The 288,358-nt window shown below is 42.2% G+C and overlaps 1 protein-coding gene and 2 pseudogenes across 2 annotated transcripts; all 3 read left to right on the top strand.

Annotated features, from left to right (window-relative positions):
- The first annotated feature begins 69,613 nt into the window (after positions 1 to 69,613).
- LOC142458507 (alpha/beta hydrolase domain-containing protein 17A pseudogene) lies at positions 69,614 to 70,560 on the top strand (annotated as a pseudogene).
- Positions 70,561 to 80,014: 9,454 nt separating this feature from the next.
- SVEP1 (sushi, von Willebrand factor type A, EGF and pentraxin domain containing 1) lies at positions 80,015 to 283,665 on the top strand. Of its 2 annotated transcripts, XM_075560297.1 has the most exons (48): positions 80,015 to 80,845; positions 118,464 to 118,719; positions 121,237 to 121,413; positions 153,583 to 153,741; positions 154,511 to 154,690; positions 167,121 to 167,300; positions 173,337 to 173,531; positions 174,924 to 175,042; positions 177,523 to 177,652; positions 178,309 to 178,416; positions 180,242 to 180,373; positions 181,994 to 182,188; positions 184,767 to 184,888; positions 187,213 to 187,321; positions 190,324 to 190,488; positions 191,337 to 191,570; positions 193,512 to 193,673; positions 195,053 to 195,214; positions 201,436 to 201,597; positions 201,988 to 202,079; positions 203,121 to 203,217; positions 206,115 to 206,228; positions 208,940 to 209,053; positions 210,753 to 210,954; positions 215,666 to 215,823; positions 221,111 to 221,312; positions 222,494 to 222,669; positions 223,775 to 223,899; positions 225,077 to 225,200; positions 226,315 to 226,485; positions 227,485 to 227,658; positions 228,083 to 228,202; positions 231,377 to 231,553; positions 231,732 to 231,816; positions 232,391 to 232,582; positions 234,104 to 234,271; positions 242,551 to 243,223; positions 245,333 to 248,127; positions 248,974 to 249,199; positions 252,403 to 252,558; positions 268,558 to 268,621; positions 269,913 to 270,086; positions 271,189 to 271,365; positions 273,114 to 273,284; positions 275,137 to 275,232; positions 276,553 to 276,648; positions 279,903 to 279,996; positions 283,337 to 283,665. In XM_075560297.1, the coding sequence occupies exons 1-48, from the start codon at positions 80,315 to 80,317 to the stop codon at positions 283,356 to 283,358; spliced, it is 10,713 nt and encodes a 3,570-aa protein (XP_075416412.1). In that variant the 5' UTR covers positions 80,015 to 80,314; the 3' UTR covers positions 283,359 to 283,665. The 2 variants fall into 2 exon arrangements, with proteins under 2 accessions (XP_075416412.1, XP_075416413.1); XM_075560298.1 differs by lacking the exon at positions 226,315 to 226,485 and having other exon boundaries at positions 80,016 to 80,845; positions 283,337 to 283,664.
- LOC142460182 (melanoma inhibitory activity protein 2 pseudogene) lies at positions 259,888 to 262,243 on the top strand (annotated as a pseudogene).
- Positions 283,666 to 288,358: the final 4,693 nt, after the last annotated feature.

The following is a 288,358-nucleotide window of genomic DNA, read 5'->3' as shown; positions in this document are numbered from 1 at the left end:
CTGCAGTACTTTCTGTAGACTAGCTCCTTTGAGCAGAAACATCACCCTGAAGGATTGCCGCCCTGGAATGAGGACCTCTCTCTTTCCTGTGGAGACATAAACAATACTCTCCCCTTGGATGGATTAGGGCCCTATTCCCCCATTGCCATCTTTTTCTTCCCCCACCCCTCTGTGGGCTGTAAAAGCATAGGTGTTGGTGGTGGTAGGGGTGTCTTTATGTACCATTGCTATCTGCCTCTTTAAAATTTTTTTCCCTTTTATTTTTTGAAGATTTATGCATCACTGGGTTTGGTCTGGCTCTTGCCAGAGTATCTGGTCCTCAGCCTGGGAACTGTGCTATACATACATTTTCCACTATGCCTGTTCTATTGTTTGAACTTACCTCAGTGGACCATTGTACTTGTCTCTTTGTGCTTGGTTAATTTCACGCATCATAATATCCTCCAACTCTTTCCACTAGACAAGGAGCTTCATCTTTTCATCACTGTTTTTTAGGGATATGTACTACTCCATTGTGTGTATACATCCATTCATCTATTGATGAAAATGTAGGCTGTTTTCAATTCTGGGCGAATGTAAATGGCAGCAATGAGCATTTGAACACAGATGTCTGCTCATGGCCTGTTTCTTATTTATTCCGGGTATATGCCCCGTAATGGAATTGCTGGGTTGTAGGGTAACTCGATTTTAATGTCTTTTATGTATTGCCAAATTGCTTTCCACAGTGGCTGTATGTATCTACAAGACCAGCAGCAGTGAATGAGAGCTCCTATCTCATCACACCCCTTCTAACATTGGTTGACTTCTGTTTTCTTGAATTGGGCTATCCCTGTGGGTGTTGGGTAGTATCTCATGGCTGTTTTGATTTGCATTTCCTGGAACATTTTCTCATATGTTTATTGGACATTCAGGTTTCTTCCTCTGTGAGTCTTCTGTTCAGGTAATTTGCCAACCTCTTCAGTTGGCTATTTTTTTTTCTTAGTGTGAAGTTGAAGGGTTTGGTAGATTTTAGAAATAAGACCTTTGTCTGATATGTCATTACTAAATATCTCTTCCCAGTCTGTGGGCTCTCTCATTACTCTCTTGATGAAGGCTTTTAATGCACACAAGTGTTTTATCTTTTGTATTTCCCACACATCTATGTTCTCTTCCTCTGTCTGAGCATCCTTCATTATTGCTGATAGCCCATATGTTCCCTGCATTGAGATTTGTAGTTTTGTCCCTATTATTTAACTGATGAGCCTGATAGTTTTGGGTTTGAGGTGAGGTAAAGGTCTTGGTTGATTCTTCTTCAGGTTGACATCAAATTTTTCCAGCACCATTTGTTAAAAAGGACATTTGCTTCCCATTTGATTGGGGAGGGGGGGACATGCTTATCAGAGATCCGTTGTCTGTATTCGGCTGTTTTTGTTTCTGGATTTTCTGTTCTTATCCATTGGTCCAAGTAGCTATCATTGTGCAAGTGCCATGCTGTTTTGACAACTGTGGCTGTTACAATTCGTAACCGGGGCTGTATAATAAGTCTTACAATTAGTAACCGGGGCTGTATAATAAGTCTTACAATTAGTAACCGGGGCCTGTATAATAAGTCTTACAATTAGTAACCGGGGCCTGTATAATAAGTCTTACAATTAGTAACCGGGGCTGTATAATAAGTCTTACAATTAGTAACCAGGGCTGTATAATAAGTCTTACAATTAGTAACCGGGGCTGTATAATAAGTCTTACAATTAGTAACCGGGGCTGTATAATAAGTCTTACAATTAGTAACCGGGGCTGTATAAGTTTTAAAGTCAGGTATTTTGCTTCTGGAGTTCTTTGTCAATTCTTCATTTTTTCCCTTTCCATATGAAGTTGGTTGTCAGTTTTCCCATTTCTTTGACAATGATGTGGGTATTTGTAATGGGACTGCATTGAACCTGAGTGAATCTTACCTTAGGTAAGATTGACATTTTTACAATATTGAGTTTACAGATCCACGAGCATGGGATATTTTTCCATTTGCCAATGGTCCTTTTGGTTTATTGTACTAATATTTATAGTTTTCCTGGTACAGATCTTTTGGATTTTTGGTTAGGTATATCCCTAGATATTTCAATTTATGCTTGTGGTAATTGTGAAAGATACTACCTTCTTAATCTTTTTTTCTGCAATCCCATCAGTTGTATATAGCAATTCAATTGATTTATTCTTGTTGATCTTGTATCCTGCCACTCTACCATATTCCACTATCACTTCCAACAATCCTATTGTGGAGCCTTTGGGGTTCTAAATATATACAATTATATCATTTGCAAATAATGATAATTTCACTTCCTCTTTCCCTAAATTTGATATCTTTCCATTGTCTTATAGCTAGGACCCCCAGGACTATATTGAGTAAAAGTGGGGCAAGGAGCATCCATGTAGGGTTCCTATTTCAGTGGAAATGTTTTCAAGCTTTCTCCATTGATTATTATGCTGGCTGTTGGGTTTTCATATATAGTTTTAATTATATGTAAGTATTTTCCTTTCAGTCCTTCCTTCTTTAGTGCCTTAATTAGGAATGGATGTTGAATGTTGTCAAATGACTTTCCTGCATCCGGTGATATTATCATGTGGTCCTTGTCCTTTTTCTTCTCAACATGGGGGATGATGTTGATGGTATTTTCAAATGTTAAACCAACTCTGCATCCCTGCTATGACTCCCACTTGGTCATGAAGAGTTATTCTTTTTATATACTTCTGTATTTTATTGGCCAAGATTTTGCTAAGGACTTTTGCATCTCTGTTTATTAGAGATATTGGCCTGTAGTTCTCTATTCGTGTCAGATCCTTGCCCAGTTTTGGTATCAGTGTTATGCTAGCTTTATAGAAAGTATTTGAGAGTTTACTGTGCTTTTGTATGTTTTGGAAGAGTTTGCTTAGGATTGGTGTCAGCTCTTCCCTGAATGTTTGGTAGAATTCTCCTTTGAAGTTATCTGGGCCAAGACTCTCTTTAGTTGGTAGTTCCTTGATAACTTTGTGTATATCTTCTTTTGCGATGGGTCTGTTCATGTCCTTTCGTCTATGGGGGATAATCTGGGAGGATTTGTTTTTCCAGGTATTTGTCCATGTCTTTCAAGCTGTTGTATTCCTTGAAGTGCAGCCCTGTACCAGGTAATTAGTCTTTTATTTTCATTGGGGTCTGCTGTAATTTCCCCTGTTTCATCCCTTAATCTGGATATTTATGTCTACTCCTCCCTATCTTTTGTTAGATTTGTCAATGGCTTGTCAATTCTGTTAATCCTTTTAAAGAACCAACTTTTTCCTGTGTTAATTTTATCCGGCATTCCTTTGTTTTCCCGCTCATTTATCACTGCCCTAATCTTTATAATTTATTTAATTTTGCTATTAGAAGGCTTATTCTCTTGAGTTTCTTCCAACTGCTGAAGGTTCTGTGAGAGGGCATCCACCATACGTCTCTCTTCCTTCTTCATATGCACATTTGTCACTATCAAACATCCTCTGATAACTGCCTTAGCTGTATCCCATAGATTTTAGTATGTTGTAATCTAATTTGCATAGGTTTCTTGAAACGTCCTGATTTTGTCTCTTATTTGGTCCAATAACCACTCTTTTTGGAGAAGTAAGTTATTCATCCTCCAAGTACTTGCCCTTGTGTTTTTGAACTTTCTTTTGTTGACTTCCAGCATTGTGGCATAGTGGTCAAAGAAGTCTGAGTGACCGCTATATATGTTTGAATCTGCTCAACCTTGACTCGTGTCCCAGCATGTGGTTATTTTATTTTATATATTAACATTTATTGGCACTTCATCCAGATATCAAACAGTTTAATATCAAGAAGACGTATATAATCATTACCACAATCAATTTGAGAACATTTTCTTCTAATACTCATTGTAATTCTTTTTTAATTGTGGCGAAAATATACACAACAAAACAGTCTCCAACTCAACAACTTCTACACGTGTGTCCTCCTTTTATGCATAAGAGAACTCATTTTTTCCAGGTTCACATAAGACTGAAGAGACAGAACCACTGCCTGGGTCACCATTACAGTCAGACTCTTCTCTCCACTCCACGAATGGAGACTGAGCGCTTGTGACGTGCCGGGCACACGTTGCTGAGTATCTGCCAGAACTCACAACAAGCATGATGCCTGCTCTCCTGGAGTTTTCACTTAGAGAAACAAATAACTCTAGAAGGGAAAGTAGAGGTTAGTGCTACGGAGGAAACACAGAGTGCTTTAGCATGTCCAACAGGGCTCCCTCTCCTGTGCAGAGAAAGCAGAAGTGACAACTAAGCTAAAGTTATAAGGATTAGTAAACATCAATGAAGAGTAGGGAAACAAATGTGTTAGACTTTGGAAAGAGCATGACAATGCGTTTCTGTTTCCTGTGAGGGAGCCGTGTCAGGCTATTTTTAGGCCAGCGCCATCAGTAATGAATATCACTCTGTCCCTCTCAGTCTGACTTCAGGTTTTCAAAACTATGTTCTTATAGTGAATTGGATGCGTATATAATTGAACATTAAAAAAGAATGCTATGATTATGCAAACTTTCAATAATTTAGATTTTTGTGTATTCTTTTAATAATTTCATAAATTCATATTTATATCTATCTCAAACACACATTTTTCTTGTTACTGAATTTGTTATCCTCAGAACGTGAGCCATCATAGTGGAAGATTAGGTCCTTAAATTGGATGACCTCAATTCCCAGTTATCCAGCTCCAAACTGACTTTCCTTTGGCAATTCAATTTCTCATATCTGAGCTCTCTCATTTTTGAAGTTTTCGAGCGATTTGGTAAAGTGAAAAAAAAAAAGAATGCTTAAGAAAAGAAGAAAGAATTTAGGGAGGACTCAACCGTGCTTATTTTAATTAGTTTTACTGAAGAGACCATCTGGCTGGAGAAAGGCAGAGGGCTTATGTTTTGAATGTGTAAGGCATAAAGCCGACACCATCTTGTCTTAGCAGTTCTGGGCCGAGTGAATAATGCTGGTATTCTTTTACACGATTGTTTTCATATAAAACTGTAGTAAACCGTGCGGGTAAGTGTTTCCCTTCTACAAGCCTAGAAACGAGGCTTACTCATAATATTTATTTCTTCTCCAGAGTGGCTTTGCAGACCTGAAACATCTGAACTCACAAAAGACCTCCAACTTCTAATATAACACAGCTGCTCTGTGGATTGCGTGCATACATGCATATGTGCGTGTGTGCAACAGGAGGGGATTTCCGTGTGTTTATTCATTTACGTGCCCTCTGAAAGGGGGGTCAGTCCTGTCCAACTGGAATTTCTAAGTGTCCTTGACTGGGCATTTGTTAGATATGAAAAGTTGGCTCATGTCTAAAGTATCTTCCAGGCAGTGTGCAGCTGAGAGCTATAAAAGACAATACTGGATATTGTTTAGGAGTAGTGATGCTGATAGTAGCATCTCACAGCGAACAATTAGCTTTTCTACCAATGCAGAATAGAGCATTTATTTCAAATAGGGGTTACATTGAAACTACTATCAACAGATATGTTTATATGATTATTTTCCACCAGCACCATGTTGGCACAGTGGTTAAAACCTCTGCTGGTAACTGAAAGTCAAGTGGTTCAAACCCCAATTGCTCCTTTGGAATAAGGTGCTGTAGTCTACTTCTGGAAAGATCATGGCCTTGGAAACCATTTGGGGAAGTTTTACCCTATCCTACAGGATCACTGAGTCAGAACTAACTGTCTTCACGATCCGTGGGATTTGTTGTTGTTGTTGTTTTCATCAATTTATTGACAACAGTCACAATCAGAAAGTAACCTCTCACACATGCACTATGCTTCCACCCCAGCAGGAACAACACTGGTTACCAGCTCAATTATCCAGTTCTTTCTTATTCTTCACATTTGCCCTCCCAGATTTGTCATCCAAAGCATGAAAAAATTAAGTGTTTAGAACAAACCTCTTAGCGTTCTAAAGAAAATGTGCCTCCTTTTCTTTCCTATCTCTTCCCTGAACTTATTTGTTCCTTCGGCTAACTGAGCTTGACCCTGGGAATACAGTGATGGGTAAGCCAATCAGGGAACCCCCAGTTTGGATAGAGAGAATTAAAAAACAATCATGATAGAGGATGAGAGAGACATGTTTAGAACAATCTCAGGGAGCTTTCCTCTGACGAGGTGTCACAGGTTGAATTGTGTTCCCAAAAATATGTGTCAGCTTGGCTAGGGCAGGCTTCTCGTTATTAGTTATGTAATGATGTAATCATCCCCATGGTGTGACCTGATCTAAGGGCTTTGTATTATGGAATGGGACATTCTTCCTTAGGTCACAGCTCTGATCCAACACAATAGAATTTCCAGAAAACCCCACTATCTCTAGTCTATTCAAATCCACTGCCCTATAGTCAGTTCTGACTCATTACAACTCCGTAAGACAGACTAGAACTGCTCCACTGAGTTCCAAGTAAATCCTCATGGAACAGCCTCATCTTTCTCCTTAAAAGTGGTTGGTGCGCTGACTGCCCATCACTTATCAGTCTGAGGTTTAAACCATTGTGCCATTAGGGCTCCTTTTAGGATGGGTTGCAACAACCCTTAATCAGGTCCCAGACCAGATTCAATGCAAGAGGAGTTTCCTGAGGGTGTGACCTGCATCAACTTTTTAAACCTTACAAGAGATAAAAAGAGAGAGAGAGTAAAGCCAAGAAAGAAGACTCAGGAGCAGAGCATGTCTTTTTGGACCAGGATCCCTGTACTGTGAGCCTCATGGACTCAAGGAGAAGTTGAGGTCAAGATACATGGACATCCAAAGGGCATTCATGGAGGTCTAGACAAAGACATGTACATGCAAATATATATAGGAGGATGGGGAAATAGATCTATGTGTCTATATTTATAGGTCAAGTATTAAGGTGGTGGAAGGACCTTGGGCCTCTACTCAAACACTCCCTCAATGCATGAATACCTTCTTTTATTAAATTGGAACTCTATGATGCTCACTCTCCCAACACAACGGCTGGAGCCAAAGTGGGTGAACAAGTAAATGTGGTGAAGAAAGCTGATGGTGCCCGGCTATCAAAAGAGATAGTGACTGGGGTCTTAAAGGCTTGAAGATAAACAAGCGGCCATCTAGCTCAGAAGCAACAAAGTCCACATGGAAGAACACACCAGCCTGTGTGATCGAGTGGTCCCAAAGGGATCAGTTACCAGGCATCAAAGAACAAAAAATCATATAATTGACTGCACACCTCCATGATAGGATCGCTGAAGACAAATGGGTGCATAAGCAAATGTGGTGAAGAAAGCTGATGGTGCCCAGCTATCAAAAGAGATCGTGTCTGGGGTCTTAAAGGCTTGAAGGTGAACAAGTGGCCATCTAGCTCAGAAGCAAATAAGCCCACATGGAAGAAGCACACCGGCCAGTGCGATCACGAGGTGCCCAAGGGACCAGGTATAAGGCATCATGCAAAAAAAAAAAGATATAAGTGTATGTATGTATGTGTATATATGTGTATATGTATATATGTATGTGTATATATGTATATATATATCATATTAAATGAAGGGGGAAGTGCAGAGTGGAGACCCAAGGCCCAAGTGTCGGCCAATGGAGATCCCCTCATAGAGGGGTTTAGGAGAGGAGATGGGTTAATTAGGGTGTGAGGTAGTATCGATGAAGAACACAGCTTTCCCCCAGATCCTGGATGCTTCCTCCCCCCAACTACCATGATCCGAATTCTACCTTGCAGGGCTGGATAGGACAGAGGCTGTACACTGGTACATATGAGGGTTGGAGGTACAGGGAATCCAGGGTGGATGATACCTTCAGGACCAAGGGTGTGAGGGACGATGCTGGGAGAGTGGAGAGTGAGTGGGTTGGAAAGGAGGAACTGATTACAAGGATCCACATGTGACCTCTTCCCTGGGAGAGGGACAGCAGAGAAGGGGGGAAGGGAGACTCCAAATAGGGCAACATATGACAAAATAACGATGTATAAATTACCAAGGGCATATGAGGGAGGGGGGAATGGGGAGGGAGGGGGGGAAAAAAAGAGGACCTGATGCAAGGGGCTTAAGTGGAGAGCAAATGCCTTGAGAATGATTGGGGCAGGGAATGTATGGATGTGCTTTATACAATTGATGTATGTATATGTATGGATTGTGGTAAGAGTTGTTTGAGTCCCTAATAAAATGTAAAAGAAGAAAAGAGAAAAAAAATGATTATGGCAAAGACTGTACAGATGTGCTTTATACAAATGATGTATGTATATGTATATGTATGAACTGTGAAAAGAATTGTATCAGCCCCAATAAATTGTTAAAATAAAAAAAAAAAGATTTTCAAACAGGCACGCCATGGGTTCTGGGATGAAACCTTCTCCTCCATGTTATTTCCTAGCTATAAAATCAGACAACAAAACAAAAATAAAGAGTTGTAATTAAAAAAAAAAGATACATGGACATCTCTGAGGAATGGTGAACTTGTAGATGCTGAAAAGGGGAAAGGACCTTGACACAGAGCTGACACAGAGAGAAAGCACTCCCCTCTAGCTGGCACACTAGTCAGATTTCTAGTTGCCTAAACTGTGAGAGAATACATTTCTTTTTAAAAAAAAATAAGCCATCCACTTGTGGCATTTCTGCCACAGCAGCTCTATAAATAACTAAGACTCCAGGGTAATGTAAAGTTGAGGGCAGCCTAACAAGACTCCTCAAGACGAGTTCTAACCTTCGAGCTTAACATTATAGCAATGAGATGCATGGTGTGTTCTAAAAACTGTGTCTTTGAGGCATTGGGATGTGGACAAATGTGCTAATTCCCTAATTCACTTTAGTCTCAAACTGCTCTAAGAACGTCAAGTAAAGGAATGATACAACTAAAAATATGAATGCTTCTACTCATACTCTATGAAGACACAGTGCTGTGATCTCCCAGGAACTTCCTACCGGTTGATATCCCGCTTCATTAATCATCGTCCTTAGTGATATCTCCGTACTGATAATCAAATAGTCTAGACTACAACTCTTGTCCTCACCCACCTTCTAGATTTCTATTTGATGCGCTACGTTTCTTCCCTGAGAAGAAAGTCGTGTTTCAACCATTTTCAACATGTTGTCTGCTGAAAAATCTCACAGCTGAACCAGGTTAGAAATGCAACCTAATTAAGTGTGTGCTACCAGCAGATATAAATTGTCTTTTTGGATACCAGCCAGTTTTATCGTTTAGAAAAAGGTGTAATAAAAGCTTTAGCTAGGCCATCTTATGGCTCAAAGGGAGAAAGGCCTGATTTATGATTTAACATTATATTTGGATTTAGAGATAAGTTTAGATGCAACCTTCAAACAAGCTGTTTTCCAACCTTTCTTTTCAGCTGTTCCTGGTGCCAGATTGTCTAACAAACAGAGGCATAAACAGATGTAATTTGTGCCTGGTGGAGACCATTCCCTGGCATGCCACAGGCCAGCTGGTGGCACAATTCACAATTCAGTTCATGGCCCAACTCACAGGCAGTGGGCTTCTTACTTCTCAGATGCATTTGCAATGTTTAAATATCATGGTAAAAGTGTATTGTGGAGAGTTAATCTAAAATGTTGGCTTGCAAACTTGTGAATAGGAAAACAGTATTTGTTGTACTTACGTAGTCAGATAACACAAGTAGAATGTTTCTGACTGGATTAAAAATAATGTCACTTTAGTAATTAAAATAGTAGCTATTATCAAGAGAATTGGTAGAGTATGCAATTAATTTCCCTAAAATAGGAGAATTGCCAAAGGAATACTTATCCACACACACACATTTGATATATGATAAACTTATCATTGCGATTTCATAAACACAAAGGATGGTTTGAAGAAAGTTGTGCTGGGAAAAGAAAGAGTCACTTATAAAAAAATCATGTACATGAGCTAATTATCCATAGATTTGAAGAACGTTTTAGCTATATATAAACTATGAAAATGTAAAATCGGAATGATCTTGAAATGGAGAACGCTTTTCATGGATAAAATAATTATATAGGTTAAAGAGAAACAACTTTTTAAAGACTAAATACTTTTTATTATAAAAAACACATTAGTAAGAAGCAAAAACCAAATTATTGCAGTCCCATAAGTAGCACCTCTCTATTCTACCCAACTTGTGACTAATTGATTTAAAAAAAGATATCTATAGATAACACCCTGAGGCCTATAAAACTAAGTAGTTGGTGAATGTTGGTTGATAGGTGGGGACAGATGAGTTTCCTAATGGCCCAGAATTAGGCAAATGTACCTATCTACTCATGCATCTTGCTTAGATTCACAAGCAATGTTCATGGAAGCAACAATCAAAGATAAAAGATTCATTGCATTGGGTAAATCTTCTGTGCAAGACCTCTTTAGAGTATTGAAAAGCAAGAATAACTCAGGCCATGGTATTTTCCATTGCCTCATATGCATGTGAGAGGTGGATATAGAGTAAGGAAGACAAAAAAAATCAATGCATTTGAACTGTGGTGCTGGAAGAGTATTGAAAGTGCCATGGACTGCTAATAGGACAAACAAATCTGTCGTCGTAGTATGGACAGACTGCTCCTTACAGGCAAGTCTGACGAGATTTCGCCTCATGTACTTTGGCCATGTTGTCAGGAGAGACTAATCCCTGGAGAAGGGTGCTATGCTTGGCCAAGTGGACGGACATCGAAAACAAGGAAAGCCCTCAGTGAGATGGATTGACATCGTGGCTGTGCCAGTGGATTCAAGCATAGGAGCAATCGTGAGGACGGCGCAGGACGGAGGAGTGTTTCACTCTGTTGTGTATAGGGTCGGTACGAATCAGAACCGACTCAATGGCCCCTAACAAAAATGGTAACTACAGCAACAACACGAATTCGTGGGCAGCACGAAATCAGGCCTTCACATGCAGACCTGCTCCTGTCACACTGACAGCATGAGGGCAGGACAGAGCGTGTCCCTCCTGCTTCCCCAAGAAGAAGTGTGATCTCAGAAATACGAAGGGAGGCGGGGGTGGGACACGAAAAAGGGTGCTGGGTCCAGATTCTTCTTTTCAGGGAGGAAGTGATGCAGGGTCAAATCCTTGACAAGAGCATCTGTGTCGAACATCGGGAAGGAGGGGGCAGCCATTCTCTACCTCACAGAAACCAAGGGAAGGGATTTGTTGTTAATTGAAGGTCAGTGTGACATTTGTGGTCACCCTTTCTTGGCTCCACCAACACTTTCAAATGTCCCCATGCTCTTGGGTCGCGTATAGTTCAGGGAAGTTGCAAGAGCTTGATAATAAACCTTGATTGATTTACTAATCACTTATTTAAAAACACAACGTGGAACGATGAGTTATTCTTTCTAAATCCTGTATTAGTTTTATTCTAACCAGTGGTTGTCAACATTCCTAATGCTGCGACCCTTTCATACAGTTCCTCATGTGGTGGTGACCCCCTAGCCATAAAATTATTTTCGTTGCTACATCATCACTGCCATTTTGCTACGGTTATGAATTGGGCCACCCCTGTGAGAGGGTCGTTCCACCCCCAAAGGCTGTTTCTCAGCCTTGTTAAGTTTCCACCATTTGTAAGCGCAGCTTTAGTAAAAGGACTACCAGACCCAGAATCAGGACAGGTGGATTCAGCCATCAGAGCACATACAACAGGCCAAGGATGAACTGTAACTGCACACACCCTCCCTTGATTTTCAGATTGTCATTTACCAAGTGGCTTGCCTTGTCTCTGCCTCTCACTACAGCATCGCCTCCCTCATAGAGGATTAGTGTTTTCTCTAGGCCCCACTCCCAGGGAGGGGAAAGTAGAAGTATTTTTCAAGAAATAAGCAAACTGTTCTGCTTTCAACTCCACCTTCTCATGTGACATTGGGTCCTTTTCAAGACAGATCATGGTCATAGGAAGAACGCAGCAAGAAGTTGGCACTAATATTTACAGTGGAGTCTTGTCTACTGTGCCCGTATAAGATGCTTATTTGCTTGTTGTTTGTCTCTCTCTCTCTCTGGCACCAGCCCCTCAGACAAGGCATCTTGTCAGAGTTCAGCTGTGAGCGTCCCTCATTACTGTCACTGCTCCTCTTGCTCACTGAAATGATGTCACCAGTCCTAGCAAGAGCCTGTCTCCTCATAAGACTGCCTCAGTTGCAAGACTGTCTCCACAGGGCACCTCGATGACAGGGCACCAAGCAATGCGGTGTCACTCCCCACCATCTTACGGTTTTAAATAAAACCAGCACTTTGGTTTGTTTTTTTTTTTCAAGACCTCTCTCTCTCTCTCTCTCTGTCAAAACAATGGCAATGAAACCAAAATACCATGATGGTGAAGATGATTTGTGCTCAACTTTCCACCTGAAGGTGGATAGTTCAAACCCATCCAGTGACACTAAGGAAAGAAGACCTCGCAATCTGTATCCAGAAGAATTCCAGCAACGAAACCCTCCAGAGCTCAGTTTCCCTCTGCAGGAGAGTCGCTGTGAATCAGGGACTGGCTGGAAGCAGGCGTTGTTGTTGTGTGATACACTTGTGAACAAACAACAACACAAACTCAGAGAGGTTTGCTTGGATCCTATCTGACCAGGAACAAGTGACTTGATTTTCTCTTTCCTTATTTTGAAAATGTGGATAATAATAGTACCTAACACTTACGGGTGTTTTGAGAAGTAAATATACAAATGCCTTACTTAATGACAGTATTTCTAAAACCTTGGCCATTAAGTCCACAGTCATTAAAGGTTTAAAATCCCATTAATCTCCATGAAAATTTTGATTCCAACTAGATAGCCCCCTAAACATTACATAAAAGACATGTGCAGCCTTTTGTAGACCCCTGTTGATTCGCACAGGGTGATGACGTGACCTAGAGTTGGGTTACAGTTTCAAGGAAGTAATTGAGAAAACGTGAGGGCATTTCAGGTAAATGTTTAAACAGACAGAAGAGATCAGATCCTGGAGCACTGTAGAAGCATGTGCTAATTGATTGACTAGACACACTAATTGATATGTTTATATTAGAAACTATTTTGGTTACTTAAGTAGGTGGTCCCCTGGTTTAATTATAATTCAATCATGAGATGCAATTCAAATGTAGTGTGTGTGAGTCTGGGTAGACTAGAGAAACAAATCAATAGACACGCATATGTGTATAGGAGAGAGAGTTTTATGTAAAGGGTAATTGTGCATTTAAAAAGCATCCCAACCCAGTGAAGTCCAAGCCCACAAGTCCGATATTAGCCCATATGTATACGAATCTATAAAGTCTTCTCTGGACTCACGAAACACATGCAATGATGCCGAATGCAGGACGATCCCAGGTCAGTGGGTGGGAAGTCTTTGGATGCAGTGGCACTTTAAGCATCTCAGCACTGGCAGGCATCTCCACGTGACTTCTCCAGTTTCCAGGGCAGCATCAGAGTAGGTCCATGTGGTTTCTCCTCAGGGATGTCTTGCAGGAAGTCAGCCTTGTCAGTAGAGAGTCTCCAAGGGAGTGGTAGAGAGTCTCTCCCACCTCCAAGGAGGGAAAACCAGATTTCCTAGAGTTCTCAGGAGAGAGCCATGCCCACACAGAGGCCTCATTGGCTATGATCTGATTCACCCCTTCACTCATAATCCTCTCAAATTGACACCAGATTATGTATCTACCACATGTTGTATATTCTATTCTCAGAGTAGGAACTATTATATCCTGTAAATTAGTGTTTTGTCCAAATTAATAATATTTACCATTTCCTGTCATGTTTTATTTAGTGTGCTATCAGGTGAAAGGCACCTAGTTGCTATGTGTAATTAAGATAGTAAAGGTCCGGCAAGTAATTGTTGTTAGGGGTCATCAAGCTGTTTTTCGACTCATAATAACAATTCTAGACAATAGGATCCAACACCTTATCAGGAATATACATCATGGAGAGACAATAACACTAGGGCGATATGCACATAATCACCTGAGAAAAAAAGGATAATATTTACCAAAGAACAAAATTTAGAAGTATTGGGGAAAACAGAGAAATTGAAACAGAAAACACAAAGAAGATGTAGGATAAGTGATATTACATCACTTGAAGAACAAATCAATGAGCTTGCAATCAGTGAACACATGAAACAAGATGTGTACAGACTATTGAATGGAAAACTGATTTTCACTGTAAACCTTCCCAAATTCATATTTTAAAATGTATTTTAACTTAAAAAATTATCATGACCAAATAGCGTGCTTACCAGGTATTGATTGTTTTAACATTAGAGAATCAGCTTAATAAACCACATAAGTAAACACAAGAGAAGTGTTTTATGACAATTGACATGGTCATATCAATTGTCACAGAAAAGGCATTTTACAAAACCCAACACCCATTCATGATTAACAAACAAACAAAAAAAACCCAAAAAAAAACCCAACCAACCAACCTCTTAGTAAAATAGGGAGAGAAAGGAACTTCCTGAATATAATTAATGGATAAAGGCTTAGATGAGAACTAGATAAGGATGCTCATTGCCATCAGTTTTAAATACTACATTGGAAGTCCCAGCCAGAGCAACAAGAAAGACAAGGAAACGAAGGACACCCAAAGTGGCAAAGAGGAAGCAAAGGCTGCCGCTCTTTGCCGATGCTATGATCCTTCCTGTCCATAGAAAATCCCAGAGACTCAACAAGAACACCAGTAGGAAAACCCAGTAAAATAGCTGGGTATAAAACCAACGTACAAAAATCAGTCGGAGTCCTCTACACAATAGGAAAGAAGGTATGAAGACAGGACACATAAGGAAGAGGGTGAAGCGTCCTGTTACATTTTGAAGTTTGCAATCAATGTCCTGACAAAATGTGTATAAAGTATTGAATGAAAAACCAATTTGCCATGTAAACTTTTACTCAAATCACCATGAACTTAAGAAAAAAGTTTTCTTTTAAACAAAAATAAAATAAATGGGGAAGTTTGAGTTTCGGAGGAGACAAAGGCATAAATATGAAATTCACAGAGAATCAAGTAGAGCATAACTTACAAACAGATTTGAAAATATTAAAAGCAGATGATTTTAATCATTATATTTTGTACCTATCTTGAGTCAAAGACTTTTGTAATAAAATATATAATGTATATATTAAAAGAGTGTATAAAAAGTACACCTTTTCTCGCATGCAATTTAAAATAAATTCTTTAAAATGATGAATATCTTGTACAGAAGTTATTTTAATACAACTCAATATGTAATCAAACAAACTTAAGAATTAAGCACTAGATGTTCATCACAGTACTATATATATATAAATAAGAAATTTTAACTAATCAAAATTTCCTACATCAAGTCATCAGTTAGCAAAATTTCAATATATTTACACAGTCAAAAAAAACCATGTGGCTCAAAATGATTTAATGTTATGGCAATTTGCTTACAATATAGTGTTAATTTTAAAAGTCTAATTACTAAGTTCTTGTTGGATATATTCTATTATTTGTTCTATATTTATATATAGAATTGGGCTATGCACCAAAATATTAATAGTGCTTTTCTCCATAATGATTTATGATTTTAAATTTCTTCCCTCTGCTTAAGTTTATTTTCTCATTGTGCTACAATATGTGTATTTAATAAAAATAGAGCATGTTCATAGTGTTTTAAAATTTTATCTCCAAGTATGAATGCAACTAAGAATTTATTCTTCAAGTTAACAGTGCCATCTGCTGATCATCTTGGAAATGTTTCTTTAAAACAAGAACAAAAAGTTCAGCACTTAAGGAAGCTAGAAAATATAAAAATTAAACACAAAATGATTGTAAAGTTAAAGAGGCTTACCAGAGGCAGGGTCTGGTGACGTTTATGTAATTGTACTTTTACGGTTGGTGCCATTAAAATGGATCTTCAATGTCATATGGAGCCTAGCAGTTTTTATTCTTTCATTTTGAAATTACAGGATTTTTAAAATATTCAATTTTCATATTTCTTTTCATAAAAGCAGTCACAGATCAAATGTGAATTCTTTTAAAAATGAAGCTGTGGGTTTCATGGAATGTTAGGCAGGAAGTTTAATGACTTCCAAGGCTGAAGGTAAGATCATAAGAGGGAAAATTAACTAGGTCCTAAATTAAAGTAAAAAAAAAACATGAAGCAAATTGTTTAGGATTCTACTAATGAAAAAGAGGTGTTCATATATTATTTTTCATGGTAAGCTTACCATCTGAGGCAAAGATAAGTTTAATAACTTAGCGCAGTGGTTCTCACCTGTGCATCGTGATCCCTTTAGGGGTCGAAGGACCCTTTCCCAGGGATCACCCGATTCATCACAGTAGCAACGAAAAAAATCTTATGGTTAGGGGTCACCACATGAGGAGCTGCATGAAAGGATCGCGGTGTGAGGAAGGTTGAGAACCACTGGCTTAGAGGAAACCATAGGAAGCAGGTACTATAAAAAACGCAGCCTGTCCTTTCTGAAAAGCACGTGAGATAATGTGGCATCACCACTCACACTGATTTTAATCAAAGACTTTGGAAGAAACAAATATGTAGGATACTCTGAAGCTCATAAGCACAAAGGTTGAATATTACCATTCATAAATAGAACTCAAAATTTCTCATAATTGTATTCTTTTCCTGCAATAAAAATTCTTCCATTTCAATGTAGACCTTTTCTCAAAGTGGAGCTAACTAAGACACATTTGACTCAATCCTTCATTATTATTCATCAAATTAGTGAGTATTATATTCTCATTAAAATGTAATCATTATAGAAATGAAAGCCTCATTGTCAGGGCTGTTCCAGAGGAAAAGGAGACCCCAAATTCAAATACATTTCATAGAGACGCCTTTGTTAAGTTCTAAACAGAACAGACACAAAATGAATCATCCAGTTGAGGGAGACCATTGGCGGGAGACCAAAATGCTGTCCAAAGGCTTAGCTTAAATAGGACACGAAATAAAAGGAAATGTTCACCAAATCATGCTTGTTATCAGATTAATTCATGGCAATTGCAGAAGGGACGATGGAAGTTGGAAAGGGACCATGAGTGGGATATATATCCTATTGCAGATGAAAACATTCACAGCATTGTTATAGTTTTCAGACCACCTAATAACCTCAATTTCCACCAAGGACAAGACTGCTGCTCGCAGGGGGGGGGGGTGAGGGAAGTCCAGTAAACACCCCGCCCCCCCAAGAGCAAAGCTTTTTATGTTGCCAGTCAATGGTCAATAGTCATTAAAAGCTCAATGGAGGCTGAATCTTTGTGGAGACTCAAAATAGATTTAGGACTCCCACCGTAAATCTTTGTTGGTGTCCTTAGTGCTGCCGAGTCTGTCCTGATTCATCATTGTTCTTATGTTGGAGCCCATTGCTGCAGCCACTGTGTCAGTCCCTCTCATAAGGGCCTTCCTCTGCTTGGCTGCCCCTCCACTTGACCTAGCATGATGCCCTTCTCCAGCGATTAGTCTCTCCTGATAACATGTCCAAAGTACTTGAGAAAAAAACTCCCCGCCCTGGCCTCTAAGGAGCATTCTGGCTGTACTTCTTCCAGGACAGATGTGTTTGTTCTTCGGGCCATCCAAGGACTTTCAGTAGTCTTCACCAGCACCACAGTTAAAATGCATGGATTTTTCTTCTGTATCTCTTACTCTATGTCTAATTGCCATGTACAGTTGAGGCAATGGACACTCTTATGACTTGGGTCAGGTACATTTTAGTCCTCAAGGTAACATCCTTGTTCTTCAGCTCTTTAAAGAGGTCTTGGGCAGCAGATTTACCCAATGCGATACGGCATCTCATCTCGTGGCTGCTGCTTTCACGAGCATTGACTGTGGATCCAAGCAAGACAAAATCCTTGACAACTTCAATCTCTTCCCCGTTTATCCTGTTGTTAGCTATTGGTTCATCTGCGAGGCTTTTGGTTTTCTTTACATTGAGTTGTAATCCATCGTGAAAGCTGCAGTCTTGTTCGCCAGCTGCAAGGCTTCAAGTCCTCCTCACTTTCAGCAAGCAAGGTTGTGTCATCTGCACGTCACAGGCTGTTAATAGGCTTTCCTCCCATCCTGGTGCCACACTCTTCGTCCGATGATGTGCTCAGCATTCAGGCTGAATAGCCCTGGGGAGAGGATACAACCCTGATGCGCACTTCTCCCGCTTTTAAACCGTGCAACAGTCCCTTGCCCTGGCTGAGCAACTGCCTCTTGGCGCATGCACGGGCTCCACTGGCAGAGAGTGAAACCCTGGCATTGGCATTCTTCGCAGGACTCTCCATAACTCGTTATGATTTACGCAGCGGATGCCTTTGCAACTGCAAGCCACAGGCTTCAGCAACCTCTTGGGAAGAATTTAAGTTCTAATACAGGACATTAAACATATAAAGGAAAGGCCCATTGCTTGCTAATGAACCCATTCGGACTTATAATGGCCTATAGGACAGGTTAGGACTTCGTACAGTTTCTAAGACTGTACAGTTTATAGCAGAGCACCTTGTGGGTTTGAACCGCCAATCTTGTGGTTAGTAGCTCAATGCATAGCCAACTGAATTAGCAACGTTCATGACATTGCCACCACTATCATTGAGTCAATTCTGACTCAACCCTATTGGACCTGCTGACCCTTGGGGGTTTCCCTGGCAGTAAATCTTTACAGGGACAATCGGACTCATCTTTCTCCTGAGAAGTGACTGGTAAAGTTGAACTGCTGACCTGCTGGTAGTCAGCCCAGGGCACTAGGCACTAGGGCTCCTTCTCAGGAGATTAGAAGAAGGGTTACCTGCTTACTGAGCTTCTGGTAAAACTTGAACCCTATTAGGACACGTTTTCACTCTGCTCTTGGTTCAATTTTATTGAATAATAGAAAACACTTTGTAGTTTACTGTCTACTTAATTGATCTATTACTTTATATATACTAACCAAACTTGATATCTTTTGCTTCTCAAATACTATGCATTTCTACTTCTGAATTTCCCTGATTGAATAATTCCCACTGGTAAATGAAATACCATAGTGTTATAGTTTCACTTCTTTTTTGTGTGCTAATAATTGGTGGGAGATTATAGAATAATGATATTTAATGTAGTAGACTTTACTGCATTGTAATAAAACTATGGAAGTGTTTGGAAGACTGTTTTATCGATGAAATTTAAGGGAGAACTAGGTGAGGTTAAAGGACTCGTGAAGAAGAATGAGAATTGGGGTATTTTCAGTTTTACAAGTTGTCATCAAGTTGATTTTGACTCATGAAGAATCCATGTATGTCAGAGTAAAACTTTGCCCTAGGGTTTCAATGGCCACTTTCTTCAGAAGCAGATTTCCAGGGCTTTCTTCTGAGGCCTTCCAGGAGGACTCTAACCTCCCAAGGTTTGGCCAGCAGCTGAAGACAGGAACCATTTGCCCCATTGAAGCAATCTATTTTTTATTTTATGTTCAGCTATGAAATAACTTTACTACCGATAAGATCGCTGTTAGTAAGTTAGAAGGCATTCTTCAAGACATGCGCATATGCATACACATTTCTAAAACAATTAGTAAGCTGTACATACTTCTTTTGATTTTTAAACTCATGACATGATTAGAAACCTTAAGGCATCTTTGATATGTACCAGCATCTTCCCAGAGAAAAGCGAAATAAATATCATCTTGCCCAGCAGATAAATATTTAAATGGATATCATTCTAATCGTTGAATACTATTTGATGGTGGGGCTGAATTTCTATGATGCACTTGGCAGCACAGTCGTTAGGTGCTTGACTGCTAACCGAAAGGTGAGCAGTTCACGCCCATCCACTCTTCTCGGAGAAAAAGATGTGGCACTCAGCTCCCATACAGAATTCCAGATTGGAAATCCTGTGGACTAGTTCTCCTCTGGTCCATAAGGTTCCATGACTCTGACTTGATTTGATGACAATGAGTGAATGGGTTTGTTTGGATTTTTTTGGGGTCTATAATTTGGTTGTGTGACTTTTTCCTAATATTTACCGGCATAAAACCTGCTTTGGTGAGAAAATAATTCCCTTAGAATAAGTTCTAAACATTCTGTTGATATTGTACGATATTCTCAGGCTACTATTAACTGAAAACAAGTTGCAAGATCACTGTTCAATAAAACGTAGGAAAAGATTGCTGTTCATAAGTACTCTGGAGTCAGCTCCCGCCCATGGTGGCACAATGGAAACAAAATGAATTGTTACGTTTGAGTTTATCATTGTAGACCCAAGCCACCGTTTGGGTCACCATGTCAATCCACTCCATGTAGGGTGTTTCCTTTGTCTCTAGCAAGCACGACGACCTTCTTCTGGAGCTGGTCCCGTGAACATGTCCAAAGTATGAGAGAAAGTACCCAAATCCTCACTTTGGAGGAGTACCCTGCTTGTACCTCTTCCAAGACAGATCTATTGGTTCTTCGGGAACTTCGTGGTACTTACCATATTCTTCCTTAACCCCACAATTCAAACACACAAATTCTTCTCTGTGGGCTTGTCTCTAAACAGGCAGCCATCTACGTCAACTAAGGCCGCGTGGAAGAAGCACATCATCATCAGTCACCGAAAGGCTGGAATCCGTACAATCCACAGTCAAAGGAGGGATCAGTATCGGAGCCTAAGCAGCAAGAATCCGGTGTGCAGAAGGCAACGGCTGACAGTGGGAACCCACGATTCCTTTATGGAACTTCATAGGAAATCAGCCTCCGGAGAACTCCCCCGTCTGAAATTGAGGGATGGGAGGAAAGTGGCCACTTAACAAGGAGTGCTTGGGAGAGAGGGGTAGACAAGAGCAAAGGCAGGAATCTGGCCTGGACAGTTAAAACCTTGTCAATAGATCCCCCTATGATGGAGGCTGAACCTGATCTGCTTTCCATAATGCTCTGTATTTTTGGTTTGTATTGTCTTGTTCTGTTTTTGTTTATTCCTATTAGAGTGTATCTCAGAGATTTTATGTCAATAGAGGTCACCCTCTTTAAGCTGTGTTACATGCATTTCCATTTTTCAGTACATGACACCCAGGACTGATGAACCTATAGGAACAACAAATAGCATATGGGGTTTGGGGGGAGGGAGGTTCAGTGGAGGTGGTGGGGTAGAAGGGAGACAATGTCAAGGAGTCCATGCACAAAAAGAATGTTTGGAAACTGATTGTGGTAGCAACTGTACAATTTTACTTGACATGATTGAAATATACAATGATACATATTTATTAAATCCCAGCATATAAAAAGTACATAAATCAAACTATCAAAAAATCGAAATTCATTGCATTGGGTAAATCTGCTGCACAAGACCCCCTTAAAGTGTTGAAGAGCACGGATGTCTCTTTGAGGACTATGGTGGACCTGACCCAAAGCATGGTATTTTCCATTGGCTCACATGCAATTGCCTCCTATCCATGTGAAAATTGGAATGATGGTGGTGGCAGAGAATACGGAAAGTGTTTGGGACCACCAAAAGAACAAACAAATCTGTCTCGGAAGAAAGACAGCCAAAATGCTCATCTCACATACTTTAGATATGTCACTAGGAGAGACTAAGTCCCTGGAAAGGGTCTCATTCTTGGCAATGAGGTCAGCGCAAAAGAGGGAGACCTGGAATGACATAGACTGATCTTGGCTGCAACAACCGGCTCCCAACTAACAATGGAGAGGATGGCCTTGTTTCATTGTGTTCCTCGTGTTGTTGCGGGTCAGAACGGATTAGATGGCACCTCGCAACACAACAAATCGAGAATAAGAAAACAAACAAAAAACATCCATTAGAATAAAAGACAAATGAGCTATCACAGAAGAGGAGGGAATCATTTAAATAATAGCGTGCACGTGAGAAAAGCTTGAAATGATTGTCTTCCATAGTAACCCAGAGGTGTGGCACAGACTAGGAAAGAAGTGAGAGATTTCTCCTGCCAAAACCAAAAGGCTGCCCCAGAAGAACTGCCGTCACAGCTAGTCATTTTGTGAGATCATCTAGTTCTGGGCTCAAAGAAAGTATCTAAGACTTCACCCTGCAGTCTGAGGCACACAGGCCTGGAGGAAGTCATAGCCAAGGTCAGAAACTGCACTCAGCGCTATTGCTACAGTCTGACCCTCTGCGGTGGGAATTGAGGGCTAATACATTGTTTTTGGATATTTGGACTTGCAATATATGAGAAGGCAAATACAAAATTTAGTCAAAGAGAATTTTCAAGTTCTATCCCAAACCTGAGTGTTCATCTACCTCTCAAAAATGGGAGAATGGAAGGCACTCGATTTTCTCATTTGAAATTCTGCAGATTTGAGCTGATGAGCCACTGGAGGGCAGCAGAGACAGAATTTTAAAATACAAACTTTATTGCTCATTGGCCAATGGTTTCACGGATTTGGTCAACTCTTAGTGAGTACCCACTCTGTGCCAAACAATTTCCTTTCATTATACTGAGGCCTTATTTTAATCCTCCTCATTCATTCTTTTTAATCTAGATAAAACATTTGACAGATATTTTTCTTCGAATCCCTACGGTTTCTAATCTTAATTGAAATCAGCATATTATTTGCATAATACAGCTGAAACAGATGATAAAATTATCATTTTCAAGCTAGTAGGAAAGCTAGAAAGCATCCTTACTACTAATAACTTCTTTAAATAATTTCACTGCTTATTTCTGCTCTTTTCTATGTGTGAAAATTCTGTTAGTTTTCTTTTTGACCTAAACATTGTCAAGGTATAGGATATATATGAAAAAGAATTAGATAAATAAACGGAGATTCAACCATAGAAAATGGGTTTATTTTGATGCAACTCATCCCAGGAAATAGATATATATTTATGCTTATTTAATTTATAGAATCAGAGCTTGGACTCAACTTCAATATAACACAATTCAAAGCTCACTGCCACTGAGTGGCTTCTGATGAATAGCAATCCTATAGGAGAGAGTGGGTCTGCCTGTGTGGGTTTCCAAGACTGAAACCCTTTATCTGATTAGAAAGCCTCATTTTTGCCTCTTGTCGACTCTGGTAGTTTTAAACGGACTGTCTCCTAGTGACCCTCTGAGGACAAGGTAGAACTGCTCCTTGGGATTTCTAAAACTTTAAATCTTTAAGAGAGTAGAGAGCCTCATCTTTCCACTGCAGAGGGCTAGTGGGTTAGAACTTCTGACCTCGTAGTTCAATGTGTGGCACACAATGTACCCAGAGCTCCCGTGGCACATACTTAGTTGATTTCAATGAATGAGTGTATTTGTAAACAGTTTAACATCCATATTTGGTCCTTCCTAGGAGAGCACTAACTTACTGCTATAACCTCTACTATAATTTCAATATCAATATCTTGGTGTTTTTAAGGCCCACTGAGTTGGTTCTGACTCACATGGACCCTATATGACCCTGCACAACAGAATGCAACACTGCTGGTCCCGTGCCATCCTTACAATTGTTCTTATGGTTGAGCCCATTGATGCAGCTACTGTGTCAATCTCTCTTGTCAAAGGTCTTCTTTTCCACTGCTCCGCTGCTTTACAAAGAACAATGGCCTTCTTTTTTTTTCATTTTGCTTTACTTTAATAAATAAGTAAATATATACCAGGAATTATTTTTTAATCAGAAAGAGAGTGGTAATGTCCTTCTGAATGCTATTCATTTGTATTTCCAAATAAATTATATTTCCATGCCATCAACTTTCAGTGAACTCACTGACAAAGTGAGCTGCTTACCCTTCTATTACTGCTGTCACAATGGGAAAAGTTGGCTTTTATCTCACGCTTTACTTCAATTTTTGATAAGAATAGTCAATTTACTTTTTTGGATTCCTTTTATTATTATCATTGCTTTAACCTACCAAATTTCAGTGCATTATTTACTGCTAGAGTGTGGACACAATTTTTAGTAATTAGGTAAACGAAGAGGGACTTTTATTTAAAAATATATCATTTGTGTTCTACATAGACTTCACTTCATGCAGCAAAGCTCCTGTGGTCATGCAAATGTTACTCTAAATCTCAACTTCTTCACAAGTAACAGCCACAGTAATATCTACTTGTAAGGATCTGTTTGAGCTAAGTTACGCAAAGCACATAATCTACTTATCAGTGTTTAGTGCAAAGTAAATTACAAATAGTTCCAAAATCTACTGCTATTAGATGTATTCCAATTCACTGGGGACCTACATAGAGTCTCCAAGGGTATAAATATGTACGGGAGCAGAAAGTTTAAATGGATTCTCCCCTGAGTTGCTAATAAAACACTTATTTTTTAAAAAGAATGATTGCTCAAAAGGATAATGAATGTGGACAGACTGTCTGTCTCCAGAATGTAGGCGAAGTGAAGTGTATTACAAATTGTTAACCTGAATGATAATGGATTCAGTTTCACTAGTCTGTGCCAAGAAATTTGGATGAGAACTAAATAGCTGAGTTACTGGAAGAGATCCATATATGTTTTGTTGTTTGTTGTTGTTGTTGTTGCTCCCATTGCATAGAAAAGTCACCTATCAGCATTCAGAACTTATTGAACAATATTATTGATATCATATGTAAGTCAAGTTGTGTTGAAAATAATTTTAAAATGGAGATAGGCTACATTGATAGGGAGACAACGGACAGTGTAAGACATGAAATAACAATAATAATATATAATTGATCAAGGGTTCAGAAGGTGCGAGTGTGGGGGAGGGAGGGGAAAAAAGAAGGGCTCAAGTAGAAAGAAATTGTTTGTGAAATGTTGGTGCGAACATATGTACCAGTGTATTTAATACTGTTGAATGATGGATTGTTAACAAAATTTGTAAGAGCCCCGGTAAAATGATCAATTAAAAAAAGAGAAAGAAAGATATCATTGCTGATATCAGATAGATCTTGACTAAAAGCAGAGAAGACTAGAAAAGATATTTACTTGTGTTTTACTGACTGTGGAAAGGCCTTGGACTGTGTGGGTCATAGTGAAGGACAGATAACATTATGAAGAATGAGAATTCCAGAAGAAATCGCGTGCTCACAGGAACCTCTAAACAGACAGAGAGGCAGATGTTGAAAGAGAATATGGGGATCCTTTGTGGGTTAAAATCGCGAAAGGTGAGTGTGAGGGGCATACTTTCACCACACTTCAATCTACATGCTGAGTGCAAACTTCTAGCGGCTGGATTGTGAAGATGGCTTATTAGCAACCCATGGTGTACAGATGAGAGCCTTGCTGGCTTGAAGTCCTTGCTATTGAAAGTCGAAATTTTCATCTGACCTTCAGTATGGATTGCAATTCAATGCAGAGAAAACAAACAATTCCTGCAACTAAACCAACAAACAACATCGTCATAAACAGGATAAAGATCAAAGCTTTCAAATATTGCTCTTTACTTCGATCCACCACAACAGGCATGGAAGCAGCAATCAAGAAATCAAATGATGCATTACGTTGTTAATTATGAGCAACAGTGTTACTTTGAGAACTCAGCTACCCAAGCCATGATAGGTTCAATTGCCTCACACGCAAGTTAAAGTTGAGCAACACATAAAGCAAACCCGAGAATTAATGCAGTCGAATTTTAGTATTGGGGAATAATATTGAATGTACCACGGACTGCCAGGATAAGCACATCTGTCTCAGAAGGAGTGTGAACAGCATGCTCTTTAGAAGTGAGGATCCGAGAGTTCATCTCACATTCTTTGAATGTCCACCATTCCTTGCAGTTTGTTGCTATGTGCTGGCTTGTGTGTTGCTGTGATGCTCGAAGCTATGTCAAATGCCAACAGGGTCACAGGTTTCAACGTGAACAGGTGTCCGCAGAGCTTCCAGCCAAAGAACAGACAAGGAAGGAGGATGTGGCTCCTCGCTGCAGAGGAAGGAACTGTGGAAAATATTATGCATATCTTTGAAACACTGTCAGATGCCGAAGGCCTAATGAATGGAAGCAGAGCATTGTCAGGGCTAGTGCCAAAGAATGGGCTCTGAGGGTCAGAGGGCACTCGAAATGTGACTGAGAAGGAGCTCACTTCTGGAATGGAGAGTTGACCATGGTGACATGGGTCAGGGGAGTTGACCATGGTGATGTGGATCAGGTGAAGCCTGTGAGAGTGAAACCTTCAGGATCTTCATTTGCTGATGGGGCACAATTCAAGGTAAGGAGAAATAGCTGCCAACATCTGCTAATGATTGGAACTCAGAATGTGCATGTCTGAATCTAGCAGAATTGGAAGTGGTCAAAAATGAAGTGGAATACTTCAGATCAATATCCTAGGCATTCATGTGCTGAAAAGGACTGGTATTGGCCATTTTTAATCAGAAATAATAATATTTACTATGCTGGGAATAACCCAATCAAGAGAATGGCATCGACACTGGCAAAGGGACATTGCAAAATCAATCACAAGCACAATGCTGTCTGTGACAGAATTACCTATATCTGCTGTCAAGAAAATCCAATCAATACCACTATTATTCAAATATATGAACTAACCACAAAGGCTAATGAAGAAGAAATCGAAGAATTCTACCAACAACTTCAGTCAGAAATCGATCAAACATGCAATCAAGATGCATTGATAATTATTGGCAATTGGAATGCAAAAGTTTGAAACAAAGAAGAAGGAATAGTAGTTGGGAAATACGGACTTGGTGATAGAGACAAAGCTGGGGATTGCATGATAGGATTTTGAAAGACCAATAGTTAATTCTTAGCAGAACCCTGTTTTCAACAAAAAGAAGGCAACTATGCATGTGGATTTCTCCAGATGGAATATACAGAAACCAAATTGACTACCTCTGTGGGAAGAGATGGTGAAACGCTCAATATCAGTACCTAAAACCGGGCCAGGTGCTGACTGTGGAGCAGGTCATCCATTACACATATGTAAGTTAAGGATGAAGCTGAAGACATTTTTTAAAAAATCCACGAGAACCAAAATATGACTTTGAGTTTATCCCACCTGGATTTTGAGAACGTCTCAAGTACAGATTTGGTGCATTGAACATGTGAAAAGACTTAGAATTAGAAACCCAAATGGAAGAACACGCTTAGCATATCTTAAACTGAAAGAACCCAAGATCAAATTGAAGCCTCAAATTGAAATATTGAAAGATTCTATGGGGAAATTATTAAATGATATGCTGGTTGGGGATCAAAGAACCAAAAGGAGATGGAAAGAATACACAGAGTCACTGTAGCAGAAAGAACTAGCTTATAGTTCACCATTTCAGGAGGTAGCAGATGATCAAGGACCAATGATGCTGAAGGAAGGAAGAAGTTCAAGCTGCACTGGAAGTATTACCCAAAAATAAGGCTCCAGAATTGATGAAATACAAATTGAAATGGTTCAGCAAGTCGATGAAGCACTGGAAGCACTCACTTCTCTATGCCAGGAAATTTGGATGACAGCTACTTGGCCAACTGACTGGAAGAGATCCATATTTGTACCCATTTCAAAGAATGGTGACCCAACAGAATGCTTAAGTTATAGAACAACATCACATGCATGTAAAAATTTACTGAAGATCATTCAACATCAATTACTTATTGAGAAGTTAATCAGAGAAGTTGGATTATATGGAGCATAAGGTGGCATCAGGATTGGTGGAAGGCTTATCAACAACCTGAGATATGCAGATGACTCAATCTTGCTTGCTGAACATGAGGCGAACTTGAAACACTTGCTGATGAAATTCAAGGACTGCAGCCTTCAGTAAAGACTGTGACTCGATGTGAAGAAGACAAAAATCCTCACAACTGGACCAAAGGGTAACAGCGTGATCAACTGAGAAAAGGTTGGGGTTGCCAAGGATCTTGTCTTGCTTTGATCTGCATCGAATGCTCAAGGGAGCAGCAGTCAGAAGATCAAAGACAAGTTGCATTAGGTAAATCCGCTGCACAAGCCTTTTAGAGTATTGAAAAGTAAGGATGTTATCTTGAGGACAAAGGTGCACCTGATCCAATCCATGGTATTTTCAGTGGCCTCATACGTATGTGAAAGTTGGATATTGAATAAAGAAAACCAAAGGGTAGATGTGTTTGAATTGCGGCACTGAAGAATATTGAAAGAATCATAGACTGCTTCAAAGGACAAACAGAAGTACAGTAGAGTACTCCTGAGAGGCAAAATGGTGAGACTTCATCCTACATACCTTAGACATCTTGCCAGGAGAGACAAGTCACCCGAGAAGAATATTGCGTTTGATAAAGAAGCAGGGCAGCAAAAAGAGGAAATCCTTCCAGGAGATGGACGGACAACAAGGCTGCAGCAATGGGCGCAAGCCTGGTGAACATCGTGAGGACGGTGCAGGATTGTGCCGTGGGGCTTTCTCTGTTGTGTAGAAGGTCACGATGGGTCAGAATTGACTTGATGACACCTGGCAGCAGCAATTTTGGACATGTTCTACAGAGAGCTCAGTCCATGGGAAAGAACCTTATGCTTGGTAAAGCAGAGGGTTAGGGGAAAATAAGAAGATCCTCAATTAGATAGATTGTCACTGGCTGCAACAATAGAAGCAAATCTGACAACCGCGAGTATGGTGCAGGAGTGGGCAGTGTTTCCTTCTGTTGTGTGTAGAATATCTGTGAGTTGGAATCAACGAGACAGCACCTAATGACAACACCAAATATATGCTAAATGCCTTCCATCTCATTAATTTTTATCCTAGCAATGTAAACTACCAAATGAAAGAAAATATAAATATGTACTATTAACTCTTTCTAGTGCTTGTCTTGCCATTTTTGTACTTGTCCCTGTAAAATCTTGACTTCTGAATCACACGTTTAGCTACTACACTAAACCCGAAAACCAAACTCACTGCCGTTGAGTCTATTTCAACTCACAGCAGCGCTACAGGACACTGCAGACGGCCTCTGTGGGTTTCTGAGACTGGATCTTCACGGAGTAGAAAGCCCAGCTTTCTCTCGCAGAGAGACTGGTGGCTTCCAACTGTGGCTAGCAGCCCCATGCTAAAGTGCCATTTTATTCGGTTATTTGTATGTTGCTATTAGGAAATTTCACAGTTAGATCTATTCAGAATCTCCGGAAACTGAAGTCATTGTGCTTAGGAAGCAGGGAGTGGGCACCAAATATTCTCTTGCCATTCTACTTTAAGAAACTCACTAGCTAAGCTATAGAAAGTAAGAAACAGAATTTCATATTCAGTTATTAGTTTCTCATATGTTTAAAATTGACAAACATTTGCAGAGTGGGAAGACTATAAAATCATAAGGCTGCTGAATTTGCTAAGGAGCCTTGTGGTGTAGTGGGTTACCATCAAGCTGCTAACTTCAGTGCCAGCAGATTGAAACCACCAGCTGCTTCTTGGCAGGAAGATGAGGATTTGTACTCCCATGAAGATCGGCAGTCTCAGAAACCCACACAGGCCATTCTGTCCTGTCCTATAAGGTCACACAAGTCAGAGGGCCACGGGTTTGGTTTGATTTCGGCTGTTTATGGTTGTTAGATGCGATGGGGTAAGTTCGGACTCATAGCAACCATAGGAACAAAAGAAAGAAAAAGTGCCTGGTTTTCACTGTCGTTCCTATTTTGGGGCTCACTGTGGGAGCCACTTGTGTGGCTACAAAGCCTAGAAAATCAAGACTAAGAAATGACCAGCAGAGACAAAATCGGAACATTAGGGCTTTTTCAAGGAGTTCTGGGACGATGGAGCCAATGTAGAATCGCCCGTGTGAACTGTGGGATTGCCAGATTTGCAGATAACGGAGCCGTGTTGGGGGACAGGGACACAAGACCGGGTCTCACAGCATTCCAGGCTTCTCTTTGGTTGGTTCTCAACAGAGAGAGCAGCTATGTTTGTCACGCACGTGGTCCCTGTTCACAGCGCCATCACCACCCCACCACCCCTACCTCCCCATGTTTTGCTGCCCTTGCTGGTGCAGCTGGAAACTCCTTGCTTTTCTTCTTCTTCTTTTTGCCTACGTCTCCCACCCCTGTTTGAGGGCTAGCCAGGGTGGGAAAGTGGCCAGGGCTGTTCATACCTCAGCGGGATCCCACAGACATACCCATGTGACCATGAAGAAGTCCACGGAGGGAAGGGGCTTCCCATTAGTGATACTCCCTAGTGCAAGGCCCAGCTCCCTCTTTTAGATAAAGAGACCCAGCCAGTTGGAGAGAGTTGGGAAACAGGAGTATTAGGAATCTGCCACAAGTGTGTGCGATGTTGGTAGAAGTGTTTGATGTTTCCCAGTGGATTTACTGCCACACCAAGTAGCCTTCAGAACTGGTGCCTAGACTCTAGCTTGATCGCCCTCTGAACGGAAGCCCTTCCCCTCTGGGGAATCCACTATAATAGCACATTTATACCCTAGGACCACGCACAAGGAATATAGTTCTGTGTTGTACAAGAATACACTGTTATAAGCACAATGACAGAAAGAGGGTACCCTTCCTACGTAACACACAAGGTCAATAAGACACTCTGCTAGATTCACTACACTTCTCCTTACCCCAACCATGATAGCCTCTGGACACTGTTCCCTCCTCCTCAGCGACACACAATCTGCTTTAACTTACCAAGTGAAGTCACATCTCCCATCACCCTCTTCTCCAACTCATTAAAAATTACTATACCTAAAAAACTTACTATACCTAAGGGAAAGCTTCCTATGATTAATAAACCCTAATTATTCTTCTCACCCCATGAACAATCTCTTCTCATCTATGCACAATACATTTTTCCAGCACCTATCTGATAATCCCAAAACCTTCAGAGCCAACCCTGCCGCTACACATCCCAGAAGATTATGCTCTATCATCAGCTCACCCAAGATGTCACACAAGCAACAGGCAACATCTGCAACTTCCATAAAAATCTAGAGAAACAAAAGTCAATCACTGAAGATGACCCCAAATCCCACAGTTTACATAGAAGAAGCAGCCTTTGAACTGCCAGTGAAAGAATGCTTGAGAATATTGCCTAGTTCTGTTCAGGAAATTAGGGGATCAATCTTGAAAGCAAATGAAAAAATACAGATAGCAGAACCATCACACCAAGTAGAAGTCCAGGAGTTAAGAAATAACAAAGCAAAAATAGATACAAAAGATGAGTGATATATGGTAGTTATATAAGTTCATGTCAACTTGATAAATAGGTGTAGGGGTGGAGTCTAACCTGTCAATCAGGTCACAGCCTACTGATGCCTCCTGTGGGTGTGGCCTTCTTATGAGGATTCTGGGAACTTCCTCTCTCTCTGCTTTTGTCTTCCTGTTGACAAGCCAGGCAGAGACTTGCTGAGGCCTGTGAGGAGCCCCTCTCTCTGCTTCACCTTCCTGTTGAAGATCCACACTCAGAAAGCTGTAGGAACCACATGGAGACCTGCGCCAGTGCTGAGATGTTTCCACCACCGTTCGACCACAAGACTTTGCATGCACCCGTCTGTGGTCTTTTTGAATTTTGCATCATTTCATGTGATGGTATGAGTCTGAAGAAAGATTTATGGACTAGTATTGGACTTATAGGCTAATATTAGATTTATGGACTTGATCTGGACTAGGCTGGGATGTTTTCTCAATATACAATTGCCCTTTGATATAAAGCTCTCTCTTACTCATATACGAGTATCTTTGGATTTATTTCTCTAGTCAACCCAGTCTAACACAGATATTGATAATAGAATGTAAAAAATGGAGAACAGAATCAGCAATCTCGAAGATAACCAGGCAGAATTCAGAAAATGTGAGAAACAGTCAAACAAAAAGCCAAAGAATCTAAAGGAAGACTGAGGAGGATGTGGGATTCCATGAAGTGAAACAATATTCAAATTATTGGAATCCAAGAGTAGGAAGCTAGAAATAAGCCTACAGCTAAAATAGCAAAGGGATTCTTGGAAGAAAACTTGCCCAGTATCACAAAGGAGACAATAACCCTTCAGGAAGCAGAGAGAATACCAATTAGATTAAACCTCTCAAAAAACACATGAAGACATATAGTAGTCAAAGTATCCAATTTCAAGGAAAAGGAGAGAACCATGAGAGCAGAAGAGAGAAAAAATAGAGTCACATATAAAGGCAAACAGATAAGAATAAACTCAGATCTCTCCACGGAGAGGATGCAGCAAAGAAGAAACTGGAGCAGCCTGTTCTGAAAGTTGAAGGACAACAACGACATTCCAAGAATCCTTTATCCAGTAAATCTCTCCATCCAATTTGAAGGAGGCAATAACATTTCCTCTGGTAAATAAACACTTGGGGTATTTGTAAAAATAAAAACAGCATTAAAAATATGTTATAGTTCTTTATAGGCAGAAAAACAATAAGCACAGAATACAAACATGGGACCAACATAGAGTGTAACAACACCCAGAAACCAGCTCACTGAAAACATCATACAAAACATTACATATCCAATGGAGATACAAAGACAAGAATGAATTCATCACACAGGCACCATCCTATAAAGGAGAAGAAAGGAAAACACTAAATACAAATAGTATGAGATGGCAGCAACCAATCTACATTTAAATTTAAGTAAACTGAATTTTAATGCCTTAAAGGCATATATTAAAAGACAAAGGGCAGCAGACTGGATTAGACAACAAAATCCAGCAATCTGCTGCCTTCAAGAGACACATCTCAAATTTGCAGGAAAAAAATGACTGAGAGTCAAAGGCTGGAAAAACATTACCAAGTAAATGGCAATTTTTAAAAAAGCAGGAGTGGAAATATCAAGGTACATGACATAGGAGAGATAAGAATGGGCCTTAGAGATCATTAGATGAAGTTCCCATGAACATAATGAACATATATGCATGCAGTGAAAGACCCTTGAAGTGCTCAAAGAGATTAAAAAGAGAAAGCACTGGATCAACAATTATAACAGTTGATTTAAATACACAGCTCTCAAAGAAGGATAGATCAATGGGTAAGACATCAATAACGAAACTGAAGACCTGAACAACACAAATAACTCGACCTAATAGACATTTGCAGAGCTCTTCAGCCAATATTAAAAAAATACACATTCATCTCTAATGCACACAGCTTGTACTTGAAAATAGACCACATGCTGGGATACCAGGCAAGCCTGAGAAAATTCAAGCGCATAGAGGTCATTCCGACTACCTTCTCTGACCACAGTGTCATAAAGCTGGGAATTTATAATAGAAAGAATGGAAAACCAAAGACAAGCACCTGGAGACTTAATAACACACTTCTTGAAAAGCAATGGGTATTAACCCAAATTAGAGAGGAAATTAAGAAGTTCCTAGAACCCAATGAGAATGACAATACAACACACCAAAACCTATGGGACACAGCTAAGGCAGTTATCAGAGGTCACTTTATTCCAATAAATGCACACATGAAAAAATAGAAGTATGGTCAGCACCTGAACTCAGCACCTCCAGCATGTAGAACAGAGCCAACCACCTACTCCTTCTAACAGCAAAAGAAAAGAGCAGAGATAAATGAACTGAAAAGCAGAAGAACAACAGAAAGAATCAACAGAGCAAAAAGTTGGTTCTTTGAAAGGATCAACACAATCGACAAACCGCTAGCAAACTTAACAAAGGAAAAGAAGGACCACTTGTAAATACCTAGGATTAGGAATGAGACACGATGTTGAAACAGACCCCAGTGAAATTGTTCTTTAAGCTACACAGTATTATGAAAGACTGTTCTATCAAATTCAATAATTTGGGGAACAAACCACTGTCTCCCCAAATTAATGCTTAAGTACATTAAGAACTTGAACAGACCCGTAGCAAAAGAAAAAATAGACAAGGTCATCAAGAAACTCCCAATCAAAGAAAGTCCCAATCCAGGTGGCTTCACAGGAGAATTCTACCGAGGATTCAGAGCAGAGCTGAAACCAATCATACACAAACTCCTTTTCTAGAACATAGAACAAGACAACAAACTCCCAAACTCATTCTATGAAACCAGAACAACCCTGATACCAAAACTGGGCATAGACCACACAAGAATAGAGAACTACAGACTGATCTCTCATGAAAAGATGCAAAAATCCTCAACAAAATCCTGGCCAAAAAATTCAAAAGCATATCCAAAAAATAATACATCATGACCAAGTGGGCTTCATACCAGGGATGTAGGGATAGTTTAACATTCAGAAAATAATGAATGTATTCCACCTCATCAACAAGAAAATAGACAAGAAACATATGTTCATATCAACTGATGTCGAAAAAGCATTTGATAACATCCAACACCCATTCATAATAATAAAGATTCTCAAGAAGATAGGATTAGAAGAGAAAATCTCCAATATAACAAAAGCCATATACATAAACCAATAGCTAATATTACACTCAATGGAGAAAAGCTGAAAACATTTCCACTGAAAGAGGGAACCCAACAAGAAAGGCCCTTATCCCAACTTCTAGTCAACATTGTGCTGGAAGTCCCAGCCAATGCCATAACACAACAGCAACATGTACAATTGGGTAAAGAATAAGTGAAACTTTTACTTTCTACAGATGATATGATCTTATAGACTGAGAATCCTAAGGAGTCCACAACAATAGAAGAGTTTAGTGGAGTAGCAGAATTCAAGATTAACAAGCAGAAATCTTGTATTCCCAGTGATGGGAACAAAGAAAAAGATCATCAAGGAAATTGTACTATTCACAATAGCCACACAAAAGCTGAAATATCTAGGAATAACCTACCTCAAAAAACAAAAGACCTCTATGAAAAAACTACATAACATTATTACTACAAGCTGCCAAAAGGGACAGGCACAATGGAAGAATATTCCATGTTCATGAATCAGAAGATTCAATATAATGAAAATGTCAATACTACCTAAAGCAAGCTACAAATTCAAAGCAATCCCAATGGAAATTTGAGGATCATTCTTCAAAGAAATGGAAAAACTGGTGGCCAACTTCGTATGGAAATGGAAGAAGTCCAGGATAGGCAAAGAACTCCTCAAGTAGAAAAACAAAGTAGGTTGTCTTGCACTATCTGACCTCAAAACCTACTATGCAGCCACAGTTGTCAAAACAACCTGAGACTGGTATAATAATAGATTCTTGGACCAATGGATCAGGACAGAAAACCCAGAAATAAAGACATCCACATACAAACAATTGATTTGTGACAAAGGCCCAAAACACATTAAATGGGAAGCAGAAGTCCTCTCATTAAATGATGTTGGAAAAGCTTGCTGTCCACATGCAGAAGAATGGAATAAGACCCATATCTCACTCCATGCACAGAAACAAACTCAAGGTGGATTAAAGACCTAGATGTAAAACCCAAAGTTATCAGTTTCATCAATGAAAAAAATGGGACAAAGCTAGGATCCCTAGTGCAGGGAGTACATGAGCTAGCATAATTAACTAAGGAAACACACTCCATGGAAGATAAAATAGATGAATGGGACCTATTAAAAATAAAATACTTACATATATAGACTTTATTTAAAAAAGTATAAAGAGAGCCCACAGATTGGGAAAAGATATTTAGTAATGATTTAACAGACAAAGGACTAATTACTAGGATCTACAGGATTTTACAAGTTTACAAGAAAAAAAACTAACAGCCTTCTGAGAAGGAGGGCAAAGGATGACACCCGAATGGCTAATAAACACGTGAGGAAATGTTCCAGGTCATTAGCCATCCGGGAAATGCAAGTCAAAACAATGAGATACCACCTAATGTCCATTATTGTAGCCTAATTTTTAAAAGCCCAAAGTAGCAAATGTTGGAGACGGTGCTGTGAGATAAGAACTCTTCTTCACTGCTGGTGGACTTATAAATATGTACAGCCACTGTGGAAGGGGATATGGCAATACCTGCAACAGATGGAAGTTGAACTACCATATGACCCAGCACTACCATACTGTCAAGGTCAAATCTGATACTACTCATTGTACACTTAAAAACACACAACTAGTGAGCTATTGATTTACTTTCCTATTCTTAGTTATGAATCATCATTTTTACCTTAAAAAAAGGCCAGGCTGGCCCACCAGGCCATGAGGATGATGTTCCCGATTAGAGCAGCCAGTCCTCAGAGAGTACCTCATGGCTGGCTCCACTATGAGATACGACGTCCCTCACTGACCCATGGTCCTACAGGGGACAACACCAGAGACACAGTGTGGGAATTGTGCCCGATCTGATCCCGCCACCACACCAGGGCAAAACACTAAGGGGGAGGGCAACAGAACAGCAAGGGAATGCAGCAGCGAGGTCCCCAGGGAATGCTGAAGGTGGACTTTTGGGCCAGGGTGTGGTGCCCCAACAGACTGGACTGGATAACTCTCCTAAAGGTCAACAAACAGTCCTTGAACTAACTACAAGCTTCTCTTTCTTGCTGTGTTTTGTTTTGTGGTTTGTCATTGGTTTGCTGTTGTTGTTTTGCTGTGTATTGTTGCTTGGTTTTGCTCTGTCTTGTTTTTGTGCATGTTGTTATCTCTGCAGGTCTGTATAAATAAGATAGGCTGGATGAACAATCTGGAGAAGAAAATAATGGGACCGACAGTTCCGGGGGAACATGGGATAGGGAGAGGTTGGGGGAAAGGTAGTGATGGTAAGAAACCCAGGGACAAGGGAACAACAAGTGATCCAAATGGGTGGTGAGGAGGGCGTAGGGGGCCTGAGCATGATAGTGGGACAAGAGGAAAGTCAAAGGAAGTAGAGGAAAAAGCCAGGAGGCAAAGGGCATTTCTAGAGGTCTAAATAAAGTCATGTACATATGCAAATATATTTATATATGAGGATGGGAAAATATATCTATGTGCATATCTTCATAGGTTTAGTATTAAGGTAGCAGAAGGAAACTGGGCCTCTACTCAAGTACTCCCTCAATGCAAGAATACTTTCTTCTATTAAATTGGCATTTTATGATGTTCACCTTCCTGACACAACCACTGAAGACAAAGCGGGTGAATAAGCAAATGTGGTGAAGAAAGCTGATGGTGCCCGCCTATCAACAGATATAGCATCTGGGGTCTTAAAGGCTTGAAGGTAAACAAGGGGCCATCTAGCTCAGAAACAACCAAACCCACATGGAAGAAGCACACCAGCCTATGTGACCACAAGGTGTTGAAAAGATCAGGTAAAAGGCATCATCAGAACAAAAAAATCTTATCATAGTGAATGAGGGGGAAGTGCACGGTGGAGACCCAAAGCCCATTTGTAGGCCACTGGACATCCCCTTACAGAAGGGTTTCAGGGAGGAGATGAGCCAGTCAAGGTGCGATGTAGCAACGATGAAACATACAACTTCCCTCTAGTTCCTAAATGTTTCCCCCTCCCCCACCATCATGGTTCCAAGTCTACCTTACAAAACTGGCTAGACCAGAGGATGTACACTGGTACATATAGGAACTGTAAGTTCAGGGAATCCAGGGTGGATGATCCTTTCAGGACCAGTGGTGTGAGTGGCGATACTGGGAGGGTAGAGGAATGGTGGGTTGGCAAGGGTGAACCTATTACAAGGATCTGCATGTGACATCCTTCCTGGGGGACAGACAACAGAAAAGTGGGTGAAGGAAGATGTAGGACAGGGAAAGATATGACAAAATAAGAATTTATAAATTATGAATGGCTCATGAGGGAGGAGGGAGTGGGGAGGGAGGGGGAAAATGAGGACCTGATGCCAGGGGCTTAAGTGGAGAGCAAATGTTTTGAGAATGATGAGGGCAATAAATGTACAAATGTGCTTTACACAATTGATGTATGTATGGATTGTGGTAAGAGTTGTATGAGCCCCTAATAAAATTAATAAAAAATAAAAACCAATCTAAAAAAGGCCAGTAGATATTAAAGGTTTAATATTAGGTTTAAAACATCAACAGAAAAAAATCTATCTGTAGTGCAGACAGAATTATATAATAGTTGAGCAACCTAACTATGCTGAAAGAAATTTTTCCAGTCACAAAATAGCACATGTTGTAAGATCCCACTAATATTGAAATGTCTAGAATCTATCATTTATAGAGACAGGAAGTAAATTAGTGGTTGTCTAGGTCTCAGAGTGGCGAGGTGAGTAGTGACTGCCAATGGGTATTGGGTTTCTTTTGGGGATCATGGAAACTTTCTAAAGTTAAATTTTGGTGATGGTTGAGCAATTTTATTAATATACCTTAAAATATTTTACATAGTAAAAAAATATTTTTATGGTAAATAACTAATATCTCAATAAACTTGTTTTTTAAAATGTAATCATTGAAGGGTGTTGTAAGTGGGGATTGGCTCGATTGTTTCCATGTTGGGGACATTTGCATAGCATTAGAAAGGCGAGCTGAGCTGTCCATAATTAGGTTATCAACCCTGGGGACAGACTGTGTGTGTCAAGTTCTTTGTCATCCTCACTTCTAAGAATCATTGTGGCTGAACTTTATCCAAGATATATGTATTTGCTCTTCTGGAAAGATATTCAATGTTCTTCACCAACACCTAATTCAAAGGCATCAGTTCTTAAGTCTTACTCGGCGTCCAGCTCTCCCAAGCCAATGAAGCAATTGAAAATACCATGGCTTGGATCAGGCACACCTTAGTTCTCAAAGTGAGGTCTTTGCTTTTTAATAATTTAGAGAGGTATTGTGCAGTGTATTTGTCCAAGGCAATATATTGTCTTCTGTCTTGACTGATTCTCCTATGAGCATCAAATGTGATTCCAGTAACAACTTTGATATTTTGGCCGTTTTCCATGATTTCGCTGTTGGTCCAGTTGTGAGGGCTTCTGTTTTCTCTGTGCTGAGGTGTCATCCATACTGAAGCCTGTAGTCTTCAGGCTTCATCAGTAAGTACTTCACGTCCTCTTCACTTGCAGCAATTAAGACTGTGTTGCCTTCAAGTGTAGGTTGTTAATTAGTCTTCCTCCAACCCTGATACTGCATTCTTCTTCATGTAGCCCAGTCTCTTAGATTATTTGCTCAGTACTTAGATGAAGTGTGAAAAAGGTAGCATGTGATCAAGAATCTATAGCATTGAAGGAAGAAGTCCAAGGTATTTGAAGACATTGATGAAAACCAAAGCGCCATCAATAGCCAACAAAATGAAGATATTATCAAACAGTGGCATTACTATTATACAACAATAAAAATGTACTGAAGATAATTTTTAAATGGCCTCAGCAGTATGTTAACAGCAAACGGCTGCAATTTAGAAAAGGAGGTAGATTGAGGGATATCGTTGCTGACACACAGAGTTCTTGGCCCAAAGCAGAGAAAACCAGAAAGATGTTTACTTGTCCCCGACTGTGTGGATCGTAATAAATTATGTAGAACAATACAGAGTATGGTAATTCCAGAACACTTAACTATGCTCACACAGAACCAAGAGGCCGCCATCCAAACAAAACAAAGGTCTAGTGTGCAGTTCACACTCAGGAAAGACGTATGTCAGAGTTGTGTCCTTTCCCTGTCTGTATTCTGTCTGATTGCTAAGATGAAGGGAAGCAGGAGCCCAAAGTTCTTGGAGAAGTTGGCCTAGCATATGTCATAGATTCTGATTATAATAACAAATCATGGGTGGGGGCAACTTAGCTGAGGGAGGACTTGGTGTCAGCACCTTCAAAACGTTGGGTGTCCATAACTTGAGAAAGGAATAGTCACCGTGTACGTAAGAGTTCCATTTGTGAGACACCACAAATACCAGAGCCTTTGAGTCTTAAATCAGAAAGAAGGTCTTGGATGGGAGTCAGAAATCCCAGGCAGTGTGGGAGAAGAATGAGGCCCAGCTCTGGTGGTTTGAAGCAAACCATATTAAATATGGGCATGACTCCTGGGAGCTTCAAACATTAGAACTTCTGGCTTAGCCAGAGAAGCTATTGTGCACTCCACTGCTTTTGTATGCCCTCCAAATATTGCCATGAATGCACCGTTGTCATGCTTACCAAACTACTACCAAATGCTGCCTGGGAGTATATACTCATGTTTGTTCTTCACAGAGAGCGCTGGTTCAGGAATAGCATGCCAAAGAAAGAAATTAGTCAGAATTGCTTCTGCATTTCCAGGCAGAGCTGACAAGTCTGCTTCATATATGTAGGCTTTCCCCATATCTAATAACACAAACTCAGTGTAAAGCCATTGAAAGAGGAAGAACTCTAGCTGTTAATGCCTGCCTCAACTAGACTCTCTATACATAGATACAGAAACACACTAAGTCCTTCATTGAGTTTGAATGAAGAACTATAGTGATGTGCTTTCTATCTTAATTTTGCTACTGTTCTTTGGGCAGGAAATTCAATCCCGTGAGGTTCTGTTGGTCTTTAAAAGCAGGAAATTAACCTCATGAAAGAAACCACATGGTACTGAAAGCCAGTTGATTGGGGGAGTCGTGTTGAAAGACCCATAGGAAAGGAATGTTGGGCTCTGACTGGAGTCATACCACAGATGGACTTGTCAGAGTAACTGAGATGCGAGCCAGACAAGGGGAAAAACAAGCTATGGATGATCGGGGGAGGGATATCCATTGGAGACGACCTCGTGGTGCCTGATGGAGAGATGTCCTTGACTGATGTGTTAGCCATATAGAGATTTCTTTGGACCTTTTTGGACGTGAAAAAAAATAATATGCACACATTGCTGCTGAGAGAGCTTTGGGGGAGGGCAATGAGGGGTGGGCTCCTGGAGAGAAGAAAGGCTAATTACCATAGGTACTCTTTAGTAAACTTGTGCATAGATCCAAGATGCCCCAGGGTCTTGCAGGGAATATCAGCTCTCTCTCTCTTAATAAAAATAGTTCACTGGGAGGTTTATAAGCGTAAAATACTAAATAACTCCCATTCAGTGGGAAGATAGAGGATAAAGGATTGGACCTTTCCCTAGGGGCTAGACTTTCAAAGTAACTAGAATTGTGGAGATCCGGCCTCAACATGGAGAAGTGAACTATGGGAGCCAGGGGTATTCCTGAATCAAGTCTGAAGGGTCCCCTGAAACAAACGACTTCCAGCCACCGAAATTTTTGTTTGGGAGAGGCTTTGCTTGTTTATAGCTTTCAAGAATTATTTAAAATCATTTATCTTAGTGATTCATGTATGTAGAGTTGTTTGTACCATGCTATTCCTTATTGTACTTCAATGTCTATGGAATCTATAATGATATCCCTTCATTTGGATATCGATCATGTGTGTTTTTCATGTGAATATGTATGTAGGTGTGTCTGTTTTGTGCCATGATTTATCTTATCAAAGAACCACCTTTTGGCTTCATTTTTAATGTACAATACACAATTAATATTTTAATATTCAATGTGTATACAAAATATAATTTTATAACAGTTTATTTATATGAGAAGAGGAAGTATATTATAGTTAAATTCTCAATTAAACTACTCATATGATACAACTCCAGTTTACACCTAAGTTATCCATCCACTATTCAAGTTATCCACAATTACCTAAGATATTCATATTTTCACTAGTAGAAACTACATTAGGTTCACATTCAAAGCTGTGACTCTTCATTAGCATGAACAGGCTAACCATTGGCAGATATATATATATATTTTTCAAATTTACAGGATTTTTTATTGGTTAGAGGGTCGTGGGTAAGGGCCATTGTGCCAGGGACTGTGGCATTTCAGTGTGGACCCAGGAAGGAGCAGGCTGGACAGGAGAGCAATTAGTCCTCTGGACATTCAAGGAGAGGACTCTTCGTCTTTCTTCATTTTTCTTTCTGGTCTCCAGACTCTTCCTCCTCTGCAGCAATGTTCATCTCACTTTTTTTCAGTGAATGGTCTCTTTGACCTGATCTTTCTGGATGCTTTCGAACTCCTTCAGGTTGTCAAGGATTTGCTTCAGGAGGCTGGAGAGGTGCTGAGCCTCACTGCTGCTTCGAGTGAAGAACCTCAATAATTTACATGTGTTTTCATAGTCCATCTTTACTCTTTAGAAGCATGCTCCCTGCTAAACACACTCTTAAACAGGAGCCAGTTCAATCTGCTATTGACTTGACTCTGACTCACAAAACCTTCTCCAGACAAGATCTTGCAGGCATGGTAGCCTATTTTTTTTTATGGCCTAAAAAAGATGCTATTTATCTTAACACTATTTTGTTTTCTTCGGAATCATACCTAAGATCTATCTTGAGAAATCTGTTTTCTATTTCTTTTTTTAATCAATTTATTGGGGGCTTGTACTATTATTATCACAATCCATACATACATCCATTGTGTCAAGAACATATGTACATTTGTTGCCATCATCATTTTCAAAACATTTGCCCACTACTTTAGCCCTTAATATCTGCTTCTCATTTTCCACCTCCCTCCCCACTTCCCCCTACCTCATGAACCCTTCATCTTCATAAATTATTATGTTACACTGTCTGATGTCTCCCCTCACCCTCTTCTCTGCTGTCCATCCCCCAGGGAGGAGGCTATACGTAGATTCTTATAATCAGTTCCCCCTTTCTACCCCACATTCTCTCTACCCTCTATGCATCGCCACTCTCACCACTGGTCCTGAAGGAATCATCTGTCCTGGATTCCCTGTGTTTCCAGTTGCTATCTGTACCTATGTACATCCTCTGGTCTAGCCAGATGTGTAAGGTAGAATTGGGATCATGATAGTGGTTGGGGGGGGGGGAGGAAGCATTTAAGCACTAGTAGAAAGTTATATGTTTCATCGTTGCTACCCTGCACCCTGACTGGCTCATCTCCTCCCCACAACCCTTCAGTAAAAGCGTGTCCGGTTGGCTACCAATGGGCTTTGAGTCTCCACTCTGCACTCACCCACATTTATAATGATATGATTTTTTTGTTCCTTGATGCTTGATTCCTGATCCCTTCGACAGCTTGTGGTCACACAGGCTGATATGTTTCTTCCATGTGGGCTTTGTTGCTTCTGAACTAGATGGCCACTTGTTTATCTTCGAGCTTTTGGCTTCATTTATTTTCTATACGGTTTTTCTTTTTCAAATGTCATTTACCTCTGCTCTTATCTACTGTGTTAGCCTGTGTAGACTAGAGAAACAAATCCACAGAAACTCATATATATATGAGAGTTTTATATGAAGGATAAGTGTACATTGAGAAAGCATCCCAACCCAGTGCTGGCCAAGCCCATACATCCAACATTAGCCCATATGTCCAACACTGATCTACAAAGTCCTCCATCTCACAAAGCACACACTATGGCACCAACTTCAGGAAGAAAGCGAAATCAGTGAGTGTGTAAGCATCTTAGCTCTGGCAGGGGTCTCCACACGGCTGTTCCAGCACCCAGGGCTGCATCGGGGTAGGTCCATTTGGCTTCTCCTCAGGGATGTCTCACAGGAAGTGAGACTTGCCAGCTGAAGCAGGGAACTGACTAAGGCAGCTGTACCCTAGTCTAACCACCAGAGAGCAAGAGACCCAAGAACCAGAAAGGCGAGACTTACCAAGCCATTTATCTCTCTGCCCTTCAATTAATCCCACATGAGTTTATCAGCCAGGTTGGCACAATAAACCTTAACTATCCCATCTATATTATTTCCTTCTACTTGGTTTGTATTAACTTAATCTTCTTATATTAGTTCCTTATGTAAAAACTTAGGTAATCAATTTGAGACATCTCTTCTTTACTAATACAGGTATTTAATGCTATAAATTGCTCTCTAATGATGAATCACTCTATTTTAGCTGCATTGTATAAATTTTGATGGGTTGTGTTATGTTCTTGTCCAGTTCAAAAATATCTCCTAGTTTCTCTTGATATTTTCTTTTTGGCCTATAAATGGTTTACCATTATTTGGGGATTTTTCAGGTCTGTTTTTATTATTATCTTTAATTAAATTCTTCTATGGTGTTTACATGATTTTAAATCTTGTCTATCAATAAGGGTTTATTTTATGACCCAGGATCGGATCTATCTTGATGAATGCTCCATGGGAACTTGAAAACATGTGTATTCTCTTACTGCTGGACGGACTGCTCTATAACTGTTCATAAGTGTTGCCTAACTCTTATTTTCTCACTAACTTTCTGTCTAGTTCTATTTACGGAGAAGCATGGACATTCCTGACTGTATTTGTTCATTTATTTATTCTTTCAGTTCTGTTTTGTTTCATATCGTTTGATAAATGTAGTTAGGTGTGTTATTAGGCCTGTTATTTCTTCTTGGAGAACTTGCTATTATTGATATTTCATGTTCTGAAGTCTATTTTGTCTATTTAACTTTTTGACTAGTGATTTCAGGAACATATTTTACCTCTCTTTGTATTTTAACTATGTTTGTATTTAGAAATAAGGTGATTTTCTGTGGTCAAGAATAGATTTGACACATTAGACACTGAGGACAGAAGACATGATGAGCTGTGGAAAACATCAGGAACGTCATTCATGAAGACAAGAAAAAATGAAAGCTCAAAGGGGATGTCAGGAGAGACTGGGAAACTCGCTCTGAATCGCAGCTAAAGCAAATGGAAGAAAGGATAAAAGTAAAAAAGCTGAATGGAAACTTCCAAAGGGCAGCTTGAGATGACAAAGTCGCATATTATAATGAAATGTAAAGACCTAGAATTAGATGACCAAAAGGTGAGAGGACTCTCAGCATATTTCAAACTGAAAGAGCTCAAGAAAATATTCAAGCCATGAGCTGAAATAGGACAAGGTTATATGGAAAATATATTGGATGATGCAGGAAGCATCAAACGAAGATGGGAAGGATGCATAGAGTCCCTGTACCGAAAAGAACTAGCTGACATTCCACAAGTTCAGCAGGTAGTATACGAGCAGGTACCCCACCGCCCCCCCAACACTATTCTTTGTTTCAAAGCTATGTATTTATTTATTTTCATAAAACAATGTTACCACATTCAAAGTACTCTCCATTACACTTAATACATTTGTCAAATCTGTGATTCCATTCTTGGACATATTGTTCAAACTCATCTGTTTGGAAGGCTGACAGCGCCTCCCTCGTTTTTTTTCTCTCCACCTTTTCTACATTGTCAAATCACTGTCCTTTAATGTCCTTCTTCATTCACGGAAACAAAAAGAAGTCACACAGTGTGAGGTCAGATAAGTAAAGTGCGTGGGGCAAAAGAGGAGGGGTTTTGCCCCAAACTGATGCACTGAGATGGCTGTGTAAGCATGTGCATTGTCATGGTGGCAAGACTAGTCCCCCACCTGCCACAAATCAGATCTTTTTGGTTGCACACTGTTAGGCAATCTTTTTCAGAATCTGTAAATAGAAAGCTTGGTTAGCAGTCTGACCTGGTGGAATAAACTACAAATGCACTCTGAGTTGACATTTTCATCCATCCAGGAAATTGATGGATGTCCAGAACAAGGCTTGTCCTCAATCAACATTTTACCTTTTTTGAAATGAGAAAACCACTTGTACACTTGCATTTTCCCATAGCCCTGTCCTTGTAAGTCGTGTTCAACATCACACAAGTTTCTGTGGCATTTTTCCAGAGCAGAAAACAAAATTTCACAGCTGCACACTTTTCTGTTATATCAGTCATCACAAAAAAATGAGGTTTGAGCAAAACTGTTTTAGCAGAAAAATTCACTGTGGTCAGAGAGAACCTTCCCAGGTGACGCCACAGGGTGCACTAACTCAGCGTCAGCTGCTTGATGCTCACCTCCTGGGAAAATGTGTGCTATCAAAGCTCCACTCCACCCAGGAAAATTCCGGGTTTTTTTTGTGGAGTGCCTCTCATGTAAGCAAAAACCAATGTTGCTGATGGAAGCAGGTCAAGTCGCACTGAAGGCATGAGCGAAAACCAAGGCTCAGGCATGGATAGAACACCAACTGAAATGTCTTCACAAGCTGATGAAACACTGGAAGAATGTATGTGTCTCTGCGTTTGTTTCAGAGCAGGTCTTCTGGCTACTAATTCTGTAGTTTGTTTTAGGTGAGATTTTTAGAGGTTTTTTTTACTTTACTTTTTGGCCTTCATTCCTATAAAATATTTCCATTGGATATAAAATTCTGAATTGACAATTAATTTCTTATTATTTTATCATATTCTTGCTGCCATAGTTTTTGACAAAAACACCAGTCATTGAAAGTCTTGGTTCCTTATATGTAATGCACCATTTGTCTCTGGTTGTTTTCAATATTATTTTCCATCCCTGGTTTTTACTAGTTTGAATCTTACCTTTTTAAGTAGTTTGATTATGATCATTTTCTTTGGGTTTATCCTTTATAAAATTCTTCAGAACCTCTTGAATTTTTAAATTTAGGTCTTTCACCAATAGAATGCATTTTTTCCTGCACCAATATATTTCTCCTTTCTGGAACCCCAATGATGCGAATATCAAAATGTTCATATGTATCATAAGTGCCTGAGGATTTGTTTATATTGGAGGAGGGTGTGTTTATAATTGTTGTGTCTTTCTATTGCCCTGTGTTTTACAGATTGGGAAATTTAAATTAATCTGTCTCTAAGGTTCCCTTTTCCATGTTATATCCCTTCTTCCCTGGAAACTACCCAATTAATTTTTATTTCATGCATTGTATTTGTCTTTTTTTATTCTCAAATAATTATTTTTAATTATTTCCAAATAATTCCATATTATAAAATATCCAGTATTTTAATATCAAAGATCTCATTACTACCCTATTCATATAGTGAAGCACACACACTTAAAAAATTTGTGGGAAATGTAAATAAAAGATAATGGAATTTCTTTTTTTTAAAGATCATTTTATTGGGGGCTTTTACAACTCTTGTTACAATCCACACCTCTATTGTATCTGACATGTTAGTACATATATCCCATCGCTCTTTTCTAAACATTTATTTTCCATTGAGCCCTTGAGATCAGCTCCTCCTTTTTCCGTGGCCTCTTGATAGATTATAGATTGTTAATTATTTTCAAAACTCACACTGATTGCTGTCTCCCTTCCCCTCTGGTTTCTGTTGTTCTGCCCCCTGGATGGGGGTGTGTGGTTAAGTGCCATTCATTGCCATCGGAATCCCCCTCCCTCCCCACCTCTCCCCCCTTCCCCCTACCCTTTTGGTATCGCTATTCCCATTCCTGTTCCTGGGTTCCATGTGCCTTGAGTTTTATCTCTTGCCTATAACTATGTACATACTCCTGTCTAGTCCAGAGTGGGAAGTGGAACTGGGGTTACGATAGTGGGGGGTGAGGAGGCCTCAAGGGATTAGGGGTATATTGTGTAATCCATTAGTGCTCTACTGCACCCTGATTGACTTATCCCCTCCCTGTGACCCTTCTGTGGGGGGATGTTCCATTGTTCACAGATGGGCTTTGGGTCTCCACTTCAACCTACCCTCCATTCTCAGCAATGTATTTTTGTTTGTTTGTTTGTTTACTATTTGTTGTGAATCTTCTGATGCCCATTGCCCAATCTCAATGAGACCTCACCATCACATTGTCTGGTGTGCTTCCTCCATGTGGGCTTGTTGGTTCACTGTTGGATGGCTGCTTGTTTATCTTCAAGCCTTGAAGACCTCAGACAGTATATCTTTCAATAGCCAGGCACCATCCTCTGTCTTCACCACAGCTGCTTATGCACCCATTTTGTCTTCAGCGATCATGTAGGGGGGCAGGGTGGGGGTGGTGTAAGAATCTCAGAATGTCAATTTGTTAGAACAAAGTGTTCTTGTTTTGGGGGAAGGTATGAGTTGAGGCCCAAGGCCCATCTGCAACCTCAGTGTATTGCCTTATAAATATACATATACATAGGTCAATGCTTCTATTTTATGGATTAATGTATTTACATAAATACACACCTCTGTTAATATCCCTATCTATACCTTTGCTTCCTAGAGCTTACCTCTGTTTCCTTTGCCTCCTCCTGCCCTGCCATCACTTTCCCCCCTTCTTCCACCTCTTAGTGCTTCCTCTCTGCTAGCTTGGTGTTACTCTAATATCCAGAGGATCTCTACCCTCTCCTAGATGTTGGTTTCGATTCCCTAGTTGTTCCCCTGTCCATGATGCTATCTGCTCACCACCCCCTTCTCCCCTCCTCCTTCTTCCCCTTAGACCTTCCTGGACCATTGGCCCCATTGCCTTGTGTTTGTATATCTTTAAATTCCTGTTTGTTTCTTTTACTTTCTATTTCTCAGATCAAAACGTTCACTTTCCATTCATTTCTGCAGTAGTCGCTCATCATAGGTAGCATGGTCATCACAGCTGCTTTACCATCTTCTGATAATCCAATATCTAGGCCACATGAGGATCTGAACCTGCTGATTCTTAATTATTTCAAGAAATACCTGGCTGTTAATGTTTCCTTGATGTAGCCTGGGATTTTAGCTTAGACATTTTGAATATTATATTGGTAGACTCTGGAACTTGCTAAAATTCTCTTGAAATGTTGTTTTTGTTCTGTTTTAGTAGGCACTCGATCCATTCAGGCTTTGATTCTGTCTTGCATTCTGTGGGTGGTGGTTTTAATGAAAGTTCAGTTTCCAAGACTCAAAGGCCTGTAGTCAACTCAAGACTTCAGGGGATATGTGTTTCCAAGTTTACTCATATGGATGTTGATAGGCTACAGAAGTTCTATTTCCAAGCTTATTACATGGCTGTTAACAGGCTGTAGGTCTACGTTGGCTATTGACCAAAGACAATAATTCCTTTCTCTGTTGGCTTCCCAATAGGGAATCTCACACTATGGCAACTGCCTTTTCTGATATTAAGATAAACAGAGAGTAAAAAGAGATGAAAGCCAGTCTTTAAGTGACTGATTTAATCTGGAAAGTGACATCCCAACACCTTTTCCAGTATTTAATTTGTTAGAAGCTGGTCACTGAGGCAAGAGGAAGGAATTACACAGCGATTGAATATGAGGAAGTGGAAATTAATAAGGTGAAGATCCTTAATGCTAATTTTATAGTCTACCTATCACAATTTTAAACCAAACGCCAATGTGCCTGATTTTTAAAAAGCACGCTATAACTTCTGATCTACTCCATCTAGCGTGGAAGAATAAAATACTGTCACATATTTTGTTTTCTTCCTTTCCTAGCAATTTTTAAATTCCATCTGGGTTCAATTGAAATTAAATATGTTGAAAACTACAAGACAAATCTAGACAGAGCCAAGGATATGGAAAATAAATGCGAGTACGCTTGGTACATCATTTAATGTTAAAATGGTTTCCTAGTCTGAATATTGTTAAGCAAATTAAGTATAAGAAACATCTGGCTGGAGGAAAACAAGACAGAAATTAACAGAAGTTAGTCGGGTATGTTACTTCATTAAACCATTTTAAGTTTAAACAGTTTTTTTATAAACATTTCAAGTTTGAGATCAAATCACATCCTGTAAGAAATAAATTAAGCTACTGCAAATTGATTCTTTATCAGTAACTGAAATAAGAAAGCAGTTCCCAGTTTTAGACTTCACATCAGCTTACTACACATTAAGTACATTAAAGTTTTTTTGAATAAGTAAAGGTGTATGAGGGAGGCAAGTTGAAAAGTTTGGAAAAGATTCTTTAAAGTTACAAATTAGCTTCTATTATCAGGTGACAGAGTATCTTTTCTGGAAAGGTACACAATAATACTTTTTATTCTACATGCTCTTCTGAAATGTGGCCTTGTCAATTCTCTACCCAGAGAAAGGGCTTCAAAAAGCTAGTGGGAAAATTTATGATCTTTTCCCTCCACTTTCCATAAACTTTTTGATGCTCCCTTCATGAATCCACCCAGGCGTGTCTAGAAAGGCCTTATCTCTCTTTGACTGTTAGAATGCAGCAAACTATGCCCTGCTAGTCCCCTCCTCCCTCTTAACAAACCAGGAAGTTTCTGCTTCCTGTCTATGCGAGAGCGGGGAGCCACCCATCCTTGGGTTAATCCCAACAAATGCTTGTAAAATACGATAAATAAAATAATAAAAATATGGCATTCCATCATAATATAAGCATTATGGCACATTGATATCTCCTTTCACCATTTTTTCTATATGCAGTTTAAAAATCGTATGGCGTGTGTTTATAGCTTGCTTCTTTCCTTCCCACTTAACAGGAGGCATTGAGAATTTTTTGGCATTAAGTATTTTTTCAAAAAATTTACGCATTCAGACTATGTAAATTTTCTGTGTTTAATACAGTTATTTAATGCATGAGCCATTTAATATACTAATATTTCCCTTATAACACATTAAGGCTGTTTCCAATAAATCTAACATTTTACTTTGTAATTAGTATTGTGAATTCTTTCCTCTCATGTCATTATTTCCCTAGGAAATATTGCTAAAGGATTTGACCATTACCATACCTTAAAAAAAATCATACCATTTAATCATGCTGCTGAGAGTTAGCCATGTAGAACAGGTCCACGTTCATCAAACCGTAGCCTGGGGTAGCACATAGCTTCCATCTGAAGTGCCAGCCTCAGGTAATTAGCAGTGGTGACCTGGCACTCCTTGATGAGAAAGACCGAAATCTGGGTCAAACGGCAAAGCATGCTAAGATAAAGGAGAGATACTTAACCTCAATGAGGGCTGGAAGAGGGAGCACATGGACTTTGTGTCTGCCAATCCAGTCTGAGTCCACACTGGGGCGGAGTTAATTTTTGCTAACTTGAAATGCAAAAATGAAGTTTCTTGGTTTGGTTATACTGCATATTTCCATAATTGTAAATGAGGTTGTATGGTTTTCCAAATGCTCACTGTCCATTTAAACCTATTCTGTGAATTGATTTTCCATTATCCTGTGTTCATATTTTCAATTATCTTGCCTTAAAATTATGCTTTATATAATAACAATAATTTTTTCCTGCCATTTTCCAACTTGTCATTTGCCTTTTAATTTTGTTTATGGTATTTTATGATGAATAAAATGTGTTAATTGCTCTGTGGTTAAATATATTAATGTTTCCCTTTGTGGTTTCTTCCTTTGTTTGCAAGCTTGAAAATTCAGCTCCACCCTATAACTTTATAAATATTCACATGTGCTATTGTGGTTTATTTATAACTTAATTGATTTCTATTTATCTCTTCCTTCCATGAGAAATTTAACTTTATATATTTTCTTCAAAGTTAACGATTCAACCTAGCATGCCTACTAAACTGACTTGAAGTGTCATCTTTATCACACACTAAATGTTTAGCTGTTTTGGAATCTGCTCCAGAAACTTCTATTTTTTTCAATGATCTGTCTCCTTGTATTTTCACCAGATTCATACTGTTCTTTTTCTATATATATTAATTTATCTGGTTCCTTCTTTTTAATGCCATAACTTTTATTTAAAAGTTTTGTTCTTCTGTACAATGGAGGAAATTAAGAAGCCAAGTGAGCTGACCATCTCTCAAATTCCACCAGAGGAAATGGGGTGGAGCCAGCAAATATCAACAAATGTGCTACTGAATACCAGAATATGGTAGAGACTGTATATGCACCCAGACACGTCTATCTATCTTAATAAATAAAAAAAAACAAAACATAACAGAACCAGTTGCTGTCAGATGGACTCTGATTCAATCAATATGCTTGGCTGCTATCTGGAAGATTGACGGCTTGAGTCCACTCAGATCACTTAGGAGGAAAGTCCTGCTGATCTACTTCCAAAACAAACAAGTAACAGCCAGTTAAAACACTATAAAGACTATGGATTTCAGTGGGACTCCATATAAATTCCACCTCCCTTGAATTATTTCCGATGATTGACCAACAATGTAAAAAGCTTTGCTCAAACCAGAGTATATTTAAACGTGTCTTGTTGCCCGCCTCTCACAGCATGCCACCCTGACCCTCCCCCTAATGGATTTTCAGGGCATGCCACTAATGGAAAGTGGGGTGCTAGGATTACATGATCATCAGTCATACCCAAACAAAATGGCAGGAGGGCCTCAAAAGCAATCCTGGAAAATTCTCTGATCTTCCTTAGTGTATGTCTCCCAAGCATAGTCCCTTTTTCATTTCCATACTCCTGCCTGAGACTGTGATGAATTGATCTGCCACCAGTCATAAATTTGTGATGCATTTCCTTTTTTTCCCCATCTGTTCAGCCAGGTTGATTATCATTATGGCCACACACCAATTATGTCCATCATCCTGATGATTTCTTTGGTCTTCATCCTGTTAAAGATTTAAGAAAAAATGTCTCTATATCTGGAGGAAAAACAATGGGACCGACACTTCCAGGGGTACTTGGGATAGGGGGAGGCGGGAGGGGGTAAGGAAGTGGTGTTAACAAACCCAGGGACAAGGGAACAACATGGGACCCAAAATGGTAGTGAAGGGGGAGTGACAGGCCTGGTAGGGAATGATCAAGGGTAAGGTTACATAAAGAAGAGGTATAGCTGTAACCCAGGTCGGGACAGAGCATGGTAGTAGGGCAGGAGGAAAGGCAAGGGAGATGGAGGAAATATATATATGGATGGGGAAATAGATATATGTGTCTATATTTATAGGTTTAGTATTAAGGTGGCTGAAGGACCTTGGGCCTCTACTCAAGCACTCCCTCAATGCATGAATACTTTCTTTTATTAAATTGGCACTCTACGATGCTCACCCTCCTGACACAACTGCTGAAGCCAAAGCGGGTGAACAAGTAAATGTGGTGAAGAAAGCTGATGGTGCCCAGCTATAGTGTCTGGGGTCTTAAAGGCTTGAAGATAAACAAGCGGCCATCTAGCTCAGAAGCAACAAAGCCCACATGGAAGAACACACCAGCCTGTGTGATCACATGGTCCCGAAGGGATCAGTTATCAGGCATCAAAGAACAAAAAGTCATATCATTGACTGCACACCTCCATGATACGATCGCCGAAGACAAACGGGTGCATAAGCAAATGTGGCGAAGAAAGCTGATGGTGCCCGGCTATCAAAAGAGATAGTGTCTGGAGTCTTAAAGGCTTGAAGGTGAACAAGCGGCCATCTAGCTCAGAAGCAACAAAGCCCACATGGAAGAAGCACACCAGCCTGTGTGATCACAAGGTGTCAAAGGTACCAGGTATAAGGCATCATGCAAAAAAAAAAAAAATATATATATATAGTATATATACCATAGTGAATGAAGGGGGACGTGCAGAGTGGAGACCCAAGGCCCAAGTGTCAACCACTGGAAATCCCCTCATAGAGGGGTTTAGGAGAGGAGATGGGTCAGTTAGGGTGCGATATAGTACCGATGAAGAACACAGCTTTCCCCCAGATCCTAAATGCTTCCTCCCCACAACTCCCATGATCCGAATTCTACCTTGCAGGACTGGATAGGGCAGAGGTTGTATACTGGTGCATATGGGAGCTGGAGGCACAGGGAATCCAGGGTGGATGATACCTTCAGGACCAAGGGTGTGAGGGGCGATGCTGGGAGAGTGGAGGGTGAGTGGGTTGAAAAGGGGGGATTGATTACAAGGATCCACATGTGACCTCCTCCCTGGGAGAGGGACAGCAGAGAAGGGGGTGAAGGGAGACTCTGGGTAGGGCAAGATATGACAAAATAACAATCTATAGACTATCAAGGGTTCATGAGGGAGGGGGGAGCGGGGAGGGAGGGGGAAAAAAAAGAGGACCTGATGCCAAGGGCTTAAGTGGAGAGCAAATGCTTTGAAAATGATTGGGGCAAAGAATGTACGGATGTGCTTTATACAACTGATGTACGTATATGTATGGATTGGGATAAGAGTTGTATGAGCCCCTAATAAAATGTAAAAAAATAAATAAATAAAATATGTTAACAACAAAAAACTTAAAAAGGAAGCACTATGGATCACTCTTCCACGTTCACACACATGGGGTCAGCCTGTGGTTAGGGGACAGCTCTGCTGTGTCACAGTAGTGTCACCATCTTCAGATCTGAGTGCGCGCTAGAAGAACCCGGAGAACTGAAACGAAACAAATGATAACCTTCCTGATGTGCTTGCTTAATTGGTATAAGATGGTGTCTGGATATTGGATTTTTTTTTAAGGAGCACCCAGGTGACTCTAATGTGCAGCCAAGGCAGAGAACCTTTGTTCGAAGGGCTGAAGGACAAAGTTGCCGTCCATATGAGTAGATGACTTATCGCAGGTCCTATCTAGGTTTTAGCAAGGGCTGTCTTTTTCCTTGGCAATCATTTGTTGGCTCATCTTCAGTGAATCTCTTGAAACACACAGGCACATGGAAGAAATCAGCCTTCTTTTTGCTTGGCTACTAGAGAGAAATATGCAGAAAAGAAAAAATTAGGAGATGAAGAGATTGTGAGAATGCAAGTGCTTAAAGTTTACTTATTAGCCTTTTAGGTGAAGAAAAAGCCCACACACAGTCAGAAAAACAGAATGTAGAAGGAAAATTTCAAAGGGAACTGAAGATTGGTTTAGAGAGGCGGGGGAAGAGATCTCAAGTCTCAAAAATATTTCAAGAAGAACATGAATTAATTCTTAAACAGACAAGACACAAAAAGACGCATGATCTGGATGGAGGAGAGTACAATCACAAGATCATAATGACATCCAAGGATTTACAGATTACTGGTAGCTTGAATGGGACATGGAAAAGCTAAAAAAACCGTCAAAACAGCACGATCAGTGGCAGATCAATACATCACAGTTGAAGGCAGGATGATAGGAGCAGGACTGGGACCATGATTGGAACATGTATTCTGCTAGACAGAGAGGTGGCAAACTGTGGTTCTCTAGCCAAATGTGCTCTCTTGATACGTACATGTGGCTCTGAAGTAAGACAGTATTTTTAAAAGGATTTTATTCAGGCAATGGTGATTTCATTTGTTTGTACAGATAGATGGGTGGCTTTCAAATAATTTTAAAATTATTGTGAGGAACACGATTGCCTCTTCTGTCTCAAAAGTTGGCCAACCCACGTGCTAAGACCATAGGTTCCCAAACCTCATTGGCCTACCACCCTTTTTCAGGAAAACAAAAAACAATAGCAACAACAAAAAACAAATGCAGTCCTCTCCTGGCAATGAAAGTTTGTGCTATAACCCATGATCCCGGGTAAAGTGCAGGTATCTGCTTTTGCAGCACTTTGTGTCATTCTAGCACTTAGCATGACATCTAGCAGGGGTGATGTCGGCCACTTTGGAAACACTGTCAACCAAAGAACTTGTAAGATTTGTCTAGGGCTCTACAATCAAGGCAATCAGGTTGTTACTCGTGACTCTGTGATGCTAATACTCCAAAGTCCCAAAAAGGACACAGGCAATTTCTTAAGGACTAGACCACCCATCCCTGACTTGGCTAGTGGCAGTAAACCGTATTCTAATGGACTGTGTACGAGGACAAGGCTGAGTGCTTTGCCAAGCAATGGTCAGAAGGAATTCAGTGGGGGCTTAGTCCATGTGGACACTCGGAATAGTTGGAGCTCTTACTGTAACATTCGCCTCCCACCCATCTAGTACTCAGAATTTAAGCTCAAATATAATCCCATCCTCTGATCATGGATTTTTACTAATACCCCATGGGCTAGCCAACACCTTCCTTAGACGGCTGCTTGTTTGTAAGAAAAGCCTTCAAGAGCCAGCTGTATTCTTTCCATCCGATCTCTTCATTGTGCTGGGCTATAGCATTCATCTCTTCTGTGATTGCGTTGTGAAGGTAAATATAAAGCAGGGCCACATTATAAGAACACATTTTTCTCAGATTAGGACTTACAATTGACATTCACAGTTCTGTAGTTTATATCTCTATGGTGCCCCTCAGAGGCAGCACATCAGCTTCTGGAGAAATAAGATTAGAAGAGACCCTCATGGAACACCTGATCATTCTAATAATATAGCAGCAACAAACAAAGGTGAAATCACCTTCTCAGCGACACGTACAAAGAGGGGGTGCCCCATATTTTGTCCTTTCTCTGAGCATAAATTTCCATGGAAGTTTATTGATCAATATCATAGGAATGTCTTTTAAATTAAGCTAACAGTAAGGTAAAGCTGTATTGGGAGCGCTATTTGGTCCTTCCACCACTACCTCAAAAGGAAAATTAGCACAAACTGAGATGAAGCTTCCCTGCATAAATCCTTTTTAAGATGTGCAACAAGGAAGTGACCACTCGAATTATCAGTGTTAGACACACATTCATAACATTACTTTGGAGGCCAGATTAAATAATGACCAAAAACCCAATTGACTAGCCTGAAATCTTCAATGCAGCACAAAGCTCAGAGCAAAATGAACTACTAGTTGTTCAGGACGGTTGTTCAAATTAAAAATAGATTATAGGCATCAGCTTTTTTTGTTTGTCTATTTTTCCAAGCCATAGAGTTTAAAAAGAATATCAAGAGGCCAATAGTTTTTTCTGGGCTACCCTTCCCTGAGAGTCAGAGGTTGAATAGAAGTATTAACCACAATATTAGGCCAAATGCCTGAAGATAACATGTAAGATGAAACCCAGAAGGTCTGCATTCTAAACTTAATATGTACCATGAAGTGGCTGACTACCTCTGAGCAGTACTGGCAGTGACTGCAGGCTGTAGAACCCTCACGGTTGATCGGAGCATGGAAATGGAAACATCCATCTAAAAAGACACAAACAGTACCTTTGGACACCCAGCAGGAAATTACACTGTCACTCTACTTTGTAAACCATCGCTGAATCTTTATTAACTTCTGTAGTCATAATTTTTATAAATTTTTGCTACATTTACAAATAAAAACACTGGTTTTCCAAGTTATAATATCTAAACTCATTATTTAGATAATTTAGGAGAAAAATAGTTATATACATAGATAATTAACCCTTAAAACATCTGTAATATTCAAAACAATATTTCCATATAAAAACTTATAGAACTATTTAATCTATTTGGCGACTAATTTCTATTCTTGAAACTATTGGGGGGATCAGCTGTAATTTGTGCCCCCTTCGCCTCCCAGAGTTCGGGAAAGCTTGCTGTAGTTTGGTGGCCCCAGGCTCAAGGCATTCATCCTTTTTATATTGCCCAATATCGTCATGTTGTTGTTGTTGGAAATTTTTTGTCAAATGCTTTATCAAGTAACCTAAGCAAAAGCTTATCTAGAGATAACAAAATTTGATATGGCCATGATTAAATAATGATAATTAAAATAATATATTATCAAATATAACATGAAAGATGTAATGAGAATTTCAGAACCAATGCAAAGCCTAATAGAGTTAATTAGAAGTCAGAAAGAATATTGAACAAAAATTATCCTAAAACAAATTATGAGTCTTTTTTTAAGTTTTAAATATGACGACCAACCATCAAGTTACTATATGTCTGAATTAAACTCATAAGCAAACCACTAAATTCAATTAGAATGATAACCTATTAACTAAAACCGATCATGGAGGTATAAATGTCCACTGTTCAAAAAGCCAATGCATTGACATCGAGATGATGCCAACTCACAGTGATGCAATAGGACAGGGTAGAACTGCCTCTGTGGGTTTCCCAACCGTGACTCTTTATGGAAGTAGAAAGTCCTGTCTTCTCCCACAGAGTGGCTGGTGGTTTCATACTGCTGATCTTTAGGCTAGCAGCCAAATGCTTAACCACTACACCACCAGAGCAATCAGATAAATCAATGAGATAAAATTTATGATGCATTAATAATCTCATTGATGTCTTAATGCCTCTATAGGGAGTTGTCTGGACATCACTCCAGGTCATTGCATGCATAGGCGCAATCACACATTCTACCTATCTTAGAGTGTTACAGAAAGTTACAGTAACACAGAGAATGTTAGAAGAACAAAAGGTAAATCCCTTGGCTACAAGTCCTCCCACGCATTTTGGAATGGTCAGAACTTGGTATATTACTTTGAGTAATGGCATTGGCACATCAGCTCTTTGAAAAGCCATGTGACAGATTACCCTTGTCCTGGGAGCCAGACCCTTCAAAGAATAAATTGAATCTTCAAACTAGTAATCAAAAGTGTTTCTCATGATTTTACGAAACCCAGTTCTTTATTAATGCTATTTAAGCTGATAAGCTCCAGTTAGGTCAAGTGATAATGAAGTTTGGTATCAATTTGGCAGTCTCCTTGGGGGTGACCCATTTGAGGTCCATAAAAAGACCTTGCCAAGAAACTCCTTCCTCAGCTTCTTGCTGACTTCTATTCGCATCTGGCTTCCTGGCCTCGGGCTGCTCTTCGCCATGTGGCCTGCTAGGTGCCTTGCTTTGAACCCACTCTCCCTCCTTGCACCTCTCGCTTCTTTTCCCCAGGGCATGAGTCAGCTAGCGTCTGACCGACGGACAAGAGTTGGACTGGAGTACCTGCTGTGTGGCTGCGTGGGCTGCTTTCATGATACACGTTTCTTTCCTGATATAAATGTCTTTCTCATACATAGATTAGTCTAATTGATTTTATTTCTCTAGAAAACCCAGCTTAACAAAGACGGGTAAAACTTTGACTATATCAAATGAATGAAAGGTATCATCAATGAATTCTGACTCAAGATGGCCCCTTGTGTACTGAATGGGACCACTAGGATTTTCCAAGGCACTTTTGAGTGGGTTTGAACCACTAACCTTTCAGTTAGTAGTTGAGTGCTTAGCCAATGGAGCCACTGAGGTGTTTATAAAAATATATCCTCAATTCATTGCCATAGAGTCTATTCTGACTTACAATCACCCTACAGGGTGGTGTAAAGCTTTCCCTGTGGGTTTCTAAAACTGTAAATCTCTGCAGGAGTATAAAACCTTAAAGTTTTCCCTGGAAGTAACTGGTGGTTCTGAACTGCTGACCTTATGGTTAGCAGCCCAATTCATGACCCACTACACCACCAAGGTGCTATCCCCTTAAAGTATCTCAGAAAGAAATAGACTAGAAAGAGAGTGGAAAAGCATGTATAAATAAATACCTAGCAAATTAAAAATACACTTAGTGCTACTGATGATAATAATAAAATTGCAGCCACTTAAGCACAGTAGAAAATCGAGATAAATCTATTAAATAAAGCAAAAAGGTTAATTTATGTTGTAAAAGTCATTAAGTTACATTGGTAATGAGTGGAACTTTATTCACAATGATGATAGAACTACTGCAAACATCTATGAATTGTGCCATAAAAAAACACAAGACAAATCTATTAGACATGCAAGTGTAAATTATCAAAAAATAAGAGTATGAGATTAAGTTATGAACACATGGGTTAGATTAGAGTACACAAGGTTTTAGAGCATTTGGGTAATGCATTTAATAAAATTGATTTATAAGCTAGGAAAATTTGTATTTTACAAGCAATAACACTTTTCCCCTAGAGTTTTGGTACATGTTACAGTATATCTCATTTGGCCATGAGAAAATGTCAGTAAGATCAGAAGATATATATGCTTTTATCCTGGCTTAAATAAAATAAATTCATGGGTTGATAAAATATAGGGCAGCAAAATATGCTAAATAATGGCATGACATTAAAGTTAATGAAGTTAAGATAACATCAAAATAAAAATTCATTTTAACTAATTCTTGGGTCAAAGTGGAAAATAAAACTTAAATTATAGGTTGTTTATAAGCAGTAAAAACACTACACATGGAATTTAGTTAATGCTATATACTCAGTGGAAAATTATATCTGGAAAAGCTCTATTTAAAAACAGAATAAAGGAAAATAAAGTATTCAAGTCAGTAACTAGGAAAAGCATTGATCCATAAATGAATATATCAGAACACAAAGAGTCTGTAATCATTGATTCTCTAAAAAATATTTGAATATACAAGATAGTCACAAAAAATATCAGGGGAAAGAAAATAAAATTACTAGCATATACTGAAGTGAACAAAATAACGCAATAGTCACGGAGCAGCAAATGATACCAAAGAGAGCCTGCACAGCTGCATTCAGTGGGCGAGCCAGCGGGAAATGAACTTGGTCCTTTATATCTATGGAATTTTTTTCGTAAACATACTGCCTTTCTGATCAGAGCCACATAATCCGAATGCTAATACGCTTTGAAACCTAACTTGAAAGGCAATTTCTTAGGAGAATGTCAACCCCCAAAAGTTCTTCTTGTAAAACATTAAATATTAAACGAATAACTTTATATGTGTAATGAAATCCCACTGAAAAGCATTTTAAAATGAGAAAAACAAAATTGTTATTCAGAAGAAAAATAATGGTTTCAGTAAGATAAAGTAAGTACCCTCCACCCTGTCTCTCCCACGGAACACAACTCTGAAACCGGCAGAAAATGCTTGGAGTCACTATTTGAGGACTTGGAAAGCAAACAGTACTGGACTAGATCTCTTGGAGGGGGAAAAAAAATCAAAATTTGAAGTATCACTGAACCAGCAGTGAGGGCCCACATGTTTTAGGCTTAGGGGCTAAGTGAAAGAGTTGGCAGTTAGAATCCACCAGTGAAGTCTTGCAGAAAGGCTTTGCAACTACTTCTGGGACAATTGCAGCCAAGAAAACCTCACGGCGCAGTTCCATTGTTTAATAGCACAGGGTCACTGTGACTCAGCAGCAACAATGGGCTTGGGTTTTGTGGTTTGCATATGATTTCTTTTCCACATGTATACAAATGAAAGAAGTGTCCTTATTTTTTTTTCTAGAGGATATTTGGTAGGATTAAAACAGAAAAATCCCATTACTGCTATGCATTGAATAATTATTAGCTGATTTGAATTTTTGATCTGCAAGTAATGTTACAACCAGATGTATACCCTCTGTTTATATTTATTACTTTTTCATTGTTTTCCAATGTCCACTGCTAGGGATTTCCCATGATGAACCTCCATCTTCAGATAATTTTAGTAAAAGAAACATACAGGGTGGTGTATTTCCCCTGCTTTGTCTGTGGGAGAGAGATTCGCCCCAGAAAGATGCTCCTTTAAATGATCGCAACAGGAGGGCATATTTCTCCTGTTCCCACTACCTGTGACAGTGATTCACTATCACAGCAACAAAACACTATCTCGGTAAGACAACGCCCCAAATTGCTTGGGGCTTACAGGTTGTACTCCATATCTAGATAGCCAAGTGTCCCCTCCCCCTTCCCCCAAAAAAGTGTATCGCTAGCTAATATTGCTCCATGGACATCACATCTTTCTGCTCATAGCCTGAGTACACACTAGCACAGGGAAAGGAGTCTTGGAAGAGTCAGAGAGCATAGCACCAGGAAGAGTTGCACAATGAACCAAACCGCTGCCATTAATTTGCTTCTGATTCATAAACCACCCTGTATAGGCTTTGCAAGGCTGTAAATCTTTGCAGGAGCAGACAGCCTCATCTTTTCCCCACACAGCAGTCGGTGGATTTGAACCACCAATCTGTGGTTAGTGGCCCAATACTAAATAGACAATGCCATCAACCCACTACTGTCAAGTCAATTCCAACTCCCAACGACACTATCGGACCGCGCTATGGGAGAGCTGCCCCTGTGAGTTTCCATAACAAGGGAGCCATCACTCACTAAATGCACAACAAACAAACAAAACCCTAAAATCTAACTCATGCTATCAAGTTGGCGCCAAAACATAGTGACCCTGCAGGACAAGGTAGAACCGGCCCTGTGAGTTTCTGAGACTGTAACTTTTTGTGAGAGGAGAACGCCATGTCTTTCTCCCGAGGAGCAGCGGGTGGCTGCAAACTGCTGACCTTGCATTAGCAGTCCAACACATCACTGCTACACCGTCAGGGTTACACTTACATGGACTTTGCTTGAGAAGAATCTATGCATGTGTGAATTGGAACCCTCGTGGGCAATACTTTTGATTTGCCCTCAGATATGAGAAGGTTTCATCAAGTTCATGGGAAAATAGAATTAGAGGACAACATAACTTTGGAACCCCCCTTGCATGTGTGCAATGGGTGTATATATGTAAATTGTATATACTCATAGATGTGTGTGGTGTGTGTATATATATGCATATATACCCTTTTTATATATCATGTGTGTACATGCATATATATCGTGTGTGTTTGGTATAAATAATGTTGTTGTTGTTGTTGTTGTTGTTAGGGGCTATCGAGTCAGTTCTGACTCATAGTGACCGTGTGTATGTACAATAGAAGAAAACGCCGCCGGGTCCTGTACCGTCCTCACAATTGTTCTTATGTTTGAGCCCATTGCTGTAACCTCTGTGTCAGTCTATCTTCATCTTCTTCTCCAGGGACTGGTCTCTCCTGATATGATATCCTAAGTACACATATAATGTATATCATATAGTCTAAAAAAAAACTATCGTTGAATCCATTCCAATTCATAATGCCCTTATCGGATGGAGTAGAACTATCCTTTTGGGTTTCAAAGACTTTACAGGAGTAGACAGCCTTATCTTTCCCCTGAGAAGTAGTTGGTGAACTTGAACCAACAACTTTGTGGTTAACAGCAGTCCAGCGCTTACTCAGTAATGTCCCTAGTGTCTTACATCATTTATATACATACATATATCCTGTAGAACTGTCCCTTTAAGTTTCTGAGAGTGGGATCAGATAGTCTCATTTTTCTCACGTGTGTGTGTAAAATGTGTTTTTTGTTGTTGTTGACATGTGTAATTCAATGACATTGATTGGGGTTCAAGTATTAACATCAGTTCAAAATGATCTTTGCCTACACTATGATCTGTTCTCCTCCTAGGTCCTCCTTCTCTCCCCCCCTCCTCCACTTTCTATTGCACAATATCTGATTTAACTCAGAGAGGTGATTGCAGTGAAGGGGGAGGTGAAGGTAGGCGTCCTCTTAGCATGAACCCCAGGGATTGAGGCCCAGTGTCTGGCTGGGAAAACTATGGGAATTTAAATTAGTGCTCAGGTACTGAGAAAAATACTGTTCAGTCTCTCTACCTACATCAACACACATTCCCTACCAAAGCATTATTTCAAGAGATGAATCTAGAGTGGGTGTTTCTCAAGTCTCTTCTATATTGCCAGTTCTGGGGTGGTACAGTAGTTCAAGAGCTTGGCTGCTAACCAGAAGGCTGGAGGTTTGAATAGACCCAGAGACGTGGAAGAAAGGCCTCGCTGTGTTCTTGTGAAAATCCAGTCACTGAAACCTTCTGGAGCCTGTTCTACTTTGACACACACAAGGTTCTATGGCTGGGGCCTAAGTCAACAGCCTTCGTTAGTTCAGTGAGTGCTTATCATGTCTCATGTTTATTATTCTAGCACCGATTTCTCAATCTTGCATCATTGAGATTTTGAGTTAAATCATTCTGGTGGGGGAAGTGTTTTATAGGTTGTTTAGCAAGATTTTTAGCTTCATCTGCTACATGCCATAGACCTCCCTTCTCCAGTTATGATAAAGAGAAATACTTCAGATTCTGCCAGATTTCCCCTGGGAAGAGCCAAAGTTGCCTCTTTAAGAGCCACTGCATCACATCGGAAAGTTATCGAGAACACTGACTGGTAGTGATAAGACTTAGAGCAGCAGTTCTAGCAACGTCCAAGGAACATATCTCTGAGTTGTTCCTGTTGTCTTTCCACAAGGACCTCGGCAGTAGATAGATCTGACCGAGCCCTCAGAAAGTATACAATGTCAGCGTAGTGTGGCCTCATTCTCTCCAGCCTAAGACATGTGTGAGAAATATCAGGGAGCTTTAAATGCACCGCGGACTGTGGCTGCTTTCTCAAAATACTATTCCTCTCATCCTGACTTTGAAAATGAGAACAGTGGATAGATTGTGTTATTTAATATATCATGAAGAACATCATGGTAAAAAAAGAAGTAAAAATTTTTAATGCTAGATAACAATTTTTTTATTTTAGAAGTGTTTTGATTACTGTATTTTAATATAAATAGACTGTGTGTGTGCACGCGTGCATGCCTGCCAAGAAGCCAAAGAACAATTCTCAGAATGTCTGAAGTGAACATGTACAAAAGAATAATTTAATCTAAATCACTAGTGACTTAATTACAAACTCTAGTTAAAGCTAAGAATTGCTATAAAATTTACCAAGATTAGTCATAAATGTAGCAGGAGTTAGGTAAATTTGACTATCCCAGATTCCAAACAACAGAACAAAAAGTCCTTGCAGAAACTACTTTATAACTTTGTAATACTGTAGTGAAAGGAACCTTTTCAATGTTAGGGCAGGATAAACTTCCTGGAGTTGTCACCTAGCTTGCTTTTTGAACTCAATTGTCTTTTCATTATCACGTGACTTAATGTGATAATGATTTTGTAGTGTTCAGCAAATGTGTCTACTCTCCAACTTTTTGCTTTCTGGTCATATGGTAGGATTGTATTTCCATGTGGTGGTTCAGTCGTCAAACTTCTTGACTGATAATAGAAACGTCAGTGGTTCAGAACCCACCAGTGACTCCTCAGGAGAACGATGTGGTAGTCTGCTTTCCTAACAATTGTGTTAGTCAGGCTTCTCTAGAGAAACAAAACCAGGACACTTATGGATCAATAAGATAGATGATAGCTAGATAGATAGATAGATAGATAGTCACACAGATAGACAGATAGGTTTAAATAGTAAGAAGGAATATGATGACTAATTAGTTCACACAGCAGTGTAGAAGGCTCAGTTAAACTCATTTTGTGCAAGTTAATAAACTGAAGGTCCTTCAACTCATGACAGCTACAGCTCCAAGTTCAAGGAAGCAGAGAGTGGAATCTGCCCTCAGGCAAGACAAACAGACAGCCCGCAGGCAGCAGATAGCAGGGTGGGGCAGCAACAGCCAGTAGTTCAGGATTGTAGTGAAGGGTTCCTGATGGAGTCTCAAGCTCTAGCAATGCATGCGCACTAACACAATCCGTCAGGAGCATGGGGAACAAAGTCTGGAAGCAATATCAAGCTCTAGCAATACACAGCAAGGCAAGACAATCCATGAGTTGACTTGGCCCAAAGGTAGTGCAGCACATGGTTGAGGCAAAGGACTAGCTCAAGCAGCAGCACACGGGTCCAATCAAAAGAGAGAAAGAACAAAGAAGGCCAGCTTCCAAAAGCATTTATCTTGATCACCCTCCAGTCAAGCTATGACCCTCCAATTAAACTTCACCCCCATGTTCCTATGGAAGCCTAGATGGCACAATATACCTAACTATCACAATGATTTATAGCCTTGGAACCCTGTGGGATAACTGTGAGTCAGGGTCAGCTCAAATGCAGTGTATTTGTGGGGTGGTTGTTTTTAGAGGGGGGGGTGGAGTGGGGAAGAGAGTTATTTGTTTTTCATTTTTATTCTCCTTGGAGTTAGACATGACCATGAGTGGCATAAAGATTCCTGGGTCTGCAGATCGAGGAGCCGGCTGGAGGGGGGTTGGGGGTTGGGGCAGAGTAATGGGATGTAATTTAATTTTTAGAGACTAGACCGGGACCGAGGTGGATAGAAAGAAAAATTGCTTGGCTTCTTTTCCCAGGCCACAATACCCCCAGTGGATACCCCAATGGCAGGGACAACACAACCTACCAAGCCGTGTAGGGGTGAGTCAGCAGGGCAGCTGAGAGCAGGCGTACGTGGAGAACATGAGCCCAGGGAGCTCCAGACCCACTTGACAAATCTAATCTCTTCTCCCTGAGGTATAGCTCAGCATAGCCCCCACCCAATCTCAAGACACCCAAAGACCCGGGACCTTAAAACACGGGGCTACTATGGGTATTTCTTTTCTTGTTAAACGTGTTAAGCCTTTCTGGATTGCTCATGCCTAGTTTATTAACAAAGAATTGGCATAAAAACACAGGAAAATGGCAGCAGGTTTTCTAAGTCTAAACAGAGAGTTCAGGTTTGAGACAGAACTTTAGGGGCCCAGAGCCCACTCATGGTCCACATCAGTACCCCACGCCTCTGACATAAACCGACTGCCCTCTGTGTAAGCCATTGCTTTAGTCCACCCTCCTAGGCCAACTATGTAGGTGGTAGATAATCCCCTGCTTCACTTGGTCACCCCCACCATCTGAAAAGAGCGAACCCCACCCTGTCTGACCACATCCACCGTTATCTATTCTCTCAAGATAATTAATTTAAATCGCAAGAAAACAGGATTCCCAGCCATACCAGACACCAAATTCATTCCCCTAGCCTTAATCTCAGCCTTACTCTGACAGCCTACAAGATCATACGGTAGTAAAAATGTCACACTATCAGACACTGTCCCCAACTGTGTAAAATAACTCTGCTGCCCGCCCCCACCCCCTGTCCCAGCCCAGCCAGGGCAAGGTTTGGAACCATTGGCTCTATCTGTTGGTATTCTTGTTGCTCTGTGTCTATCACTCCTACACCTTCCCACACTTTACAAAGTTGTACATTATTGGTAAAATTCATCTTCAATCATGACTTCTCCATTTATAGATATGTGTGAGGATGGGGGACAGGTAGGGGAGAATATATATATGTGTGTGTGTATATATATATATATATATATATATATATATATATATATATATATTCCCATTTAATTTGTTTATTTTCTAGTCTCCTAACACACCATCTACCCAGAAGATAACACTCACAACAGGATAAGCTTCTGGGGAAAGCTTAGAGCCTGAGCGAATGTACATTAACTGGGCTCCTGAGCCTTACTTTAGTATTTTTCCTAATACTATTAAAACCTTTGTCTCTTGCCTTTTCCTTTAATTTCCCTTTCTTTAATCTAAATATCTAATGTGTTACTCCATAACACTATTAGCCTATTTTTTAGTTTCACTTTTCTTCTCATCAAAAATCTTTTCTTACCTCCTTCATTGCCTCATAAAACCAAATTATGATATTATGATTATCTTTTTAAAATAGTTTTTTTCCTGTCAAATACTAGTACCCATTCCTCAATCATTGCAAAGCAGGCATGTAGGGGCCTCCCTTTCTTTAACCTACTAAATAACACTACCTGATCCCTCCCATTTTTCACAGGACTGCCTCTTTCACTTTCCCTCCCCTAACACTTTCTCCCCCACTTCCAGATCAGTTCCCTAACCTCTAATCTAACACTCTCCCAAGATATATAATACCAACTGTCCACCACCCCTCCACTAAACCAACTCACAGAGTTAACCACTCCCACATAACACTCCCTAACACCCCTTATGAGACTCTAAGATATCAAGGAAACATCAGAAGATATTGGTGCGTGCGCACGCGAACACACACACACACACACACACACAGAAGCAAATAATTGAAAACCAACCCGACCTTAACATAATGCCTGACATTGACCAGGCTATGAACCTACCAGAAAAGGAATCTAAAAGAAGGATGACTGCACTCAGGCAACAGTTGAAGGAAGAATGTGAGAGAAAAAGAGAAACAATAGGAAAGCTAGTATCCTCACAGGAGAAATTCCCAACAAAGAAACAAAAATCAAACATGACCATGGCAGAATTAAACAACACTGTAAAGGAACTGAATGAGCCTATAAAAGAACAGAGAAATAGAATTGGAGAGGTGGCACCCCAAATTAGTGAGCTGGAAGCCAAATCTATAGATTCCAACCCAAAAGAAGAACAAATAATGAAAAAAAGCAAAGAAGACTGAGAAACTCTTGAAAACTATGTGGGACACAATTAGAGGAACACCTTTGTTTTATGAGGATTCCAGAAGAGGAAGAAGAAAAAAATAAGTCCGCACAGAGGACAGTCCAAGTCCTACAAGAGAACTTGTCCCATTACTCATTATCTAAAAGAGGAAAATATAATTATTCAGAAAGCTGATAGAAATACAGCCAGGAGAGATTCCCAAAGGAACCCGCACCCCCACCCCAGCTTATTGTAGTCAAAAACCATGTAGGAAAGGAGACAATGTAGTGATATACACAGGGTACTGGAGGAAACAAATTGCCAACCTAGAATCATGTATCCAGGAAAATTATCCATCAAATATGATGGTGAAATAAAGTGTTCCAAGATAAGAAGAAGCTAAAAGAATTCCCAAGACCACCACTACAAGAAGTACTAATTGAAGAACCGTGGCCAAAAATCCAATAGCAACAATACACATGATTGAAAACAACACACAATTCTCCACAACACCTGACACCCACAGAACAACACCCAATGCACGAAGATGACACAGGAAGAACAAAGAAACTAAAACACAATGCATATGCAAACATATCACACACACATATAAACAAGCTACATACATATCAACAATTTCACTGAATGTTAATGGACTGAATGCACCAGGAAAGATACAGAGAGTAGCAGGATAGATAACAAAACAAAACCCATTAACATGCTGCCCGCAAGAAACACAACTCACAAACAAAAATGAACAGATTAAAAATCAGTGGCTGTACAACAGCATACCAAGCAAACAGCAACCAAAAAAGATCAGGGGTGGCAGTATTAATCTCTGAGACAGCAGACTTCAAGGCAAACAATATCAAAAGAGATAGGAACGGACACAACATAATGATAAAGGGAACAATAGCCCAGGAGCCTATAACTAAAATAAACATATATTTGGTCAATGAAATAACCTCAAAAATACAGCAACCAAATCCTCACAGAATTCAAAAAGGATATAGGCACACTGACAATAATTACAGAAGACTTAATACAACACTCTCAAGGAAAGACAGAATGTCAAGAAAAAAGTAAAAATTAAAAAAAAACTCACTAACAAAATCAATTAAAACAACCTCATAGACCTATACAGAATGCTCCATTCAAAAAAAAACCAAAAACAATAGTATACATTCTTCTCCAACACAATTGGAACATTCTCAAGAAAAGACCACATCCCAAACTACAAATCATGCCTCAACAAGTTAAGAAAAACTGAGGTACTACAATCAATCAGATCACAAAACTATACAATTAGAAGTCAGCAATAAAATGAGAAGAAACGTAAAGACAAACACAAGAGATTGAACAACATAATGCTAAAAAAATGACTGGATAGTAAAGCAAATAAAAGAGGCAATTAAAAACATTCCTTTAGACAAGTGATAATGATAACACAATATATCAAAACCTTTGGGACACAGTGAAAGCAGTAACCAGAGGTCAATTTATAACTATCAACAGACATGGGGGAAAAAAAAGAGGAGAAATCTAAAATCAATACCGTAACACACCTCCAAGAACTGGAACAAGGACAACAACATAACATCTCCAATAAAAGAAGGAAAGAAACCTTAAGATCAAAACAGAAATAAATGATATGGAAAACAAAAACAATGGAAAAACTCAGTAAGACAAGAAGCTGGTTGTTTGAAAAGATTAATAAAATAGACCACTGGCAAACTTAAAGGGCAAAAAAGAAAAGGTGCAAATACCCAGAATCAGAGATGAAAAGGGTGACATTACAAAAGATCCAAATTAAATTTAAAAAATAATAAAATGCACTGTTATGAAAAACTGCACTCAAACAAATTAGACAACCTAGAAGAAATGGACAGAAACCTGGAACACACCACCCACTCAAATTAATCCAAATATATATTGGAAAAATTTAACGGATCCATAACAAAAGAAGAAATAGAGCAGGTCCTTAAGAAACTACCAACCAAGAAAAGCCCAGGACCAGACAGTTTCACAGGAGAATTCTACGAAACATTCAAAGATCTGACACCAGTACTACACAATCCTTGTAGAGCACAGACAACGACAATAAACTCCCAAACGCATTCTATGAAGCCAGCGTAACACTGAAACCAAACCAGGCAAGGACCCCACAGAGACGGAATGTCATGGACCTATATCACTCATGAACATAGATGCTACAGTCCTAAACAAAATCCTGGCCAATAGAATACAGCAGCATATTAAAAATAATAATTAATCATGACCAAACAGGATTCATATCTGGCATGCATGGATGGTTCAATGTTCGAAAAATAATCGATGTAATCCATCATATAAAAAAGGCAAGAAATGACTTCCGCCCGCGGGGGAGCGGCGGCGCAGGAGGCCGGGCTGGCAGCGGAGGGACTGACCGACGCAGGGGCGGGCGGCCAGGCACCATGGAGCGCGGCCCTGGGGCCGGGGCGCGGGTCAGGGCGCATTTCCCACTCTGTGGCACCGCGGCATGCGGCTGCCAGCCTCCAGAGGGCGCAGCTTGGACCGCGATGGGGCTGGGCCGCAGCCTCCTAACGGGGCTCCTGTCTGGGGCGGAGGCCAGAGCACCCCTGCCGCCCCCTGGGCGCCGCCCACCCGCCATGAATGGCCTGTGGGTGAGCGAGCTCTGCTGCCTCTTCTGCTGCCCGCCCTGCCCCGGCCGAATCGCTGCCAAGCTTGCCTTCCTGCTGCCGCCGGAGCCCACCTACTCGCTGGTGCCTGAGCCTGAGTCCAGGCCCGGTGCCACCCCCTCGGGCCCCCTTCGGGCTTCAGCTGGCCCTCCCGGACGCTGGAAGCTGCACCTGACGGAGCGGGCTGACTTCCAGTACAGCCAGCGTGAGCTCGACACCATCGAGGTCTTTTTGACCAAGAGCAGCCGCGGGAGTCGTGTCACCTGCATGTGCGTGCGCTGTGTGCCCGGCGCCAGGTACACGGTTCTCTTCTTCCACGGCAATGCGGTGGACCTGGGCCAGATGAGCAGCTTCTATGTTGGCCTGGGCACGTGCCTCAACTGTAACATCGTCTCCTACGACTACTCCGGCTATGGTGCCAGCTCGGGCAGGCCCTCGGAGAAGAACCTCTACGCCGACATCGACGCTGCCTGGCAGGCCCTGCGCACCAGGTATGGCATTAGCCCGGTCAGCATCATCCTGTATGGACAGAGCCTTGGCACAGTGCCCACCGTGGACCTGTCCTCGCGCTCCGAGTGCGCTGCTGTGGTGCTGCACTCCCCGCTGACCTCGGGCATGCGCGTTGCCTTCCCCATACCAAGAAGACCTACTGCTTCGATGCATTCCCCAACATCGAGAAGGTGTCCAAGATCACGTCGCCTGTGCTCATCAAACCCCGGCCACACTCCCGCCCACCCGGCAGCCTACTGCCCACTGTAGGGCGGCGCCAGCCCCGCCTGGCCACACTCCCCTGGGCCACGGACAATTTACAGGCGACAGAGCTACACACTCCTTTCCTTTTGGACGCTAAAAGAAAAAGATCCTCAAAAATTAAAGATTTAAAAATTTTTTAAAGGCAAGAAATAAAAACCACATGATCATATCAAAAGATGCAGAAAAGGTATTTGACAGTATTCAACACCCGTTTTATTCAAAACACTAAATAAAATAGGAATAGAAGGAAGGTTTCTCAACATATTAAATGCCATATATGAGAACCCAATAGCCAAAATTATGCTCAATGGAGAAAAGCTAGAAACATTCCTAGTGAAAACAGGGACCAGGCAAGGAATCCCCCTCTCACCACTCTTATTCAACATCATGCTGGAAGTTTTAGCTAGAGCCATCAGACAACAAAAAGAAATCAAGGGAACACAAATAGGTAAAGAAGAAGTGAAACTCTCACCACTTGCAGATGAAATGATCCCATATATAGAAAACCCAAAAGTCTCCACAGAAAGCCTTCTGGTGCAATTGAGGAATTTGACAAAATAGGATACAGAGTTAATAACCAGAAATCAATTGGATTCCTGTATACCAGTGAACAGAGCTAAGAAGAGGTCATTCATTGAAAACCAATATCAATTACAATAACCATACAAAAGATTACTTACTTGGGAATAAACTTAACTAAAGACACAAAGGAACCACACAGAGAAAACTACAGAACGTTACTACAAAAACTAAAAAAGACCTACATAAATTGAAGAATATCCCATGCTCATGGATAGGCAGACTTAATATTGCGAAAATGACACTACCCAAAACCATCTACAGATACAAGGCAATACCAATTCAAATCCCAAATAAATTCTTTAAAGAAATGGAAAACTAGTTGCCAGTTTCATATGAGCAGGCAAAAGATCCAGGATAACAAAGAGCTTCTTAAGAAGAAGAACCCAGTAGGAAACCCAGCACTGCCTGACCGAAACACCTACTACATTGCCACAGTAGTCGAAACAGTCTGGTACTGGTACACTGAGAGATACATAGACCAATGGACCAAAACAGAAAACCCAGACAAATGCATCTTCCTACAGCCATCTAATCTTTGACAAAGACCTAGAAATATCCAATGGAAGAAAGACCGCCTCTTCAACAAATGGTGATGGGCAAACTGTATTTCCATATGCAAAAGAATCAAACAAGACTCATACCTTGCCGCCTTCACAAGCAAACACAAGATGGATTAAAGACATAAATGTAAACCCTAAAGCTCTCAGGATCATCAATGAGAAGGCGAGAACAAACTTAAGAGACCTATTGCAGGGCATACACAGACTACTCAGAATAATGGAAGAGGCACAGCAGAAGACAAGATAGATGCTTGTGGAATGTTGAAATTAAATTACTTGTGGACATCAAAGGACTCTATCAGGAGGGTGAAACGAGAGTGCACAGATTGTGAAATTTTTTTTACCAATGACACATCGGACAAAGGGCTAATTACCAAAATATAAAGAACTCTACAACAACTTAGTAAGAAAATAAGATGAGACCCAATTAAGAAATGGAGAAAAGATGGTTTACAAAAAATGAAGTACAAACGGCTAACCATCAATTGAAAAAATGCTCACGATAACTAGCCATCACAGAGATGCAAATTGAAAATCACAATGAGATCCCACTTTAGACCCACAATGCTAGCCCAAATTTAAAAAGAAAAGAAAAGAAAAAACACACCTGAAAACAGAGGAGAGGATGTGGAGAGATTGGAACTCGTATACACTGCTGGCGGATTTGTAAATACATACAGCCACTGTGGAAAATGAGATGGCAACACAAAGCAACTGGGAATTGAAATCTCATATGATCCAGTCATACCACAATGGGGCATATATCCCTGAGGAAATAAGAGACACGACACAAGTGGGAATATGCTCTCCCATATTCATAGCAGCACAGTTCACAACAGCAAGAAACTGGAAGCAGCGCACATGCCCAACAGTGGAAGAACGGATGAAGAAACTGTGGTGCATACACACAACGGAATACTCGGCATCCCTAGAGAACAATGATGAAGGCATGCAACACTGCATGATGCGGAAGGACCTGGTGCCAAACCAACATGCTGAGCGAAGTAAGTCCATCACAAAAGGACAGATATTGTATGAATCCACTAACGTAAAATGAAACCAATTAAACAAATCTTAGGGACCTATTCCTGAAAATCAAAAGAGGCGGGGGGTGGGAATGGGGAGAAGGCTACCTACTGGCCATGAACCACACATCACCTTCCTCTTACACACCTCACTAGAACGACCTTAAAGGAAGAGGCCGCATATTGTCTGGGGTCACCCCTTCAAGGGGAGGAAACGGGAGAAGCTCATCCACTTGAGACAGGCTAGGAGAAATCACTCCCCCAAAGGCGTGGAAGCAAATTGTTTTAAGAAGGACTCCCAGAAACGAATACAAGCTCAAGTCTCTGGACTTGGAGATGTTGGTGCCAAATTCTCGTAGCAGAGAGAACCTGGAGCCGAAAACTGAGCTGGGCTTCTGAGTAACGGAGTGTATTATTGGGACGGACTGAACCCCAGTTCCTTCTCCGAGGAAAGCAGGATCATTGCCGCTTGTGATGGCTCGGTCAGGTCCTGTAGGAAAGGGCTGACAGGTCTTTCTCAGGGAGCTGACGTGCAGGATGAGCTGATCTTGTAAACTGAAGTGTATACTTTCCTTCTTGTTCCTTCGGAGGCTGCTGTAACACAGCATTCTGATACGCCCTGTTCCTGATTTTATCTTCCCCTTCCGTCTGTGGAAAAACAGGTTAAAATATTCATGTTTTTGGTGGACCTCAGATAGCTGTCAAGAAACCCTTTGTGTAGAAACTTGTCACAAGATTCAGGGTACATGACAAGAAGTGCATATTAACCTGCCTTGAAAAAAACGCCATGCCTTTGTGTGCCTTTGCTCCTTGAGACCCCTGCTGGTAACTTTGTCACCCTGTAGCTCTCTTTATCAATTGCAGATCATACCCCTCTTGTGAGAGAGCTGGCCTCACTGATCTCACAGAATGGAAAGAGAACCTTGCTGGGAAGGAAAATCAAGTCAAGACCAGGGGAAAGGAGCGTCAACATTTTGGAGGAGATACTGGTAGTTCTGTTGGTGAGTATTGTGTTTGGGGAAAATTAACCTCTCAGCAGGAAGGGATGCCAAACAATGATTATAGAGAACCTGGGGGGGGGGGGGCAATGGACCAGATTTTTATGTTCCTAGGTAGACACTGCAATATGTTTCCACCCAACCCTCAGGAAACACGCTATGGAGTAAACACCCTCATGACCTTGGGCACTCATCTTTGGGGCAGCATGGCCTAACCCCGAGACCTGGCAGAATGAACTGAGCCCTGCCTCCAAGGTGCCTGTACCTTGGACAGAGGACTGGGGAACTCAGATGGGAGAGGAAGCAGAGTGGCTGCCCAGGGCCTTAGGAAGTGGTGGGCTTTGGACCTTGGGAAGAACCTGTGGTTTGCTTTGTCTTCAATGGAAAAGCATCCAGAATCATCATCTATTTAGTACCTGATGCCCCCCTCACAGTGACATGATGGGTTTTGATCTGTTGGACAGGGATTTTAACTGATTGAATTGATCCAGGAAGCCCCCTTCTTCCCCGTCCCCTGGCCCCAGTACCTATGCTTAGGGTAGACAGGGCTCAAGCAAATGGGAGATCAAACTTGGCGGAGTAACAACGCATGGGTTGCAGCTCACCGTGGAGTTGTACTTGCATAGACCCCTCATGCCTGCAGTGTCCAGAGTGATAGGTCATTAGAAAAAGTGATGATGCTACACGTTCAATTGCCTTATACCCCAGGTGAATGATTAACAGTGTTTTACTTTTCCATTTCTATGAGGTTTTGTTTCCCTGCCTTTAGTTTGCTTATTTTTATTTCTTTGTCTTCCGTTGTCTGCTAGTTGGTTTGTTGCCATTGTTGGGGTAGTTGGTCTTACGGGTTTTAAATTTGTCATAATACAATCACCAAAGTAAACCTGAGTTGTGCATATCCCAGGGACAAGCAGATGGATTCTGGGCCCCAATGAACTCCAGCCCCTATCCAAGAATAGTTAGTTCTGATAACATGGCCCTGATCAATACTTATCTTCATTAAATGATCTCTGAAGATTTGGGTGCTACATAAAAGTGTGGTGGGGACCGCAGATGGTACCCTGCTATCAGTCAGAATAGCGTCTGGGGTCTTAAAGTCTTGTATTCGAACAAGCAGCCATCTAAGCGATGAGTCAACGAAGTCCACGTGGAAGAAGCACACCAACTTGTGTGATCCAAAGATGACAATAAAAAAATTCAAATATAACAAAGGGAAAAGTATCAGAGCCTAAATTTCAAACTCAATTTGTAGAAAGCTATGTGGGACAGTGGGAGCCCAAAACCCATCTGTAGGTGTCTAGTCAGATTAAGCCGCTGGCAGAACCTCTCAAACCACAGGCAAGAGTCTCGAACAGATTTCCTATCAGATGGGGATCATTGTAATCCTGACCACACTGGATCCAACTTGATGTGGGTCAGTTGACCTCCCTCTTGACCCAATCTGAAATTGTCCTAGGTGCAAGTATTACTTGCTTATTCCATGACAAAAATTTCTTCCCTGGCCCTTTAAATATTGATAGTGGTTTTTCTTGCTTACTTATTATTTATATTTTTATCTTTCTGTTATTGTTTTATCCTTACCACTTTATTTTGTTTTTATTGTTTCTGTTGGGTTTTCCAGTCGGTGAAGCACAGAAGAAGTAGATGCGTAGAGATAAGAACTGATGCGAGGGTTCATAGGGGAGGCAGAAGTGGGGGGTGGGAGAGAGGGAGGGTAAGGGGACAGGTATGTGGGAGGGGGAAGGGGCACTAGATGGTGATTTCCCAACTCATTTTGAAAACAATTTAACCATGGAAAAGGAAAGAAAATGTTCTAAACCTGATTGGGAGAAATAATTGTACAAGTCTTCTTGATATGATCGAACCATTGAATTATGTGATAATTGGATGGAGTGGCAATAAAACTGTTTAAAAAATAAGGAAACTGAGGAATTGTCACAGTCAGGTGGAATTTTATGGAGACATGATGACTAAATGTAATGTGGCATCTTGGATGGGGCTTGAAAGAAAAAAGGGATATTATGGAAATATGAGACAGTATGAATAAGTATGCACTGACTTAGTAATCATATATCAATAATGGTTCATGAGACAAAAACAATATTCCATCCTAAGGTAAGATTTTTAGAAATCAAAGGTGTGGAATATATGTGAACTCTGTGTGCTATGGTTGCAATTTCTCTGTAAATGAACACTGGTGTCAAATAAACACTTTTCTAAAAAAAAAAGAATACAAAGGAGCTTTAAATATTTGAGGGAAAATGGAATAAAAATATATTGGTACTTTTCCATGAACTTTTGGAAACCCTGAGACTGAAATGGAAAGAGGCAACAGGTTAAAGACAGCAGCTGTCTTTTAACTAAGTTTTCTAGAAGCTGCCAAACAAAAATGTATTATATAAACTATATATATGTATATATAATTTCCTAGAGCCAAAGTATATGTCCCACCACTCATCTCTCAGTATGTTGTACTCTGGTGGCTTGTACATGGGGTGATGCTGGAAGCTGAGCCATTGCTACATCAAATGTCAGCAGAATTCACTCATGGTGGGCAGGTGTCCATGGAGCTTCTAGGATAAAACAAAGGAAGGAGGAGAGCCAGCATGCTCCTTAACCAAAAAGTTGGTGCGATCTCATTGACTTTGGACGCTATCAGGAGGGATCCATCCCTGGAGCAGTACATCATCTTAGTCAGAATGTCAGTGAGAAAGAGAGAGCCCCGCAGTAAGACACAGTGGCTGCAGCAATGGGTCACCCTGGGCGGACGTTGCAGATCGGGGCATGATTTTGTTCAGCTGTACACAGGGTGGTATGCGTCAAAACCGACTCCATGGTTGACTCCGACAACAAGACATACATGGTCACACCTAGTTACAAGGGCTGCTGGAAAATGGCTTTAATTCCAGGCATGTTTCTGCCCAGTCACAACTTAGGGCTCTACTTCACAGCAGTACTCAACCTGTGAGTCGCAACCCCTTTGGGGGGCAAACGACCCTTTCACAGGGGTCACCCAATTCATAACAGTAGCAAAAGTACAGTGATGAAGTGGCCACAAAATGATTTTTTGGTTGGGGGGGCCACCCCCATTCGAGGAACTGTATGAACGGGTGGGCTCTGAGGAAGGGTGAGAACCCCTGCTCCAGTTCTACTTCAGAAAATGAGAACAGATTAAGCACTGGGAGCTGGCACTTTTGAGTACACAATGGCCCATTCCTCCAACCAGGAGCCCTGTTGCTATCGTGGCCATGTCTGGGCTACCAACCACAAGGTCCTGAATTTCAAACACCACTGCTGCTCCTCAGTCTCAGAGACCACAGGGCCAGTATTTCCCTGTCCTACAGGGTTGCCATGAGTCAGAATAGGCTGGATGGCAGTGAGATTTTGTTTTGTTTTTTTAATTCTCCCAACCACAGTGGTGAAGTATGGGAGATTATATGACCCCTACCTACTCCAGTGCAGTGCTTCCTTTTGGTGGGGTTTAATGGTGCTTGTGAAGATGACAATGATTTTTTTTTTTTAATTTGAGCTTGTGAGAAGAGTGTTTCCTTCTCAGGTTATAAATCTGAAAGTGGAGACTAAATCCAACATATGAGAAATACACACGTGATAAATACACGAATTCCCTACGTAGGACACGGTTTCGTTGGTCAGGATTTTCTGACACCTGCTTCAAGTCTGCATTTTTCCCAATTCCGCGAGCTAACCAAGCCTGCTTTGGTAAATTAGAAGAAGCTGGGTGCTTACCAATTACTACTTAGAACCAAGGATTCCCAAACCAAGGATTCCCTAGGAGGTCAGGCATGGTATCGTCATTGAGATAGTGAAGGCTTATTGGGCCAACCTGGCCGATAAACACATGTGGGGTTAATTGAAGGGCAGAGCCTCCCCTTTCTAGTTCTCGAGTCCCTTGCTTTGTGATGGCCAGACCAGGGTGCAGCTGCCTTAACTGGTTCCCTGCTTCAGGTGGCAGGCTTACTTCCTGCAAGACACCCCTGAGAAGTCACATGGACCTACCCCGATCCAGCCCTGGGTGCTGGAGCAGCCGTGTGGAGCCCCTGCCAGCGCTGAGATGCTTACACGCTCACTGACTCAGCTTTCCTCCTGCAGTCGGCATCATAGTGTGTGTTTTGTGAGATGGAGGAGGACTTTGTAGATCAGTGTTGGACATATGGGCTAATGTTGGACTTGGGCTTGGACAGCACTGGGTTGGGAAACTTTCTTAATGTACACTGACCCTTTATCTAAAACTATCTCTTATACATATGAGTTTCTGTGGATTTGTTTCCCTAGATTACCCAGACTAACACAGTCACCATGGTGTCAGAAATGCCCCTCTTAATATGTTTTCAATAAAATGGAGTCAATGAAATTTGAAAAACATAGTCGTGCTCATTCCCCAGGATGATTTTCTTCTTTGCCTCTCTTTCTCCGTCTTGCAGTCAACTGCTTTGTCGCTGTTTACAAACCTGTCTTCTCTTTGGATAGCGTTTGAGCTTCTGCAGGACTGGCACTGAGTCTTACAAATTTTTAAAGCCTCCGTGCCTAATGAACTTCCTGGCACATAGCGGGAACTCAGTCGATACACAGAAACACAAGAGCTTGGAGAACATTCATGACTAACGGCATCAGTGAGAGCAACAAACATTTATTGAATACCTACTATGTTCTAAGCACTGTCTTAATGTCTTACTTTTTATGACTTAATGTTTATGGTAACCCTTACTATGTTTTTTATTGCAGATTACCAAGTAGATGCCAAGTTTAAGCAGGTAGTTAATGGTGGAGCCAAGATTTCATCCCAGGCAAACTGATTCCCAATTCCAACACTGTGCTGCCTCTCATTGAAGGCATTCCATTAAAACAGAGACAGCATTTAGGTCGTCAGATTTAGACAGTGAGGGAACTTTGAGATCTTCAAATTCCATCATGGAATAGAAACTGAAGCCAAGGATTGGAAGTGATTTGGTTCAGGTGGTTTAAATAACTGCAGAAGCATATTTTAGGACTCCTGACTTGCAGCTGGGAATGTTTAACCACAAGTCTCTGCGTGTCCTGTGAGATGTGGTCCTTCTGTGCACGTCCCTGTCCCCTTTGGGGTTCTGCATTGACAAAACCATTCCAAGAGAGAAACTGGGGTGTCAAAGTAGCTAGATGCCAGCTTCCATTCAAAGCCAAGGGAAGAGGCAGAGGTGGACTTCCCTGATGAAATAGAACCTGAGCATATGAAAGAAGTCTGCTCTTTGGATCGCATCACTTAGGTCTTCAGGAAAGCATTCCAGACCTTCCCAAGGTCAAATGTCTCTACCCTGAACCCCAAATTCACTACCATGAAACCTTTACCATAGGTCTTCTTAAAGCACTCAGCATGGGAAGCTACAACTACTTCTTTGTATGAATATTTAGGTAGTTGCCACCTCACATGTAACTCTAGAGGGCCCTCCTGGTGTGGTGGTTAAGCTCTCTGCAGGGAAATGGAGGTCACTCCTCCGCCAGAGAAACATGGCCTTCGGTTTTTGTAAAGACTACAACCTTGACATCCTATGGGCAGTTCTGCTCTCCACTCTGGGGTCACTTGGACTTGGCGTCTACTCTATGGTACACAACCACAAGCTCCTTGAGAACAAGCGCCTTTTTTCCTCATCTTCCTGGTGCCTAGCATACATCATATCACATAGTGGATGTTAAAACATATCAGCTGGTATGTTGTTGAATGAAGACAAGAATGAACAAATGGATGAATAGAATATGAATGATTCCCCAATGACCCGTTGGCTCATTGACTCATTCCTCAGTTTAGGAAGATGTAACCCCTATATGATGTGAAGAATCCACGCTCACACCCACTGAACAGAAATCTCCAAGAGTCAAATAAACATCTGTTAGGTGAAGACGTTGGGGGCACTGGTAGTGTAGTGGTGATGATATGAGTTGAGCTGTGGTCCGTATAGTCGGCAGTTCGGAAACCAGCGCCAAGGGAGAAAGCCTGGCTTTCTGCTCCAGTAAGCAGTTAGTCCTGGAGCCCACCGGGGTCGCCAGGAGTCGGCAGGGACTGGATGGCAGTGAGGTGGGTTTTTTGGAGGAGGTAAAAAGGAGGCGCACAAGGTGAGCAAGCCCTTTTGAAAGGATGCCTTCAAGTCCCGGGCCGGTCCCCGTGTGTGTTTTCCTCGACAAAGTGTTTCCAATTACTGTGGCACTCTCGGTATCTGGATCCATCTCCAGTGAATTCCTCTGCAGCTCCTGCCAGACATATGGGATCAATCAGGGCTTCGGCGCTGGTGCGCTTGCTGCGGGAATGTTGACAGCCTGACAGACGCGGGGCTCTGGTGTCATGGAATCTCCGAGTCTTGGGCTGGATCCCAAGGGGAGAAGGAGAGGGGGAGGAGAGAGATAGAGGCAGAGATAGAGGCGAGCGAGGGGAGAGGGAGAGACGGAGAGAGGAGGGCGCCCGGGCGAAGGAGGGAAGCGGGGATTTTTCCTGACTGCCCCCTTTCCTTGCAACATTTTATAGGCTTCAGGGAGGGAGAGGAGCAGGAGGAGGAGGAGGACGAGGGGGGGAAAGCCCAGGGCAAGAGGGGCCGAGGGAGCTGCCGGCGGCGTCCTGCCTGGGTCCCCGGTGTCAGATGCAAGGGCTCTGAGGCTCGTGGCCGCCGCTCCCGTGCACACCCCTCTGCCAGCCGGGCCCCCGAACGGCTCTCCACGGCGGCCGGCCGCTCCGTAGCCAGCGCAATGTGGCCGCGCCTGGCCTTTTGTTACTGGGGTCTGGCGCTCGTGTCTGGCTGGGCCACCTTTCAGCAGATGCCCCCATCGCGCGACTTCAGCTTCCGCCTCTTCCCCGAGGCCGCGCCCGGGGACCCGGGGCAGCCGCCCGCGCCGCCCGCGCGCGCCCAGGACGCGGCCGGGAGCCGAGTGGAGCGGCTGGGCCAGGCGTTCCGGCGGCGCGTGCGGCGGCTGCGGGAGCGCAGCGGGCGCCTGGAGCTGGTCTTCCTGGTGGACGAGTCGTCCAGCGTGGGCCAAGCCAACTTCCTCAGCGAGCTCAAGTTCGTCCGCAAGCTGCTCTCCGACTTCCCCGTGGTGCCCACGGCCACGCGCGTGGCCATCGTGACCTTCTCGTCCAAGAACAACGTGGTGTCGCGCGTCGATTACATCTCCTCCAGCCGCGCGCAGCAGCACAAGTGCGCGCTGCTCAGCCGCGGGATCCCGGCCATCGCCTACCGGGGCGGCGGCACCTACACCAAAGGCGCCTTCCAGCAAGCCGCGGTAAGCCCCCGCCGACCTGGCCCAGGCGCCCAGGGCCCGTCCTTCTCCGGGTTCCAAGCCGAGGGTCCCCATTCACAAAGTGGGATCACACGACGCGTCTATTGTTGTGGGACTTCACGGAGATAACCGGTTTCAAAAGCTTAAATGCCAGGCACCCGTGAGAAGGGGATCCTTGCACCGTTACCCACAATCATTGGGCCAGGGGAGATTGCCCAATGAGTACCATAAGCGCAGACTTGCTTGTGCCAGCTTACTAATTTCTGCAGCGAACAATTTCACCCATGTGTGAATTGTTCACTACCAATCAGTAAGTAAGCACAAGTAAATTCCTGCGTGCCTTGCTTACGGGGTATTCTGCCCCTGTCAGGGATTGTACATTTGAAAGGGGTTTTGCTTCTGCAGGAAGGTGGAGAAAGAGAAACCAGACATACCTAGGAAGTAAACCTTTGATAGAGAGTGTGTGTAGCAGGGGGAGCGGGTTGGGGGAAGGGGGGGGGGAGTGAAATTATTCACTACAGATGGCACAAAAAAGGTATGCACCAGGCTCACCTGGCTTATTGGAGACACCGACACCGGAACACATGGTTTCCAAGCTGGGACAGGTGAGTTTTATATGAAGTCTTTCTAAAGGTAGGACACAAAGTGACGGAATAGTTCCCTGATTCATTTTTACATGATTTACGTTCTCCATAGAAGGAGCCACGCACTTCATATTATTACTGAGTTCTTTATAAGCGTTGTTTTTCGTTTGTTTGTTTGTTTGTTTGCTTCTGGGAGCCAGTAAATGTTTGTGGAATGAATGAGGCAAGAATCAGAAGGAAAAGGAAAGAAGTAGCTCTCTCTCTAAACTGTATCACCCTCAAAAAGCTCTGCCTACATGTTACTGAGTGTCCATCCTGTGCACATCTCAAAGTACTCTCAGCCAAAGGAGTATCTGGCGGTGTTACAATACATTCCTGTGTATTATGTCACGTGACTCATTACTGGCTACATAGAACATTGCACACATTCCATTGCATGCAGGTACCATAATTAAAGATCACCTTTTGTTGGGCTCTTGGGCTCTTTACTAACTGACTAATATTTGTGAAATTATGTGAGAAGAGTGGCGTACAATTACACTAGAAAGGGATGGATGGGGGCTAACTGGTTACTTCCATAGGAAGAATTTCTGTTAAATTTTCTGCATTAAAGGATATGAACATGTATAGATTTCTGGATGCATTAATTTCCAACTCTTTTAGAGGCTTGGATGAACTTACGTCCCCATTAGCAGAGTATCAGAGCAGTACATGTGCCACATCCTCACCAAGATGATATACTATCCGTTTGCATTCTTTGCTAATTCAGTAGATGAAAACCAGTCGCTGTTGAATTAGTTCCAACTGATGGTGACCTCGCGTGCGTCACAATAGGACTGTGCTCTGCAGGGTTCCCAGGGGCCAGTTTCTCAGGAGTAAATTGTCGGGCCTTTTTTTCTGAATAGACTCAAACGCTCCACCTTTCAGGTAGTAGTTTAGCACACTAACCATTTGTACTGCCCAGAGTAGTGGATCACATGTTGAGCTGTAAACCACAAGGTCATTAGTTCAAACCCACCAGCAGCTTCGAGGAAGAAGGATAAGACTTTGTGCTCCTAAAAAGGTTTCTAGCCTTGGAAAGCCATGGGAGCCGTTTACTCTGTCCTACAATGTCACCGCGAGTCAGCATGGATTTGATGGCAGTGAGTTTAGAATGTTTGTATGACCTAAGGACAGATGAAGAGAAGGAACTGTTAAACCATTTCCATTTTTGAACATTTCAAAGAGGGTATATTTTCCCTTCAGAGCTACTGGGCATTTATGTTGTCATGGGATGAGTTCTTGTTATTTTGCCTAGTGTGGTGCATTTTTTTCCTTAATGATTTGCAGGAGCTCTTTACGTAGCAAGGAGAGTCGCTCCTCTTTGCATATGCTGCCAGTGGGTTTTGGTTCACTGCTTTTAACCTGAATGAAACCAACTAAAGAATTTCATCTATGTAAAAATTCTATATCTATCCTTCCTAAAGTTGTGTTGTTTTAGAAATTTAAGTCCTGCTTGTATTCTTCAAATTTAGACCTAAATTCAGTATCATTACTGTCCTTGACATCTTGTAGAAAATCTTTACTCCTTTTATTGTGAATTGAGTGAAGGTTTACAGAGCAGATCAATTTTCCATTCAATAATGCATACACATTTTGTTTTGTGTCCTAGATTGAGATCCCCACAATATACCACCACTCATCCCAGTTCATCCCCGTGTTTCCTGTTTCCAGTTCTCCTTTTACACCCCACCCCCAACAATGTTGTGGAACTTTCCCTCGGTTAAATGCAGTCACTTCTTTTCATTTCAAGTGGTTGATGATTCTACAGTGTGCATAAGCTCCCTAGTGTTATTAATCCCCTTGTAGAAGTGTTTATGGTTTGGCTGGAAATTGAGCAATAAGCACAAGTTCATTTCCAGACCTAAAAAGTGACTAAGAGTCATAGTCCTGGGTGTTCTACAACCTCTGTCTGACCAGTTAGCCTGGTCTTATTTGCATTTTTTAAGAGTTAGATTCTAAACAATGATTTTGATGTATAGAAGTGTTACTGATGTTTTGAAGATGCCTTTGGGACTGGATTCTAATGGAAGAATTTTGGAATCTCTTTTGTTCAATGTTCTCCCTTTAAAAAATATATGTACTGGTAGCAAGTGTTTATTATTTAAAATAAAATGAAAAAGTCCCCTCTAACTACACTATAACATTCGGGTGCATATCCTTCTTGGCTTTTGTAGTTGTCTAGGTAACTGATATGTTTTCATACATGTATATAGAATGCATAAATCATGTTTGCCAAAAGACAGGATTATATTATGGATTATCTTATATTGCTTCACTTTCTATTCCACCTTAGACATACAATTTTGAAATATGGAATACCCCTTACCAACATGAAATTTGCTTGGATCGTTCAACATGTGATTAGCCGATCAAAAAGAATAATCATCTTACATCACTGTTTCTCTATTTGGTGCTGACCGTGTCTGACTTGTGGGGGGCAAATGGTCCCTAATAGTCACTAACCCATATGCCACGTGACATAGTGGTGACGCATAGGGCTGGTTATTGCAAGGTCAGCAGTTCAGAACGACCACCGACTCCACAGAAGAAAGAGGAGACTTTCTGCTCCTGTAAGGAGAGGTTCTAGTCTATTCTATAGGTTGATCTGAGTCAGTGACATTGAGTCAATCAAGTCTCCATCAAGTCAAAGCTGACTTAGAGAAACCCTGGAGGACAGGATAGCTACCCCTGTGAGTTTCCGAGACTGTAAATCTTTACAGGAATAGAAAACCCTGTCTTTCTCCAGTGGAGCAGCTGGTGGTTTCAAACTGCTGATCTTGAAGTCAGCAGCCCCATGAGTAACCACTACGTCACCAGGGCTCCTTTTTTGACTTAACCTGTCCTGAAGAACAAGGTGCAGCTAACCCTGTGTCCGCATCGCTTAGAATCTCCAGGGGTGGGAAATCCCGCAAGTGGCATTTTGGATCAAAGAGTATGCCTAGCTTTAAGGTTGTTGAACTATGTGCCAAGCTGCTCTGCAGAAAACTGGCACCAAATTGTACGTCCATATGCAGAGCCTGGGTCCCTGCAGCTTGGGCAACAAGGGTGCCATTTAAACGTTTCCTCCCAATTTGACATGTAGAAAACACAGTCCCATTTTAAATCGCATTTTGTTTCTAATACAGCTGAATATTTCCCCCTTCTTTTATTGGCATTACAAAGTGCTTCTTTTTTCGAGTATTCCATAAAGTATTGCAGAATTAATATTCATCTTGCATTTGAAGTGGTTCTCTTTCTTATTGATTTGCAAATGTTCTTTAAACCTTCATGATTTCATCCGTCAGCTTCCAAGCATGCAGCAATTTACTTTTTTCCCTCATGCGTTACTTGCCACTCAATTCTCTTATGGTGAGAGGGTCTGTGGCATTTTTTTCAATGGATGGAATCTGTTTTTCTTACCACTTTTGGTTTCCCCCACTTGCTTAGGAAGTTATGAAGCCTTTTGTGTTTAAGAGATTAAATAACTAAGAGAGAGAGATTAAATAACTCATTAAGACTGCTATCAGTTTGGGGACTAGCTGCACCTGGCTTCCGTTTTGCCAATCCAGTTCTCTACTGGGTCTGGCCTTCCCTCCCAAATACTCCGGAGATCCCCAGGGCTGCCCTTTTTCCTGATGCCACAACCCATGGCATCCACCCTGCCAGGGAAGAACCCTGCTGCCTTGGGGAAGCCTTGCACTATGCCAGCTCCCCTGTTTGGTTTGGCCTGGCTTGCCCAGGGCCTCTGGGTCCTGTTGATCGGAAACAGTGGATTAGGTAATGAGCCCAGTATGCACTGTTCTCCTCGAGACCCGTTCCCGTCTCCAGCTTTCTCCTTCCAAACACTACATCCTGTCTTGGAAAGTGCAATTGCCAACAAGGTTCCCAATGTCGGTTTCTTCAGCCTGGATCCCTTTGTAGTCCAACAAGCAGAGGTTCTCAAAAGGCTGCGTTCCCTGAAATTCCCATTGAATTTATTTTTCTTTCCTCAGTTTGGCTGGTTCCAGGGAAGTGCAGGAAAAGGTAGCTGGATCCGCCCCTGTCTAACCTGGAAACTGTCTTCTTGCAACTCTTCCGGTCTCTGAGGAGATTATTAGGCATAATTAAAATATGATCTTTAGGGGTAGCCAGGAGGTGACCAAGATAGAAATGGCATTAGCGGGGGCTAGAATGTGAATGTTTGCCTAGAGATCAGACAAGGATGTTTCATCACAGAATTTATTTGAAAATGGCAAGCTGTGTAGTTTAGATTTTGATAGGAAACATACATATTTATCAGGGAAATGAGATGGTTGATCACGTTTCCCCTTCGTACACACACAGAATGATCTTGTTTCAAGGATTCTGAGCTGTCACTTATGTGAAACTGAAAATCAAAGGGGGATTTTGAGGTGTTTCAAAACTCTCTGGATACATTAGCGTTTCAAACCCATTACAGTGAGAATCGAGTGTCTATATGACTATAAATCCCAAAGCAGAACACATTGCCAGGAAGTCAATTCCATTTCCTGGTGGCCCCAAAAGTTTCAGAGAACTGCCTACCGTAGGGTTTCCAATGACTGCAATCTTACAGACGTAGGTTGACAGATCTTTCTCTTCTGGCACTGTTGGGTGGATTTGAGTCCACAGCCTCTTGAGCCACCCAAGAACCTTGGCCTACACAATTGTCAAAAACAAAAAAAATTCACTGCCATTGAGTCGATGCTGACTCATAGAGAACCCCTGTGGTTTTCTGGGAGGGCAACTCTTTGTGAGAGTAGAAAGACCAGTCTTTCTCCCACAGAGCTGCTGGTGGTTTTGAACTGACGACAATGCAGATTGCAGCCCAACACTTTACCCACGGCACCACCAGGGCTCCTTACACAACTGTACAGGAACACAAACCCTGGCAGGCAGATACGTAAACACATGATTAAACACACACACACACACACACACACACACATACCCCTTACATGCAAGCATCCCTACCTCATATTTCAGGTTGCTTACTCCTCTTACATAAATCTTGAAATATAGACTACCCCTTACCAACATGAAATGTGCTGTTGTTACCTTTCAGCGTGTGTGCTTGGCTAAACAAAAAGGGTAATCATATTACATCATTGGTTTACTCTTTCGGGAATTGTGCCACTTGGGAGGAGTATCTGTGCAGTGGCCCCTGTTCTACATGTCATTTGAATGGACAGCTTTGCCGTGTAGACACTTTGTCTGCAGACACCACTCTCCAGGTCCTGCTTTGCAGGGCACGACCGCTCACAGTGACCGTACCCCTGGAGGTTTCCTCCCTCTCCTCTCACGCACTGCCCTCTGGGTGATGCCCACTTCTTGTGACCCCAAAGGACAGAGTAGAAGGGCCCCTCTGAGTTCTGATGCTGTAACTCTTTATGGAAGTAGAAACCCTGGTCTTTCTCCTGAGGAGGAGCAGGTGGTTTCAAACCACTGACCTTGCAGTTAGCAGCTCCACAGGTGTGAATAATTGCCCTTCCTAAATGACACACTATGGATTGACCTCCACAATGAAGCTAAAATGCTCTAGCTCTTAAGCACTTTCTTTCAAAATAAAAACCCGAGTTCCTCATTTCTACCTCGCTTTGGTTAAGTATTTGTTAAACAAACATACTACGAAGCTGCTTTGGGGAAAAAGAGAAAATCTGCTTTCCTCATTTGTTGTAGAGTTCCAGAAATAGGATCCTCTGTTGGAAAATGGGTTGTCTCACCAAAATCCAAGGTTTAGCTGGTTAGAAGACTGGGAATAGATAGGTGGATGAGTTCCCTAGCTAATTTAAGAAAGAGGCCTCTGATAGGAAATACGGGAAAGAAGTAGAAGAAAGACATTTATAGAAGTATAAATATAGGCATGTATATATGTAAATATATTAATATATAATGATAAGGATATAGGTCTATGTACATATCTTTATATGTTAAGTATCAAGGTAGCAGATGGACATTGGGCCTCTAACTCAAGTCCTCATCAATGCAAGAGCACTTTGTAACAACTTGGCATTCTGTGTTGCTCACCTTCTGGACCACAATCGCTGAAGACAAACGTGTGCTAAAGCAAATGTGGTCAAGAAAGCTGATGGTGCCCGGCTATTAGAAGATATAGCGTCTGGGGCCCTAGAAGCTTGAAGTTAAACAAATGGCCATCTACCAGGGAACCAACAAAGCCTACATGGAAGAAGCACACCAGCCTGTGTGATCACGAAGTGTTGATGGGACCAGGTATCAGGCACCAGAAGACCCAAAACAAACACTCATATTGATGCAAAGAGGGGTGGTCAGAGTGGAGACCCAAAGCCCATCTGTAGACAATTGGACATCCCTTCACAGAGAGGTCACAAGGAGGGGATGCACCATCCAGGGTATAGCACTGATGAAACACACAACATTCCTCTAGTTCTTTAATGCTTCCTCTCGCCCACTATCATGACCCCAGTAAATCGGTTCTCAACCTGTGGGTCACAACCTCTTTGGGGGTTGAATTACCCTTTCACAGGGGTGGCCTGATTTAAAACAGTAGCAAAATTACAGTTATGAAGTAGCAATGAAAACAATGTTATGGTTGGGGGGTCACCACAACATGAGGAACTGTATTAAAGGGTTGCAGCATTAGGAAGGTTGAGGACCACTAGTTCTACCTTACAAATCTGGCTAGACCGGAACATGTACACTGGACAGATAAGAGCTCTGCACACAGAGAATCCAGGATAAGTAACCCCGCCCCAGGAACAACAATGGGAGTAGTGATATCATGAAGGTAGGGGAAAGGTGGGGGGAGAAAAAGGGTACTAATCACAATGATTGACATTGTCCAAGGGGAACAAACAATGGAAATGTGGGTAAAGAGAGACAGAAGATGGTGTAAGATATGGAAATAATAATAACTTATAATTTTTCAAGGGTTCATGAGGGTGGGAGCAGGAAGGAGGGAAGAGAAAAGAGAAGAGCAAGGACTGAAGTAGAAAGAAAATGTTTTTGAAATAATGATGGCAAAATATGTACAAATGTGCTTGATACAATTGATGTATGGATTGTTATAAGAGCTGTAAGAGCCCCTAATAAAATGATATATAAAAAAATAAAAGAGAAATAGGAAAAAAGAAGAAGAAGAAAGAAAGAAGCCTCATCGGTGATGTGTCTACATGGTGTATCTACATTTGTTTCCTTCCAGTCATTTTCTCTCTCAAACTCTTCTTGAGATATCAGAGTTTACTTTTCCTAATAAGGCCCAAAGATGTAGGAGCTGTCAATCAGTTCAAGCCGGGTGGCTAAAACTAGGACTATTTTCTTTTCCTTTTATGCAGTAGTCTGATAGAACCTTTGCAGGTTTTACTTCGGTCTTTCTGATCCTTCGCGTGCTGAAGGACCATGGGAAGTTTGAGTTCTCCTTTGGCATAAGGTCAGGGGTCAGGGTTGACAGCCTGCAGTGCATGTGTTTGCGCTAGTGCCTCCCTAAGCTCTCTTTTGATACTGAAAGGGTGATCTTCTAGAATCTGAAAGAGGTTCTCTGCTCTGTGATCTTTGACTAGCTGTTTAATTTCACTTCCTAAACCTGTGAAGTGTTCTCATGTGGCCTTTTAGTCTCCTATCAGAATCCCTTTTGTAACCCATCAGAACCTCAGCAGTCTAAATGGGATGGATGGATGAATAGTTTGCGAATCAATCTTCCATGCATAAAATAGATCTCGTGTATTTCTCAGATTAAAAATGGTAATAAAATTCTTAATTTGAAAAAGAGAACAGATTTGAAAGAGTCTTGGAAATTCTAGTGAGCAATTCTACTCAGTTGTTTTTTTCAAATTTCTTTTAAACATAGGACTTGTATCTGCCTTGGTTAATTCATTTGGCCTCAGCCTGCAAACTCTGTGGTTCACAATAAGAATGTACCCTCCTGCTGCTGTCAATGACATTCCTCACGAATGGCTGCCAATATTATGTTGGGTTGAAACGCATCTTGATGGTGCTGGGCCCAAGACAGAATGTTCTAGTTCAAGGAGTGCTGGTGGCCTTGTGGTTACAAGTTGGACTGCTAACCATAAGGTCAGCAGTCAAAAATCACCAGTTGCTCTGAGGGAGAAAGATGAGGTTTTCTGCTCCTGAAAAGACTTACAGTCTTGGAAATCCACAAGGGCAGGTCTACTCTGCCCTGTTCAGTCGCTCTGAGTTGGAACTAGCTGGATGGCAGTGAGTTTTCCGAGTCTTACTTCATTGTGATTGTCAAACAGTAGGAAAGTTTCCTCTCAAGGTCCTACTCATATAAATGCGCTCAAAGGGAAATTTCTCTTAACAGTGGTGACATAATAGTTTATTGTGCCAACCTGGCCGATAAACACACATGGGGTTCATTGACAGGCAGAGGGATAAATGGCTCAGTGAGTCTTGCCTTTCGAGTTCTCAGAGGTTGCTTGCTTTCTGATGGTCAGATCAGGGTGCAGCTGCCTTGGCCAGTTCCCTGCTTCAGCTGGCAAGGCTCATTTCCTGCAGGACATCCCTGAGGAGAAGCCGCATGGACCTACCCCGATGCAGCCCTGGATGCTGGAACAGTCATGTGGAGACCCTGCCAGTGCTGAGATGCTTACACATTCACTGATTCAGCTTTCCTCCTGCAGTCTACATCATTGTGTCTGTTTTGTCAGATGGAGGAGGACTTTGTGGATTGGTGTCGGACATATGGATTAATGTTGGACTTGTGGGCTTGGGCATCACTGGGTTGGGATGTTTTCTTGATGTGCATTTAACCTTTATATAAAACTCTCTCTGTTATACATGAGTTTCCTTGGATTTGTTTCTCTAAGATACCCAGACTAACACATGTGGTCATGAAGAAGAATTAGTAAATGTATTTATTCTTGAGTAGATATTCCTTTAACTTGTAAAGTGCTTTGTAATTCACATGATACTTTCATAGTATTTATTTTTGCCAGCTTTACAGAAAAGATTAATATAGTAGCTAATGTACTTAGCTCCTAACCAAAGGTTGTAGATTTGAATCCATTCAGAGGTACCTGGCAGAAAGATCTGACACTCCACAAACTCAACAACTGAGAACCCTGGGAGGCAGTTCTACGCTGACACATACTAAGAGTCTGAACTAAAGCCGCTTATTTTTAATAGAAGGTAGGTTGCTAAGCAACCAATCATAAAGCTAACCAAGTACCAAAACAAGAGCCAAATCTATCTGAATCACTTATTTGATGCTGAAAGGATATTTTCCTGGGATCTGAAAGACGTTCTGTTTGTGATCCTTGACTTTTAACTGTTTAATTGGACTTTCTAAACTTTTCAACCATTCTCATATTGCCAGAAAGTCAAATAAATTTGTGATTTGTATCTGTTCTCCCTCCAACACACACACCACTACCCACTCACCCTGCCTGCTTTTAACCTCTGCGCAGAGTTGGGTTGAAATCCAGAGAGAAGTGAGACATTCCCTTCTCAGGGCTGCAAAAGCATTGCATATCTTGGGCTATATTCAGCCCCTGAGTTCATTTTCATTGGCCCTCAATCTATTTTTAAAATTTGAGCAGGCATTTCAAAATCTGGAGGAAGATTTTTCTTTGCTCTCTTTCTTTCTTTTGAATCTTTGGTTCTTTTCTGCTTACTCTTCAAAAATTAAAATCTGTAGCAGTCCCATGTGTGAACTCCTCTGTTCACTCATCTGAATCCTCACCTGCAACTTGCTGCAATTTCACTTTGTGATCCTGGATTAAGGAACTTTGGGAACACAGCAGGTTAGTTACTGCACTTCTAACTGCCACACTGTCAGTTCAAACCCACTAGCTGCTCCATGGGAGAAAAAGGAGGCTGTCTGCCCCTGGAAAGGTTTAATCTAAATCCTTATGGAGCCGTTTTCCTCTGTCCTAGAGGATCACTGTGAGGTAGAATCAGTCCAATAGCAGTTAATTTGACTTGGCTTTTTGGTCCTGGGTTGCTGTCGCCTGGCCTAACATTGATTGGTCACTGACAGAGCCTACAATGGTGTAGCCCCTTTGGGATTGACTTCTGAGCTTCTTTTTGTTATTCAGTGAACTTGTTAAGAAGATGTTTGACTGCATGCAACAGAAAAGTCTAAAGCATGATAAGCACTTATTTCTCTCTCAAATGTATTAATTCTTGAGTAGACATCCAATATGGCCGGGTTGAGTTGTCTGGAATCCAGTCCTTTCTTTTGCTCTCTGCACATCCTGTCAGGCCGCCTCACGGTCTAGGATGGCTGGACGAACTGCTACCATCAGGGGTTCATTCTGGACTTCAGGAAGCAGGCGGAGGCAATGACAGTCATGCTCTCTTTTAAGAGAATTTGTTGGGAGCCACATGGTGCTTCCACACAGATTTCCTTGTCTTGGGGGGATAGCTGGAGCTCCTTCCCACTCTGAGTTCATGGCCATCACTGAGGAGATCGAGATTTATGGGGCTTCAAGCAGTCTTGGACGTACCCCTATGTGAGAAAGAGCGTATGTCTAACCAGGGAAAGGACAAGAAAGCCCGCTGCGACTTTTCTTCCTCTCGCAGCCCAGCTCAAGTGAGCAGAATCACATCGTACCGCACTGCAAAACCAAACCAAACAAATACTTTATTTCTTGTGCGAGAGTCTGCTACTTTCAGTAAAACCTCCCCAAGCCCCTGACTAAGCCATTGGCAGTTGGGCTGCTGGCACGTTTTTATCCGTTTCCCAGAAGGCAGAAACTGCTAACTAAGATGGCATTCCCTCATCAAATCACAGATGGGGACCGAGAGTGACAGGGGAAAGGATGCCCCGGCTACGCCTCATAACCTGAAAGTCACACGGTGCTATGAACGGAGTGTGCATGAACTCACGTTTCAGAGGAAACCATGCATCTCCTTCAGCTTTGCTAGAGAAAGCTTTCAGGTTAAAAGACATTTACATTAAAAAGGAATTTCCTGTTACGTGTTGACTCTGCTTTTCCCATAGATTTTTTTTTTTTTAAGACTGTTCTCCAGATCTCCCTAAGCTCTATGAGGAATGGATTTTTGGCATAGCATCTGCTTACACACAGTAACCTGCCTTGCTTTGGAGGCCAGGTCTAGACAGGGAAAAATGCTCTGTTCATGATTGATGTTCAAGTGCTCCACGTGGGGGTCAGAAAAGGAAATATCTGAAAAACACAAGTTGACGCATTGTCTTATGAATGATCATAAATGTTTAAAGTACTGTTCTTTTGGCTCTCTAATTTTGTCATGGACTTGTCCAAAAAGTTGCTGTTTTAATTTAGAAAGAGTTAAGGAATAAAGATTTTTCAAAATTGGAACATGTATTTGTTTTTTGCCACAAACACAAACCCAAACCCACTGCCTTTGAGTCAATGCTGACTCATAGTGACCCTCCCCCGCCCCCCCCCACCCCTCCCACCCCCCCCACCCCCCCCACCCCCGGCCCGTGCATTTCTGATACTGTAACTGTTTATGGGGCTGGAAAGCCCCGTCTTCCTCTCCTGGAGCAGCTGGTGGTTTTGAACTGCTGACAGTGAGGATGGCAGCCCAACATGCAACTCCTACTCTACCAGGGCTCCTTTTTGGGCCATAGTTGCAGGAAATATGAAGGCTATAAACTTATGGATAGAGTCTCATGATTACATTTGTTGAAATAATGGCAGCTGGCTTTTGTTTCATCTGAGTAGATGTAATTTGAAATTAAGGAAAAAGTTCCCGCATGATGACATAGAGAAGTATTTTAAGAGAAGTTCTCAGGAAAACTGTGTTACACAAATAAGTCATTCATTAGTGAAGTTAGTCATCACAAGCTGAGAAACGCTGCTGACTGTGAGTTACTGATAGATCATAATACATCATTTGAAATACCTACTTGAGTTTGATGCACTATTTTCTTCATTCTCGCTGAAACACTAATAATAATCTCAAAGGTTTAATGCCATCTTGAAGTACCTGGTTACAGGGTATCTTGTTAGTGCCTGCAAAATCTATTTGTTTAATTTCAAGATAATATTTGAGATGTATAGTGTACATGACTAAAGGGGGTACCTTTTAATTTTTTCAGTTATGAAAAAATCTGTTTCCACCAATAAACTCATGTGTACCTGCATTTATTCTTACTTACCTTAGCAAGTAAGAACCCCTTCCCTTGGCCAGACTATGCTTCCACCAAGTCTTACCCCCTTTTCTCACATCCTAAGATCCATTCGCTCTCTTCTCATGCCACCAATCGTCCGCATACTTTAGAAATTGGCAGCATATATCCACAGCAGTGTAGGAAATTGCCATTTTACCACAGCAAGCAAACATACGTGAATCTTGAACTGCATAATTACAAATGAAGGAGTATCATATTAGAAAAGAATCCGAGATGCACACAAAACTCTCTAAAGGAATTTTCACCCGAGCATTTCTCAAACTGAAAAAAAGTGAGCAAAACAATAGGGCTGTAATTTGGGAAAGCTCAGTAAATTACACCCTTCTTCACCTCCTCTGGGTCCTAAATGCACCAAGATATCATGTAGTGGAGAAGGCACTCCTGACCCTCCTGGTCATGGAGACCATGACTTCATGTGCAGCTCCCTAATCCTGAGTCTCTAGCTGAGACAGACTGACCTCCCCATGGACCGGCAGTGCCGGTCAGCTGAAAGCCATCCAGTTGGAGCTGACCTCTGTGAAACTTAGACCAGCTCCGCTGGGGCAGAGAGAAAGGGGGAGAGGAGATGCAGAGGAAAAGTGAGAAATGGTCGAGTGGGCAGGACAACAGGATAATTCTGGTGGCTGACACTGCAAGCTAGAGGAAGCAACCGCAGAGGGACAGCTCAAGGGGAGTTTAATAAAACGATGACCTATCCACATGGAAGCGTGTTATCCATAAAATAACTTGTTTCATATTTTTATGATAGAGAAATGTATGTAACAGGACATTGATTATTTCAACCATGTTTATTTGTATAATTTAGTGTCAGGAGCTATGTTTACCAGTCTGTTTAGTAACTTAGTAATTGTCCAAATATCAAGTGAGAAATACATCAGTATACAGAGCTGTGTGTGCCATGGATATACGAAATTATGTATAAGTCTAACTTCTTCAAGGGCATCTATTTTTTTTAAACTGGGGTGAAAACAGTAAAAATGTAATTGTAGCTATCTGCAGGTAATATGCTTAAAGATTATGCACTTCTTCTGCATTTCAGGATGAGTTAAAACGTACATGTAATTACTCTCTAGGAAGTGCCATGTCACTGTCCTTCAGGGCAGGGGCACACATACCATTGGGGTATCTGAGGGCTTCGCCTGAGATAGTCAATCTCAAGTGTCAGAACATCCTTTAAAATCTCAGTTTCTTGTCTAAATATTCCTGAGAACTTTGCATTCTACCCCAGAGTATATAGCCTGCTTAATAAACACAAACAAACCCAACCCTGTTTTAGCTCATTAACATATGGTGGAAGTGAAGCAATTCCGGTGTTTTCTTTTTTGTCAACTGGCAAGTGCTAGCCAATTCCTGTTTGCGGGGCGTTGGGCAGCACAGGACTCCCCTGGGTACCTCATCCTTCACTCCAGCTGGTCCTCTCCTAGCTCCTACCAGCACACTGGGTTTTGAGGATCCAGACTGACATAGAACTTTGCATACAGGCGACTGCAGTCTCCACTGCCTGTCAGCAGCATGTAAAGTCGTCCCTGTGAAGAAGGGCCCGGACAGGACAAGGACACTGGCTGGAGGGAGTGCAGGCTACAGGTGGTGGAAGCAATTTCCTCCTCCTTCCCCTGGCTGGGAGGTCACACAGCTCGCCTGTGGCTTGTCACCCATGGTAGGGGGCGTGGTTGTACTGCTTTGTCGGTCTCTTTTGCTCTCCGTGGTCATTTGCATTCAGGGAAGGCAGAGATTTTCTAATAATACTCTTGCTTCTATCATATGTAAATGAAATAGTTGCTTCAGAGAACCCATTTTCCAAGAATGAACTCACCTCTAGCTCGCCAGCGCCGTGTCTGTTGGCACTTTGTGCTGGCTGGCTGGCTGCAGTTGATGATGGAGAGAGTGCATGCACGTGTGAGTGTGTTCTTCTGCACTGCGTGCTGGTATATAGACATCGCGTTTTGACTTACACCAATTCAGTCACAACTACAGGGTACGTTGCCTTCAGTCCTATCTTATGGCGCTTACCTTTCCCGATGATGCTAAAATTGATTTAGAAAGACATGAGGCCATTTTTATTTGCTTATTTGTGTTGTGCAGAGTGTTATTTGTAGGCAAGATTTTCTTTTTAGTCACATTTTCCTTCAAAATGGGCATACTCAGTTTGAACGTTATTCTAAAGGGAATGATTTCAGGCAGTTAATGTTTGGGGATTTTCTAGCAATGTCGAGTCTGTTCGTTTGGTTGGTTTTCATCTGCTGCTGCATCGATCGCAGCCTCGGCCTCATGTGGTGTAGAGAGCACGACTGCTCCTGATATGGCCTCTGGGCTGTCATGTTGCCTCCTTTTAATTTTGGAAATGTATGTTTCCTAGTGATTATCCAGTTTTCCTGGTCTTGGAGCATCACTATTTATATTCATGAAAACCCAGGCCGTCGCTGTCAGGATGCTCAACCCAAGCCCGATGTTACAACTCTCAGGGTTCGATCCCCTCATACACCACTTGTCCTTTGCCGGCTCCTGTCAAGGCAGGGGACAGAGGGGGCGGCTCTGACTAGAACGGTGTGGAGAGAATTTGGTTCTCAGGAAGCCAAACAGGCGACTCCTGATGGGTTAGAAAGAAGCGCTATATAATGGCATGGCGGCTTCAGGCTGGGAAAAGCCGATGGAGAATAATCTTAGCAATGTTTTTAGAGAGTGCTGGTGAGGACATTTCCAGGAAAAATGGGCTCGACCCCAAACAGGTCGAACCTGGCATTTCGGGAGGCAGTGTTTCACAGTAGTGACAAATGTGGATTCAGGAGTTAATTTGCCAGAATGCAAAGTCCTTACAATCCAGCCCAAATGTTATCAACCTAGATTGTGGTGCTGTTTTTCAAAAGTCAGTGCCTGCTTGTCACCACCAGACCTTGATTAGATGAAACTGAAAAGTCAGTAGGTTTGTCTTGGGTGCTTCCCTTTGCCCCCTCTCCACCCCCACGCCATCTCGGGATTTCTTGCTGTTGTGTGGAGAACTCGCTACCCCATCAGGGCCATCGCAGGCTGTCCTACCAGGCAATTCCTTCTAACCCAATATAAACTATTCTCTCACACCCACTACCCACCACCCATAGCCAGCAAGTGAAGTCCTATTCAAAGTGTCCCAATGCATAGGAAAAATGGAGCTTTTCCATTGGGTTTCTGAGACTGAAAACCTTTTTTTTTTTTTTTTTTTGGTACTCACATAAAGATAATATTGAGTCGTGTTGAATAGGTTATAATGGTACTTGAAGGTTTTCTGGAAGTCAAAGACTTAGGAGGTCAAATAAGGCTGTTTCATAAACATGGCTGGTCACAGATCAATATAACATCAATAGTGGTGGGACTCTGAAAGCAGCAGGATGTGGGCCTTGATTGGACATGTGCATTATGTAAGACAGACAAGCTGACAATATTGATTCAGAGTCTTCCTTGAGGGAGGCAGATCCCAGTACAGTGATCGCTGTCAAGTGCACACCCAGGTAAGTGCCTAAGGGAGATAATCTTGGCTATAACCTTGATAGAAGCGGTTTTCCAGGCCTTTCTGCTGTGGAAAGAGCCCCAATGGTATATAAGTTGGGCTGTGATCTGCATGGTCAGCAGTTCAAATCACCAACAGCTCCAGGGGAGAAAGATTGGGCTTTCTGCTGCCATAAACAATTACAGTCTCAGAAACTCACAGGGCAGATCTATAGTGTCCTATGGGATCACCATGAGTCAGCATCAACTTGATGGCAGTATGTTAGTTTTTTTAATTTGGTTTTAGTTAGTGGTATGTATTACATAAATGATTTGACACTTAATTTCCTAATGTAATCATCCTCAGATATAATGTTTCCAACCCTGTGGTAGTTATATAACCTGGTGTTAATCTGAGAGGATTATGAGTGAAGGGGTAGAGTCTAGTCTGTCAATCATGTCATAGCCAATGAGGCCTCTGCGTGGGCATGGCCTTCTCCTGAGAATTCTGGGAGCTCTGGGATTTCCTCCTGGGAGGCGGGAGACATCTTTCTCTCTCAGTTCACCCCCTTGGAGACTCTCTACTGACAAGGTTGACTCCCTGCGAGATATCCCTGAGGAGAAGCCACATGGACCTACCTTGATGCAGCACGGCATGCTGGAGAAGCCACGTGGAGACCCCTGCCAGCCCTGAGACTTCTACCCACTGACCTGTGATCACCCTGCACTCAGCATCACTGCATGTGGTCCATGAGTATGAAGAGGACTCTATAGATTGGTATTGGACGTAGGCTAATATTGGGCTTATAGGCTTGGACGGGACTGGGTTGGGATGCTTTCTTCATGTACCACTACACTTTATTTAAAACTCTCTCTTATATACATATGAGTGTCGATGAATTTGTTTCTCTAACCTATCCAGACTAACACAACCCCCTAAAGACAAATAAAGATCTAATTGATTAAGATTCAGATAGTAAAAGGCAATAAAAATGAAAATTTAAGGGGGGAAAATGGTATGTAACTTAAGTCAGAAGTAACTTGCAATGGAGTGATCACTGGAACAGAAACCTGTAGTAAACCAGCACTGCAAGTATTTAAATTCAGCATGACCAGGATATATGGTGTTTCTCTGACTCCAGTTACTAACAAACAGAATAAGGATAAGTAAAACATCTTCCCAAAGGCAAGTATTTACTAAAAGGATCCCTGGTGGCTCAGTAGTTAAGGCACCTTACTGCTAGCCCAAAAGTTGGCAGTTCAAACACACCAGCTCCTTACTCCATTGGAGAGAGATGTGGCAATTTGCTGTCATAAAGATCCACAGCCTTGGGGACCTGATGGGCCAAATCTACTCACTTCTGTCGTGTCTCTATGAGTTGGAATCATCTCAGTGGTGTTGAGGTTGGCTGTTTAAAAAATAGTTTATAATAAAAACCAAAGCCAAACTCATGGCCAAGTTGTTCCCAACTCCTTGCAGCCCTATATAGAACTTCCCAAGATTAGAAATTTTTACCGGAGCAATCTCTCATCTTTTTCCATAGGAACCCCCAAGCTAATGGGTTTGAACTACCAACCAGGGGGACGTAAGTCTAAAGCTAGATTGTAATCGTTTCAGTAAATGCACTCTCCAGACCACGTTCCTGTGGGAGCAATAAAAAGTGTTGAGTCGTTTCTCAGAAAGATGTGAATCTCTACCCCACCCTCAAATCTCATCAAGGAAGCATGCCTCACACCTCTGGAGAGAACCCGGATCTAGGCTGTTTAAACAGGATCCTCAGACATCTCAACTTCCTATCTCCCACTTCTTATCATGAGGTTTTGAGTTCTGGCCTTATCTCCATACCACTGTCAGCAGTGGCCCTTGAGCTACTCCTGGAACGTTATCCTCGTTCACCAGGACACGTTCTAGTCATTGTTTTCCAGCTTCGCTGCCCCACACGTTAGCACCTCCTGCTTGCCTTGATGATCGGCAGTTACAGACACATTTCCCCCTAATCCCCTCTTCTCTCTTGTCAGCTGCAACAAGTATGATTGCTGCTTTCCATTCTCAGCTCTCACTGCAATGTGGGTCGCGGTGTACTATGATTAGTTTATCTGCTTGGCAGGCATGCTCTGGCAACAAGCCAAGAGTGCCATTGATGACAATGATGGCTGGCAATGCAGGCTTACTACCTGTCAGGGAACACGCCGAGCAATTTCTGTGTATGAACTCATTTAATCCTCACAACAGCAAACATCTCCTCAGTTAGGTGACTCTGATGATTTCCAAAATGGAGATGGGGAAACTGAGGCACCGACCATATAGACAACTGGGCAAGGTGATACCGGTGTATGTAAAGGAACTAGAACTCAAGTCTGGGCAGTCTGAAGTATTTTTCACCACACAATACTGCCTTCTCGGCTGTGTGTTCACGAGCTCTAGATGAGAGAGAGGTGCTGAGAAATGCTTCCCAAGGGCACTTTTAGCTAAGAGTGAGGCAGAGAGGGCAAAGGCTCAGGTGTCTGGACAACCAAGCAGAAGGCAGTCGGGGGCAGATGCAGGGCAATGAAAGGGGAGCATTTGGGGATGGCCATTTAAGTGGAAACTCTTCTAAAGAGCATGGTAACCCAAGGTGATCACCCTAAAACAGAAACCCAAGCCTGTGACCTTTAACTAGAGTTAGACTCAGCATGTCCTATGGTTCAGCATTCAGCTGCACACTAAGACATCATTGGTTTGAACTCAAGATGGGGCAGCTTGCTTTGCTAAAGATTGACAGCTTGGGAAATCCTGTGGAGCAGATCCACTCTGTCCTACAGGGTCACTGAAAAGAAGAATCAACTTGATGGCAATAGGCTTCCTCCCACCCCCACCCCCCACACAACCCAGAAAGTTATCTTTCAGATCATATTTTCCAGTTAGTTGTATGGTATATACTCATATTGCATATACATTATTGCATTGTATATTTGCATATATAATTATATTTAATTTAATTGTATACCTTTGTACATATTTTAATTAAATTCTATTATTGTGGTGTATATATATACTTATATTGTATCTTGTAAATTATTGTGTGTATACATATCAATAGATATAGAGAGCTATATGCTCTGTATATGCTATACAACTGAATTGGCAAGCATCTTCCACCCTATGGATCTGAACTGATATTCCAGCTAATAATTGCAGAGATCAAACTACCCACCCAGGAAATGGAAGACCATAGCTTCCAGGTGCCACATGTAGGTCACCTTCATTTCTCTTATTCCTTGAATTGTTGGTGTTTGTTGTTGTTGTTGTTGTTAGGTGCCATGAGTCGGTTCTGCCCCATAGCGACCCTATGCACAACAGAACAAAACACTGCCAGGCCTTGTGCCATCCTCACAATTGTTCCTGTGCTTGAGCCCATTGTTGCAGCCACTGTCAATCCATCTCCTTTAGGCCTTCCTATTATCTGTTGTCCCTCCACTTTACCAAGCACAGTGTCCTTTGCCAGGGACTGGTCTCTCCTGAAAACATATCCAAAGTATATAAGACGAAGCCTCCTCGTCCTTGCCTCTAAGGAGCGCTCTGGCTGTACTTCTTCCAAGATCTGTTTGTCATTTTACCAATCCACGGTGCTTTCAGTATTCGTCACCAGCACAATTCAAATGCATTGATTCTTCCCTCGGTCTTCCTTATTCAATTCCCAACGTTCACATGCATGGGAGGCCGCCGAAAATACCACAGCTTGGATCAGGCACACCTCAGTCCTCAAAGTAACATCTTTACTTTCAATATTCTACAGAGGTCTTATGCAGCAGATCTACCAAGTTCAATGAACTAAATACACTCATGGTCTTTTTCTGGATAAATTTAGAAGATCTTAAAAAAAAAAAAGATGCAGCAAATGCATGAGCTTGAAATTGTTTCTCAACTTCAATCCCTCTGAATTTCCCCAAGTCTCAGTGGATTTCATTGGAGACCTAGCTTCACAGCTGGGTTCTGGGTGAAGGCCAAATTCTTAGGTTCCTTAAATCAAAGTCAGCTTATAACGTCATGCCCTTTGTTACAATAACAGTGGGTCTGGGGGGAAATAAGCCTTCTAGTCTGAGATGCACCTAGACCCGCTATCAAACTAACTGCAGTTTTTAAATGGATATGTCAAATCCCAATCTAAGAACTTGACTCCCAACTGAATTCATTTCATCCTAATCCAAGACACTTGTATCATGTTCCTTGTGTCATGATATTTTTGTTTCTTTTCCATGTTCCATCCCATTTCGCAAAAGAAAAACCAAATCTTTTTCTTTACCCTTTGACCACTTGAACAGTTTCTTAAATGAGCCCACTTTAGTGACCAGCTATGGGATCATCGGTGCTTTAAACAGTCTTAGAGGGCCTTCCAAGTCCAAACTCACTGCTGACCAGCCAATGTAGACTCATAGAGACTCTGCATAGTGCAGAGCAGAACTCTTTCTTAGGGGTTCTGAGACGGCAAATCTTTATGGGAACAGAGCCTCATTTTTCTCCCACACAGTGCCTGATAGGCTCAACCTATGGACCTTGTACTTACCAGGGCTCCAGGGTCACCAGAGCTCCTTCTGGAATACTGGAGGGAATTAATATATGTATTTCATTCTTATAAGCCATGCATAATTATAGTTGGAGCACCGACACTGTTCTACATTAAATGCAAACATAATTAAATTATGCACATTGTCTAATCCAGCAGAGTCCATATTTTATTCAAAGTCGCTTTAAAGGCCTCTCTTTCGAATGATCATGCATGTAATTCTTGCACGTAACAGTCACGGAGGGATCATTTCCATGTCACATACATATGATAATTCCTCTGAGATAGAAAAGTCAATCTTTAAAAAAATTTTCAGTTCAGTGTTTGTAAGACACGAAACACAAGATTCTTTTGCTCCATAATAGTTCATTAATGTGGTTTCTCACACAAGCTCAATTTACATACAAAAATAAAAAAGAAGAGCAAGTTTCTATATTTTATTTATTTTGCATGCTAATAACTTTAATTTAACTTCACACATTAACTACCCTTTCCTGCATAACAAATTTGTGAACTTGAAATCTCCCTTTAACCTCAGTCCCCTTGGATGTCTCTGTAGATTGCATTGGAAACTTAACTTCACAGCTGGGTTGTTGGTGAAGAATAAATATTTGTAGACTAATGGTTTATATTTGTGGTGTCTTTTATGTAATCTAAATGCCTGCTGACCTTTTCCTTTGTAATTACTATTACAATACCTGGTAAGAAAACATCATCTCTTTCCTGATGCCTTTGAATGATTGTGAATATTTTGCTCAGTAATATTTTTTACTTGCATTCTCCCAATCTCTACCCCATGTTTCCTGGCACATGATGCTCTTTTGAAGGACAATTTGAACCGATAAATGATCAAAATCATTTTTCTACTAGAGAAATTGAACCATAGTATTGAATGATTTTTCTCCTTGTGTCTGATATCTTTCATTATCCACATCCATCAATAACCACCTTCACTAAGAACCACATGCAGCCAGCCTTTGCCTCATTTCCCCCCACAGTGTCTGGTGGGCTTAACTTGCAGCCGACGCTTAGCCCATAGTGCCACCTGTAGAATGCCACGGGTAATAGATAGATGTGTCTTAGTTCTTATGACATGCATCTGTGTGGAGGGGACACTGGCACTATTCTAAAGTAAATACAAACACATCAATAGATTAGGAGCAATGGGTAATCGCACAACCTAGGAAGGCAGCGCCTGCCCTTTTCTGAGACCAGGGTCTGGATTGAGGGTGGCAATGGTTGCATTTGAGATGAGTTCATTGCTGTCTTAGAGGAACTTGGATTCGAACGGAGTCCCAAGAGAGTGGTCCCCTCTCCTCCCACCCAACCCTCAACTCCACAAGCCCATCTCATAGTGGAGAAGGAGCAACCCTGGTCACACAGGTGTTGGCTGCTAACCACAAGGTCAGGGAGAACGATGAGGCTATTGGTACCCATAAAGATTTGCAGTCTCAGAAACTGGAAGAAGTAGTGCTACGCGGGGTTGCTAGGAGCTAGAATTGACTCGGCAGTGGTACGGCAGTGCACAGAGAAGCAGAGAAACCCCATCCATGTAAGCAGTGAATGAAGAAGATGTGCAGGACACGCTGAGATTAGAGACTCTGCAGAGCCCGCAGGCAAACTCTGGAAGGTTCACTGGAATAGTCTCTGCAGTTCTCACTGGTTTGCTAATTCCTGCTTCCAGTCCCTTGTAAAACCCAGGCTTTCTCCTTTCTCTTTGACTCAGAGAAATACTCCTATATACTTCCATTCTGTTCCTCACTTTGCTAAACGAATTAATTGGATATTCAAGTTAATTGGAAGCATAGTTAAGACAGTCTTCACAATTTTTATCTTCAAATGGGAAAATTACCTTAATTGAAGGCTAAGGTTCATAAGTTTCTCACTTGCATTTGCAAGTGTTTCTCTAAAAATAATTTTTGCTGCTTTTTATCAAAATAATATATCCACCGAGAGCTTTGGACAGCAATCCTGGTGGCGCAATGGCTAAGCAGTCCACGGGTATCCAAGTTCAAACTCATCAGCTGATCTACAAGAGAAAGATGCAATAGCATTTCCCCGTATTATTAATGATTCCCTCACAATTTTAGCCTTGGAAAGTCTATGGGCAGTTCTACTCTGTCCTATAAGGTTGCTATGACTTAAAATAGACTCAACCAAAATGGGTTGAATAGCTGTATCTTGCTCTCTTAATGTGTGTGCAAGTGCATATCTCATTTACAAGTACAAAATCAAAGTCGATGATTTTTATTTAAAATTTTCATATTGAAAATATTTCTTATCTTGTTCTTTAAGGAGGAGAGTGCTCTAAAGTGTGGCAGCTCTCGTTGTCCTCTGAGGTAAGACGTCGCTGCTCTTTGCCCCACTCAGTTTCAAAATAATAAGCTCATCACCAAATATAAATCACATTTGTACCATTTGAGAGTCTTTTATGTACTTGGGAGAGCTGAGGCACCTAAGACTAGATTCGCTAGAAGCTTTGGTTTCCTGGGTTAAAGACCACTTGCTTTGTGTGGGCTTTTAGCACGTCAAATGAAATGATCTTATAACGTTTTCCATAACAACAGGAATAATGGAGATTTTGTTGTCTGTAGTAAAGTGCTGAAGAGAGCGCTGCCACTGAACTTTCTTTCTTTTCTTTCCATTTGGATTCTTGGGAGTTTACTTTCCTTGCCCAGCTTTGCTTTTCTCTCCTGTGTGTTTGTAGAATGGACAGTGGGACTTTGTCTTATGGGAACTTTGTTTGGTCTTTTGCGTGTTTGTTCTGCTGTTTTACAGTCTGGTTTAAGTCTGCTATTCATCAACTCCTGTGCGTACTATTTCCTAATTGGATGTGCTGTCCCTATGGGTCCATTTCAAAATGATGTGTGTCCATGCTTAATAACTAAAGCATGTGCGTGGGTGGAAAAACTCTGTGACCATAAATTGGAGATTCAGTTCTGCTTTGACCTGTTGGTTCTTCTTTGATTTGGCTAGACTGAAATAAATAGCCTAAAGGTTACTTGAGCCAACATTTTCCTCTTTCTAGAATTTCAGTCTATGAAACCCAAGTAAATACTTAAAATAAATGAGACATGCGAAGAATGATGGATTTGGGATTATAATGTAAAACTATGAAAGCTCGGTTGCTACAAAGTACTCTTTTCAATTTGACTTTGTCATTGTTTGTGTTTTTTGGTTTGTTTCGATTGCATCATTAAATAATACAATTAGAGGCCCTGCCCAAAGAATGAACAAATCTGGTGGAAGGAAGTACAGCCAGAATTCTCCTTAGAAGTGAACGTGGCCAGACTTCATCTCACGTATTTTGGACATGTTATCAAGAGAGGCCAGTCCTTGGAAAAGGAAAAGATACTCACTAAAGGAGGTCATCGAATATGAGGAAGACCCTTTGTGAGATGATTTGACACATTGGCTGCAAGCATGGGCGGAACCACAACGCTGTGAGGGTGGCTCCAGACCAGGGTGTGTGGTTCTGTTGTGCGGGAGGTCGCCGCAGGCAGGGTCAGCTTGTAACAACAGTTGTGGGCCTAGAATTTCTTATTCCGAATGTTGGACATATTACTAATGAAAATGAAAGGAGCCCTTTATATATCCTTTCATTTATTTCAAACGGACTCACTGCCATCGAGTCAGTGCTGACTCAGCAACACTCGTGGGTTACTTCATAGTTATTTTTTTGGTCTCGATAGGCTATAAGTCTGAATCCATGCCATGCCATGTCAGTTTGTCATACCACGGTGGCGTGTGTCTTGCTGTGATGCTGGATGCTATGTAAACTGTGTTTCAAATACCAGCAGGGTCACCCTAAATGAAGAGGGTTCAGCAGAGCGTGCAGACTAAGACCAGACTACGAAGAAGGCGTATGCTGTCCATTTCTGTGGAATTAGCCACTGAAAACCTTATGGACAGAATCAAAACAAGGCCCGATACTGAAAACCTAAGGACAAGAAACAGAACATTGTCAGAGAGAGTGCCAGAAGATGAGCGCTTCAGCTCAGAAGGCTCTCAAAATATGACCCAAGAAGAGATGCCATCACAATGTAGAGTCGGCCATACGATGTGGATGCAGCAAAGTCACTGGGAGTAAAGCAAAGCCTTCAGGACCTTCATTTGCTTATAGGGCATGATGCAACGTGAGAAGGCACACCTGCAAGCATCAATTAATTATTAATAATAATCAGAACTTGGAATTACAAAGTATGAATCTGAGAAAATCAGAACTTGTCAAAAATGAAATAGATCACATAAAGATCGACATTCTAGGTGTTACTGAGCTGAAATGGATGGTCATTAGCCATTTTGAATCAGAAAATCCTATGTTTTACAATGCTGGGACTTACAGATTCAGTGGAATGGCTTCATTCTCCACAACAAAAAAAAGGACATTCCAAATCTGTCTTGAAATCTGTGACTGGATGATCTCTATCTGCATACAAGGATATCCAGTTCATACAACTATCATTCAAATTTATGCACCAACCTCTAAGGTTAGTGGTGTGGAAATGGAAAGCTTTAACCAGTGTCTTCCATCTGAAATGGATCAAACATGCAATAAAAATGCATTGACAATTATTGGCAATTGGAATGCAAAAGCTGGACACAAAGAGGAAGGATAGTAGTTGGAAAATATGGTCTTAGTGAGTACTCATGGTATATGGTTCCCCAATGACCATGACTTTTTCATAGTAAATGCTTTCTTTCAAAAACACAAATGATGACTAAACACATCAATTTTCTAGAGGGAATACACAGAAATCAAATAAATTACACCTGCTAAAAGAGAAGATGGAAAAGTTCAATATCAGCAACTGCAATAAGGCAAGAGGCCAGATGTGGAATAGACCATCCATTGTTCAGATGTAGTTCAGGTTGAAGCTGAAGAAAGCTAAAGCAAGTCCACGAGTGCCAAAATATGGCCATGAGTAAATTCCACCTGAAATTCAAGAATAGCTCCAGAGAATATTCGTTACACTGAAATACTAATGACAGAAGACCTGATGAACTATGGGATGACATCAAGAACATCACTCATAAAGAAAGCAAAAGGTCAATTAAAGACAGAAAGACCCCACTACAAGACACGACATCCCAAAGCCCATCTGGAGATAATTGGACATCCCCTCACAGAAGGGTCACAGGAAGAGATGAGCCAGTCAGGGTGCAGTATAGCACCAACAAAACATACAAATTTCCTCTAGTTCTTTAATGCTTCCTTCTCCCTCCCCCCACTATCATGACTTCATTTCTATTGTGCAAATCCAGCTAGACCAGAGCATGTGCACTAGTACATATAAGAACTCGCAACAGAGGGAATCAAGGACAGATAACACCCCAGGACCAATAATGAGAGTAGAGATACCAGTAGGGTAAGGGTAAGGTAGGGGGAGAAAGGGGACACCGATCACAACGATTAACATATAACATTAATATATAAACCCCTCCCAGGGGGATGGACAACAGAAAATGGGTGAACGGTGACAGCAGTCAGTGTAAGACAAGAAAAAATATATAGATTATCAAGGGTTCATGAAGGAGGGAGGGTGCGGAAGGGGAAAAATGAGCTGATACCAAGGGCCCAAGTAGAAAGAAAATTATACTGGCCACATATGTACAAATGTGCTTTTCATAATGGATGTATGTATGAATTATGATAAGAGTTGTAAGAGGCCCCGATAAAGTGATTGAATAACAAAGAGAGAGAAAACAAATCAAAGTTGACATCAGAAGAGATTGAACATTTCTGTTCATTGTAGAGTAGCGTAGGCAAATTGAAGAAAGGGTGAAGTCAAAGAGCGGAAAGAAAATTTCAGAAGGCAACTCAAGAAGACAAATTATAGACAATATCACTGATGTCACAGGCAAGTAAACTTTTGCTGAAGATCATCCAACAATGATTGCAGTATCCATTGACGGGACTCCCAGAGGTTCAGATGAGGACATGTAACAAAGGACATCATTGCTGGTATCAGTGGGTCTTGGCCCAAAGCAGAGAATACTAGAAAGCTGTATTAGAAAGATGTTTACTTGTGTTTCATTGACAATGCAAAGGCATTTGACTGTGTGAATCCTAACAAACTGTGGATAACCTTGAGAAGAAGAAGGATTACAGGGCATTTAATTGTGCTCATGCAGAACTTGTACATGGACCAAGAGGCATTAGTGTAAATTAAGGAAGGTGTGTGTCAAGGTTGTATCCTCTCACTATTTCTTTTTCAGTCCTTTTGCTGAGAAAATAATCATAAAAGCTGGATTTTATGAAGAAGAATGTTGCATCACGATTGGAGGATTATTAACAACCTGTAATATGCTGAAGATATACCATTTCTTATTGAAAGTGAGGAAGACTTGAAGCACTTGCTGATGAAGATCAAGGATTGTACATTTGCAACTCTTTGTAAAGAAGACCAAAATCCTCACGATTGGACCAATAGGTTGCTTCATGAGAAGTGGAGAAAAGATTGAAGTTGTCAAGGATTTTGTCATGGTTGGATCCATAATCAGTGCTCACGGAAACGGCAGTCCAGAGACCAAATGATGCATTGCATTAGGTAAACATGCTGCACAAGACCTCTTTAACGTGTTGACAATTATAAGGATGTTACTCTGCGGAGTAAGGTGCACATGACCAAGCCATGATATTTTTGATTGCCTCGTATGCATGCGGACGTTTCCTATTGAAAAGAACACTGAAGAACTGATGCATTTGAATTGTGTTGCTGGAGAAGACAGTATCATGGATTGCTCAGAGGACAAACTGATAGATCTTGGAAGAAGTACAGCCAGCCTGCTCCTTAGAAGCAAAGATGGTGAGACTTCAAGGATTTGGACATGTTATCAGGAAACATCAGGCCCCGGAGAAGGAAATCATTCTTGCTAATGTGATCGGGCAGCTAAAATGAAAAGACCTTTGACAAGATGGATGGACACAGTGGGTCCAAGAATGGACTCAAACATAGGAACAATTGTGACGATGGCACCGGGCCGGGCATGCTTTGTGCTGGCATACAGAGGGTCACTCCAATTTGAAATACTCTTGACGGCTCGTAGCAATAACAACGTGCCATGCAGTAGCTTACTAGCGAGCTGGGGAAAGAGCTAGACATAAGCGACTTGGTGCCGACAATGATATATGCAGCAAGTATCCTTAGGATAGGGTTAGAATTATAGAGCATACGTGGAGGCACTGATGGGTGGAAGAACCTGTGAAAGTTTCAAAGAAGAAATAAACTTTGGGTCTGGATTTTGAAGCACTGGTAAAAGCTTGGAAGTCCTGGGAGCATAGTGAGTCAACAGGTCCACACAGCCAGTCCTTCCTCAGGAGAAAGATGTGGCTTTCTATTCCTGTAAATAGTTATGGTCTTGGGCATCCACACGAGCAGTCCCTCCATATAGTGACAGTGTGAGTCAGAACTGACTCGATGGCAGTGGGGTAAGTTTCGTATTTTTTGAGTAACAGATGGAGGAGGGCAATTGGAGAGATGAGAAAATGTTGAGAACCGTCAGGGAGAACCCTTCTCCCGAAAGCCTGGCATGTTTCAAACCCTTCACACACAGTGGCCTGGCTAGAATGAAGTGTAAGATACAGGTTGGTAAATAGGCAGGAGATAGAGGTCATGATCGGGCACGAAGCTGGCAGTATTACTTAGGAATGGCTAGTGAGATTTGATGTAAAGAAATTTACATTATATTGCACACACAGAAGGAAAGTATTGAAGGTTTTAAAACATGATCAGTTCAGTATTCCAGCGAGATCATCTGATGCCCAGAACAGCTTCAGGAAGGGATGTTGAAACAAGACTTGTAGTTCAAGGATCCACGTAAACCAAGTCCAAGACAAGTGGGTCTGGGAGGCGGGTAAAGGAGAGGTCAAAACAGTAGGTCTGAATGGGGGTGTCATCCATCAAAGGAAAGGCATCAAAGATGACTCATGAAGGCAGGAGCAGGCATCACCACGCATGTGACGTCTTAAGGCTTGCACTGCACACTGGGTTTCCTGGCATTATCCTCGCATCCAGCCTTTCTCTGTGTTCCCATCGCTGCTTTCCGCTCAACCTGCTCTCTCTCTAACTTCCAGCCCCCACTTTCATAGAGGTTATGACATTCTTAGTGTGGTTGAAGCAGGCGCCAATTTCCTGTTCTGCTTTTCTTCTGACATCAGTATTAAACCCTATAATAGCCTCTTAACTCTCTGAGTCAGCGGTTCTCAACCTTCCGAATGCCGTGACCCTTTCATACAGTTCCTCATGTGGTGGTGTTCCCCCAACCATAGAGTTATTTTCGTTGCTACTTCATAACTGTAATTTTGCTACTGCAAATTGGGTAACCCCTGTGAAAGTTTCATTCGACTCCCAAAGGGGTCGTGACCCACAGGTTGAGAACAGTTGCTCTAAGTGGATTTTTTAAATTTATTGAAATGATAGACTACCCCACTACCCCCATAAAACCTGCTATAGATATTTTGTTATTTTTCATCTTAGGGTGAGAATATACTTATCTTGACCTCCACTGTCCAAGATTATCACCATTATGTACCTATTCAGATTTAAATGAGTTAAAATGATAAATTCACTTCTTCTGTTGCCGTTGCCAGTGCTACAGAGCCACCTGTGTGAACAGCACAGGTAGTGTATTCATCAGCATGTTGGAGAGTGCTAATCAGTTTTCAAACTGAAGGGATGTGACTCATTCCTAACCTGCTTCACTCATCTCTTGGAAAGGTTTCAGTTCATTTTAATAATAATAGTCAGAAAATTGAACTCTCATGTTTTCCTACCCTGATGGATATTATTTGTTACAACCAGTAGGACTGATCTACTTTTTCATGAAGGGGGGAAAAGGGCACGGAGAACTCTTCTTGTTTTGTTTGTAAATTTTCTTTAAATAAGTACATAGAATGCAAGATATCAAAAATTATAAGAATGAACTATGAAAAACAGAGCTAAATCCTAGAAGCATTTGTGATCTGCAAAGCCAGAAAGCCACTGCCATTGAGTTGATTCTGGCTCACGGTGAGACTCTAGTAGACCCACACTGGAACTGCCACTGTGTGCTTCCAAGCCTTTACACCTTCACAGGAGCAAAAAGCCTCATCTGTCTCCCACAGAGATCCTGGTGCTGTCTCACTGCTGAACTACAGCACCAGGGATCCTTTGTTGTGTGCACTTAGCCTAAATAACAAAAGACTGATCCTGTAGAGATAAGGTGAGAAAGGAAGAGATAAGCAACAGATTTTAATTAAAATGGAGCTGGTTGCGAAGGTAAAAGGAGTGAAAACGTGCTGCATAAGGCAAAGAACTGTTCTAAATACATTCACTTGAAATTACTCAGTATGGCTCCTCTACCCAGAATCTTCTCTCCACCTTCTTCTCCCTTGTAGCCTTTGTAATTTCCATCAAAGGATTGGATGCTGATGTAAGGCTCTAAGGAAGAAATTGGTCAGTCTCCCTATGTCTCTGGGTAGAAGACAACCATTTCAGAAACAGGAAGATGAACCCCAAGGCCGTCCAGAAAGCAGAGCCACCAGCTGAGCCTGTGACATAATCCCATGTGAAGTAGCAGAAGCCCCAGCGGCGGCAGGTCATAGCTCATGACACAATTTGGAGAAACTGCGGCAAAACCATGAGACCAAGTAGAGGAGCAGCACCTAGACCTTGGTACATGTCATCAATCCTTTTGTAACATGTGTCAAGCAGGACAGAGGCCAGAGGATCATGTGCTGACAGGTTGAAGACCAGAGAGACAGAGATGCCTGCCAGAACGGCTGGGCAGAAATGCTGTGGACAAATAACTGTATCCTTAGCATTTTGTAACCTGCTAGCCCCCCTAATGAACCTCCTAATCAAGGGTATTGTCTGTAAGTTCTGTGTGGTCGTCGCGATGAATTATCGAGCCCAGAAGAGAAGTAGAATGCTGAGGGAAGGGCGGCGGCTGCTGTCAGAACAGGGAAAAGAAGGCTAGAGGGTGGGGGCCTGTCTGACCTCTGCTGTATAGAAATTAGCCTCGGATTCTCCTCCTCTTTGCGTAGCCAGAGGAAGGCAGATGTGGTCCCTGGGCCCTTCACTCAGTAAGAAAATTAAACTGTGATGCCAGGATGAATTCCTAACCAGCAATTGAAGGAAGAGAAACAACACTGCATAACAACCAAACTAGTCGTGTTACAGAAGAGCATGCAATGAGCCCATCAAATTGAAGAGAGAAAGATTAAGGCAGAGTAGAATAAATGAAGACTGGAAAATGATGAACAAGCAGAAAAATAACTTTCTGAAAGAAACGTTCTTAACAAAAGCAAATAATATTGAAGACTAAAGCTTCCTTGAACTGAAGAATAACTGAGTATTTACGTTCAAACCACTGGCTAACTACTAGGAAGGTGAAGGATGAAGAAAGCATATTCAACTTGTCTTGTTTATACTTAATATTTCCTATCCAGGAAAATTATGTCAATGGAAACTAGGTTGAGACACTGACACAGTTTACTAACTTTCTGCTCCTTGGAAGACAGCTGACATATATAGTCTTACGGACGGGGTTGTGTCCTCACCAAAATGTGTCTCAACTTGGCTGGGCTACGGTTCTCAGTATTATGTAATGATTTTCCCTGTTGTGATCTGCTATAATTGGCCTATCTGCTGTCAATCTCACACCTATGCTAATGAGGCAGGATTCAAGGATGTTATGTTAATGAAGTCGGATGTAATGGATAGAATGAGATTGCATCTTGAGTCAACCTCATTTGATATATAAAGTGGGTTAACAAGGGAGCAGTGATCACAGGGACCCACTACCACCAAGAAAGAAGAGCTGATGGTGGAGCATGACATTGGGGCCCAGGATGCCTGTGCTGGAAGCCTCCTCGATACAGGGGAAGATCGATGCCAAGCCAGAGAGCCCCCAGATATTGCAAGGAGACAACAGAGAGAGAAAGCCTCCTCCTGAATTTGAACCTCTAGCCTCCTAAACTGAAAGAGAACAAAATTCTGCTTGTTCAAGTCATCCATTTGTAGCATTTCTGTTAAAGCAGGACTGGTTACTAAGATGTATACTCATACCAAATATCATTTCACAGAACTAAATTCCTTAAAATAGGACTTATGAGTGACCGTATTCCTGGTGGCACTGTTGGGTAAGCATTGGACAGCTAACCACTAGGTCGGTGGTTCAAATCCACCAGTAGCTCCAAAGGAAAAAAATGAGGCCATCTGCTTCCATGAAGATTTACAGCCTGGGAGATTCTCCAGAGGGATGCTCTAAGAGTCAGGATCAACTCGACGGCAATGGGTTTGGTTTTGGTTTATTGCCATTATCATTGGTCACTGAGTCTCTTCTGACTAATGGCGACCTCATGTGGATTCAAGGAAACATGCGCTCCGTAGCATTTGCAGTGACTGATTTCCAGAGGGATTTTCCAGGCCTCTCTTCAGAGGTGCCACTGAGTGGATTTGAACTACTAGCCACTACTCGCTGAACCCTCATGCAAGCCCTCTACTTGACCAAACATAATGTCCATTTTTCTGGTCTCTCCTGATACCATGCCCAACGTAGGTGAGACAGCCCTGGGACTTTGGTGAAGAACTGACCTGACGTCCAGGAAAAGAAGCCACCTGTGAGCATGAAGAGCACCACAAGGAAGCAATGCACTCAACAATGGAGTGACATAGTTAAAACATGGAGATAAAAAGAAACAACATTCTAGAACCAGAATTTAATACTCCAGAAAATATATATTTTTAATGAAATTAAAAATAGCATTTTTGAACCAACACAAGCTAAGAGATTCATGGTCAGTTGTGCAGTGTCAGGGTTGGTGTACCAGTCAGAACCTACTGATGTATTACGACTAGTTTGTATCTTCAGTCAAAACGAATCACAACGGGCCATGGGAACTAAGGTTGTACTGCAGTTAGCAATATATTGAAATCAAGGACCCATTGCCGTCAGGTCAGGGCTGACTCGCGCGGATTCGCTAGGACGTTGTGGAAGTGGCCCCCGGGGCTTTCCAAGGCTGCCGTCATTTCAGAAGCAGACTGCTGCATCTTTCTTCCATGGAGCAGCTGGAGGATTCGAACCATCACCCTTTGGGTTAGCAGCTGTGCCACCAGGGCTCCTTGGTATTATGCCATTATGTAGTTTAATTCACAAGCCCAAGGGGAAAGATTGCCCCCACATCAGACCTGCTGTGATCTGCCTTTTCCTTTCGAGACCAATAGAAACAGCAACAGTTCCCTTGTGGCCTGCGTTTAGAGGCTGGGGGTGCAGTCTTGTGTAATGGTGATGGATCTCGGGTGTTAGAACAATGTTACACAACCCTGCATTTTTATCATTCTAGTGACTTGTGTTGGACGAGAGGAGCTTACTTCCTGCCAGATATTTATACAAGCTAATCAGAGGCTTGATGCAATGCAGATGGTGATAACCTTTCACTGGACAAAGTTCATGTGGAATTTCTCTTTGGCAGCAACGGGTTTGCCTCATTCATTTTTCTGCATTTCTATTTCTTAAATGCCTCACAAAGGGTAGCAGATGATGTAAACTCTTTTGGTAACAGTAAAACGCGAATCAAGGGCCACACCTCTATTGCATTCCATAAGCATTACCATGGACCCATTGACTTCTGAAACTTGGGGCATGAAAAAAACAGTCTTTAGGGAGCCATGTGTTGTTATTCAAGTAAGGTGAAGCCCAAAAACTGTGGAGGAGGGGGTCAGGACAGTGGAATCTTGTCAGTAAATCATCCACCCCTTCTCTATCTCTGCAGTGCTGTGTAAATCATACATTGTGTAATTGTGTGCTTGGACTACTAGGCTAGCTCGTCTCTTGCTATTTTGAACTTCAAATATCGTCTCGTCATCAGATGCAATGAGTTCTGTAGAACTTGAAGGGTTTTGTGCACAGTGGAGTTGTGTGCAGGTTTTTTGTGTGAATCCTAACTTAGGATGTTAACAGAAGCTACAACTACATTACAAGACAGCATTTGTAAATTTGGGAAGGAAAATAGGAGAAGAGAACATCATATTTTTACGTAAAAACAAAACCCCAACTATACAAAGCAAAGCCCCCAGGTGGCACAAAGGGCAGATTTTTGAACGCACCCAGGGGTGCCCAGATCTGGGTTCAGAAAGATCACAGCTTTGAAGACCCGATGGAGCAGTTCTGCCCTGCACGCGAGGTGGCTTTAATGGTAACTAACAACAACCTACAAAGCACAGCACACACATGTACACACGTGTACACACGTATTCCGTATATCCCTACCGGTTCACAAAGGACCAACTGATCCCTCCAGGGAATCCTAGAGTTCGTGATGATTTCCAGGAGAAAGGACTTGGAGAGGAAGAGAGTGTATCCCATAGTAAAGAGCAAGTCTGGTATGAACACAACTTGCCACAGCTTAGAATACTAGAATGAGGACCGACCCTTTCAATGCCGAGAAGTATACTTGTACAGACAAAACATTTTTACGTATGTCTCACTTCATGCCATCAATAAAGATTGATGGACTAGACCTACAGAGATAGTGTGACCCACACAGGTGCACAGCCACAGATGACTTGGAGCCTGAAGTGCGTGTGTGCTGTGTGTTGCTGGGAGGTGCCCTTCATTCCATTTTCAACCGAGTGTGAGCCCATGTGACAGAGTAGAACTGCTCCATGGGGTATTCCAGACTGCAATCTTTGAGGACACAGATTGGTGTGTCTCTCTTCCATGCAGCCGCTGGATGGATTTGAACCAGCAAACTCTTGTTCAGATGTTGAACCCATATGTAAATACACGCTTGTGTGTATAATATTCAATGCATTCAATACATTCCAATGGTTATTTTAATATTACTCAACTTGTCCATGATTTGTCCAGAAGTAGGCACTTCAGGCTGGCCTCCGACTCCCTTTGGCACGCCCTCGTTGCAGGCCGTCAGTTTGGACATGTCGCAACACTCTACGACAACACAACACACCGACAGGCCCTGCATGTCCTCACAATTGTTTTTATGGTTGAGCCCATTGTGACAGCCGCTGGGTCAATCTATTCCGTCAAGGGTCTTCCTTGTTTCACGGCCCCACTACTTTACCAAGCACGATGTCCTTCTCCAGGGCTAATCTCCCTTAACACCACACTCATAGTCACCTCATGTCGCAGAGTAGAATTCCCCAGGGAACTTTCTTGTCTGTGCTCTCTATGGGAGCAGGTTGCCGTTTCTTCTGCCTTGGAGTTAGTTGCTGGGCAGGTTGGCAATGCCAGTCTGTCAATTAGCAGCCAAGTGTCTTAATCCTTACAGATTCACATTTGATTAAATTAATTTTCTTTAACGTTGAGTTCCACAGCTTTAGGCCACAGCAACAAAAATACGCTAAAAAACTAGGGCTGAGACTGGTTGTGTTATAATCAGCAGTCCCTGGCTTACACTAGTAAAGAGGACCTTCTGCAGGCATGAGAGAACGTGATCATCTAGGAAATTTTGTAAACTGATCCTACTCTCTAGTGTGAATTAGGGGAGTCTTCTTCGTCTTCTTCTTCATCTTCTTCGTTTTCTTCATCATCTTCTTCTTCCATAGTATCTCTTTTAACTTTTTAAAAGCATAAGGTAAAGTCTGTTTTCCTGCATACTTTCTGAAATCCTGCACTATTTCTATAATTATTCCTCGACACAATTGAATTACCTCTAAGAATTGACTAGAAAATATTCTTGGCACTTTTACTGTTCCTACACATTTTTAATGAACAGCATCAATGGCAAATTGAATTACAGCGCTAGATTCCCTAGTGGATCTCTTGTGGCTTGGAAGTTTAATGTTGAAAAACAGTAATGGTAATATATACAAGCTTTTAAAGGGGGTTGTTTTTCCTTATTATCTGGGAATAATGAATAATGTATAATATTGTAAATCATACTTCACTTGTCCTAAAACAACAAAACCCAAGTGAAAGATTTAAGGAATTACTATTTTTCTATACTATGGTCACACACCACCAAATGCAGCTGATTTTGTGTGAATACTGGGCAGCCCAAAATAGATGAAGAATTGAATCAATTTTACAATTTTGGATGAGCACGGGGAAGATAAACACTGTAAACTGACTGCGTATCAATAGGGAGTAATCCTGCAAGGATGTATTTATACATGCTGAATGCCTATAAGGGAGTACCCCCAAAAATGAATTTCCCCCTCAAAACTGTGCATTTAATCTTGTTTTTATACTTAATACATTTGTCAAATCTGCTATTCCATTCTTGGAAACATTGTTCAAACTCATCTGTTTGGATGGTTGACAGCTCCTCCCTCTATTTTTTCTTCACCTCTCCTACATCATCAACTCGCTGTCCTTTCACGTTCATCTTCATTCACAGAAACCAAACCAGGGTTTTTGTCACATGCGGTTACACACTCTTATCAGATCCTCTAAAGAGAAACCTTGATTAACAATCTGACCTGGTGGAATGAATGCCGAATACTGGAGGAGTCAACATTTGGTCCATTCAGGAACTTGATGGATTTTCAGAAGAAGCTTGTCATCAATCAACATTTCACTCTATCTATCTATCTATCTATCTATCTATCTATCTATCTGTCTATCTATCTATCTATCTATCTATCTATCTATCTATCTATCTCTATCTCTCTATCTATCTATCTATCTATCTATCTATCTATCTATCTATCTATCTCTATCATCACCTATTTATCTGTCTGTTTATTTGTTCATTCATTCATTTATCTTCATTTCACCTTTTTTGAAACAAGAAATCGACTTGTACACTTGAGGCTTTTCCCATAAGGCTGTCCTTGTAACCTGCGTCCAACATCACAACAGTTCCTGCAGCATTTTTCCCAAGCAGGAAACAGAATTTCACAGCCGCACGATATTCTCTTAAATCAGTCATCACAAAAATGAGATTTGAACGAAACTGCTTTCATGAAAAAAATTCACTGTGACCAGAGAGAACCTTCCCAGGCAATGCTACTGGGTGCACTGACTCAGAGCAAGTTGCTAGATGCTCCCCTAGGGGCAAAATTCATACTATGAAAGCTCCACTCCACCCAGCACAGTTATGTTTTTATGGGGGATGGGCTTTGCTATCCCCTTGTATATGTGTTTGGAATATATAGTCAGTGACCTTTGAATCAACTCCACTCCTGATGACTCCCATGTGTGTCAGGTTCCACAGGATTTTCAATGGCTGAAATCTAATGGAAGTACATCAGTAGACCTTTCTTCAGAGATAGCTCTCAGTGGACCTTTTAGTTAGCTGACAATCATGGTAACATGTATCCATGTAATTCTGAATATTCAAATATGTGTGTATGTGTATGTATTTACTTGGAATCAGGTACATAAGCCCTGAGTTATATTTAGTTTATATTTGGAAAGTCTGATAATCAATGAAGTTATTTATCAATAACTCAAAAAGCTCCAAATTCACTGTCATTAAATCAACATTCCCTATAGGACACAGTAGAACTTCCCCATGAGTTTCCAAGACTTTCAATCTTGACTGAATTAGAAAGCCCTAAGGAGTGGCTGGTGGTTTCGAACTGCAGACCTTACAGTTAGCAGCCCAACTTGTAACCCACTTCACTACACAGCTCCAGTCTGTTGTTCAATAAGCGATCTTATTAATATACAAAATTCATTCCACAAACATTACTGGCCGTTCATTAGCAAATTGCATAGCAATAACATGCAATACATCTTCAGTGTTTTTTACATTGTGGTTCTGTTGAGTAACTCTAGGGAGTAGACATGAGAAGACCATCATCGCAGGCTCTTGTCTCTGCCGATTTCTGTTTTACTCTCACTCATCGATGCTTGGATTCCCCACCTTCCAGAAGTACTTATGGTCCTGACAAACACCTACTAGGCCACATGGTAAGAACTCATGTTTTCTTATTCCATTGCAGCAAATTCTTCGTCATTCTAGAGAAAATGCAACAAAAGTCATATTTCTCATTACTGATGGCTATTCCAACGGGGGTGACCCTAGACCAATTGCAGCGTCACTGCGGGACCTGGGAGTGGAGATCTTCACGTTTGGCATATGGCAAGGAAACGTTCGAGAGCTGAATGACATGGCTTCCACCCCAAAGGAGGAGCACTGCTACCTGCTCCACAGTTTCACAGAATTTGAGGCTTTAGCTCGCCGGGCACTGCATGAAGGTAATGGAGTCGTAGTGGCAAAACAAACGTGCCTTAACATGAGGCTCCCTTTTGACTTCCCACCTGAATCCCCCCAAGAAATTAATTCTAAATCCTCACAAGGGCCTCGCTGAGCATGGTGCGCACGCATCTTGTGTGCACACGGAGCTGTGCTGAACTTCCTGTTAGATGGCAGGGTGGCCGTCCAGCAGGAGTATTGTTGCTGTTGTTCTGAACAGCTGTGACATAGTTCCCCCACACTCTCCATACGCTCCCACCTGGCACTGTCAGAATCCGCGGAATGCACTGAGGTGCGTTTTTCAGGCCACACACAGAGCAGGAAGCCTGGAGTGAGGTCCCATTCACAGTTATCTGGACAGCTGAAGTAAACATTCTGAGACAGGCATGGTGAGCCTCACCAGGATGTTTCCAGAAATACACATAAAGACAGACGGACAATCAATACTTGACACATACTTTTTGCTATCACAGCTTGAAATACATGTGTTTATGTATGACCTTAAGAGCAGTAACCCCCCCCCCAAAAGGGGAAAATCAGCAAATCCATTCATTACAGTTCTTTATACACCGTTTAGAAGGTTGTGTAGTTATACGTGTTAATGTGTTAGGGGACAACAGACAAATTAGGTGACAAATCTTGTTCCTTGTATGTACAATTAACCAATGTTAAATTATGACAGCACAGGGGTCCAAGCAATTTTTGATGCCTATAATGAGTGGGCCAGGCCTCCCATATATAGTTCCAAGAGGAGACTAAGATCTCATGCAGTGGTTATGAATAAATACAACAGAAAGATTTATCTCTGAAGGATGATACAGTTCAAAGGGAATGAACTTCATTTCCCTTGCCTGTATGTTTTGTTTTGTTCGGTTTTTGTTTTTGTTTTTGACATGACTTTCCATTTGGGTGGATCCATTCTGAGTCGTAAAATTGTGCAGGCTTCTGGCCAGTCTCAATAGACATAGGTTATGGAATCATAACTTTGTTCATATGTACCCCTGTACCACACCTGAAAGTCAGTGCACTAGTCCTGGCTAGGTTTTTATTGCTCTCAAAGTTGCTTATTAAGGGAGCCCTGGTGGCATAGTAGTTATGCATCAGGCTGTTAACTGCAAGGTCAGCAGTTTGAAACCGCCAGTCCCTCTGCAGGTGAAAGATGAAGCTTTCCACTCTCATAAAGAGTTACGGTCTCAGAAACCCGCCGGAAGCAGTTCTACTGCCTCTGAGCACTAAGAGTTAGGACTGACCTGTGGCAGGGAGTTCGGTTTTGGTGATTTAGTGGTTACGAGTTGGACTGCTAACTGCAAGGTCAGCAAGTCAAAATCACCAGCCACTGGACTGGAGAAAGACAGGCTTTCGCTTCCATAAAGAGTCAGTCTTGGAAACCCGCAGGAGCAGTTCTACCCTGACCTGCGGTCTCTATGAGCTGGAATCAACTTGATAGCAATGAGCTTGGTTTGTTTGGGGTTCCTTATTGCCAAGTAAACCTGTGGCTCAGTGCCTCCGAGCTGTGTTGGGAACCCATGTTGAATACCTTTTAAACCGTGCCCCGCCCCCCTGTTGGATGTAGCTGTAATAGGGTCTCTGGGTCTGGTGGCCACTTTCCTAGAGGCTGAAATCTCTATTTTCTACTGTTCAGAGTCATAATTCACAGGAGCCAGTTTTGGCTCTGACTGTCATCAATCACCTTCCCAAGTATTCAGTCATAGCCCGTGGATCTTGCTGAAGGTTACCCACTTGAGTACCTATTAGGGACCCATCAGTATTTCTGGTTCTAGCACTGGAATCAGACTGACTTTGAACTCCTTCAGCGGGAGTTATTAAATGGACCTTTGTCTGCCCGCTTCGGGCCCTTCTATTGCGGGTCAGCTATATGACTGTTACTCTGCTTTGTTAAGTCCCCTCTTAGCTTGGGTCTAACTGTCAGAATGGGCTCTATTTATATAACACATGACAATTTGTTTCAAATTAGGAGACGAACTGGATCCTTTTTTTATTATTTTATTTAGCCGGTGCAATGATTTAAGTTTATAGTCAAATCACTACCAACCCAGATGAATAGTTATTCTTAACTCAGTAACAGGATCGTCATTTTATTTCTAATTTGAACAAAGGTTTTGGTGGTCTGGCCGTGCTGCCTGGCCTCATAGGGAAGCCCTGGATTGTGCTATGTGCATGCCACGGAGTGACCGGGGGAACCGACGGCCTTACTTCCGGCTGCATCTAGAGAGTCCTTGCTAAAGAATTTCACTTCCACCTGACCCTGCATGGCCTTGCGAACTTATGATGCTATCTCAGACTGAAATGATTTAACTGGCTGAAACCAAATTCCCTGACTGTCGTGGTGCAAATCATGCACATTCAGAGTTGGGTGGGGCTGGGAGAGCAGTTGGGAATTAGACGGATATGGGAAAGGATTTTTTCTGCAGCCTGACTGTAAATGTTCAGAGGCTACAGGATGGAACATTCAACTACCCCTTCATTTGTCATGGCCCTCTGTCTTCTGTTATTGGTAGATCTGCCTTCTGGGAGCTTTATTCAAGAGGATATGTCCCATTGTTCGTATCTTTGTGAAGCCGGCAAAGACTGCTGTGACCAAATGGCAAGCTGCAAATGCGGGACACACACCGGTCAATTTGAATGCATCTGTGAAAAGGGGTATTACGGGAAAGGACTGCAACATGAATGCACAGGTGAGTCTCCAGTTTCTGTGTCAGTTATCTCTTGCTCTGTGACAAATGCCCCCAACACTCAAGGGCTTAAGACATTTAGTTTGGGGACTTTGCTGTTGGTCCCAGCTGTGCTGGTTCAGCTATTTGTGATCATTGCAGGTTGGGTAGGTACGGTGCCACCAGATGTATAACATGGCTCTTCCAGTCATAGTCTTTTACTGCCACCAAACAGTCGTTTGCTGAAAGTGGTGCGGGACAGGAATAGGATTCAGTTGTAAGGGACAGTTGACAGGGTAAATTCTGATGGCCCTCCTTCTGGGTGTAAAATGAGCCATCTCCAAAGCAGAAAGGAAGGATCTCCATCCCAGCAGGAGAGAAGAGCCTGGATCTGGAGTGCACTCTTTGAAGCCTAAGATCCCTGCAGATGGACTTTCCTGGAGCCAACTGACAGCTTTGACACCAGAGGAGTGGCAGCCGTGTAACCCAGAGCCAGCGTGCGAGGTGGAGCAGTGGACTTCCCAGTGCACTTAGCAAATGCAGCCGAGTGCCTTCAGGCAGGAAGCCGACTGGTGGAGCGAGAGCCTCCCGGAATGGCATTGAGGAAGCTGGGTTTGTTGATCCTCAGATCAGTTTGCACCCACCAGCTGTCCCATGGGGGGAAAGATGACACTTTCTGCTTCCGTGATGATTTTCAGTTGCTGAACCTCACAGGGGTAGATGTACTATGAGCTTTAGTGTCATGATGAGTCAGAATTGACAGTGGCAGGGAGGTCACCCCTCCCATGTAATTAGAGGTCAGGTATAGCTCCCAGCGCATTTCTCTTTCCAGTCCATTCTTGGTCTCCGCTGGCTTTCCTGACAAGGTTAGGGGTGGCTTAGCTCTGTCTTGTTTTTGTGCATGTTACTATCTCTGCAGGTTTGTCTAAATAGGATAGGCTGGATGAACTATCTGGAGGAAAAACAATGGGACTGACAGTTCCGGGGAGGACATGATTAGGGGGAGATGGGCTGTAAGGAAATGGTGTTAATAAACCCAGGGACAAGGCAACAACAAATGATCCAAATTGGTGGTGAGGTAGGTGTGGCAGGCCTGGTAGGGCATGATCAAGGGCAATGTAATGAAGAGGTATAGCTGAAACCCAGGTGGGAACTGAGCATGATAGTGGGACAGGAGGAAAATCAAGGGAAATAGAGGAAAGAGCTAGGAGGCAAAGGGCATTTATAGAGGTCTAGACAAAGACATGTATATATGCAAATATATAGATGAGGATGGGGAAATAGATCTATGTGCCTATATTTATAGGTTTAGTATTAAGGTGGTAGAAGGACATTGGGCCTCTACTCAAGTTCTCCCTCAATGCATGAATATTTTCTTCTATTAAATTGGCATTCTATGATGCTCACCCTCCCGACACACCCGCTGAAGACAAAGCAGGTGAACAAGCTAATGTGGTGAAGAAAGCTTATGGTGCCTGGCTATCAAAAGAGATAATGTCTGGGGTCTTAAAGGCTTGAAGATAAACAAGCAGCCATCTAGCTCAGAAGCAACAAAGCCCACATGGAAGAACACACCAGCCTGTGTATTCACGTGGTTCCGAAGGGATAAGTTATCAGGCATTAAAGAACCAAAAGTCATATCATTGGGTGCATACCTCCATGATACGATCACTGAGGACAAACAGGTGCATAAGCAAATGTGGCGAAGAAAGCTGATGGTGCCTGGCTATCAAAAGAGATAGTGTCTGGGGTCTTAGAGGCTTGAAGGTAAACAAGCGGCCATCTAGCTCAGAAGCAATAAAGCCCACATGGAAGAAGAACACCAGCCTGTGTGATCACAAGGTGCCAAAGGGACCAGGTATAAGGCATCATGCAAAAAAAAAAAAGAATATATATATATATATATACACCATAGTAAATGAAGGGGGAAGTGCAGTGTGGAGACCCGAGGCCCAAATGTCGACCACTGGAGATCCCCTCATAGAGGGGTTTAGGAGAGGAGATGGGTCAGTCAGGGTGCGATGTAGTACCGATGAAGAACACAGCTTTCCCCCAGATCCTAAATGCTTACTCCCCCCAACTACCATGATCCAAATTCTACCTTGCTGGACTGGATAGGGCAGAGGTTGTACACTGGTGCATATGGGAGATGGAGGCACAGGGAACCCAGGGTGGATGATACCTTCAGGACCAGGGATGTGAGGGGTGATGCTGGGAGAGTGGAGGGTGAGTAAATTGGAAAGGGGGAACTGATTACAAGGATCCACATGTGATCTCCTCCCTGGGGGGCGGACAATAGAAAAGGGGGTGAAGGGAGATGTCAGAAAGGGCAAAATATGACAAAATAATAATTTATAAATTATTAAGGGCTCATGAGAGAAGGGGAAGCAGGGAGGGAGGGGAAAAAAGAGGACCAGATGCCAAGGGCTTAAGTGGAGAGCAAATGCTTTGCAAATGATGAGGGCAAAGAATGTACAGATGTGCTTTACAGAATTGATGTATGTATAGAGTGTGATAAGAGTTGTATGAGTCCCTAATAAAATGTTTTAAAAAAACAAATAAAAGCAAATTAGAAAAAAAATGAGAGCAGACAACTGGACTGCGCTCTATGTGACTTTTCATCCGCCATCACAGTTCCCTGGATTTATATGCCTGGCACGAGCTGTGGTCTAGGACGAACAATGAACGCTTGCAAGGTTTCTTGAAGCCTCAATGTAGAACTTGGAGGGGAAAGATAGGGGGATTTCCCCCCCTGTAATCAATCAGATGTATTAGCCAAGTGAGGCCCCTCCCACCTTCTGTTTCAACTGCAGTAAATCAGCCCCAAATGATAGCAACCATATACAAAACAGCACAAAACTTTGCCCGATGCTACTCTAGCTTCGTGACCATTGAGGATCAGGCCATATTCTCCCATAAGCTTCTCACTGGCTGGTATGTGGAAGAAGATTGCCAGGCCTTTCTTCCTAGTCTGCCTTAATCTGTAGGCTCCACTAAAACCTGTTCAGCAGCATAGCAACACACAAATCCCCCTGTAACATGGGTGGAGGCAGCCTATAAATCCAAAAATTAAAACTAAAACCAAACCTACTACCATTGAGTCACTTCTGACCCACAGTGGCACTGTGGAAGAAGAAAGAACTTCCCATGTGGGTTTCCTAGACTCTATGGGAGTAGAAAGCCCCATTTTCCCCCCATGGAGCAGCTGGTGGTTTCAAACTGCTGACCTTTCAGTTAGCAGCCCAATGAGTAACTACTATGCCACCAGAACTGGGTGTATTAGCTGGGATTTGAACTCAAGCCTCCCTTGGAGGGTGAGGAGTTTACCAATGAACCCACCCTGCCCTCACTCAAGCTAAAATATACCCCAGCCAAACTCACTGCCATCGAGCCCATGTCTACTTGTAGCAACCTTAGCAAGCAGAGTAGATCTGCCCCTATGAGTTTCTGAGATGCTAACTCTTTATAGGAGTAGAAAGCCTCATCTATCTCCCAAGGAGCAGCTTGTGGGTTTGAACTACTGACCATTGGGTTAGCAGCCCAATGCTCGTGAAATTAACACCAGCAAACTTGCAGAGCCCAGACCACATGCACTTTATGAGACCATCACAAAAAGTGTACATTCCTTTAATTTTTTTAGAATGTTCGGAACACGTCATCCCTTTTTGGTAGAAATCCCCTTGGCACTTTATTTTCAGCGCTAGGAGTCAGAGAGGAGAGATGCTTATCTCTCTGTTTTGTGATAGAGGCTAGAAGGACAGTGAATGATTTGCTGGCTGGATGATGACTCAAGACACACCTGGTATGTAGAAGTAGTCAGCTGCTCTTCTGGGCTTTCAGTTGCTCATTTGTTTTCTTTTTAGCTAAACTTACAGCAATACAGGTTTTCATAGTTTGCAGCTCTCTCTGGTGTTGCTGCTTTGGGAAAATGCATTCCCATGGAAATTCAAACCTATTAGGAGAATTTAGAAGCAGTAGGTATGCTTTCTACAGTCAGTACCATGTGGTCGCTGTGTTTGTTTCTTGTGAACCTGCTTTTCTTCTGGGAGCTGGTCTTCAGTACAGAAACGTGGTCCCCCGCTGTCTACCTATCATACTTTCTGTCTTCCCTTCCCCTCTCTCCCTCCCCCTTTTTCTTGGGGGCTAGCTCCTCTTGTATTAGCCTTTGATCCTCTCTCAGTCCTTTTGCCCCTCTCCTCTCTTCCTCCCCCGGCTCAGATCTCAGCTGGCAGACCCATCCTTTCTGGGGTCCACTCCCACTCTCACCAGCAGGCGTTCTCGCTGAAGCAGGAAAATCGGGGAGGGGAGCATGCAGGGGAGCCGGGTAGGGGGAATCAGCCCAACTGCCTTTGAGTTGGCAAGATGCCTCTCCTTGCTTTCCCCTCCCCCTGACCCTTCCCGCACTCTCGCCAAGCAGCCAGCTTGGCGCTGTCCCCAGCACCGCGCCCTTTCTAGCCCTCCGTGCACAGGCAGACGCTCCCATTTGCTCCCTGCTGCAGTCAGCACTTCTGGTTTCCGTGTGGACCTGGACTGGAGGTACTCCTTGCCAATAAGGCACTGCCACACCGTGTGTCATGGCCCTCAGCTCTAAGTATCGAGCATCTCAGTGTAAGTCGAGGGAAGAGAGAGGCAGCAGTTGATAAACTCTGCACCCACTCAACCGAGAATCCAAGGCTGATATCAGAAGCGCATTCCAGACCGAAGTGCACATTGGATGGGCCGATCATTTGCACATCAATGGAGAGAAATAAGGACCTTCTGATGCTGGTTCTAAACACACACACACACACACACACACACACACACACACACACACACACACACACACACACACTGCCTCCCCCCAAAAATCTGATTTATCCCATTTCTTTGATGAGTAAAGCTCAGCTAAATTCTCTCTTAAACCAACCGAAACTCACTGCCATCAAGTCAATTCTGACTCCTACCGAATCCCTGTAGCCCTCTGAGACTGTCACTATTGAGGGGAATAGAATGCCCAGTCTGTCTTCCTCGGAGCTGCTAGTGGACTTGAACTGCGAACCATGAGGATTGCAACACGCTTCATAAGCACTACACCACCAGGGCTCCAGTTTTACAACCAAGATTTAACTGGGCTATGTGCTTCCTAGTTAATGCCATTGTTTATTTCGTGATTTTCCATAGTTGCTCCTCAGAGAGTGGGGAAGATAGTCCTGAGAGCCCATGTGTGTACTGTGACTTTGGGTGAGTGCAGGGGATGCCTCTCCTCTGCCTCTACCTTCCACTCTCCTGGCTTAGATAAGAGAGGAGCCCAGGTGGCATAGTGGATTATGAGTTGGGCTGTCAGCTGTAAGGTCAGCCATTCAATACCACCAGCCACTCCATGGAAGAAAGAGGAAGCTTTCTACTCCCATAAAGATGTATAGTCTCAGGAACTCACAGCAGTGGTTCTGTCCTGCCCTTAGGGACACTCTGAGTTGGAATGACAGTGAGTTTGGATTTTGAGTGGAAGAACTAAGAGGAAAATAAATAAATGACCTGAAAAAATGCATTAGTGTACTCTTTACTGTCTAAAAGCCAGGAAAGAATATTATGTCTAGAATTTAAAGTCTGAACACTGTGAGCTCCTTCTAAAATCCATGTCAGCAACAAACATTGTGGAGCATCTTCTGTATGCCCCGCTTATGCTGGACTCAAGGGGGAAGGGATTCATTGCTACAAACAGAAATGGTCTATGCCTACTTGGAGTTTAAAATCTAGTCACACAGATAAATGTGTAATTACAAACTGTGATATCTTCTGATCAATGAAAAGGCAGTGTGAGGCTGGGTTGACTTGAGAAACAGATCCACTGATACTCATCTATGCATAACAAAGAGCTTTATATCAAGAAGTAATTCTATATCAAGAAAACATCCCAGCTCAGGTCCCTAAGTCTGACACGAGTCCATAAGCTCCTCTTCAGACTCACATGCAATGATGCAGAATGCAGAAAGATCACAGGCTGGTGGGTACAAAGTCGTGTGGATCCAAAGTCGGTGGAAAACATCTCAGGAAGCCTGCAGCTCTCAGACAGGGTGGCCAGCAAGTAGGAAGGTTACGGCAGAGAGAGAGAGAGAGAAAGAGAGAGAGAAAGAACAGCCCTCCAGAGAGAGAGAGAAAGAGAGAGAAAGAACAGCCCTCCAGGGAGCTATAATTTTAGATCGCACCAACAAGTGAAGTGACCAGGCTACGATCTGATTGACAGGTTGAATACCATCCCTACACTTTTATATAGCTTCAAGATGACATGAAATTATGTGACTACCACAAGGGTCCCCAGAGAAGGCTAAACGAAGACATCATTAGTTGTAATCAAGTCGGTTCTGGCTCCTAGCGACCCAATGTACATCAGAAAGACCTCGTCCAGTCCGGCGACATCCTCAGTGTTATATTTGAACCTATTGTTGCACTCCCAATGGCAATTCAACTTACTGAGGGTCTTTCTCTTTTTCACTGCCCTCTGTTACTACCAGCATGATGTCCTTTCCCAGGGACTGGTCTCTCGTGATAACATGTCCATAGTATGTGATAAAAACTCTTGCCATTCTTACTTCTAAGGACAGATTTGTCCTCCAAGACAAATTTGTTTGTTCTTTTGGCAGTCCATGGTACTCTCTAGACTCTTGACCAACGTCAAATTCAAATGCTTCGCTTCTTCTTCAGTCTTCCTTATTCAACACCCAGCTCTCACGGAGATATGAGGTGATTGAAAACCCCATGATTTGGCTCAGGGGCATCGTGATCCTGAAAGCAAAGATCGTTTCCCTTAAGCTACGATCTGAAGGATGACTAGATACAGCTAGTTTATTGCTCACGGAGGGAGGCTTCCTTTCTTTCCGTAGAGCTGGAATTCTGAGGGTTTGTCCTCGCGTAGAAAGGATGCCTCTGACAGCAAGTCCTTTTATGTTTAGCTAAACCAGATGGAATCTGAGGGGTTTCCGCTCAAATCCTCTCATTCGGCAGGAGGAAATGGAGGCCTAGGGGCAAGTATTTTGTAGGACTTGAAAAGGAACCCAGGATTCCTTTCTCTAAGTGCTTTGCTGTTTCCAAGATAGCTCACCCCTTACTTTGTGCTTTGGAAAATAACGTCTTATTCATGCTGATTTTCACATCCTGCAGACACCGAACTGTGCTCAAAATGTTTACAATCACAGTAAGATGGGACTCACCCCCAGACCCTCCACACTCTCTCAGTTCCAAACCGGGTGACTTCGGACAAGTATTGTTATTATTATTTTAATTGTGAATGCCCTCCGTGATATGGGCCTAATGAACACATACACACACACAGCTTGTGACCTTCTCGCTCTTCCCTTTTGATTGTGTGCCATGCTTTGGGGAGAAAGAAATGGGGAAGGGTTTTAGGAACACGCACATCCTACTATTTTCTCCCTGTCATAGTCAGTGGAACATAGTGGTCACTCGTTGGGCTGCGATCTACAGTTCTGCTTTGTGAGCAGTTCAAAACCACCAGCAGCTTGGCAGGAGAAAGACTTGGCTTTTGACTCCCGTCAATGGTTACAGGAGACATCGGACAGTGTAAGACAAGATAAATAATAATTATAAATGATCAAGAGTTTGTGCGGGGTGGGGGGTAGAGAGGGAGGGGGAAAATGAGCTGACACCAAGGGTTCAAGTAGAAAGAAATTGATGATGGCAACAAATGTACAAATGTGCTTGACACGATGGATGGATAGATGGATGGATGGGTTGTGATAAGACCTGTAAAAGCCCCCAATAAAATGATTTATAAAAAAAAAAGATTTGCAGCCCAGAATGCCCTGCACCCTCCCTCCACCCCCACCCCACCCCCCCAAAAAAAACAGTTACAGTTTGGGAAACCCATAGGGTGTGAGTTTGAATCATCATTGACTCAATGGCAGTGAGTTTTTTTTAGTGAGATCAGTCTTTGAACTAAAAATTAGACCTAGTTATAGTTGGACCAAAAAGTCATGCCGTTTCATTCCAAAGACCGTTATTCCATGCTGCTGTGTCTGCCTTCTTTTCCCACCTCCTGTTCCTGCTTCTTCAGATCAGCCATTCTAACAGGCACCACTAACTCTCCCATTCCTATTTAATACCCACTACCTGCCTTCAGAATGGGAGCCCTGGTGGTGTCCTGAGCTCCACAGTAAGCTCCTAACTGCCAAGTTAGCAGTTCAAACCCTGGGAGAAGGATGAGGCTTCTGTGCCTTGGGGTCTCTGTGGGGCCAATCTACTCTCTTCTAAAGGTCACCGTGTGTTGCATTTGAGTGGGGGCATGAATTTGGTTTTAATTTTTAGCCTTTAAAACTCTTAATAAATGTTCAAGAGAAGGAATCTAGATGAGAGGTTGACTTTCATACCAGAATTCTAAATAGTCAAGAACTTGTGCGGTTAACCAGTAAAATCTGCTATTTTTTTAAAATCATTTTATTGGGGACATCATTTACTACTCTTGTCACAATCCATACATATCTACTGTGTCAAGCACATTAATAAGGTGACCAGATTTTAACATTGGTAAAGTGGGACACCATTGATAAAACTCAAATTCTGGCAAAATAGCCACATGGCAGCCAAAAAAAACTGTATACCCTAGCTTGTCATGCGTTGTTTCCAAAAATCGGGACTTTTAAAGAACACCGCGGGACGCAGGAAAAAATGTTAAAAAGCAGGACGTCTGGTCATACATATGTTGCCATCATCATTTTCAAAACAGTTTCTTTCTATTTGAGCCCTTGATATCCACTCCTCTTTTTCCCCCTCCCACCATCATGAACCCTTGATAATTTATAAATTTTGGGTTGTTGTTTTTTTATGTCTTACGCCAACGTTTCTGTTGTCCATCTCCCTGGGAGGGGGTTATATGTCAATCATTGTGATTGGTTCCTCCTTACCACCACCCTCCCACCCCTTCCCTTCCCCTCCTAGTATTGCTACTCTCATTAGTGGGTTTATCTGTCCTGGATTCCCTGTGTTGTGTGTTGGGGTGAGATCAGGTTCAACTCCTGAACCGTGTCTCCAGTGCTGTTTTCCTGTAGCGCTATGGGCCAGTGAGTTCCTGGTGTCTCCTGGTGGAGTCGGACCCTGTGGTCCTCTCTGTGCATTGGCTGCTTTGAGCCAGAATATTGTCCTCGCGGTTTGGTGAGTTTCAGTGTTTCTCCTTCCTTTTTCATTTGCTCGGGATCAGACGCGCCCCTCTCCCTGAGCTGTAGCTTCAGTGCTGTCCTCTGAAGTGCACCCTTCGGGGGCGGGGGTGAAGTGGGGTGGGGGGTGGTCCAGTAGTTGGGATTGAGGCCAGTCCGCAGACCTCTCTCTGTTCCCTGCTCATGCTGGTATTTTGCATTCACGTCTTGGTGCCCCCGGTTGAGAGGGAGAAAGGTCTGCTTTTCAAACCCACCAGCCAGCTGCTCCACAGGAGAGAGATGAGGCTGTGTACTCCAGTAAAGATTTAAAGTCATGGAAAACCCAAAGGGCCAGTTCTACCCTGATCTTAGGGGCAATGAGAATAAGAATCTACTCAATGACAGTAAGATATTTGTCTTACTCACTACTGGATTCCTGTTACACCATCTGGCATAAAGTAAGAAACTCTGTATATGTATGTGTGTGTCTGTGTATGTACATTATGTGTCTTTGTATATATATATATATATATATATATATATATATATATATATATATATATATATATATATATATATATATATATATATATATATATATATCTCACACCCACTCAGGTGGACATAAAAAAGTTAGTGCAAAAATGGAATTAAATGATAATGGAATTTTTCCACACAGTTTTGAGTCCCTTTCCTATGTGTGATTTATTTGAATACAGAATATCTACATTTAGTTAACCTTTGCCAACAGTAAGTCAAGGGCAGCGTGCGGTTGACTTCATAGATTGGTAATTTTAAGATAGCTGGCTCATGAAGTCACTTGTGAATGACCAGTAAATGTCGGCAGCAAATCCAAGTGGTTGCAGCTGCTCTGAATTCCCCTAAAGGGATGCGAGAGAAACAAGGGCAGAGACAAGAGGCAGTGCGAGGACACTGCTCATTACAGAGACTGGTTCCATCTCAGTGAGTCTGGAATGATTAGCAGGTTGAAAATTACAGCTGGTTGGAGACCTAAGCTAAGCGCTAGCCACTTTGAGGCAAGGCTCCGATTGTATTATTATTTTTATTATTAAAGGGAGGATACAGCATGGGAATGGAGATACAGGGACATTTATTTTGGGATATCTTATTACAGATGCAAATAAATGCACACAACCCCGTCTCCACACTACCTTCCCTGACTCCCCCCACCCCCACCCTCACACACACACACACACACACACACACACACACACACACATATTCTCCTGTCTAAATATTATATCACTTCTTCAGAAAGACAGAGGACAAAGAAATCTAGAAATACTTGAATGGAAACCAAAATATTTGGAAATTTTGTTCTTTAAACAGAGCTCCGTTGGGATTTTTTTTTTTTCAAAAAACATCCCCCATCGATGCCTAATAATGGATTTGTAAGGTGTGAGGAATTTGTACAAGGTATTCCTATTTGCTTTTTCTGAGAATATATTGCTAATAGGTGGAGGCTGGCTCTGACCCTTGTGAAAAGGATGAGGAACTAGAAGAGGCGAGTTTGTCCAATTTACCGTGGAGCGAGATGAGCATTAAGCCCCTTGAGTGCACTTTCCTAGCCAGTTGTGATTTTTTTGAGCCGTTGATCTGTTGTTCTGTGCTGTTAATTCCGCTCTGACTTAGGGCAAGTCTCTGCATCATAGGATTGCATAGACTACTCTCTAGGACTAGATGATCGATCTTCTCTCCTGCAGCCCCCTCGTCGATTCCAGCCACAGGCTTTGATTGACAGTGTAGCACTTAATTACTGTGCCACCAGCGCATTTGGGGTCTAGCATCACTGACCCCCAACGTCACTGGGCTATAAACATAAATCCAACACTCCAAAACTACCAATGAAAAGTCTGTGCCCAATTTCTGTTCATAAAATTGTCCGTTTCCCCTTGCCCTTCTCTCCAACCCTATCTGTTTCTTTCTAATAACAATGCCAGGGAGACAATGAGAAAATCTATTCAATCTGCTAAATAAGTTGCCTTCCAACATTTTCCCCTCATCTAACCCCTAAAAGCTATTGACAAAAAAAAAAAAAGAAACAAGCATTTTTTTCTTCTAAAACTTTTTTATTACAATAACAAATTTCATTGCGTTTTCCTTCAGAATTTTATTTATTTTGTTGCTGAGCAGATATGCCAGGAAACATTCCCCAGGCCAGCAGGTTCCACGCCTGCCCTTTAGTGGAAGGAGCACATTCTTTGAGTCGCCCACCGTCTCCACCCTCCTTGCTGAGTTGCTCTTCCCTCGTTAACATCAATTCAGCACCCCTCAGGCTTCTATGACAGCTCTCAAGTAGCTCTTGCCTATTTTATCCCATGTCAAGGAAGACTCCAGGACAACTTGGACTAGTTCAGTGAAACTATTGTTGCCTTTTAAGATGGCTTCAGGGAATATTTTGGTTTAGAACTTAAAGGCTATCACCGGCAATAATTTTAGGGGTACCTCTACTTTCCACAACTCCCGGAAGTCAAATTCAAATGAGAATTTGAAATCCCGTTCTGCGTTTTCTCCCTTTGATTAGGATTCATCCAGGAAACTTTGATCAAGATATTCAATAATGAGAGCGGGGAACCATCCAGCTCCCTGGATCTCCTGGCAAACGTGGCTGTTGTTCATGGCGGCAAATAGACACGCATGTCATTTCCTCCTCCAGCTCCTTTATCTTTTTCTATTGTTCAGGTCTATAGCGACCAGTTGTGCTGTGGTCCTCACAGCGCACTAGAAGGTTGACCAGAAGCACTAAACACTGTGATTAAGCCAACCAATAGGGGTGTCCCATGAAACCAGCACCCTAAACCTCCAAATGCAAGGAACAAAGTCCCATGAGATCTAAATAGGTATATAAGCAGCCTCAGTAGCAACACTTTATTTTTTTATTGTTGTCAATGTATCACACGAGCTTTGCCAATTTAACTTTGCACAGGCGTACATTTTAGTAACAGCAATGGCACAAATCGACCATCAGCATATACAGTTTTTCCAATGCCATCCCCGCCTCTTTCTCGCTCCCACCCCTAGTCTGTACTAATAAGCTCTGGTGTCTGTACATTTGCCTGCCCCTGTCTTTTTACGTAAGTGAGGTCAGACAATGGATGTCCTTTTGTGATTGGCATATTTCCCTCCGCAGAATGTCATCAAGCTCCATCCATCATGATAAGGCTGCATTTATCCTACTGGCTGGATAATATTCCATTGGGTGCATGTACCACATCTTGTTTATCTATTTATCTGTTGGCGGCATCGAAATTGTTTGCATCTTTCAGCTGTTTGGAAGGCGACAATGGCCATTGGTATATGCATCTCTTTTGGAGTTTCGGCTTTCACGTCTTGTCAGTGTATCCCTAGAGCTGCACTTCCAGGGTCATACGGTAGTTCTATTTTTAGGTTTTGAGCAACTGCCACGCGGACATCCACAACAGCTGTGCCACTTTTCACTCCCACCGTAGGGGATAAGGGTTCCGGTTTCCCCATATGCTTGCCAACACTTCCTGTTTACACTCTAAAATTCTTGTCTTGGCCATCCTGGTGAGAATGAAATGGTGCCCACTGTGGGTTGATTTGCTAGTGAGGCTGAGCAACTTTTCATGTCTGGTGCCCATTTTACTGTCTTCTTTGTTGAAATGTCTACTCAAGTCCTTGCCTGTCTTATAATTGGGTTGTCCTTTGAGTTACATTTTCATAGTTACATGTGTGTATATATATATATAGTTATGATGTTTCCATCAGATACAGGATTTCTGAAGATAACCTCCCAGTTGGTAGGTGGCCCTTTTCATGCTTTTTGGTGAAATCCTTTTATGAACAAAAAGCTTTTCATTGTTCTGAGGTCCCATTTGTTTATTTCATCTTTGCCTATTTGTGCTGTTATTGTTAGTTTTGTTGAAAGTTAGGCTGCACAGCATTGCCCCTAGTTGTTCTAGGAATTTTATGTTTTGAGTTTACATATTTAGATCCTTGATCCATTTGGGGTTTTTTTTGTTGTTCTTGGCATGATATGGGGCATGGATCCTGTGTCATTTTTCTGCATGTGGCAATCCAAAGTTCCTAGTACTATTTATTGAAGAGAATCCTATTTCCTCATCAGATGGACTTGTGGCCCTCATTGATTTTTAAGTAGCCATTTCACATTTTTTCCGTCAGAATTTTCAAAGATGACATTCCCGTAATACTATAAAGACATTTGATTTCATTTCCTGGGTTGCCATAACAAAATTCCTCAAACTGAGCCAGTGGCTTATGAGAACAGAAATTCCTTGTCTCATAGCTCTGATGGCGACTAACCGGTTGGATTTCAACGTGCTCACGGGGCTCCAGGCTCTCAGAAGGGTCTAGAGGACAATGCTCCCGTGTCTCTCCTGATGCTGGGTAGCCCATGCATGCAATTCTGTCACCAGATGACACTTCTTCTCTTTCACTCTCTGTCTCTTCTCCTCTTTACTAAATAAAAGCACCACTTGTATTGAATTGTGAGCCCCCCCATTTATTATGACTTTAACTTAACTGATAGCATCATTTAAAAACTCAATTTCTAACCAGGTTACATCCGCAGGACTTTAATATGGGGTAGGGAAAGGGTTAGCACAACTTAACCCATAACAATATTTTTAATTAGTCTTTGGGTAGCACTAACAGCTACATTGTCAGTTACTCTCTGGAAGGTGGTTGGGCTGAATAGGCCTGGTGTTAAAGACTGAAAATGGCACTTTAAGGATTAAGGTGTGCCTGGCTCACGCCAGGTATTGTCAGTTGGCTCACGCTCATGCAAAACCTGCATAATTAATCAGGAAAGCCAGAGAATATGTCATGCTTCTGAACAGTGGTGTTGGTGAAGACTATTGATCATACTGAGGTCTGCCAGAAAAATGAACACATCTGTCTTGGAAAAGGCACAACCAGAATGTTCCTTAGCCGAGAAGATAGTGAGCCTTTGTCTCAAGTTCTTTGGACGTGTTATCAAGAGGGGACAATCCCAGGAGAAGGGCCTCACTCTTAGGTAGAGTGTCATCGAAAAAGAGCAAGACCCTCAACAAGATGCAGCGACTCGGTGGCTGCAGCAGTGAGTGTGAGACTGATGAGGGTCCAGCAGGGCTTGGTTCCATTTGGCACAGGGTCCCTAGGGGTTGTCGTTGACTCCGTGGTACCTGACAACAACAACCACCACCACACCACAGAAGACAGGCCTGGCTATCGACTTCTGAAAGGTCCCATCCGTAGCAATGCTGTGGCACAGTTCCACTCTGCCTACACAGGGGGCGCTATACGTCAGCACCAGCTCTCCGCCAAGAGTCACAGTAAAGATGCTTTTACTTGTAACTACGAAAAGGTAAATACTGTGACATATTTGATAGAAGTGACATCATTAGGGTTGATGCCACCCAGTGTTATAATTCAGGGTGCTGTCCCTCCCCCCATGGGCCTCCTTCCATCTCAAAATACTATACAGAGTCCTTACGAATGTTTATTATTAATTTTAATAATAGAATGGTAGAAGATAAAAATGGTTGAAAAATGTTTAAAATATGGGAGAGCTTTAAGAAGTTTGTGGAGCAATTCTGTTACCTTTTAATATTCCATTTTACCATGGACTTCTTGAAGCCCCATGTATAGTTCTTAGATTATATGAATACTAACGACAGAATTGTTTTGTTAAAAAAAGTTCTACGTGGGATTACAACCTTAATAGGAACTAAGCAGACGTCCTCTTTCTTTTAATTACTAGTTCATTCTCAAGAAAGCTATTGACATAGGTTCCCAAATAGTAATTACCACAATGTTGGAGCAAAAATACTAGAAAAATTGACACCAGACAGCAACAAAGTCAGTAAACAGTGTGCTTGCAGAGCGTGCAAATGAAACCCCATTCAAAGTGTCATTGTATTTAGGAGATAATGACAGCTCTGACCAGAGTACATCGCCACTGCCCTCAAGGTGATCAATCGGCATTGAGTTGTAGCCCTGGGCATAGATTAATACCTGTAAGCTGGACTTGGAAAATGCTTTTATTGTTAAAACTTATTACAGGGATATTTTCATTTAAAATGATGGCTTTCTGCAGAAGCACTGTGCACAAATTTTATAGACAGTCGTCTAAGTGTGGCCCCTTGGACTGTGTCACTGGTGTGGTCTGTACCCTCCGAGGGGCACTATGGTGCTTCACTCTAGTGTTCATCCAGGATGCCTGGAGGTGCCCTGGCTTTGTGCTTGGCTCCTAACCAAGAGGCTGGTACACATTTTTTGGGAGAAAGATGTGACTGTCTTCTTCCTGGAATATCTGCAGCCTTGGAAACCTGTGGGCCAATTCTGCTCAGTCCTGGGTGCTATGAGTCAGAGTCAACTGGAAAGCTATGGGTTCGGTATTTGGTAGTATCCATTTATGAACAGTCCTTTTATAGCAGTCCCTGTGCTACCCGCACAGTTTACTCTTGATTGTAAAGTGAGAGGTTGGTGGTTCAAACCCAGCCAGCAGCACAGCACCACTGAAGAAAAGGCCTAGCACATGGATTCTCTCACCCTATCAAGTAGTTCTACTCTGGAATTAACTCAACAACAGAGGACAGTAATAACCTTTGAACACAAAGGTTCAATGGTTTTGAGCTTTCTAGATTTCTTCCATTTTACTATTGTGACATAATTCTAGTCCAGTGTAGTAAAACAAACATACAAACACCAAACTCACTACTAATCTAATCAATTCTGGCTCAGAGTGTCCTGTAGGGCAGGGTCAACCTGCCTCTGTGGAGTTCCCAGACTCTTTACATGCGTAGAAAGCCTCATCTTTCTCTCTCAGAGCATCTGGTGGTTTCAAACTTCAGGCCTTGTGCTTAACAAGCTTACCTCATAACCACTATGCTACCGGTGCTCTTATTCTAGGACAATATATGCTTTTAAATATTTTAAATATATGTCTCATCGATCACAGTATTATACCTTTGTGCTATAACAATGTTATATTAATTGAAATTGAGCCTTTAAGCTTTCTGTGACCAAAATTTATATTAGATGGAGTTTTAATAAAATCTTTATTTGTGTGTAATTTATCAAATGTAAGTGCTGATATACTTTACACAGAAAGATAAAACATTATTAGAAATCTGTCCCTTACTGAGGTGGACTTTTAATTAGTCCAGCCATGGTCTCCTGTTATTCGCTATTAGATAATAGAACAGATGACATCGGTTTTATTATTTAGTTTTGATTTTGTAGAGTGTAGTGCTGAAAAATCATCCTATAAACATGTAGATGCCATTGAAAGAGTTGTGTAACGTCAGTGACACTCCATGTCTTAAGTTTCTCCCGATTCCTATGCCAGAAAGAACATCAGCTATCCATCATCTAGAGAACATTGTAAATGAGTTATTGGCGGCAATTTCCCCAAGTCCTTTTTAAATGTTATTGAAATGGAAGAATTGGAAACCTTTGAACTTGCGAAAAGTGGTGTTACCCAATCACGGCAACCATTCACTTTCCCAATTTCTGGGAAATGCGCCACAAAGACCTTACTCAGATTTATTATTAAAAGAGTACCTGTTACTATTTCACTTGGAAACATTTCATTTAACCTCATCGTCTCTGAACCTTCCAGGAAAATAATATACACAATGGATAATTCTGTATATGCTGTTAGAAATCTTTCAGCTACAGATTCAGTGTCTAAAATGTATGGGAAAATGTTCACCACAAAACCTACTTGGAAAAGCCATGTCTCACAGTGAAATCTACCGTGGGTTTAACTTTCTTAGGTTATATGAGCACTAACAGCAGAATTGCTTTGTAGGAATCTTTCTATGGGGGACTGCACGCAGACAGCACACCAGACTGGCTCTCTGAGAGAGAGGGATTACGGGTGCTAGCCTGGCGGCTTACCACTCTGGGTGTGTCGGTCAGTGGGGCGGCAGCTGGTTGCAGGTTTGTGAGCTGGGTGACACAGCACCTGCCCTTTTCCTTTCTTCGCTTTGTGCGAACATGCTCTTCTTCTTCAGAACTAGCACAGTCTTTAAGCGTCATCCAACCCCAAGCCACTGCCAGCGCATCAGTTCTGAGTCATAGAGGCCACATAGACCTGTCTGACAAGGTTTCCAAAGCTGCGGGCTCCATGGAAGCAGACTCCCTCCTGTGTCTGCCATGCTCAAAACACCAAACTTTTCAGTTAACAGCCCAGGACTTACCACGTTGCACCTCCAGTCCGGGGACTGGACAGAAAGGGGGTCAATGAATATTCCTCCCTCCCCACCCTACAGCGTAGCTGACCCAAACATCCCCATGTCAGAACCAGGTGAGAGACTATGACAACTAGATAAAATAAACAGAACAACAACACAAACACCATTGCTACCCACCCAAGTCCAACGCATAGGGACCTGATCAGATACAGTACACCAGCGCCCATCTGGTTTCCAGGACTGAAATCTCAATAGAAGTAGATTTCTTTATTTTTCTCTCTGCGGCAGTTGACGAATTCAAACGCCCGGGCAAGGAACAGCGGAGCGCTTTAACCACTGGGTCAGCAGCATTCCTTATGAAAGTTGCTGGGCTGTTTGTGCCTGTTCCTTGCTGTGTAAGGTGGGGTCCATGATAAGAGGAGTGTTGTAGCCGTTCAGAGAGATGAGGCTTGTAAAAAGCTTGCCGAGGCATTTGATATCTAACAAGTGCTTGCTAAATATAAAGTATTATCCTATACCGACGACTCACCACAGAGATTCCCCAGGAGACGTTTGAGACTGACTGGAGACTGTTTGGGTTGTCCCAGCTGGAGATTGTCAGATCTGTTGGGTAGAGGCCAGGGATGCTGCCCACCCTGGGCAGCCCCCTACAAGTGCCACATGTCAGTCGTATTGAGACTGGAAAACCTTGTTCTACACTGCCAAATCGAATTAATGTTTCAACTAAAACTTGAAAAATAATGCTTTTTAAAAATGTTCTGGAAGAAATAGCAAAATCATGCGATTCTACTAATGTCGAATTGTCTCTTGGGTATAAACCTCACAGTGTCTTACACCGCTGTCATCCTAACCTGATCAGATACCTCAAGCCCTTTCCTGGCTCCACGCAGTAACCTTTTTATTCACTTCTAGAATGCCCCACCCTTGTGTGCCTGTTCACTTCTTGCCTGTGTTTCAGGATTCATGACAAGACCACTTAAAATCTGGCACCTTCTCTTTCCTTCCTTCCTCCATCGATGATCTCCCTGACACAATTAGACCCAGATTTTTTGGCCTTTCTCAACGACGCTTTCCATGTTCCCATTTACCGCATGCTATTTGAATCACTGACAGATTTTTCTCCACTACTATTCTTAGACTTCATCTAGGAGAGGATTATATCGCTATCACTTTTATATCCTCTGCTACTCAGAACCAGAACCTGGTCTTGGAGTAAGCATTAATAAAGTTATGGTGAATGAATGAATAAGTAAATAAACCAAGCAAAGAGTCTGTTTAGATACTAGAACACAGCATATGGACACGCTGCTTGGTTCCCATCTCCCTGGGAATTTTCCATTCCTTTTTTGGAGACGTGAAGGTGAACAAGTCTCCTGACCCTGAGAAGCGCTGGCTTAGAATCAAAGCGAGCCATCTGGGAGGCAGAGTTCAACGATAGGAAGTAGCTAAGGACACATTTATCTCTTTCATGCTATCTGGTACGGAGGTTATTTTCAAATTTAATCTGACAAGCCATGGTATTGTGAGTATATCTTTAAAACCATTTGTATGCATTAATATTTTGAATAATGTTTTCATTCATATAACAGTGAAAGACATAGCATTCCAAGTTCTTTGAAACCATCATTTAACAAATATATAGTTAGTGTTGGGAAATTTCCCATTAAGTCTTAAGACTTAGAAAATTTTCAAAAGTGATAAGTTACAATTATAAGTCATGATTATTCTTTTTAATAAAAAATATCAAGGGGACATGGGGAGGGAGGAAATAATAAAGAGCTCATACCAAAAGCGCAATTAGAAAGAAAATGTTTTGAAAAAGATGATGACAACCTATGTACAGATGTGTTTGACACAATGGATATATGTATGGATTATGATAAGAGCTGTAAGAGCCCCCAATAAAATTATATATATATGTAGCCAGCTTAGAACAAATTATGAGAAAAACAATCCGAACTAGCATACAGATATGTAAAATACTTAAGGAACTAAAAAAGTGTGTTGTTATTGTTAGACGCCATTGGACTGATCCCAGCTCAGAGATCCCCAGCACAGCCTAATGTAACACGGCCTGGTCCCGCACCCTCCTCAAAACTCTTCTTATGCTTGAGCCCTTTGTGACATCCCGTTTCAAGCCACCTCAATGAAGATCTTGCCTTGTAAAAGGTGCTGACTCTTCAGTGCATAGTGTCTGTGCCCAGGGACTGGCCTCTGGTGAGCACAGGTCCACAGTAAGAGAGGTGCATTCTCACTACCCTCACGTCTCAGGAGCGTCCTGACTGCACCTCTAACAAGGCAGATTTGTCCATTCTTCTAGAAACCACACCAACCAAATGTATGGTTTGAGTCCATTCCAACTTACAGAAGCCCCACTCTGGAATAGAAAACCTCATTGTTCACCCTGGATTGGCTTCTTGCTTCATGCTTCTGACCCCACAGTTCGCAGGCCAGTGCATAACCCACTAAGCTAGTCCATGGTGTAATCAACAAGTGCATCACTTTTTCCTCGTCTGCTTTATTCATTGTCCAGCTTCCACGTGCATGCGAGGCCGTCGAAGTGCCATGGTCTAGGCGGGCACACCATAGTCTTCAACTGACCTCTTTGCTCTTCAACACTTTCTGTGTAGTGGATTTAGGTACTGCCTCTTTAGACGGCTCAAGCTCTCATTACTGCCAGGCAGGCATGAAACTTCTAGTTCTCTGCTGAGCCTCCACTAGTATCCGAACAGAGTGGTGGGATTCTGGCTGGATAATGACGAAATTCCTGAGTCTCTACTAACTCGAAGAGCCCTGGTGGTGTAGTGGTTACGCATTGGCTGCCGTCTGCATGGTCGGCAGTTTGAAACCACCAGCAGCTCCTTGGGAGAAAGACTGGCCTTTCTACTCCCAACAATAGTTACAATCTTGGAAACCCACTGGGGGTCGCTATGAGTCAGCATTGACACAGTGGCAGTGAGTCTACTAGCCTTCCTCTGACATTAGTTACTCCAGGTGAGGGAGGCACTTTGTTACTTCTGGGTAGGTTGCAAACACACACACACACACACACACACACACACGCCTCAGGACACGAAGTCCCATTACCATCCAGCAGGGATAGAAGATTAGACTTCTGACTTCCCCTATTTCAAGTGTCAAGGTGCCTTGCTACATACAGCCTCACAGAGAGAAGTCTGAACCCATCCACCTTTGCTGGTGTGGATGAGAAAGGGATCACTGTGGCCCTTTTGTTTTGTTTCCTCTGAGGTTTGGCTGGAGGAGAGAGCTTGAAAGTGTTCTGTCTAAGCTCTCCCTCACTAATCAGTTAGAGCAGGGTTTTGGTAAGTTTCTATTTTATTCTTCCAATTGCCCTCTTCCCACCTTTCTCCCTCCTGCTCCTCTTCCTCCTCCTGCTTCTTCTGCCTGTGTCCTTGGTGTTTCTGTGTTGCTGGCTTCTTGAGGTACAAATCTGGGCGTTGGGAAGAAATAGCCCGGGCACTCCCCGCTATGTTGTTCTGAGTACGCTGCAGTCCCTAGCTGGGCTGCCTTCTTACCTGCACCTTGCACGCTGTTAATGTTTATTTTCATATCAAGCCACAGGGGGTGACAGTTGTGCTTAGCGAGAAGCCGTAGGGAAAAGTATGTCTGTGCTGTCTTCCCAGAAGTGGGTGCCCTCCGCTTTTTGCGTGGCATTTCCTGTCTGTGGCCAGAATTTTACTTCTTGGTTGTGTGAGCCCCACAGTTACGTGGCTCACTAAGTGTTCCTTTTATGAGGGATACCCTTTGGGGAAGCAGAGTGATGTCAATTTATTTTGTCATTTGCCTGATGATGACTTATTTCGGTTGAAACCAAGTAGAAAATTAAAAAAATAGTGGCCAATAACTATCCTAAGAAAAGGATAACCATTTAGAAAGTATTATAGAGGAAAAATATAAAAGTAATTAAGCAAAAAAATTTTAATTAGCTATAGCTCAAATTCTTCTAATATTGTGTCCAAAAAATTGCTGTGATCGAGTCAATTGGGACTCATAGCAACCCTGGAGGACAGAGTCGACCAGCCCCTGTGGGGAAGGCAGGCTCATTGGTCCCCCGCAGGGGGCTCATGCTGCAGGCTGCTGAGCTTGTGGTTGTCAGCCCAATGCTGAACCCACTGTGCCATCAGGAACGGCTCTTCTTACCTAAGTAAAAGCATACATTAAACACATGGGTGACAACGCTGTACCCACTGACATTCTTCCTTTGAGCGGCGAGTTAGTCTGGGTAATTTAGAGAAACAAATCCACAGAAACTCGTGTATAAGAGAGAGTTTTATATAAAGGTTAAGTGTACATCAAGAAAACATCCCTACCCAGTGCTGCCCAAGCCCACAAGTCCAACATTAGTCCATATGTCCGACACCAATCCATAAGTCCTCCTCCATCTCACAAAACAGGAGCAATGATGCCAACTGCGGGAGGAAAGCTGAATCAGTGAGCGTGTAAGCATCTCAGTGCTGGCAGGAGTCTCCACACAGCTGCTCCAGCACCCAGGGCTGCATCGGGGTAGATCCATGTGGCTTCTCCTCAGGGATGTCTTGCAGGAAGTGAGCCTTGCCGGCTGAAGCAGGGCACTGGCTAAGGCAGCTGTACCCTCGTCAGACCATCACAAAGCAAGAGACCCAAGAACTAGAAAGGCGAGGCTCACTGAGCCATTTATCCTTCCATCCTTCAATTAACCCCACATGTGTTTATCGGCCAGGTTGGCACAATAAACTTTAACTATATTAAGCAGTTTCTGACTCATAGATATGGGAGGAAATAAACCATCCCGTGAGTTGGAGAGTGAAATGCAATTGCCTTTCAAACGAATTCTTCACAAGGTACCCAGCGGGGTCTTGCTTACGCACTAACATAAACCCGTCCTGTTGGTTCCTGCAGTTTATGACATTCTTGCTTCTTTTCCCTTTGCGTTCTCAAGGTTAATCAGTAAAAGCCAGAAAATGTGCATTCTATTATATGTAAAATAGCTGTTTTTATAAAGTAAATGCTTTAAATATGTTAATTCTTCTTATATAATTACAAAAACAAAACAACACTCACTGCCACCAAATTGATTCTGACGCATAGCCACCCTCTAAGCCAGTGTAGAACTGCCCCGGGGTGAGTTGCCAAAACTGTAATTCTTTTTCTGTTTGGTTCTTGTTTTTAGTTTTCACAGTTAAATTGACAACTAATTTGCATAGTATACAATTCAGTAGTTCAAGGATATTGAGAAGCATTGTGCCATCATCATCACAATCTATTTTAGAACATTTTCTTCTTTCTCTTATTTGTTATTATTAGCTCCCTGTGGTCTTTACATGATTTCATGTCAACTTGAGGATGCATATAAGTGCAGGGTGGGATTCAGCCTGTCAAACAGGTCACAGACTAATGGTGTCTCCCTGTGGGCGTGGTCTTCTCATATGGAGGGACCTGGGAACCTACCCTTCTCTCTGTGCTTTCTCCTACCTGCTGGCTGATGCTGATTGCTGCCAGAGCCTTGCTATGTTACCATCGCCATTGGATCCACACAATTTGTACCTACCAGCCTGTGATCTTCCTGCACTTGGCATCATGCTTATGACTCATGAGTCTGAAGAGGGATTTATGGGCCAGTATCAGAGCTAGGGAGTTGAATTACACAGTTTTCTTGTTATAGAATTACTTCTGGATATAAAGCTCTTTCTTACACATATGTGAGCATCACTAGATTTGTTTCTCTAGTCATCCTGGCCTAGCACACTCTCCATTTCCCCCTTCCAGAGCCCTGATGGTTTAGCACTCATGTACCTTTCTACCATCACCCTTCACTGCACACCAGCGAGAATGAGCTCCCCTCTTTCAAGCATACCCTGCTTTCTCTCATCCCAGCTCGTGTCATCTCAGCTGGGTATGCACCTGCTGGACCCTCTGCTTGGAGTGCCATCACCCTGCTCCCATACCTCTCATTGTTCTTAACTAAGGTTCTGGTATCAATTTTTAAATTACTTCAACCAACAAATACTACTTGTCCACCCCTCCCCTTTCTCAATTCTGGATGATGTGCTTCTTAAACGTTGTCACATCAGGTGGTACAGCACCCCCACTGAATTCTGGCCCAAACTTGGTGAGGGCACAGCAAAGGTCCATGTTATTCTCGACTGCATCCCCACTGATCTATTATCTGGCCCATCCCGTTCATCCTTACAGAGGGTCACGAAACTTTAGTTTGACAACTACTTGGATGCAAACACGAACACCCATGCTGTAGTGATGGGAAAACCAGAGAAGGTCAGACGATGTCAGAGCCAGCAATAATATGCAGAATTCTTATCCACGCACTCAGTCCTCCCTACCACACCCCACGCTAGGAGATGAAATGGGAGAAGGGAAATTTAATGTGTTGAAAGGGTTGAGATTGCCACAGTAAAACATTTGTGATTTGATTTACACACTTATTATTCAGAAGATAACCGAAGTGGTTTCATATGGGAATGTTGGAGGTTAAAAATAAAAGATGACTGAAACCCTTCAAAGTGCTGTAGCCTGGACCACACAGCTCACCAGAATGAATGCTGGGCCGATCCTCTCACCTCAGGGGAATCATTTGAACCTGTCCATCGGCTCCATTAACCGTTCGTTGAATGGTTCTATAGCATGAAGATAGGTAGCTTCATGCCTGGTCACTGGATTAAAATAAGCAATATTAAACATGTTAGACATAAGCTTACCAGTTTGAAAATTAATATTGTTTTACCTAAAAAATATTTAAGTGAATCAAAGACGTAAGTGAATGTTTCTGTTCAAATTATTGAGAATTATAAAAAAAAAACTGCCATCAGTCTAAATGTCAAACTCCATGTATAAAAGTGTAGTTAAACCAGAGTGGTTTCATTTATAGTAGGTTTTATTTCCTTCATTATGCAATTGTGAATTAAGCACTTCAGCAAAAAAGACTAAAAATCATCTTAATCTTCTGAAGTCTTGCTCACTCATGAATTTTAACATAAAATTCAGGCTGATCTGACATCCACACCCAGACAGTAAACACCTTAAGGAAATTGGCAGAGTTTTCCATGAAAGACTGTCCCTCAGCCTTCTATGCTCCTCTAGGTTGTGTATGTGTGTGTACACTAATAGACACTCTTAACATGGAACAATCGCTTCTCTTTACTGATGCCTCCTCTCTGGATGCAATCCTCTGAGGGTTTGTGGTTTGATAGACTTGTTCTGATCTGTCAGTAATCTCTTGGCTTTTCTGAGCAGGTGCTTGTATTTGCAGCCTGACATCCTGCAGTTAAGGTGCCATTTGCTGCTATGGCACCACGCGGGTCTCAAATGCACAATTTTGTCCAAGTGGTGTGTGTGCCAGCAAAATCATTGAACCCATCATGGGAAGACTGGCAAGGTGCACTTCGATCTCACGCATGTTGGCAGGAGTAGAATCAAGGTAGCTGGAATCCGCCTTCCGTCCCCCATTCGTGAAAACAGAATGGAGATTGACTGTCAAGTGAAAAACAAAATCTCTGTGAAGAGGCCTTGTCCTTGTATTTTTGAAAACACTGACTTGGCACGGGGAAAAGTGGTTTCTTTCCGCAGCAATCAGCCCCTGAGCTCACAATTTGGGATATAGTGAAATAAACCTACCACAAAAGGGTAAAAGACAGTAGGATCCTATTTAGATGAAGTATCTGGAATAGGCAAATGCATAGAGACAAACAATAGGTTAATGGTTACAATGGCTTAGGGGAGCATAGGTCCACAGTCAGTCCTCACGGAAGAAGCATGCAAGAAATCAAATGATGGATTGCATTGGGTAAATCTACTACACAAGGTTTCTGTAAAGTGGTGAATAGCAACTAAAGTGCTCCTGACCCAAGTCATGGTATTTTCAGTCACCTCATATGCATGTGCATGTTGTGCAGTGAATAAGGAAAACCAGAGGACGGTTGGGACATTTGAATTATGGTGTTGATGAAAACTATGGAAAATACCATGGACTGCCAGAAGAACAAACAAATCCATCTCAGAAGAAGTACAGCCAGAATGTTCCTTAGAAGCAAGGACAGGGAGGCTTACTCTCCTGTACTTTGAACATGTGTTCAGGAGAGATCAGTCCCCGAAAAGGGACATCGGGCTTGATAAAGCAGAGACTTGGTGAGTGCACACGTACATGCTCATGCGGAAGACTGTCAGGGAGATGGACTGACTGAGTGGCTGCATCAATGAAACAAGAGGCAGAGGCATAACAATTGTGAGAAGAAAGCAGGACCAGGCAGTGTTTTGTTTTGTTGTTCACAGGCTTGCTGAGTCAGACCCACTCAATGGCACCTAGCGACAACAACCATTAAGAAAGAATTTCTACCCTGTGATTAATGCTAACTAAAATAAGTCATTTGAGAAATTGGTATTTTAAAGTTAAGATAGATTAGAGAGAAGGAAAGACTGGCAAAGCCCAAACTGGTTGGTATTTTAATTTATGCCAGTCAAAGAATCGGGTTAACTTAGCTGGACAAAAATCTAATGTTAGCACCACCGATAACTTCAAGAATCCCACTTCCAGTCATAGTAGCTCATAGCTGCCAAGATATTTCTGAAAAGTGAAAGTGCTTATTTTAACCAAAACAAAAAGAGCAATTAAGAAATAATATTTGGTACATGTCCAGGAAAGGCACATCTCACATTCAGAAAGGGGAGAGAAAGCAAATATCATACCCTTCACTAACAGTGTGAAATGTCTTCAAACCTCAGTTCTATTTTGCCTTTTCAACTTTTACTTGTTTTTAGATGAGGAATTTCCCCCCCTGGAGAATCAAGGGAGTTAATTACACCTCTCCCACCAGGAATTGTGCAATGCTTTCAAATAAAGTCTGTTTTCCATTATCATTGTGAATTTCACAATACATTTCCAAATGTACTTTGGGATATTTTTATCCAAAACACTGTTCTCTAGGGTTGTACATGCTTGATTACTCAAAAGATTTTGGAGAGTAATATTATCAGATTAGTTCCTTCTCATATAATACTATTTTAAAATAAATTATAAAAATGTTAGCCAGAATCGAACCCCTCAAATGGAAGATTTCTGTAAGTTGCTTTTTAATATTATTCTGTTAATAGAATCATCAACTGCTAGCATTGGAAGAAATCCTAGGCATCAATCATTCAATTTCTGTATTTTATATGTAAAGAACATGAAGTTCACTGGGAGAGAAAAAACTGCAAGCCATTCATCTTGACTCCAAGTCTAATATCATCCACTCGCTCTATTCTCAGTGCCCCTGGCATTCATCCTCCTTCTTAGCAAGCCCACCTTCCACCTTCCAAGAGAGAGTCTCTTCCTTGAGTAGCTGCAGGGTTAGGAATGAGATCGCCAATGAGAGGGTCAGAGATGGAAGAATGCGGTTCATTAAGAAAAGGAAACGAGCGTGTGTATTACAAGTACGCTGAAAGCATAGGACACAGGGAAGGAGAAACTTTGAAGTGCAATGAAGAGTCTTGAGAGATACTGAAAATTTACTTATTTAAATGGATGATATGAAAAGGAGGTCCTATTTATCAAACGCCAGAGCAGCCACCCAGTACATGTCTACACAAGCATCATATTTATAGCTTTTAAAGTTGAGAAAATGATGGTTTGAGGGACATCATTCTAACCTTTACTGACTACCAATCACATGCCAGGCAGTATTGCTCTGTTGTTAGGTTTCAGCCCGTAGCCACTGCCTGCACAACGAAGCGAAACTCTGCCCAGTCCAGTGCCGCTCTGATGTTTAAATCCACCCATGCAGCTGCTGTGTTGATCCACCTTGTCCAAGGGCTTCCTCTTTACGAAGCCCCAACACTTGACCAAGCATGCTATCCTTCGCCAGGGACTGGTCTCCTTTGACATCTGATTTTAATGAAACTTAACACCAAAAAGTACAAGCTATTCTTGTTACACAGAAAGAAACTTGAATCTTGGAGAAATTAAGAGAATTGCAATGTTCCAGAAAACTCACTGCCATCAAGTCAATACCAACTCCTGGCACCCCATGGGATGGCGTAGAACTGCCCCTGTGGGTCTCCAAAGCTAACTTTCTACGGGAGTGGAAACCTTCCCCTTTCTCCCACGCAGTGCTTGGTGGTTTCAAACTGCCGACCTTCGGTTAGCAGATCAGCAAGTGGCCCTCTGCACCACCAGGGTTCCTGGTGCAATAAATTCGTGGTTGAGCATGGAACAGATTAGCTCTCTAATCAGGAATTGAAATCACCAGGGGAAAGCTTCCCAGGTCAAAAAATGTCTTTGTGTGCCAGGCTAATTAGAAAAGGCCTTATTCTTTTGGGGCAGATTTTAGGTAAAAGTTGATTTGATCAAATCTATATGTTAGGAAAATGTTCAAATAGCAGTGTCTATGAATTCAAGGGAAGAAATGACCATGTTCTTTGTCACTTTTTCTTTTTTTTTTAAAGTCATTTTATTGGGGGCTCATACAACTCTTATCACAATCCATACATCCATCCATTGTGTCAAGCACATTTGTACATTTGTTATCATCATTTTCAAAACATTTATTTCAACTTGAAACCTTGATATCAGCTTCTCATTTTTCCCCCTTCCTCTCCCACCTTCCCTCTCTCATGAACCCTCGATATTTTATAAATTATTATTTTTTCATATCTTACACGGACCGATATCTCCCTGGGAGGGGGTTATAGGTAGATCATTGTGACCGGCTCACCCTTCTTCCCCCACCTTCCCCTCCTTGTACGGCTACTCTCAATATCGGTCCTGAGGAGTTTTATCTGTTCTGGATTCTCTGTGTTTCCACCTCTTATCTGTACCCATGTACATGCTCTGGTCTACTCTAGCCAGATTTGTAAGGAAGAATTGGGGTCATGATAGTGGGGGAGGAAACATTAAAAAACTAGAAGAAAGTTGGGTGTTTCATCATTGCTATACTGCACTCTGACTGGCTTATCTCCTGCCCACGACCCTTCTGTAAGGGGATGTTCAATTGCCTACATATGGGCTTTGGGTCCCCATGCCACACTCCCCCTCATTCACAATGATATGATTTTTTTTTGTTCTTTGATACCTGATACCTAATCCCATCGGCACCTTCTGATCACAAAGACTGGTATGCTTATTTCATGTGGGCTTTTTTGCTTCTCAGCTAGATGGCCACTTGTTTATTTTCAAGTCTTTAAGACCCCAGATGCTCTATCTTTTGATAGGCAGGCACCATAAGCTTTCTTCACCACATTTGCTTATGCAGCACCTGCTTTGTCTTCAGCGATCCTGTAGGGAAGGTGAGCATCATGGAATGCCAGGTTAATAGAACAAAGTATTCTTGCATTGAGGGAGTACTTGAGTAGAGCCCCAATGTCCATCTGCTACCTTAATACTAAACCTATAAGTATATGTAAATAGATCTATTTCCCCATTGTCATATATAAGTATATTTACATATGGACATGCCTGTATTTAGACCTCTATAAGTGCCCTTTGCCTCCTCGTTCTTTCCTCTATTTCATTTTACTTTCCTCTTGTCCCACTATCATGTTCAGCCTTCATTTGGGTTTCAGTAATTCCTCTTGGTTACATTACCCTTGATGAAGTCCTACTAGGCTTCCTACACCCTCCACACCATTGATTTTAGATCACTTGTTGTTCCCTTGTCCCTAGGTTAGTCAACATCCACTCCCCCACCCCAGACAGCCTCTCCCTTTTGCATGACACTTCCCCCAACAGTTTGGTCCCATTGTTTTCTCTTCCAGATTGTTTATCCCACCTATCTGATCTAGACAGACCTGCAGAGATAATAATATGCACAAAAACAAGACAGAGCAAAGCAAAGCAACAAAAGAAAACAAAATAACAACGAAGGCGACAAAAAAATTTTTTAAAGCCTGTAAATAGTTCAAGGTCTGTTTGTTGACCTCTGGGAGTATTTTCCAGTCAAGTCTCATGGGGTGCCACCCTGGTCCCAAAGTCTAGTTTTGGTATTCCCCAGAGACTTCATTGTCCTGTTCCTCTTGCTATTCTGTTGCACGCCCTTCGTGTTTCGCCTCTGTGTGGTGGGCTCAGATTGGGCATAATTCCCACACTGTGTCTCCAGTGTTGTCCCCTGTAGGGCTATGGGTCAGTGAGGGACATTGTGTCGCATGGTGGAGCCAACCCTATGGTCCTCTCTGGGCATTGGCTGCCCTGAGCAGGAATATTTTCCTCAGGGATCGGTGGGCCAGGATGTGCTCCACTCTCTCCCTCCCCCCTCTTTTGTTCCTTTGTGCTCTGATCAGACATGTCCCTCTCCCTGAGCTGTAGCTTCAGTACTGTTCTCTGAAGTGAATTATTCTGGGGGGAGAGGGGCTGTCCACGTAGTTGGGACAGGGGCTGGCACCTCAGCTTTGTCACTATTTCTGTCTGAACATTTATCTCTCTCCCATATCTTTTTGCAGATGTTGTTTCTTTCTTCTTAGGACAGTTTTGCTTATTTGTTGGTTTTTAAAAATCATTCATCAAGATTTAAAAAATTATTTAATATTATCTTTACACAGGAGTTTGTTTACACACTGTAATTTTGGCAAGTTACTTTTTTTCTTTTTAAAATCATTTTATTGGTATATACTACACATATACAATTTAATCATTCAGTAAAATTAAGAGGACTTGTGCACTCATCACTAAACTCAAGTTCAGAACATTTTCTTTTCATAATCATTGTTATTAACTCCACATTTCTGTCCATCTTTCCCTGTCATGCCCCTAGGTAATAATTAACTAAGCTACTGACTCTATAGATTTACCTTTTCTGGTTGCCCTATATAGAAAACTATACAAAACACAAACACTAAGCAAAAAAATAAATAAATAGACAAAATGGAAAAACATCCATCAAAAAGAAAGCAGAAAATATTAAAAACTGAAACAGCCTAATGTGTCAAAAGGGAGATCTTTTCTTTCCAAAAAGGGGAGATCTAATGCTAAGGTAATACATTTTAACCTAATTACAGCTGCCATAATTGACTTTACAATGCTCTCTGTCTTCAGAAGGGTGTTCACACCTCTGGACTGATCAGAGGGGCTCACCAGAACTTAATCCAGGTGGGGACTCTACAAGCAGAGTTGGGCCTTCCACTGTTCTCCATAGCCTTCTACAAACGGGTCTTCGCAATTTAAGATCTGATACCATTCACTCCTTTGGATTTGGGTTTTATCACTTACAATCCATGATTCACACAAGCTGGTGTGCTTCTACCTTGTGGACTTAGTAGATGACTCACTTAGATGGCTGCTTGCTTTAAGACAAGTCTTTAAGACCCCAGACACTGTTATTTCTCAGAGCCAGGCACCATCTGGTTTCTTCACCACATTTTGGTGTAACACCCATAGTTTCAGTGATCTCCTCATAAGGTGAGCATCAATTAGGGCCATATCGAAAAAACTGATTGTTGTTAGATTGGGGCTATTATCTTCTTGTGCCTTCTTTTTTATCTGAAAACAAGACAGAGTGATAAACGGGAGAATCTAAAATGAACTTAAGAGAGAAAACCACAAAGGCAATCGTTATAAAATACATCATATTTGTAAAATGCATGGAGCAGTGCCCTGGAACTTATAAGTATTATAAGTATTTGCCAAAAAATCATAAGTACTGAATTATAAGTATTTGCCAAAAAATCATAAGTACTGAATTATAAGTATTTGCCAAAAAATCATTGCTGGCACTGGTACTCATCAGCTACATAACTGCATTCAAGTCATTTCTATCTGAGACTCCATTTTCTTTCATAAGCAGACATGATATGTCTATGCGTAAACTCGGTAGCTGCTAACAAATCATTGTTGATGTTGTGAGGTTTCGATGAATCAGCTCTGATTCATGATGACCTTATGCCCAACCGAATGAAGGCCTCTCCAGTCCCGCCACCCGCCCGGTCACTGCGGCGCAGAAGCCCAGGGTTGCAGGTTCTGTGTCCATCCGCCCCATCGAGGGCCTTCCTCTTTGTCACGAACCCTCCACTGCGCACGTAGATAATATTCTAAATGATGCTTACTAATACTGTGAGAAGTGACTGAGACACTTTAAAGTCCTACCACACCATTAGTGCATAGGACTTGGTTACTGCTATTCACTCATAATCAAATGCATAGTGGGACCCCGTTGGGTTTAATTGACTTAACTGAGTCCTGCAACTCCCTCTAGAACGCTTCATTTTGAGTTATTTTGCAGATGTGTAAATCCAGAGAGATTAAGTTCCAAATTCACAGCTACACTGTTAGTGCGGAGGCAGGATGGAAAGGTCAATTCAATCCTGCTTTTCATCTTTTTTCCCCTCGTTCCCTGGAGCCTGGGAAAAGCGCGCTCACAATGTTTTTCTTCTTCAAAATGTCGATTTCTCGTCTCGTGGATTGTTTTTCTCAAGCCCGTCTCTGGCTCTTCGTCTTTTGTCAAGCGCCCTGAACAGGGACAATGAACGCGTGCACGCCTGCCGCGCCGTGACAGTGCCCCTCTGTCAGAACAGCCGAGCGCGGAGCAGACGCAGGTTCAAGTGTAGCCCCATGGGGGAGCCACGTTGCTAAAGGTTCTTAAAAATCCAGGGTCGCTGCTTACTTGCAGCCCCTTCATTGTTGTGGCTATGTTCATATGCTGTGTGGTGGTGGTATTATAATCAATTGTGGCCCATGTAGTAATATACAAATAACAAAGTACATCACTCTTTTGAAACATTTTGTATTTCTGTTCTTCCTTGAATTACATTCTATTTCTAGGTCTCTCTCTCTCTCTCTCTCTCTCTCTCTCTCTCTCTCTCTCTCTCTCTCTCTCTCTCTCTCTCTTCTTCCAAAGTCGTACTAAATATCCAATGGCAGGCATGCCACGTGCAATGGTCTTACTTTGTTCATTGTCTGCCCGCAGCCTGCCCGTCAGGGACCTACAAACCTGAAGGCTCCCCGGGAGGCGTCAGCACTTGCATTCCGTGTCCCGATGAAAACCACACGTCGCCCCCAGGAAGCACGGCCCCAGAGGACTGCGTCTGCAGAGAGGGCTACCGCGCCGCGGGGCAGAGCTGTGAAGGTCAGCTGCCGCCTGGCCTTGGGAGGGGAAGGAATGATGCTGGTGCCCTGCGCACTGATGAGCAGCTTACCCTCCCTGTCGCTCATCACGCAGTGGGGGGGTTGGTTAGAGTGCGTAGCATCATTCATAAGCACAGAACGCACCTCAGCTTGCTCCAGATGGAGGCCCTGAGTGACCGAACAATGTAATCAACGAGGTGCGGAACACGGATAAAAGTCTGACGTGGCTTTAAGAAGAAAACGCCACTGTTTTAGCCACATGTTTTACGGACAAATGAGGTGATCTGGGCTCTGGTGATAGTCGAATTAATTTTTCTTTCATTCTAAGTGTCCTCATTTTTATTCATATCAAACTTTCTAAAATGATATACGCCGTGCTCAAGAAGCTGTGCTGTTTGACCTTGATAGGAGTTATACTCTGCTCCGCTTCCGTAATCTTTCATTCTGATGCCATTTGGGGCTTGAAAATAGGATCACTAATGGTGTACCAAGGTCAAGCACTAGGGTAACTTGTAGTTCTGAAAAGAAGCACATTAAAATATTGAAAGATGACTATTTCTCCTGCATGCAAGTTTTCATAAAAGTAAATATCTAATAGGAGTTGAAAGTCAAAGTTTTTCTTCCACTTAGAAATCTACACGCAGTAAATGAGAATGCTGAAGGGAATTGAGATGGAAGTATGGCCTATTCCTTTATAAACAAATTATTAAAACAGGATGTATCACAGACAAAGGCTAATTTTGCTCTTGCTTTTATTCTGTGCCTACTAGTTGTCTACTGCCCCATGCTGAAGCCTCCCGAAAACGGTTACTTTGTCCAGAACACTTGTAACAACCACTTCAATGCAGCCTGCGGGATCCGATGTCTCCCTGGATTTGACCTGGTGGGAAGCAGCATCCACTTGTGCCTACCCAACGGTTTGTGGTCCGGGTCAGAGTCTTCCTGCAGAGGTAGATAAACTGCCCCTTCCCTTTGTTTCTTGATCATTCTGCTTGATGTCCTTGATGTGAAATCAAATGGGCCCGTCAGATCTGATTTTCCTTTGAGACCACAGACCACAAAAGAGGGGGAAATTACAGGGCGTTTGAAGTTAGCACTGCTCACTCCAATTGATCACTCCAATTGTACACTGTGCCCTTTGTGTTCCTTTCATAGACAGGCAAAGGGAGGGCCTGGCTGGGAAGCAAAGGGACAGGTTCCCCTGAACCTCAGACTTCAAGCAGCTAAGACAGGGTACCAAGAAGAATTCTAGAAAAGTTGAGGTGGGGATTGATGTGAATGCAGGACCAGGGTGCTGGAACTGGAAAGTGAAGAGACATGCACGTCTTCAGTCTTCACTTGTAGTAGTGAAGATGAGGAAATTACAAAAGTAACACTACAAGCCCATATAAATACAGTATCTATCTATCTATCTATCTATCTATCTATCTATCTATCTATCTATCTATCTATCTATCCAGGCTCCCACAATCAAATACAGAGAAACAAAGCGCATGCTATTACGCCAGTTCTCCCTCTCTCTTGACATCTTTAGGACCCACTTTCTTGCTTTTCCTTACAACTGGTACACATCCAACTTTCTAAGGTTTCACTAGTCACTGGTCCTGAGAAGAAAAGAAGACGTAAGGCAAGGGAGGAAGGGAGCAAGCCAAAGGAGATTACGGCTTCCACCTGAAGAAATAAAGGATAGCCAGTGAAATTAGAATTTCAAGTGAAAAATAAAATTTTCACTTAACTAGGTTCCATGCAAAACTTGAGACCTGTTTATAAAACAAACTGTATTTGTTGATTTTCTGAAATTCAAATTTAACTGGAAATTGTGGGTTTCTTGTTTGTTGCTAAATCTGACAAAATTACTCCTACTTCATCTCTTAGGCATCCTTTGGCAAAAGACTTTTCTGGGAACTTGACTGCTCCCTAGAAATTCCACAGGTCACTGCTGTGATGTCTATCTGTCAGTTGTTTCTTGGCTTCTACACCCAAAAGGGAAGCCCACCTAGATAGCAATTGCAGATCATTATGAACCCCAATAGACATCCTAGAAATGAGAGAAATGTCAGGGCAGATTTCTTAGGGGCAAAAAAAAAATTTCTGGCACAATGAGTCAACATAGTTAAAAGTAAGAGTAATGAATTGAACACCTACTCAGGATATTCTTCCACCATGTGAGCAACATTTGAAAGACACAAAATTAGGAAAGAGTGGATAAGTGACAGAAAATACAGTATTCTCCTACCAGGACCCCGTGAGAAGCCTAGTGGTGTGAGCGGAGGAGAAGCACTAACAGAAGATCAGAGAATATATCTCCAAGATGACATCTTGGAGATGCACCCAACTGAGATCTTTGGTACCCGTTTTAAAGTTGCTTACTGGGTGCCAGAAAGATAATATTAAAAACAGATCCATGTCTGGGAATGATCCCAGTGAAATTTTGGAATGCTCTGGAAAAATAGAAAATGATGACCTCTTTCTTAGTTAAGAATGGCATTACCTACAAAGGAAATAGAATCTGACTAGCATTGCCCCACCTCTTTGCCAGCTGTAAGTGTTGGACAATAGCTACATTTGCCAGAGCCCATGGGAAAGAATTAGAATCTTGATTTCTGAACTCAGACTGGCTGCTGTTTATGGCTAAAAGCAAAATAAAGACATTTTCAGTTATATAGCCTCAAATCATAAAAAGATACATACAATTACTGAAATTAAGTCAGTCATGTGCCTCAGAAATTAACAGCTACAACCACTGTGTGTATTAAATCTCTACCAATTTCTAACAAATACCTTGAGGCAGAGGAGAGAAAACATTACATTTGAACCTTCCACTTGCTGATCTTCCATATAAGAGAAGGGAAAGTTGGGCATACTTTTCTCCAAACACAGTATCATTGAATTGATTCCAACTGGTAGCAACCCTTTAGGACAGGGTACAATTGCCCTGTGGGGTTCTGAAACTGTAACTCCTTATGACAGTTGAAAGCCTCATTTTTCTCCTGAAGAGCCACTAGTGGTTTCAAACTGCTGACTGTGGGGTTCACAGCCTAGGGCGTAACTACATACGGTCTGGCCCTTGCCTCCTTTTTACTCTTCACAATCCATACACTAGGCTTCACATCAGACACTAATGCATAAGGAGGCCAGAGATGCTCACAAAACCACTCATTTGTAAATTGTTTCCTCAGTTTTAATTATCTGGTCCCTCTGCCTTCGTTTTTGGCCATATAAACCCTCTCCTATTGCCAACATTCTCCGTGTGGATTAAGTGAAGTTTATATGCCCTTGTTTGAACAGTTCATGCTCTATCAGTTAAGATCAGTCAAGGGAACAGAGTAACCATGTGTGTCATGGGATTGGCACTTTATTTCAGGAGTTGTCAATTAGCCAATTGTGGAAAGAATAGGAAACTAAAGTTCCAGAGGAGAAATTGTAGTATCAGGTGAGTCCCTGGCAACTCAGTCTGAGAGCCCTAGAACGGCAAAGGAGAATTCACAAGAGATCAAAGAGGACTATTCCTTCTGTATAGTGAGGAGGGACTGCCATTCAGTCAGCAGTTGGGAAGAAGAACTGGACGTGGAAATGGAAATGAACAAGGGAAGTTCAACATTTCTGCTTGACCCATCATTGCAACTGACTAAAGTGGCCACTGCTCCACTTCTCTCTTTCAAATCAAATACAAGCTCCTCTCTTGTCCAACCTTCACCTGGAACCACACAGGGAAGTGGATTCGGATAAACTGGCTCTCCAGTTTAACCAATGTGGTAGAATACAACAATCACACCGTACTTTTATCATCAATTAACTTGTCTGTCACTTCTACTAGACAGTGAGTTCATTATGAGCAAAAAGTATGTCTTTGTGCTTTCAACCAAAGATTGAGGTGAACGAATGAATGAATGAATACTTGAATTTAGCAAACAAACATATTGCTAAATACTTTGACAAATGTAGACATTGATTGCTGGCTTTTGTCAATTCTCATTATGCATTTGCATTTTTAAAGGCATGCTTGTTGTGTTTTATGTAAATGTAACTGACTCAAATGTAAATAAAATAATGGTAATCAAATTCCGAGAGATTCTCCAGGACCCTGGATCTTCCTAAGATCCCTTCACTTTCAACACCAAGGCCTACTGCCTAGATGTAAAGTTATCCTAAACTAAGGTACGTGGGCCCTTTCCTCGGATACATCATTGATTACTAATGGATTTAGCTATTTTAGAGCTTGTTCTATGGGACCTGTGCCATATCTCAATAATTCTGAAATGCGTTTTTATATTTTGACATCTCTGAAATGGAGATGCACTTTAAAATCAATTGCTTACAATCCTTTCATTTGGGCTACTTTTTCTTTATTAGTGACACATAAAATAATGGTGTGCCTGAGGGATTCAGTGAAATATGGCAATTGGATAGAGCATTAGGTTCTCTAGAGAAGCAAAACCACTGATGCTTGTGTGTGTTTGTATATAAAAAGCGATTTATATCAAGAAGTGGCCTACACAGTTGTAGAACTAGGTAAGTCCAGTCCATTTCAAGTCAGGCTTCTCCTGACACATGGAAGTTGATGAACAGGGAGCAGAGACAGCAAGAACCACAGGCTAGTGGATGACAGGTCTGCAGTCAGCTGAATAAGTCCACCATCGATAGTGTGCTGGTGGCTCCTCAGATCAGCAGGCGATGCAATGAAAGACTGAGGAACCAGATGCAAAATCCAGCTGTGGCAGAAGGCAAAGGGGCATAGAGAGTTTGACCCTGATCAGTCTCTCTTTTATACCAACAGGGTTATGTGCTTGACAGGGTTCTCTAGAGAAACAAAACCAGGACACTTATGATTTTATAAGTATATATATATAATTATATATATAAGTATATATATAAAATTTATACAGGGAGAAGGAATATAATGGTAGAATGGCTAATTAGTCCACACAGTTACACAGAGAGCTAAGTTCAAATCACTTTTGTGAAACAGTTAATATACTTAAGGTCTTTCAACTCATGCCAGCTGCTGTCTAAGATCAAGGAAGCAGAAAGCAGAATCTGCCCTCGGGCAAGGCAGGCAGCGTGGGTGCCAACAGGGAACTTAGTAAAGCAAACCCTGATGGGACCTCAAACTCAAGCGATGTACACAACAGCAGCACAGCAAGGCAGTTTTCAAAGGAGCCTCAAGCGCTAGCAACATGACCCATGGGTTGGCTCGGTCCACAGGTAGTGCAGCACATGACTGATGCAAAGAACTAGCTCAAACAGCAGCCCACTGGTCCAATCAGCAGGGAGGAAGAGAGATGGGATGCCAACCCTGGAAAATGTCTCAGGTGTCTTCCAATCAAGCTTTGACCTGATTAAACTCTGCTCACATGTTCCTATGGAGACCTAGATGGCAAAATAAATCCAACTATTAAAGCTTAAGATACCAAGAAGGCATCATCAGACTGCCATTCAACTGATAGTTTGAGCTCTGCTCCTACCCTTCCCCAGGAGTGTCTAGTTGACTGAATCCCTCACCTCACTTTTGTAGGGATTCACTTTTGTTTCTGAATTAATCGTGTGGAGAGTATACGATGACCTGACAGAAGGACTAATGGATCTGTCTTGGGATAATTACAGCTAGAATGCTTCTTAGAACTGAGCATGGTGAGACTTCATCTCATGTACTTTGGGCATGTTAGCCGGCAGGGGTGGCCAGTCCTGTAGAGGGACATCATGCCTGATAAAAGTAAAGACTCAGTGACAAAGAGGAAGCCTCTCAAAGAGAGAGACTGACACTGTGGCTCCAACTATCAGCTTACACAGCAGCGGGTCTGAGGCTGACAGGAGACTGGGCAGCAGGTGGCTCTGCAGTGCATGGGGTCACTAGGCATTAAAATGGATTCCATGTCCCCTGATAACAATATAGAGAAAGTAAGGTTTTGCAGATCTGATTTAAATTTGTAACTATACGGGAAGAAAATAATGTTAATCCTCATATTTCTTGAAGAAAATTCTAAAATTGAGGCAAAAATCAAAGATCAGTATGAAACATAAAGCCTTTTATACATTTCATGTTATCCTGTTCACATTTTTGTAATGTTGAAAAATAACCAATACCGTACTTTTTATTCTGCCTATGTGCTTTTCATATAGCACTTTCACTCTTTTTAAAATTTTTCATGAATTATGCATGTCTTTCTAATGAGCTAAGCTTTCTTTTGTAGTGTCTCAATAATACCCCCTTAAACCACATGACAGTAAATTAAATTCTCTGATACTATTTTTTTCCTTAGAAAAGGATCCAGACTATAATGAGAACCCTATATTTAACATCAGTTTATTTTGTTTTCAGGAATAGATGCTATCACAGTGTGAGGCTTGACAGGAAGGATGTATCTGGGGAATCTGATTCGTTTTGAAGATGAGAACCACAGCTGGTTCTCTCATTGTCTAGTGCATACCAGACTATTCTCTTAAAAGAATAATTATTGTTTTCTAAAAAGGCTAAATAAATATTGAGCAGTTTCTTAAGCATGAATGTAAGCCAAGAAACATTGATTGCATTTTTTGGTTTGTCTCACAAAAGAGAAAACGATGAGACTAATACATGAATTTTTAAATAAACTTCCCAGTAAAAATGATAATAAAATTTTGCTGGATTAAAATAATAAAAGATAGTTAATAATTAGATGGAAAATGTTGTATATGCTTTATTTTTCTCTGAGGGGCAATGAAAATTTATTAAACCCAACATTTAAAAAGCAATATAATTTGCATCTATATAACACCAAGTAAATTTTCTATCAGTCATCTCAAGAGATGTTGCAAATATATTTTGTCTAGGTTTGGAAAGCTGGAGTGATTTCAGCATTTCACTGAAGCTTAGTGTGGTGTTCCAGACTTTATACAGCTTGATCATAGTCATTTATCTTATTTACCTTTTAATCCCACATGGCATCATGCTGTACATGATGGACATACCCAATAACCGGCAAATACTTCTATTTACATGATGGACACATCCAATACATATTCTTCTTATGTGATGGATTCCTTCAATAAAAGCAAAAATGGGGAGGGCACAAAATCTCCACTCATTTGTCTCTAATAGTTGATTTCAGCCCAAACCGTTCCCAAGAAGCTTAGGGCTTATGGTTTAACTCCCGATCAAGTGTTTGAATTTTCTTATTAAGTAATTAATCCTGAACATTTGCTTCATTTACTCCATCGTCATGGCCTGTGCTGAGTAACATGATTTACTCCATTGTCATACCCTGTGCTGAATAACATGATTTACTCCATCGTCATACTCTGTGCTGAGTAACATGGTTTACTCCATCGCCATACTCTGTGCTGAGTAACATGATTTGAACAAACAGGCACTTTGCTTGAAAGTGAACTTTGAGTATTTTGTCTCTAACTTCTGTTCCTATTATCTTGAAGTTAAGTTTACATGACTAATATGGAGGGAGGAAAAAGGCATATACAGAAAAATAAACACAAATATATCTCACTCAGAATCTCAACAAACGTTTGGCATACTCCAGGGTTCTGCTCACAAGTCCTTCCAGTTTGCTATGTTGTCTTCAGACCCTTATTGTGCAAAGGTGCTGTCCAATCAAACAGAACTTTGGCAGGAGCTTGTTTCTGTCTTTGTACTGTAATGCTAGTAAGATTAGGTCTATGAGCTATCAAAGTGCCTGTTCTTTGACACTCAATTAGAAGGGATTCTCTTTTGCTTCATGTGTCTCAGTCCATGATCATTATTAGTTCTCTTTTACCTTATTTTCCTCTTAACTCTTGGTCTTACTCCTTCTGCCTCTTTTTTCCACCCCTCCCCTTCATTTCTTCCTCGTTCTTCTTTTATTCTGCTAACCACCACCCTTGTCCCCTTAACTTTTCCCCATCCTTCATGGAAATCGTCATTGGAATGGGTTTCAGCGGAGACTAGAGGAAAGGAAGTGTCAAAAGAGAGTATAGGCAATTCTTTAGAAATAATTTTCTCTACAAGAGGGCAATACATAGATTGGAGGCCCGAGAAGGATTCGAAATTGCTGGAGTCGGAGCAATTGAAGAAGTAATTTGGGAACATGGAGACAGTGGTCAGAGTATGGTCTTTGGAATCAGTGGTAGTAAGGACTGGAGCATATAGGGGATGATAGAGGATGAAGGATATGGTCCTGGGAGAAAGGGGGAGCAAGAATGGGACCCAAGGATAGATACTGCACTGACCATGTCCATGAATAATGGACACACACAACTCACCAAGCTGCGTGTGCGTGAGCTAGACAGGGGTTGGAGAGAGAGATTTCCAAAGAATGAGAAAAAAATTACTCAGAGGGCAGCAGACAACTGGAACAAGAAAGTTGGGTATGTGGTATTTTACTTGAAAGGAGCTAGAGCAGTGGTTCTCACCCTTCTTGAAGCTGCAACCCTTTCATACAGTTCCTCATGTTGTGGTGACCCCAGCCATAAAATTATTTTTGTTGCTATTTCATAACTGTAATTTTGCTTCTGTTATGAACTGTAATGTAACTATCTGATATGCAGGATGTATTTTCATTGTTACAAATTGAACATAATTAAAACAGTGATTCATCACAAAAACAATATGTAATTATATATTGTGAAATAGTTATATCTAATGACAAATAAATGAATATTTATCTTGAAGCATTGAGTAGCATGGGTAACAGTCTAAATATAACAACAGTAAACTACATTGCTACGTTTTGAGACAGTATGGGTAAAAAGCCAACTTAAGTGCGAAGGTTGAGATAGCTTCTTTCTCACCAGATCAAAAATTCTCGGGGAGTCTTTGCAAGAGCACAACGAAGATCATTTTCTACAACAAGTCTACTTCTGCTTTTAGACTTGAAAACCAACAAGCTGGAAAATCTTGTTTTACAAAGATATATTGTTGGAAATGAAAGAAGAAGGCTCAACACAGTCTCAGACAGAACAGGATATGACTGCAAACACTTGATCCAGAATTTTGTAACTGGCATTGTAGAGAACTCAGTTCTCACTGCATCACTGATAATAAGTTCAATGAACTCCTCCTGTGCTATCTCAGGAACATCTTCAACTTTGACTGTGAATGGGCTTCTGGCAAGTGCAATGGGGTGTCAGGTCGATTTGGAATGTACGATGAAATTTTGTCTGCAAGCATGTGCAAGTGTTCTTTCACAGAACTTATCATCTTTATCCTTTTGTCTGGTTCAGTATCATGTTCCTCAAAGAAAGCAGATAGGGTAGGCAACAAGTAAATTTTATTTTCATCCATTTTTATTTTTGCCAAAGCAGAAGTTTCATTTGGAATGATAGATCTTTTCAGACAAATCAAGGCATGTTGTATTTGGTCCATGCAGTAATGAATGTAACTCATTCAAGATGGCAAAGATGGCAACCAAGCAAGCTAGTTTCTGCAGTTCACTTTCATCACTGAAAAGTGCTTTGAACTGCCCTCTTGCTTTCTGATTAAAAAAACATTTGAGTTCATCACAAAGCTCAAAAACATGTTTTAAAACTTTTCTTCTCAGCAACATCTCACTTCAGTGTAAAATAGCAGAGCATTATTCAGCACATCCAATTCATTGCACAGTTGTAAAAACAGTCGACTGTTTAAAGTGCTCGCCTTTACAAAATTGACAGAACTTATGATGGTTTTCATTACTTCTTGTAACTCCTGTGGCATTGATTTTGTTAATAGTATTTGCTAATGAATCACACAGTTAGTTCTGATGACTTTTGGTGACTCACTCATTCAATACCAAACGTTGAAATCCAGATCGACATCCTAGCATAGCTGGAGCATCATCTGTGCAAACACCAAAACCTTTTCCCAGGAGATCTTATGCTCTTTCAGAAATGAACCAACTGTGTCAAATACATCATGTGCAGTAGTTGTTTCAAGAGGTTTGCAAGAAAAACATATTTAAAGTCATCATCATTAATATACCTCACGTAAACCAGTAACTGAACAGTTTGCAACATCTGTGGATTCATGAAGCTGGATGCTAAATATTGGAAGTGGAGCAGATTTAATTTCCTGGATTACCTGATCAAGAAGATCAGCAGGTATATCATCTATTCTTCTGCGGACAGCATCATTAGATAAGGAAATTGCACTCAATTTTGTAACCAATTTATCTCTGATCATATCTCGAACAATATTGTTGGCTGCTGGCAACAGTAAATCCTCAGCAATGGTGTGAGGTTTCATAACTCTGGCGATTCTGAGTGCCACCAAATATGAAGCTTTATTGGCTGCTATGTCTTGTTTGTGGTACTTGTCACCAGTGTCAAGTCTGGCATTGTTGCATCCATCAGCTTTGCTTCTAAAATACTTGGTATACTTGCCGGCAAGATCAGATGCTTGATATCAAAATGGTGTTTAAGTTTGTTAGGCTTCATAGATTCAGCTGATAGAACTTCACAACAAATAATACATTGTGGTTTCTCAATTCCTGCTATAATTATTAAGGTAAAACCATACTGTAAAAAATCCTCACTATATTTTCTTTTTTTTTTAACATTCTGCTCTACACAATCCATTGTCGGGATGGTTGGCTAATGAAAATAATATATAACAATAGCTTTAATAATGCAAAAAAATGATATGATACATGGCATAGTTCAGTCCATACAGTTCATTAGAGTTTCCTAGAGTAGTTGATAATTTTACAGTATATGATATTACATTTACCCAGTGATTATAATTCATGAAGTGTTTTACCTACAATACTGCTGCTTTCAACACAGTAACTTCCTTTAACAGAGTAGCTGCTTTCAACACAGTAGCTGCTCTCCACACATGTGTGACAGCTCCTCATAAGTACATTTTGGCACCAACCCTGTCACATATACCTGTATTTGTATGGCATGTATGTTATGGGGTTGCCACTATGATGTTATCACACCAGGTACTCATATGTGGGGTATCTGCATGTGGGCAGACCCACCTGGAGATGGATAGAGGAGCGGTGTCTCAGTTCCTAAGAACATTGGAAATATGTGTTTTCTGATGGTCTTAGGCAACCCCTGTGAAAGGGTCATTCGACCCCCAAAGGGGTTGTGACCCATTGGTTGAGAACTGCTGAGCTAGAGGTTTTTAGGAAGGAAACAGGGAGCAGGTGATAAGGAGCCAAGAAAACATCTCCTTATCTCTCTTACCAGGCTCCAATGATAGGAGAAAACAGGATTTTTATTAGGACAAGAAAGTCAAGTAAAAGTTCAGGAAAGGGATTTTTTAACTGCAGGAACTTTTGCTGGAGACTAATCATGCATTTCATTGGTGATGGTATAAGAGTCTGTAGGGTTAGTTTTGGACAAACACTCTGTGGGGATGACTCTGGTATATACAGCTTGCTACTAAAAAAAAGAGAGAGAGAAAGTGTGGATATTAGATGAGTAACTAGTTGAAAACAGAGATATTTACAGAAGGGTCTCCGAAGGAGACGAGCCAGTCAGGGTGCGATGTAGCAATGATGAAACATACAACTTTCCTCTAGTTACTAAATGTTTCCTCTTCCCCCACTATCATGATCCCAATTCTACCTTACAAATCTGGCTAGACCAGAGGATGTACACTGGTACAGATAGGAACCAGAAACACAGGGAATCCAGTGTGGATGATCCCTTCAGGACCAGTGGTGTGAGTGGCAATATTGGGAGGGTAGTGGGAGGGTGGGTTGGAAAAGGGGAACCCATTACAAGGATCGACATGTGACCTCCTACTGGGGGATGGACAACAGAAAAGTGGGTGAAGGGAGACATTGGAGAGGGCAAGATATGACAAAATAATAATTTATAAATTATCAAGGGTTCATGAGTGAAGGAGCTGATGCCAGAGGCTTAGATGGAGAGCAAATGTTTTGAGAATGATGAGGGCAATGAATGTACAGATGTTCTTTACACAATTGATATTTGGATTGTGATAAGAGTTGTATGAGCCCCTCATAAAATGATTTTTAAAAAAAGAAAATATATTCTGGGGTTTTGGGGGGGAGTACTCCTTCATATGTATGTGTGTGCATGTGGCTGTTTTATTTAATAAATCAGGGAAAATGTAAAAAACATACAATTTATATGAAACTGTAAATATAAATGGTAGTTCTATAAGATGACAGAGAATTCAATAAAAGTATGAATTTATGAACTCACACACTGGAAAAAAAGAAAAGAAAACAGAGATATTTAATGCCTGAGCCAAGTGTAATTCCATGAAGTAGGATCTGCAGTAGGTGTTTTGGGGTGGGGTGAAGGGTCAAAATGCTGGAAGGACAAGAGCCTTGATCAAGGCCCCTTCTGACTCCCTGGAGGCGTTGTCCCTCCCTCCTACCCGTCCTTTGCCCTACTCTCCACAGCTCCTGTAAACCTGGAGCACCAGCCCCTGCTCAGTCTTCACAACTCCCTCACCTCCAGCCCTGCTGCCTCCCCCAACCCCTTCAGCCCAGTCAACTGCAGCTCCTCCCTCAAGCTCAGCTTTCCCAACCCTCTCCTGTCCCCTTAAAAAAAAAAGAAAATACATAAAATAAAAATAAAAAGAGCTGTGATCACAGAATAATTAAAAACAAACATACCAAATATCAAACCTACTGCCATTTAGTCAATTTCTCCTCAGAGCCACCCTGCTGGAGGGTTTCTGAGACTACATCTGTATGAGAAGAGACATCTCTTTCCTCCCAGGAGTTGCTGGTAGCTTTGACTGGCCAATGGTTCAGCTAGCAGTACGATGCCTAACCCATGGCTCCACGAGGGGTCCCTTGTTATTAGATGTCATTGAGTCAGTCTGACACACAGCAACCCTTATGTTCAATACAACCAAACACTGGCCAGGCCTGCACCGTCCTCACAATCCCTCTTAGCTTGGAGCCTGTTGTTGCAGTCACTGTGTCGATCCAACAGAGAAGAGGATGCTAGAATTTCATTGCAGAGGCTGGGAGACCTTGCAGAAGCTGGGATCATAGTAAGGCCCACGTCATGACCTTGAAGTCTGAGAACTAACGAGATCATGAGCTTGAAATATCTGTCCTAGAAAAGAGCCTTTCTTTTTACTGGAAGGCAGCCTGGAAAATCACAGGAAGGCCCCGCTGAAGGTGTCAAGTACATTGGCACTTTGTCCACCACCCCAATCTACCGCCACCGTCATCTGCTTGTGGCCAGAGCCCTCAGACACTTGAGTTCCCTCCTTGCTGCAGAGGGGTAAATGCAGAGATTTTATTAGGGCAATGCACTTGATAAGCCATAGGCTTTCAATGGCTGGGAACCAATGTTTTAAATATTAATGCATTATTTACTATGATAAATTTTAAGAAAATGACACTTCTGGCTTACAATAGGTATTCTGACTGTTATCATTATTTTTTTTATCTTATTAAGTAAAATGTGATCTGTTTTCATTTGATGTAGTGCGAACTTGCCCCCGGCATCGCCAGCCCAAACACGGGCGCATCAGCTGTTCTACAGAGGAAATGTCCTACAAGACAATATGCCTGGTTACCTGTGATGATGGATACAGACTAGAAGGAAATGCTAAGCTTACCTGTCAAGGAAGCTCCCAGTGGGATGGTCCGGAACCCCGGTGTGTGGGTAAGCCCCCAAGGATGTGGTACCTTCTGTGATTCATTCCTCTTGCCTCCTGATTTCCTTTGTTTTCTGTGAAGACCTAATACTAAAAACCAAGTGACAATGAATACAGATGCACATCCATTTCTGCAATTAGATACCCAGTATAACTGCCTGTACATACTGTTGTTATATTCCTCATCAATGGCAAAAAAGACGTCACCAGAATTCAAGGTGTCATCTCAGTGAGGTCTATATCTCTAAATGGCAATTATCTATCTATCTATCTATCTATCTATCTATCTATCTATCTATCTATCTATCTCCATCTCTCTCTCTCTCTCTCTCTCTCTCTCTCTCTCTCTCTCGACATTTTCAAATGGGTCTATTGAGTGGATCTTCCTAAAACAAATGCTTCATAACTCCCTTTCTTTGTTAATTACAATTTACTTTTACCTTGTTGGTAAAAAATCAAAATTACAAATAATATTTGAACTCACCAGTCACGCCGAGGGTAGAAGATGAGACTGTCTCCTCCCATTTGTTGCTGTGGAGTCCTGGTGGTATAGTGGCTATGCATTGGGCCACCAACCACAAAGTCAGCAGTTCGAAACTACTAGCTACACTGCAGGAGGAAGATCAGGCTTCCACTCCTGTAAAGAGTCACCGTCTTGGAAATCCACAGGGGCAGTTGGACTCTGCCCTGTGGGATCACTATGAATCTGAATCCACTAGATGGCAGTGAGGTTTCGGAAGAGTTATGGTATCTCGTGACTTTGGCTTCTGTCTGGAAAGAATATATTTGGTAGCTTTTCAATTTTGCTGTTTATACTGTAGCCACAAACAACAATACGACTATTAATGAAGATGATAACTACCGTTTAATGAATGCCTACCACAGGCCAGAGTCCCTGCAGAAAGTTAAGCTCTTGACTGCACTCAAGTCTACCCAGAGGTGACCCGGAAGAAAGGTCTGGTGGTCTTCTATAGAAAAAACAGCCATTGAAAACCCTAGGGCCCACAGATCTACTTTGACATCGTGCATTGCCATTGGAGTCAACACCGTGACCACTCGGTTCTTTTTTCTTTGTTGTCAATTATGTGCCAAATATGGTATCCCAGGGGATGCAGGGACTTGTGTAATTAAATAACCACCTTCCCCCAAGGATACATGATGGAATGATGGGTGTAAAGAAGCCTCATTCCTCAATGGTTAGGTGCTTGACTGCTAACGAAAGGTTGACCACATGAACTTGCTCAGAGCTCCTTGGGAGGAGACTAGCACTCAATCTGTTCCCATAAGGGTTACAGCTTAGAACACCTTAAGGGACAATTCTCCTGTCTTACAGGGGCTCGCTGTGTGTGGAAAATCACTGTACAGTAGCCAAGAACGATAACAAATGGATACAGACTAGAATGCAGGATTAGAAAATGGAATATTACAAATTTATCCGTTCCTTCCAAATTGGTGTACAATGTATTCAAATGTAATCTAATTCATAGGAGCCTTCATGGAACAGTGGTGAAATCCCTTGGCTAATTGAAAGGTCAGTGGCTTGAACCCACCAGCTGCTCCTAGAGACAATGATGAAGCTGTCTGCTCCCATAAAGATTTTAGGTCTTAGGGACCCTTTATGAGCAACGCTTCTAAGTCCTAGAGGCCGCTATGATTCACATAGTGAATTGACTCCACAGCAATAGATGTGATATTTTTAATATCCTAATATTAGATCTGTGGCTAATAGTAAGGGCAGGTATGTTCTGGAAGGATGCTGGCCCTATCCAACATAAAACAACACACTAATTGCCATACAGACTATTCTAACTCATAGCAACCCCGTCACCACGTGAAGGCTCAGAAAATGGACTAACGTAATATGGGGAAGAGAATAATCTCTCCAAGACGGGAAAATAAAATGTCCAGCTCAGTGAAGGAACTATTCTTTTGCAATGAGATATAAAACTATTGAAAGTACTCGAAGACATAGGCCTGGTGAGCATTTCATTTCCCTGCAGGCAGAAACTGTAAGCCCCGCCAGCCAGTCCATTTAAATTCATAGCAGCCCTGTGGGGCAGGCTAGAATGGCTCCTTCAAGGCTTCCAAGATTAAATCTATCCAGGAACAGGCAGCCTCATTGTCCCGCTGCAGAGTAATTGGTGGATTTGAACTACTAACATTGGGGTTAGCAGTCTCACAACACCACTAGGACTTCTTAGCTGAAGTGATAAGGGAAACCAAACCATGAATAGACACGGCAGGCATAAAAGCAGAACAAGAAGAGTTAGCTGCTTTACATGTTTCAAAGCATTAAACAAACGTGATGCATTACCATAAAAGGTAGTGCTTGGCCACCCAAAGACCCAAAACATATGGGGTTGGAGCCCCAGCTCTGCAGACTAGACATTTTATTGTAACTGTGGATGTTTACCCCCAAGGAATTGTTTCTTTCTCTGGCTCTGTGACTGTCCAACTCCTATTATGAGGAACCAATCGTTTATTACAAATGATAATATATTCAGTATAGTTTCTGTGAAATTATCCTGCCTTCAATCCATTTTTAAACTACTGTGCACATCTTTGCAATAATTGGAAATGGATTTGAATCTTTGTGGATTTCAAGTATAACAATGAAGGGAAAGCTGTACTCTTATTTATATTTTATTGGAGAATATATCACGTCGCACCCAAATTGGCAGCAAAAGTAAGTACTATGGATATTCCCATTATAAGAGATGGGTGAAAGTAAATAGAACGTACATCAAAGAATAAAAAATAAAATCAAATCCGTTGCCATTTGTTTGACTTCGACTCTTAGCATCTCTGCAGGATTCAGTACAACCACCCCATCGGGGAGTCTGCTGCATCTTCCCATGAAAACAGCTGGTGGGCTTCACTGCCAATCACTTAGGGTCCTTTATACTGAAGAAAACCAACTGCTGTTAAGTTTGCTCAGACACCTAGAGGCCCTATACTGATGAACATATAGTGCAAACAAAAGTCCCTTGGACACAGGTATAATGAGCATTGTCACCATGATAAACCGGGTTCTGAAGTCATCGTTATTAAAGTAGTTCATGAATGGCGCAAATACAAAGAACCGTGAATTGTATAGCACTGAAACCATAACCAGGAAACAAGCATTAGTCAATAGAAGAATATAACATTTAACAAAGATGCTTCAGAAATCAGTAAGGAATTTATATGAAACATCATCGGTTTTGACTTTTACCTCACCTCACAAAACCAAAAATTTAAAAATATCACCTCATTAACGTCTCAGAAAATTAAAGGATGGAATAGAAAAATGAAGTAATAGAGCTAGAAAATTTTCCCCCCAGTTTTTAATGGAGGAGGACTTGCTAAGCATAAAAAGAACAATAGATTTTAACACATACAAAATTAAATTTTTGCACTTCAAAAGACTGTTATACATTATTAAAAGGCAATGGAAGCTATTTGGAGCACATGTGGCAAAGTTAATGTTCTTACCATTTTCTGAAATGTGAAACTAAATTAAAAGACATAAGCATATAAAGATTTCAGTACAAAAATAGATAAAGGATATTAATTCATTTAGCAAAGGGGAAATAAAACAAATGTAATTACTACTTCAAAATTAATCAGAGAAACTTTTAAAGCCATTGTGGCCTAAATTATGTACCCTGACTTAATTTTATAGCTATAAAGTCTTTCATTATTTTTAAAAAAAGGGGGGGGGGAATGAAAATAACTGGCTGACCATGAAATTCAAGTTAGGGAAAATTCCAAGGAGAATTGAAAGAGTATTGAATACAGAAAACAAACTATAAATGACAAAGCATGGTTAAGATGAAAGTTTTAATAAAGCAGTAAAACAGATTTTTAAATATAAGAAAATGCAGAAGTAGAATTTCACAGTAAAAGAGTAGTAGGAGTTTGGGTTTGTTTTTTAAGAAAATTATAAAATACCATGTATAAATCTGTGCAAAAAAATTGTGAGCTCTTGATATTATGTACAATTTTCTAGGAGGATATAAATTGGCAAGTGATTCAAGAAAAAGCACAGAAAGGTAAATTTACAATTATTAATGAAAATGAAATATGTCTTCAACATAATCACTACTAGACCAGAATGACTAAACATGACTAGAAGGTCAATAAGGGAAAGTTCTTTCAAACTTCTTATAATCCATTTTAATATACCATATAATTTGACACAAAAGCTATCCTATTATATTAGCAAACTACAATTATTTTGTTGCCAAGCTGAACTATGAGCAAGTGAAGATAGGAAACTACAGACCCACAACACTAACATCAAAAGTCCAGCAATCCACGTTCTGAAAGTAGAGCTTCTCCTAGGAATGAAAAAGGGCTTAGAAGTAAGTAATCTATCAACCTAATGAATTACTTCATTATTTCACATAGGAAAAATTTGCATAATTGCTTAGTAGAAGAACTAGATATTGACTATCATTTTAAAAATATATTTTCAATAAAACTAAGATCCATACTATTTTATAACTCTGACATTTTAAACATGCCCTTCTTAAATCATCCGCCATTTATAGAGAAACACTGAAGCCCACCCACTGTCTTCGAGTCTATTCCAACTCATGGCGACCCTGCAGGACAGAGTAGAGCTGTCTTATAGTTTAACAAGACTGCAGCTCTTTACTGAAGAGAAGAAACAGATCGCCTCATCTTTCTCCTGATGAGCAGCTAGGGTGTTTGAACCTCCATCCTGTGGGTTAAACCTAATGCGTTAGTGAGCCCCATACAGTGACTGTATTAGAACTGTACATTCAACTCCGATTGCCTATTGAGCAAAGCAGAAGTCTGGCCAGGCATGTTGCTTACACAGTGCAAAAATTAAAATAAGCAAAGCAATTTATTTTTTTTAATGGCTAGTGTCTTGGTTTGAAACCTATGTTGTCAGGGCAGAGACAGAATAGCAGTGTGGTGAAGGGCCCACAGGCGCTACCACAAACTTCCTGGGGGGCCCTGGGAAAGTTACTCCTCCGCATCTCAGTTCCCTCGTCTGTAAATGGAGATCATGACAACTGCTTACTGCCAACGATTCAGTGAATCCATAAGTCGAAAGAGCTTAACACAATGACCGGATCACTAGAATGGGCACTGAATCAATGTTAGCTGTTAAGGATGCAACTTAGAGGCAAGAATGGAGAGGCGTCACTTCAAGTTCGCTGGCCGGTTGTCCGGAGAGGTCAGTCCCTGGAAAAGGACACCATACTTGGCAGAGGGGAGGGATGGTAAAAGAGGAAAGCGTCCGAACGATGGATGGACATAGTGATTGCCACAAGGCCTCAAACATACAAACGATTGTGAGGATGGCGCCGGACTGGGCAGGGATTCCTTTCTGTTGTACATGGGGGCCCGATGAGTCAGACCCAACTCAACGGCACCCAACAACATCCATGTTATCATATAGGGCATATATGACAAAGACGTGAGCAATGCTGCCAATAGAATGAACACTTACACAGATAGCTGTGAATGTGAGTGTGCATGAGTTCTCTCTCTCTCTCTTCTCTAAGACCATGATTTTCCCTTCGAGCTACATTCTGCCCAGTTCATCTGCTGACGAGCGCATTAGAGATGGTGGCCCTAGTTATAACACATTTGTAGATAGGGTATAAAACTTTCCTTGTATGTTTACTTGAAGTTCGCACCAAAAGGCTCATAAAATCTGATTACAGAAGATATCTCTTAATCCATATAGCATATATCTCTTAATTCATACATGATAACGTCCAATTTACTAGTTTATATTTCAAAACCAGGAAGTCGGATTCTGCACACTGAATGATCAAGCCGAGGATAGAAGTTTCCATCAGCATTGATTCAAATATCAGAAGTCCTTCATTATTTGGGTACATGGCAAAATAAACGAGCCACCTAAAGAGGTTGCATGATTTGCAATACATGTTAGGTGCAGCTTCATGTAGCGTGTTCAGTTCATCCCTAGGCAGAAAAAAGATTACTTCGGCGAAAAAGAGAATCAGTGGCATTTCTAGTGTGTAGGAGTTATTTAACTTTCCTTTATGTCTCCACAATAGAACGTCACTGCTCCACCTTTCAGAAGCCCAAAGGTGTCACCGTGTCTCCCCCCAACTGTGGCAAGCAGCCGGCGAAACCTGGGATTGTTTGCCACTTAAGTTGCCGCCAGGGGTTCCTTTTATCTGGAGCCAGAGAAGTGAGGTGCACCAGCTCTGGGCGATGGAGTAGCAAAGTCCAGACAGCTGTGTGTAAAGGTAAGTCTCCTGCACTTGTCAGCAGGGAAGGTGGGGGGGGGGGATCAAATTCCTACAGAAGGACATATTGGTGATGTGTGGAGCTATCCCTTTTTGCTACCAGACTAATTTCATCAACACCCATATTTGGCTACAAAGCAATAATAAAATGGTAAGGGTTGCCATTTACTTTACCTGATAAATGCTCTGAGAATTTCTGGTGGACCTAATTTTTTCAATGTCATGCAAAATAAGAATATATATTTTAATACTGATAATATCAGAGAGGGAAGTCAGGTAAGTTTTTCATCAGTAGATGAAAAATCTTTCGGGACCTTTTCCGTATCCAGCAGGCGAGATGGGGTTGATTTAAGAAACAGAAGCGATGTGCATTTTGAAGCTGCATCCGATCCCATTCACGTAGGGAACGGCCACCTCCCCAGCAACAAAAACAGATTGCTCTGAAAAAGGAGCCTCGGAGCCCAAGAAAGCCTTCCTAAAAATAAACGCATCCTGCCACGCCTAGCTCTAAGAAAAGGGCAAAAAATCAAATAAAAATGAGATTACTGTTGCTGAAACGAAGATTAGTGATTTGGAAGACCAAACTGAGTGTTCTTTTAGAATGAAGTACTAATACACAAATAAGTTTAATATCATAATTGATTAAGCCAGAAAGATGGAAGTTAAGAAGTTCCAACCTAGAAGCTCCAATGCCTATTCTTTTTGCAAGCATTAAAGTATACTTTTTATGGTAATGTGGAATAGTATATTGCAGCATTTTCATGAGGTAAATGAAATTCTTCAAAATTCAGAAGCAAAATTAAAGACATGCACACATGTCTATCAGTCATTAACAGGCTGTTTCCATAGTTTAAGAGAAGATTCTGAAAATTTTATAACCACAACAAGCCAAATATTGCTAAAGACTGATTATCAAGCATCGCATAGCCATTAGAAAGAAGCAAGTAAGTAACCCCATACTACACCATCATTGACACACTCAAATCTTGCATAAAAAGAAGGGCAAAAATGGGGAGTCAACGAAAGCTTCCTGGATGTGCTGTCTTCAGCGAAGGGTTAAAGGCAGGAGTTACCCCGATGAGGACATTGACTGAGGTGGGAAAATAACACGGGTAAGGCACAGGTGACAGCAGGAGAGAGTAATTCAGTGTGAAAAGTGAGTTCCAGGAGGGCGGGGGTAAGAGAGGAACTCAAGATCCACAGGTAGGTCCTGGTGAAGGAGGGGCCTAAGAAGCCATGCTAAGATAAATTATCCTGAAGGCACTCTCAGACCGATCATGTAAAATATCAGTCAGAGTGTATTAATGTAATTATACTTTTAACCTACTTTCTTTATTGGCTTAGAATTAAATCTCAATGAAAATGCATTGCTTTGTGTATTTCCTGAGTCAGATGTAGAGGCTCCTCAAATCAGCTGTCCTAAAGACATAGAGACCAAGACTAAGGCGCATCAAGACTCCGCTAATGTGACGTGGCAAATCCCCACAGCCAAAGACAACTCTGGTGAGAAGGTAAGACTTCTTTTAATACACAGTAGATCATACATAGCCGAGAACTGTGTGTAAGGATGCACGAAGGATCTCATGAACCGGTTCCACACACACATGCAATGTGTGTGCACTGTGGAAGTGTGGGATTCAGTTGGAGAAGTTACAACAAAAAGAGCTGTTCTGATCATTGTACTGAGCATACTTTTCATCAGGGAGGTCTGAAATCTAAAGTTTGTATAGAGCACATTCAACTGGTGAACGTGTGTGGTGCGTTCAGCTTCCAGGACAAGGCCCATCAGGCCTGCTGTATCAACATTAGCAGCAGAGGCAATAAGAGCACCCAAACACAGCCTGTGTTTACCAATCTTTTAGTCTCTGGATAAAGACAGCCAATCCACTAGCAAGTAGGACACAGTAAACATGTCTTCATTTCCATGGCCTGCTCAGCACGCGGCATCTCTACGGCAGTGCCAACTTATAAACCAGGCTTTTATTCTTTGACAAGATGAATAACTTCTGAGTTTCTCAGCACTGTCTCTGTTTCTTCCAACCACGGCCTCCTGTCTGGGCTCACTTGGACACTCTGTGTGTGCACGGAATGTTATGTAAACTGTGTCTACCGTTTGAGCCTCATAGTCACAACTCCTAGTCAGCTAGTGCTTCTGTAACAGAAATTCCACATGTAGGTGAGAACAAAAATCTATTTTCTCACAGTTTAGGAGGCTAGAAGTCCACAAATCGGGGTCCTGGCTCTAGAAGAAGGTTTTCGCTCTTTGCAGGCTCTGAGAAGCTCATTGTCTCTTCTCAGCTTTTGTTTCTTGACTTCTTGATGATCTTCATGTGACATGGCATCCATCTTCTGTCACTTTGCTTGCTTGATCTGCCCTTTTGTAAGTCAGAAGTGACTGGCTTGCAATACACCCTGCACTGTTGCTGTCTCATTCACATAGAGAGAAAACTCATACTTAAATGCTACCCTAACCACAGGGCCTGGATTGTCATACTTATATTGGGTAGACACAGCTTAGTCCACAGCACCAACCTAATGAGATTTACTCCCAACAACAATAGCAACAAAAGCCATGGATAAATGCACACAAAGATCCAACAGACAATTATTTTTTTTTAAAGGGGGCAAACACAAAATTCAATGATACAATGGAAGAAAATTTCAATAAGCTGAAGAAATCCCAGAAACTCTGGAATTCAAAATGACTCATGGGCTGCCAGAGAAAATTAGTTAAATGAAAGAAATATTTATACATTTAAAAAGTCCACAAAAATATTATCCAAGAAGGGAGGAAAAATAAGATACCTACAATAAGTAAAAGTAAATTTTACTTTAGGCTCCTCTGTCACGATATCATATACCTGATCCAGAAGACAAACCACTTCCAGTCTTCTAGAACAACAGAGCTCATAGCGCTCCTTGCTTATCAGCGAGACAAGACTTCTTGAGAGTGTTGAAAAGCAAGGATGTTCCTTTGAGGACTAAGGTGCACCTGACCCAAACCTGGTGTTTTCAGTCACCTCACATGAATGTGAAAGTTGGACATTGAGTAAAGAAGACTCGGTGCCTTGGAATTGTGGTGCAAATTCTGGAAAAGAATGTTGAATGTACCAGGGATTGCCAAAAGGACAAATGAATCTAGCTTGGAAGAGGTAGAGCCAGAGTGCTGCTTTAGAGGCAAGCCCGGTGAGACTTCATCTCACATACTTTGGACATGTTGTCAAGAGAGAGCAGTCCCTGGAGAAGGATATCGTGCTTTGTAAAGTAAAGGCAAAAAAAGGAAAGCCATCCGCCAGAGGGACTGACACAGTGGCTGCTACAATAGGCTCAAACATAAGAACAATGATGAGGATGCCGCAGGACCGGGCGGGGTTTCGTTCTGCTGTGCACAAGGTCACTGGAAGTTGAGGTGGACTCGACAGCCCTCACAATAACCAGCAACAGGCATACAAATGGGTAGTATGCTTCGGGAAAGAAAATGTGCATTATCTACCAACAAAATGGTAGTGACTTTGGGGTCAATAACTCTGTTTATGGAAATGCATTACAGGGAGATCATAAACACATTTTAAATCACATGTACAGAACTATCCATCCCAATGCTATTGACAGCAGTAAACTTTGGCGCCAAATTAAATGTTCTTCACCAGATTTTCATAGAAGAATTCATATGTATTTGTTTCACAGTTTCTTAGGAGGTGGTTTAAGATTCATCTTAAATGCTAAAGACTGGGTAGTACCATGAAAAAGGCCTTAAGATATTACATATAACAACTCAGACACATATCATGTATACTAATAAGCCAATTCTATTAATTATAAATTAAACAGTAGGAAAGGAAATATATCAAAAGGCTGTGCCTGTTTTTTAAATCCTTTCCACTCTGTGAAATATTTCATCATGCTTTAATATTCATGTATTAACAATATAGATTAAAAATAGATGTAGTGATATATGAATTTTAACTTTCAATGTGTTTATCACCAAAAGGTGTCAATCCACGTCCATCCAGCTTTTTCCCCTCCTTCCCTTTTCCCAATTGGAGAGGTGGCCATCACGTACACAGCCACTGACCGCTCCCACAACGAAGCCAGCTGTGTGTTCCATATCAGAGTCATGGGTAAGTCTCCTGCGAATGCATCTGGATCCTGGTGAAATGCTGTCACTGATTCTCAAAAAAAAAAGTTGAAAAACAAATACAGGTTACCCACCCAAGTGTCCCTTGACATGACTCAGAAAGTCAGAAATTGCATGAATTTTAAAGGGAAAGCTTCATTTTGGTTGACTGAGCAAGGAACAAGCCAAGATTATAGAGTTGCCAGCACAAGCTCCTTGAATAGGGGTATTTGTAGTTTTGTACATATGCACCAGGAAGTAAACTGAAGGGATTATGAATATGTAACAGTTTTCCAATGAATGGTCATGCATGTGCACTGGGGAGAGGTTATTCGGCTTGTCCGGGAAATGGCTTGTCCAACCTCTTGCTACCAAATATGGTTCGAGTTGATCTGGTGAAGTCTTTCCGGGCATTTTTTCTTCCTTAACCACAGTCCTTTGGTTCTGGGGTCAATGATTGGTTGTAACTGTCTAGTCTGTGTATGTTTGGTAGCCCAAATCTGCTCACAACCTCTTTTTTCCTGGGAGGAAAGGGCGCCAAAGAAGCAGGTCATTAGGAAGGAAAGAGCAGGTTGACTATGGACCAGGCTTTCTACCAGCCCAGGACTTCAATTCTGTCACTTCCAAATAGACATGTTGTCCTTGTGTCATGCTCTTTAGATGTAGAGCCTCCTTCCATCGACTGGTGCAGATCCCCACCCCCAATCCAGGCCTCTGGGAAGGAGTGTGCTGCAACCTGGGAGGAGCCTCAGTTCTCAGACAATTCAGGTGAGTGCACGAGAGAGTGGTGTTGTCCTAAGCTGCAACTATAATAGGAATGTAAGTCAAAATATTGCCGCACGATTCGAGAGACATGTAGTACATAAAAATATTGAAGCATGAAGCTCTTGTCCCTTGACTTATCTACTTTCTGTCAACACTTCTGAAGCCAGTCTCTTCCTCTCTCTAACACTCCCCAAAGCATTTCCTGCTTTCTTCTACTTGTGCCATGTCAAAGTGTGGGCTTGCTTGAGGGACCCCAATTGTGTTATTCTGTGCTGGTGGTAACAGTTTATCGACATAGAATTCATATATCATACAATTCAACATAGCAAAGTTATACAATATAACCACAATTTTAGAACGTTTTCTTTATTCTTGTACTCATTATCTTTAGCTCCCAGTTTCCTCACAACATCCCCTCATAAAACCCCAAGAAACATTTACCGTCTCTATAGATTTACCTATCTTGGATTTCATATGAAAAAACAAACAAACCAGAAAACCCTCTTATCAGCAATAACAAAATAAAACCGGAAAAAACAAAATAAAAAAGAAAGCAGAAAATAATATTAAGAAACTCAAACAAATTTAAAACCTAGATTCAAAATAGAGAGCAAATGATAAGATGAGAAGTTTTAACCTAACTACAACTATGTGATTCTATTTTCCAAGGCACTCTGATAGCAAAACTGTTCATGCCATCGCCAGAGGGGCTTCACCAGAGGCTTCGTCCCACACGGGGACCCTGAAGATGAACTCAGGGCTTCCAAAATGCATACCTTTTAAGTTTGCTTAGAGTTTGGGTAACAAACAGAAGGCTGAAGGGCAAAGATGGGGACTTTCAGGTGGATAAGGTGAAGTTTCTCAAGGAAATTGTTGTAGGACAACCTTACAACCCTTGAGGAATGAGCAGGTGCATTGTCAGGATAGGAAAAAATTCTTGGGCACAACTTTCCTGGCCCCTTTCTCACTAATTTTTAAACATCTTTGTAATAAATTCCCATGCTTGTCCTGAGTCTTTCAAGAAAATACATCAAGATTACTCCTTTGACTTCCCACCAACAGTCACCTAAAACCTTTTGAGCTGCCTATTTATCTTCCCCTGGGAAGCTATGTTTCGATTGAACAGTTTGGGAAGGGAGCCTAATGAGATTAAGATTGGTGTATGACTGAGAGAAGTTGTCTGCAGCCATCCCCTGACTGCAGAGACATGTTAAAACATTTCTGTTTGGAAAAAACCCATGCATGTGTGAACCAGCACCTGAGTAGCAATACTTTCACTCACTCTCGTGTATTTTATTTAATAAAAAACTTCTTAATAATGAAAGAGAATGGTAGGCGGTCACAAATTCAGGATTGGTGGCAGGACTATACCTCACAGCCCCAGGTGGGATGACAGTGTTGGGAACAGGACCGTGATTGTGACCTATATACAATGTTAGATAGAATTGCTTACAGGATTGGCCCAGGGCCTTCCAGCACGGCAGTCAGGACATGACTCTGAAGCTTACTTTTTAAACTTTCCCTAAAACCCAGCCAACAACAATAAATGGCAAATTAATAGATTTCCTAATTAAATTCTCAGAGTTCAAACAGACTGACCCAGGGCAGCAAACCATTGGTTTAGCAAGAATGCTTATGTTGTTTTTGAGTTTACTATTTCAGTGTGGTGGTAGAAGTATTAAATCTCTTTGTTTTCTACTAGTGGCCCATAAAGCAAATGCCTAGCTGGCTTGCATAAATATAAGATGAAATTTCAAATCAAACAAGGTGACTAGTCAAGTGATGACAGACTGGCATTCTAAGCATCTGACCCTTTTCCCATTCACAGGAGCTGCATTGGTCATCACCAGAACGCATTCCCCGGGAGACCTTTTCCCTCATGGGGAGACTACAGTGCAGTATACAGCCACTGACCCATCGGGCAACAACAGAACCTGTGACATCCACATTGTCATAAAAGGTATTCACCTCTCGCTTGTTGTGCACTTGAAACTGACTCAAAGCAACCCTGTGGGGCAGAGTAGAACTACCCTTAACATTTATTTCCCAGTTTGAGAATCTTTATGAGCAAATTCCCACAGCTTCTTCCAATAAAGCAGCTGGTGGGTTCAAACCTCTGACCTCCTGATTAGCAACTGAGTGCTAACGCTAAGCATTGTGCCGCCAAAGCTCTCAAAATCTAGTTGATGTTTGATATTGATGCTGACCAGTCTATTTATAAAAGACCAGACCAAACCAAACTCACCATCAATGCCAACTCAGCGACCTTATAGGACTGGGTAGAACTGTGCACCCCCCCCCCCACCCACCCTCCAGGAGTTTCCAAGACTGTTGATGAAAGAAGATATTCTATAACCAATAGTGTTAAAGTTAAAATGTTAACTTTACTTAGCTTCTCCATGTTACTTAGCTTTTTAATTGTCATTCATAAAAACTTGCAGGCATGATAAGTAGAAACACTCTCTCGGTGTAGTCTTAAATGAAATTTATTAACATTTTCCTAGTGTTAGGAAGTGTTGTCCTAATTCCATTTTGAATGCAGAAGAGAAAGAGTCTAAAAGCATACTTGCTGCATGCTGTTATGTAGTTTCCATTTTCATGAACAGAATGCAGAAACATAATAACCTGGAATGAGAAATACTTTCAGGTTTTCATGAAGCGTGGACAACCCCTAGTTGATGCTCGTATATGCCTATCCAGGAATCAAAGAGCAGATATTGCCACCACGGACCCAACAGGACAGGGTAGAACTGCTCCTCTGGGTTTCTGAGACTATAACTTATAATTACGAGAGTAGAAAGCCTCATCTTCTTCCCTTGGACCAGCTGATGGCTTTGAACTGCTGACCTTTCTGATTGCAGCCCAGCTCACAACCACTGCACTACCTGGGCTCCTATACACATTGCCAAACTCCCCCTAAATATTTGTGATGAAAGTCTTTCTGGGAGGAGTGCACGGTAAGAAGGAAGAGTCCTTTTGAAAATTCAACGTGTACTCCTAGAATTTAATTAATACTTAGAGCTCTGAGTTACTTTATTGTGCCAAGCTGGCCGATACACACATGTGGGGTTAATCGAAGGTTGGAGGGATAAATGGCTCGGTGAGCCTCGACTTCCTAGTTCTTGGGTCTCTTGCTTTGTGATGGTTGGACCAGGGTGCAGCTGCCTTAGCCAGTTCCCTGCTTCAGCTGTTAAGGCTCACTTCCTGCAAGACATCCCTGAGGAGAAACCGCATGGACCTACCCCCATGCAGCCCTGGGTGCTGGAGGTGCCCTTTGGAGACCCCTGTCAGCGCTGAGATGTTTACACATTCACTAGGCCTTGCTCCTGCAGTCGGCATCTTTGCATCTGTATTATGAGATGGAAGAGGACTTTGTGGATTGGTGTCTGACATATGGGCTAATGTTGGATTTGTGGGCTTGGGAAGCACTGGGTAGGGATGTTTTCTTGATGCACGGTTAACCTTTATATAAAACTCTCTCTTATACATGCGTTTCTGTGGATTTGTTTCTCTAAAGTACCCAGACTAACACAAACTCTAATAATAGTACATATTAATAATAAATATATTTTTTGCATAGGTTCTCCCTGTGAAGTTCCATTTACACCTGTAAATGGAGATTTGGAATGTACTCGAGAGAGTGCCGGGGTTAACTGTACACTGAGTTGTTTGGAGGGTTACGATTTCACAGAGGGCTCTACTGAGAGGTATCATTGTGCTTATGAAGATGGCATCTGGAATCCTCCGCTTTCTACTGAATGGCCAGACTGTGCTAGTAAGTTTAAATGTTAAATTCTGAGAGCATTTACTGTATGTGAGTGAGTGAGTGAGTGAGTGAGTGAGTGAGTGCATTCTTAAAGCATTCAAGAGGAAAGTTCCCTTATGATTGGGATCAAGTTTGATGGATAAAAATGGCGCTTGGAATTATTATAGATGTTTGTGGATAAGAGTAATGCTCATCCCTTGATTTAAAATACTAGCCTACCAAAGGCTTGCTCTCTGATATATTGCATTTCTGTAGAGCAGGATTCACTTGAAGGAGCAGCCATCCCAGCTCATCCACTGGTGTTCACTAGAAGTAGCTGAAGAGATTGGGTGGTGTATCATTCTTGACTTGTCAAGTGGAACTTATAGTCTGAGTGTGCCGAAGGACTCATATTTAAAACAAGAACGGCATACCAGGGGAAATCAAAAAGTAGTGCTACTGAATTTCAGTGTTTTATCCACTGGTTTATTCCCAGTAGCGTGTGTTTAAGACGCCTTTGCAATCGGTGGGTGGACAAGTTCTCCCAGTAACACCCTTGTCGTGATTTCCTTAGAGTGTCTTCAACCAAAAAAAAAGTCCAATAAACACAGTGACTTCCCAGGGGATCTGCAGAGTTAGTGAAATGCAAGGTTCAGACATTCTGGCAATTGTTTATTGGAATTCCAAAAAAGTAGCATTGGTAGATTTTCTGGAAGGACATAGGACGATCAGAGGGGTTTATTATGAGATGTTTTAAGGAAATTGGAACCTGCATTGGTGATAAATATGGCCAGGAAAATTGTGCCCAGGATTTTCCCGTCATGACAATGTACTTGCTTATCCTTGAAGGGTAACAGGGATTTCCTATGAGAATTTCATGGGGAGCCTTGTCCCATCCAAACTACAGCCTTGATCTTGCCCCTTCAGACTTGTTTTTCCCCCAAAACTGAAAAAACATGGACAAGAGATACAATGTGACTCCCTTAGCGATGCCAACATTGCCATTTTGGTATCCAGGGTTCTTCAAGGAAGGGTTGGGGCGTTGTTGTTAGGTGCCCTTCACGGTGAGCCAGACAAAACACGCTCCAGCCCTCACCAACCTCACCCTGGGTCTGAGGTTTGAGCTCATTATTGCAGCTACTGTGTGAACCCATCTTCCTGGAGATCTTCCTCGGTGTCACTGCCCTGCTACTTTACTGAGCATGATCTCCTCCTCCAGGTCTCTCCTAACATGTCCAGAGCACGTGATACGAAGTCTTGTCATTCTTCCCTCTAAGGAACTTTCCGACTGTATTTCTCTCAAGGCGGATCAGTTTGTCCACTTCCCAGCCCATGCTACGTTCAGTATTCTTTGTCAGTACCACGATTCAAAGGCATTGATTCTTCTTTGGCCTCCCTTATTCAATGCCTTGCTTTCACCGCCATATGAGGTCATTGAAGATACCATGGCTTAGCCCAGGAAAGCGTTAGAGAAATGAACCACTCTCCTGTTAGAAGTGAACAGAACTAGATGGAGGATATGTAGAGAAACAAGCACTTCATATTTTGATATTTTTGTAATGATAAATGTCAATTTATACTCATATGGAATGGAACTCATATGGAATGGAACACCAGTCATTCTCTTTAGAATTGATTTAGATACCAATTGAATTAGTCTATACTCTTAAATATGTATTTTTATTTTAAAACATAACTCCATTGTCTAATGTAAACATTCTCTGAAGCAAATCTTCAATGCACAAAGGTGAATGGAATTCAAATGTCAGTCTCTCTGGGAAAATAAAGAAAGGCAACTCACTTGATCTAATGATTTTGAACTTAGGGAAACAAAGACCATAAATATTACTCACCTTTTGGTTATGATTTTGATAGCTATATTACTTATATAGAGACATTATTTCTGACTGCTTTTGGACTTCTTGCTGTGTCTCATCATTCATGCCTGTGCATGGAAACCTGCTTATGTAGAACCACATATTCAAGGAAGATGGTTACCCCTAATATTTAGAAATCTTTCAGTACCAAATGTTCTGTAGGACCAAGAATGGCAAGACTTTGTCCCATTTATTCTGGAAATGTTATCAGAGGGGACCAGTCGCCGGAGAAGGAGATCATGCTTGGTAAATGAGAGTATCGTGGAGTGACACAGTGGCTGTAGCAGTAAACTCAAACTTAACCATGATTGTGAGGATGGTGGATATGAGTGGGTGGATTTGAAACCAACCCAGTGGTACCTTAAAGTCAACAAAGATTACACAAAAAATGTCATATTTTTGATTCAGGACGAGTTTTATAAAATTTACCAACCTTTTATGAAAACATTTATATCGCTCATTATGTTAAATGCCCACTTTCTCTTTTGGGAAGGGAAAAAATAGTGTTCCACAAAACAACTCCTCTCATGCAGTAACTAAGCACTGCAGCTGTCTGGCTGTTACACTCAAGGAGTACCTAGGAAACCGTCTTAGCCGTCACCACAGATCTGTAGTACAATAGCATCAATTGTGTCAGCATTAAAATACGAGGTGTCCATTCTTCCAGAGAAAGCTAAATCTTGTCTCAAAGGCACTAACCAACTGAAGCTTCTTTGTCCAACGTTTTCCAGTAAAACGTTTTGCAAATCATGGATTCAAGTCCTTTGAGATGCTCTACAAAGCTACTCGCTGTGACGACACGGATCTGCTGCAGAAGTTTTCTGACGCTTTTGAGACCACCCTGGGGAAGATGGTATGTCAGTAAGATCTATTTTCTGTCATATTTGGAAAAACAGTGTCAAGCTTTTCGTAGTCTCCTGATCACTTGCAAGCGAAATTCCTGGCCTGGATTAGTTCCCTCTTTTTCATGTGGTCTAAACATGTCTGGAATGAATCATGAGTAAATCAATACTAAAATGTCACGGATTGTTTTAAAACACACTGAGGCAGAAAGGCAGGGAAGATTATGGTCCATGTTGCTTGAGGACGCCTGCTCTATTATTTAAAATATTACAAAATGTCAAACACTCCAGACTGCTTTCGGTGTACAATACTGAATTAGTTGTATGATTTTTTTATCTCCTATATTTTGGTTCAGGAACATGTCAGGGCTTAAGGGAAAGTGGGACAATATATTTAACTGTACCGAACATCTTGTTATACTCATATTTATATCCCTAACAAAGTGGATCGCACTTTATTTGTTTACTAATAAACCCATTATCATGGGGTTGCTCTGAGGCAAGCCCTGCTGTCAACACATTAAAATATTAACACATTCATTTAATAAACACATGTTTATTAAAATAACATTTAAATCTACTCAATTTCCAAACACACACACACACAGAGAGAGAGAGAGAGAGAGAGAGAGAATTGCTGGCAAACTAACAAAACTATTATACCCATTAGGTAACTGTCACTATATGCCTACCAAAAAAGGGTAGTAATACATCTCATACTAATTATGCTCCACTCCAAAGAGACTATAAATGATTTCTTTTTCCCCCAAAGTTTTATTGGCTTATAATTCACATATCATACAATTCAATAGTTCAGTCACATCAAGAAGGTTGTGAAACCATCACCACAGTCCATTTTAGAACCTCTTCTTCATCCTTAGACCCATCATTATTATCTCCCCATTTCCCCCCAGCCTACCCTGCCACACCCCCAAGGAACCATTGATCCAGGTACTGTCTCTACAGATTTTCCTGTGCTGGATTTCACATACAGAAACATTAAAGGAAAACAAAGCAAAACAAAACAAATGTAACAACAACGTAAAACAAATAAAAACCTAAGTCAAAAAGAAAGCAGAAATATGCCAAAGGGGAAATCCAATGCTATTGCATTTTAACCTGTCTCTGCCATAATGCTCTCGCTCTCACAGCAAGGCTGCCCACACCACCGGAGGCTGAATCCATGTGTGGACCCGCAAATGGACTTAGGGCTTCCACGGTCGTCCATAGCCTTCTGCAAACCAGATGTTTATCATTTAAGCTCTGATGCCGTTCCCTCCTTTATCTTTGGACTATATTATTTACAATCCTTGGATTACATATCATGGTGTGCTTCTTCCATGTGAATTTAGTTGATGCCTCACTTAGGTGGCTGTTTGTTTGAAGATCAACCTTTAAGACCCCAGACGATATCTTTTCTGGTAACCAGGCACCAGCTAGTTTGTTCACCACATTTTGCTACAGCGCCCTTATCTTCAGTGATCTCCTCATGAGGACAAGCATCAAGCAGGGCCATGTCATAAGAAATAATTGTTCTTAGATTAGGGCTAGAAAGAATTAATTGCAAATGCATGTATAGTTTATATACGTCTCTGGCTCACCTTAGAGACAACATTGCCATTTTATGTTAGAGAACATTATCAATCACTGCCCTAGGACATCACCTCCACTGTCATCAAGTCAGTGCTGACTCATAGCAACCCTACAGGGCAGGGTAGAACTGCCCCTGTGAGATTCCAGGCCTGCAAATCTTTACAAGGGTAGGAAGCCTCATCCTTCCCCTGCAGAGTTGGCCAATGGTTTAGAACTACTGACCTTGCAGTGATCTGCCCAAGGCATAACCACTATGCATTCATAATGTCATTAGCTTAGTCAATGGTACAGAATTTAAAACCCTATTGAGAAAATGAAATTATATGCCTATTGGCCAGCTATGAGCCACAATACATGAATTGCTGACTTGTACAGATTCAACTCTGAAGTGACTAAACTCTCTCTTAACAGGTAAATGGAGTCCACATTTCAAATTATTTGAAAATGATTAGTGTGCGTGCTTGACTCAGTGTGCCTATATCACAACCAACATAGTTACATTTGCTACTGTAGGTCGAGTGGATCAGACTATGGTTTTAAACCCATATTCATTCATTCACCAAAGACTTAGTGTCTATGTTCTATTGTCGGCACTGGTGATATAGAGATGGGAGGGGTGGGGAGAAAATTTCCAAGAGTGTGAAGAGTGCTGGGACCCTGTGTGAAGGCTGGGGGGGAGCAAAGGGCTTATGGGATGCACAGAGACGTGGCTTACATTTCTCCTGTTCACGTTTGTTCACAGACCCCATCATTTTGTAGTGATGCTGATGACATTGACTGCAGGATGGAGGACCTGACCAAGAAATATTGCCTAGAATATAACTATGACTACGAAAATGGCTTTGCAATTGGTAATTAAATTATACGGTGTGGGTGGTTTGCAAAACTGATCGGCAAAACAAAAGATGATTACAGAAGAATCGAGCATACTAGAAAAATGGACCTTTATTCTTGTTTTACTTATTAATTAGGTGTTTAATAAAAATGAACCTTTTATTAGTTAATTAAGGAAATGATTTCAAAATACTAGCCAAGGGCTTCAGCATGATAAACTACAGGGAAATTAAAAATGTGATCATAAAATTGAGTTCACAGCTTAGAAGACATTTTTATGTCATTCAATTCTATTTAATGGCACTGTCAGTGCCAGCACATTATTTCAACAATTCAATTTGCCACAATGTAGGCAAACAATTTCCTATTTGAGTTATTTCCCCATTTTAACTTTTATGCAACCTTCTGTGAAAGTTGTATTACCTTTTAAAATTGTGATTTGGGTGAACGTTTTAAGAGCAAATTGGATTTCCACTCAACCCCTCACTTACATTTTGTTTTGTCAAATGATTTGCACTCTGCACAGGGTAGCAGCATGCTTCCCACTGCTTCCCTGTGCTTACCATCTGCCTCCTTCCGTCTTTCCTGTCTCTTCCTCTCCTCTGAGCTTTCTCACAGGGCAAATGCTACCCTTCCAATCTCTTATGACTGATTCCTACTAAGCAGGTATCTATCTTCCTAGCGGTGGTCAACTTATGGACCTTTCTGTCATCATGGACATAAACTCTATTCTAGGTTTGAAGGTGCCTACAGGCCAGTCACAGGGTTCCACCACCTGTCTCTATCAGAGCAGTAAGCATGGTCTATTGATAACTTCGAGCCCACCCCCACTCCCCCGCCCGCCATTTTCTTCCCACTCTATCCAGGACCTCCTGTTGCGATCACTTTTAAAGCAAGTCTTCAGTGATTGTCCAGTGCCATCTCATTCTTCTGGTCTCAGGCTCATGGAGACTGGGCTTTTTTGGTCCGTTAATCCTTTGCATTAATTGTTTTTATGTGGTTTTGGGGTTTTATTCCCCACTCTTCTTGGTTTTGAACAGGGAAAGACCAAGTGTTGTATCCTAATTCAGTAAGAATAAGAGATATTAAAGTTTTATTAGATAGGATTGAAATAAAGTAACACTAGTAGTGGATTTCTTAATGACATGATCCAAATGATGACCATTTCTACTATGCACGAGCCAGGCTCCTCCTCGCAGATAGCTGAAGCTGCAAGGATATAAAGACGCACACAGAGGAGTCAGTTGTCATCAGAGGACCACAAGTTAGGTGATACTTGTTGTCTAATAAGGATCCAAATTCCAGTTTTCTAGATTGAGGCATTGCATACATGATCCTAAAAATAAACCTTTCTTCCTTGAATGCTTTCCTAGAGGAGAGACAAAAAATGAGCTTAAGGTTTATTAAAAATAAAAATACCTTGGAGGAAAAAAAAATCTGCAGTCAGAATGAACATAATATAAAGGGCCAATAAGCATATCTCAATATATTTGAATTCACGATCCTCAAATCCTTAAAACTAAAATAAGGTACCAGTTTTGACCTGTCAGATAAACAAATATGAATAAGAATTATAATGCCCACACATGGCAAATGTGTAGGGTCAGAAGAGAAATGAGAATACAGCTCATGATGTGTATCTAAGAATTAAAAATGTTCACACTCTCAGGCCCAGAAATTCTACTTCTAAGAATAATTCTTTTGATAAAAATCAGGCCAGGGTACAGAGATGTGCCATATTTCATAAACTCTGAGATACATATTTTTCATTAAGACATATCTGAAATTGGGATGTGTCTTCTCATTGATGGCATCTTAGAAATGATAAAATATTGTAGGTTCCAAAACTTTGAGATAACCTAAAAATGGTAACCTGCTGATATGGTTTGTTGTAGAGTTATAGGAAAGAATATTTTCTAATTACTATTCATATCCTGATATATGTTTCATTACTGACACTGAAATGTCATGATATGTAGCAAGGTGAAAGTTTTTTTGAAAAAAGATTACTAAATAATATATACTGTGTAATCGAAATCGAATTGATTTTAACTGTGTTGTGTTTGTTTTTAATCCAGATGCATTCCCAACACATATAGTTAGGGAAAGGCTTACCTCGCATGTAAATTTGAGCTATTTCTAGATGATGGAGTTAGTTGTAGGCAATTTTTAATATTTTTCTCTTTGATCATCTAATTTCTTTTTCCATAATAAATATATAACACTGGTGGGAAAATGTTTAAGGGAAAAGGTAATCTTTTAGGGCCCAGCAAAAATTCAAAGCCAGAAACATCAATTAGCGTTTTTTAAAAGTACTTCGCTGGATATGCCTTTATGAATATAATTTTAATTTTTTAAAGCACAAAACTGAGCAAGGATATTAATATCATTTACTGAAGTTTTACAGCGAGTCAAATACTGAACTAGATTGTTTATATTATCTCATATTTCACAATCTGTGAAGTAAGAATCATTATCTCAGATGAAGAAGTTGAGGCTCAGATGACTTCCCTAACGTAACAAACTTTTACATCTGAACCCAAGATGGTAATAGCAGTGCCGAATGGTGCACCCAGAGAATCGCACGCCCCCATGGTGCCCCTAGTGGAGTTGTGTGATCTGAACATCTAACTCTACAAGCCAGATTGCCGCTCTGTCTCCTGGGGGACAACTGGAGGGTTTAAGTACCTACCTTCCAGTTAGCAGCCAACACTTCAACCACTGGACCCGCAGGGCTCCTCCCTCAGCAGTAGGTCTCCGTTTAAATGCCTAGGTATCTCCAGGCATTTGCGTTCATCTTTTAGACTAATTCAGTAGCAATCTACCTTTAACAATGGCATACCCCCAAATTATAGGACTATCGACCAAATCCTGTATGCTGTACATTACGAGCAGGTTAGGGAGCAGATGAGCGCAATTTGACGTCAGCAGATGTGTTGCGTGTTGTTGACCATCAGAACCTAGACCGTGAGGAAACTGCGATGATCTGATGCTTTGTTTCTCTGCCCCAACTGTCCAGGACCGGGCGGCTGGGGTGCAGGCAATAGACTGGATTACTCTTATGACGACTTTGTAGATGCTGTGCACGAAATGCCCACAGGCACCAGCAAAGTCAGGTCGCCACGGATCCAAAGAAGTGCCCCAAAGTCTGACCACAAAATTAAGTTAATTTTCAACATTACTGGTAAGGACAAACTCTCTGAAGAAATGATATCGTAAAAGTCTTGGTGGAAACCCCAGTTCTCAGATACTCCACTTATTAGTCCCGTGAAATCACCTGGGGAACTGAGCAGTCGGTAGACCCGAATCATCTGAGTCTTCTCATTATTTGCTATTTGGGATTTCAGTTGGGTTTTATGATTCTTGCAGCCACCAAAGCAGTTCTGGGGGCAGTGGGTGAAGGCATTTAGCTGCGAGTCACCAAAAGAATCCAAACTCACCAGCTGTTCTGCTGGAGGAAGAGGGAGACATGTCCTTCTGACCAGGTATCTGCCGTAGAAAGTCTATGGGGCAGTTTGACTCTGTCTACAGGGTCACTGTGAGTCAGAATGACATCAGTGGCAATGGTTTGGGATTTTTTTCTTTTCTTCTTGGCATAATGAGCTGATGTAGAACCAGAATATGGTCCATTGTCATGGCGTCAACTCGTACTCATGGCAACCCTGTTAGGTCAGAAAAGCCCTGTTGGATTTCTGAGGCTGTCATTCTTCACGGGGCATAAAGTCTTACCTTTCGCCCTTTAAAGAAGGACTGGTGATTTCAAACTACTGACCTGCTGGTTAGCAGCCCAACACTATGTCACTAGACTTCCCTCAGTTTATGACAGAAGGAGGGGAGAAAATGATGTGGGTATTATTAACCACGCAGAAGGTGCTCAGGATGTATTGGTTGAGTTTATTTATGAAATTATTTTTCCTAGCATATCTATAATATGCTGCTTCTCTGGGGGTAAAAATGAATTAGAATGTCTCCTAAAACACTATGTGTGTCTGTGTGTGTGTTAGGTCTTATGTTGGCTTGTTTTGATCGCAGCTAGTGTGCCCTTACCTGATGAAAGAAACGATACCCTTGAATTGGAAAATCAGCAACGACTTATTGAGACACTGGAAACGATCACAAATCGACTGAGAAGGACCCTCAGGAAGCAGCCCCTGTACTCTTTTCAAATTGCCTCCGAGGTGCTGGTCGCCGACAGCAATTCCCTGGAAACAGAAAAGGCTTTGCCCTTCTGCAGACCTGGCTCGTTGCTGCGAGGACGCATGTGTGGTAAGAATCAGCACCTTCGGGAATTGCCTGTCTGGCCTTCAAAACCTCGAGCTCATTGGGGATCTGGAGCAATGGTCGGACTGTTTTGAAACTACAAAGGGCTCTTGACATCCAAGGCGTGTTGTCTATGCTTGCTGGGGCTGTTGGCGTTAGGAGTCTGTCTCGAGAGTGCACGCAGCTGCTCAGTGTCGCACATCTTTGTTTTATTGATAAATCTGCCGACCTCGGCCATGCCCCGCAGTAACTTCTTGACAATTTCTGTCCCCTGAATGAGCATGTTTCATGTGCGAGCCCTATCTTAACAACTGTATGAGGTGCCCCAATTATTAAGAACAGTTTAGCGATGAGGAAACTGAAGTCAGAGTCTCTGGGCCCTTACTCAGTACATCCTAACTGTCAAGACAGCAAGTAGGTAGCTAAGATTACTCCCAGGCAGGTAACACCTGAGCCTGAACTTTTGTGATTTTTTAAACCATTGAGGTGAAATTTGCCCGACATAAAGTTCACCATGTTAGACTGTACAAGTCACTGGCATGTAGTATGTGCACAGTGTGGTGTGGTCCTCTTTTCCGTCTAGTCTCAAAGCATGTCCATCACCTCCAAGAGAACTCATGCATATTAAGCAGTCCCAGTCCCGCTCTTTGTTTCCGATTCCCCATCCCACTCTCCCCACAACCTATCCCCCAACTTCCTGTTCCCTCCCACCTCCTCCCAGCCCTATAACTTTGAACCCCTAGTCTAGATTGCCATGCTCAATTCCAGCCGATTTCCTGAAGAAGTCATTCACAAGAGAGGAAACCCACCCTCCACCCGAACCCAAATCTGTGCACGCTGCTGAGCCTCGTGACATAAGGATGGTGTCCATCCCTCTGTAGGCGCGGGATCTGGTTCCCATCACCCATTCCCTGTCGCTAGCCCCAGGGCTTTCATTGAACGTGCTTTATTGTTCTACCTATTCAGCGCATTAAAATTACTGCCATGCTGAGCCTGTTCTGGCTTCCTCCCCACCTAGTGAGTAAAAGGCAGGAGTCACCTGGATCCATCTCTATTCACCGTTCTCAGTGTGGTCTTCGGACTGGGTGCATCTGAAACCTGTCCTCCAGTGCTTGCTAACATGCAGCGTCACTTGCACCCATCTCCAAACTACCGCTTCAGAAACTTTGGAGCTGGGACCCAAAGTACCTCTCACACACTTCTAAACCCCTCCGTCACCTAGGATCTGTGTCCTGGGCCCTGACTGCAATTACTCTCTAGCAAAGATTTCTAATTTTGCTAGCTAACTTTTTAATGGTTTTAATATTTCATGTTGGGCTTAGAATATTTGAGCCACGACACGGCTGTAAAAGAGTAGGCTAAATCTTCAGGGGGCCAGGGGTGGTGATTCTACAATTAGCCTGTTTCCCTACAGGTCCTTAGGTCTGAGATGCCTAAGCCTTACCTTTGGTAGGCAATGATTCCCGTCAGCAGACACAGGGTCTACTTAATTCACCTGTCTTGGTCTCACCACGTTTGTCTGATTTTGTCACCAGAAATGAAACTGTTGGGGACAGTCAATTTCCCAAGAGGAGGAGTAAACATTTTATTCACTCGAGGTCCTCAATCATCGTAAACACTCACTGTTTCAGTCTTTTATCCTGTCGCTTATGCTTTGTTAGCCGTGTGTCGCTCATGGGGACCGAGGTTCTCCTAGCTGCCGCCCACACGTCAGAGCACACCATTCCTAAGTTTGGTCAATCAGAAGTTGACCACAGAGAACCCACTCCTGTTGGCTTTTACGAATGGGTTTCTACAAGGTGAACCTCGTGAGGAGCCTGCTGGAAATGTAGCCTTATTTGTGCCTGGGATGTGCTTTACTGCGTGTGTGCTCTTGGCACAAAGACCCTGCGCTCCACTGCTGTAGCTCACCGAGCTCTTCCACGTGTCTCGCTTGTTTCTCTTCAGTGAACTGCCCTTTGGGAACCTACTATTCCCTGAAGCACTTCGCCTGTGAAAGCTGCGGGATTGGGTTCTACCAGGACGAAGAAGGGCAGCTGGAATGCAAACTCTGTCCAGACGGGACACACACTGAGTATTTCCACTCGAGGACCATCTCTGACTGCAAAGGTAGGGGCTTCGTGTGCAATTTTGATCAACAGAAGCCTGAAGTTTGGTCCCAGTTCTGAACTCTAAATGGCAAACAGGACGAACTAAGAGCATTACTTACAGCAAATTCATTAATTTGTTAGTTTTATTAATTCATACTTTTCTGTTAACTGATGTTTCTATACTTAATGTTCCTATTTGATTATTCAAATATTTTCCTCAATTAAAAAAAAAGAAAGAAACTGGTGTTTCTTATGGAAACCCTCCATTTCTCTCCAGAAGTCAAATCTTATTGCCAACTATTCCAATTCACCATCAGTTAGCTGTAACATCTTTATAAGTATAATTCTTAATAATTATAATTCTTTATAATTTCACATGAATTTGTGGAAAGGGCTTTAATGCCACTCAACAATTAGAAAAGTCACTTTTCTTGAAATAGTGCTTGATATGATGAGATCAATTTCTCTGTTTACTTGGAATTGAATAACTACAAGTCTGTATTCATTCTACGTCATCTAGTATTATTCAAAGTATCTTTACTATGTTATTCGCAACGACTGTGCCTGGTGGGAATGTTGAGGATAGGGAACTTTCTGTGCACACAGAAAACACTTTCATGAGTCCGGTTATAGTAAGTCCTTCCGAGAGGGGCTTTCACAGTGGTACCTCTTTGCCACAGTTGCAAATATAGGTGTGGGTGTTTAGAGACAAATAAATAAACACAAACTCAGGATGAGGGATGGGTGATTGAACACGACACTAACAGGATTAGCAGTGGTGACGATGAGAGGGACTGCGGGCAAGGACAGAAGGCGGGGACAGTGCCCAGGAAATCTGGGAATCTGGTCTTACTGTGCTACTAAAACTACCATCAAAAATTTCGGAAAATTGCTCAACCTCTCAGTTCCTGACTCCCTTTATCTATGTCCCCTGGTAGCCCTGAAATGCATTGGTGCTTGTGGCTAGGAGGAGGGAGCAGAGCCAGTTCTTTATTTAGAGTGGCAAAGGGACCAGGGTCATTTTGGGACCTGAGCTCAATTTAGAGTTTTATTTCTACCTCTCAAGAGAACATTGCCCCTTCCCTAGTGGACACTTTGTCCATTGATAGCGCCCTTCTGGAATGTTTCTGTCAGGCGTTCAACCACTATTTGCTGAACACTTTCGATGGGTCAAGTAGTTTGTTAGACAATAAGGGAAGCAATGAGAAACAAATCTAAAACTTCGTAGTAGCAAGTGGGACGGTCTTGGATACAATGTATGTGCTTGGCCAATCAAAGGAGAAGTTGTCTCTCTGCTTAAGCCCAGAATTCAAATGCTTTTAGCTCTCACACCCACAGAGCTCATTTTGTACATCATAATGTCTTCATTATTAATCATACAACATTTTTCCTTTGTAGCTCAGTGTCAACAAGGCACCTACTCATCCAATGGACTTGAGACGTGTGAATCGTGCCCGTTGGGCACTTACCAGCCAGCAGTTGGTTCCCGGGGCTGCCTCGTATGTCCAGAAAACATGTTGACCGTGAAAAGAGGCGCTGTGAACATTTCGGCGTGTGGAGGTGATCTAAGACTTGAGCGTAGCTATTTCGCTAAAACTGTTTTCTACACACGAAGAAGTGGGATGTGTTTGGCAAAACCCTAGGTCTACTGTATGCAGAGGATATCAAAGTGCAAGACGTGGGCCCAGGTTTCAGATAGTTAAAAACATGTGCTCAGGACTTAGATAGATATCTAAGCTAGGAATTTAGTCTCTTCCTGGCTGAAATGAAGTCTTGCTGATGTTCCTTGAAACTGCAGAATACATGCCTCTGAAAATCACGGTGTTGGAGTTCTTCCAATCTGAAGATTCCCACCAGTGGTTGTCTGCTCTGGCTGTCCATGAGACCCACCTGAACATTTCAATCAGCATTTTTAAAGTCCCGAAGTCTTGCTTTCATCCCCAGATAGTCTAGTCTAATTGGGCTATTGTACATTGATTTTCTTTTAAGGTTTCTCCAGGTGATTCCAAAGTGGCAGGAAAAGTTGAGGACCACTCATTTCAACTCTTCGCCTTCAGTGTGGAGAGCTTGTTAAGACACAATTCCTGTGCTTCCAGTTCCCGGCCTCTGATTCAGGAGGGCTGGGTCTGGAGCTACGACTGAGAATTTGCATTGCCAACTAATTCTCAGGAGCCATGGCGGCACAGTGGGTTAAGCAACTAACCACAAGTTCAGAGTATAAAGAAAAGGCTTTCTACTCCTGTAAAGGGTTACAGCCTCAGAATCCCCAGGAGCAGCCTGAGATGAGGCAGAATTGACTCGATGGCAGTGAGGTGTGTGTTTTTGTTGTTTGAACCTAGTTCTTAATTGGTGCTGATTTTACGGATCCTAGAAGCATGCAGATTTAAATGATTAGAAATAAAAAAGAAAGCTAAGGTTCATGTGTTTAAAATAGATCTGACTGACATCTCTCGTCCAGCAAAACATTTATGAAGCTGTAAGCAAAAGATAAGATTTCAGAATTACAATGAAACTTAGACTACAGTGAAAATCAGCGTAGCATTAGAAACTCCAGGAAACTGCAACTACTGTCAGCTACTGTACTTGGAAATCAATGGAACTGGGGCTGGAAAAACACTTGTTGGCTTGCCTCAAATTAGCACTTCGTGCTTTAAATATACGTTAAATAATTTTGTACCTTCCCCAACCTCTACATTATTTAAAAGCCTAAGATCTGTGGCAACCAGCATATTGAAACACTATTCCTTTGTTGAATAAGTGAGGTTTTCAGAAGCTGACCTGAACATTCCAGTGTAGAGAGCTCTGGGGGCCCGGTAGGTTAGACACTAAGCTTCTCACCCACGGTTGATGTTTCAAACCACCAGCCTCTCCTGGGAAGGACGATGAGGCTATCTGCTTCTGTAAAGATGTGTAGTCTTGGAATCCTGTCCAGGGTCACTATGAAGGAGATGGACTTGATGGTTGTGGGTTTGCCTACACACACACACACACACACACACACACACACACACACACACACACACACACACCTCCTGCCCTAGTTGCAGCCATATATCTGTATACGATTAGAGAGTGACATTCCTCAGACATAATTGCCTCAGAAGTTTTATTTCAGATGGGAGGTGTAGGGTAGTGCCTAGCGTTGCATGCTGGGAGTTGTAGTCCTCATAAGGCAGGTGCTGTAGGGGAAAACCACACTAAGAATTACTAGGAATTTTTATATACCGTATCAGTTTAGATTATCTCAGTCCAGTAGGACTATAGTAGATTAAAGTCTGTTAAATTTGAGGAATTGGGAGTCTTGCTCAGCAACCTAATGTGAAACTGAGATGCTGAGAACTTTGCTAGGACCAAGCAGGAATTCTTCAACCTTACCTGTTGTGGAATGCCAGCCTTAGACTCTTTTCAATTACAGTTAAGCAAGACTTGGCATTATGGTTGAAACACATCTGCTAGAGAGACTTTTATTTTGTCAGTATATGAACTGATTTGCAGGGAGAGTCTGCAATAAAAAACTTTCGGTTTTGCTCCAACCACAAGCCAACCAGGATTTTCATAGTGAAAAAAGTTCATATTTGACATTTTTCCCCTTTTAGCTTTTCCAAATAAACCTTGAGGCTTGTCTAATGCTGAAGTACTACAATTTAGCAACTACAATTCCCAGAAAGTCACTCAGCTTCTGGTAGCGTACTGCCCCATTTTCCCTAATGTTCCAAGCACACGTTTAACCGCATTCTGCTCAGCATGAGTGAGCATTTTAATAATGTTACTCAGCGCTGTCTCTTGTGGGGCTGAACAAGCACCACTGGACTATAAGTGGAACTTTTTCTAAGTTCCAAAAGTCCCCTTCTGGTTTTTTCTAGCTTCCAACAATCAATCAATCATTCAATCTCAATCTCTCTCTCTCTCTCTCTCTCTCACACACACACACATTATGATATGTACCTCTACAATATCTTATTTTGAGTAAGATATTGTTTTTCATTTCTTTAACAAGTTGAAGTTAAAAGTCATCAATGGAGCAATTATATTTAAGCATACCAGAAGTATGAACCTAGCCTTTATACATGGTTCCTTTTGTCACTCGTTAGGCCATCAAATATTCCTGAGTCTGTAGCTAGAAACAGCAGCATCTAAAACCTTCCATTTGAAGAGGTTGTTTGTAATTGAGGAGTATATTCCATGAACGATGCCTTGTCTCTGTCGGTGTCCTTGGCATTGTTGATATGTGTTCCCGCAGAAAGCAAGAGTCCTTGGGAGCCAAGAGGACATCACCTTCTTCTCTGACAGGGTTTAGGATGAAGTTGGGGATGAGAATTTTGACCGTGACTTTGTCATGGAAAGCACATTTCAAAGGCAGAATAGGCCTGGCTTCAGTGCTATGGAACAACCATGCAAGTGAAATGATAGTCTGGGGAGGCTGTGAAGCACTTAGAACCAGTTAATTGACTTTTCTTTAATATGTAGACATTCTGGACAGGGGTGGCCATGAATAAAAATCTCATGTGCCCGCTCTTTCTTTCTATGCTGGTTGTATTAGCATTGGCATTTAGATTTGTTTCCACTCATTTTAAAATAAATAAATTTATTAAACCTATACAGTAATTTCTTCTTAATTTATATCACATTAATCTGTTGTACCAATTATTTGAGAAACTATTTTTGCTCTTTTTTATTATGTATTCAAGGCTTTCTACAGACTTAACTAGTTTTGATTAATTTTGTTGTATTTTTGGATACTCCAGTTGCCACCGTTTAGCTACTTAAGGACCTTTTAGTCTAGCACGTAGATGTTTGGCCAATATAAAAACTTCCCTAGACAATCTTGTGGGTGTTTTGTTTTGTCTTATCCCACCCATTCTTCTAAGGAACCTATTTGTTTAATGCAAGATGGCATTAGAGACCAAAATCCAGCCTTTGGGGGTGTAAATCGGACCTAGTTGCCTTTGGGGGTGAAAATCATACGTAGCAGATGACATTTTCTGCTATCTATTTCAGTTGATGGTTTTAAATTCCATTTTAATATCAATTTTGGCATATTTAGGTTTTTCCTCTCTCCCTCCCATGAGTAGATGCTAGGACTTGTTCGGTTATGACTGAGTCAGAAGCCAGTTTCTTTGGGATTCAAAATGAAACGCTTTCCTTTCTTTTTTTATGGTTGTCCTTTCAGAACTACCTATTTATGTGTTGGGGTGGGCAGTGTTTATGGGTGTAGAGTACTACACACACATACACACAACAAGCTACCATCCAGTCAATTCCAACTCATAGTAATCCTGTAAATCTTTATGAGTACAGGGAGCCTCCTCTTTCTCCCACAGAGTGACTGGTGGGTTTGAACCACTGACCTGACGTTAGTGGCGACTGCTTGACTCACAGTGTCACCAAGGCCAGTCGTATTTTATATGAGGGGCTTTCAAAAGGCTGAGAGAAATGGCATTAAAAATGATGGAATATTTTCACCAATTTTTGAAGCCCCCTTGTATATGTTTATATATGGATATTTAAATTTTTTAAATTTACTATATATGTAAATACTATATTTAATATTAATTGGCCATTCCTAGAGACTATAGTTCCCATTTGAAATATGTCTACCATTGCAATTAATTTCAACTAATTTTCACAGGCAGATCCATTTTATACTTTTTACGCCAAAATATTCCACAAGGAATTATTGATAACACAGTACTGTTAGCTATTCTGGAAAATCAGTGGGAGCTGATTTTAATATTAATAGTCTATCACGGTTAGAATATTTATGTCTTTAAAATTTGGGGCATTCTTGTTAGTGTTTAGGGATATAGTCTTTTCTTCTTGAGAGTAGCATGCTGAAAGATAACATTTTTAAAAAACACTTTATGTGTCATTGTGAACTTTCCTTATGGGGATTCTTTGTGTTTTTTAATAAATACACTCAGATATGCTCCCAAACAGAAGGTGTATACCTGTACAGTAGAGGTTTTATGTGTTTATTCTGCTGCTTGGAAGGTATTTTTTTCTAACCAGATTATCGTTTTTAGAATATCAAGACTCAGAAAATCACTTTAAGCTTCACAAGTGTATAGTATGCTTGCACAAACAACATCTTAAGTAATCCTTCCCAAAACATTCCATGAAGAAAAAATTTTAAATTATAATTAATATTCCATAGAAAAAGCTATAACATGAGGGTTTTCATTATCAAGTACTGTAATTTAGTGAAAGAGGAGCTCTGTTGATATAGTGGTTACATCTGAATGATGGGCAGTTTGAAACCGCCAGCAGCTCTGCGGGGGTGGGGCGGGTGGTGGGGAGTTGTGCTTTCTGCTCAGGCAGTAAGCGGTTACCGTCTCGGAAACCCACAGGGGTCAGAATGAGTCAGCAGTGACTCACTGGCAGTGAGAGAGCCTCATCTTTCTCCCTCCGCTAGTGGTTTCAAACTGTTGACCTTGCAGTTAGCAGCCACAATGCCACCAAGGCGCTTACCTCACAATTAAACTGGAATGAATAAAAATTAATGACCTTCACTGAAGGCAGTTTAAAATAGACAAAACACAAACTGACAGAAGTGTTTGCTCTAAGTATGTCGAATGATATAGATCCTTGATTTATAGAATAATAATAAAAGTAAGATTTTCCAATATACAATTATGTAGGATAAATAAAACTTTCTAATAAAGAATAACTCAAATACACATGAGAATAACAATGCAATTCCATCTCATCTTCAAATCAAATTTTCAAATAATAATTACTAATGCTGTTGGGTAAAAAATGAGATGATATCATACACTGTTGATGTCACTATTGGTGGGAGCAATTTTTCATATGAGGTTTTTTTTTAGCAGTTTTACTGGAACTTAATCCATATATTATAGAATTTAGTGATTCAGTCCTACCAAGAAGAGTTGTGCAATCATTACCACAATCAATTTTAGAACATTTTCTCCTGTCTTGTACTCATTGTTATTGCCTTCTCATTTCCCATCAACTTTCCCTGGCATACCCTCAAGAAACCATTATTCCAGTACTGTCTCTCTAGATTCACCCATCCTGGATCAAGAAACAAAGGAACACAGAAGCTAACAACAATAGTAAATGAAAATGGAGATGAATTGCTATTGGAAAGGAAGCGGAACATTTTAAAAAATAGAACGACTTTAAAATGTATCCTCCCAAGAGAGAGATCAAAGATAAGATTAAATTTTAACCTACCTACATTTGGCATGATCCACTTCCCAATGTACTCTGCACAACAGCAAGACTGTTCACATCCCTGACATGACTGGTATTATATGTCAATGGCTTGGATTGTTTTTCATATTTTTCAACCTAAAAATCCTACTACTTGTGATTTATTCCAAGGAAATCATCAGAGTTGTATACAAGATGTATGTAGAAATTTGCATTACATTAGGAAACAAAGGAGAATAACCTGCATATCCAATAGTGAAGAAAAGGTTAGCTCAGTTATGGTCAGTAGATATCATCACATCATACTTATTAAACATTATGTTACAAAATATTATTTGATGCTTTGAGAAAATACTTATGATACAACATTAAGTTGTATCAAAATACAATATTACATGGCCAATTTTAATTTTTATTGGGTTAAGGTATACTATTAAGACAGAAAAGAAACCCAGAAAAATACCTTCAGAGTGATAGATAATACAAATATTGAATGTGTGGAAGTCATATTAGGAATTGTTTGCTTTCTTATAACCAAAGTACCATGTTCCTTATAAATAATGTGTGCTACTTTAAATGCACATATGATGTTTTTATCTTTGCAGTACCTTGTCCGGTGGGAGAATTCTCTCGTTCTGGGTTAGAGCCGTGTTATCCGTGTCCTCACGACTACTACCAACCCGCCCCAGGGAAGTCCTTCTGCTTAGCGTGCCCCTTTTATGGAACGACCGCGTCCCGTGGGGCTAAGTCTATTGCTGACTGTTCCAGTAAGGTGACACCCTTAACTCCCTGCGTAATCGCGTATTGGAGACTTATGTTTGCTTGTTTCTATGGTAACAACAATTCTGAATATTAGTTATCTGGACTTGTTCAATTTGTTCTTTTGAGTTTTGTTTGGGAGACATTGAACTTGATGATTTCTAAATCTCTTTCTGAGAGTTTACGACTGGATGAAATATGCTATCCATGTCTATACTGCCTATTTAAAAAAAACTAACAAACTGAAGCAAGATATTGGGGCTTTGCCCGCTCTGTGAACCAGAATTTTGACCACAGATAGGATCTAGACATAGTCGATTTGGTAGTGACAGTCTATTTAATGGCAGTAGCTACACGGGCGGGCATGTTTTTCTAATGTTTCCTGTTCATTTTCTTAGCGTTTAGTTCGGTTTTCCCTGCAGCCGAGGAGAGTTTAATGCCGGTTCCCTCTCCTGGACACATGAAAAAGAAGTATGGCATCAGCAGTCAGGCAAGTCCATTTTCCAGTTACAACACTTTCTGTAGAGGAGAGCGTGGGAACGAACCTGTCACGGAGTTGTCCCATAGAAGACAAGTACTAGGATTGAAACTCAAAGAGTCAAGAGTCATGAATATTATCAATGAATAAATTCAGTTACTTGTGACTACCTTCGTGCTATCTTAGAAGTACCAACATCACCAATAGCAGCAGTTTCCTCCCAGCTACGTCTGGAAGTTGAGACTGTAGCTGTGGGGCCGTGTTGCTCACTGGCCACAGCACCAGCCATCGTGTGATTGAGAGAGCAGCTGGCTGACGCAAAGGCCTTTTCCGATGGGCAGAAAACATTCACTTCCATGAAATTTAGTTAATTCCTTTTCTTCTGGGGATAAAAAAAAAAGAATCTTTTAGCTGCATACAGCCTGTGTTTTGAAAATAACTGAATCAAAGGTTTTCTTTCTTTTTGCGTAAAGACCAGTTGCTAAACCTGATTGGCTTGGTTGATTTAGAAATTGCTCAGCATCCACTTTGCCCGATGCCACGAATTCTTTGGTCTTTATCATTGAGGACGTTTCAAATGTTTCTTGTTTCACCTTCTTAGAGTCTAGTCCAAACGAAACAACTTGTACGAGAACTTGAGCCTCGTAACTATGAAAAGTGTGGGCCACCCTGCATCAGTGGCTCTCAATCCTGGAGAGAGATTTTAACCCACTGACCAAATTTGAAAATAAGGATGTACAAAATTTGTGATTTAGATGGCCCTGGATGGGACCTGGCTTTGGTACGTTTTTAAAACGTCCCAGATGGATTGTAATGGGCGGTCATGATTTAGAAGCACTGCTTGGGTTTTCCAGAACATTACTTAAGAACCACCCAGGGCTTTTGGGTCATGGACGGCAGTTTCTAACACTGTGCCAACAGTAGTTCAGCTGACCTCACCTGGAAACTGGGCCTGGCTGTCTAACGTAACAAACCCACTGACTCCCCAGTTAGAGTGTTTTGAAATGAATAGAGCATCTTGTCTCTGAGAGATTTCTTTTCTGCCACTGGTAGGTTTTCCATGAATGTTTCTTAAACCCTTGCCACAATAGTGGAACCTGCCAACAACTTGGGCTTGGTTATGTGTGCCTCTGTCCATCTGGATACACAGGTAAAATATAATATCTTTTCATGTGAAATAATTGTGACTTTCAGTGCCAAACTGCGTAACACTGAGAATAGACCCTATAAGATGCATTGTTGCTACGAGGTAGTGCCTTGTCAATTCTAACCCATAGTGACCCAACCTGAGAGGGCAGAGCTGCCCAAGGTGTTTCCTGGGCTCCTATCTGAGTAGGGAGCCAGTCATCAGATATCTTTTTCCTTGCAGCTGCTGGGTGAGTTCAAACTGCCTGCCTCTCATAACAAGCTGAGCACTTAACCACTGAACCGCCAGGCTCTGTGAAAGATGCATTAGATCTTATCGATGCCCAAAGTCGTGCTTGAAGTGTATAAACAAATAGGTGAAATAAACTATATGTATCTCACATTCTGGAGAATAAAGAATCACGTTAAAAGTCTCTAGAGAGTTTGCTTTTTTTAAAAGTTTCTAAAAAATGTCAAGTCATAACCCATGATTTAAATTCGAAAGCAGTTTCAGGTTCATGTCCAAAATTTTATTCTAATGCAAATACAACAGATTGTCCTCCTTTGAGTGCCTGCCCTTCTAACCAAAACCCCTTTCTCTCCTTTGCTGTGCATGAGTGAAAGTTCTTGGGAACAGTTATGGTGGGTTTTTTTTGTTTGTTGGTTGGTTTGATTTTGCTCTTTTTATAAAGGGCTTTTTGGAGGCTGTGCTTATGAAAACAATATTGTTTTGAACTTGATCCTATAGTGTAAGAATTATTTCTTCTTGTGGTTAGGTTCACATTTCAAATAATAAGCTATTATTATTATTTGGTCCAAATAATAAGCTGCACTTTGCATGGAAATTACTGCACATACTCGCTGTATTGCTCTATACAGTAAATACACCAACATGAAAGATGTAATAAGAAAAATATTGCTTAATAAAAGATTTTACCACACAAAGAATAAAATTGGAAAGTAAGATATTGCTCTAGATGATCGACAACCTGAGCAGTGCATTTATTGCAGCTTGCTTGGGTGCTTGTAGATGTGAGTGTGTGTTTGTATCTTTATAAAATCTTCTCATATTGACCTTCTGTAAGAACAATAGATCTTGCTCTAGAATGCTACCGTAAGTGGTACTTGAGCAAGGGTATGGTATAATTCTCAACCTTTACCATGTGTCACTATTGTCTGGGCGGTTTATTGTTTATTGAAACACAGAGTGCTGGATTCCACTCCCTGAATTTCTAGTTCAGTAGGTCGGAGAAAGGCCAGACTGTTTGTATTCAGTTTCTAGATCACACGGACCTGACTGATGGGACCGGGACAACAGGAGAGCACAGGTTTCAGTCTAAGCTAACCCACACGCATTGTGCCCTCTCTGGGCAAATGCACCCCCTCTAAGACACTTGCACACGAGCTGAGAGCTGGCAAGACTTGGCCTGACCCATCCCCTCTGCCAGGTGACCTTGGTAGCCAGTAAGACAGAAAAAGCACGGATGCCTTTGAATTGGGTCCCGAGTGTGGCTACGAGAATTACCATGAACTGTCAGAAGCACAACAATCTGTCTTAGAAGAACAGCCAGAATGCTCCTTAGAAGAGAGGATGGGAAAACGTTGTCTCACGTAGGTAGGACAGTTATCAGGAGTGACCGTCGCCTGGAGAAGGACGCCGTGCTTTAGGACAGAGTCATCCAAAGATGGATGGACAGAGTGGCTGCCAAAGAGCACAAACAGAGCCATGATGAGGCTGCCAGGGTTTTGTTTTGTGCCACCCAGTGCCCCTGTGAACTGGCGCCCTCTCCAGCACCTAGCAACCATAAGAACAACCACCGCAACCGGCTCTCAACCTGGGGGTCGCAACCCCTCTGGGAGTCCAATGACCCTTTCACAGGGGTCGCCCGATTCATGACAGTAGCAAAATGACAGTGATGAAGTAGCAACAAAAATAATGTTATGGTTGAGGGTTGCCACCGACATGAGGCACTGTATGAAAGAGCCACGGCATTAGGAAGGTGGAGAACCACTGCTTTAGATGCAGCCCAGGTGCAACAAGAGGCAGAAGGTTGGTAGTTCATACCCACTGGCAGCTCTGCGGGAGCTAAGACCTCATGTTCTGCTCTTGTGAAGATCATACCCTAAGAAGCCCTATTGGGCAGTTTTACTCTCACATAGGATCATTGCCAGTGGAAAGGGACTTGATAACTCACAATGACATCAATGTTTCACTTTGGAATTAACCTAATTTCGGATCCCATTTTATACTTCCAGTGTTCCCTTTTCTTTTTAATCCCTTGTACCCCGTGTATAATCTTTTGCTATCTTGAAGGCATCCTTGTAAGGACAGCTTTAATCTGTCTCAAAAGAGAAAGTGTCTTCAATCAAAGATTAACTAGACGGTAACATTTGACAAATATTTTCTTTTTCCTTCACCACTGCCCCTCTATCCGTGTAGATTGTTGTTGTTGTTGATGTTGTTGTTGTTAGGTGCCAGCGAGTCGACTCTGACTCATAGCAACCCTGTGTGCAACAGAACAAAACACTGCTTGGTCCTGTGCCAGCTGTACAATCGTTCTCTTATTTGACCCCATTGTTGGAACCACCGTGTCAATTCATCTCGTCGAGGCTTCCTCTTTTTGGCGGCGCCTCTACTTTAGCAAGCGTGATGTCCTTGTCCAGGGACCGATCTCTCCTGACAACACGTCCAGAGGATTACACCATCCTTGCCTCTGAGGAGCGCTCTGGCTGCACTTAGTCCAAGAGAGATTTGGTTGTTCTTTCGGCACTCCATGGTATTTTCAATATTGTTTGCCAGCACCATGATTCAAAGTCATCAATTCATTCAGATTCCTGGGATGTTTACTGGTAAACAAGTAGGGTTTTGTTTCTGTACACTGCTCTCTTTGGTCAGCCTTTGTTGGTTGGTTTGCATCTTAGGCTTAAAGTGTGAAACAGACATTGATGAATGCAGCTCACTGCCCTGCCTCAACAACGGAATTTGTAAAGACCACGTTGGTGACTTCCTTTGTGAGTGCCCTTCTGGTTACACAGGTAAGAGACATGTTTCCCGTTTTATAATATAAACCTGGGAATCATGGAAAGCTTTACTGCTGAGATATTTTAATGCCATATTAGACTATACTCAAAACACACTGAAGATGTATACAAGTATACTCGAATATTAAGTTATTTATATGCCTTCAGAAGTGTTATTTTCATGAGTTGTCTTGTTAGGAGAGTAAGAATAAAACTTCTTCAGATTTATAAAACAGGCAGCCCTGGTTTTGAACCCCATCTTCATCCATCACATATTTTGACTTTTCATCATATTTAAAAAATGGCTGACAGCAAATAAAGAAAAATGTGTTGTATATTTCTTGTCCAATAAACCTGTGAATGGTTTTTATTATAGAGATTACACACACACACACACACACACACACACACAAAGTCTAGCTAAAATTTGGTCCTCCCCTAGTTCCTCACTAGGAGATTAAGTTATGTGATTACTATATGCTTATTTCTATGTGTGTGTGTGTGTGTGTGTGTGTGTGTGTGTGTGGGTGGGTGTTGTGACTATTTCTAACTGTGAACCTTAGGCATTTGTATCCCGGATTGTGATGGGTCCCTTCATCTCTCGATTTTAACTTAAATGAATAGGCACATATTTAAATGCATTTATCATTTAAGCCAGAGAAGTGAGTTTTCCAACTCATCTCCCAGAAAACATACACTGATTTTTGTCAACTTTGTTCAGTCACATGATAATTATTATAGCTATAACTTGATCCCATGCTATAAAACATAATATATTATTTTATAAATAACAAAATCTCATAATATGACTGTGTGACATGATGGGAAAATATCTACATCATCCAGCATTGTACAGAACCCATCAAAGTATTGCTATAATACTAAAACATGTCTGAATATATATTTAAATCATGTGGTATATAATTTTCTCTACTTTCCTACATCCTATAAAATTATTAAGCATTTTAAAGGAGCCAGAATCTAATGACTTTATCATGCAAAAATGATTTTAATAAAGAAATGAACATGTGAATAGCATTATTCGTAAGAGTAATCATTAAATCACCTCTGATATATTTTCTCCATTTGGAATGCATTCAGCACTGATAATCATAGCCATATGTGAAAATACATTGATTTCTAACAGTAGACTCTAACAGTAGACTGTATGGAAGTTAAGTTCAAAGGCCTCTATGTAGGAGAAATTCTACAGAGGAGCAACAAGACCGCCTTTGAAAAGACTTTAAGTCAGCAATCGAGCAGAGAGGCATGTAGTCTTGTAAGCCTCCTGGGTCAGGTACACCAGCAAGAGCTGGCAGGTAGGGGCCATGACGCACACACCTTGAAGCAAGCCCCACGCTGCTTGCCTTCTGAGAGCCATGCAGATGCTGAAACCACCAGAGGAAGCTAAAGATCCGCACACTCTCTACCCCCCACCCCCAGACTGTGTGTGCAGCCACTGGGTCTGTAACCAAATAAACCAAAGCCAAACCCACTGCCGGAGACTCGGTTCTGCCTCATAGCAACCCGGTAAGACAGAGAAGAACTGCTCCTTGGGGTTTCTGGGACTGTAAATTCAGGCAGCCAGACGTATCTGCCTCCTACAGAGTGTGATGCTTAACCAGACGTGCCACCAGGGCTCTGTATCACCTCAGAGCTCACTCCATTTCAAGATTCTCTCACACTTTCCCTCCCATCCTCTTTGCCACGTGTGCATGGTTGCAATTTGCTCAGGCATATGAGAAAGTTGCCGCTCCTCTACACGTTTCTGTACCTCTTGAGATTCTAAATCTGAATCTCAAGTCAGTGACATGTAGCGTTGAATCCTACGGGGGGCCTGTGTCCAGCATGGTAGACACATACTTTGGGGAAAGTAGATGCGTGCTTCTACATCAAAATATATATTTATTGGACATGACATGAATTGTGTGGCTCTATTATGAAAGGCCAAAAAAAGTTTACACTTACTACACTCTAAGTAAAAAATATAGATGGTATCTTTATTTTTATCCATCTCTAATATAAACTTTATCTTTATTTTGATTAGCTCTATTCTCTAAAACTGACTGATCGGTGGAATTTGCCCTTAGCACATCTTCATGTTGTTATAATACATAAATTATTAGTTAACAGGATTTCAGTAGTTGTTGACTTAAGCACTCTGACCTCTTCAACTTAAGGAGTTTTTGTATATTTGTACTTGAATCTGAAACTTGTAGGCTCATTCCTGTCCCCGGCTGCGTAAATGCCATAGACCTATGCGTGTCCTATTTTCTACATCCATCAAAGCAAGGGTTTGAATGATATATCAGTTCCACTCACATAATGTCCACCTGGAAAATGGGACAGTTGCTTAGAAGTTTGACTCTTTTCCCAGCGTACAAAACCAAACAACTTCTTTCTTTATGCAATGTCTTTCTCTCATAGTCATTTCAAACTTTCTATTACCTCTCATCTGTAAAGGAATAAACAATCCAACGTGGTCAGCCACTAACAAAAGAGTAATAAGTAATAAACAAAATTATGTACATTATCCTCTTAAGTAATAAATATGACTGTTATTCCTGGCTGAAAATGGTATGAAATTTGTTGGGTATTTTGAAAATAGCAAGATGCTTCACAAACAGGTAAGCTATTATTCCTAATTGCTCAGCTGACACCTGAAGAAAACTATTGGTCTTAAAGTCCTCTGAGGCTTCTGCTCGGTGATTCTGTGCTCCTTCCAGGTCAACTCTGTGAAGAAAATATAAACGAGTGTCTTTCCAGTCCTTGTCTGAATAAAGGAACCTGCGTGGATGGGGTGGCTGGCTATCGCTGCACCTGTGTGAAAGGATTTATAGGTACCATGTTGTCATTTCATATTGTCTTAAAATTCTGTTGAGCACGGATTATTACATTGACTGATACTTTCTTTGAATTTTGAAAGGGCTTTAGAAGAGCTACAAAGGGTTCCAAAAGAGTTCAATCGATTCCGTAGTCTCTTTGGAAGTAGAATAGTGTTTCATCCAGACAACACATGTTAATTCCATCATATGATTAACAGTGCAGATTTCAAATCAGCAACCAATCTAAAAAAACATCAAACTATTGCTCATAGAAATTACCTAGGAGACATGACATTCTGAGCCTGCCTTGGCCTTGGACTTACATCGGACTCAGAAACCTGCACTCATTCACACAGACGAGGGGGCACTGGACTAACGAGGATTCTCTTCAACTCAAAAGAAGAAAGAGAGATCCAACCAGATTTGGTTGTTCATAATATCTGCTGATGTGATACAAAGGGATAAACTAAAATGATTAAAAGTTGATGAGACTTTCCATTGTAATTGATTTATCATTTATCATTTATTTATTATTTATAAATTGATGAAAATAAATTATGATTGGAAATCAATATGTAACTATTTTAAATATTATATTTATTTTTTACTATAAATAAAAATCATAACCAAATAGCATTTGACTCACAATAGTAATATAAAGTATCATAACCAAATAGCTTTTAACTCACAATAAAGTAAATTATACTTAAACATATTTAACCTATAAGATTTTTAAAATTTTACTGGAAGACAAAAATCTTTAAAAATTGAGACACATTATTGAAGGGAAAGTTTCAAAATTGTAGTTGAATTTCTCCCAAATTAAATATACAAGATCTCAATAAATATGATTGAATACAAAAGATGACACAGGACCAGACAGTGCCTTGTTCTGGATGGTCCTTTGACAAAGAACAACTTTAATGCAGAATATTTAACAACACAAGAGAATGGTTATTGATAAATGAAAAAATAATCAGGTACAGGCAATATGAACAATAGGATTCTGTTTTGTGCATATATACTGTGCGCAGATATATCTGAGAGTAAACATAATTTTTATTTTCTTTCACGAGCTGTCTTGAGTTTTCATATTTTCCTATTTTAATTTACTAACCATTTGAGTCTTCCATCAATTCAGCATTTTTGCATAGAAGTGGGCTAGGGGTTGGGAGCTAGAGGAGGAAGGGGGAGAGGCAGGAGTAGGTGTGGGAGAGAAACAGAGAACAAACCTTTCAAGCCAGTTCTTTGGTCAATAAAGAACTGATGTGAGGTCCAGTCCAGGAAGCATGGCCACCAGGTAAAACACAGGAAGACCTTCTCAGCCACAACCAGAGGCAACCCTGGTGAGGAGGAACTGGGCTTCCCAGAAACCAGGAAAACAACTTCCAGGCAAAGCAGACCATGGTTTCTCCAAAGGCACTGACAGAGCAGGGGGCAATCAGATGGAGCAATCAGCAGTCTCTCAATGAAATGTTCACTACTCATCTTAGCGTCAGAAAAGGGTGAGATAGACTTTTTTATTTTTAAAAAGAGCAGATTAAAAAAAATACAGAATTCAAAAATTAGAGTTCATGAAAGAATTGGTTCTCAGATCAGTTTGCTAGTCTGTGGCTTTGCTTCTCAGCAGGGTCCATTCCTTAGTCAACACCTTGATTGCAGTTTTCCCTGGAGTCAATGATTTGGATTCTTTGTCCTCCTTACCCATCCGCAGGCCTGCACTGTGAAACCGAAGTCAACGAATGCCAATCGAACCCATGCTTAAACAATGCAGCCTGTGAAGACCAAGTTGCGGGGTTCTTGTGCAAATGCCCACCTGGGTTTGGGGGTACCTGGTGTGAGAAAAATGTGGATGAATGTCTCAGTCAACCGTGCAAAAATGGAGCTACCTGCGAAGATGGTGTCAACAGCTTCAGGTAAAAGACTGGCTTGTCCTTCTCACTGGTTATATTTTCTTACCTGTTGAGTCATGCTGCAGCCTCTGTGAAGTCTGACTTTGAGTTCTGAGTCAGTCACTGCCCCAAAAAGTAGCCCAAATTCAGGCTACAGTAGAATCCACCCTCCACTTGAGAACCTGTCGCTAAGACAGGGGAAACACTAGTAGTTTAAAATAGGGAAGATGCAGTTTTTAAGTTCCCCAATGATCCTTATGCGCAGCCAAGTTTGGAAACCACTGTTCTACACTTAGGAAATCACAGAAAATGAAATAACTGCACAGAAGCATATCGTCTAACACTAGATTAGATGAAACCCATATTTTTGTGTGTTTGATAGCGTATCTGAAGTTCACACAGTAGGTTAAATCAGAAGGAATTGAGTAGTTGTATATCACAATGCCGATCTACAGATTATATCCAGGTTTTCAGACTTGGTTTAAGAGTTTCATAACCCGAATAGAAACTTAATTTAACTGGAGTGTGCAAACAAATAAAATACTAAAAGCTGTGCTTATGTAGACGGAAGTAGTGGTTTTGCAGGGGGAGAGGCTTGGGTTTCCTAAGGCAGCTCCTAGGGTATGCCTAGACTATTTTAATGCTTACATCGTCCCACCATTGTTATCAAGACAAATCTCTACCACCCGTGCCCCTGCCAGACACGTGCCTTCTACTGAAGATAGGACAGCCCTGCACGAGAAATCCCAGAAAACTTTATTGTCTTCAAGACAATAAATTCCTGGCTCTCTAAATTTGTGAAAGTTAATTATTTTCTTAAAAACGTCTTCGTCAGTGCAAGATTTCCCAAGCCTTTTCATCACGGTCACTCAACAAATGGCCAGGCCGCTCTCGAGAATTGGGAAGGCTCTTCGTCCAGTGAGCTGCTTAGGGAGGGGAGATTTCATCAGCGTGGCACCAGCTGAATGCTCGCTCTTTGCATCCTGTGTGTGGCAGCACCCGCATCACAGACAGAGAGAAATATGCAGGTGAAGCTAAGAACAACCAGCCTTTCAAGTTCTCCCTAGTATTCAAAACAACCGAACATCAAATTTACCTCAATTCTAACAAGGAAAACAGTGAAGATAAATGCCCCTAATCCAAATGCAGGTTATCACCAACGTGGATTTGTCTTCATAATGGAAGATGTTGGAGTGATTTCAAACCCAGAAAATCAATTGTATAATCCCCCTGATTCCAACGCAGGTTTCAGTGGGAGGGGTTAATAAGTATATCAGTTGCCATTTATTGAACAAGTCCCTCTTAGTTCTGAAATCTTTCAAAGGTAGAGAAAAGTACACATGAAAGCAAAAAGAGTAATGGAAGCCATATGGAGCCCTGGTAGCACTACTGGGTAAGTGCTGGAGTACTAACCGCCAAAGTTGACAGTTCAAACCCTCCAGCGGCTCCACACAAGAAAGATAAAGGTATATGGTCCCATAAACTCACTCTCTGAAACCCTATATTGGGCGTGGCGAGCCCAAATCCATGCTCAGTAGGCTTCTGCTTTCACTCTTGTTTGTTTATTCATCGCTGTGATTTTTCATATATATATGTCACATCTTTTTTTTAAACATTTTATTAGGGGCTCATACAACTCTTATCACAATCCATACATACATCAATTGTATAAAGCACATTTGTACATTCTTTGCCCTAATCATTTTCAAAGCGTTTGCTCTCCACTTAAGCCCTTTGCATCAGGTCCTCTTTTTCCCCCTCCCTCCCTGCTCCCCCCTCCCTCATGAGCCCTTGATAATTTATAGATTATTATTTTGTCTTATCTTGCCCTATCCGGAGTCTCCCTTCACCCCCTTCTCTGTTGTCCGTCCCCCAGGGAAGAGGTCACATGTAGATCCTTGTAATCAGTTCCCCATTTCCAAACCACTTACCCTCTACTCTCCCAGTATCGCCCCTCACCCCCTGGTTCTGAAGGTATCATCCACCCTGGATTCCCTGTGCCTCCAGCTCCTATCTGCACCAGTGTACAACCTCTGCTCTATCCAGTCTTGCAAGGTAGAATACAGATCATGGTAGTTGGGGGGAAGGAAGCATCCAGGATCTGGGGGAAAGCTGTATTCTTCATCGGTGCTACATCGCACCCTGACTGACACATCTCCTCCCCTAGACCCCTCTGTGAGGGGGTCTCCAGTAGCCGACAAATGGGCTTTGGGTCTCCACTCTGCACTTCCCCCTTCATTCACTATAGTAAGATTTTTTTTTTTGATGATGCCTTATCTCTGATCCCTTTGGCACCTCGTGATCGCACAGGCTGGTGTGCTTCTTCCATGTGGGCTTTGTTACTTCTGAGCAAGATGGCTGCTTGTTCACCTTCAAGCCTTTAAGACCCCAGACACGATCTCTTTTGATAGACGGGCGCCATCAGCTTTCTTCGCCACAATTGCTTATGCACCCGTTTGTCCTCAGCGATCGTATCATGGAGGTGTGCACCCAATGATATGATTTTTTGTTCTTTGATGTCTGATAACTGATCCCTTCGGGACCAGGTGATCACACAGGCTGGTATGTTCTTCCATGTGGGCTTTGTTGCTTCTGAGCTAGATGGCCGCTTGTTTATCTTCAAGCCTTTAAGACCCCAGACACTATCTCTTTTGATAGCCGGGCACCATCAGCTTTCTTCACCACATTTACTTGTTCACCCACTTTGACTTCAGCAGTTGTGTCAGGAGGGTGAGCATCATAGAATTCCAATTTAATAGAAGAAAGTATTCATGCGTTGAGGGAGAACTTGAGTAGAAGCCCAAGGTCCTTTGGCCACCTTAATACTAAATCTATAAATATAGACACATAGATCTATTTCCCCATCCTCATATATATATTTGCATGTATATGTCTTTGTCTGGACCTCTATAAATGTCCTTTGTCTCCTAGCTCTTTCCTCTATTTCCCTTGTCTTTCCTCCTGCCCCACTATCATGCTTTGTCTCCATCTGGGTTACAGCTATACCTCTTCTTTACATAACCTTACCCTTGATCATTCCCTACCAGGCCTGCCACTCCCCCTCACCACCAATTTGGATCCCATGTTGTTCCCTTGTCCCTGGATTTGTTAACACCACTTCTTTACAACCCCCCCCCCCCCACACACACACACCTTCCCTTATCCCAAGTCACCCTGGAACTGTTGGTCGCGTTGTTTTTCCTCAGATAGTTCATCCAGCCTGTCTTATTTAGACAGACCTGTGGAGATAATAACATGCACAAAAACAAGACAGAGGAAAACAAAGCAACAGTATACAACCAGACAACAAAACAACAACAACAAACCACTGACAAAGAACAAAACAAAACACATCAAGAAAGAAAAGCTTGTAGTTAGTTCAAGGATCATTTGTTGGCCTTTAGGAGTGATTTCCAGTCCAGTCTGTTGGGGCACCACGCCCTGGCCCCAAAGTCCACTTTCAGCATTCCCTGGGGACCTTGCCGCTCCATTCCCTTGCTGTTCCGCTGCACTCCCCCAGTGCTTTGCCTGGGTGTGGTGGGATCAGGTCAGGTGCAATTCGCAGACTGTGTCTCCGGTGCTGTCCCCTGTATCGCCCTTGGTCACTGAGGGGCATCGTGTCTCATAGTAGGGCCAGCCATATTGTCCTATCTGTGGACTGGCTGCTCTAATCAGGAAAATCATCCTCACGGCCTGGTGGGCCAGGATGTGCTCCACTCTCTCCTCTTCCCTCTTCATCTGCTGCTGTGTACTCTGATCAGATACGTCCCGGAGCTCCAGAATCAATGTCTCCCAGAGCTGCAGAATCAATGCCATCCTTTGAAACACATTCTTCTCGGGGTAGGGGCAGGAATCCACTTAATTTTTGGTGCTGGGGCCAGCCTCCCAGACCTCTCCACTGGTTCTCTACTCCACGCCGGAATGTTGCATTCACACCTTGCGGCACTGGGTTGACGTCTGATCCCTCTTTCCCTGTGGAGATATAAACAATACCCTCCCCTTGGGTGGGTTAGTGTCCCATACATCTTTTGTTTTAAACAATTTCTAAAGATCTTGTAGATTGCCTCCACCACACACACAGCACGCGCGCGCACACACACACACACACACAGAGTATTGTTTCCTCTTCCCCAGAAGTAACCACTGTTTGGAAGTTAGGGGCCACCTTCCTGATTTAGGTTTCATCATTTACTGCCGCAGTGACCCCATAAATAGCACATCGTATTGTTAAGCATGTTTTGTAAGTTATATCATGGTATACCTACCCTTTTGTAATTTGTTTAATTTTTACTTGATTGTCAAGAGTAAATGTCAGCCAGACTTGTGAATATGACTAAGGCCCTCCATGGGAGTAGTAATAATAATAATCATTGTATTACCTTATTGTTACAAAGATTGGTTGAAGGCTTAGAAAGCGTAAAGATAAAGGCAGCATTCAGAACAGTGTCTGAGCTTTTATTTCTTCCCCTGCCTCTTCTGCAGGGGCAGAAAGCACTGTGTGGGCACAATACTTCTCCTTGGCTTTCTAGTGGGTTTTACTGCTACGATTCTTCTAATGTGTCAACTGGGCTCTTGTTATGAAAACTTCTTTAGAAAGAGTTTGAGGGTGATTTTGATGTGCAAACTGTGTCTCAGCTCCTCAAGTTTCAACACCTGTTGAGGCCCCAGTTTGACAACCCTGCATCTTCCTCTGAGGCCTCTCTGCAGCTCTCTGTTATGTCATGTTTCCTTCCAGGTGCTGGTGTCCGGCCGGCTTCACAGGGCCACACTGTGAGCTGAACATCAACGAATGTCACTCTAACCCATGTCAAAACCAGGCCACCTGTGTGGATGAACTCAACTCCTACAGCTGCAAATGTCTGCCAGGATTTTCAGGCAGTAAATGTGAAACAGGTATATATGATCCCAGTGTTATTAATAGCAATAACTAAAACAGTCATTTCTCTCTTTTTACTTATACCGAGCATGACCTGTGGGCCAAACACGATGGTCACTTGGCTGGGGGGTGCTGCCCATCAGCTTGGATCAAATGGTCAAGGAAGGAAACGGGACGTTGTCTATAGAATGGCTACCATAAAAATCTATGATGATGTTCCCCCGACAGGTAGAAAGAGGATGAGGGATACTGGTGGGGGAAACAACACAGCAGAGGGGAAAGGGAGCGAACAGGTCTGGGGGAACAGAAATACATGTCTCTTGGTAGGAAAAGAGGGAGGACCACCCTCCAGAAGGATGACTGAAAATGCTTCGGGGGACTCTGGGGTGTTGGGAGTGGGCAGTGGGGAAGTGTCTTTAGTGGTACCGTGTGCACCAAATTGTCCACATTGACCTGGGCTTCTGGATGTATCCTGGGGGCCCAGGCTGGGTGCCATGAACAGCAGGGCACTGAATCCTGGATCTTCAAGGTGCACAGCATGCTCCAGATGCTGCATCAGTGAGAGCCCACACAGAACTCCACTGGGTGATCTGGACTCTACTTCAGACGCACTTGTAACTTGAGGACTTAAGTCAGAAAATACATGGTGTCTGAGTATAAGATAATATACAGCCCGGCTCTTATCTTACAAATCTAATGGGTTTGAGAGAGGTCCAATCTGCATAGAAAACTTATAGATAAAAGATAACACCAAAGTTGGGATGCAGCACCACCCTGTGTGATCATGAGGTGTTGACAGGAAAAGGTATCAGAAGTTCAAAAATGATCAACCAAATCGATGTGAAGGGCCTACCTATAAGATAATTGGACAGTTCCTCACAAAATGGCCACACACAGAGGGATGATAAATCCAGGGTGCAATATGGCACTGATGAACTACATAACTATGCTCTAGTTCCCTAATATTTCCTCCCCTTATTATGACTTTCATTTGTTTTTCCTCATTAAGCATGTTATATTTGCATATGTTCATCTGTATATTTAAAGGCATTCAGGACATGAAAGTCAAGACAGATAACCCCTTCAGATATAGTAACAGGAGTAATGGGTCCCTGAGGGTACGGGAAGAGAGGGTGGGGAGTGGGGGAATGGGGAGCTGAGAGCATTGATGTCTGCATAATCCCACTCAATGGGATTGTACACGAATGGATAGATAGGATTGTATAAGATATGGCCCCCCAAAAAGCAATTATAGGGGAAAAAAGAAGGGTTCCTGGGGGATATGGTGGGAGGGGGAGGGAACAAAGGGGAGCTGATATCAAAGAGCTCAAGAAAAAAGAAAATATTTTGAAACTTATTGTGGTAACCATTGTATAATACTGCTTCATGTGACTAAACGGTGGAATGTTATGGTATCTGTAAGAACTCCCAATAAAACAGTTAAACATAAAATTGGGGTTCAGGGGACCCTGCAGCATAGGCAGGTCAGGACCCTGAACTGTATTTGAAGCAGGTTTAACAACCCGCCCTGCACACTGGCTGCAACACATGACAGGTTTACACAAAAGGCAGTTGACACTTCTTTAAGGGTCTACAAAGAAGTAGTAGGCTATCAGCCAGCTGTTCACAGACAGGAGGGGAAGACAAGGTTGGGAACATGAAGTTGCTGATAAGTTTGCAGACTGCTGCTTCTGCAGCCTGGCCAGGGCACATGAGGCAAAGTGTCTGTTTTATCTCAGGTGGAGACAGAGGCCAGTCGCTGCTTCATCAGCTCCCCTGGTTAAGCCTTCCCACAACCTTGAGCAGTGGAAGGTTGTGGTCCTGTCCTGATTGCCCCCACATCTGAGGAAGCATAAGACAGCTGTACCAATATTGATGAACTGTTGGTAGGCGAACAAAGAGGGTCTTGATACATCAATGCCCAACATGCTGTATTAGCAAGTGTATTATTCTGGCAAACTTGTGAAGGAAACTCTATTTCCTTTTATTTGTTCATATTAGGGCGTATCTCAGAGGTGTTAGATGATTGGGGGTCACCTTCTTGAAATTGTATATCTTTTTCTATTTTTTGGTAAATGAAATTCAGAATTGATGAACCTATAGGGACCAGAGTAGAATAAAGGTTTTTGGAGGAAGGGGTGGTGGTGCAGGGGTTGTGGGGAGTAAAAAGGGAGACAATGTCAAGGAATTCAGGAAGAAAACGTATGTTTGGAAACTGGTTGTGGAAGCAACTGTACAATTCTACTTGACACAATTAAACTATGGAATGATATGACATATGTATTAACTCCCAAATAATAATAAATTTAAACACAGACACATACAGATCCAGGAATGGATTTTTGGCTCACACTAAATCCTAGCCCCAACTTAAGAACAATTAATTTTTACATTGTGGCCCTGCTCGATACTTTCCCAAAGAAAGCGAACACAGAAGATATGGTGCTATAGCAAAGTGTGGTGATGAAATTAGATGGTTTCTGGCTATCAGATCAAATAACATCTAGGGTCTTAAAAGCTTGTCTCCAAACAAGTGGCCATTTAAGTGCGATGTCAACTAACTCCACATGGAAGAGTCACACCATAATTATATACACTGACAGACTGTAAATCAAATAATCCAAAGTCGGAGGTGGGATTAGTATCAGAGCCTAAATTGTGAGACTCCTGTGTGCAGAAGGCTATGGTTGACAGTGGAAGCCCAAGATTCATTTGTGGGAACTACAGAGGACAGACACTAGCCTCAGTGAACTCCCTCTATCTGCACTCGAGGGATGGGAAGAAAGGGGCTAATAAATGAGGGCATTGGAGAGATGAATATAGAAGATCAAAGGCATCAGTCTGACTTGACCAGTTAAAACCTTGTCAATTGATCCCCCTCTGACGCATGCTGGACTGGATCTGGCGTTCAACAGTTTCTGTATTTTTGTTTTGTTTGTGTTCAAATTAGGGTGTCTCTCAGAGGGGTATGTTATCGGAGGGTGCCCTCTTGAAGCTGGTTTCTATGTTTTTCGGTCTATGAAACTGAGCATTGAGGAACCTGTAGGGACAGCAAGTACAAGAAGGATCTGGAGGTCAGGGGAAGGGTGATACAGTGGAGCTGGTGGTGGTATGGGGGAGATAATGTCGAGGGGTCCAGGAAGAAAAAGAGTGTTTGGAAACTGATCGTGGTAGCAATTGTACAATTGTCCGTGGCGTGATTGAATGATGGTGTTATATATGTATTAACTCCAAATTATTCAGTTATAAATAAAATAAAACACAGTCTTCATAATCATCCTGTAACCCGTTGTCGTCAGTGGCTGCCAAGTGAATCACTCACACCTTCCACCTAGTAGTAATCTTGTGCTTCCCTCTGTGTCCACTGAGGTGGGCATCCGATCAACTCGGTTCAATTACAAGCATCTCCACTAGCTCAGGTGAGGATGGTGACTCTTAGGAGTGTAAGGGAGGTGAAGAAAACTGTATTTCGAAGAACTCTTCACATATTTAGGAATCCTTTGATAAGCTACTTGACAGAGGTGTGAGAGTCCCTGGCTCCGGTTGCGAACCAAAAAGCTAATTCTAAACTACATTTTTTAATCGTTTTATTAGGGGCTCATACAACTATCATCACAATCCATACATACATCAATTGTGTAAAGCACTTCTGTACATTCATTGCCCTCATCATTCCCAAAACATTTGCTCTCCACTTAAGTCCCTGGCATCGGCTCCTCATTTCTTCTCCTCCCTCCATGCTCCCCCCTCCCTCACAAGGCCTTGATAATTTATAAATTATTGTTTTGTCATATCTTTCACTGTCTGACGTCTCCCTTCACCCACTTTTCTGTTGTCCATCCTCCAGGGAGGAGGTCACATGTCGATCCTTGTAATGGATTCCCCCTTTCCAACCCACCCTCCCTCCACCCTCCCTGTATTGCCACTCATACCACTGGTCCTGAAGGGATCGTCTGTCCTGGATTCCCTGTGTTTCCAGTTCCTATCTGTACCAGTGTACATCCTCTGGTCTAGCCAGACTTGCAAGGTAGAATTGGGAGCATGATAGTGAGGGGTGGGGTGGGGTGGAAGCATTTAGGAACTAGAGGAAAGCTGTATTTTTCATTGTTGCTACATTGCACCCTGACTGGCTCATCTCCTCCCTGAGACCCCACTGCAAGGGGATCTCCAGTTGCCTACAAATGGGCTTTGGGTCTCCACTCCACACTCCCTCCATCATTCACTGTGATATGATTTTTTTGTTCTTTGGTGTCTGCTACCTGGTCCCTTCAATACCTTGTGCTCACTTAGGCTTGTGTGCTTTTCCTCGGTGGGCTTTGTTGCTTCTGAGCTAGATGGCCACTTGTTTGCCTTCAAGCCTTTAAGACCCCAGACACTATCTCTTTTGATAGCCGGGCACCATCAGCTTTCTTCACCACATTTGCTTACTCACCCGCTTTGTCTTTAGCGGTTATGTCAGGAGGGTGAGCATCATAGAATGCCAATTTAATAGAAGAAACTATTTTTGCATTGAGGGAGTACTTGAGTGGAGGCCCAATGTCCTTCTGCTACCTTAATACTAAACCTATAAATAAGTGCACATAGCTCTATTTTCCCATCCTCATACTTTTTTTAAAGAGAACAAGTGATCTTTTAATTGTAGGCTTTCTTTGTTTTATTTTATTGGCTAGAGTACACAGGTGCAGAGCTGAAGTGCAGAGGAAAGAGAGACAAGCCAGAACCCCAGGGTAGGGTGGACCATTGTTCCTGTAGTTACCTCCTTTCTCTCCTGCAAGGGCGTTACTAGCCCATAGTGGTTATGCATTAGGTTGTTAATCACAGGTCAGCAGTTCAAAACCACCAGCCACACCACAGGAGGACAAAGCTTTCTACTCCCATAAAGATTTACAGAGTCAGAAACCCACAGAGGCAGTTCTACTGTGTCTTGTCAGGCTCCTTAATGTCTGAATTTTGTTTGAGTGGGTTTGGAGTTTGGTTTCTACAGGCATGCCTTAGAATCGACCATTGTTAAGAACCATGTTAAGTTCCACCTCCCCTTCCAACTATTCCGGGTCTCTGTTTCCCTTTCACCATTGAGTGCTTTTGCCCTCTCAGGTATGCACCGATGAGCATCTTCGAAGAGAATGTCCTCTGTTTGGTAAATGACATGCATTTCACTTTGAAATTGCCTCTCAAATAAGCTTACATTCTGAATGGACTTCTTTTACCCTTGTTGTTCTGTGCAGTGAAGTTGATTCTGACCCAGAACCATTGAAAGGTACCTTACATGGGCTCCAATCTGCACATTTTTCTCACTCATTGCAGAACGGTCTAGGAGTTTTAACCTGGACTTTGAGGTGTCTGGAATCTATGGTTATGTCATGCTGGATGGAGTGCTGCCGTCTCTCCATGCCGTGACCTGCACATTCTGGATGAAATCCTCAGACATCTTCAACTATGGAACACCAATCTCCTATGCACTTGACAATGGCCAAGACAATACCTTCCTCCTGACGGATTATAACGGGTAAACAGAGGTGCTACTGTTGAACATTTGAATAGATTGTTTAGTATAGCCCCGGAATGCGGTGTGGGGAAGGTAACCCAGTACAGCACAGCACCAGCTCTGTGGGGATTGCCTTTAGGACTCCACTCTGACATCGAGGCGGAACTTCAAGGAGGGAGAGAGGAGGAGGGTGGTCCAGTGCCACAGCAGAACAGCGAGAAGTCAAGGACCACATGTACCATCTAGACAAGCTCCGTAGGAGGGCCCAGCTTTAGTGACGTTCCCTTATACATGTTTAGGGTTTTCTTATATATTCACATGAGTTGTATGATGACCTGAGGGATTCATGCCCATTTCACAGAGAGCAAATCTAAGTTGCCGAGAGGCACCAGAATGACAGCGCTGACTCCATTTCTGATTGATGTTTTCCCTGGTGCTCCTCCTTTTACATACCAAGGCCTCCACGGCCTCATGCATTTCTGTGGCGACCTTGACCCTCAGTCTCCACACGAGTCTTCAGCCTGCTCCTGTAAGTAAGTTGTAGGTTTCACAAGCTCTCTTTCTTCTTCTCAACCCAAGGAAATCCCCCTGTTGTGGTGGAAAATCCACCCTCGTGTTGTAAGCTGTTCTTCCTAGCAGCCTTGAGCTGTCAGAAACAAAATCCACGGTAGATAGATAGATAGATAGATAGATAGATAGATAGATAGATAGATAGATAGATAGATAGATAGAGATATAATGTTGACCATTTTTTCATAAATATGTTGATATCAGTCCTGAGGAGGTGCCTGTAGAAGCAGTCAGTTGTGAAACAGAACTCACTTTCTCTGGTCCATTACAAGATTATTCTCGGTTTCAGGAATACACTTTAGAGAAATGAAATCAAACTGATATTGGTAGAACTCCTACTCTTTTCGCTCTCTAAAGGAGCCAGTTGGTGACTTGTCTCAAATTGGATCCACTTTTCATAGTTTATACTAAGGTTTACTCCTACCAGTCAATAAGCTACAGTAATGTGTAATTTGTGAATTAATTCTTCTCCTATGAAATGTGGCCAAATAAGTAAAAGGAGGGATGAGATTACCTAAATTACTTTACCCACACAAAAAAAGGAAAAAGAGGAAAAAAAGATGTAACTTGTCTACAGAAAGAATTGCCACGTTTGACTGCTGACTGTGCCGCATGCTCTCTGCTCTTCACAGCTGGGTTCTCTATGTGAACGGCAAGGAAAGGATAACAGACTGCCCCGCCGTGAATGATGGCAAGTGGCACCATATTGGAATCACCTGGACCAGTGCTGACGGAGCTTGGAAAGTGTATATAGATGGGAAGCTGTCCGATGGTGGCTCCGGCCTCTCTACTGGCTCTGCTATCCCTGGTATGTCTTAGCAAAATAAGCATTATGCTCAGTGTGGTGGTCTGTAGATGGGCAACAAGTGCTGGCGGTTATTGTCCTTGGTTTTGGACAAAGATCAATAGTTACTGTGGCATTTTGTGAATTAACTGGAGCTTTTTCGCAGGCGAGCAATATGGTACTATGGTTAAGAAATGCCTTTGGGGATAGATAGGTAGATGGATGGATGGATGGGTGGATAGATAGATAGATAGATAGATAGATAGATAGATAGATAGATAGATAGATAGATAGATAGATAGGCAGGCAGACTGACTGACTGACTGACTGACTGCCAGGAAGCATGCTGAAGGAACAACAGCTGGTGCTACAATTGCCTTACAAAAAGATGAATTACTAGTGTTGTATTGTTTGGTTTGGGGGCTGTTGTCATTTTGAAAGAGAGCTCGTTTGTACTTGGTAGACAAGCAGAAAAGCTGCTCCTGGCTCATTTTAGTGTATGCCCTTTTTCAAATAGAACTCAAGCTCTCCTCTCAAAAGGTCTTAACATAAACTTCCGGAGAGGAGAGTGTGCGAAGGCTGTAACCGGCCCAAGTTCCCGGCGTCATGCATGACTCTGGGTGGATCCGCCTACAGAAGGGACTCTGCACTGGGAGACCTCGTTGGTCACTGTCTTCATTGGTTCATATATTTTTGAACTGGAGTTTCGATGAAAGAAGATGAAACAAACAAACTGAATAAAACATTGACTGTGCATTCTGAAAATAAGTTGCCCTGAACTATAATAAAAACACTAATAAACATAGCATTACAGGCTAAGGAATAAGAAGTGAGACCACTTGTAGTCTGACACGGAGGATAGTTCCCTAGAAGTCAACAGAGTGAACATAACCTGTTCTGTTGGGCAGAATATTGTGTACATATCAAGAGTTCTTAAGTTGAGTGAATATTCATGAATACAATATATTATATATAATATAGCTAATTTTTTAAGTTTCTCTAGAAACCATTGGACCTGTTCTTGTTGATCGAACTTGCCTTAGCTTTAGCTCATTGCACTTGTCAACAATCTCCTATTTATACTGACCTGCCTTTTACTAAATTAGCTTCTTCCTCTCTTTCTCTTTAGGTGGTGGCGCATTGGTTCTGGGACAAGAGCAAGACCTAAAAGGAGAGGGATTCAATCCAGCAGAGTCTTTTGTGGGCTCCATTAGCCAGCTCAACCTCTGGGACTATGTCCTGTCTCCACAGCAGGTCAATTCCATTTTCAGTGTATGACAGTAATGAGATGCAAAGGTACAAACCTAGTGAAAATGTGAACAGCCTGATGATGCCATATCTTACTGTCAGCTTTTGGTGTACAGATTGTTTCACCAATGTCATTTATAGGGAGGGTCAGAGAAGAAGCCAGGCAGAGGCTACCTGCAGAAAGCTTCCAATATATCCCCTGCAACCCCCCACATCCACCCTCTTATAATTAGTTCTTAAAAATTTTATTGGAAATTATTATTTTATAAAATCATTTCATTTTGAAGATGGAAAGAATTGTAGCAAATGGGGTGCTTAAAATCCTTCGAAGTAAAGCTTCAGAGATTTAGGTTGGCCCAAGACGGTACATGCCAAAAACGGGCTAGTGAATAAAGACAGGGTGAACCCAAACTGCCTGCTTCCGATCCCAGTTAGATCATGAACTCACTGTGACAATTTTGAGCAAGTGCTTCAGTCTCTCAAAGCTTTAATTTTCATATCAATACAAGATAAATAAATAGAACGACAGACCAGATTTTTCACATGATTAAATCGAGTGCTGCAGAGAGATCTCCTGGCATGACCTAGAAGTCCCTGGTTAGGCACCTGGCTGCACAGTTGTCTCAGCCCATGACCTTTGAAAGGCCCCTTAGAGTACAGGCTGGTGATCTGCTTCTAAGTGGCCACTGCTGTTGAAAACCCTACAGAACAGTTTTACGCACTCTGCACCCTGGCGCTCTCCTCCACGGGTCAGAATCTATTTCGTGTCAACCCACTGCAGGAAGGCTTGGCACAGAGTAAGGACTGGGTAGGTTTGCTCCTATTACTACAGTAGCAAACCCTCTCCAAGCCTTGGCTTTCTCAGCACACCAGCAGAGCTAGACGAGATGGGCACCTCTACAATACCTTCATAAACGGCGTGGCTTCAGAGCAGACTAGACTGCCTATGTGCAGACATCAGCCTTCCTGGAAACAGTGAGCCCAGTTAGAAAGCATTTGGGAGAAGGAACAATGGTGGTGGGAAGAAGGAGAGAGGACACACTTCTTGTTGCCCCTGAAATCATACTATGCAGAAGCCTGTCCCCTGCACGCTGTAACTGTTTCAACAGGATGAAGTGAAGGTATTAATGTGTCTTTGTGAAACATGCAAGGCAAGTCTAAAGATGTCTTCTTGAACTTTCAGGTGAAATCACTGGCCACCTCATGCCCAGAGGAACTCAACAAAGGAAATGTGTTAGCCTGGCCTGACTTCCTGTCGGGAATTGTGGGCAAAGTGAAAATTGACTCCAGGAGCATATTCTGTTCTGGTTAGAATTTCCTTCTCTCATCTCTGAACTACCCCAGGTTTTCTAGAAAAAGGAGGCAATTCAAAACTCTGTCTTGCTCAATGGGTGCATGCCTGTCTGTCTTTTAAGAAGCCCTGGTAGCACGGTGGGTTAAGCATTGGGCTGCTAACCACAAGGTCAGTGGTTCAAACCCATTATCTAATCAGAGGGGGAAAGATGAGGCTGCCTGCTCCCACAGTGATGTGTAGTCTTAGAAACCCCCAAGAGAGGTTCTGCTCTGTCCTATCTGCTAGTTATGAATCAGAATCAACTTCACAGCAATGGATTTTGGGGGTGAGTCTGTTGCTTAGCTAGGTACTCATGTTTATCGTACCATCCTCTCAAAGATTGATGATGTCTTTAAATTCTGAAATATATGTTGTGTGACAGGCGCCACATTAATTGGAATTTTGGACAAAGATAAAATGAGATTAGGAAATGAGACGAGAAGGGGAGTAAAGTGAATTTGTGAAATGCTGACCAAAGTCCGATGCTCCTGTTTGAAAGGGACTATACTTCTTTTAAAAATCATTTTATTGGGGGCTCATACAACTCTTATCAGAATTCATACATGCATCAATTGGATACATTTGTACATTCGTTACCCACATCATTCTCAAAACATTTGCTCTCCACTTAAGCCTAGAAAGGGACTATTCTTAACATGTGACTTCCATGCAGCTATCTAAATTGGGGGGGGGGGGGCAGAGAGGGGAGAAGGGTAGCAACAGGTAGCAAAGGGAGAAAAACAATGAATGTTAAAATGCATCATCAAACTCAGAGTGAGCGAAACGAGCGCTATTAAAAGTCTTAGAGTTTAGAATTAGGTGATCATGTATAGAAACATTTTTTTCATCTTCCTAAAACACTGATTTCTTTTTCCTTAAAGATAATATTCCACCAATTTTCGCTGCAAATAGGGAAGGCTGTTTGTTAACTCAGATAGGTTTTTCTAGAAAGCCAGTTATAAGATCTCTTGTCTCGCTCTCCGTGGAGTCACTCTGAAATGCTGGTGCCAAGTAAGACTTGAAACCCCTGACGTGTGGTGTTGTCGCTCTGTTGCTGACAAGCCCGACCCCCTTTTCTTTGTCATCAGATTGCCCGCCTTTAGAAAGATCCGCACCACACCTGCGAACTACATCAGTCGATGTAAAGCCAGGCTCCAAAGTCAGTGTGTTCTGTGACCCGGGCTTCCAGATGGTCGGGAATCCCGTGCAGTCCTGTCTTAACCAAGGACAATGGACCCAACCTCTTCCTCACTGTGAACGTGAGCTGCCTTTGTTGACATCGTCCCCAGGGACCCTTGAGAAATGTGTTGGCGCCGTAGAAGCACTGTGCAGGAAAGCTAGATGACAGCTAGGTTCTTCACGGTAACAAATGGAGCATCTACTCCTCGGATACTTCATTTGTGTCACTAACTGTACTGGCCACCCTGAGGGAGTGATCAGCGAAGACCCTCAAAGACTACTTTGCAAGGCAGACAGGCGGGCAAAGGAAGTGGACGGGAGAAAAAGACAGATTGTGCAGGCTGGAGGCCCAGAGGGACAGGGGTCACTGCTGGGCGGGGAGTAAGAGGTCTCTTCAGGTAGGTGTGTGCTTTCCGTCATCCAGCACTGATAAAGCACTCACGGTGTGCTTGGTTCTGGTCAGAGTCTTGGAGATGCAATAGCTGGGGAGAGACGTCCCTGTTTTTATAGTGGAAGAGACGGATGATAGGCATGGAAATGCAATAATTCCCACTCCATACCTAATAATGGTCCGTGCTAGTAGTAAGGACTATGGAGAGACACACGAATCAGCGTAGGGAAATTCAACGTGAGGAGGATGGGTGATGGATGGGTATTTTAGGTTGGTGGTCACGGAAGTTTCTCTACTGCACTTGCTACTGCGATGTATCATCTACTTATTTGTTTCTTGTCTCTCGACACCCCCTAAAAAGAAGGGGCCACAAGGAAGGGATTTTGCTGGGTTCACTACTATAACCTCAGCACCTCGGCTTGTACTTAGAGGGAGTGAGATTTCAGCGAACACTTCTGAGTGAATGAATGAATGAATGAATGGCATACCTGCTATGCGCCAGACAGTGCGCTGACTGCTGAGAGCTCAGGTGTGACTGCAGTAGACTACCACATTGAGAGCCCTGTCGGGCCAATGTTCCTGTGTGTTGGAAATGTTCCTGTGTAAAGGAAGGCCTCCAAAATATAAATATAATGTCCTCTGAGCATTGTAGTCCTAATGGAGCTTATTCGTCCTGGTAACATTTCAGGGATCCGCTGCGGGGTGCCACCTGCTTTGGAGAACGGCATTTATTCAGCCGAGGATTTCCATGCCGGCAGCACAGTGACCTACCAGTGCAACAATGGGTACTATTTGCTGGGCGATTCCAGGATGTTCTGCACAGACAACGGGAGCTGGAACGGGATCTCGCCATCGTGCCTTGGTGAGCTAAGTTCAGCAAGTACTCTCCGGTTTGTTCCAGCTCTGCTGGTGGCACACATCCCAACCCTATTTTGTGACCCACAATTCCCGAGGCTCTCCTGGCATCCCTGTTGATAACTCTTACCTCATTGCAGTAAACTCTGAGCAGGCCCTGGGCTGGGGCCACGGTCCACAGAGGTGCCAAAGAATGGTTTTACGTTTTTATTAGCTTCCATTGTAAGACTCACTGTAAGCTGTCTATTCACTAAAAAAACAATTGCTTTGGTTACGTACCTGGGATATACATATGGCTATTATATTTAAATGTTATAACTGCCTATAAAACACTGAATCGAGTTATATATAATGATTTAAAAATAGAGACAGATTTTTTTCTATAGGAAAAATGAGCCTGTTTTTATATTTGTAAGTGGTCCTCATTTCAGATGTTGATGAATGTGCAGTTGGATCAGATTGCAGTGACCACGCATCCTGCCGGAATACAATTGGATCCTACATATGTTCCTGTATCCCACCATACACAGGAGATGGTAAAACGTGTGCAGGTATCTATACGTGTGTAACTGGGGACTCCTATTTCAAGTTTTTATTCATATATATTTCAAGTCTGTGTTATTAAAAGTAAGAGTGTTTTTTATTTCAAAGGGTACACAGTGAAGTAGAGATGATGAACATCTTTTAAAGACACCTGAGCAACAAGTACAAGTGCTCTACATTTTCTTTGTGCCTGTCTTTCCCAACTTCTCATTAGCTGAACAATAAAACGGACAGCCCATCTCCATCACCAGTGTTGAAGAAATGTCTACAAAGTACAGCACAGTAGAGATCTAGAAACCTAGTCCATGGCTCTACTGCTGAGTCAGAGCCAACAGAGATGCCAAATGAATGCTTAGTTATAGCTTCACACTCTCTGTTCCCTGCCTCAGGGATACAGCATGACATTGCTTTTTACTTAATGCGCCACATCTGCATATGCTGTGACAACCTTTGTAATCCTGGCCTGGCTTGCCATCCATTGTTGTCTGTTTACATTCATTGTGGACAGCAACTCCTGCAAAACAGGAGAACAGAAAATAAAGACGATGTTGACATCACGCGTCAAATCATGACCAGGTACCCAAAGTAAGATGCATCCATTCTTTGCAAAAACTTCCTGCTCAAAGAAATGCGATTATCCAGCAGACTCAATGTGACACTGCCAATAAATCAGTACAGAAACCTGAAGACATGTTCAGGTGTCAAGTTATCCACAATAGGAAACAAGGTGACATCACTGAAACTGGGGGGGGGGGTATTTTAAGCCCAGCATCCAAAGAAAAAGAATGTAAATATTTAAACAAATCAGTGACTAAGCTTGAAACCAATTGACCAGAGGGATAGTTGGAATAAGTATTATGAGTTTGGGTTCAGATTGTATGAAAATATTATCAATTATGCTCTCAAATACACAAGGAGGTGTCGGTGTCGTGAGGGATGGGGACTGTGGTGGGGGGGAGATTCCTGTAGGGCCTGAAGGCATAGTTGTATCTCGTCATTTAGAAGCAGATAAAATGTGAGGTGCAGGTGGTGTCTTTAAGTATTTCAAATGAGCAATATACACGGTATGCTTAAAATGCCTTTTCTAATTTACCACTTTCTTGAGGAAATGTGCAAATTATTAAAATGAGAGGGAAATCATCTGTAATCCTAACCTCCAGAAATGGAATTCTGTTAAAATTCAGGTATATGTATTTTTCTGATACTTTTTCTGTATGCTTTCTATGGACATACAGATGCATAGATGTATGCCTGTTGCTATGAATGTAAACCCTATATGAGCAGTTTTCTATTCTAACTCAGTGCTACATCCTTAGAATTTCTATGACCATTGACCACTTTGAGAAAAATAATTTTAAATCACCTTTCATAATCTCCTTTGTGTATTTACTTTTTGCTATATTTTAACATGTAGCTGAGTATCCACTGTGGAAAGCATGCATTTTTTTCCTAACTTACATCTTTGTATTTATAATCTGGCTAGTTCTCAAGGTCAAATTCCATCATGGCACTTAGGTTTTGAGAGAATTTAATTTTAAAAACAAAACCTTTTACTGTTGACTCAGTGGCCCATCTGTCCAAGGGCCCGTCTGCTTCCCATTCCACAAGTCATGCCCATTGTGTTTCACTGTTGGTTGTCATCCCCACAATGCAATCATTTATCCCGCTTCCACCCCATGCTTCCTATCCCCATCCCACCTACTTTCCTAACCCTGCTGGACTTTGTCCTTCAGTAAATACTTCCCTTTGGATTTCAAATAGTTGATTATTCTAAGGTGTGCTGCCTTCCAGGTGTCATTGTTCCCTGCATCGATCTGTCTGTTGTCTGGGGGAGTTCATTGCCAGACTGGAAGGGTGGCCAGGGATCTAGTCCATGGCTTCTGCCAGCCTCTCTCTTGCCTTTTTTATGAACTTGATTTTTTTCTCACATCCTTCTAGTTTATTCAACAAAGGATTCCATCTAAAGTTCTTGATATATAGCCAAAATGACCTCTAGACATATTTGATCATGATATTTTCTCCTTTCGGAGAACACAAGTATTATGGTCATGCCTGTCACTCTATTCTCATCCCAAACCTTCCTACAACTGATTTCTCTTCTAAGCTGACTCCTAATTTGTGCATACCAAAATCCCCAAACCCACTGCCACTGAGTCAGTTCCAACCCATACTGACCCTATATAGTGCTTCTGAAACTATAAATCATTATCAGAGCAGACAGCCTCATCTTTCGCTTATGGAATGGTGGGTATGCACCACTGATCTTGTGCTAGCAACCAAATGCCTAACTCCACCACACTGTGGCCCAAAAGAAAAACAAACAAACAAAATAACTCAGTACTGTCAAGTTGATTCTGACTAATAAAGACCTTACTGGACACACCCTATGGATTTCCAAAACTATAACTCTTTACTGGAGTAGAAAGCCTAAGCTTTCTCCCGAGGAGCCGCTGGTGGTTTCAAACTGCTGGCCTTCTGATTAGCAACCCAAAGCACAACCCACTGCACCACCAGGGCTCCACAATGCTACCCAAACCAAGTCACTCACTGCCATTGGTGGATTCTAAACCACAGCAATGCTACAGGGCAGGATAGAACTGCCCCTGTGGGTTTCAGAGACTGTGACTCTTTCTCCCAGAGATCATGCTCAGCTGGTGGTTCCCAACTGCTGACCCCCCAGCATCCCCCACCCCGTGTGGTTAGCAGCCTAACTCATAACTGTCTACCCCACCAGGATTCCTGACCTCCTTCCTTTGCGCGTAGGAGGGGCTGAGGGACCCTCATCTATTTGAAACGGAAATCTGTAAATCTTGTTTTGTGCAGCTACTCAACAGCTTAAGCTCTTTTAAAAATGGTGTGAGGTGGTGACGGTTCAGGATGGGAAGGACAAGGACGGGCCGGAGTCCTTGTCAGTCATCCACTGTGTTGCCGGGGAACCACCCTCCATGGCTCAATAACTGTTGCACATTTCTCTTAGTCGTTGCTGGTTAGAAATGCGGTTGTTAGCTGGTCCGTTCAAACCTATGTCGCCTGGTGCCGCGTGTGCCGCGGGACTTCAGACCAGCCCCTCAAACATGGCTCAGGGTTTGCCTTCACTGGAGGGGGATCCCCTTGATAGGAGACCTGGCCTGGCTCTGTGAAAGCCATTTAAGATCTCCCCAAACCTTTTTCTTTCTTTTGAGAACCTATAAAGTGTAAGGCTCCGGAAAACCCAGAAAACGGCCACTCTTCTGGTGAGATTTATACCGTGGGCGCAGAAGTCACGTTTTCCTGTGAGCAAGGCCACCAGCTGAAGGGAGGCGCCAGGATCGTGTGCCTGGAGTCTGGCGAGTGGGATCGTCCGACGCCGCGTTGTGAAGGTGGGTGTAGCCGGGCCCGGGTTTCCTGGGCACTGGGAGTGAGCTTCATACATAAGACGTAGAAATGCTGTGTCAGGTGCATCATGCTTCTTTGTATTGGAAGCCCAGCGGTTAGGCTCTCATTGTGCGCACCCAAGTTAAGAAGAGCGCTGCTTCTTTGTTTTCCCCTTTCCTTCAGTTATTTCTTGTGGTAAACCAGACATTCCAGAAAACGGTGCCGTTGATGGGACGTCCTTTACCTATGGCAGTAAAGTGACATACAGGTAAGGGGTGGACTGCAGAGCAGAAGCTGAGGATACACTGGCATTGATAGACTACTAAGGGGAGGGGGGAAGAATGACCCCAGAGGGTGTTTTGAAACAATATAGAATTAGCAGAATCATGTGCAGTGTGAAGAAATCTAGCCCCATCCTCTGGTAGCTACAGCTCAACACTGGAATCCCTGGCCAAGTAGCTTATTGTGCCCACTAAGGAGTGAATGTTGTTGGCTTATAGAAACTGGGGCTTGGGTTCCTACTACATCTCCAACCAGGGACCACATTGCTCATCCCTCAAAGACAACGATTTGTGAAGCTCTAAACCCACAGCACAAACCGGAGGCCAGCCAGATCCTTCTATCTGTCAATCTCCTACTCATCCCTCAGCAAGAGATTCACCCACAGGGAACCGTGGGGAAGGCAGACCGTACCACCCTTGAAAAAAATTATTTTATGATAAAAAATGAAGATAAAGAAAGCAGAATCCTTCCTATGTGCATAAATTCCCAATATGTGGGAGGGGGTGCTTTGGCGCAGATAAAAGTATGTAAAGACAAAACCATCTCCCGTGTCTTTGTAGGTGCCAGCAGGGATATATTCTGCGTGGTCCTAACGAATCGTCCTGCCGTGCTGCTGGCTCTTGGAGTCACCTGGCTCCCGTGTGTGAATTGGTCAAGTGTTCCAGTCCCCCAAACATAGACCATGGAAACTATCTTTTGAGTGGGCTTACCTACCTTTCTACTGCAACGTATTTGTGTGAGAAAGGCTACAGGTACCGTCTGTAGGCACCATCCAAGCTTCCTATAGTATGCGTTCTCTCGCTGTTTAGTTAGCATGCTTCCTTTGTACGTGACTGTCTGACTTTAAGTCTAGAATCCCTGGGGGGTGTAGCGGGTACCCACAGGGATGCTGACCACAAGGCTGTCCGTCTGATTTTCCCAGCCACGCCTCAGGCGAAAGATGCAACTCTCTACTTATGTGAGCAGTCATAGTCTCAGACACCCAGGGGGGCAGTTCCGCTCTGTCCTACAGGGTCACTCTGGGTCTGATTGTCTTGGTGACCATGACATCCAAGGGATATTCTGCCATCTCCTTGAGACCTAGCTAACAAACAGTGCCCAGGGAAAGAGAGAATAGCAATCTGACTTTGACTCCGAAAAGTCTTAGTCCGCCTGCTTTAATTTACATCGTCACGCTTTAACCTTGGACATTTAAAGAGTTGGTGACATACACACAATTTCCTAGTTAGAGATGGTTTTTCATAAGCAATTTGCTCAGCTTAGACTCTGGATTGCATGGGTTGTTGTAAAAAGCATGTCAAGGAGCAGAGCTAATGTATAGCCCTGTAAGAGATGAACTTGACTCATGGTATAACTAAAACTGTGTGTGTGTGTGTGTGTGTGTTTGTGTGTTCAGCTCAAGGGACAATAGGAAGTTAGGCTGTGATCAGATGATAAACATGGCCAGCGGGATCTGAAATGGACAGAGATGACACAGTGAAAATGAGGTGGCTACGCCATGATGTAGGGTCACTATGAGTTGGCATCGACTTGACAGCAGTGAGTGGTGCCATGACATAAGGATCTTTGTAAAGTCCAAGACAGACCAGAGTGAGCAGCACTTTTCAGACCTCAGGCTCACCGCAGGTGGTGGTGGAGGTGGTGGAGGTGGAGGTGGTAGAGATGGAGGTGGTGATGGAGGTGGAGGTGGAGGTGGTGGAGGTGGTGGAGGTGGAGGTGGAGGTGGAGGTGGTGGTGGAGGTAGTGGAGGTGGTGGAGGTAGTGGAGGTGGAGGTGGTGGAGGTGGAGGTGGTGGAGGTGGAGGTGGAGGTGGTGGTGGAGGTGGAGGTGGTGGTGGAGGTGGAGGTGGTGGTGGAGGTGATGGAGGTGGTGGTGGAGGTGGAGGTGGTGGTGGAAGGGAGGTGGAGGTGGTGATGGAGGTGGAGGTGGTGATGGAGGTGGAGGTGGTGGTGGAGGTGGAGGTGGTGGAGGTGGTGGTGGAGGTGGAGGTGGAAGTGGTGAAGGTGGAGGTGGTGGAGGTGGAGGTAGAGGTGGAGGTGGCGGTGGTGAAGGTAGAGGTAGAGGTGGAGGTGGCGGTGGTGGAGGAGGTGGCTGTGGTGGTAGTGATATTGTCCATTCGTTGTTTTAAGTGGCACTACCTGTTGAGATTCTCCTTGTTTTTATATAAACAAAGTATGAAGAAACATTTCTATTCAATTTCTCATATGTTCCCTATTTTTTTCTAAATCTGCCTGTGTCATCTAATACAAGGGGTGATGTCATTCTTCCTGTAGCTTGCAGGGCCCTTCTGTCATTGAATGCACAGCATCAGGCACCTGGGACTCATTGCCACCTGCCTGCCACCTTGTCTTCTGTGGAGAGCCACCTGCCATCAGAGATGCTGTCATCACCGGGAGAAACTTTACTTTGGGGAACATTGTCACATACACTTGCAAGGAAGGGTGAGTAAAGCCTGTGGCCAGGCAGCCAGCAGATGAATAAACACAAAAACTAGATGGCCTGCACTTGGGAGCGGGATGCATTGGGCATGAAATCAAGTTCCCTGGCAGCAGAAGCCAGGGGGGCAGGGGGTGCTTTATACTCTGGTCTTTGGCAGCAGAAAAGAATACATTCTACAGGGAGACAAGGTTTCCTTGACATTATCGTACTCTGTGAACTCAAGCTATTGGATACTTTCAGTGGGTACATTGGATACCCAAGATTAGGGAGATAAAGGCATGAAGTGGTTGGCTTCCAAGATGTCCCTCCCTAAAAGGTCGGGTCCTAGGGAAATGGGTCCACAGGAGATAGAGGCTCCTGATTTGGAACAGACGCTGCTTGGTCGGTTCCTTTAACTCAGATGGGAGCCTCATTCTGTCTTCTATGGTGGCTTTCATGGTGGGGCCTGTTCCCGGCGGCACTCAGTGGGCTTGGACTGGTTCAGAAGGGATGCCCTCTGTATGAGTGTAATGTGTCAGTCTGGGTGCTTTGGGGAAACAAATGCACAGCAACTCATGTATAAGAGAGAGTTTTATGGAACGTTGGGCAGTGGGATGATCCTTCGCACTACCTTAGTGAAAGGGGCGAAAGCTCATTTAAGTGGGCATTTGTGTATTCTTTGGCAAAAGCAAAGGCACAAGTTAAACAGGACACATCTGGGAAAGAGGTCATAATATTCAAGTTTTTAAATGTATTAGGGCAGGGTAAGCATTAGACTACTAACCAAAAGGTCGGTGGTTCAAACCCACCAGCTGCTTCTCAGGAAAAAGATGAAGTCTCTGCTCCCATAAAGATTGACACCCTCCCTCACTGACCCATGATGCTGAGGGGGACAGCACTGGAGACACAGCGGGAATAGTGCACGGTCTGGCTCCCTCACGCTGGGGCGAGGCACTGAGGGCACGCAGCAGAGCAGGGGGAGCAGACTGATGAAACCCCTGGAGAATACCAAATATAGACTTGGGAGGCAGAGTGTGGCACCCCTTCAGATTTGACTGGAAAACACTCGTAAAGGCCAACAAACAGACCTTGAACTATTTATAGGCTTTTCCATTTTTGTCAGTGGCTTTCTTTTTCTTTTTGTTATTGTGATTTTGTTTTTAGTTGTTATTATTTTGTTGGCTTTGACTTCCCTTGTTGTTTTATTTGGCTTTCCCTGGTTTTTGTACTTATTAATGTATCTGCATGTCTATCTAGATAAGATAGGCAGGATAAATAATTCAGAAATGAAAAGATCAGGACCAATGGTTCTGGGGGATACAAGAGAACACAGGTGGGAGAAAGGAAGTGGGGGGACCATCCCAGGGACAAGGGAACAACAAATAAACTAAAATCAATGGAAGGAAGGTCATAGGATGCCTAGTGGGGCTCATTCAAGGGCAATGTAGTAGCGGGGAATTACTAAACCTGAATGAAGACCAAACATGATGGTGAGACAAGAGGGAAGTAAAAAGAAAATAGAAGAAAGAACCAGGAGGCAAAGGACATTTAGAGAGGTCTAAATACAGGCATGTACCTATGTAAATACACATATAATGAGAGGGGAATAGAACTATATACTCATATCTATATGTTAAGAATTAAGGTTGCAGATGAACTTCGGGCCTCCACTCAAGTACTCCCTCTCAAATACTCCCTCAACACAAGAACACTTTGTTCTAACATTCTGTGATGCTCACCTTTATGACACAATTGCTGAAGACAAAACAGGTGAATAAGCAAATGTGGTGAAGAAAGCTGATGGCGTCCAGCTATCAAAAGATATAGCATCTGGAGTCTTAAAAGCTTGAAGATAAGCAAGCGGCCATGTAGCTCAAAAGCAACAAAGCCCACATGGAAGAAGCACACCAGCCTGTATAATCATGATGTGTCGATGGGATCAGGTATCAGGCATCTAAGACCAAGAATAAAACTATACCCAAGGTGAATGGCGAGTGGGGACATGGAGTGGAGACCCAGTGCCCATCTGTAGACAATTGACATCCCCTCACAGAGGGGTCACAGGGAAGAGATGAGCCAGTCAGGGTGCAGTATAGCACTGAAGAAACACGCAACTTTCCTCTAGCTCTTTGGTGCTTCCTTCACCCCACTATCATGACCTCAATTCTACCTCACACATTAGATTAGACCAGAGCATGCACACTGCTACAGATAAGAGCCTGCAACACAGGGAATCAGGATAATTAAACCCCTCAGGGCCAACAAGGAGAGTAAAGATACCAGGAGGTTTAGGGGAAGGTGGGGGGAAAAAGAGGGAATCGATTGCAATGATCAATCTAGAATCCCCTCTCAGTGGGACGAATAACGGAAAAGTGGGTGAGGGTGATGAAGGATAATGTCAGATATGGAAATAATAATCTATAACTTATCAAGTGTTCATGAGGGAGAGCAGGCAGGGGAGGGAGGGGGAAGAAATGGGGAGCTGATATCTGGGGCTCAAGTGGGAAGAGAACACTTTGAAAATGATGATAGCGTCATATGTGCAAATGTGCTTGACACACTGGAGGAATGTATGGATTGTGATAGGAGATGTAAGAGCCCCCAATAAAAGTATTTTTTTAAAAAGATGTACACCTCAGAAACCGGACACGGGTCGCTGTGCTAGATGGCAGTGGGTTAGGGAGACAATGATCTCATTGAATTCAGAGATCAGTTTTCTTTTTAACCAGGACACAGACACAAAGTGTTTTCACACGTGATTCTCACAAAAAGAGAAGGGAGCTGCCGCGATGGGTGGGTTTGGGGTCTCAAGGCCCATAAGGGACTGAGAACATCTTCATCCCTGGTCAACTGGGCTGCATCTCGTGACCTTTTCCATGCACTCTCCAGAAGCATCCTCAGCAGTAACGACATGCTCACACTCCAGATGTACGGCAGTTGCCGTCACACATCTGGATAATGTTTTCATGACCATCATCTGGGCTTGTCTCTGGATTTCTTTCTCAACTCTGCCGTCTAGGAACTGTGGACATGTGAAGCTGCTGGAACCCCTCCGTGCCTCGAGTTTTCTTCTGTATAAAATTAGCTCACTAGAGGTTCATACTTCTCATGGAAATTGTGAGGAGTGAACGGATAGCGGGCCTGTCCTAGCCAGCGGGAGTATCTCAAGCTCCAGACGCCTGACCATGGCGGATGATGCTGTCCTGGAAGTCAGCGCGCCCATTGCACTTATGCAGGGATGCCAGCAGGTGGCGCCAATGTTTTCTTGCCAAAAAAAGTCTTAGTCGTCACACCTGAAGAGTCATTTAATTTCTACCTTGCACCCCCAAAAAAGGCCTGTTAAATTCATCTTTTATCCCCACAGACGTTTACCAAGTCAGTGCAGTGGCCATCTGTCTCTCAACATTCTTTCCGTCCTCATGCGTGGCTTCGGGGGAGAAGGATGGATTCAGCACCCTGAAATCCTCATCATTTTCCCCTTTTTATTCTTCTCAAACATAAACTTCTAAAGGCAGTGTTGACTATGCTAAGAGAATATCTTTGATCCTTGTTGTTAATGCAGAATAGAATTAGTGACTCATGCAGACGGATGCTTTATTGTCCGTGTGAAATTGCAGCTGCTTAAATACATAAGATGCTGCCCTATGAAGGTGCGCACCCCAAGGTAAGGGCTAATAGCTGACTCGGAAGCCCTCTCATGAAGCTCACCACGTACGCGTGCGTGAGCCGACTTCCACTCAGTGTGCGGTCAAATCACTGAAATTTAGATCTCAACATCCATCTGCCCAACTTCAACTGATTTTTGGTTATTACTCCAGAAACAGGTCAGTGCACATTCTAACGTGTGTCCTTTGTTGGCATCACTGTACTATTCATGGGTCATTTCTCCATGGGATTGTGGAATAAAACAATTTGTTTTATAACTTATGTGGCCTGCTTTTTAATAACCATCTACAAGAGCAGCCACAATGCCTCTTGAACAGGATTACAAAATGTCACACAAGTTAATTAAACATTGCAACACCTAACATACACTGATCCAAACCTACCCTGGTTTGGTTACCAGCATTTGTAAGGGCCTATTTGACGCACAAAGCTTAACACACATCCGAGTTCTGACCTAGTGAAATGGTGCAACGATTTACCGTAATTAGACACGACTTATGTCTCAAACTAGGCAAGAGCTAACAATTGGTAACACAATTATTTGTTTGTCATTTGGAAGCTGTGTACGTCTTTGGCATCTTGAGATACCAGCTGGTGTATTTTAGAAGATAGTTACTGTTATCCAAACTTTATCCACATCTTCCTTGGTGGTGGTTGTTGTTGTTGTTGTCATTGTTAGGTGTCATCGAGTTGATTCTTACACCTAGCGGCCCGGTCTCTGAATGACGGAACGAAACCCCACATTAGTCTTCTCTGACCTCACAGCTGTTCGCACATGGAAGCCCGTTGTTGCAGCCAATGAGCAAAGTTCCAGTGACCGATATTCTGAGTAGCATTGAGCTTGTAGCTTTGGAAATGAGAGGATCGGGAGACAGGTGTCAACAGCTCAACGTCAAGTCTCTTCCTCACAAATGAACACAATTGCAAGTCCACTCAGTGCCTCAGTCACTGTCCTTCAAACCTAGAGCGATAACCCGTTTTTTAATTCTTGAATCCAGAGCTTAATGCACAGGACACGTCTAAATTAGGTGATAACTACTCCAATAGAGATTTTTTAATGCGAAATCCAGATACTGACACATGGTGTTTTAAATATATGTATTTGCTTTCTTTCTCTTACTTCATGAATAAATGAATTTCTAGAAATGCAATAACCCTTTAAACATGTCCTCATCAACTTATGAACGTCAGTCAAATGGAACTGCAAGGTTCTTCACACTTGCTACCCCTAAGGCGGATTTCCCTGTTGGGGCACTTTTTATTTATTGTCCAAGTTCAGGACGTTCCATTTTATCTTTATTAAAGAGTAGGCTCTTGTAAGGGCAGAAGCTTTGAGAGAGCCTGTAAGAGTTCTTGTTCCCTCCCTATGCAGTTGTGTGTTACTTAAAAGCTGATGGGCATGTGGGCTGGGACCCAGGTTTGTGCTGTTCATGACATGAAAGAGTCAGCGAGCATAATTCTAATAACCTTTCCTCTTTGGGTTAGTCAGTTAGGAAGCCACTTAAGTATATTTGTTTTCTAGCAACAAGCAACACCATGTTCTTCTAAGATCTCATGAGAAACCCTGTCAAGTGACTACTGAAAATCATTTCCAGTTAACATACACCTGCTACTTTTTAGCTCACTTTACATCACGATAGTTGTTCTTCCAATGGCGCTAAACAGCTATCAAACCTGCCCAGCAGGCTCCACAGCAGACAGACGTGGTGATCTTGTAAAGGTTAGAGTACTTCTACCCTGTCTGTGATCACAGTGAATCAAAAACGGATTTGACAGCAATCATCACCATAATCTTGCTGGCACCACCCCCCCCCCAAAAAAAAACCAAACCCTTCAATGTCCCAGTGATCATTTTTTCTTTTCCAGGGGACTCATACACCACTCCTAACTATTTGCAAGAGTTCAAGATGCCCCCATTTCACATTCCCTTTTCTTTGCTAATGCTGTTCCTCTATCCTGAATGACTCCCCTTCCTCGCTTAACTCTTTTCTCACGTGACTCCCATCAACGGCTGCAGCATTTCTCAGATGTTTCCTTCCATCCCACGCAGCCGAGAGAATCAAGCTCTTAAGATACTGCAGGCCCTCAGAAGCTATGGGTAGTGTAGAAAAATGTATTCCTTAGATGCACTGATTCAACAAATGTACATTTGGTGGTAATCTTCCATCGCATTCTAGAAGGGCCTTGCTGTGACTTTCCATTAGAGGAAAGTAGTTGGTGGAAATTTTCCAGAAGGTATCAAACCACAATTCCTGTGTCCTGAAGAGGCTGTGAGGACTACCATCGGTTCTGCAGATGGCTGCTTCTGCCTGAGAGCCAGAGTCCAGGAATACAGGGAACATTTCACAAGTGGAACATGGATCCCAGTAAGTCAAGTGTGACTGAGATGGCACCTAAAAATTTCAACCACCGACTGTACCAGCAGCATCAAGGGACCTGTGAAAATAAGGGTGCATGGTTCAAAGTTGGCAAATGAAGTAAATTTCACTATAAGACATGAGGTGTCCCAGCTAATGGAACTTCTACCCAAAGCATGTCCTATCAGGAAGAGTAGACTCTAGGGATTCAGACCTTGAATAATGGATCTTTAAAACAATAATACAATTGTACTTTAAGGTGGTGCCACTGCACCTTCCTGACAAAGAACGGAGCTTATCAAAGCAGTGAGTTGCAGCTAGTCCACACTGCACACTGTACTCAGCTGTGGGGGATGATCATTGACATTGATTTTGAGACCACTCTGTGCAGAGCCTGATGTGCAACTGAAGGTAGGGGGTGTACACCTCCCCCTCGATGCTCTACTATGTTTTAAACTCTGTGTCTCCTCCATAGTCCATAAATTGGGGCCTACGAGATGCAAGACTCCCAGTCTCTTTCTAAGAACTGACACCTTATAAAACATAAAGCAAAGTGACCTCAGAAGAAAAGCTAGCTAACGATTTCAGAATCTTTGCAGAAGAGCCGGCCAAATAACATACAGTCGTGGCACTGCAATATCGTTTCCATGGGGTACCCCAACTGTGGTCTCACATGCCCCACATCAAACCAGCCAAACTGAGATCTCCCATCTTGCCACGTGACGTGAGAGGCATTAGGCAAGCCTGCCGGTGCCACTTTTCACTCGGGAAACCAAAGAGCTCAGTCTATGGAGACAGAATTCAATTCGATGCCCAGTACTTTTAGTCCATCACATCAGACCTGGTCAACTCCTTCCAAACACTTTGCTCATCTTACTCCTCGTCAAGAAATGGAGACTGAAAATAAGATTGGCTCAGTGGGCCTTATTCTAATGCCAACTATCAGAATATTTAGGCCCACTTCATTAAATGACATGGAGTGTCATTTAAGATTTCGACAGGTCATCAATCTATCATCATCACAAGGCAAATACCTAGTGCATAATGAAAGGCTGAGAGTTACTACACAAAGTGTTTCCATTCTCTCCTCCTTTAAGCAAGCACTGTCGGTTACGATGCTGTGGGTTGGGTGTTGGACTACTAATTGCATGGTTGGCAGTTCAAACCCACCAGCCACTATGCAGGAGAAAGATGAGGCGATCAGCTCTAGTAATGATTAGCGGCCTCAGAAATCCCATGCAGTGTCTTTATGAGTCAGAATTGATTCAACAGCAGTGGATTTTGAGGGTTTGGGTTGGGGCTTTGGTTGGGTGTGAAGAGTCCTAAAAGGTCCTGGACACCTGGAAGTTTCAGGAGAGACAGACTTGCAAACAATAAATTCATTAGCATCACCTCTGAACATTACGGGAGTCTTGCTTGGCACCTGGCAGTATGCCTGGCTGATCGCCGGCCCTTAGAATTATTTACGGAAGAGATAACTGTTGACTGAGAGACATGAAAACAAAGAGAAGTAGATTTTGCATCTGACAAAGGGATAGTGTAAATCCTAAGAAACTATGGGTGGTGTTGAAAATGCATCCTTTAGACCTGTGAACAAATATGTAATTTGAGGTAATCTTCCAATACATTATGAAAAGCAGAGCCATTTGCAGAACACAACTTTAACGCTACCCACCGGTTGGAAGGCATTGGAGACCGACGTGGTACAGCTTCGCAGTTCATTGAGCAATAAGTGAATGTCTAGCTGTCAGTAGTGTGTTGCTAAGTTGGGTTTATCCACCCTTGTTACGGAGACTGTTACTATGCCAGTAGGCCACAGTCACCCAAGACAAGCAGCGTTACAGTGTGTAATGGAGTCAGGCACCACTGTAGCTTATACCCATGCTCCTTGTTTTTAAATATGTGTAATGATTATTCGAGGTTCTTTTCTAGCAAATATCTAAACAAATCCATTTCTCTTTCTGAGCAAGCATGCATATTAAAAGCACGATAGATTTACATGTTCAGAGGAAAGTCATTTGATCAAGAAGGCCAATAGTCGAAGAATGAATATTGTTTTAAATAATTTTGCAATGATAATGATTGAACAACAAGATTAGCATAATGCCACTGAACCGTGCATTTGAAGAATGTTGAAGTGATAATTTTTACATATGTATTGATCAAAATTGTTTTAAAGGATAAAAGGAAAGTCATTGTTGGAAAGATTTTAACAAACAACAGTAGGATGGTTTTCCCAATATGCATTTAGTTATGATTTCTTTCTCCCAATCTTACAGCTATATCCTTGCTGGTCCGGACAGCATTGAATGCCTGGCCAATGGTGAGTGGAGTGGCAGTAACCAGCAATGCCTGGCTGTCTCTTGTGATGAGCCCCCCGATGTGGAGCACGCCTCTCCCGAGACTGCCCATCGGTTGTTTGGAGACATCGCCTTCTACTACTGCTCTGATGGCTACGGCCTGGCAGACAACTCGCAGCTCCTCTGCAATGCCCAGGGCAAGTGGGTTCCCCCTGAGGGTCAGGCCATACCCCGCTGTGTTGCTCATTTCTGTGAGAAACCCCCATCTGTTGCCTATGGCATCTTGGAGTCTGTGAGTAAAGAAAAGTTTGCCGCCGGCTCCATCGTGAGCTTCAAATGCATGGAAGGCTTTGTGCTGAACACCTCGGCCAAGATGGAGTGCATGAGAGGCGGGCAGTGGAACCCCTCCCCCACATCCATCCAGTGCATTCCTGTGCGGTGCGGAGAGCCGCCCAGCATCCGGAATGGCTATGCAAGTGGTTCAAGCTACAGTTTTGGGGCCATGGTGGCCTACAGCTGCAACAAGGGGTTCTACATCAAAGGGGAGAAGAGGAGCACCTGCGAAGCCACAGGGCAATGGAGTGGCCCTACCCCCACCTGCCACCCTGTCTCTTGCAATGAGCCACCTAAAGTGGACAATGGCTTTCTGGAGGTAAGAGAATGACTAGCAAGCAAGTCAACCCTGCCTTCCATCCCTCTGAGAACTGAACGATTGTGGCTGAGCCAAGGTTCGAGAGCAAGAGCAGGGAGCAGAATAAGGGTTGGGAAACAGAAGTACTAAGATTTATAGATAGCAGATAACCCATATGGAGATGCAAACCCATTGCCCTGGAGTCAGTTCTAACTCATAGTGACCCTCAGTGACAAACCCTATTGGGTTCCCAAGACTATAGATCTTTATGGAAACAGCCTGCCACCACTTCCTCCCTCAGAGTAGCTGGGGATTCAAACTGCTTAGCAGCCAGCCAGTTACCCACTGCACCACAAGGGCTCCTGAAGTAGCAGATAATGAAGGAAATAATAATAATTATTATTATGAATCCTTTTAATGAGTAGCTTTTAATATTCTACCAGTATATAGGCATTCTAAACACTTTGTGGTGATCTCTAGCCTACAATACAGTTAGAATCAGTCAATTCCAATAAAATGTTTTTGTTTTATAGAAGATATCTTTTGCAAGATGGATGCATACTTTATTTTATACAAATCGAGGTCTATCAGACCCACCACAAAAGGTATAACAGAGAAATCTCAGATCATTTCTTATTGGTAGAGAGAAGGCAGGTGGAACGTGAGGCAGTTCTTACGTGTCTTGAGTAATCCTGAAAGAATCTTCATGGAGATCAACACAGACTTGGCAGACGCCTTCCCTCTGGCACGCCTTCTCCTGCGGTCCATCAAGATAAAAGGGATAGGAATCTAGTCCCTAAAAGCAAGGAGATTCTCACTCAGTGGCCGTCTCATTGAACACTTTGTAAGAAGCCTAGGCGTTTTCCTCCTTTAGCTGAAGCAGCAACAACAGCAAACCATAGCAAATACCTTAAAGAAAAGGTGTCTGCTTTCCATTGGTAAATTGGGGTGGGGGTGGTGTTATGCTCATTTATAACAAGATGTTCTTCACTCAACACATATTTCTTCATTCGACACTTAATTCATCCACCACATATTTCGGGAGCTACTACTAGGTGCCCAGGATAGCGGGCATGCTTGGGAAGGTAGCCGTTGACAGTAGCTGTCAGGCCGGTGACAGGAAGGTACCAGCACACATGCTTGTGCTGAAACAGCAACTAAGGCAGCAAAGCAACTCGTCCCTGCCAGAGGGGGATTGGTTCACTATATCATGGGCTAGACCTTACCACAGCTACCAACAGGGAGACACGGGCATAAATAGCTCATCAGTTGCACTCCCTGAAAGTGACCTCATTCTATCTCGCATCTATTTATTTGAATGTTCAAGTAATAAGCGTTAAAGGTTTGCTTTTGAAAAACAAAAATATGGCTTTCAATGTCCCATCCTCGTGGGCTGGTGGCAACTTTAGACCCTACAGATATGCCTGTGGGTGAGGGATGGCACTCGGACAGGGTTCTTAGGGTCATCTCTAGGGAGAATACCGTGTTTTGCTTTACTTGTTATTAGAAATATTAAAGAATAAATGTATATGTGCTTCCCTTTTTGTGATTTAAACAAACTCTAGCATTGCTTTGGCCAGCATGATTTTTTAAATTATTATTTACCAAGTAACTTAACAGTTTTCAATAGCGCTCCATCCAATTGTCAATCAGTCTCAATGCTGTTCTTCTACTTAATGGGCTCGGCGCTGTGATGAGCATGTCTGTGGCGACTCTTACGTAATTCTGATCTCACTGTCCTTTTCCTTTGTAGACAGAGAGCACTCAGCAGACCAGATAGGCCAGCGGTTCTCAACCTGTGGGTCATGACCCTTTGGGGGTTAACGACCCTTTCACAGGAGCCGCCAGATTCATCCCAGTAGCACAAAGACAGTTATCAAGTTAGCAACGAAAGTGATTTTATGGCTGGAGGGTCACCACCACATGAGGAACTGTGTGAAAGGGTCACAGCGTGAGAGAGGTTGAGAACCCCTGTGTTAGACAAAGGATGAATTCTGATTTGCTTCAGTCCTGATGGATTCCTTTTCATGTACACATTTCAGTTCAGTTCCTTTTCGTGAACCGACCTATTTCAGTCACGATATGACCTGGTATAAAATGTCACTCCGTTGTTGTCGCCCGTTTTTGCAGCATGCAGCTGGCAGGATCTTCGAGAGTGAAGTGAGATACAGGTGCAACCCAGGATACACCGCCGTCGGCAATCCTGTGTTTGTCTGCCAAGCCAACCGCCATTGGCACAACGAGTCCCCTCTGTCGTGCATCCCTGTCAGCTGCAGAAAACCTCCCCCGATTCAGAACGGCTACGTGAAAGGAGACAACTTTGAAGTAGGCTCGAAGGTTCAGTTTTTCTGTCATGACGGTTATGAGCTTCTCGGTGATAGTTCGTGGACATGCCAGAAGTCTGGCAACTGGAACAAGAAGCCCAATCAAAAATGTGTGCCTGCCAAATGCCCAGATCCACCCCTCTTGGAAAATCAGCTCGTACTGAAGGAGTTGACGACTGAGGTGGGAATCGTGACATTTTCCTGTAGAGAGGGCCACGCCCTCCAAGGACCGTCGACCCTGAAGTGCTTGCCGTCCCACCAGTGGAATGACTCCTTTCCTGTTTGTAAGCTGGTCCTTTGCCTCCCACCTCCTCTGATTGCCTTTGGTGGCCCGGCACCTGCCTCGGCTCTTCATTTTGGAAGCACCGTTGAGTATTCTTGTGTCGATGGGTTCTTCTTAAGAGGAAACACCACCACTTTCTGTCGGGCGGATGGCACCTGGAGCTCCCCGCTGCCAGAATGCCTTCCGGTAGAATGCCCCCAGCCTGAGGAGGTCCCCCACGGCATCATTGACGTGCAAGGTCTTGCCTATCTCAGCACGGCTCTCTACACCTGTAAGCCAGGCTTTGAACTGGTGGGAAACACGACCACCCTTTGTGGTGAGAAAGGCCACTGGCTGGGTGGAAAACCAACATGTGTGCCCATCGAGTGTCCTAAGCCCAAGGAGATTTCAAATGGCCGATTATTTTACACCAGTCTCCGCTATGGGCAGACCATTACTTACACCTGTGACCAAGGCTTCAGGCTCAAGGGGCCCAAAGCCTTGACTTGTTTGGAAACAGGAGATTGGGACGTGGATGTCCCGTCTTGCAATGCCATACACTGTCAACCCCCACAGCCCATTGAAAATGGCTTTGTGGAAGGTGCGGATCATAGCTTCGGTGCCATGGTCATCTACAGCTGCTTCCCCGGGTTCCAGATGGTGGGTCATGCCATGCAGACCTGTGAGGAGTCAGGATGGTCGAGCTCGATCCCAACATGCGTTCACATAGACTGTGGCCTCCCTCCGCACGTGGACTTCGGAGAGTGCACTAAGGTCAAAGATGGCCAAACCTATTTCGACCAGGAGGAGGAAATGATGGAAGTTCCATATCTGACCCCTCCCCCTGCTCAGCATTTGGGAACAACGGTTACAACTTTGGACATTTCGAAGGCGTCTCCGGCTGCTGCACATGGATCGAGCTACCTGTATGGCACTGTGGTCTCGTACACCTGCAATCCAGGGTACGAACTTCTGGGGAACTCGCTGCTGTTCTGCCAAGAAGATGGAACTTGGAATGGCAGTGCACCCTCCTGCCTTTCCATTGAGTGTACCTTGCCCGCTGTGCCCGAAAATGGCTTTTTGCGTTTCACAGAGATGACCATTGGCAGTGCAGTGCAGTATAGCTGCAAAGCTGGGCATGTCCTCGTGGGTGCCAGCATAAGGCTCTGTCTGCAGAACAAGGAGTGGAGTGATGCCTCACCGCACTGTGAAGCCATTTCGTGCAGAAAGCCAAGCCCGCCTGTGAATGGCTCCGTCAGAGGAAGCAGCTATGGCTACCTGAGTGTGATCTATTATGAATGCAACCCCGGGTATATCCTCAACGGCACTGAGAGGAGAACATGCCAAGAAAATAAAAACTGGGATGGGAGAGAACCAGTGTGCCTTCCTGTAGACTGCGGTTCACCACCAGTCTTAGCCAATGGTCAAGTGACGGGAGATGTGTACACATTCCAGAAAGAGGTGGAATATGCTTGCAATGAAGGATTCTTGCTTGAGGGAGCCAAGAGCCGTGTTTGTCTTGCTGACGGGCGTTGGAGTAAAGCTACTCCCATCTGTGTGCCTGTCAGATGTGCCAGCCCCGCACAGGTAGTCAACGGGGTGATGGAAGGCGTGGACTACGGCTTTGGGAAGGAAGTCGTGTTCCATTGTCAGGAGGGCTACATGTTGCAGGGGGCTTCCAAACTCACCTGTCAAGCCAACGGTGACTGGGATGCAGAGGTTCCGCTCTGTGCACCCATTAACTGTGGGCCTGCCGAAGACCTTGCCCATGACTTCCCCAATGGCTTTGCCTTTTCTCATGGAGGGCACATACAGTATCAGTGCTTTCCTGGTTACAAGCTCCAGGGAAATCCTTCAAGAAGGTGTCTCGCCAATGGCTCCTGGAGCGGCAGCATCCCTTCCTGCCTGCCTTGCAGGTGTTCTGCACCACTGATTCAAAATGGAGCTGTTAATGGAACAGAGTTTGGTTGCGGGAAGGCAGCACGTGTTCATTGCTTCAAAGGCTTCAAGCTCTCGGGACTTTCTGAAATCAGCTGTGTAGCCAATGGCCAATGGAGCCCTGACCTGCCACGATGTGAGCACCTCTTCTGTGGTTCTCCCCCAACGATAGCAAATGCATTTCTCAGTGACAGCAGACCTCTGGAAGAAAACGTGATCACCTACAGCTGCAGGTCTGGTTATGTCATGCAGGGCAGTGCTGACCTGGCCTGTACAGAGCAAGGGGCATGGAGCCAGCCTTATCCAGTCTGTGAGCCCCTGTCTTGTGGAGCCCCACCAGTCGCTGACAATGCAGTGGCAACTGGAGAAACATACACCTTTGAAAGTAAAGTGAAACTCAGGTGAGGCCATGACTTTTGAATTTCCCAGAAGTTCAAGTAACAGGGCTATAAACTGAGAAGGGACAGGTTAAAACGTGTATCTAATTGGAAAGGAAACACCAGCTGGTTCTCTGGAAAAGCAGCTTTAAACACCTGGCTTTATCTTATCCAGGATTACGTAGAAATCCATCGACTGGGAAAATTGGGTGTACACATTTTTAAGATTTAGTTCCTAATGCAATTGTCTTAACGGTCATATTCTGTAGAGATTTATGAAGCAGCTTAAGTTTATTAAATGTGACTGGTGCTTGAAAAGTACTTAGAACTATGATTACAATTTGGTAAGTTTTATTTAAACGTTTGTTAAATAAATAAATGCATTCCTATTACAGAGGGTCTAAGACTCAAGCAGACCTGAGTTTGAGCAGCAATAGAACTATGACATAAAGATACCTGATTTTCAGGATTAAAAGAAGTTGTAGATGTTAAATATCTAGAGAAATTCCTGGCCAAAGTCGGTAATAAATATGAAGTATGTCATATTCCCAAACACGTTTGGGTCTATTTAGAACTTAGTCTAGAATTTCAATAATCAAATATATGGCAAAAAATAATAAGGTTGGGGACATTTATTTTAGTCTTGGATAAACTTTGTTGCAAATAATAAGGGTTGATCTGGTTATCATAGTTGCATTGGTGTTTAAGAAGGCAATGTTGGTCGCCTGACCTTGGAGTCTGTTTTGCTATATTGCACGGAATCTCTTCTTCACCTTGTAACAGCGTTGTCCATCCGGGAGCAGATTACATGAAGGCCCTGGATGTCACGGAACTGTTGTAGCCACATCCACTTGTGCATTTCTGTTGCAGATGTCTAGAAGGTTATGTGATGGATACAGACATAGATACCTTCATTTGTCAGAAAGATGGTCATTGGTTCCCCGAGAGAATCACCTGCAGTCCCCAAAAATGCCCTCTGCCAGCCAAAAGGACGCATTTACTCATTCATGGGGACGATTTCAGTGTGAACCAGCAAGTCTCTGTGTCATGTGCAGAAGGGTATACTTACAAAGGAGTGACCATATCAACATGCCAGGTGAGAGTCTCTGTTTACATTAAAGCATGTATGTAAAACTTGTGTGTGGGCACTCACGTGTGTGTGCGAGCTTGCATGCACATCCTTATCAGCACACAACTAGTATCTTGCTATTTCCAACAGGTGGGGGAATTTTTTTTTAAGTAATGGCTCAAGGTCTTAATCATGTCAAATTATTTGACAAGTTTCTTGGTAGACAAATACAAGGGGGCACCCCCAAAACAAAAACAGATTTTTTCAAAGTTGTACATTTAATTTTTTTTTTACAAAACAACAGTCTCACCTTCAAAGTACTCTCCATTTCACTTAATACATTGGTCAAATCTGCCATTCCATTCTTAGAAACACTTCAAACTCATCTGTTTGGGTGGCTGACAGCACCTCCTTCATTTTTTTCCTTCACCTTTTCTACATCATTAAATCACTGTCCTTTCATGACCCTCTCCATTCACGGAAACAAAAAGAAGTCACACAGAGCGAGGTCAGGTGAATAAGGTGCGTGGGGCAAGAGAGGCATTCTGGTTTTTGCCAAACATTGGCGCACTGAGATGGCTGCATGAGCGGGTCCATCATCATGATGGCAAAACCAGTCCCCTGTGTGCCACAAATCAGGACTTTTTGGTACAAACTGCTATACAATATTTTAAGAACCTCCAAACAGAAAGCTTGATTAACAGGCCGAGTTGGTGGAATGAGCTCCAAATGAACTACGAGTTGACATTTTTGTCCATTCAGGAAGTGAACAGACGTCAGAACAAGGCTTGTCATCAATCGATACTTCACCTCTTTTGAAACGAGAAAACCACTCTACACTTGGGTTTTTCCCATAATGCTGTCCGTGTAAGCTGTGTTCCACATCACAACAGTTCTTGCCGCATTTTTCCCCAGCAGGAAGCAAAATTTCACAGCCACACACTGTTCTCTTAAATCAGCCGTCACCAAAAAACAAGGTTCAGGTGAAACTGCTTTTACAAAAAAATTCACTGTGACCAGCGAGAAGCTTCCCAGGTGATGCCACTGGGTGCACTAACTCAGAACAAGTTGCTTGATGCTAGTAACAGGGAAAATGTGTACCAAGAAAGCTCCACACAGCAGAGTATTTCCCACCCCCCATTGGGAGGAGTACCCCCACCTATGTGTGTCTTTCTTCTAACTAGTCCCACCTTAAAGCAGGAAAGTGTCCAGAGCTTTTGTAGATGAAATGTTCAAGTTTCTAGAGCAAAATACTCATGACAAATTAGCAAAGAGTGGGTGTTGAAGTTGCCGAAGTTAAACGTTTCCAGGTTTTGTTTAAAGCCTTTGGTTTAAAGGCTCCAAAACACATCCCCCCACCAAAAAAGTAAAAAAATAAATAAAATTACATTCAAGTTGACTCTGATTCCTGACAACTCCATGGGTGTCAGACTAGAACGATACTTCATAGAATTTTCAATGGCTGGTTGTTTTTTTTAAATACGAGTAATTGGCATCAAATCCTGCCATGATTACTTACCACCTGGCAGTGAGTTTGTACGGCTTTAAAAAGGGTACAGCTAGTTCTCTCATTAAGTGCTTAACTGATAACTGCAAGGTCAGAGGTTCAGACTTCCTAGTTGCTCCACAAGAGAAATTTGTGATCCTCTGCTTCCTACGGATTTACTGCCTTTGAAACCATTTGGGCAGTTACACTCTTCCCTCAGGGGACCTCCGATCCAATCGGCTACTCACCGTGAATTGGAACAGGGCGTGTGTGGCTCCTGGGAGAAAGGTGAGGCTTTCTATTGCCATAAAAAATTAATCTCAGAAGCCTAGGGGGCCAGTTCTACCCTGTCCTAGGGGATTAATCTGAGTCAGGGTCAAATAGATGGCAGTGACTTCTGGGTTTCAGTTATGTGAATTTTAAAAAGTTACTTAAACACTTTGAGCTTCGGTGTCCTTATTTGAAAAAAAAAATGCAGAGAGTAATAAATTCCTTGTAGGATTGATGGGAAAAACTTGTATAATGAGGGAGGCAATGTAGATAGTGCTTCTTAGCACTTGTCTCTCCAGGTGCCCTACGATGTGCCCGAGAGAGAAAAAGAAAAGGAGGCGTCGATGCACTCTCTCTCCATGAGTAGGGAGGGGAATGGTGTAAAGTATAAGAATGACTTGTCCCCTAAAGAACCTTTTGCTTACACCTCATTGCAAATACTTACACACCCTTCCACCTTATAGCCCTTCAACTTTTTGCCTCATTTGTAACTCGGCGGCAATTGAAATGACTGACTTCTTTAAGGTATAAAAAGTCTCCTAAGTACGTGCTTGACGTGTAGGAAGGACTCAGAAACAATTTAATTCTCCTCCGAATTTTTCATTAATTATATATACTTCATCATCAAGTCAAATCCGCTGCCGTAAAGTCAATGCTGACTCAGAGTGACCCAATATAGGGGTTCTGAGGCCATCAAACCTTACTGGAACAGAGAGCCTCAGCTTCCTCCCGAGGAATGACTAGTGGGTTTGAACTGCCAACCTTTTTGGTTAGCAGTTCATCACCGACCCAACTGCATCACTCAGTCCTTGACTCACCAAAGGAAAAAGAAAAAAAGAGATGCATGTTGTTTCTAACTTAGGGCAACCTATCCCGAAATTGTGAGGGGTCAAAGTGGATACCTCAGGTTCTCGGTCAGTCACCAGGGCTTTTCGCTGGGGTGCTGCTCATGGGACTCGAGCCTCCAACCTTTCAGTTCACAGCGTGTTCACTGTGGGCCTCTCCCCGGGACCCCGCATGTGTGACTGCTGTTGCCTCAAGTCAGTTCCAGCTGGAGCTTCCACCTGGCGAAGGCCCGCTCCACCGTCTCAAGACCATCTCTTTGCACTGCGACTGTATGGCTCAGAGTTGCTGCTTCTCACACTCCTTCCGGTGAAATGGAAGGATAGGTTGTTATGGAATGTTTGAATTCCTTCCCCGATCCAGTCGGCAGTATAGTGTGCATTTTCAGGATAGCATACTCCTCGGTGTGCTTTGTTACCTAGACTCATTAAGGAAAAAAATTAAAATACTTGTTCTGTGGGTTCAAGAAATGTCTAAAATTATTCAGTGACAATTCCCAAACCACCTGAAGAGCCAAACTCCAGGTCCCATTGACTTTTCCGAGTTATTCTACTAGGCAAGCATTATTTTCAAATTTCCTTCTTAATCCAAATTAACTCCTAAACGTAACTTTTATTTATTGACTGGGCAGCCGGATGGCACTTGGGAGCCACCATTTTCTGAGGATTCCTGCAGTCCAGTTTCTTGTGGGAAACCAGAAAGCCCCGACCATGGCTGGATCGTTGGCAGTGAATACGAGCTTGCAAGAATAGTCACCTATCAGTGTGAACCTGGCTACGAACTCGAGGTAAGGAAGCCGATTGTATAAACGAGAGTTTTTCTTTCATTCGACTCAGGAACACGTTGATTGTTAGCACTGTCTTGCTTCATAGACATTGGTCCAAAAGGAGTCTTTTATACTTTGTTCGAATATAGAACCTACTTTCCAGGTTGTATTTAAGAGGATTTATCATTGTAACATGCAGAATCGGGCTCGAATCAGAAAAATCAACAAGATGAAAAGGAAGGACGTATGCCAGCCGCTAGACTGATAGTGTTACTTCAACTGATCATTAAATCTGTGCTTGGCGTCTCCATAATCATCCTTTTTATCAGGAAAATCCTTGTCACCAGGGAGAGGTGACCATCAGGATTTGAGTATGGAAAGCCCAGATTTCCTTAAGCAATTACAGATGCCAGGTTCTCACAATGCAGACTGGCCTGAACAATCCTCAAAGCAAGTCAGACCTCTCCCTGTGGGCAGCACTCTAGTCACGCTGTTGCATGGGTGGGGAGGCTACATCGGTTTGACTGGAAGTCTTCTCATAGCCTCAAACCTGACATTTAAGAAGACCGCTTCGCGTCAGCTACAGTCTTGTCGTCTTCTTTTTCAGGAAACTCTCTGTTCCTGTTTTCACCAGTGTAGTAGGATGTGAGTGTAGGTTTTGCAGACGTTTCTTTGCCAGGGACTTTTATATCTGGATCGCAGGTCTCACCGTTCTCTGGCGAGGGAATCATAAGATTGTCGTGAGAGAGGTTCTCAAAGCTAGAGATGGGCTTACGTGGCTCTTGTTACTTCCTCCGAAAACTAAAGGGAAAAAGAAGGATGGTGATGTACTGATTTGTGCAATTGCGAAATGCTTCTCTATTGGCTCCAGTTGTTCATCACGTGACAGACGTGCTCTGCAATTTATTAAGAGGAAAACGGGATGATATTCTGAGAAATAGTTTTAAATTTTGAGAAATATATATTTAAACATATATATATCAAACTGAAGAGTTATTAAAGTTGAGGAAGTAGAAAATGTGCCTTAAACATTTAGGGAATCACCCTGCCATTTACTCTGAGTACAGGAGACAAATGATAAAGTGGCTAGCAGGACCCCCTCTTATTTTTAAAATTAATAAATCATTTTATTGGGGGCTCTTACAACAATCCATACAGCAATTGCATCAAGCTCATTTGTACTTATGCTGCCATCATCATTTTCAAAACATTTTCTTTCTGCTTGAGCCCTTAGTATTAGCTCCTCTTTCCGCCCCTTCCCCCATCGAACCCCTGATAAATTATTATTATTTTCATATCTTACACCATCCACTGTCTCCCTTCGCCCGTGTTTCTGTTGTTTGTTCCCCTGGGGGAGTGGGTAATACATTGATTATTGTAGATAGTTCCGTTTCTCCCCCTTCTCCCCCCACCCCCCTTCTCTCTACCCTCATGGTATTGCTACACCCAGTACTGTTCCTGAGGGGTTGATCTGTCCTAGATCCTGTGTGTCGAGAGCTCTTATCTGTACCAGTGTATATGTTCCAGTCTAGCCAGATTTATAAGGTAGAACTGGAGTCATTAGGTGGGGGAAGGGGGAAGCATTAAGGAACTAGAGGAATGGTGTGTTCCATCAGGGCTATACTGCACCCTGGCTGACTCGTTCCTTCCTGTGACCCTTCTGTGAGGGCATGTCCAACTGTCTATAGATGGGCTTTGGGTCTCCTCTCTGACTCCCACCATTTGCATCAATATATTTGTTTGTTTGGGGTCTTCTGATGCCTGATATCTGCTCCCATCCACATCTCATGATCACACAGGCTGGTGTGCTTTTTCCATGTGGGTTTGCTTCTCTGCTAGATGGCCGCTTGTTTTAACTTCAAGCCTTTAAGACCCCAGACTCTCTTATGCACCCATTTTTACTTCAGTGATCCTTCTGAAAGGTGAGCATCACACAGAATGCCAAGTTATGAGAAGAAAGTGTTCTTGTGTTGAGGGAGTACTTGAGTAGAGACCCAAAGCCTGTCTGCTACCTTACTACTTAACATTAAAATATATTTACATAAACTTAGATCCCTATTAATATATTTGCATATATGCGTGCCTATACTTATACTTCTATATATGTCTTTTGCCTCCTAGTTCTTTCCTCTATTTCTTTTTACTTTCCTCCTGTCCTACTATCTTGTTTGCCCTTCACTCAACTCTCAGCACTTTCTCTCTGCTACATTGCACTTGATCAACCCCCACCGGGCATCTATGCCCTCCTGGCCATCAATTTAGATCTCTTATTGTTCCCTTGTCCCTGGGTTTATTGGATACCCCCTCCCTCCCGCTCCTGCTCCTCTCTCATGTCCTCCCAGAGCCATTACCCCATTGTTTTCTCTTTGGGATTGGTTGTCCTGCTGATCCTATGTAGATAGACATAAGAAAGAAAAAAGTCTATAAGTAGTTCCAGGGCTGTCTGGTGGCCCTTCTGATGGTTTCCAATCAGATCTGGTGAAGTGCCACGCCCTGCCCACCGAGTCCAAAGTCTGTTTTCGGGATTCCTCAGGGACTTCATTGTTTTTCTCCCCCTGCTGCTCTGTTGCTCTCCCTTCATGTCTTTTTTGGGGGGAAGGGCGAGGGAGGAGACAGACTGGGCACAATGCCTGTACTCTGTCTCCAGTGCTGTGCCCCTTGGAACTGTGGGTCAGTGAGGGGCATCATGTAGGACCAGCTCCTCGGTCCTCTCTGTGCATTGGCTGCTCCGAGCAGGAATGTCGTCCTAGAAGTCTGGTGGGTCAGGATGCACTTTTCTCTCTCTCTTTCCCTCTTAGTTGTTCTCATGTGGTCTGGGCAGACCCACCACTCTCCCCAGGCTGTATCTGCAATGCTGTCTTCTGTAGTGCATTCTTCTGGGGAGGGGGCCGACTTAGCTGGGACTATGGATGGCCCCACAGACCTTTCTGTTAGTTCCCTGCTTCATGCCGGTATGTTGCACTCGACGCTTGGTGCCCAAGTTGGTTTCCTGTGGAGACATGAATAATACTCTCCCTGTATGGGGGTTAGTGCCCTGCTCGACCACCCATGGTCCACATCCTCCTTTCTTCTTCTTCTCCCTTTTTCCCCTTTCCCCTCCTTTTTAGATGGCTGCCATATGCATCTCAGGGTGGGGTCTGCCCCCCGCAAAAATGCCTGGACCTCACCCTGAGAATTTGTGCATTTGGTGGCTTTTCTCCTATGCCCCTTGTGCTTTTTAAGTTAACCTCAGTGGATTCGTGTTGTGCTTGTCCTTTTGTGCTTGGCTTACTTCACTTAGCATACTTTCCTCCAACTCTTCCCATGCATCAATGTGCTTCAAGCATTCATCACTGCTCTATGGGGATGCATAGTACTCCATTGTATCTATCTACCAGAGTTTTTAAATCCATCCATCGGTTGATGAAAATTTAAGCTGTTTCCAGTTCTTTGTGATTGTGAACTGTGCTGCGATGAACAGATGTGTGGTTGTGGTCTGTTTATTACTTCTTATAGGTATATGCCCAGGGGAGAGATTGCTGGGTTGTATGGTAGCTTGATTTCCATTTGTTTTAGGTATCAGCATATAATTTTCCATAAGGCTGTACATGCCTACAGGATGACCAGCAGTGGATGAGAGTTCCTATCTCACTACATCCCTTCCAACACTTGTTGCTTACTGTTTTTTGAATTGGGTTATCTTTGAGGGTGCTAGGTGGTATTTCATAGTTGTTTTAATTTGCATTTCCCTTATGACTAATGACTGGGAACATTTTCTCGTATGTTTGTTGGCCATCTAGATTTCTGTCCTTGTGAAACTTCTGTTCAGGTCTTTTGCCCATCTCCTCAATGGATTATTTGTTTCTTATTGTAGGCTAGCTGAGTGTTGTAGGTTTTAGTCATAAGGCCTTTGTCTGATATGTCATCGCTAAAGCTGTTTTCCCAGTCTGTGGGCTTACTTATTATTTTCTTGGCGAAGTCTTTCGATTTTCTTGGCGAAGTCTTTCGATTCTCTTGGCGAAGTCTTTTGATGTACACCGTTGCTTAATATTCAGTATATCCTACTTGTCAATGTGTGCTTCCTCAGTGTTTGTGTCCTTCCCTGGTTCTATTAGTCTATGTATTGTAGTCCCTGCACCAAAGTTCTCAGCTTTGTCCCAATTCCCTCATTGATGGCCCTAATAGTTTGGGATATTACCTTGAGGTCTGTGATCCACCTTCAGTTTATTCTTGTCCATGGAGTGAGGTAAGGGTCTTGCTTCATTTTTCTCTAGGTAGATATCCATTTCTTCCAGCACCTCTTGTTGAAGAAGGCATCCATTCCCCACTTGATATTTTGGGGACCCTTATCAAAGATGAATTTTCTGTTTGTTGATGTTTTCATTTCTGGGTTTTTGGTTCTTTTATATTGATCTGAATATCTCTCATTATTCCAGTACCATGGTGTTTTGACCACTGTGGCTGTATATTAGGTGCTAATGTCAGGTAAAGCAAGCCCTCTGACTCTATCCTTCTTTCTGAGGAGTTCTCTGCTAATTGTGGGCTCTTTCCTTCTCCATATGAAGTTGGTAGTCAGTTTTTCAATTATTTGAAGAACATTGGTATTTGTATGAGGATAGTATTAAACTTGTATTGTGTCTTGCGCAGGACTGACATCTCTACTATGTTAAGTCTTCCAATCCATGAGCATGGGATATCCTTCCATTTATGGAGGTCATTCTTGGTTTCTTATAATAGAGTTCTACAGTTCTCCTCTTACTAATACTTTGTTTTTCAGTTAGATATATCCCTAGATATTTCCATTTGTGTTTGGCTATTGTGAAGGGTACTACCTTCTTTTTTATCTCCTCTACCATGAACTTGTTCGATGTATATAACAGTCTGGTAGACTTCTTTCTGTTTGTTGATCTTGTGTCCTGAGCATAACCCTTTTTACAGCATCTGTCTTAAATGTTAGGTGGTTATTATCATTACTCTTAGTATTGTGTTATCATCAAAAACCAGACAAAGCAATCAGAGATAATATAAATCTGTTGACATTTATGTGTGAGGTAAGCAATTTTTGAGCCATCTAGAACTCTAAATGCAGGCATGTACATATGTAAGTATATTTCTTATGATGATGGGGAAGTAGATCTATGTGCATATATTTATAGGTTTAGTAGTAAGGTAGCAGATAGACACAGGGCCTCTACTCAAGTACTCCCTCAATGCAAGAACACTTTGTTCTATTAAACTGCCATTCCATGGTGCTCACCTTCCTGGCATGATCACTGAAGACAAGGATTGCATAAGCAAATGTGGGAAAGAAAGCTGATGGTGCTCGGCTATCAAAAGGTATAATGTCTGGGGTCTTAAAGGCTTGAAAGTAAACAAGTGGCCATCTAGCTCAGAAGCAACAAAGTCCATATGGAAGAAGCACACCAGCCTGTGTGATCACGAGGTGTCAAGGGGATCAGGTATCAGGCATCAAAGAACAAAAAATCATATCATTGTGAATGGGGGAGAGTGAGGAGTGGAGACTCAAAGCCCATCTGTAGGCAACTGGACCTCCCCTTACAGAAGGATCACAGGGAGGAGACAAGCCAGTCAGGGTGCAGTGTAGCAACAATGAAATATACAATTTTCCTCTAGTCCTAAATCTTCCTCCCCCCCCAGCCCCCACCCTCACTACCATGATCCCAATTCTACATAACAAATCTGGCTAAGAGGATGTACACTGGTACAGATAGGAACTGGAAACACAGGGAATCCAGGACAGATAAACTCCTCAGGGCGAATAATGAGAGTAGTGATAGCAGAAAGATAAGGGGAAGGTTGGGGGAACCAATTACAAGGATCTACTTATAACCCTCTCCCTGGGAGACAGACAACAGAAAAGCGGGTGAAGGGAGACGTCCAATAGTGTAAGACAAAATAATAATTTATAAATTATCAAGGGTTCGTGAGGGAGGGGGCAAATGAGGAGCTGATACCAAGGGCTCAAGTAGAAAGAAAATGTTTTGAGAATGATGATGGCAACAAATGTACAAATGTGCTTGACACAGTGGATGTATGTATGGATTGTGATAAGAGTTTTATGAGCCACCAATAAAATGGTTTTTAAAAATTATACTACACATGTATGAGGAAATGTTCTATAGCCAACCAAGGGATGAATCAAAATAAAGACTTCAACATTCCAACTCATAGGAACTCTATGCATAGCAGAAGGAAAAACTACCCAGTCCTGCTCCACTCTCACAATTTTTAGATTTTATCACTCTGCTGCAACCACTGTGTCAGTCCATCTTATTTAGGGTCTCCCTCTTCTTGACTTACTCTCTGCATCACCAAGCATGATGTGCTTCTTCAGAGACTGATCTCTCCATCTGATTGCAATTCTTTTTGGTACAGTGACTCTCTGCATGCTTCCTGCATCATTCAATATTTTAGCCATGGTGTTGTTGTGGGGTGCCATAAAATAGATTCTGAAATACCATCCAGTCCTGTGCCATCCTTACAATTGTTCTTATGTTTGAACCCATTATTGGAGCCACTATACCAGTCTATCTCATCAAAGTCCTTTTTCGCTGCTCCTCCACTTTACCAAGCAAGATGTCCTTCTCCGGGGCCTGGCTTCTCTGATAGCACATCCAAAATACGTGAGGCGACATCTCTCCATCTCTGTCTGCAAGGAGCATTCTGGCTGTACATCATCCAAGATATGTCTGTTTGCTCTTTTGGCAGTCCATGGTACATTCAATATTCTTTGCCAACACTATAATTAGAATTCATGGATTTTTCTTCAGTCTTCCTCAGACAATATCCAAATTTCACATTCATATGAGGTAAATGAAATGGCATGGCTTGGTATCTAAGTAGCATGCTTGCTCTTCAACTTTTTAAAGAGGTCTTGTGCTAAAATTTTGTCTAACACAATGTATCCTTTGATCTCTTGACTGCCGCTTCCGTGAGCATCAATTGCAGATTCAAGCAAGATAAACTCCTTGACAACTTCAATCTTCCCTCCATTTCTCATGATGTTGTCTATTGATCCAGTTATGAGGATCTTTGTTTTCTTTACATTGAGTTGTAATCCATACAGATGGTTGCAATCCTTGATCTTTATGTGACCCATAGAATCTTTCAATATTACAACTGGACACTTGGGATTTTTGTTCAATTTTTATAGAGGTAATTGCATTATTGTTGTCATGATTGTATCCTCTCATTACCATCAGTAGAATTCTTACCAGTAAAGATTTATTAATAATGAAATTGATACCTCAAAAATTTTTTTGAATGGAAGAGTAAATGTGAAAGACATCAGGCCACATGGGGTAGCTGGGCCATAGCTGCAGTCACAACACCCGAGACAGCCTTGGTACGATGGAGGCTTTACAGAGCTGCCTTAAGTCAAATGTAGGCCTGGTTCTGGAGGAGCTGCACAGGGCTGTGGCTAAATTGCCTAAGGATATAAAACCAGGGCCTCAGCCCAATGCTTGTCCCTGAGACTTGATGGTATATGTGTCTATTTGTGGATCTTGTGTTGTTCTTTCATTTTAGTGGAGAAGTTTCTGATCAGATAGAAGCAACTTAATGTGGGTAGAGGGGGAAAACAACTTGCTGTAAAACTTCCTGCAATGATGAAAGAAAAGTGTCCTACTTGAAAAGTGTAGTCTTGTTCAAAAGGAGTAGGAAGGCATAGAATCTTCTCTGAAGGGTGCCAGCTTTGGAAAGCAGTCAGCAGAAGCTCAGAGTTTGGGGTTCATTGATGGACTACAAATGCCAGAGGCAACCCATGAAAAGAATGGCAGATCTGAATCTGATACTGAGGCTGACGTAATATTTCTAGGAAAATAGTTAGAAGAGAAACAGAAACATTCTAAACCAGATGAATTGATAATGAATATTTCTGAAAGGATACGGTCCCTAGAAGAGGTGTCAGAAGTGCTCAAATTACATGTAGCCGAAGCCAAAATGGCCTTCAGAAAATGTCAAATGAATGAAGAATGACTTAAGATAGCAATAAAAGATGCTTTGAATGAAAATTCCCAATTTCAGGGAAACCAGACACAGCTTTTACAAGATGCTGAAGAGTGGGAAAGCAAAAATTGAATGAACTCAATAAACAGAAAAATAGCATTTGAAAGCTCCAAAGTATACAGAGAACACGTTTTGAATGATAGAGAAAAATCAGATCAAGCCTCTGAAGATGAAAGAATAGAAGAGGACAACTTGGAACTGGAGATGAAGAGTGAACCAGAAAATGGTACCCATTTAGATGATCAGCCAAGAGAAGCTTTGAAGAAACTAATCCATGCTGTTAAGTTAAATGCTTCTTTTAAACCCTTAGAAGAAGGAAGAAACCGAATTTAGATTGAGCTAGCTGAAGTAGATAAAGCAAAGGGAGACAGCCGGATGCATTAAAGAGCTCCAGATTGAACTATCGTCTTTGCAGAAAATATTCAATTTGAAACTAGAATCAAAACCTTCAGAAGAAGGAACTTAAAGTCATGATGGAACTGCATCAAGACAATGGAATGAAACTTCACAGGAAATTAGCCGTGGGTGAAAATGACGAATTAGAGATGCAGGAGAAACTTTGCTAAGCTGATGGAAAACTCAGTCATCCAGCTGAAGACCCAGAGGCCTATATCAAGTAAGCCAAAGGTCTTGAAGAGAATTGGAGAGAACCATTATTTTCATCAAGGGCACATTACTTCTCACAAGGAAAAAAAGCACATAATAATTGGTTGACAACTCAGAAGCTGAAGGAAACCTGAATGATTTCAGGAAAGAAAATGCTCATGGCAGACAAAAGTTAACTGAAGCACAGTTAAAATATGAACTTTTAGAAAAAGATCCTTATGCAATTGATGTTCCAGATACAGAAAGCATTCCCTGCATGGCCTCTCTCTGTTGGTCTGGTCTTTCATCTGAAGCGAGAGTTTTTCTCTCCTCTCCAAATTTGTTGGAAGGTCCACTCAGACTTTCACCTGTGCTTCCAGGAGGGGAGGAAGAGGCGCAAAGGACTAGGGAATCTTTGGGACCATCAGATTACTATGAAAGAGGAGACATGCTATGATAGATTATTTGATCCTCATAGAGCAGCTTGGGACACTGGTTCTCTGTCACCTCCATGGGAATGGGATCATAGAATGATGATTTCTCCCATCAGGCCAACCTCATCCTAATCCAGATCTTCTTCCTCAAAGGCGAGGTAGATTTTATTCTACTTCTGATAGGCTGTCTGGACCAGCAGCGCCCAGGTGTTTTAGTATGCCTTCTTGACACAAAGTGAATGGGCCAGGATCCTCAGAAATGGAATTGAGTAAAAATTATCCAAAAGATAGTCTTGGTCATTTAGCCGTGCTTGATTCACCTCTCCCTACCCAAAATGAAGCAACTGAATCTGGGCTTGTGCCTCCACCTCCAATCAGAGGTCCACTGTGTCCAATGGAAACAAGGGGACTTTCATAAGAAGAGGGACTGCAAAGCTTCCACCTTCACCAAGAAACATGGATGGAGCTTCCGGAGGGTATTTCCCACCTAGAGGCTTTCCTGGCCTGCCATATCTGCTTTCACAGTGAGGCATGTCTGTGCACCAAGGGGTTTTCCTCATTATCTTCCCCCAAGGTCTGGATTCTACCCTTCACCCCCACATCCTGAAAATAGAAGTAAATTCTCTTCACAGTTGCTTCTACTTTCAAATGAAGCAACTACTGTACAGCCAGAACCATAAGAATGTTAACACAATTTTTCATCTCTCCTCAAAAGTAATTTTGACTTTTCTTTCATTTATGGTTTAAGTAACTGCTGTTACTTAAGTGATTATATTTTTCTCAAATTGAAGCTCAATGGAATTATACTTCTCATGACAATATTATGTAAATAGCAATGATTTAGATATGACCTCCAAGAATGAGAAAGATATTACTAGATCCAAATAAAAACCAAGAAAAAATGCCTTCTCGGATACCATGTGATTAAGAAGACAGCTTCTCAAGACAATAAAATATCCAGTTGGCTCTGGACAATGGAAACACACGTCACAAAATCCATATGCTGAAATTCATATATATGCTTTAGTCCAAGTTCCTTGATGCATTACTTAGGACCTAATGGTTTCAGTTAGAACGTAGCCTTGTTTATCTTTTAAAAAATCATTTTGGGGGCTCATAAAATTCTTATCACAACCCATGCATACATCCATTGTGTCAGGAACATATGTACATTTGTTGCCATCACCATTCTCAAAACATTTGCCTTCTACTTGAGCCCTTAATATCTGCTGCTCATTTTCCCCTCCCTCCCCACTCTCTCCTACCTCATGAACCCTTCATCATTCATAAATTATTATTTTGTCATATATTACACTCTCCGACATCTCCCCCCGCCTTCTCTGCTGTCCATCCCAGGGAGGAAGCTATACGTAGATTCTTGTAATGAGTTCCCCCTTTATACCCCACATTCTCTCCACCCTCCAGGTATCGCCACTCTCACCACTAGTCCTGCAGGAGTCATCTGATCTGGATTCCCTGTGTTTTCAGTTGCTATCTGTACCTATGTACATCCTCTGGTCTAGCCAGATTTGTAAGGTAGAATTGGGATCATGATAGTGGGTTGGGAGGAAGCATTTTAGAACTAGAGGAAAGTTATATGTTTCATCGTTGCTACTCTGCACCCTGACTGGCTGATCTCCCCACAACCCTTCAGTAAGGGGTGTCCCGTTGGCTACCAATGGACTTTGAGTCTCCACTCTGCACTCACCCACATTTTCAATGATATGCTTTTTTGTTCTTTGATGCTTAATACCTGACCCCTTCAACAGCTTGAGGTCACACAGGCTGGTGTTTTTCTTCCATGTGGGTTTTGTTGCTTCTGAACTAGATGGCCACTTGCTTACCTTCGAGCCTTTAAGACCCCAGATGCTATATCTTTTGATAGCTGGACATCATCAGCTTTCTTCACCACATTTGCTTATGCACACGTTTGTCTTTATTGATCATATCAGGGAGGTGGGCACCCATTGATATGATTTTTAGTTCTTTGATGTCTGATAACTGGTCCCTTCTGCACCTTGTGGTCAGACAGGCTGGTGTGCTTCTTCCATGTGGGCTTTGATGCTTCTCAGCTAGATGGTCGCTTGTTTATCTTCAAGCCTTTAAGACCCCATACACTATGTCTTTTCATAGCCAGGCACCGTCAGCTTTCTTCACCACATTTGCTTATGCACACATTTTTCTTCAGCAATCGTGTCAGGAAGGTGTGCATCCTTGAATGCCAATTTAATAGAACAAAGTATCCTTGCATTGAGTAAGTGCTTGAGTGGAGGCCCAATGTTCATCTACTGCCTTAGTACTAAACCTATAAATATATGTACATAGATCTGTTTCCCTACACTCATATAAATATATTTATATATGTACATTCCAGTCTTTAGACTTCTATAAATACCCTTTGTCACCTAGTTTTTTTGTTTTTTTAATAGTTTATATTCATATTTATTCATTAGCATACTAACATTCTATAAATTACTGCATTAAAGAAGCTTAAATGCATTTGAATATAAGTACATACATGAAGGGTTTTACAAATTAGTGCAAAATGTACTTAAACATAAAGGATTATTTTCACAAGTGTTTGAAATTCCTTTGTATATGTGTATATGCAGTTTCCCTGCTATGAAGTCGATAAAGACCCATAACATTTAAATATGTTTTGAAAGTTGTCCAGGATTACAGTGATAATCCTCTCTGTCCATTCTTTACACACTGTTTCAAGGAATGCCAGTCAACCACACCCTTGCATTTTTGGAAAGACTAAAGGAGTATCTTGTTTACAAAATATTTTTCATTAGAAATAACACCAACATATACTAGTGTTCAGATAAACATTTTATAGATTATACTATGTAATAGGAAAAAAGATATAAATTTGCAAACTTAGAATTATTTAATCTAAAATTTAGGTTAATTACAGGGAAAATTCTCAGATCCACAATTTCTTCTACCAAGGATTTATTGTAATGTTACTGTTACTCATCTGTGTCCATTTTCTCAATTAGCACCCGTGTGACACAATGACACGAGGGGCTTCGACAAGTTGGTAGGAAAATCCCCTTTATTCTAGTTTTCCAGATACTTTTGGAAGTCCTTCATAACTGTGCTTTATTGTTTCAACAAATCAAGTACTCAATATATTTTCATCCATATTTTATGCATCAGAAAAATATATTACACTAGATATTTTAAACTTTTTTCACTTATTGAAGGGTAGATTTTAAATAAAACTAAGACCCCTTCTCTTTTTATAATACTGAGACATTGTAGAAATGCTTTCTATTTCACAATCAGTCTTGTTAATTTAGACTTACAGAGAAGACAAATTAAGTGAGAATGCTTGCAAATATATTCAAATTACCTACATTTTTATGTTTTCCTTTGTTGGTAAAGGGAAATGACAATAAATGTTTTATTTATTCAGTGGAATACATCTAATAAACACTAGATTCAACCGGATCTCAGAAAATTACTAAATTTGTTATATGAAATCAATAATTAAAAGTATTACACTCGAATAAGGCAGCTGTTTGGCATTTTCTCCTTAGATTTTTAAAATTCTAATATAAAAGTTCACAGTAAAGACTAATAATTTTTAAATTATTAAATAATACATTGGAGAATAACTGATTTCTCTCTTAGACTTTAGAAATGTTAAATAATGCAGGTAAGAATTTATCTGAAGTTTCTCCTCATCATAAACATAAGACCTATCACACCATATCACCAAAACTGCTCTAGAAAAGAGGGGGAAAGCAAGAGCCTAGAGATTCTCAGCCAAATGACTTTTCTGAACTAATTTTTAATAATTTTTAAAAGCACTAACAGTGAAATATATTTTAAAAGTGAGAGTGTGGCAGATTTTATTTGTCAACAATACCTAGTTCTTTTCAAATATTTCTATTTTTTAACTCCTATTGACTAGAGGTTTTATTTTTTTTAACATTTTATTAGTGGCTCATACAACTCTTATCACAATCCATACATATACATACATCAATTGTATAAAACACATCTGTACATTCTTTTCCCTAATTATTTTCAAAGCATTTGCTCTCCACTTAAGTCCTTTGCATCAGGTCCACTTTTTTCCCCCTCCCTCCCCGATCCCCCCTCCCTTATGAACCCTTGATAATTTATAAATTATTATTGTGTCATATCTTGCCCTGTCTGACATCTCCCTTCACCCCCTTTTCTGTTGTCCATCCCCCAGGGAGGAGGTCACATGTAGATCCTTGTAATCAGTTCCCCCTTTCCAACCCACTCACCCTCTACCCTCCCAGTATCGCCCCTCACACCCCTGGTCCTGAAGGTATCATCCACCCTGGATTCCCTGTGTCACCTAGTTCTTTCCTCTATTTCCTTTTACTTTCCTCTTGCCCCACTATCCTGCTCAGCCTTCATTTGGGTTTCAGTAATTTCTCTCGGTTACCTTGCCCTTGATGAATCCCTACGAGACCACTCACACCCTCCTTGCTACTGATTTTGGATCACCTATTGCTCCCCTGTCCCTGGGTTGGTCAGTACCACCTCCTTGCCTCCTCCTCTCCCTCTCCCATGTCCCCCTGGAATCATTGGTCCCATTGTTTTCTCCTCCAGATTATTCATCCAGTCTATTTTTTCTAGATAGATCTGTAGAGATAATAATATGCACCAAAAATCAAGTCATAGCAAGATAGGCGATGAGTGAGAACACAGTGTTGACAACAAAAAAGGAAACCAATTACCCATAATAAATTAATTAAAAGGAAAATTTTTTAAAAGAAAGAAAAACCTGTAAATAGATCACGTGTCCTTCAGTCAGGTCCGATGGGGTGCCACGCTCTGGCCCCAGAGTCTCCTTTGTACTCTCTCGGGGGCTCCTTGCTCTGCTCCCATGGTTGCTCTGCCGCACGCTATTAGTGGTTTGCCTCAGTGTCACAGGGTCAGTCTGAGCCTTGTCTATCTTGTTTGCTGCTCCAGCCCATAAAACTTATTGCCATTAAGTCGATACTGACTCATAGACACCCTCAGACAGAACTTCCCCATGGAGTTTCCAGGGTTGTAAACCTTTTTTTTTTTTTGCTGGCATAGATGTCATATATCATGTAATTTAATAGTTCAATCTTTTAAAAAACTCATTGGGTGCTCGTACAACTCCTATCACATCCATACATACATCCATTGTGTCAAGCACATTTGTATATTTGTTGCCATCATTCTTCTCAAAACATTCTCTTTCTACTTGAGCCCTTGGTATCAGCTCCTCATTTTTCCCCTCCTTCCCTCCCTCACAAACCCTTCATAATTTATCAATTATTGCTATTTTGTCATATCTTACACTGTCTGACGTCTCCCTTCACTCACTTTTCTGTTGTCCATCCCCCAGGGAGGGGGTTATATGCAGATCATTGTGATTGGTTCCACCTTTCTCCCCCACCTTTGCTTTACCCTCCTGGTATTGCCACTCTCATTATTGGTCCTGAGGGGTCTATCTGCCCTGGATTCCCTGTGTTTCCAGTTCCTATCTGTACCAGTATACATCCTCTAGTCTAGTTGGATTTGTAAGGTAGAATTGGGATTTGATAGTGAAGGGGAGGAAGCATTAAAGGACTAGAAGAAAGTTGTATGTTTCATCATTGCTATACTGAACCCTGACTGGCTCGTCTCCTCCCCGTGACCTTTCTGTAAGGGGATGTCCATTGCCTCTCCTCACTTCCCTTCATTCACAATGATACGATTTTTTGTTCTTTGATGCCTGATCCGATCGATACCTCATAATCAGACAGGTTGGTGTGCTTCTTCCATGTGGGGTTTGTTGCTTCTGAGCTAGCTGGCTGCTTGTTTTTCTTCAAGCCTTTCAGACCCCAGATGCTATCTCTTTTGATATCTGGGCACCATCAGCTTTCCTCACCACATTTGCTTATGAACCCTGAAGGTGAGTATCATGGAATGACAGTCTAATAGAAGAAAATGTTTCTGCGTTGAGGGCTTACTTGCGTGGAGGCCCAATTTCCAGAGTTGTAGATCTTTATGGAAGGGGACTGCTACCTCACATTCCCATGCAGCCTTTCAGTTAACTGATGAGTTCTTAACCAGTGCTCTGCTTCATAGACTGGATATTTAAACTGAGAAAAGGGTTGCTGTCATGAATAACACTGTTTGCTGAAAGAAAAGATAAGGAATGGAAATAGAGGAAGAAGGGGAAAAAAAAAACACCTCATTGCAGTTATTTCCAGGAATCAAAGAAGTTATCTTATCTCAATAGCTACAAGGAGCAATCTGTGTAGCTTTCAGGGTCTAAAAGCTACTGAGGAAAAACATTATTTAATTCAGAATGATCATTACAAATCCTGTGCAAGTAAATTGAGCCAAGTCAGTGCATTTTAGAAACAGTTCATCAACATATTTAAAGCTTTATATAGGCGGCACTTAATCGGACACTTTTATGTTTAGTGGATGCTGCCTCATTGAAAATCCACATTCTTGTATCAATAAAGTGTCAAACATATTTCATGTTCAATGGATGTAAAAGAGCTGGTACACATTCCTTGATATACTTCTCAGGTATTGAAAGATACGTTCAATTAAAAACACTAAAAGTATTTGGCTAAACTCCCTGCTCTGAATAAAAAACATATTCTTCTAAGCATATCTCAGTGAGTTGGGGTGGCAGTTTGCCCAGCAGATTGACTTCCCTTTTCAGTCCCTAGCATAGCCATGCTGGTCAGTGGCACCGGCTCTACCGTTTCTCAAACACACTGGTTATCGGCCGTTGCTGAAGGATCATGTGAAAGAACAAATGAAGCAAAACTATCATTGTGTGAGTCTACTGAAGTGCAAATTTTGAAGTAACTTCATGAAAAAATTTTTTAACAATCTAAACCCACTTTTGAAAATATGTCTAATATAGTTTTGCATTTCAGTGCTGAGTCAGTTTAATAACTTCTATTGCTTTGCTCTCTTTTTTATAATGTTACAATCTTGTCAATGGCCTTTCTTCATTACTTCTCAGGGGACTAGGGAACGTGTCTGTCAGGAAAACAGACAGTGGAGTGGAAGGGCGGCAACATGCAAAAGTGAGTCCAACTACACTTTGAATTTCTAAAAATGATTCTGAAGACCTCAATTAGTAATGGGATTACGTCTTTTTAAGTTCATTTATAATTTTACCCAAATTTTAAAAACAAACTCCATAAACTCTATGAGAGACTTTCATGGGGGTTGACTCAAGGGCACCAAACCATTAAAAGTGTCAGAAATGTGGAGGAGAGATTAATGATTAAATTGGAAAAGCTCACAAGATTACTGACTGAAATGGCAAACATTCAGTTTCAGAACCTAGTTAATTATTGAATTTATTTGCATTACATTTCTGGGTTCTCTTCAAAGAATTGTAATTAAACCTTTCAAGCTATTTATTTCTGGTGACCCCACTGGCCAATACTAGCATCTTATTCAAGTGATAGTATATCGCCCATCAAATAAATAAATACACCTTGAATGGAATTTTACATGAACCCATTTTGTGAGAACACTCCTCAAGCTTATTTGGCAAACCGTGTTTGTTTAAAGAGCATATGGCCCATACGGTTGCACTGGAAAATATACTGGGATGCTGTTGTTTATCTGAAATTCTAACAACTTGACACATTCTGTTGGATGTGGCAAGGCCGGCTGTCATAAGGTAGATCATGTATGCAACATCGTGCCCACTGGAGGGATTAATAAATGGAAAGATGCCATTTCATACACCTCTTCTTCTAGACTCCCAGCATTATGCACAGCAAAAGGCGGCAATGTGCTTCAAGATTCATGGAGCTAATGAGGCACAGCAGCCTGTAGTTGGTGTTTATGATTTTTGCTGGATCACTAACCCACCTAGTGAGCCCACCTAGCTCAAACCAAAATCAAATTCACTGGCATCAAGTCAATTCAGACACATAGGGACCAGATAGGACAGAGGAGAATTGCCCTGTGGGTTTCCTAGACTATATGGAAGTAGAAAGCCTCGTCTTTCTCCCACTGAGACGCTACGGGTTTCAAACTGCTGACCTTGCGGCTTGCAGCCCAATCCATAACCCATTAAGCCACCAGGGGAAAATATGAGCACTCTGCTTCTATTAAGATCACTGCCATGAAATCCCTAAGGAGCAGTTCTCCTCGGTAAAACATGGGTCCCTGTGACTCAAAGTCGACTGCACTGCAGCTAACAGCAACATTGATCACACACATGCCATTTTTCCTCCTTCTCTGTTGATCACACCTCATACAAATGAGCACAGCATTTCATATATTGTATCAAGCCATTGTAACAGAAAAGAGAATTGAGGAAAACGTTCCTTGGGTGACTTTTATTTTTTGCTTTAGAGACCAGGTGTGAAGCCCCACTCGAGTTCCAGCACGGAAAAGCAGAAGTTGAAAATGCCACCGGTGTGCCCAGTGTGACGTATTCCTGCAACCGGGGCTACAGCCTAGAAGGGGCGCCGAAGGCTCGCTGCACCGACAACGAATCCTGGAGCCACCCGGTTCCTCTCTGCAAACGTGTGTGTTGACTTAGGACATGTGTTCATTGAATTGTGTTTTTGGATTTGTTTCCCAAGTAGCTGAGGCACAGGGCAAACCTCACTGGTGGCTGAGGCTGGCCCAGAAAAAGCCATTGGTGCATATCCAAATCCATGCTACAGCATATTTTAAACATCTGCTGACGTGACTTATTTAATGATCCATTCCTTGCATCAACTTTTTCTTTCCTTTTTTTTTTTTGTTTAAGGATCATTTGTTGGCCTTTAGGGGTGTTTTCCAGTCAAGTCTATTGGGGTACCACGCCCTGGCCCCAAAGTCCACTTTCAGCATTCCTTGGGGTCCTTGCCGCTCCATTCCCTTGCTGTTCCGCTGCACTCCCCCAGTGATTTGCCTCGGTGTGGTGGGATCAGGTCAGGTGCAATTCCCACCCTGTGTCTCCGGTGCTGTCCCCTGCAGGGCCATGGGTCAGTGAGGGACGTCTTTTATCGAAGTTCTTAGATCATTACCAGTCCAAAGTGCCTAGGGGGGAAAAATGCAACTTGATGAAAAAAACAAAAACTTCACATAATGTAAAATGATTTCTACTGAGGGTGGGAAATGAGAAAAGGGAATATATTCATAGGCAATATTATAATGATAAAGTATACATACATGTAGGAAGTAAAGGTAATTTGTGATAGCTATGTCTGGAAACCCTTCACTCATCTGTCAGGTTGTCATACGATGGCGGCTTCCATGTCGCCATGAAGCTAAAGGCGGGAACCAGAGAGCACACGTGCATTAAGCAATCCTGTTTTTATCTTCTGTTTTAAATGTCTGGACCCTAACTTTAGACCACTATTTAATTTTTCATCTCAGAATTTTTAAATTGTGCATTAGAGCAAGAATAGCATGGTACTTTCAGATCGTTTCTGATTTTTGTCCTTTCAAATAATTCCAAATGAGTTCAAAATCAGTACGTATTTGATTTTGATATTTTAAGGTCTGCATTCTTGTACCACATATTATCAATAACAGCCTCACTCTTAGGAGGGCTATGTCTCTCTCTCTCTCTTTCACTTTTATAAACAGGAAAATCGGAGGGATTATATCAGCAAGCATTTCTTTTCTTCTTTAACAGCAAATCTATGTCCTGTCCCTTTCATAATCCCGGAGAACGCTCTGCTGTCTGAAAAGGAATTTTATGTTGATCAGAATGTGTCGATCAAGTGCAGGAAAGGCTTCCAGCTCCAAGGTCAAAGCATCATTACCTGCAACCCGGATGAGACATGGACACAGACAGATGCCAAGTGTCAGAGTAAGTCAGATGGTGGTTTAGAAGCAGTAACTTAAATGTGGCTATTTAGATCTCTCTCCTCTCGTGGTTATCAGTTCTTGGTTGCCAATTTTTAGAACTCGGAATCTACAACAAGAAAGATTCTGAGTTCCAACCAAAATATACTTCAATACAAGAGAAATGTTTTTAGCAGTGGGCTATAACTTAACTGACCAGGTGTCACAAAACAGATTTTCAGGGTGTGCTCTTCTAAGAGTGAGAAATAAATTTTGAATAGATGTTTTTCTTGCAGATTCTTCAAACTATCTTTGTATAGCCCGGGAATGTTTCCCAACACAAAAGTTATTCCACAGTGGTTCTTGGCCCTGAGCCTCCATCACTACTCCCGGAGGGCTGATTGAACAGAGGTTTCTGAGTGCTACACCTGGTTTCTGATAGTTGGTCTGGAAGTGAGCCCAGAGACTTTGCCAACGGGCCATGTTGATGACTCGCATATAACCTGTTGGCATCCTCTGTCTCCTTGAGAAAGCATCTCACAACACACCCCTTCTACCTCCACTCAGCAGCTCCTCAGCCCCACCCCAAACCCTACCCTCCAGACGCCTTTGTGTAGTCCAATCTACCTCAGCTCCAACAATATGACTAACAAATAATCATTAAGTCTAATCAGATGCAAAGCCCTGAGCTCTGAGGTATTAAAATACTGCATGCTTATAACAGTTTCCACCTTCTGAACCATGCACTTCAACTTAGGAGATACGAAATGTGCATGGGAAGGCTAAGGGCATTTTCTGGAATCCAAGAAGACATGAGTTTGAAGTTCACCCTCAAACTTTTTAACCCTCACCTTGTGCTAGTGTCCAAATCCCCTGAGCTGCAGGGCTCTTATTTGTTAATACCACCAATAATATCTATGGTGTGGGTTTATTTGGAAGAGTAAATGAATTAGTGTGCATGTGCACTATCTCTAATAGAAGAAATCAACAACCAACTCCTTGATTCTTCGACCAGCAGCCTACTGTCACATTAGAATTGTGGTTTTACACCAGTATACATTCTCCATCCTTCTTTACCTGTTCAGGCACCAACAGTTCCTCCCACAACACTCTGCTTTTCTGCTGGATGCCGTGCTCCATTGCAGTGGCCACACCGAATTCACTGACAACGAAGGGGGGTTCATTAAGGAAGTGAGCAGGGTACCACAAAGCAGGAGCCAAACACATGAAGGATACAGTCATTGGTTCACAGCGACAACTTAACTCAGCCAACAGCCCAGTCTCTTGATAGTCCTAGGCCTGTTAGTCACATGGTCTCTTGGCATTGGCCTCTGTGGACCAAGAAGCCAGCCTGCTGCTCTGCCCCATAGTCTCACTGATGCTCTTGTCTATCTTATGTTCTCCTTGCCTCCTTTAGTCTTGGCCTGGTGCCAGTGCCCTGTCCCGTGGCCTCTGGTGCCTCTGGCCTTGACCTCTGCCGTTTTAAACAGAGCTCTTGAGCACCCTGTTAGTGGCACTTCTTCCTAGATAGCTCCAGAATTTTCTGTTCTTGCTTCTGAGATAGCTTATCCTTGTAGTCAGGGGAGTGGCAACGAAAACTAACCAATCCCCTCTACTACTGTTACCCACCCCCTGGTTTGCATAGTCAGACATATGGTTAGAAGAGCCATATTAAGAAATTCCACTTCACTATGATTGAAAAAATATCTTAATTTACCCATCAGCATGCAGGGGGAAAAAAATCTATCTTTGCATATTTTATCTTTCCTATAGAAATCTCTTGCAGCCCGCCAGCTCACGTAGAAAATGCGTTTGCTCGGGGTGTACATTATCAGTACGGAGATATGATCACCTACGCATGTTACAGCGGATATATGCTAGAAGGTTCCCTGCGCAGCGTATGCCTGGAAAATGGAACTTGGACATCACCTCCTGTTTGCAGGGGTAAGAAAATACATGATGGGTTACTTATTTTTAGTGCAGCTTCGGGGAATTTAGCTGGACCCCATTGGACTTCACAGTAGCAACCCCACCCACCCAGACTCAAGCAACTGCAGGGTGTGTTGAAAGCAGAAGCCAGGCTGCTATGGTTTGAACAGAAAGGAGAAGGCAGAGAAATGACAACAGCAAGTGCAAACTACGCTTTCTAGCACGTCATGTGTGTCTGGAGAGAAAGAGGTCTTAGTTGGGTGTCTGTTATAGGGTAGGTGGCTAGTTAGTTGGTTTGTGTTGAGTTATTTAGAGTTCATTGAAAAGGAATTTTAAGTGAAGGTTTGTTTATTTTAAGATAGGAGATAGAGAGGCACCAACGGCACCAAAGATGTCTTGGAAGAGTTAAACTCACCCATGTTTCCCTCCATCATCTTGCTGTTCCTGAAATCACCAAAAGCGGGCACTCTGAACAACACCTTGGAAACTGATTCCCTGGCTGCCATCCTCCAACCCCCAGGCAGGGTAGTGTTTCCAGTATCCAACGTCCTTTGGGGCTGCCTCTACTGGGTGAAGAGCAAATAAAAGGGGTGTTTAAACATGTTAAATAGAGAAAGACGAAGTGATGGAATCCCTGAATAGCAAAGAGAGAGCTTATAGGGCACAGCCGATCCCTATTCACCACGGGCCAAGCCAGAGATGAGGCTCCCTGCTAGATGTTGGAGGGAAAGCTACAAGGTGGCTCACTTATGTGAGAATAATACAGAAGCTTCTTGGGAAATGATTCGCAAGATTCCCTTCCAATTAGTTAAGACGGGGAACTTTCATATGAAAGCAAATTGGCCTGTTAACTCCATGAAATTATTTCTAGTCTAACTGGAGATTCACATTCCATCCTCAGGAGGGCCCCATTTCTAGAAACTGTCCCACTGGACGGCATCTACTGCCTGATAAAGGGTAGCCACAACTCTGAGGGCCATGGGCAGGCCTCTGGGCCAGACAGGGGGTTCTAAGTCTCTGGATCTGCCCTTGGGGTTATGGAAAAGGCCACCAGGCCTCCAAAGTGGAGCTGAAAACCAGAACAAATTTTTCCAAATCTCTATTCCAAAAATGTTAAATAGCATTATCCCCCTGGGGAAGAGAGAACCAGAAGCACAAGGATCACCATCTCTGGCAGCAGACAGATAAACCAGAACAAGAAAGGAAAACAGTTGATTTTGAGTCAACTCTAACCTATGGAGACCCCCGTGTGTGTATGCCTGACCCCCCCCCTTTCTTCCAGGGGGGCTCTGGGTCGAGTCAAACCTCCCACCTCCCTTTGATTTGCCAAGGGCATGAACCATTCGGACCACCTAGGGACCCCAGAAAACAGAAAGGAACACGTCCCATAGAGAGTGATCGGTGGTTTATAGGCCTGAGTACGCATGCCGTAGGAGAGCGTGGACTTCAACATGCTATGGAATATGGTAACAAAGTCCATATTCCAATCCCTTCTGGAAGTTGTGGGGATGCGCCAGGGAAAGTGTCCCAGGACAAGCTGAGGGGGCCAGGGGAAGAGAAAGATCAGTAGCCAGGAGGAGAAAACAGTACCTGCCGTAGTGTGAAGTCATGGTGTGTTAGAAGCAGCTACGGGGAGCTAGTTGTGCTAGAGTCGTTTCAAGCTTGAGAGTCCCTTCAGGACTTACCAAAAGCCAGTGCCTTGATAAGAGCCACTAAGATGCCTCCTGGAGATTCAGCAGTGCTTCTCTTCCGGAAAGCTTGAATCAAGGAACGAAATGGACTCTGAATGTCAAGGAGCGATGCTATTTTCTGACAACTACTTTCCAGAGTCCCCACGATTGTAACCCCCACCCCCTTCCCTTTCCAGCTGTCTGCCGATTCCCGTGTCAGAATGGAGGAGTCTGCCAACGCCCAAATGCCTGCTCCTGCCCAGACGGCTGGATGGGACGCCTGTGTGAAGAACGTGAGTCCACAAATTTAACATACGCTGTCTTTTCAAATCCGGAATCACGGTCACCGCGTCCATGCTGACCCATGGTGGCCAGGGTGACCCATAGAAGACAGGGTATGACCCCCCCTGGGGGTTTGAGATGGTCATCTTTACAGAAATAGAATGCCTTTGCCTTCCCCGGGGCAGCCGCTGGCGGTTTCCCACTGCGAGCCTTGCAGTCAGCACCCCAGCACAGAGCCATTACGCCACCAGGGCCTGCCCCCCACCTCCCTTTCTCTCTCATGGATAGAACATCCAACTTCGAGGCAAGAGGCATCTATAAACCCTTAGGATGAGCCGACTAAAGGGCCGACATTGTAGAAGATCATTTGAAAGCTTGTAAACCTGATGTCGAAAGGACAGTGTGGACTGAACATGCATTTAGACTTCTGGCTACTCACCAGAGCAAGTAATCCTGCTTTGTGATGAAGCAGAAAAATGATTTCCCTCCTACTCACCCCTCCCCAGGGAGCTTCGCCCAGCTTTGACCTGAGTCCAGAGCCTCGGGGAGTGTTGACCAGGAGGTCCTGCAGGCCTGGCTCAGCTGACTGAGCGGGGGCCTGCCCTCCTGCGCTAGACCAGGCCTTCTCAAGCTCTCCTGCACACAGATCAGCTGAGGGGTGTGGGTAAACTGTAGCTGCTGAGTCTGTGGGTCTGCTTTCCTAACAAACCTCTGGCTTGCTCCTTGGATTCTTGAGGCAGTAGACAAGCTCACGCCTCAGGGGGAGGAATCAGTGCTGTGGAAGGAGACCTGCTTCCATCCCCACCAGCTCTTGGCTCCATGGAAACCAAGGCTGAGTGGTCCCCCACTTCTAGCATGATGCCAGGACAGCCCATCTGACTTTCATTCCCGGATGGAGTTCAGGACATGGGGAAAGCCTTTGGCAGCGAACCCCGTTTAGACTATTTTATGCCACTGGAAATGGAACTTTGAAATGATAATAAATGGAGAGCAGCCTGCTTGTTTTGTAAGGCGCCAGCGCAGAGCACTAAAAGCAAAAGCTCACTGCCCTCAAGTCCTCTCTGGCTCCGAGCCAAGCACTTAGACACCCGTTAGGGCGCCTTCCCTGAAGGAGCACATTTGGCAATCGTGTCACCATTGCCTCTGACTAAGGAGCCAAACGTACTTTCCTCGTGGCGTTTGTCCAGAGATGCTGATTAATAAGCACAACAAGCAGATAGGGATGCTTATCTTGTGGGTCAAGTGAGGTCCCTTTGGCAAAATGATTTGGGAACATTTGAACCTACCTGAGCATGTCCATTTTGACTGGCTTCTTTTGCTCTCCTTTCTAGCGATATGCATTCTTCCCTGCCTGAACGGAGGTCGCTGTGTGGCCCCTTATCAGTGTGATTGCCCGCCAGGCTGGACGGGGTCCCGCTGTCATGCAGGTAGGTATGCTCCCTCTCAAGGTTTGCTTCCATTTGTTACACTCTGATGAGTGTAGCGCAGATCCCAGGGGGTGGCGGCATTCAAGAAGTCTCTGGTTTGCAGAACCACTGGCGACGGTCCCTTGCATAGTGCTGTCAATGCTGAGCTACCTCAGAGAGACTTTTCAGGTTCATGTGCCAGAGAAGAGCTTCTAAATGGGCTGTGTCCCCAGCCTTCTTCACATCACCTGCTCCATCGGGGGGAAATGGTAAAGAAAATAAGACAGGAGACTCCAAAGAACCTTTCATTTCCTTGAAGCTGAATGATACCTTGTGGTGACTGCAACAACACTCAAATATAATTCTTAAGTGGAAAGGGGGGGGAGGACAACTAGCAAAGACATGGTGCCTTATCATGGAAAATGACAACAAACTGGTTGATTGTTAACAACTGAATCTCTAAAGCAGCCTTTGCCCGCTCTCAGATACAATCTATCCTTTGGCACTTTGATGTCTCATTAATCACCATTTCTATATCTCTTTCCCCACTAGACTACTCCCCACTTGCAGGCAGAGATCGTTCTTTGACATTTTGATATCCCCGGTGCCTGGATCTGATATGGATTTTTGCTTTTACTTTTGCTTTTGCTTTTTAGTAAGTAACCAGTGAAAAGAAAAGATTACAATAACTAGTTTTTGCCTTTTTAATGTCTGGAATGTTCGGTTAACTGCTAAAGAATAAGATTTTTATCATTATTTAGTATAAACTCTTAACATTCCAGCATGCGTCCTGTAAATGATACTTATACTACTTCCCCATGGGGTAGAAAGAAGGCAAAAACAGAACAGGGTAGCTAACCCCAGTGTTTCTCTTGAGCGCTGAGGCTGGGCACCAATGTCATTAAACTTCAAAACCAGGACATGCTTCAGAGTGAAACCACAGAAGTGGGAGTGGAAGGGCGTGGAGCCCACAAGCTGAATAAAATATGTAGTCACTCTACTAAAGCCCAAGCTGAGCCATCCAGGACTATGGTACTGTTTTTGCAAATCATTTTACTGGGGGCTCTTACAGCTCTCATAACATTCGATACAGCAAGCATATTTGTATATATGTTGCCATCAGCATTTTCTAAATGTTTACTTTCTATTTGAGTCCTCAGAATCAGCTCCTCTTTTTTCCTTCCCACCCTCATGACCCCTTGATAACTTATAAATTATCATTGTTTTCATATCTTATATCAACCATTGTCTCCTTTCACCCGTGTTTCTGTTCCTCATCTCCTTGGGCGGGGGGTGGGCAGGGATTATACATCATCAACCTTTGTGATCTGTTTCCCTCTTCCTCCCCTTCTTTCCCCACCTTACCCTGACCCTCCTGGTATCGCTACTCCGAATTCTGTCCCTGAGGGCTTTCTATGACCTGGATTCTGAATGTCGTGAGCTCTTATCTACACCAGTGTACATGCTCCAGTATAGCCAGAACTGAAAGGCAGGACTGTGGGGCATGATAGTGGGGGGTGAGGAAGCCTCAAGGAGCCACAAGAATATTGTTTCAACAGTGCTATATTGCACCCTGATTAACGCATTCCTTTCTTGTGACCCTTCTGTGAGGGGATGTCCAATTGTCTTAACACATATTGTTAAGAATGAAGGGGGTTGGAGAGGGGGGCTGTGCTCCAACCCCCCTCATTCTTAACAATATGTGTTTTGTTTGGTTTTTTGTGGTCTTCTGGTGGCTGTTACTGGATCCTGTTGACACCTCATGATCACACAGGCTGGTGTGCTTCTTCTGTGTGAGCTTGTTGCTTCTCTGCTAGATAGCTGCTTGTTTAACTTCAAGTCTTTAAGACCCCAGATGCTGTATCTTTTGATAGCCAGGCACCATCAGCTTTCTTTACATTTGCTATGTACCCATTTTGTCAACAGCAATTATGTTGGGAGGGTGAGCTTCACATGTCAGGTTGTTAGAACAAAATGTTCCTGTGTTGAGGGAGGGCTTGAGCAGAGGCCCAAATTCATCCACTTCCTCAAATAATTGCCATATAAATATGTACATAGGCCATTACCTCTATTTTTATGAATTAATATATCTACATAAGTACACACCTATGTTTATACCTCTAGCCATAGCCTTGCTTCCTAGATCTTTCCTCTGTTTCCTTTTACCTTCCTCCTGCCCCACCATCATGCTCGCCCTTCTTGTGCCTCTCAGTAATCCCTCTCAGCTACCTTGCTGTGGCTCCACCACCACCGGGATCTCTACGTCCTCAGTGTTGGTGCTTTTAATTCCCTAGCTATTGCCTTGTCTATGGCGTTGTTTGCTCACCACTCATCCCCACCCCCTGCCTCCTCCTCCCCGCCCAAGTCCCTCCAGAACCTTTGGTCCCATTGCTTTCTCCTCAGGCTTGCAATCTGATATAGGTAAGCAACACAACAATAATAGAGACAAAACAAAAAGAAAACAAAAGATTGAATAAAAAGAGAAAAATACATGAAAACACACACATAATTCTAGTTTTGTCCACTGACCTTTATGACCATCTCCCCACTGGTCCTGGGGGATTCGGGGAACTTCCCCTCCTATCCTGAAGTCTATTTTGAGGGCTCCTCAGGGGGTTTGTGGCTTGGCTTTGCTCCTGTTGCTGGTCAGTTATCTTCCCTTCTTGGTTCGCCCCACTGGGGGTGTGGGGGTGTCGGTGTCAGACCAGACTCACGCCCCACTGTGTGTCCCCAGTATTGTCTCTGTCACAGTGTGCTCCAGTGAGGGGACATCATGTCTGGAGCTGTTGATGGTCCCACGTCCTCTCTCTGCCTTAGCAGCAGCTCAGTGTAGAGATGCCATCCTCAGGGCTTGGTGGGCCAGTATGGAGTTTAGTCCCTCGCTTTCTCTTTTCCTTCTTGATTTGCTTCTGTGTGGATGTGGCAGGTCGGCCCTGTGGACCTCTTTGTTCATGAGTTGCTCCATGTGGTTAGGTTGCCCTCAAGTTTGGCGCACCTTGGTGAGATCCGCACTCACACTCAAATTTCTCTTAATTTTCTGATCTTACAACAGCACTGGGCAGGTGATTCTGCCTGGTTGCCCTCTTGAGTCCTCCTCCGACTATGTTGTTGTTGTTGGGTTAGGTGCATCACTTTGGTGCCAACACATAGCTACCCTATGTTCAACAGAATGAAACGCCACCCAGTCCTACGTCATCCTCACATACTATTTGTCCCGTGGCTTCAACATTGCTAAATATTGATGATGTAACCCATGGTTGTTTTTTTCCTTCCAGCTGTCTGCCAGTCTCCCTGCTTAAATGGTGGGAAATGTGTCAGGCCCAACCGGTGCAGTTGTCTCTCAGATTGGACAGGACATGACTGTTCCAGGTGTGTTGGAAATTATTTCATAGATATGCACTGTACAAAATAGTATGTAAAGTGATAAGAAACTTTTTAAGTCAAATAAGTTACAAATTTTAATAGTAACACATATATGTGTCATTGAGGAGGAAAAAATATATAAGGGAAATTAGGTTCTGTCAGTTTCTCATTTCTGACCAAATGACTGTGATAATTGAGAGGATGATTGCAAAAGCCATCAAGAAGAAAGTAGTTAAATGATAAACCTTTGGTAAGCCTTAGAAATTGTTAGACATACTTCGGCATGCCAGGATTAAAATATGTCTTATGTTAAAACAGAGCCCTCACAAATGTTGCATTGCTGTTCTATTTCCAGCTCCCTTTTCAGGCTTTTAGAGTAAAAGTCTTCATATCACATACATCACTTAGCTAGCCCTTGACCCATCTTATAGGAATGATGAAAACACAAATGTTTATTACCATATTCATTTCCAAAGAAAGAGATTTCATTATCTGGAAACAAACCTCATGTTTTCATTTCCTTTTATTTCATTTGGATTGGAATGTCGGAGTCAGCTTACAAAAGCAAGAAGCTATTAAACTAAAAACTTCCTTTAAAAGAAGTCACTGTTGTGCCAGTGGATCTGAGCTTCTCTATAGCATCTGCCATCCTGCAGACAGAAAGCATCGGCGGAACCTCAAGAAGCAAATTTGTCAGAGAGAATATATTTGGAAGCTATCAAAATGGGAGTGAAACTATAAAGGACTCATTCCTATTTTTTAAAGAAAGAAAAGAGTATCACTAACTGGAAAGTAGATGAGCATTCATTTGAGTGAAGGGAAAGATCAGTGACAATCAGGAGGACACTCACTGCCGTCAAGTCGATTCTGCCTCATCGTGACCGTGTAGAACAGCCCCTGTGGGTTCCCAGGACTGGAACTCTTTACAGGAGCAGGCAACCTCCTCTTTCTCTGTCGGAGCAATTGGTGATTTTGAACTGTTGACTTTATGGCTAGCAGCCTAACACATAACCACCCTGCCTCTGGCCCATATAGGGAATGTCAGCACAAAAGGATCGTGGCAGAGAAAGGCTCGAGGGAGGGGGCAGGGGAGGTGCAGGAGTTAAAGGCAATCCTCAGTCCTACAATGACAGTACCAATAATAATCTGTGAGCGGATGCATGGGCACTCAAGCTGAAGCCAAACAGAACTATACCCACCATGATATGTGTGTGTGTGTTTGATACAGGATATTTTTACATACATGTTTAGTAGAGCATATGGTGAGCAAAGTTGTAACAAACTTCTTAGCTGTAATCAAACATCTTGAGGCAATGGGTTGCTGGGCCTTTGGGCTCAGACCATAGTGTCAAGGGACACCAAGGTCAATTGGCATATCGCAGCCCACAAGGACATTCATCCTACTTTGCCAAATAGCAACTAGGGTCTCTTAGAAGCCTGTAAGCAGCCATCTAAGGTGAAACTATTGGTCAATCCCTGTCTGAGACAAATGAGAATGAAGAAAACTTAAAACCCATGGAAACAATCCAAAGGAGTGATGGACCATGTGAGCTCCAGCCTCCGTGACCCTGACAGCAGAAGCACTAGGTGATGCCTGCCTACCACTGCTTTGTAGCACAATAGAAGATCCTGGGTCAGTGTTGTTTTGGGTGCCATTGAGTAAGCCCTGACTCACAGTGTCCCTTTGTTCAACAGAAGGAACATCACACAGTCCTGCACCATCCTCACAATGGTTCTTAAGGTTGAGCCCACCTTTGCAGCCACTGTGTCCATCCATCTCCTTGAGGCCCTTCCTCTTTTTCACTGCCCCTCCACTTCACCAAGCATGGTGTCCTTCTCCAGGGACAGGACTCACCCGACAACATGTCCAAAGAATCTAGGAGGAAGTTTCACCATCCTTGCCTATAAGTAGCAGAAAATTACGGTTATATTTCTCCCAAGGCAGATTGGCTTGTTCTTTAGGCAGCCCATGGTATTTTCAGCATTCTTTACCAACACCATAGTTCAAATGCATCCATTTTTCTTCCATCTTCCATATTCAGTGTCCAACTTTCACATGGCTATGAGGTGATTGAAAATGCTTGGGTAGGGTGCATCTTAGTCTTCAATGTAACATGTTTGCTTTTCAAACACTTTAAAGAGCTCTTGTGTAGCAGATTTACCCAATGCAATTCATGTCTTTGATCATCTGACTGCTGCATCCAAGAGCACTGATTGTAGATCCAAGCAAGATGAAATCTTTGACAACTTCAATCTTTCCTCCATTTATCATGATGGATACTTATTGGTCCAATTGTGAGGATATTGGTTTTCCTTACATTAAGTTGCAATCCACAGTGAAGGCTGCAATCTTTGTTCTTCGTTAGCAAGTGCTTCAAGGCCTCCTCACTTTGGGCAGGCAAGGTTGTGTCATGTGCATATTGTAGATTGTTAATAAGGCTTCCTCTAACACTGATGCTGATTTCCTCATAGAATCCAGCTCCCTTGATGATTCGCTCCAGTGAAAGTTCATGTTGGATAGAGCGGCATAGGGCCCGCCCATGGATCAATCAGCTGTCATTCTCACTCGGACTGTGCTTCCCAGTCAGTTTGTCAAGACATTGAGTAAATAGGGTAGACACGGTGGCAGCTCCCAGCAGAAAGGGAGGGCCAACCCCCCAAACAAACTAACTGTCATCCAGTCAGTTCCAACTCATAGCCACCCTACAGTAGAGAGTAGAAGTACCCCTTTGGGTTTCTGAGACTGTTCATCTTTACACAAGTTGACAGCCTCATCTTTCTCCCTTGGACCAGCTGGTGGGATCAAAGCACTAACCTTACCGTAAGCAGCCCAACTCAAAACCCCCTATGCCGCCAGGGCTCCTGGTAGAAAGGAAGGAACATGGAGAATGACTCCATCATATGGGAGAAGGGAAAGCTTGTCTGAGAAGTCAGCGCAATGAAGCTTTACCAGCTTTCACTTAAGTTTCTTTCTCTCTCGTGTGATTGTGCCTTAAAGAATGCTTGCCCAGCACCCACCTCAGTACACGTACCACTAGAGATGCTTGTTGACAGACGGTGCCCTGACAGCTAGTGGAGAAAAGCTGAGACCCCCATTAAGTCCTTAAACTGTCACCTTCTCTACCAATGCGTATGACCCATCTTGTCTTGTTTCCAGATAGTTCACATGTTAGGAAAAAAATCATGTCCTCTGATCTCCATGTGCATCTTCAGAAAATGTGTTTTTAACAAATGCTGGAGCTAAAACCATAGACCGGGGATGCTATATGAAAACTTCAGGTTCACCACGTCCAAAGAGCTTTTACCTCCTGTTCATTCTTGTCTCTTGGTTCTGTTTGTTTTGTAGGAAAAGGAGGACTGGATTTTAACCACTGATCACCACAGGCTCTCCCCAAAACAGGATCATCTCTTCCTGGGAGAGCCTGGGCATCCAGGATTCTCAGAAAGAAAAATCCAACTTGGTGCTGGATCATGTTCCATTTAGTAAATTGTTGTTTGCATTTACTTGGGTTTTTTTAAATTTCGTGATATATGTTGTTATTCTTTGTGACATGTTTCAATTTTTAAATCTACCTGTATTTTCTATATTAAAATATATATATTAAAATAGATGCTGCTCCATCTTCACAAACATGTACATACTTTGCTGACTATTGGAAAAGTGCACATTTTTATTCAGTTATTAAAGATGATTTTTCCATTAAAATATATTTTGCTACTAAATAATATGTTGCCAGGCAGTGCCATTTTCTGATGTGGCAAGGGAATAAAGAGGGACCCCTTTCTTTCATCTCTGGCATCATGCCGAGAAAAACAGTCAGGGAGGGGCCTTCAATCCTGCCTGGTCTTTACATTATTTGTAACAAGAAATGTTTCCTTTTGCAAAAACAGAGCTAAATTGTTCTACACAGGATGCTGCTTGGGTGCTTGAGGCTGCCTGACTAATGTCTCTCTTAAACTGTGGTGTCTGTAGGCATCAGCTCAGTGGATGTGGTGGGCGGGGGGAGAAGGATATAGAACACGGGCCACAGATTCAAGTGCACCCCTTCCATCTCACAGCTGGAATAAGAGATCCAAGAATCAGAGGACTAACAGAGAGCACATTCTTGGGATATAAGGCCCCATGTAATCTCTCTCTCTTTTTTTAATAATTATTTTACTGGGGGCTCTTACAACTCTTGTTACAATCCATACATCAGTTGTATCCGACGTATCCATTCATATATCCCATCATTCCTTTCTAGACATTTACTTTTCATTGAGCCCTCGGAAACCATATCATCTCCATCTCACCGCTTGGGTGGAAGGGAAATGGAAAGAGGAAAACAGGGAAAGAGGCCAATGAAAAAGATGTCTACCAGGACTAAGCCTTCCCAGAGTTCTGAAAAAGACAACAAAACGGTATTATTTTAAAATAGGAGACTCAGGAATCATCTCTCTTCCCTCCTCTGGGAGTGTTGCTCCCACACAGGGCACTGGAGAGAAATGCAGGAATCTCCCATCGTCTCCAGGAGCACATGCAGTTGAATACTCCTCACCCACCGCTTCCTCCTTGAAGAAGATCCTGATTACACTTGTAGTGCCCTTGGCTTTCCTCAGCTACTGACTAGCCTCTCCCTTCCTGCTGGTATTTGCACAGATGAGTATGTCCTGCAGTGCTTTCTTTATGCCCCATAAGATTCCAAAATGGGATTCTCTGGTGATGCGGGGCCTAAGGGCTCAACTGCTAACCTGCTCATCGAAAGCTCGGGGGTTCCAACTCCCGGCAGCTCTGTGGGAGAAAGATGTTCCATCCTCTTCCATACGGATCATAGTTTTGGAAACCCCTATAGAGCAATTCGACTTTGTCGTATAGGCTCACTACGAGTTAGAATTGACCTCAACAGAGAGGCGCTTTAGTCTATACTTCTATGATTATAAATGATAAATGTTGATATAGGAGACAATCATTATAAGCCCAGGAATAAAAGAAGAGAAGGGTGATACCAGAGAGTTAAAGCTTGTGAAAGCTACAGCAATTGAGAACAAAATTCAGTTCTAAACATGTGTGTTTTAAACAGAATTGGTATCAGGCTACTGATGAGTAGCTTAAAATTTTATTTGTGTTTTAAAATTCAAATTAATCATATTATGCCTACGGTGCACGCAAGTACAGTGCCAGGTGAGTGAGATTTCAACTATCTAGAAATATGACCCGCGTAGCAATAATACTGAGCATGGTGGAAGAATGTTTCTTTTTAAATATTGCGGTTGCACATTGGGCTGTGATCTGCAAGGCGGGCAGTTTGAAGCCACCAGCTTCCCCACAGGATAGAGACAGTGATTTCTGCTCACATAGATAGAGTATCAGACGCTCACAAGAGGCAGTTCTACCCTGAATTTATTGGCAGTGAATACTACCTGTAACTCCTGGTAAGCTTTTAACTATCCCCTGAACTGAAAAATGTGGCAAATAATGAGTAACATTTACCAAAGTAATACCATGCCAATGAAAAACTGTAACATAGAAAAACAGGAAACTTTAACTTTTCAAGACCATTTCATTGGGAGCTAATACAGATATCTTATTCCACCGTCCGATCACACCGAGCAGTGTTGCGCAATTGTGACCACACTCAATTTCAAGATAGTCTCTTCCTTCCGGAACTCATTGCCATCAGCTCCTTTCGCCCTTTCCCCCACTGTCCCCCCCAGGAACCCGGATTCAACTTGTTGTCTCTATAGGTTCATCAATCCTGGTTTCACACATGGAAAAGCAGGAAAACATATAACAAAAAATCAAGAGGGCTACCCTCAATGACAAAATGCATCAGAGATAAACCCCAACATGGAAAAACAGAACAACCACCCAGAAAATCTTGAAAACCAAATAAGACCCAAGCTGTATCAGAGTGGGAAACTAGTGACAAGGTTTTAACTGTTCAAGTCCAAGCCTATCATCTCAATCTCCTATAGCCATCTCTCCAAGGGACTCTGCTTGGTAACCAGTTTATTCCCATCTCACCATTATTGATAGCGGGAAATCATTGGAGGCTAATTTCCTGAGTAGACCTCACTAATATATCCTGGGCTTCCACAAGCAACTTTCAATAAATCATGTTTTTTGGCCGTCATTTATTGAACAACTACTCTGCATTAGACACTGCACTTTTTTACAGACATCATTTCCTTGAATCCTCAATAATCCTTCTGAGATATATATTATTATCTCAATGTTCCAAATGAGGAAATTGTATCTTTGAGAAATCTAACAGTGTGTGCCATTGAGCAGGTTCCAACTCATAGTGACCTGGGAGGACCCTACGCTGCTCTGTAGGGTTTCCTCAACTAAAGTCTTTCGACTAAATTGCCAGGTCTTTCCCCAGCGGAGCAGCTGTAGGTTCTAACCACTGACTCTTCAGTTAGCAGCTAACCACTTACCCACTGTGTCACCAGAACTCCATGAGAGGTCAAATTCCATTCAAAGACAAGTGAACTGCAAAGCAGGTACTCCAAAACTTCTGCATTATGGGCATGGGTATATAACATTAAGTCATACTCAGTGAATTTAATTAAATCACAGCATTTTTAGGCCACAATGGATAGGAAGTGGTGTTTTCCAGATGCAATCACAGCAGTAAGTATGGAAAAGGTATGGGATAAGATTCAACACTTATTCTTGAATCTCTAAAAGAGAAGAGTTTTTCCATCATACTAAAACATCAATTTTACACTAAACATAATAATTTTTATACTGAACCATTAAATGTTTCCCTTTAAAATCAAGAACAAGGAAGACAGTGAGGAGCTATTGCCATTCATCTTGAACATGAACTATGCATCATAATCATAATATACCAAGTAAACAAATGGTATTACCAATGAGAAAATTGTGAGTGATACAACAGGGTACCTCCCCCAAACCAGAAAAGTTCCACTGGGCACAGCTATCATAGTATGTATTTTCCCCACTAGGTGAGCATCAAGCAACTCACTCTGAGTTAGTGTACTTAGTGGCGTCACCTGGGAAGGCTCTCTCTGGTATAAGTGAATTCTTTTCATTAAAAGCAGTTTTATTTGAACCTCATTTTTTTGTGATGGCCAATTTAAGAGAACAGTGTGCGGCTGTGAAATTTTGTTTCCTATTTGAGAAAAATGCCACAGAAACTGTTGTGATGTTAAACACAGCTTACAAAGACGGCAGTATGGGAAAGAACTCAAGTGTACTAGTGGTTTTCTCATTTCAAAAAAGGTAAAATGTCGATTGATGACAAACCTCATTCTGGATTTCTGTCAACTTCCTGAACAGACAAAAATGTCAACTCATAGTGCATTCCACCAGGTCAGACTATTATTCAAGCTTTCTATTTAGAGGTTCTGAAAAGATGGCATAACAGTGTGCAAGAAAAAAAAGGCCTGGTTTGTGGCAGACAGAACTGGTTTTGCCTACACGATAATGCACCTGCTCATGCAGCCATCTCAGTGAATCAGTTTTGGGCAACAAACAGCATGCCTCTCTTGCCCTATGTACCTTACTCGCCTCACCTCACTCCGTGTAATTTCTTTCTGTTTCCTCCAATGAAGTGGGGCATGAAAGGACAGTGATTTGATGATATAGCATAGATGAAGAAAAAAATTAGAGAGGTTCTGTCAGCCATCCAAACAGATGAATTTGAAAAATGTTTCCAAGAATGGTGTCACAGATTTGACAAATGTATTTAGTGTCATGGAGTGTACGTTGAAGGTGATAAGGCAGTTTTATAAAAAAAATAAAAATACATAGCTTTGAAAAAAAATGCAGTTTTAGGGGGTGCCCCCTCATAAGTTTCATTTTGTCAAAAGATAAAATGGTACACAATAAACCTAACCAGAAACATTAAATACTTAAAGAAGACTACAGAACACTATTATATTTTAAAAAGTGAAGCCTACATAAAGGGAAGAATATTCAAGCACTAGAACAAGGCAACAACATAAACCTTCCAATAACAGAAGAAATCATAGAGATTACAGCAGAAATAAATGAACTTGAAAAGAGAAAAACAATGGGAAAAATAAACAGGACAAGAAGTTGGTTTTTTGAAAGGATTAGCAAACTTGACAAACTTTTGGCAAACATAACAAAAGAAAAGAAAGTAGCAAATATCTAGAATTAAGGACGAAAAGGACAATACAACAAATCCAAATGAAATAAAAAGAATACTAACACATTACTACTCTGAAAGCCTATACTCCAACAAGTTTGATGATTGAGAGGAAATGGACAAATAACAGAAAGGCCCCTTCTACTCAGTGTAATGCAGACAGATGTAGAAAACCTGAATAGACCCATAAGAACAACAAAAATAGAGAGCATCATCACAAAACTTGCAACCAAGAAAAGTCCAAG

Source organism: Tenrec ecaudatus, chromosome 10 (genome assembly GCF_050624435.1).
Source record: "Tenrec ecaudatus isolate mTenEca1 chromosome 10, mTenEca1.hap1, whole genome shotgun sequence".
NCBI lineage: Eukaryota > Metazoa > Chordata > Mammalia > Afrosoricida > Tenrecidae > Tenrec > Tenrec ecaudatus.
The sequence above is the reverse complement of the archived record's forward strand: the minus strand, read 5'-3'. Positions and strand labels throughout refer to the sequence as shown.

What these genes read in the sequence shown, in the direction of transcription:
- SVEP1 (XM_075560297.1), top strand. Translation starts at nt 80,315, where the DNA reads ATGTGGCCGCGCCTGGCCTTTTGTTACTGGGGTCTGGCGCTCGTGTCT. An exon ending in GTTAATTTTCAACATTACTG is followed by an intron (nt 190,489 to 191,336) that starts GTAAGGACAAAC and finishes TTTTGATCGCAG; the next exon opens with CTAGTGTGCCCTTACCTGAT. An exon ending in GACCATCTCTGACTGCAAAG is followed by an intron (nt 193,674 to 195,052) that starts GTAGGGGCTTCG and finishes TTTCCTTTGTAG; the next exon opens with CTCAGTGTCAACAAGGCACC.